The sequence below is a fragment of the Akebia trifoliata genome, chromosome 2 (genome assembly GCF_017979445.1).
Source record: "Akebia trifoliata isolate Shusen 1 chromosome 2, ASM1797944v1, whole genome shotgun sequence".
Lineage (NCBI taxonomy): Eukaryota > Viridiplantae > Streptophyta > Magnoliopsida > Ranunculales > Lardizabalaceae > Akebia > Akebia trifoliata.
Window position 1 is genome coordinate 30,229,107 of NC_141376.1, and position 288,358 is coordinate 30,517,464.

A 288,358-nucleotide genomic window follows, 5' to 3' on the forward strand; every position below is an offset into this window, starting at 1 on the left:
CTAATACTAGTAAAAAAATCAAATTTTAATGAAGAATATCCCCTCAAATGGATCAAAACACAATCTTTTGGTGAATTACTAAAGGAAAATCGATTGGTTATGTAGATTCGATTGAACTTTAATAGGATTTTTTGATGGGGATGTTTCATTAGGGTTTGATATGTTTCAAATTCATAGAAAGAAAAAGTTGTGTTTGTTCGGTGAGTATTAGGTGGGTGTATTTTATATGTAGTAAAACATAATAAAATTCAAAAGGGTATTTACGTAATTATACATTATTGACGTTAGACGTTTAAGTGGGTGTATGCAGCAAAAAAGTGGGTGTATATAACCCGCCCCCTTTTCCGATATTTAAGGCGACGGGCTGAGGCGATGAAAGTAAACTCTAAGACTGTCTCTCTCTGTGAGAATAATAAGCGTAAAAAGGCAGAAAAAAGAAAAAGGAAAAAAAAAAAAAAAAAAACGAGAAAAGAAAAACAGTCCGTTTGAGATTCGAGAGAATAGGGAGAGAGAGATCTCAATTTGGAAACATAAATTAGGGCAAATTCAAATTCCTTTCCGTTTAGCATAAAAACATTTCGAGTGGTGGAATCAAAGATTCATTAGGAGAGGTTGAGTGTCAGCAAATCAAAGGCGCCATGGTTGACGCTCAGTTGATAATTCCAGCATCTGTTCTTCGAAATCTAGCGGACAAGCTTTATGAGAAGCGCAAGAATGCCGCGCTTGAGGTTCATAATCATATATAGTTTTTCATTCAAATTTATTTATTTATTCCTAAAATTTTGATTACTTTTGTTTCTTAAATTGTAGCTTAGAAGCGTGAAATTTATAGGGTTTTTGTTTTTTGACTTGTTTGGAATTGTGGAATTCTGTTTTAGGTTGAAGGGATTGTGAAACAGTTAACAACTGCTGGAGATCATGACAAGATTACGGCTGTTATCAATTTGTTGACTACCGAATTCACGTACTCGCCGCAGGCGAATCATCGGAAGGTTTGGTCTTTCGGTGTTTTAGTTACAGAGTCCATTCTTGATGATATTAATCTTTTGATTATGATTTTTTTTTTTTTTTAATGTTTTTTGTTTTGTTTTTTTAATTTTTATTTATAGGGAGGATTAATAGGATTGGCAGCAGCAACAGTTGGTTTGACCTCAGAAGCTGCCCAGCATCTTGAGGTTAGGAAAATTTAAGACAAATCTATGCACACTAGTGGAAATGTGAACTTGTTGTATTGTTCTAATTCTCTGTTTGTAGATTTTTGCCAAAAAATTTGAGCATCTTTCCTTGGGAGTTGAATGTTCAATTATTGTTGGAACCCTCTTCACATCACCACCCGTTTGCTTCTTAAGTGCCAAATCTACTAATGTACTATTTACACAATCAAAACCTAGTGAGAGAATGCATATCATGGAGCTATTTGAACATGCCACCATATCATCTTTCATAGTGTTCCAAGACGCTGTGGAGAATGCCATAAAAAAATCCATCCGGTCCAAGCGCTTTATCCTTGTCTATGGTTCTACTAATCATCACAAACCTCCTATTCTTTGAAGGATCATTCCAACCAACTTCTCTCTTCATTATTGATCTTATCGACAAAGAGACCATCTAATGTCGTCCTCAATCTATGACTTTGAATATAGCTTTAGAATAGAAATCTATTACCCCTTCCCTTATTCCTCACCATATAAGGTTCTTTCTTCAATTTTTAGCGTATAGAGAGTTTGATATTGTGAGCATTTGCTATCTGATGGAAGAAATTCGTATTGTTATCCCCATTCTTTGAGCCATTTTACTCTCTCTTCTAATACATCTCTTCCCTCGTAATTACACTTGAAGTAATTCCACTTTCCCATACATTCTTCTTATGGATTCTCCAAGGCTAAAGCATTAGTCTCCTTGTTTCTACCTTACTTGACTATCTTCTGAATAATTGAGTTCTCTCCGTCTCCTCTGCTCTTCCAAGGCTTTCTTATTTCATTCCTTTTTCTTTTTCCCTAGGGCGTTTAACTTCTTATTGAAGGATATACTGCCTAAATGCAAGGGATCTCCCCCATTCCCATACCTTCTCATCGAAATCTGGATGGTCCAATCACATATTTTTTAAAACAACATTGGGTAGCTATGCTTTGGAGGTCCACCACCTCACGTACGATTAGGATAAGTTTTAAATCCAGATGAGAGGTGACATATTCTTTGACAACATCAAAGTGCTCTTCCCACTTTCCAAAGACCAGGAATTGGTCCAATTTACTCAAAACCTAGTCCTGATAATCCAACCATTGTATTATAACTTCTTCTTATGGGATTCATTAAGACTATTACTATCCATAAACTCACTATAGTGCATATTTGTAGTGACCCAACGCTTCTTTCTTTTTAGAAGAAAACTTTGTTACATGCCGTCTCCACCCCAGCATCGAGGGCCTCTTACATTATATATGTATATGTATAAATTATTAATTTGAAAAATAAAACAAGTAGTTTAGGAGACCACCCTATTACGATTGAAAACAATTAGTCAAGGAAATGCCTAAATTCTTCTCTTGTCATTTGAGTCATTCTAGGAGTGCCTTCTATCATTTCTATTTGTAGGCCCATAAACATCCATGGGAATCTAATAAAAATTGATGTAGGACTATGAAACACTAAAATGATAGTTTTGAGATCACGAAGAAATTATCAAGGACAATGAATATTATAAACTATTGGATTCTACCACAGAAAATAAGAAAAATCGAATAAGTATCTAACAAATAATTCTAGACAATGTTTTAAGTCCTGATTGTTGGAATATAAAATATTAAATTGAGAGATCTTATGGAACGTAGAACTTCCAACTAGCCTAAGGTATTAATCTAATAATATCTAAGATGTAAAAAATTAGGGTTCCTAAGGCTAAATCTAATATGAAAGCCCCATCAGTTTGATTTGCTCAGTGTATAAGATAATCGCCAAGCTTTTGTCTTCTCGTATGAAAGTGTGATGCAAAAGATTATTGGCCTAGCCCAAGTAACTTTTGTCAAGGGGAGGCAAATTTTGGATGGCGTACTTATTGCAAATGAATGTATAAACTCTATATTGCCCAAGTACTTATTGCTGGGGTTGGTGTGCAAGATTGACCTCTAAAAGGTGTACGATTATGTCAGTTGGAATTTTTTGAAGTATCTTCTAGCTCGGATGGGGTATGGAAGCCAGTGGATTCTTTGCATGATGAAATGTGTCTCTTCGCCTTCTTTCTCGATTTTATTAAGTGGGGTTCCAGAAAGATTCCTCAAGATTTTGAGGGGTCTAAGGCAATGTGATAATTTATCTCTGTTATTTTTCATTGTTGTAGTGAAAGCTTTGAATGTTCTCTAAAACCGTTAATATTGGAGAATTGTCTGGATTGGCGGCAGTCATGGATGATAAAAAAATCTCACTTGCAGTTCGCAGATGATAGGTTAGTCTTTCTTGATAATTCGGTTGCCTGATTGAGGTTCTTGAGTGGCATTTTTTGTTGTTTTGAAGCTATTTCGGGTATTCCTGTTAACTTTCGAAAAAGTAAGATCTTCCTAGTTGGAGATATTCCATTCATTGATTTCGTGGCGGTTTCTTTTGGTTTTCAAGTTGGTTCTCTACTTCTCTTCCTACCTCTTATTTAGGTTTACCTTTGGGAGCCCCTTATAATATCAAAGGCATTTGGGACATGATAGTAGAAAGAGTCGGAAAGAAACTTTGCTCTTAGAAGTCCATATTCTTATCCAAGGGAGGAAAGTTAACTCTTATTAACAGCTCTTTGGCAAGCATTCCTAAATATTTCCTTCCTTTGTTCTCCTTACCTTGTAGTGTGGAAAAAAGGCTAGACAAGATTTGTATTGGAATGATAGAGATTGTTGGAAGAAATTCCATATGGTTAGTTGGAAAAAGATCTGCAAGACGAAGAAGCAAGGTGGCCATGGTTTTTGAAGCTTTGGTGCGATGAATGCCTCTTTTCTTGGCAAGTGGTTATGGAGGTTTGGAGATGAGGAGAATGGGCTGTGGAGAAAAATCATTAGTAGGAAATATGGTGAGAGCGTGGGTGGGAAAGTAAAAAAAACGAAAGGCCCTTATGGGTGTGGGGTTTGGAAATGAATTCTTAAAGGTTTGGCGAATTTTAGGAAGTATGTGAAGCTTAAGGTGGGAAGGGGAAATTGGGTTTGTTTTTGGGAAGATTGTCCGCTTATGGAAATATTCCCTTCACTTTACGGTCTTTCATCGAAAAAAGGTAAAACAATTTCTTGTTTTAAATCGGGAGAGGAAGGCTCGGTTGATTGGGATCTCAACTTCAAAAGAGCATTTAATGACTGGGAAATGGAGGATTTGGGGAGCTTATTGAGATGCCTAGAGGAGTTTCATCATCAGCCCTAAGATGAGGACAATAGGCTTTGGGTTGCTTCCAAGGATGGGGTATTCTCAATGCGCTCTTTTTATTTGTTGAGTGTCCATTCCAATGAGGATGCTTTTTCGGTTACAACCATATGGGACCCTGAAGTTCCTACTAAGATTTCTACTTTTATTTGGCTTGGGCTTTGGGTCGTATTCCTACTTTGGACCAGCTCATTAATAGAGGAATGATTGTGTCAAACTTTTGTGGCTTGTGCAAAGTGAATGCGGAATCTTCAAATCATGTTATTCTTCATTGCCAGTTTTGTTATCAGTGATAGTTTTCTTTTTATTTAGTTCCTTTGATTTATGTTTATTTATGTTTATGTATTTTTCTGTCTTTTCCTATTTTTATGTAGCTTATATAAACAAGTTACAAAGAAATAAATCATCATTTTTTGGGAAGTTCTTTTCTCTTTCTCTCTTTATTTTCTCTAAACCCTAGGTTAGATTTCTACTTTCTCTCTGATGAAATGGCGGTCGACCTCAGTGTGCTTGGTGCAATCATATTGGATTGGATTATGAGCTATGCTAATGGTTGCTTTGTTATCATTGTACAATTGAAAGGGCATAGGAGGTGAACAATCGAGTTCACGGAGTAATAGTCGTAACAAAAGTAACTCACATATGCTAAGAGCCATGGCTCTGAACTCAGCTTCAACACTTGAGCGAGCAACTATGGACTGTTTCCTATTGCGCCAAGTTACCAAATTATCATTCACCATAGTGCAATACCTAGAAGTCGAATGACAATCAATAATAGAGCATGTCCAATCAACATCGGGCCATGCTTCGACACGCATGTAACCATGTGAATGGAATAGTAAGTCTTTCCCTTGACATCCTTTCAGATATCAAAGGATGAGTAGGGCGGCATCAAGATGTGTTGTACGAGGGGTATGCATAAATTGGCTAACAACGCTTACGGCATAGGCAATGTTGGGTCACATAAGAGATAAGTAGATGAGTTTACCTACCAAACATTGATAACGACTGATATCTTCAAGGGTTTCATCATCACTATCACTCAATCTATGATTAGGCTCAATTGGAGTATCAACTGGTTTAACCCCAAGTTTGTCCACTTCTTGTAGTTGATCTAACACATACTTGCCCTATGAGATAAAAATGCCTGTCTTAGACCAAGCTACCTCAATACGTAAAAAATATCTCAGAAGTCCAAGATCTTTTACTTCAAAGTGATTTCCAAGAAGACGCTTCAAAGTTTGGATCTTAGTAGGGCAATTGCCTGTAATGACAATGGCATCAACATACACAATGATAACTGTAGTTCGAGGTCCATTATGTTTGACAAACAATGTGTGATCAGCTTGACATTGTTTGTAACCCACATCCTGCATAATAGAACGGAACCACTGAAACCACGCGTGTGGGGATTATTTGAGACCATATAAGGACTTCGTTAGGCGACATACTTTCCCATCAACATTGGAAAAAAAACTACAGGAGGAGTATCCATGTATACTTCTTCCTGCAAATCACCATGCAAGAAGGCATTCTTCACATCTTCTTGGTGAAGTTCCTAAGAGAAGTTGACTGCCAAGGAGAGAAGGATACGAATATAATTGATTTTTGCTACTGGGACAAATGTTTCTTGATAGTCAATGAGTAAGTTTGAGCATAGCCCTTGGCAACCAACCGAGCCTTGTACTTATCAATCGATCCATCTGACTTGTACTTCACTGTAAGCACCCACTTGCAGCCAACAGATTTCTTCCCCTGTGGTAATGACACCAACTCCCAGGTATCATTTTTTGCTAAAACTCTCAATTCCTCATCCATATCTTATTTTCACTTGGGATTGGAAAGAGCTTCTTTCACACTAGATGGGATAGAAACAAAAGACATCGTGGCTACAAAGGAGTGATAGGATGGAGAGACATCATGGTAAGACACAAACTGAGAAATAGGATGTGAGGTACAAGTACGTTTACCTTTTCGAAGAGCAATGGGAACAATAGCATCTGAAAAAATTGGATTTGGCTTCTCAGTGGTGTGGCATGGTGGATCTATTGCAATGACTTGTTTTCCCTTTTTGGTGTAAATGCGTTCAAACCGATTAGGATTAGGCACCGACGTAGTTGGTTGCCCAACTTCTCCAGTAGATTTAGGCATAATTGGCAAGGGTAGTGAAACTAGGAAAGATGAAACTGCTTCTAAAAAAAATTGTCGATCAGGGTTAGGAAAGTAACACTGATCTTCAAAGAATGTGATGTCCATTGTAACAAATCAACGACGAGTAGGTAGATAACATTTATAACCCTTCTGAGAATTAGAGTTACCAAGAAAACACACTTCAACGCCTTAGGGTCAAGTTTAGTGCGAACAAGATAGAATATATAAGTAAAACATACACCCAAAGATTCCTGGAATCACAGGAAACAAATGACGATTAGGAGAAAGGAACAACAAAGAGGGTTGGAAGTTCAAGACACTAAAAGGAGTACGATTGATAATGTAACATGCAGTAAGAACTGCTTTAGACAAGAAATTCTTAACAACGTTCATCCTAATCAACAAAGCTCTTCTTAATTCCAACAAATGACGATTTTTCCTTTCGGTAGTACCATTTTGTTGGGGTGTAGAAGCACATGAAGTTCGTTGTTCTATCCCTTGAGTAGCACAAAAGTTTTTTAAGCCCCTGTAGGAATACTCTCATTCCTTATCTGAACGAAGGATTTTGATCTTTACTCCAAATTGTATTAGAACTATCACATGAAAATCTTGGAATATGGAATAGACATCATCTTTTGTTTTCATTAAGTATACCCACGTACATTTGCTATAATCATCCATAATGATAACAAAATAACGAAAACTAAACGAAGAATTAACGGGGGATGGACCCCAAACATCAGAATGCACAAGAGAGAATAAAGATGAACTTCTTTTATTTAATAAATTTGTTGGATAAGAGGAATGACAATACTTTGATAATTGACAAACTGCACCCTGTAACTCTGACAATGACATAGATTGAAACAAAGAAGAAAATAGACGTAAATACTAAAAAGAAACATGACTCAATCGAATATGCCACCGCATTATTCAAGATTTATTGACTACCTTACTACTATTACTCTAAGAAGCATGAGCATGTGGAATGTGTTGAGACGTTAAGAAGGTACAAGCCGTTTGCTTCATGACTACTGCCAATCACCTTCTTCATTGCCAAATCCTGAAAGACATAATGAGGAAAAAAAAAGTAACACTGCATTTCAGATTTTTTGTAATACTACTAACAGACATAAGATTAGTGGTGAGATTAGGAAGATGTAAAACATTGGATAAAGGAAAATTATGTGGAACCTTGATGGTTTCTTTATCGACTATGAATGATAAGGAACCATGAGCTAGGTGGACCTTGTCCTTACCTAAAGAGGGGCTATAGGACTGAAAGAAAGACGACGTACCTGTCATGTTATATGAAGCTCCTAAATCAAGAATCCAGGAGTTGGAGTAAGATGAGGAAACATGATGAGCAGTGGCAGGAGTACTTGTGTGCAAAGGAAGAGGTCGTAGTGAAACCATCCAATAAAACCTTCAAATGAGTAATATCTTCCGTAGAGAATGGTGCATGTACTGTTGGAGATGATATCTCAAAACTCGGGGAATTATCTAGTATGTCAGCATTGGAGGCATGATGAGCTGAGGAAAATTGGCCTTTAGGTTGAAATGAATCAGGACTACCTATCAAGTCCTAACACTTTGCTTGAAAATGCCCAAATTTGCCATAGTGGTCACACTTCGGTCTCTCTACTATTAGGTGCTCAGGTGGATTTATCAAGTTTCTTCACTTTTGAATCTTGTCTTTCTCCCTGTCTACTAGTTTCCATGACAGATCTATCACTCACAAGAATATCTAGATGTCCTATAGCCATGCGTTGACTCTCCTCACTTTGAACATGAGAGTACACAGTGGCCAGAGGAGGTAGGCGATCTCTGTTCAGAATCTGAACTCTAACTATCTCAAACTCGGGATTCAGACTAAGGAGGAACTGGAACGTACGAGCATATAGCCATGCGTCGACTCTCTTCACTTTGAACATAAGAGTACATAGTGGCCAAAGGAGGTAGGCGATCTCTGTTCAGAATCTGAACTCTAACCATCTCAAACTCGGGATTCAGACTGAGGAGGAACTAGAACGTACGACGAGTCTCAACATGTTTGTTAAATTGTGCACAATCTTTAAGGTTTTCCCAATTGAAAGGTAAATAGTGATCGAACTCTTCCCACATGATTCAGAAAAGTAGTCTGACAATGTCTTTTCTCTTTGTTTGAGATGCGATTTATTATGTTCCAATTGATAGATTCTATCGTTATTCTGAGCTTGAGAACAAGTTTGAGTCACTAATTCCCAAATCTGTTGTGCTGTTTTCAAGAAAAGGTACCCTCTATTAATATGAGGTTGCATTGAATGCAACAACCACGACATAACCAAAGCGTTCTCAGTATCCCATTGTTCGTACTTAGGATCTGAGATATTAGGTTATTTCTTTTTCTCATTTAAATAGCCCACCTTCCGTCTTCCATGGATGGCTAGTTTCGCAAACTGAGCCCAATCCAGGTAGTTTGTGCCATTGAGTTTTATTGTGGTGATCTAGAGGTTTGGAATTTCATTTCTAACTTGCGAGGATCCAAAAACATTATTTGTAGACAATTTTGAAGTTACTTCTAACATGAATTTTGATAAATAAACTACTCACAGAAAATCAAGATCACATTAGAGATTACTCGGAAAATACTAACGAACCACGTATAACCAAAAAAAAAAAAAAATAGAAATCTATCATTGCATTCGTGATTGGAGAAAGGCCTTAGGTAATTGAGGGTAACCCTAGGGGATTGGAGGAAGCCTTTGGAGGTGCGGCAGACCTTAGGAGGTTGTTTTTGACTTGTGGCAGCCTGTGGAGGTTGGATGCTAAGTTCCGACAGCCCTAGGGCTATAGAGGGGTGAAGATCAAACGAGGTGCTAGTTTGGAACTCTCTTTGATCTTTTTGGTCATCACTAAAGCTTTGATACCATGTAGAAATCTGACTTAAGGTTTAGAGAAGATAAAGAGAGAAAGAAGAGAAGAAATTCCAGAAAATTGATGACTTATTTCTCCTTGTAACTTGTTTATACAAGCTACATAAAAATAGGAAAAAACAAAAAATGACATGAATATAAATAAACATAAATTAGAGGAATTAAATAAAAAGAATACTATCACTGATAACAAGTTTACCCAACAGGTTTGGAATCACTTTCTTTCGTTGTTCGAAGTTTATGGGTGTCTCCCTTGCTCAATTAAGACCTTGTTTGAATTTTGGGCACATTGGGGCTTCTCGTTTCGGAAAGCCAAGAGGATTTGGTGGAGTAGAACTCCCTCCGCTATTTGTTGGGCAATTTTGGAGGAACGTAATAGAAAGATATTTGATGGGAAAGAAATAGATGTCAGCGGTACAGTAATCTCAGTGTTAGCACTTTTGTTTAGAGGGGTGTTTCTTGAAGATTTCCTTGTAAGGGGGGATAGGGTTTGTAATTTAGAGGAGTAATTTCTGTACGATTGGGTATTGTTTTGTTTGCTATATTTTTTTCTTTTCCTTGGTTTGGATATGTCGTCCTCTCTTTTTTGTATAATCTTCCTTCTTGATGAATTCTGTTTACCTATAAAAAAGGCCAAATCTAGGGTTGAAATAAGGTTAGATTAATAGAAATAAGATTTTAGGATGGTCTAAGCTTGTTGGGAATATTGGACAACAAGTAGGGATGATTTTTGGAGTGATTTAGGTTGATTCAGCTAGGGTTTTGGGATAGGTTTGGGCTGGGAAGCAACATGGTAGGTTTTGAGCGATGATTTGGTAGGTTCTATTATGTGTAGGGACTCTAAATGATGTAGGTAGGGGCTGACCTAGTGTTTAAAAACAAAAAATAAAAAAAAACTATGGAAAATGATGAAGAAAAAGAAGAAGAATAGATTAATACTTGCAAACCAAGAAGAAAATGGAAGATATTGATGATTCTTATCCACCAAGATGAATGCCCTGACATTCAATATTGAAAAACCATAAATTCTGTAAATTGTATTCAAAAGTTCCCTAAAATAACATAGAGATGTGTTTAAATTGTAAAACAAAACCCCAAAGAACTAAAATACCTAAACCACCCTTACCTTAAAGATAAATTACAAAAATTAATCCAATTTATGTCTAAAGTTACCAACTACCCCCAAACACCTATACTAAGAGCAACTCCAAGCAACACCCTCTACCCATACCCATTTTAGTAGAGTTATGGGTAGCAATTATGAATACCCATAGGGTATGCACTCTAACCGTGCTACCCATAAATTGTTTAATTCAATTCAGATTTAAATTTTTTTGAAATTGACTTGTTTTCAACATAACTGCCTGAATTTTTTCCCTCCAAAAAAGATGGGTATCCAAGTGGGAGAACCTATTTTGGGTATTGAATGTGTCAAGGCCCAAAAAATGGTGAGGGATGCGTTGGAGATCCAAAACGACAAATGGGAGGGGTTGGGTACTGCGTTGGAGTTGCTTTAAGACCATGGGTTAATAAAACATGAAAATAAGTCCTATCTAAAGCCCAAAATAGAAAATTAAATAAATCCTAAATATTCTAACATTATTGTTACGTGTTGGCCATTCTAATTCAACTAAAAAGTTCTCCTCGATCCAAACCCAACCCATTGTGTACTTTCCAATGTGGAGTCTTCAAAAGATCTTGCACATGGAGATCTTCAAGTCCTCTCTGTAGATATCACCAATACACAAGGAGACTTGTGATTTCCTCCTCCTAAGGCAATATTTAGAGGGTGATGATTTGATGTCCCCATAAAAAATCTTCATGCAAACAACTGCACTGTCTCCACCTGAGCACCAAGGGTGTCCTACGTTTCTCGCAAATCATCTAACTTATTCTAGTTGTGGCTTGTTTTTTGAAATCCTTGGTTGTGGGGGTGTCTTGGTTTATTTTGTTTTAGGATTTTAGCTCCCTTGGTAGGTCTCCTTGACCACCTTTGATCTTCCCTTCCATCTTGTATTTGCTTCCTTTGTTTTAATGAATTCATTTTACCCCTAAAAAAGGAGTGCTTGTCTGAGCTTGTGAACTTTGCAGGCTCTTTCCATCTGTATGAAATGACGAGACCTCATTTCATGCAACACACATTTTGCCAAAGTCTTCCCTTCTAAACTTGTGCTACTTTGCTCCCCATGTAACCTTGAAAGCTCTACACCATTCTTTCAACATATTGTCGATTTCCATGTGAGGATGAACCCTAATAAAATCTTCCCTTTTGGGTCTAAACCTTTTCTCAAGTCTACAGTGCTTGGGCTTTCTTAGTTATTCATAGGATTGTTTATTTTTGTAGCAGTTACTTACCTTCACATTTCACATATGGTTGGTAGAATTCATTGTCTGCCAGTTGCTTCCAAATAGTGCGAACCGTTTGTTGAAGTAAAAGGAATAATGAAAATATAAAACATTGCTTTTCGATGAACTCAAAGTGTTTTCTTCGAGGAATTCATGTTCAAATGTGACTCATTATGTTCAACTTGATTATAGTGTAGTTGGTTCCTTGTTCTTTGTTTTTCCTGTTGGGTGGCTAATTTGGCCTCCCCTCTATTTTCTTAATAAATTACACATATCAGAATAAAAACAAAAACTATGACAATCCTTGCTGTCCATAAACTCTTGATAAACTGGTGTGAGATTAAATTGCAAGTTCAGAAGTCAATTGATTTAGCAAGTTATCGTGAGAATTGGACTATTACATTATCCATAAAAGTAAGCCTCCATCCTTTTTGCAAATAAAGTATACATTGCAAATCCATTTCCATGCAGGGTATAATATGAAAAGCAGAGCACCATTACAACACTTGGCTCTGTTCTTAATGTTCAAAAGTTTATCTTTGTTTGGTATTTTCTTTTTTTCTTTGCTTCACTGAGAATTCTATCATAACTTAACTTTTGGGTGGAACTTGCCAGCAAATTGTACCACCCGTTCTTAATTCCTTTTCTGACCAAGATAGCAGAGTTCGTTATTATGCTTGTGAAGCACTTTATAACATTGCAAAGGTGAGGTTAGATCAATTTTCTTCTATTGTTAGTATATTCTTTTAGTAAATTTATTTTGAATGTTATATTGGGCTTCATCCCTTCTCTCTAGCTACTATGCAGGTTGTGAGAGGAGATTTCATTATATTCTTTAATCAGATCTTTGATGCACTCTGTAAGCTCTCAGCAGACTCAGATGCCAATGTGCAGAGTGCTGCTCATCTTTTAGATCGGCTTGTAAAGGTAAAATATCTTCTTTTTTCCTATATTTTGTTCTACATATCTGAAAAGCCCATATGAAGATTTTAATATTTTCTATTGACAACCAGGATATTGTAACTGAAAGTGATCAATTCAGGTGCGTCTTCTTTCCTTCAAGTCATCTCAGTATTTATTTAGAATAAATATTTAGCGTACAAGTGTTAAGAATTGAGGAATTAATTGCTTGACAAATAGTATATTTTTTTTCATGATTTTCTGCAGCATTGAAGAATTTATACCATTACTAAGGGAGCGAATGCATGTCTTAAATCCTTATGTTCGCCAGTTTTTGGTAGGATGGATAACTGTATTGGATAGTGTTCCAGACATTGATATGCTTGGTTTCCTTCCAGATTTTCTTGATGGTAAATATGCCTAAATTAGAAAGAAATAGGTTTCATTAAAATCAATTTTATTTTTATCCTTTGAAGTTGTATGCTAGCTCATAAGTATTGTTGGACTTTCAGGTTTGTTCAACATGTTAAGTGATTCTAGCCATGAAATACGGCAACAAGCCGATTCGGCACTTTCTGAATTTCTCCATGAGATTGAGGGCTCTCCAGTAAGACTTCTGTTAATGTTGCAGGATAATTCTTCTTTTAATTTCTGTACTTATGAGACTACCTTGTCACTTTTCTTCTTCTTGAAAGACGTGGGCCAAAATGTGACAATTTTTTTTCTTTGGTTTAGGAATCGATATGATGGATTTCTTTTAGTTTGAACTAGGGATGGGTGCTAGAATTCAGCGTTTATAAAATCTGAAAAAAAAATGTAAATTTGTTATGGTTCATTTGTCTGTAATTCTCTGACTCTAGCAGTGGTACTCTGAAGTCTGTAGATTATGGTCGAATGGCTGAGATATTGGTACAGAGGGCAGCTTCTCCAGATGAGTTTACCCGTCTGACAGCAATTACATGGGTAAGGAGATCTATCATCCAGGCCTTATCCCAAATCTCTGGGGATTATCATAAACAGAATAAAGCTAAAAAATAAAAATAAAAATAAAAATAAATAAATAAATAAATAAATAAATAAAAAGAATAAGAAGAAGAAGAAAAAAGAAAAAAAGAAAAAGGGAAAAAATTAAGAAAACCTATCAGTCAATTTCATTATCTTATCTGGTCATTGTTACTAATATTCTATTTGTAGAGTATGGCATTTTTCTTTATTCTACTGCTTTTGTTATTTTTTGAGGAAAGAATATCCAATATGGCCATACTTCAGTTCGATAATCATTTTCAATACTTCTATGTTGCAGATAAATGAATTTGTAAAACTCGGCGGTGACCAGCTTGTTCCTTACTATGCTGATATTCTAGGGGCCATTTTGCCTTGCATATCTGATAAAGAGGAGAAAATAAGAGTGGTAAATTAGTCTTCGTTGTTTCTCCAGAGGATAACAACGGAGTTTTTAGTTGTTCAATTGCTTGTAGTGACGAGACTTCTGATTTCCAAGCGTTCATACACTGCATACTTGTTCTTTTTATTATCCAGGTTGCCCGTGAAACCAATGAAGAGCTTCGTGCAATAAGGGCTGATCCAGCTGAGGGATTTGATATAGGAGCAATCCTCTCCATTGCAAGGAGGTGCAGTTTTTGTCACTTGGGGAAACAACTAGGTTTAAAGGTTGCTGATACCTTCGTAATATATGGGTTAATATAGCTCTTATGTTTGTAAAAGAGCAACAGGAGAAAGTAGTGCAGGAAGGGTTCCTTTTTTCATGTTGTAGCTTTTAAGTTACTTCATTGATAATGTTCATCTTGAATCTATATAATCAAACACAACGGTGGGTCCCACTCCAGGTACAGTGGAGTGGGGTCCACACTATCCAACTTAATTGTCTTTCTTCTTCACCCCCTTAAATATTATTGTCTTTCTTCTGCTTCCTTTTCAATAATATCCCTCAAATTTTACTATCTTTCATCTTTTACCCCTTTAACCCATTTATTATCTTTCTCCTTCTTCTCCTTTCTCGATAATACCTCTCCGACATTATTATTTTTCCTCTTTTAGCCTAACCCCAAAGAGGATGCCCGTGCCATAGGCACAAGAGAGCTCTAGTGGATTTAACACTATATAATATGATTAGATGTTGATTTGGGTCAATTTTTATTCTTCTAGGCAATTGTCTAGTGAATGGGAAGCTACTCGAATTGAAGCACTACACTGGATTGCAACTCTTTTGGCAAGACATCGTGCTGAGGTAAACCATGTTATTTTGAAGTTCTATAATAATGTTACACCTTGCGCGTGTGCTATGTTCCACCATGATGTCAATGAGCAGCCTAACCATATTACGATTCTATCATGCTTTTAAATAGGTGCTTTTTCTCCATCGTTTAGCCTTGTCAGAGTCTTGGTCTATTGGAATGTAACACCTACTAAATGAGTTCGATTCTTTCATGGTCAATGTCTGGAACTTGGTATCATGTGGTGACAAGATACATTGATTAGTCATTTTATCGGCTTATTCTTCTTCTTCCTTTCTTTTTTGATATGTTGGCTGGGATCCGGCCTTTAATCTTATTTCCGCACTACAATATTCTCCGAAGCAGTCGCTTATCAAAAAATATTCTTAGAAGAAGTTGCTTTATTTGTTTAACTAACTTGCTTTTGTCAAGGTGATTCTCCCTTCTTATGTATTATATTTATGTATCAAATGTCCGAGTGAGGAAACTTTTTTTGGAATTCAATGTGAGAATGATACATTTTTCATGGAAGTTTGGGCGACGTAGGGCAACTACTTTCAAGATTCTAAGTGCCTTCTTTGAGTGTCATCCCCTTTGCTGTTTGTTGGGGAATTTGGAAGAAGCGTAATAGCCGTGTATTTGAGGGAAGGAGCATGCCTCCAGAGAATGTGATTGTGTTGGTATTGAGCTTGTTATTATTATTATTTTTTGTTGGTGTAAAGTGTTTATAGAGTTTAGGGGGGTCTTCTTTGATGATTTTTTGGGGAAGTTGGATCAAATTTGTGCTATTGTGCCCCTTGATCAATCCTCGCCTGTATCTTTCTTTTCGTTGGTCATCTCGACGCTTTAATGAAATGAAATTTTTACCAATAAAAAAATGGAAGTGATGGAAATATTAGGGACTTATCTTTGTTGTAACTTAATGACAAAACTGATAGGAAGCATGCACTGTTATTTTTTTGATAAGTAAGCATACACACAATTATCAAGCTATGATAAACAACCATATGGGGTATTGAAAGAATCTATATAGCATTTTGTTACATATTGAAGAGGTTTATGCCCTGGGATCTTCACATTATGGAAATTTAATACCTTATTCACAAATATCTCAACCCCATATGACATTTCTCTCTCTCTCTCTCCTTCCCCTCCTCCAAATAAATAGAGTATGTTGGAGTTTCAGGTAAGGGTGGTTGTGGAAAGCACATTAGAGATTTATTGGGTTAGGAAAGTTACTGGATTTCTCTAAGCATAATGGAGTGTTATTCTGCCTAGCCAAAAAATAATAATAATGGAGGGTTATGGTTATAGTTTGTAAGAAGGAAGAAACTATATATGGTTTTTTTCTAAGGTGGATTAATAAGATTTATGGGGTGTTCAAATAAAGTTTGATAAGGGACTAGTTTCGACATTGTTGGGTTGTGAATGGAAGGAAGGCTGAATAGTTAGATAGTGAGGAATTAACATTAATGGATGGTGTTGGAAATAGGGGACTAATTGAAGCGAATTTGCTACTATAGGTGTGAGGATTTGAAAGGGTTGATGGATGATATAGGTCTGGATATCTGGGGGCTATTATAGTGTTAATGCAAATAGAAAACAAGTAAAAGGAGGACAGAATAAAGGAAAATGGAATTTTACTAATTGAAATAATAATTTAATTAAGCATCATTTTGGAATTCTTGAACCACCTACTTGAAATCTTCCTCAACCAGCTCCAAACAGTTTTCTAAGGCTAGAGAAAAGCCATCCAGAGCAGGAGCGGTCTCCGTCAACTCCTTGATTGAAGGCAATCTCTCCTCCAAGGGTCTTCCAACCCAATTACAATATTTTTTCGAGATGCTATCAAAATATGTCGCCAAATGAAGGTCTAAACTTCTTCAGCGCATGATAAAGTTAGGACTAAAAGCTGAACACATTTTCCTGTTCTCCTCATTCTCTTCTAGGAACCCACCCACCATTACCTTCGCCCCTTGAAATATGGTTGGTTCTTCCATGGTATTCATCATTCAAAGGAAATTTTTGGTATTATTATCCACCCTCCGTAGGTAATGTAACCCTAGATTTTTTTTTTCTTCCAATTGACTTCATAAATACCCCCACTAACTATTTTATTGGGATCATGAAAACTGTGATCGCCCCAATTGACTATTTTGTTGTTATGAGGCTGGAGTTGATAATTAACTTAGCAAAGAGCAAAGTTTTTGGAGTATGTGGTGAATATTGAGGAGCTAACTGGGACCTTAGGTTGTCGGATTTGATGGCTTTCCTTTTGACTATTTTGGGTCTCCTTTTAGGAACCTTGTTATTGGTCTATGGCTGGTCATTGAAAGATTTGGTCGAAAGTTTTCTTCTTGGAAGCTGTTCTATTTATTTAAATTGGGTAAATATTTTTAAGCAGATGTAGCTTTTCTAGTCTTTGATGTATTTTTTCTTATTTTCTTTATTTCAATTTGAAGGAATGGAAAGATTGATTAGGAATTTTTTGAACAATTCTGATGATAATAACAAGTAACATTTGGAGGAAGGGAAGATTGTGAGCTCTCTCGGTCAAACTATCCATGAATTCAACGTTGCAGGGGGGAAGTTGTTCGTAATAGTAATTTTGGGTGGGGCAATGAGGTTGTGTAATTAACATGTTTCTTCTTTTTTTTTTTTGTTTAGAGAGGTATCACAAATATTTTTCTTGAGTTCACTACTGGTATTAGGTTCAAGTGAGTACTGAGTAGAGGTGGTAGGGCCTGGTACTGTAAGGTTGGACCCTTGGACCATTGTGTTGGTGATATGCCCCTCAAAGATGAATTCCATGTTCTCTTTGCCTTAATAGATAGGAAAAAACTATCTGGTTTAAGATTTCATGACTCACCGATGAAGAAAACCCTTGGGATTTTTTTTTTCCTAGGAATGTGAATGATTTGGAAATTGATCTAGTTGCTAACTTGTTATCAGTTAGAAACGGTTGAGGTGTATGTTGTGATGTTTGGCTGACTCAATGTTTATCACCAAAGCTGGAGAGAGAAGACCATTGGGAAAATAACAGAAAATACCTGAAAGGAAGAAGGGGTGATGTCCTTATCGGAATAAAGGGAAGAGAATATTTAAAAATAATAAATATAATATGGACTTGATAAAGAAGGAACACAATTGAAGTGAAGCTGTGGCTTTCTCGGAAAAAGAGAGAGAACATGACCTTTAATGTCTACTCCCCCTCCCTTAGCAGCTTACATTTTTGTGATTGATTACTTGGCATTGTGGTTTTCACATTTTTTTTCTCTTCTGCTTTTCACTAGTTCCAATCTCTCCAGTCAAAACAAGGTATATGGTATATATAGTAAGAAAAGCATAGATTCCTTGGAGACAGATAGGCTAATGAACGGATTCTCTCCTTTCCATTCAATTTGGGTTCATTATAGGATACCCCCCCCCCCCCCCCCCCCCCCCGGCCATGCACAATTTTCTGCAATGGAATATTTCGTGTGTTTTTGTGTATAGCCATGTCATTGTTTCTAGATTGTGGAGGCTGGTGTTGGGCGGTTAATATCCATGAGTGCGTTACTCACATGTCTTCCTTGCACACCTTTACCTAAGCATAACTTTGCCAAGTTCTTGCAAAAAATATTTGTATGTAAAGAATGTTTTGAAACTTGAAAGTCTTCTATATGGAAATGTATATATCAACTTGGTATATATGCTGATTCATTGGCTTGTGCAAACTTATTTTATAACGACAACAGTGATGCTTTTTCTTGTTACTGGTTGTATTCATCCATCATTTATATAAATATATATTTCCTTACTTTTGTTTTTTCTTGTTTTCCCCCATATTTGGAACTTACTTTTATATGCGAGGTGGTTAAAGCCATTCTTTTACTTGAATCAGGTCTTATCTTTCTTGGATGACATCTTTGACACTCTTTTTAGAGCACTATCAGATCCTTTTGATGAGGTAATGGCATTTTCTCTGCCCCCTATCCATTTTCCTTGGATAGTAGTTGGATATAGAGGATTTTGTGGGTTTCATCAAGTTTGAGAAAAGTAAGCCTAACCTCTTGTAATTTTGATATTATTTATTGGAGTTGTTGGGTTGCTTGTGGACATAGTCCATTTGCGAGTCAACCAGGTCTTCTGTTTTGTGATGCTTGTACATTTATTGCATTGGGTGACATACTTTGGTTCTTTACATAGGGTTAACGGAATCAATTTGTTCGTTATTTGGATGTCTGATTTCCAGTATTCAATTGCTTCGCTGCAACAATTTGTGGCAGAGCATCTACTTTTTTTTTTTTTTTTCCTTTTTATTTACTGTATGGATAGCTATATTATTGTATGATGACCTTTATCCACAGGTAGTTCTCCTGGTGCTTGACGTGCATGCATGTATAGCGAAAGATTCACCTCAATTCCACCAACTTCTTGTTTTTTTGATGCATAACTTCCGCATCGACCACTCACTTCTTGAGAAGTAAGTTTTGTTTGAAATTTTAGAATTGGGTTTTTTTGATCTTTGTTTTTTTCTAGTTTAGAAGTATGTTTGAGATTCTGTGCCTTGGAACTGCATTCATTAAAAATATTACTTAACTTTTTCAGGCGTGGTGCTTTGATAATCCGTCGACTTTGTATTCTTTTGGACCCTGAACGGGTTTACCGGGAACTATCCACCATTCTTGAGGGAGAAGCTGACTTGGATTTCGCGTCCATCATGGTTCAGGTTTTATGATCTCTGTTGCTCCCAATTTTCAATTCCTTTCCCTCGTCTTCAACATAACTATGTGCACCAAGTCCACAACCATGGTTTTTTTTTACTTATTCTTTGCTTGTTTCCATTTCCATTTCAGGCTCTGAACATGATTTTGCTTACTTCATCTGAATTATCTGAGCTGCGAGTTCTTCTAAAGCAATCATTGGTGAATCCTGCTGGCATGGACTTATTTGTTTCTTTGTATTCTTCTTGGTGCCATTCTCCAATGGCGACAATAAGTCTTTGCTTACTAGCTCAGGTAATAAAGTTTTTAGGTCATCAAACTATGATCTATTTTGCATTAACCAATCATCCCTTTTTGTTATATTATACATCATCTTTCTTGGCAGGCGTACCAGCATGCAAGTTCTGTGATTCAGTCATTAGTGGAGGAAGATATCAATGTAAAATTCCTCGTGCATCTGGACAAACTTATCCGCCTGCTAGAGACACCGATCTTTGCATATCTAAGATTGCAGGTGCGTTGGCTCTTCGAGTTTATAGAATCAAGACTCCGACCATTACTTGTCTAACTCTTGTGTCTTGAAATAGGTTTTGGTCAGTGAGTAAAATCGATTTGTTTTGTATGTTTGATTGATAATAAAACTACAAGAACAGGAGCATTCTGTTCTGTAAAATTTTGTAAATTTATCCTCTGTTATGAAGGGTTTTTAGTAACTGATAGTGGTTTTGGGGGTTCCTTTAAACCTTGAAGATATATTACTCTTTGTAGGCAACATTTTGAGGGTATAATGACTTGTGGCATGAACGAGTTTGTTAAATTGATTGATAAACCTTATACAATGCCCTGTAAAATAGTATTGTTAACAAAATTCTCCCAAAGGTTTTCTACGTCCTAGCCTAATTTTGTGTTTTGGTTGTTGCTTTTCTATTATTTAATATGACATTTTCTTAGATTTCTGAGATGTTGTGTGCACCTTCTATTTTTATTTATTGATTTTTTTTTAAAGTTTATATGATAGTGGATTTTTTGTTCATTTTACTTGGTCAGTTCTAAAAATTATGATGCTCATCTCTTGCTTGTTTTAATGCTTTCTTGTTTTAGAGAACTAGATTGTGTCTTTCGAATCTCTCGCTTTATTATTCTTTGTGGAAAAATGGGATAACAGAAAATATGGTGGTTGCTGTGGTTGATACTTCGAAGGTATTGATTATTTTGGAATTTGGGAACTAAGCTATTCCGCAAGTGCCTATCATGGATGATGATAGGCACTGACAACAATTTGAGGAATCTCTGGGGTTGGGGCGTGAAACCATAGAGATTAGTCCATGTCTTGAAAGGGATGTGGGATACCCTGCATTATAAAAAAAATACATTTTGAGGAAGCTCGGCTTTTTCTTCCCTCTTGATAGTGATTCTAGATGTTTGAAAGTGTATAGCTGCAAGAGATTGGCTGACAGGAACAAACGTGTCTTGAGTTGTTAGGACATGTCAATTGTGATTTTTTGAACTACATACTCAAAAGGATGGTTCTCCTGTTTGGTGGAGGTGAGTGTAGTTGGTGAATTAATTAGTTGAACCCAATTCTTTGTATATCGGACATATTCCTTGGTTCATGGGAAGAATATTTTTCTAATATTTCTCAAGTTCGTATCATGTTGGATTACATCTTGATGTGTGTGGCATCCTCAATCTCGCCCTATTCATTTTTATTTCAAGAACATGTGGTAAAATGTCTTCGTTCGTTGATAAGGTTGACGAATGGTGATTTTCTTTCTCTTAAGAGGGTAAAACGCGGTATTTTTTCTTCATAAGCTTAAGGCCTTTAAGATAAGCTCAAATCCTGAAATTTAGAGGATTTTGGGAGAGTAGTTACCAAGAAGGTGTAAGAAGATTTTTCCTTGTTTGACAAGAGTCCAATAATTTATCTTTGGAAGAGAAAAGTAATAGAAAATTTTCAAGGAATAGCTTGAAAGGCTGGTTAATTTTGAGAAAATTAGTTGGAAACGAGAGTAAAAGGTGAATTAGTGTGGATGCCAAGGAGTTAGTGTTAGGAAGATTTTTCCTTGTTTGACATGAGTCCGATGATTTATCTTTGGAAAAGAAAAGTAATAGAAAATTGACAAGGCAAAGCTTGAAAGGCTTTCAAAATTTGAGAAAATTAGATGGAAACAAGAGTCAAAGGTTAACTAGTGTGCATGCCAAGAAGTTAGTGTTAGAATATAATGCCTTGGAGGAGAAAGTAAGAGAACATAAGAAGGAGGTGTCTTACAAATTTTTCTTTGGAGGAGAAAGTAAGAGAACTAATGTGAAGACAAGTAGACTGGTTAATTTGGGGGAATTAGTTGGAAACACGAGTTGAAGGTGTGGTGGCTTTAAGGAAGGGGACAACAACACATAATGCTTTCACCTTACAGTAATGCCCACAAGTGAATTGACATTTTTTGTACTCTACAGTCAATGGAAATGTTTTGGAAGGAGAAGATGGTATAGTGAGAGGTAGTAGAGTTGTATGCTAGGTTGTACTATGAGCATAAGAATATATGGCTCCGTCTAAAGTGTTTTGAGCATATTATTACATAGTAGATATGCTGGTTGGAGAAACCTTTTGAGGAGGAGGAGTTGTGGGCCACTAATGGAAATGATTTGGAAGGATTTCCGTCTTTGTTAAAAGAATTTCAAAGGAAACCAACAAGGGGTTGGTGAGATGGCCAGGACCATTCATCAGGAAGTGGAGGTCCTGAGTTCGATTGCCCCCTTGTTGGCCACCCCTTGGGATTTATCCCAGTACACCTAGTACATGTGGAAGGGGTGATCAGTGTACCCCAAAGGAAACCAACAAGGGATTGATGAGATGACCAGGAACACACCTCAAGAAGTGGAGGTCCTAAAGTTCGCTTGCCCCCCTTGGGATTGGTCGGGTGTTCTAAAAAGCCCAGATACCCAAGGTATCCAAAAAACAAAAAAAGAATTTCAAAGATTTTTTTTTTCCTCGGATATTTGTTCTAGTAGTACCTTCGTTGCCCTAGCTCTCAAAAAGTAAGGTGCAAATGATATTTCAGATTTGAACCCGACACTTTTTTTGCGTGGTGCTTATAAATCACTTCCAAAATTTCGGCCTCCAGAATCAGGGCAATTCTCCCTTCTATCATTTCTCCCAACCAAGGTGACTTTGTTAAGAGTAAAACAAAATCTAGGGATTCTCATTGTTGTTTATCGATTGTCATATTAGTTCTAGTAGGTCAATTATACTATTGGTTCTAGTAGGACTGGGGTTGTTGCTATGATAGATCTAAAGAAAGCTTATATTCATGTCAATTTAGATTTTTTGGACTATTACTTGAAATGATGGGCTTTAATACTCTATATATAAGGTGGGGGTGGATGAAACATGTTTCCTCAGCTTTCTTTTCTCTCTAGTTGATGGATGCCTTGCGGGGCATATATAAAGTTCTATAGGCTTGAGAACAAAGGAATTCCTTATCCTCTTTCTTCTTTTATATAGTGGTTTTGAATGGGGGAGAAGAGTTTCAAGAGCTATGGAGATAAGGGACCTTGAAGCTTTGTTGCGAGGGAAGAAGAAAGCTATGATTTCCTATTCATAGTTACCGAATTTTGCAGCTTATTAAAAATGTTGCAATTAAATTGTCTTTTTTTTTTTTTTTTTTCTTTCGTTGATTAAATCTTGATTTAATTGTGACTTTTTCAATAATCACGATTTTTTATGAACTTAGAGAAAATGAGAAACGGAAAATTCTTTATTTTTTTTCCGTAATCTGGGGTATTTTAGCTTGGTAAAAATTTGAGCATTTTTGTATCCAATCCTAGATGATGCACTAGTAAAAGAAGATGACATTGATGAAGATGATTGTGACCATTTTACCGATGGAGCATAAAAAAATGAAGATGCAAATGAAATGACATTGAATTTGATGATTTTGATCAGTGGATGAATCCTTACTTGGTTTTATGATTGCAATGTCTATTATAATTTAAACAATATAAACCTTAAATGTATTGTGCACTTGGATTACTTATTGTGGATGTATGAATGATACTAATATAAGATTAGCCCTTTTAGCCTTATTTTGTCTCGATTTGTTCTTGGTTTTTACGGAATTTGCTAATTTTTCTCATGCCGACTAAATCATGAACTCCGATTTGGTGACTATGGTCCTATCTCATAACCAAGTTTTATTGTTGCCTCTGGTGGACATATGAGATTCTTTATGGATATAGTATGTGTGTTATTTTGAAGCAATCTTGGGTCTTGCTTCCATTTTTTAGTAACAACAAAGTCTTTGGTATTAGAATGAGCTTTGATGAGCATTTTGGAATGTAAGTTGGGTAATTCTCCTTATGTTGGTTTCGTTGTTGGGGAAAAGTTTAGTTCTGAGGTGATTTGAGACCTGATTTTGAATTGTTGAGTAGGTTACTTGGGTCGTGCAAGAGGTATTTGTTCACAGGGGGGGAATGTGATATTTTATTAAGAGTTGTTTTCTAGCATCCCTATTTACTGCCTCTTTTTTCATTCTTATGGAATTGTGGCGAGAACAGATTGAATGATCAAAGATTTCTTATGGAATGATAGAGACTAGTCTCACAACTAGTATTTGATTGAATGGAATGTTATTTGCTCCAATGTTTTCAGACACTAAGCGTGAGGCGAGGCATTTGGATCTTCAGTGTCCCAAGGCGGAAGGCTTAAGCCTCATGTGCATGGAATTTTTAAATAAATAATATGAAATATTTAAATAGTTTATATTAAAAAAATAGGATAACCAACACATATTTCTAATATACAAAATTCCAAGTTTCATTTCACATAATTGAATTCAAGTTTTAATTTCCTATAATTTTTTTAATAAGTAGTTTAATTTCTTATAATTAAGATTTGATAGTTAATACCCAATGCTAATCATGTCCACTATCCACCATTATAAAAAGTTCACATCCACCACTAAGAAATACTCTTAGGACCCAATTACTCTCAATCTTACTATACAACCACCTATTTAGTATTACGAGAAGCAAACATATATAAAAACACTTAGATATAAATAAAAATAAGTTTTTTTTTTTTTTTTTTTTTAAAAATTTCTATTTAAACCGAGGCTTACACCTCAACAAAAAAATGTATGCCTCAGTCACACCTTGGCTGAGGCGTACATCTTTTTAACACTTTGTAATTCCTCAACAACGCCTCAAGTGACTGAATGCCTCAATCTATTTTCTCAGCACGTTTTTGATACACCTCATACTAAGGTGTGCCTCGAGGCTTACACCCATAAAAACATTGGTTTGCTCCTCTGAGAGGGGTGATGCTTGGGATATAAAAATTTAAAACTCAGTAAGCAATCTACCTTGAATGTGGTAATGGAGGTTTGGCGAGGAGCAAGCTAGTATGTGGAAAATAATTATTGATGCTAAATATGATAACTAGAACTTAGGTTGGGGAAGTGGTGATGCTAGATCTTTCTTCCATTGCTAGTCTTTGAAATCCATTTTTGATAATCTTTTTGCTCTCAGAGATGAAAATAAGCGAGTGGAATAGTGATGGATCCTTCTTGATAAGATATTTATCTATCATTCTTGATTAATTACTTGTTACCACTTCTTTGGCTAACTCATCCATGTTCCATAATTTTCAAAATTATTTTGAGTGGACCACTAAGTGGGGTTTTTTTTCCTTTAGTTGACCATGTTTGATGCAGGACAATAAAACCCTAATCTCTGATATTAAGTTGATGTAGAACGAGGAGGGGGAAGAAGATGTAGCTTGGGGTAGGTGAACGTGGTTTAGGGTTAATGATTTGGACTTCAATAGGATTATTGTAAAAGTTTTTGGTAAACCCAATAGGGTTTGTGTTGTAGCTACACTTTTTGCTTTTATGGTTGGGATTTAGGTTTATAAGTTAAAGGAAAGAATTAAAGAAATGGGTTTCAAGAAAAGGGTTCAGGCCCAGAAGACTTTTTATTGGTATTGAAGGTTTCCACAATCCCAATGGCTATAGGTTGAAAGGTAGCATGCAAATTTTGCAATTATGATTTTTTTGTAAAGGGTGTTGTAATTAGGCTTTGCGGTATGAAATAGGGTTAGGATTCAGGTGATAGAATATAGAGTAGATTTGTGAAAGAGATTAATGGTATAGGTGTTTATGGTTTATGGAGGAGTTGATGGGTTCGTAACACAAAATCAAAGAAACAAAAAAAATGATAGAGAATATAAGATTAAAAGAAAAGATGATAGATTTAGCTTGGAATCACCACTATGATTTTCATGGCATCACCAAATTGAATGCATCAATGTTCAAGCATGGAGAAAGAAAAACTTTTTGTAATTTTTTTATATAGCCTATCACATTTTAGACTCAAAACCCTAATCCTAACATGACTTGAACCTTAACACTTTTGACCTTGTGAAGCTAACCCTGTGTGGAATTGATACACTATTGGTGTTTTGGTCATATAGCTTTCTCAAAATCACCAGAATTGCAAGATCTTAGATTCGTTGGATCGATAATTGAATGACCTTTGAAATGACACAAAAATCAATCTAATGTGACTAGTTTTGACCCCTAAAAAATGATGTAAATAATACTTATATCTGGCTCCTAAAATAATAAAAAACAATTAACCAAAAGACTTTTATATCTCTAAAATCCATCCAACCCATTAATTGGCTACAAAATCTATTCGAATAACGACCCATGATCTCTGATGACCCCATCAATCTTATTAATCAGAAAAATAATAAATGACTTTTGCTATGTGTAAAGCCAATGAAGAATTTGTCAATCCCCTTATGATTCATTGCATGTTAGTGTCGAATCTTTGGGCACATTATTTTTAGTATTTTTGATATTCAATGAATACTGCGCATTTTGGTGGTGTTTTTTTTCTATATAGTGGGAAAGATTCAACCTCCCACTCTAGAGGCAGGATCTTTTTGAGAATGGTTCCGTTTCTGGTTTACTAGGGTCTTTGAAAAGAGAAAACAAGAGGATTGGTGCTTCCCAGTCTTATCTGGTCAGTAAAAATAATAAATCAGGGGCAGAAAAAGCCTATGGTACAACATGAGGGAGGCAAGGTAGAGACAGCCTTACATTACCTCAACTTTGACAAACATGGGGTTGTCCAAAAATTTAATATTTTGTGCATCTCGATAATAAATATATAGTTAGGATTGGGTGGCAACTATTTGATACAATGTTTTTTACAACACCGCTGGTTGCCGTCGGATCTTGTAAAAATGGACATCATCTGGGCATTGTAAAAAAATATTGTATCAAATAGTTGTCCCCTGATCCTGACCCATCTATATATATACACATACATAAATACATATACATACATATACAACATGGGGGCAGCAAGAGAGCCTTACATTGCCTCAACCCAACAACAAACAATGGGAGGTTGACCGGAAATTTAATATTTTTTGTGAATCTTTCAGTTTGTGCCATATTTCTCAGAGTATCTGTGTTTTTTTCCTTTAATAGAGATAAAAGTACAAAACATGTTTGTTTCTTCCTATTTAACACAAGCGAGCATGTCATCATGCAACTCCTTACACAATTCTTTTGTATTGTGGGTTGAACCAGAGTTTCTAGAATATATAGTACTTGTTAGTCCTCTAGTTTTAGGTGATTATTGGTAGGCCAAAATTTTGATAAGTATTCATTTCTTCTCCTTAGATAGATATACTCATCTAATAAGTGGGTGATGCAGCTTCTTGAGCCTGGAAGGTATATATGGTTGTTGAAAGCTCTATATGGTCTTCTGATGTTGCTGCCTCAGGTGTGTCTGAAAGTTATGTATTTTACATCCATGTGTTTCCTTTCTTTGTCTGTTGACATGTGTTTCATAGACTCTGCATTTTTATTAAATTTAAATGATACAAATTGGATGGAGAATGCTGACTGTTGTTCATATTAACCAATAGTGGACTGGAATCTTGAAACAAGAAATTAGCAAACCAGACTAATTTGTTGTCTTGGAATTTCATGTAATACACCAGAATTGTGTTAGGTCTTGTATATTAAATCTACGGTACATGGTAGGTTTGTCGCCACGCGGATTTGAAATCTAACTTCTACTGCAAACATTCCACATTATATTATGTTTTGTTTATAGAAACTCTTTTGAAGTTTCACTAATCTTAATAGTTGAAGAGCAAAATTATTCAGTAATTTGTAGAAATACCCTCACACTTTAATGAGATCTGTAACTTGGCGATGGCAGGAATTGAGCCCAGGCCTATGGTATCGTCACCTGTAAAATTTACCGGCTAAGCTAGCTAGCACCTTGACATCTCAATCTCCAGTACTGCATTTATGGACACTAGAAAACAAAACGTAAAGCAACTCTGCTTTTCTTACCATTCTCTTTTTGGTCTTAATAATCAATTGAGAAAGTCATCTAAATCACTTTGACCACTCTATTTGGAAATCGATACGAATCCCATAAAACCATTCAAAGTTTTTCGTTTTGATTTGTTTTGACATGTGGTGCACCTGTAGACATTATAAGTTTACAAACACAAAACATAAAGAAAATGTCTGTTTGTTTACTTAATGACTTATCCTAACCTGAGAAGAAGTTTAAAATGTATTTTGCTATTGTATTACTTACTATTGCTTCATTTGTAGATCGAAACAAGTTAGTGGACCTCCCAATGAGTGGTGGTCGCTTCACGTGGTCTAATAATCAAGTAGATCCAGTCCTTAACAGATTCGACAGATTCTTAACCACTCCTTTTTGGGAGGATCACTTCGGAAGTGTAGTCCAAGATAAAATTTCGAATCCGGCTTCGGATCATGCCCCTATATTATTGACTGTGGGTGTGCCTAGGTCTTGCCAAACTCCTTTTAGGTTCGAGAACATGTGGTTGTCTTATCCTAACTTCAAGGATTTGGTAGCATCTTGGTGGAAATTAGAATAGCTTTGAAGGTAGACCTAGTACAATGTTTAGATTGAAGTTGAAGTTTCTGAAGGAGAGGCCCAAGATGTGGAATGCAGAAACGTTCATCGGTCTAGATGATAGTCAAAGGAACTGCTTAAGGAGTTGGGGCTATTAGATCATAAAGAAGAGGTAAATGGTCTTAGTGAGGAGGAGAGAAATTCTCGCGTAAATTTAAAAGAGAAATTCCAAAGTGGCGGACTTGGAGGCAAAAATCTAAAATTAAGTGGCTTAAGGAAGGAGATGGCAATACGAAATTCTTTCACAAGATGGAAAACTATCACAATCGGGTAAATTTTATTTCTTGCCTTAAGTTTGAAGGGGTGTGGTGGTGACTTAAGGTGCTATGAATTTTTACAAAGCCTTGTATACGGAGCAAAATACAGACATACCTCGTTTGATAACCTTCCTTTTGATAAGGTTTCTAGTGAGCGTAGAAGTTTGTTGGAACGGCCATTTGACAAGGAGGAGGTTTTGGAGGCTATTATGGGTATGGATGGTGCTAAGACTTCGTGTCCGGACGGTTTTTCTATTGCCTTCTTCAAAGGAAATTGGGAGACAGTAAAAAATGATTTGCTAGCAGTGTTTGTAGACTTCTATAACAAAGGCTTTCTTTACCTTGGGAGTAATTGCACCTTTGTGGCTCTTGTTCCCAAAACATCTGGTACGGAGGAAATTTCTGACTTGAGACCAATTAGCTTGGTGAGTTCAGTTTACTAGATTATCTCTTAAGTGTCAGCTGCGAGACTTAAAAGTGTGATTTCTAACATCATTGGCTCAACTCAAGGAGCTTTGTGCAAGGGAGACAAATCATTGATGGGGTGCTTATTGCTAACGAATGCATAGAGTTTAGAAGAAAGTCAAAGACTCCTGGGCTAGTTTGTAAGATTGATCTCTAAAAAGCTTACGATCACGTAAATTAGAATTTCTTAAATACTTGTTGAGAAGGATGGGGTTTAGGATTAGATGGGTGACGAGGATTCTCAAGTTTATCTCTACTCCCTCCTTTTCGATTCTTGTGAATGGTTCTCCGTTGCGTTTCTTTTGGAGTACAAGGGGTTTTCGGTAAGGCGACCCCTTGTTGCCGTTCCTATTCGTTTTAGTTGCTGAGGATTAGGGTCAGATGTTAGGCAGAGTTGTGGAGTTAGGGAAAGTTACTGGGTTTAAGGCGGGGTTGGGAGATACAGCCATTTCTCATCTTCAATTTGCAGACGACACTCGTTTTTCTCGACTCCTCTCTTACTCAAATACACTGTTTGAGTAGGATTCTCGGGTGTTATGAGGCGATCTTGGGTATCTTAGTGAATTTTAGAAAGAGTAGTTTCTTTGCAGTCGGTGAATATGCAAGGGTTGGAGGTGTTGGCCGCTTCGATTGGCTTTCAGATTGGGAACTTACCCTCTTCATATCTGAGCCCTCCCTTGGGCGCGGGTTATAATAGTAAGGAATTATGGGATCCGGTCATTGAGAAGATTGCTAAGAAGTAGAGGCTGTGGAAATCGAGGTATCTTTCTAAAGATGACAAGTTTACTTTGATCAAAAACACGCTATCAATTATCCCAAATTACTACCTTTCCATGTTATCTGTGCCGAAGATAGTGGAGTACAAATTTGATAGATTGTGTAGGGACTTTTTTTTGGCATGATGCAGATGGTAAAAGGAAGTTACATCTTGTGAGTTGGAAAAAAGTGTGCTCGCCCAAGAGTCATGGCGGCTTGGGCATCAAAAATCTTAGTATTATGAACTTGGCACGTTTAGGTAAGTGGCTTTGGAGGTTTGGTAATGAGGAAAATAGTGTGGAGGAGGGTTGTTAGGGAGACTTTCGAAACAAATAACAGTGGTTGGAAAAGCGATGTCGCAAAAGGAGCCCTACGGGTGTGGAGTATGGAAAGGTATTCTAAGGAGACTACAGTTGTATCGTATGAAGGTGAAATTTAAAGTAGGAAAGGGTGATCGAGTGAGATTTTGGGAAGATTGGTGGTGTGGAGATCGGCCGTTGAACCTTCTTTTTCTAGAATTGTATGAGCTTTTTTTGAAGAAAGTTGAAAAAGAAAAGTGGTCTCCTCCTTTATTCGTATAAATACCGAGGTGGTTAGTTGGGATTTCGAGTTTAGATGTTCTTTCAATGACTTGGAGTTGGAGAGCTTGGTGAGATTTACTAAGTGTATTGAGGCGTCATTGATGGATTATAGTATGGATGATGGACGAGTTTTGGACGGATCGAACGATGGTAATTTCACTGTGCAGTCTTTGTATTTAGTTGGAGCTCAATTTACTGAATCCAATTCCCCTTGTGCCTCGGTTTGGCGGACGAGCATGTCGTCAAAGGTTTTAGTTTTTATGTGGCTCGCCACGCTCGGAAGGCTGCCGACCATTGACCTCTTGAGTTAACTAATTCTTGCTACCTTTGTGAGTCAGATGGGGAATCAACGATTCGTTTGCTTTTACATTGCTCTTTCTCTTGCAAGGTCTGAAATCACTTTATCCAATTATTTGGGTTGGTGGGGTGTTTGCATGTTTCGGTGTTAGATGTGGTGCATAGTTGGCTTCAGTGGGGGAGACATTTCACCAAGGCAAAGCGGATTCTTTGGGATTTAGTGCCCTTTGTAGTGTGTTGAATTAGTAGTGTTTAAGGACCTACTAAATAAATGTAGCTTGACGTCCTTAAACGATGGTTTGCATTCTTTCTATAAATGAAAGTGGATTGAGGTAGGTGGTACTTGGTATTGTACGAGCAGTAGGCTTCTTTATTTTCCCTTTAAAGCTAGGTGACCAATAAGTAGATGAGCTTTGTGTATTATACATTTTTAGATGCTTGGGATTGGCACTTGGTGAGACTAGGTCTAAATACCATAAGGAGCCTTCCTATTTTCAAATATGTGCTGGTTACTCTATATCCAAATAACCCAAGGGAGCAAGAGGAGTCACCACAGTAACTTCCTTTTAGGGGGGAAGTTCTTGACTGATTTGCACTTAAATTATGACACTTAGGTCTCAAACAATACACATCAAGATGCCCTTGATGTCAATCACATAAATTGTTCCAAGAAGCGAGGCAAGAACACAACCTATGTTCCATGAAACCTCGTCCTGTTCGGTCACCAAACACTGACAAATTACGACGCCTTTGATGAAAGGGCATAAATGGATGGAGTTGCAGAGGATTTCGGAGAATCACTACACTCAAAGTCTACCCAAAATCTCATTAAAGTTCCCTAACCTAGTTTGAAATAGATACCTCCACGAAATAGGTTTCTCAAGTTCAAAATACCTTCGCAAACCCCACTCACATATGCTCTTCTACGATGATTTGAGAGCAATCCAAAATTGCAAGAACTAAATTTACAATCAGTATCTTCCAAATGGTTTCCCTTTACTTGGCAGCCATTCATTTCGTTTGTCTGTTTGATTCCTGAACCTCCTGCCTCTTTGGGCAAGGAAGCCCTTTGCTACACTACAAAATGGAATTTCCGGGTATTTCTATCATTCCTCATGAATCCCCATCCACTTCTCCAAGGGCTTGGCCACTAACATTTGGCTAGAGCAAGAATAGGAAATATGTAGGCAGGATGGGCAAAGTGCTTTCAAATAATGTACTTACACTAAGGGCAGCTAATCCTTCTTTCAAATAACTATTGTTTTTTCCACTCTTTGAACTGTTGGGTGGAAAATCGTTTTCACCTTATAAGATGCCCCCACATCCAGTTTACTCCAATTTATGTCAACATCTTGAACGGAAGTAATTTTTCCAAGAAATGGATTTACCCATGGGAATCAATGAAACCCATTTGTCACTATTTGTCCATGAATATCAAGACCTAATTCCCCTAAAAGATTAGAAATAACTCTTAGAAGTCAGGATATACATTGTATAAGAACCAATTGTTTGCGTTGAAGTTGCTTCATCAGGAACCCCATCAATTTATTCCATATAATGGATGAAACCTATACACACACTTATATATATATGGATGGCGTTATTACGACCCCTATTACGACTCACATTGCGACACACTGTTTGTCTTATATGGGCAAAAATGTTAGGAATGGGCTGATTTTTTGTGAGGATGATCTCTGTGATGAGGGGATCATCTTGACAAAAAAATCATCCCATTCCAAAACTTCTAACCCCATCAAAATTGATTTACAAAAATTGGACGGTCTAAAATTTTTCAACTTGTAAACATGGGGCTAGAAGTTTCATAATGAGCTGATTTTTGGCAAGGATGATCTCCTCACCATAGAGATCATCCTCACAAAAAATCAGCCCATTCCAAACATTTTTGCCCATATAAGACAACGGTGTGTCGCAATGTGAGTCGCAATATGTGTCTACGGAACCCGACCCTATATGTATATAGGGTAGCGTTCTTTTGACAGAATCCTAGCCAACATTCTAGACAAAGTTTTGTCTTACATGGCTAAAAATTTCGAAATGGAATGACTTTTTGTGAGGATGATCTCTATAGTCAGTAGATCATACTCACAAAAAATCAGCCAATTCTGAAACTTCTAACCCCATGAAAAGTGGTTACAAACTATTGGTAAAAATTGATGGTTCACGATTCTTCATCTTATAAACTAAGGTTAGAAATTTCAGAATTTGCTGATTTTTTGTGAGGATGATTTTCTCATCATAGAGTTAATCCTCACAAAAAGTCAGCCCATTCCAAAAATTTTAGCCCATATAAGACAAAATGCTTTGTCTAGAATGTTGTCTATGATTTTGTCAAAAGAATGCCACCCATATATATATATATATAAATGATAATGGATGAAACCCAATGAAAATCAAAACCCATTTAACACTTAAATTGAGCACACAAATTGTATTGAGATAAAACCCATCGATCTTCTACCACATTATCCATAGCCATCAAATACCATTTTTTTAAAATAAAGATGGGCCAATCATATTTAACCACCAATCCCTACTTACTATATCAATAAGTCTATTTTTGATAGAAAACAATGCACTGTAGCAGAAAGAGGAGGAGATCATGAAGAGAAAGATTGAGAGAAAGATGGAAATGGAGATGAGGAGAGTGCAATTGAGATCCAGGTTGAGATGGAGGGAGGTTCTCATCTGAAACACCTAGAGTGCAGTCTACCAATTTGCTTGTATTTATAGTCAATTCTGATTAACTTTACGGCGATTGTTTGGAGCCATTTCATGTTTCTTTTCATCCTTCTTTGTCTTTCTTGTAAAGTAGTGTTTTTGGGAAGAAAAAGAGTCCTTTTGTGGACTAATGTCATTTGTTGGGGCATTTTGAAGGAGAGGAATATCGGTGTCTTTGAGGGGAAGTCGAAATCTTTACCAGGCATTATCATTAATAATTGGGCTTGTGGTATGTATGGTGCTTAATGTTGAAGAAGTTTGAGGGTCTTGTCTATAAATGGAGTCTTATCAACAGGTCTCAATGAACCAACCCAACCTCCTCTATCAGGCCTGTCTATAGCGGGCTACACCGGGACCAAATCCTTAGGATCATTCATCCCATGCTCCTTTGATGGATCAAAATTATTCACCAAGGAGTTAAGGGGTTCATAAAAATCCTCTATGCAACTAACAAATTTCTGTTTTCTGTGCAAATCCAAAGGAGTTTGTGGGCCATATCTTGTTGCATTTCCCCTCTTATCATGTCCCTTTGGTTTCATTTCTTAGTGCTCTTTGGATTCAGTTGGGCGTTCCCAAAATAGGTCTTGTCTCTCTTTCCCAGTTGGGATCAAGCCTTGTTCTTTGGGAGGAAGAAAATCTTCGGGGAGTACTCTCCCATTTGTAGTGTGCTGGGGGATCTGGTTGGAGAGGAATAGGAGAGTTTTCCAAGGAGTGGAGTCTTCACCTCAAGAGATCATAATTGACATCCTAGGGATGTTATTTATTTGGTGTAAACTTTTTCTTGAGTGCAAAGGTGTTTTCTTTGAAGACTTAGTTTGTAGGTGGGAGTCTGTGTTTTGACTTGGTTTTTCTTTTCTTCGCTTCCTTTGGTTTTAGGTTGATCATCTCGACTACCTTTATTACACACTTCTCATTTTTTTATAATAAATTACACTTATAAAAAAAAAACTCTTCACATATTCACTCCACCACTAGTATTACCCCATGGTGCACTCGGGATGCGGCTTAGACCCTGCTCTAGTATGGGAGATTGACATTATTTTCCAAATAGGAATCATTATTTAGGAGGACGGGGTGAAGATGCCACTTATATAAGTGGGAAAGGCTTGGAGAGAGTTGATCCAATGACCTAGGTTCAAATCCTGTTGAACCCATCTTCACCTCCGTTATCCACCAACCCCTTGCTTGCATAGCCAAAAAAAATGTATAAGGATGGGGTAAGCTGGGGTAGTAGTATTTGCTGATCTAGTGGTGGCTTTTTAGGTATCCATTTTTTCTTTTATTTACTTAAATGAATTCATTTTTACTGATAAAATAAGAACTGATAATTTAAGTTTCTTGACTAGGCTTCTTTTTTTGCAGTAGTTTCTAGTAATGTCTTACTCATTTAATCATTAATGCAGCAAAGTGCGGCCTTCAAAATACTACGGACACGATTGAGAACTGTGCCTTCATACTCTTTAAATGGTGATCAGTTCAGGCGAACATCTTCCGAGAACCCATACTCACAAATGTTACATCACATGCCAAGTGAATCCCAAATTACCGAGGATGGTGACAAGGACCAGGATACAGGGAACATACATAATGGTATCAACTTCACTTCGAGGTTGCAACAGTTCGAGTGCATGCAAGATCAACATCGCATGCATACGAAATCACAGTTGCAGTCTCGTAATTCCACTTCGTCCACCTTATCACAGGTTTGCTGAACTTCTTGGTTAAATATACTTATAATCATTCTTTCTTAAAGTTTCAACAATTATATTTTGATACTTGTTTATGACCTCGGAGAGTGACAATTTAACTTGCAGGAGGTGCAAAGAGTGGAAGAATCTCGTCGACCGTCGCCCAAGCCAGAACTGACACGCCCTCCTTCAAGATCATCATGGGCATGCCCCGGCCAATTGTAACAGTGATCCTGTTTATTCTCTTGGTTTTTGCCTGTCAGCATTTCTGTTGGTATGCAGGCTATAATTGTAAAATTGTATATCTTATTTTTGGTTTATTTGTATTGGATTCTTGGAGGTTGGTCGAACTGCGATATTTTTGGGTGGCTCCTTGTGCAATTCTATCTTTTACGAACCGGAAGTCCCCTGTATGGTTCTTTTATTTATTTTTACATGGAAGACCATATAGGGCACGAGGGAGAACTGTGAAAATGAACTTAAAAAATAAAATATTTGGAGAATTTGTACACTGATATTTATATGATGTTTTCTATGTTCATAGTTTTAAATTTTGATTCGCAGTTTCACTCTGGCATGAAAAATACATTATATAATTCAAGAGTTTTTAGAGAATTATTTTCTTTGTTCGCTAAAGTTCGTTAGTTTGGTTCGCCAGTTTCCATACATATAATTCTAGCATGCAAGTTACATATACAATTGTATTGTTGAAATTTTTTGACAGTTTAAACAGAAAAAAAATGTTATAGATTTGCTTCTGTTACGTATGTACTTGAATAAAGATGATGAAATAAAAGAAAAAAGAAAAAATAAATAAATACATTGCATCTTCTCTAATTAGTTCACCGACACTGATTATAAAATTCAGTAAAACAGAATGGTTGGGTTTGCAAATTGGTTAGTACGTGTTCGTTGTATTTCATGAATCCAGTATGAATTGTATTGCTAACTGATTATCTTTCTACTAATTCACGATTATGAATCTGGTAATACAGGTTTGCTTGTTCAATTTTTTATTTGTTACATCCCCTTAAAATTTTTGTTCCAGCATATAATCTTCCAAGGCTGTTCATTATTTTGGAGTTTTTTTTTTTTTTTAGTCACTGAATTTTGTGACTATTAATGAAGGAGATGAAAAAATTCATCTTCATGATAGAAAAAAAAAAAAAAAAAGGGTGAGGCTTTGTGATGATGATGTTGATAGAATATATATATTTTTTTGATAATTTCAAGTAATTTGTATAAATATTTGGTATTATAGTAATAGTCATCAACATAGTCTACGGAGTCATGGATACGGGCTCGGTCTGCTGTTTACAGGCATATTTAAAAAAAGAAAATGTTATTAATATACTTTATATGAAAATAATAATTATACTTTTGAACGTTATCTCATAATTTTAAAACTGTGGATTTAACACCAAACTCGATCGATTTCAATCACTTAATTGAATATTGGAGATGACTTACTAACAACTCAAATTGGAAATCTGATAAAAATCTGACCGGGTTTAGGTTTAGGGAAATTTACCTAAATATGGAGTACGAATTTGCTGTTAAAGAAATTTCTATGTTAAGATGAACCAATGGCATGATGCCATGTGTATTAAAAATGTTTTGAAAATCTCAAGACAGAAATGGTATTTAAAAATCTTGACATGAAAGAAAGGGGAAATTAAAGAAAGTGAATGGTAATAAATAATAACCACAACAGTAATAAATACGAATTTTTTTTTTATTATAAATATTTTGAGATGTAATTTCAAGATAGAAACGGCCTTCATGAATCATGAGTTGGTTAAAAATCTTTATATTGAATATTATTTAAAAAAAATAAATACAAGTGTTAATTACTCAGTAAGCACATCCACAACCCCCAAAAGAAGTCAAAAGCTGCTGTTGCTGTTTCTTCTTCAAAATCATCAATTTCATTAGTTGTTGCAACTCAGCTTTCAATTTCATTAAGTAGTTGCTCCTTGGCTCTTCAATTGTAACAGAGTTTGGATTGTTATCTCATGACCTGATTTTGATGATTTCCCAACTGAGTCAGCTGTTTTAACAAGTCGAACTGGTTATTATGGAGTTTACTCAGAAAATTTGTTCAATCGAGTCAACTTTAAATCCAATCGAGTGGCGTGAACTTCTGTTGGCACCCCAACTTTTACATTTTACATTCCAATTATTTAAATTATTTAGTCATATCCAGTTAAAACTAACACACTATTTAGAATCATAACTGACATTAATTTCCATAACAGAATTTTAACAATAATACACTAACAAAATTGTACCAACGACAATCATATACTCCAGACAACTCAATGTTGATGCTGTTCTCTCTTAAAATAATAATTAACCTACTCATCTTATTTATTTAATTTAGTTGAGGTGTAATAAGTAAAATCTGGAGTGCCAATAGAATTACTCTTAATAATTGATGGCTGATCCCACCACCATCAATTATTGAGTAAGCACATGCACCCCCCAATACAAGTCAAAAGTTGTTGTTGTTGCTGCTGTTTCTTCTTCTCCTTCTTCTTCAACATCAACAATTTCATTCATCAATTGCAAGTCTATTTCTGTTTCATAGTCTTCTTAAGAGATTTATATAATAAGCATGGCAGAATCAGTAGCATATGCTTTTCTTAAGCCTGTATTGGAGCTGCTTGGCTCTTCAATTGTAACAGAGTTTGGATTGTTATGGGGTGTTAAGGAGGAGTTGGACAAATTGTCTAGTTTCATGTCAGCAATTCAATCGGTTCTTCAGGATGCTGAGGAAAAGCAAATCCACTCGTACCAGGTGAGAGATTGGATGACAAAGCTTAAAGATGTCGCTTACGATGCTGAAGACATATTGGATGAGTTTGCAACTGAAGCTTTACGATCCAAAGTGGAAACTAGCAAGTGGAAGCAGGTATGCAATTTCTTCCTTTCCTGTTTCTGTTTAAAGTCGCTTCGATTTCGATATGAGATAAGTCATAAGATAAAGGACATCAATGAGAAATTAGAAAGGATTGCAAAGGAAAAGAATGATCTTCATTTTCGTGAAGGAGGTGGAGGGTCGCAGCTATCTGAAGTCGGGAAGAGATCGAAAACCATCTCCTTGATACATGAATCAGATGTTTACGGTAGAGAAAACGATAAGGAGAAGTTAATAAATCTGTTGGTATCTGATGGGTCTGTTGCAAAGGAGCTCTCTGTTATTCCCATAGTCGGTATGGGTGGAGTCGGTAAGACAACCCTTGCTCAGCTAATTTATAACGACGAGAGCGTTGAAAAGCATTTTGAAATAAGAGGATGGGTATGTGTGTCTGATGATTTTGATTTGGAAAGACTGTCAAAGGCGATTATAGAGAGTACTTCAAAGACGTCATCTAATTATAAGGAATTAACCTCACTCGCTGAAGAAATTAAGAAAATAGTGAGTGGGAAGAAATTTCTACTCGTACTAGATGATGTCTGGAATGAAGATTCTGAAAAGTGGAAAGTCCTAAGCGCTCCCTTGCAATGTGGAGAAAAGGGGAGTAAAATTCTTGTCACTACCCGAAGTGAAAAAGTTTCACGGATCATGGGCACTATTCATGGTTATCCCTTGGGAATTTTGTCAGATGAAGATTGTTGGTTATTGCTAGGAAAACGGGCATTTCCAACTGAGAGCTGGGATGAGCATCCAGATCTGATGGTGGTTGGCAAGAAAATTGCAAAAAAGTGTAGGGGTATACCTTTGGCTGCAAAGGCACTCGGAGGCGTCTTAGAAGGTATGGAACAAGAAAGGAAATGGAAAGACATTTTGAACAGTGAAATATGGAAATTGCCACAAGGAAGAGAAGATGATATCTTAAATTCTCTAAGATTGAGTTATCATCATTTGCCCTCACATCTAAAGCAGTGCTTTCTGTATTGTAGCATATTTCCCAAGGACTATGAATTTAAAAAGAAGAAATTGGTCAAATTGTGGATGGGGGAAGGTTTTATTACATCCAATGTGGGGCAAATGGAAATGGAAGATGTGGGTTGTGATTACTTCGATGATTTGCTATGGAGGTCGTTCTTCCAGTATGAGGAAAATGAGTATGGCAGATTGGTGTACAAGATGCATGATCTGATTCATGATCTAGCACAATCACTTTCCGAAGGTGAATGTTTTAGAATGGAGGACAAAAAATTAATTAATTTTCCTGAAAAGGGTCGGTATGCTTATTGCATCACTCATACAAGAAGTAATCTTACAATGTTTGAGCAGTTTCTTAAATGCAAAAGGCTTCACACTTTACTAATGTCCCCGTGGTTTGGAACTGAAAGCGTCCCCACTAATCTATTCCAACAAATGAAATTCCTTCGTGTGTTGGGATTGAATGGTTTTGGAATGAAGGAGTTGCCGGATTCAATTGGCAATTTGAAACACCTACGATACTTTGCCCTTTTATCTTCTTATATAAAAAGATTGCCCGAATCAGTGAGCAGCCTTTATAATCTACAGACATTAAATCTTAGTGGTTGTAGTGCATTGGTTGAGTTACCCAAGGACACAAGAAACCTAATGAACCTACGACATCTTACCTTTGATACATTTCAAATGTGTTCGACACCAAAGGGAATTGGGAGATTAACATGTCTACGGACACTGTCAGAGTTCGTTGTTGGTAAAGATAGTGGGCAAGAGATTGGACAATTGATGAAATTGATTAACCTCAGTGGTCGATTGCAGATTTCAGGGCTCCAAAATGTGGTCAATGCAGAAGAGGTCGTGTGGGATAATAGAGAATATATTGAAGTGGAGGAGTTGGAATTATCATGGGAAGGTTATCAGAGTGTAAGTATTGCAGAGGAAATACTTGAAAGGTTCCAACCTCACCCTAATCTCAGAATCCTAAATATCAAAGGTTACAATGGTGAAAGATTTCCAAGCTGGATTGGGGATCCGTCTTTCTCCAAACTGGAGAAAGTGGAGATATGGAATTGTAAATCATATCAAACCCTCCCTCCTCTCTGGCAGCTACCTTCCCTCAAGATATTATATCTACACGGTGGTGATTTTTTGGTTGATGGAAACCTGTTTAATAAGGCTTTTCCCTCATTGGAAGTGCTTCTTATTAGTTCATTCCCAAATTTAGTAGAATGGAGTAGTGGCACTGAAGAAAAAGGTGATTTCCCTTGCCTCCGTATACTTGAAATTGTTGATTGCATGAGTTTGATTGCTCTTCCAAGGTTTTTGACAAATGTTCGTGAGTTAAATTTAAGAAATTGCAATGAGAGGATATTAAGCTCTCTGTCTTACTTCGCCGCTCTCTCCTCCTTGAGGATACGTAATTTTACAAATCTAAAGGCCATACCCAGTGGGTCGTTAAAGAAGCTAAAAGCACTCAAAAAGCTTTTAATCTATAGATGTGAAGAGTTGGTTACTCTAGATGAGGGTCTACAATACCTAGTATCCCTTCAAGAGTTATATCTTGATTGCCTTCCTCAACTGGCATCCTTGCCAGATGGATTGAAAGACCTCATCTCCCTTAAAGAATTGTCTATCGACAATTGTGAAAGACTAGCAACCTTGCCAAAGGAGGGACTGCCCACCACGCTTCAAACTCTCGAAATTTACAATTGTCCATTGCTAGCAGAACAGTGCAAGAAGAAGAGAGGCGAATGTTGGCCCAAGATATCACACATCCCCAACTTATACACGGTATGCTTTGTTTTTTTTCCCACTAAAATACCCTAAATACCCCTAAATTAATCACAATTTGAAGTTTCACCTTTTTTTAACTTATAAAATATATAATAATAAAAAAAAAATACAACGTATTTATCAAAATTACTTTCTTTTTTATATTATGGATTTTGCAAAATAGTTTGAAACTTTTGTTGTCCCCAATAAATAAGATAATTTCATACCATTATTTGGTAACTTGTGAGACTCACCTCCAACACTTATGGAATCATCAATTTTTCGATTTTAGAATGAAACTGCATTGATTTACTTAGGAAAAACTAAAATAAAATGTTTTATTATTTTAAAATATTATGAAAAATTTTCCAATAATATTGAGTTTTAAATTAAATAATAACATTTTCCAATCTTTAACATTTCAATTTTCAATTTTTTTTTACATATATAAACTAAGAATGGGGCTACAGTCTTGAGTTGCATTTATCATAGATCTTTTAATTTTTCTAGTGTTCATGTTTCAGTTGCTACACTGGAAGCTAATAATTTTCTTTTCAGGACTTTTGAACGTATTGTGCAAATGATTATGATTCAAGAAGTGGTGCAAAGTGATTCTGAATAGGTATGGTTGAAAACACAGATATGACATGGAGTGTTCAGAGTTGTAACCTTAGTTTTATTCTTCGTTGTGTTGATTTGAAAATTGGCGAAGTCAACACAACCAATTACTTGGATTTCAAGGTGACTCGGACTCGCTAAGTCATCAATTTGACTCGATTTGCATCGGAGTTGAGTTTTAAAACTATGGCTATAACTATACTAGCAATGTTTTCAATACTGAATTCAACAAAAAAAAATTCATATATTTTTGGCAGCGATGGTACCAGGGTTCAATTTTTGTGGATCAATTCATATATATTACAAATTGAAAAATGTTTGTGTAAATTGTATCAATTCATATTAATGAAATTATATTTTTCTTTCCCAAAATCATATTTAGAAAAGGAAATTTTAAATTTTATAAATTTAAAATTGTTGATTCACTTAGATTGGTGGTTGAAAAATTGGTTATGTAAAAAAATCAAGAGTTCTTCAAAATATTATGGTTTTATTTGAATCGGACCAACTTCATTAAGTCCGCTCATTTGTTCAAATCAGTACATAAAATACTAATAACTAATGTTTCAGAGTTTTTAAACAAATAACTAAGATGTGAACCCTATTGTTCCTACTTAACCAATGGGCATGAGTTTCATAGGACGCCGCATGTATCGAGGACATTTCTAACTAACAAAAACACCCAAGCTAGAGAAGTTTTCAATACATGTGGCATCCTGTTTTTGGTTAATCACTAAATCTGAGATTCTATGAAATCTCGAGATTTAATCGAGTTGTTTTACATTTAGAGCTATTTTCAGAGAACATGATACAAAATATTATTATAAATTCTAATATATTTAACGAATTTGGACTCGTGAATCATTGAGTTAACTCGACTAAAGGCTTTATTTACATCTGAACTTTTATTTTGCAGATGGTGGGATCAAACAGGTTCTGGACCCAACAGGAAATGTGAATTTAAGCCCATTTCAGCAATGGAGAAGTGCCTATGAGTGTATGCAAAATGTAAGAATCTTTGATTATTTCTCGTAAAGCTGTTAATAGATCAGGTCTAGATCCGATCAGGTTGATCTGAGACTCGATCCGATAATTATCAGATTCAGTCATTCTCAAGTTGAGTTATTTATTAGGTCCAATATTAGGATCCTAATCCAATCAGATAAAAATTATATTTGATATACAAATTATAAATAAACTTTATATATATATATGGGGACGGTTCGAGGGACATCCTCAAAACCATATGAGAAATTGATGTTTCTCAGCTGTTGGATTTTGAAAAACTAACGGCTGAGATTCTAATAGACGTCACTTCCGAATGAAAAAATAACTTTTAGATTATTTAAAAACAACTCCCTCAGTTTTGCTCTTTTTATTTTATTTTAACTAACGATCTGTTTCTATTAAGAAACCCCCAACCCTTCCTTCCTCTCGACAGAAACCCAACTCCTTGTCTTCTCTCTCAAATGAACGACTGAAAACCATCCCTCTTCTCGACAGAATGATTGAAAACCATCGATCGACAGAACGACAAATTTCTGTCAAGTCTCGACAGAAAACCCCATTCGTTTTCTTCGAACCAAACTCCTTCTCTTCTCTCTAGAATGAATGACTGAAAACAAACCCTTCGTTTCCTTCTCCATCTCCACAGGAAATAGAATGAAAACCCAACCATTATGAGACAAGCCACATTATTCACAATTATGAGTCTTCCATGACTTCCCTGGAAAGCATTTGCTTAGAAGCAGAGATGTTCAAAATGTTATCTTGCGGTGTTGTCTGTGAATCCTGTAGCAGAGATAACAGATGCAAACCATATTGCTTAAATAATCTGATTTTGAATTAGATAAAGTGATCGGAGTGATTGACATAGCGATCTGGCCATAGAGAAAAGTTGCAACAATTGAGATCTTGCTTTGGTGCTGGAGGAGAAAGGTGGGATATATATGATGCTAAGAAAACCCCCTTTTTTTTTTTTACTTTGAATCCTTGAATAGAATTTGTCAATTGGAGAATATGTTGTAGAATGCATATTTGATAATATCATACCCCCTCTGAAGAAGCTATTCTGTTATAGAATGCACTTGTAATAATATCATACCCATTATGATGAAACCATTCTCTTGTATACCAGTGGTAACTCGGTCAACAATGACTAGATGCACCTGGGTGTGCTTCAGTGCACATGCTGTGAAGTTCTTGTCCAACTGAATGCTAGAGGCTCTTCCACTAATTTCCATATTTTAGGATATTGGATTGTTGAATGCTCTATTATTGATATCATGAATGAAGGGTTTTTTTTTTTTGCAATCGTTCATTCGAGAGAGAAGAGAAGGAGTTGGGTTTCTGTCGAGAGGAAGGAAGGGTTGGGGGTTTCTTAATAGAAACAGATCGTTAGTTAAAATAAAATAAAAAGAGCAAAACTGAGGGAGTTGTTTTTAAATAATCTAAAAGTTATTTTTTCATTCGGAAGTGACGTCTATTAGAATCTCAGCCGTTAGTTTTTCAAAATCCAACAGCTGAGAAACACCAGTTTCTCATATGGTTTTGAGGATGTCCCTCGAACCTGACCCTATATATATATATATATAGAGAGAGAGAGAGAGAGAGAGAGAGAGAGAGAGAGAGAGAAGAGTTGTATGGTAAATCTTATGAAGTAGACACCGTTTCCTATTCCACAGGAACTGAATTTCGTTCTTGAAATTTCCAGACTTGAAATTTGTACTCAATCTGTACGCGGCTGACAAGGGCACAAAGCCATAGATTCTTTTTTGGGGATACACAAGGCAAAAAGATCGACGGTTCTGTTTGCTTTCCACGTCAACAGACTGAGTGAAAATTTTCAAGTCAGAAATCATTTGTGGACTTAAAAAAGGAGAGAGAGATTGATTCTTTGATTTAAAAATTAATTTTTAATTATTTTTTTACTAAAAATATATGAAAAATAATTTGCTTTTTAAGAAGTTAGACAATATATATAGAAGCATCCTAGTGTTTTTAATTTTAATAAGGCTTTAATGTTTGATATGCGGATATAAATTCTCTGAAAAATTTAATATTTATACACACGAATTTTTGAAAGTTTTCTATAGTGTTGAACTCGAATTATATCCGAAACACTATCATATCACATTTTTGCCATTCTTCGACTTTTTAACCAAATTTTTAAATGAATTACTAAATATATATTCCAAATCATAATCGAATTAATCTTGTAAATTTACAAATGTTGTAATGCCAATGACTTATTTTTAATTTTTATTAATAAAATAATTTAGAATATTTTCACATTGAATGTTGTTCACTGATATTATATTATTTTATGTTCAACGAAGGGATAATAATATGTGACATTTGGTCAATAATATATCATTAAAGGATATTTCATTAATGAAATTATATTTTTCTATTCCCAAAATCATATTTGGAAAAGGAAATTTAAAATTTTATAAATTTAAAATGGATCAGAAAAACTGTTGATTCACTTAGCTTGGTGGTTGGACAATTGGTTATTTGAATCGGACCAACTTCATTAAGTCCGCCCATTTGTTTAAATCAGTACATAAAACACTAATAACTAATGTTTCAGACGAGTTGAGTTTCTGAATGAGATCTGGGTCAACTCTAACTTGATTTGCCTCTCTCAACCCATAAATTGAACTTGACTTTTTCCACTCACAGCCCGAACCAATCTTGATCTACAACCAATAAACTTACTTGAGTTGACCCATCATTCTTCACCTGACCTGTTTATAATCAAAAAACTTATGACTCAAACCTGACCTGTTTATTATCAAAATGACAATTTTGATCCGATGAATCAATCTTATCCATTACCATGACTAGGTTGGATAATTCGTTGAATCAATCTTAGCCATTACCTATCATTCATAAAAAAGTAATGTGGTTACACTATGTGAAAAACGGGAAATTTGACAAACTAAAACCATCAAATTCCCACATATTCAACTGTTCACCTCATCGAAAAATGCCATCGAAAGTTTGTTAGTTGGATTAAAAAATCAATGGACTAAATCCGTTGATTATTTTTTGACGGCTCTTACTCATGAAATCTAGTGCCTTCATTTGATCGAATTTGTTCCATTTTGAAGTAGAGGCCATAATTGTTATGATTTTGGTAATTGTTACTTATGAATTCTACAGGTTGTCATCGAAAGGGACTCTTCAAGAAGTGCAAGTTGACAGATCTGCAAAACACGGTAGCAAAACATGATAGGCAACATGAGGAAAAGATTACTGAGTTATAAAAAGAGATGCATGTGTAGAGAGAAATCCAAAGTGAGGAGCAAGAGCAAATAACTCAGTTCTTCTGCAACATGTTTCCTGATGGCCATCCTCCTAGTCAGGTACTTTGAGAGGCACCTAGATACATTTAGTTCCACTCTCTTAGACTTTTTTACCTGCTTTTGTCATCCTCCTAATCAGGGACTTAGAGAGGCACTTAGATATATTTAGTTTCATTACTTTAGACCTATTTACTTTTTTTGAAAAAAAACTTATATAATAGTTTTTTCTTCTTGTATTGTTTAACTAATAATTATTATTTTATTGTTAACTAACCCCTTTTTAACTCCGCCAACGTAAAATTAAATGTTTTACATTGCCGGTCCCAAGCCCGGATAAAAGAGGAGGGAAAAGGAAGATCCAATGAGTATTTTACTTGGATATATTTAGTGAATGCTTGATTTTGATTTAATTCAACTCATTATTTTGTATCTTATAATTTCTGTATGCTTGACTATGACCTCATGTGATTTCTCTTGGACAGAAAACGGGAATTTATAAGAATGAGTTTGAGGGTCCCCCAAGAAGTAAGAAGTTCCTCTTTCAAATAAGGTGAATTTCTAAAGAGAGTTACTATTACCATAGCAACCTTTACTAATGCCACACCAACTATGTGCAATTCTTTGGTGATTTACATAGGAATTGGTGCGGCATTAGTAAAAGTTGGTGTGGTAATAGAAACTCTCATTTCTAAATGACCCTTATATTCTATATTCAGTCTTTTTGGGTAAATTGTTGTGAACATAAGGTTGGACACAAATTTAGCAACCTACATTGAAGATGTTACAAATCATAGTCTATGATTTAGTTTTATTATATTTGGTTATGGACAGATTAGTCTCTCTCTATCAGTCAATTAGTTGTGGGGAATGATTATTCACTTATTTTAGACAAACACGAAGGAACACAAAACAAATGATCAAACTGAAAAAAGGGAGGGCAACTTAACAAGGATAGGGATTTGCAGGATTTGTTGTCTGTCATAGACTAGATAGACTTGCCACATATGATATTTTATTGATAAGATTTTTATAGCTTTTTTTTTTTTTTTTTGCAATGTCTATCACTGTAAAAGTTATCCAAAATGTTGATATACAATTTGTCTAATTATACTTAAATTTCCTGTTTTTTTTTTTGGCTTTCTTTTAATTTTATATTATTTTTTTCATCATTTAGAAAAAAAAAAAAAAAAAAAAAAAACAGAACAACCTAGATTTAACTTCAAAAACAAGTATACGGTAATTTTAATGAATAGAAATGTTCTTGATTCTATGCCAGAATCCAAGGAACTAAATACACACACCCAAAGATGATAATAGCGTAAATAATCAATATATTGATACAATATACTATCATAAAAGAAAGTTTTATGAATCTGAAATTTAAATGTAATAATAATATCCACAAAATAATTCAAATGTAAGATTACTCATAACTAAGAACTCAAAAATCTCCCAAAACAAAGAGTTGGCGAAAACTAGAACTAAAAAATTATTGTGTGGATATTATTATGTTTAAATTTCAGATTTTGTGGACGTCATTACATTTGTTTATGGGCGATCATATAGAAATGCTCACTCATAAACACCATTATTGATTCCATGGATATCTAGTGTCGTTAGTAGTCGACAATAACGAATAAAAATTTTGCAGCCACAAACCACAAATTCAAACAAGAGTGGATTTATGGTGGGGCCACTTGCCCCCACAAGATTTTTCAAAGTCTATTAGGATTTATGAGTTATTGGCCCTACAAAAAATTCTCTATTGGTTGCCCTCACGTGCGTAAAATCTTGACTCCACCCTTGCATGCAAAGCTATATGATCTGCAAGCTCAACGATCAAATCCTCTTACACTATTTAATTATTTTCTTATCATTCATTCTTGTTTATTTATCTCATGTCATTTACAAAATATTGAGCAAGCTTTGGGCAATAAGGGTTGAAGGGTTGTATGGTGTAGAGAGTGGCTTAGGGTATTTATAGAAAATGTGGAGCGATTAATTTAATATTTTCTTGAGACATGTGAGATCGAATCAAGGAACAAATTAGGAAATATTGAGAATAATTGAAGAGTTAGAGTTGGGCTTGATTATGGATTTTCGATGAATTGGGCTTGAGCATAAACTTTGGGCTTGATTATGGATTTTGGTGGTTTAACAACGACCTCGACTATTTCATTATGTGAGCCCATTTTTCCTCGGATATTATCTATTGCAACTACTTCATCAAATCATGGATTACCACATTCCTTTATTCAATCCATTTTATCGTGTCACGGTAAATAATAACAGCAATGAAAGTGAAATGAACATATTCGGTTTTACTTCTTGACTTTGTCACATTCATCTTTCTACTTCGGATCTCGTTAATCTTTAATCAATAATCTTCAAAAATAGACAAAAAGTTAGAATTTTCAATTATCATTTATTTACGCAATTTATACTATGATTAAACTAAAAATGCATGTAAGACCTCCATTGAATTAAATGTAAGATTACACATACAAATACGAGCGTTAGGGTCGGAAAGTCTATTAAGTGTCATAATAAATATAGATAAAATATGAATATTTCGATACTTATCAAAAGGTTCTCCCAATTTTTCTGACTAATATGCGTTTTGTGGTGGGTAAAGGAAATAATCTCTCTTTTCTTTTCCACAATTGGTTAGGTAATGGAGATCTTACCGTGCAGTTTCCGAATGAAAAGGATTTTCTTCCTCTTAGCGAGGTTTGGAATAATGGTGTGTGGGACTATTCAAAGATACAGTCATTTTGTGGAGATGATGGTGCCAATTATTGCAGCAATAGCTCGGTTGAGCAAGGCTATGTAAAATATTTTTGTGGAAGTAAAGATATATATATATATTTATTAAGAAATTTAATATATTTTTAATTGACTTCCCCGAGCAAACTTGTGAGTGTTCAACTTGACTCAGTTTTGTGTACATATGAGTAGGGGCAAAGCTAGTATTTTCTTGTAGGAGGGCAAAACTATAGGTTATATATAGGAAGGTTGAAGAGCTTGAAGATGATTGGTTTTCAGGAGAAAATTTAATGATTTTCCTATTAGAGGTTGAAGAAAAGATTTTTTCGGTCATTTCCGATCAGCTTATGAGAAAAGACCCAATTCAAGGGGCAATGTCATTAGTTTTAAAAAAAGATATCCTATTGCCACACCAATTTTTTCTAATGCCACTCCTATTCATATGTAAATCACCAAAGAATTAGCACACATCTTGGGATGGCATTAGAAAAAAGTTGGTGCGGCGATAGAAACTCTCTTAAAAAATAGGGTATTATACTCATCAATTTTATGAGGGGTATTTGAACCACCCAAAAACAATTGAGAGCGATGGAAAAAAAGGTCTATGGAGGTATGTCAACAATTTTTTTGAGATGCTCAGTACTATCAGCCAGTACTTCATTTTTTTAAAGATGCTCAATATTTGTCATGCATCACTCATAAAGAAAATGATCCAACAATCTTTAAGGAATTTCTTAAATGCAAAGGATGCACACTTTACTAGTATGCCCAAGAATTGAAACTGGGAGCATCCCTAATAATCAATTCCAAGAAACAAAATTATTTCGTGTGTTGGATGTGTGCGCTATAGAAATCAAACAATTGTGTGACTCATTGGCAATGTGAAACACCTACTGTACCTTACCGTATTTTCTACAAATATACAAAGATTGCATGACTGAACGAGCAGCCTTTATAACTTGTAGATGTTAGACCCTAGTAAGTGTTATTGGTTAGTTGAGTTACCCAAGGACACACGAAACTTGATTAATCTACACCATCTTGATTTTTGGACTGCAAACATTCGTTGGATACTAGAGTGAATTGGAGGATTAACATGTCTACAAACACTGTGAAAGTTCAATGTTGATAAGAGAGTGGACATGAGATAGCAAAACCAAAGAGATTGATCAACCTCAAAGATGAATTGCATATTTTTGAGCTCCAAAATAAAGTGAATTTGAAAGAAACGTTACATGGGATGGGGTGATGATTATAGTGACAATCACAAAGCGAGTTTTGCGAATGAAGTACTTAAAAGGCACCAATCTCATTCTAATCTCACAATGCTAAGTATCAAGGGCTAGAATGGTGAAAGATTTCCAAATTGGATAGGGAATCCATCATTCTCCAAATTGGTGAATGATGAGTTACAATATTGTAATTCATGCGAAACCCTCCCTCCTCTTTGGCATCCACCTATCCTAAAGAGACATCTTAAAGTGGAAATGGATAATGTGAGATATTTGGGTCATAAGTCTTGTGTTGAAGGCTCCACTTCTCTCTCCTCTTGAAAATGAGTGATTGTCAAATTCTAAAGGTAATACCTAGTGGGTTGTACAAGAACTTAGAAGATCTCAATTTTTTTTTTGTTTTTTTTGTTTCCTAGTGTAAAGAGTTGGTATTATTAGTAGAGGATGATGATGAAGATTGCAAATACCTCCACTTTCTGAATTTTATTTTAGAAATATGTGATTGACCCCAACTCATGGTTTTATCAAATGAGGGTCTATAACACCTAATATCTACTCAACAATTGCTTATAAGAGAAGTTCTTTATAAACCCCGAGTGGTTGGCTCAATGCAATTTCGGACCGATAAGTGCATAATGCTTGTAGGTCGTGAGTTCGATACCCAATATGAGCATTAATTTCTCAGGGCAACCCGTGAGAGCACACCCCCACTTACCTGGGTGCGTGTGATGTGCGGGTGTTGCATGTGCCCCTGGACAAGTCCTTTATCAAGACCATGGTCTATGGTTTGGGCAAAGCCCAGATACAGGCCTGATCTGTATCTACGGGGATATCCGGTTATCAAAAAAAAAAGAGAAGTTCCTCATCTCACATACTTACTAGATCATTTGTTGAAGACCAAATCAAAGCACATATTTGTTTCCACTTTCCAGGTGTCTTCCTATTCCTTTGTGTATCAAATTATTTAATATGAGGGATTTCGTGCACATATTTTCCTTCACCTCCTATTTCTTTCTCTTTTTCTTTGATAAAATTTATTAAATGGGAGAGATTTCAAGAACTTTTTGTAGGATTCTCTACCGCTATTACATGTTTTATTCAGTTTGCCAATGGTTTGGTGTAAATCTACCATTACGTGAAAATGCAAGATATTCGACCAACACAAACGACAATCCTGAGTAATTGAAACCATTCGTTGGGAATAGTCATGATTTTAAAGTTCGGTTCACATCTTTTCCTGTCTGTGCTAGATACTGAGTCGTATCGGAAGAGTTTTTCAATATGTTTGAGACATCTTGTTCAAAAAAATGAAAACTGAATGTGGGGTTCTTTATCTGTTCGAGAATTTGATTTGTCCGTCCGTCTTGTCCATGCCCAACACAGAGATGACTCGGGCGATATGGCTCGGTCTCGGATGAGTTTTGAAACCATTTGGGATACAGTCATCGAATATGTTAATTAAATTTTTTTTTAAAATAAATATCAAAGGAGCAACGTTTTAAAGGCTTCAAAATTTCTTTCTCTCTCTCTAGTCTCTCTCCCTCTCTTTCTTCCCCGATCTCGATCACATCTTTCTCTCATTCTTCTGTTGATTGGATTTTGGCGAACGAATACCAGAAGAGGAAGTCCAAGAAGGTTAGGGTTACTTTCTCTCCCTCTCTGATTACGGAAAATTGTGTTTTTCTCTAATTTATTTTGGTCTTTCTTCAATTTCCAAATGATTGATTATTCTGTTACTAATAGGAGTAGAAATTGCTATCTGTGATTTATTGATGAAGATATGAGGTTCTTTGTTGCTTTTGAAGTAATTAGGGTATTATCTTGTTTGAATCTCTGTTCGAAATATAAATTTTGGTTTTTCATAGATTTCTATCTTGTTAGAAAACATTTACGTGACCTCGTTCAACCTCTCTCCATTTCTACTTGAAAATCCCTTTTTTGTGCTCTAAAGAACACTATTTGATTAGTTTCTTCGAACCACCCCTTCATCTTCATAGATTTGGAGGTATCAAATGTCTAGATTCATCTTATTTTTGCCAGAATTTCGAAAAAACTCAGATTGATCAATTAGATTCTGTTTAAAGAATAGAATACGTTGGTTTCTACTTAAGAATGTCGAGAAAGAAGAGATGGTATGATTAATTTCTCACATTTAGCATCTAGGGTTTGTTTTTATTTTTTTTTCTCTCGAAATTGAATTTTTTTTTCTTTATTTCACACTTTAATTTGTTGTTTTGTTGATTATTTGATTAGAAGGAAGTTGATTTGGTGTTGGGAGGAAATGAAGGCAAAGCATGAACCTGTAACAAGGGTTATATGAAGGCATGGCTTGTAATTTGTTTTGCCACAACGCTCATGAGGTATCTCCTTCGACCTTGTTCAAGATTCATTTCAATTACCTAAAAAGTGCACTAGAGAATTCATTCTCATTGTTGGTGTTATGGGTTTAATTTTGCAGCACCCAAAATGGCTCATACATCTTCTACTTGGGCTTTGTTTATTCTCTACCATTCTCTGAGATCCCCGACTTGCCATCTCCTTATGATAATTGTCCAACCCTTGATATACTTGGGCTACATATAGACGTCCTTCTCTGCCAGAATTCTTGTCACTACATTGAAAATTGTTGAGCTGATGCACCTTGCTGGTATAGACGGTTCAAAAAGACTAAGCAGAAATATACCAAGAAAGCTACAAAATGAGTTTCCTCAAAGAGATATCCATTATATTTCTCCCGCCAGTTCTTCATGTAAAGCTTCCTGTGAATGAACTTTATGCCTTCTGCTAACCTTCTCATACCTTCCAACCGGTAACTTCGCTAACCTCACTGCATCTTCTACTGTGAAAGCATGCTCAACAGTCGTAACGATAAAAGTGTGAGTATCTGGGTTCCAAAGTTCTGTGAGCATTGTCATTAGAGACTTGTTGGGGTACACATCGTGCATCAAAATCTCCACTGCAGCCACGAACCCTAGCTCTTCAAGCCTCTTTCATTTCTTATCGTCACTGAAAACCCTTTTCACCCATGATGCCCATTAAGCGGATTCCCAGCAGTAATAGTAGTCGATCTCTGGGAAGAAATCATAATCTTCTTCCTCCCTCAGGAAGCTGATTGGTCTCCTCTCAATTTTATCTACAGTAGAGCCTTGAAATCGAAGTACTGATCGCAAACCGAGGAATTCATTTGCTGGGTCCCTTTGTATGGCTGATCGATTTACCAATTCCTGCCCTATTTCTTGGCAATACTCTATGGTGCCCACATCCCAGTATTGTGGTCTTGGCTCTCTGGGTGACTGTTTAGTTATCTGACTTTTGGACGAACTCTGAGTGGCTCTTGTGCTGGACCTCCCTTGGCTCTTGCCTTGGTGGTTTTCTTTAGTTTGGGTGCTATTTCAGATTTGCACAGCCATTACAAGATATTTTGGTGAACTAAGACATCATCATCAATATTGCCATCAGATTACTAATCACTTACAAGGGGACTGTTTTCTTTACTGGGTTTCCAGGTTTTATTTTATGAGTGATTGGCAAAATTTCGAGAAAAATCCAAAATTTTCTAAGTTTGGACCCTTTGATCGCTATCTTGTATGCTTTGAAATTTCCTAAGTTTTTCAGCCTTGTTCGCTATTTTATAACACCGCTTTTTCTGGGACTCCTCAATCGCTATCATGGTTGGTCGCCATCCCCCCTAATCGCTATGTTTTCCTTCAAAATTTTCTAAGTCTTACTGTCTGATCGATGGTCGTTACTTTTGTCTCTTTTATCGCTATCCCTGCGATCGCTTCTTTTCATCCATCTGATAGCTATTTTTGCCTCTCTAATCGTTATCTCCATGGTCGTTATGTTGTCCAATTGCTTTTTTCCTTTGATTTCTATTTCCTTGAAATTTTGCTAAGTGTCACAGCGATCTCTGAATGCTATTTTATAGCGACTTCATGATCCATACATAGCGATCACAAAATCATTATTCGGGGGGTCAAAATTTTCAAAATATTGAGCTTATGATCGCTATTTTCGGGGGTTTCCGCTCGCTTTCTTTCATTTTCCTACAATGATTTTTGGGGGTTTTCGTGTCGTTTGGTGCTCTACTACTCTTCTACATCGATTTCGATCCTCATGTTTAATTCTAGGATTCCTTTTTCGAGCCCTACTTTTATTTTTCTTTGGTTTTTCTCTACCTGCGCTACTGTTTTGGCCTTTATGTCCCTCCTTCATACATTCCACTATACCAACACCATCATCCCTCCCACTGTCCTCTACGTTCTTTTATTTTTATGGCCAAGGTGTTCTCAGCCGACAACTACCCACATAATGACACCACAACCAAAACGACAAGGAAAACAAACACATACCCAAATAACAACCTATACATATAAAGGATTTGCGCACTCTTACTAGTGATACTACTTCAGAAAGAACTCTTTGGTCTCTTGGTCTCTAAAGCTTCAGCGGACTTGACTGCCAAATGACGCCAATGCAAAGTGGCCTTCCATTTGTCTTAGGCTCTTTTATAGCTATTTGAATTTCCTCGAGATACTCAACACATAGCAAATCATGATAGGCACCATGAGGAAAGGATTACTGAGCTATAAAATGAGATGCATATGTAGAGAGAAATCCAAAGTGAGGTGCAAGAGCAAATAACTCAGTTCTTCTGCAACATGTTTCCTGATGGCCATCCTCCTAGTCAGGTACTTTGAAAGAGGCACCTAGATACATTTAGTTCCACTACCTTAGACTTCTTTACCTGCTTTTGTCATCCTCCTAGTCAGGGACTTTGAGAGGTACCTAGATACATTTAGTTTCATTACTTTAGACTTATTTACCTGTTTTTTTCTTAACTTATATAATATTTTTTTTTCTTCTTATATTGTTTAACTAATAATTGTTATTTTATTGTTACCTAACCCCTTTTTAACTCTGCCGACGTAAAATTAAATGTTTTACATTGCCGGTCCCAAGCCCGGATAAAGGAGGAGGGAAAAGGAAGATCCAAAGTGTATTTTACTTGAATATATTTAGTGAATGCTTGGTTTTGATTTAATTCAACTGATTATTTTATATCTTATAATTTTTGTATACAATTTTTGTATACTTGACTATGACCTCATTTGATTTCTCTTGAACAGAAAACGGGAATTTGTAGGAATGAGTTTGAGGGTCCCTCAAGAAGTAAGAGGTTCCTCTCTCAAATAAGGTGAATTTCTAAAGAGAGTTGCTATTGCCAAAGCAACCTTTACTAATGCCACACCAGCTATGTGCAATTCTTTGGTGATTTACATAAGAATTGGTGGGGCATTAGTAAAAGTTGGTGTGGCAATGGCAGTTGTCATTTCTAAATGACCCCTATATTCTATATTCAGTTAGACTTTAAATAGATTCCATGGGATGTACTTTGATAGAGTATGCTGAAAAGAACTTGATAGATCCCTTGTATCATGTCATGAAGCTAGGAAGCCAATATTTGGATTTTTCTTACATGTTTCGACATAAGCAAGTAGCTTTCCATTCATGTTGTATCTTGCCCCAAATTTTGGATAAGGCTTTGATGATGATGGTTCATGTTGTGGTTTAAAATATTTTATAGAAAAAATAACTTTTTCTCTTCGAATTATTAGAAAGAAAAAAGTTATTTCCTACAGTTAACAGGTCATCTTCCATACAATTAAACAAAATTAAAAATAAATAAAACAATGAACCAAAAAGAAATCTGTCAGTATGATAACCACTCTCAATTTCTAAGTAAATTATTACACATAAACAGTTTCTAAGTTTGAACTTCTGAGAAGAGAAACTATCAATATAAGTTTGCAATATGTGAGTTTTCCCATTAATTTCCTAAAATGTACTCTTCTCAAGACTTCAAATAGAGTTGATTGGAAAAAAAAATATTCATGTTGGTTACCAAAAGAGTTGGCGTAAGGTGTGATAAAAGTGATTAAACATGTATCGAACAACAAGAAAAGCCCTTGCAACAAGTATCACTGCATCGAAAGCACCATACTCATAATGGCAAACAAATTGGACCAATATAAATTTGGGACCATTTCTAGGTTTTAATAGTCCACCCTAAATGTCAGAGAAAACTTGATGAAGATGTCAGACGTTAGATTTGTAATCCAATTAACACCCTTCAAAATTAATTAAATATATTGTTGAAGTCTAGTATAAGAAATCCAAATGACAATTTAAAAGATATAGCGCATAAGACAACACTTGAAAACAGTTAAAGGATTAGAAGAAGAAAAAAATATTTACCGTCTATTGCCTTCAATATAATTAGATGTTGTGATGTTGTAAGCGTAGTTCAAAAAACATATAGAATATTTCAACATCTTGATGAATAATGGGTTTAATTATTTTGAAATTTTTACTGTTTTGTCTAACTGCTTTGTACATGTTTAGCAGGAGATTTTCATGCATGGTGACACTGCAAAAGCAATATATGTAGTTGAGATGGTTGGCATCTTGAGTACAAATGATTAGGATTTATAGATTGGTAAAGAGACGGTATGTCTTTTTTATATATTATAATGATGATGTTTACACCGCCCTTAAATGTGAATCATGTTTACCAGTTTGTGTTAATGCTTCTTTTACACAAATAAGGTGTTGAGCGTTGTATTACCCACCTCTGCTCCTGGGTGTCACATACCCACGTATCGTGCCCCAATTCAACCCATGACCCTCTTATAATCATAATTGCGCCTTCCCCATCTGATCAGTCTTTTTGGGTAAATTGTTGTGACCATAAGGTTGGACACCAATTTAGCAACCTACATTGAATATGTTACAAATCATAGTCTGATTTAGTTTAATTATATTTGGTTATGGACAGATTGGTCTCTCTCACAGTCAATTAGTCGTGGGGAATGATTATTCACTTCTTTTAGACAAATACAAAGGAACACAAAACAAATGATCAAACTGAAAAAATGGAAGGCAACTTAACAAGGACAGGGATTTGCAGGATTTGTTGTCTGTCATAGACTAGATAGACTCGCCACATATGATATTTCATTGATAAGGTTTCTATAGTTTTTTTTTTTTTTTTTTTTTTTTGCAACATCTATTACTGTAAAAATTATGCAAAATGTTGATATACAATTTGTCTAATTATACTTAAATTTTCTGTTTGCCTTTGTTTAATTTTTATATTATTTTTTTCATCATTTAGAAAAAAATAAAATGTAGGCAGAACAACCTAGATTTGACTTCAAAAACAAGCATGCAGTAATTTTAATGAATAGAAATGTTCACGATTTTATACTAGAATCTAAGGTGAATAATAACAGTAATGAAAGTGAAATGAACATATTTGGTTTTGCTTCTTGACTTTGTCACATTCATCTTTCGACTTCGGATCTCGTTAATCTTTAATCAATAATCTACAAAAATACACAAAAAGTTAGAATTTTCAATTATCATTTATTTGCGCAATTTATACTATGATTAAACTAAAAATGCATGTAAGACCTCAATTGAATTAAATGTAAGATTACACGTACAAATACGAGCATTAGGGTCGGCAAGTCTATTAAGTGTCATAATAAATATAGATAAAATATGAATATTTTGATACTTCTCAAAAGGTTCGTCTCACAATTTTTCTGGTTAATATGCGTTTTGTGGTGGGTAAAGAAAATAATCTCTCTTTTCTTTTCCACAATTGGTTAGGTAATGGAGATCTTACCGTGCAGTTTCCGAATGAAAATGATCTTCTTCCTCTTAGCGAGGTTTGGAATAATGGTGTGTGGGACTGTAGGCATCAAAATTTAAATGGGTCCCCGTCGTTTTTTAAATTAACGAAAGTCCCTTAAATTAAAATTGGGCCCATAAGTTTAAATTGTGGCTATTGATTGGGACGAGCCACATATAATTTGGATTTGGGCTTTCATAGATAAAGCCCATGATCTTAATAAAAATCAAGTGATCCACACATTAAATATTGGGCTATACACCCAAACAAATGAGTTCGGCCCAGTAATGATCCATAAAATCCTTAAAATTGGATTTAGACAAATTTAGCCTTTTAAATAAATCAATTAAACCTCTTTAAGTTGGGGTATAATTGAAAAATTAAATTACCTTTAAGTTTATAAATACAAGAGCCTCTCTCATTGAGAGGGGATCGGGATTACTTTCTCTCAGAAGACAGAAGCTCTCCCTCTATCATTTAAAGACACAAATTGAATTTAAAGTGGCCATGTTTCAAAAATTTGGAAGAATCCACCTTTTTAGGTGACAAATATCCTTTTTATCATTAAAAAAGTAATGACATTACCTCTATATTTATTTGAGATTATACCTTAATTTTTCAAAGTGATGATTTCTCCCTTGACTTTGATTTTCTTTTATAAACCAATAAAACAATAACCTCAATGCCCTAATTGTCACCACTATCATCATCGTTACCATCACCAATTTCATCGTCACTATCACATTACCGAACTTTTGGTTTTTGAACTTTGAAATGAGATATATAGTACACGTATGAAGGGATTTGGCTCATATTTTCATTTTTCGAATTCTTGACCGAATTTTAGATCGGATTTTTGCAATCAAAAATCGAATAGAACTCGACTTTGTTCACGTATCGATTTGTTGTCATATTCCAAATTGCTAACAAATGATTCAAATTTATTACTTGTTTTTCTAGGTCAATGGGTTCACTATTTGCCCAAGTTGATCGAATACGATAATAATGTGAATTAAGGAATTCTAACTAATAAAATCGGAATTCAAATGTCTAGTAAAAGATGATGGATCTCTTGTAATGGAATGACATGTCTATGGCTTATATTATGAAATTATGACACATAGCACTCCCACCCTCATCTAAATGGCCTTGTTCTCAAAGGCGAAACTTTGAAAATCATTGTTAATGTGGATCCCATGATTCTCAACTTGTATTTTCAATCAGTGATGGATTGATTATGGCACTTGACCATTTGTCCGTTTACGATGGTTTGGGACCAGGTTTGAAAAATGTTATCTTTTCTAAAGGATTGGAATTTGGAAGCCTTACCATACCAAATGGGTGATGAGTACCATTAATTCAACCTTATAATTGATACAACACCTAGGAGTTATAGGAATTCGACATATAGTTGGTTTTTTATTTGGGTAGTCCAGAGAGTATCCACATCTTAGGTACAACTAGTCTACCTGGGGCCGCATGCACCATCCCACCCTGTCACGTGTTACGACATTTAAATAATCACATTTCTATGAAGGGGCATATAGAGATTTGAAGTCATAACCTGGGGAGCAAACCCAATCACTTTCTTACCATCTCAGTTAGGACTTAAAATGGGTCAAATATGAGTGAATCACCATCCATTTCCGAATTTTTTATCCGGATGCAAATCCAATTCGAATCATACTAGTTAAGATCATATCCGAATCATTTTAAAATAAAATAGCTAAAATGTTACTAAATAGTGACTTCATATTAAAACCTCTCCGTCTTAGAAAGAGGCCTTGACCGTTACAACAAATTATTGTTAGTTGATGAATGTTGACTTAAAAATATAAAAATATAAATTTTCAAGTAATATATCATTCGGATCTTGACGGATATAGGGATGGATCCATATCCGACTTGGGTCAAACATCAACTCATATTTAAATAAAATTTTTATTCGGATATACTTGATGAAATCAAACCTGTTAAAATTGGATTCGGATCACTTGGATTTTGGAAAAAATCTGTATCATTTTAAGCCCTAATCTCAGTTAGCCCTCGCATCAAATTGATTTAAAATACAAAACCTCAAATGTAATTTTAACATTTATATATTCATTAATAAGTTATTATTTTACCAATGGGAGACAAGTTTTCAAACTATGCGTGAGATAGAGTACCCTTTAATAAATCTATTCAATATTTTATTCTAATTATTGTTCTTTCCAAACACACCAAACAAAAACATAATATTTATATTTATTTTAATTTAAGGTTCCAACTAGCTCATGTTGGTAAACTCAACAAGTGATTAGTATTTACACCCTGATGCCCTTCACTTAATTAATTTATTCGTAAGACCATTTTATCACTAGAAAAAAATAAAATAGGAAAATACTCTTTTACCAAATAATCCTATGGACTTTTGGTTCATAAAAATCCGAGTTCCAACCCTCGCAAAACCCAGATTTTCCCTTTCTTCCTCTTACAGAAATCGTAAGAAATTACTTGCAAGTCAAACTGATATAACATTTAGAAATTACATGAATTTCACATCAAGTTTATTCGAATAAGAATTCTATAATGATTTAAAATTGTAAATATTCAATAAGTTATTATTTCACTATTCTAAGTAATTTTGTTATTTAGTAATACCACCAGAGAAATTAGTGATATTAGGTTTAGTCCTTGATCGCAAGTAAATGCTCCTTTTTATTGATAATTCAACAGTGAAATTTTGATTTCATTTTTTTCAAAATGACCTTCAAATAGTTCAAGTGGCCTACTAGCTGCACACCACCAATTACCAATTTGACTCCATCACTTAAAAATACATCTTTAAAATGATTGCACTCCAAAAAAAAAAAAAATGTTGCTCTTTTTTTTTCACTTCTTCTTCAGCAATGTCTATAAAATGTATTTTATTTTATTTTATTTTATGGGTAAGCTGGATTTGAACCCACAACTGTAGAATTGGTTTGCAATCTATGAAACCAACTAATTATTATTATTTTTTTTAAATGCAATCTAAATGCATAGTATATGTTACGTGCATAAGAATGGGTCGGATACAGGAACAAAAGTCGATTCAGTCGACCCATGTTTGATCCATTATAATTCAGTTATTCAGCCATGTTCTGTCCATGTAGTTAATGTGCTGTCCATGTAGTTAAGTTGCTGTCCATTTTATTTCAGTTATTGTTAGTTTTGTCCATGTTCTGCCCATGTAGTTAAGGTGCTGTCCATGTTCTTTTAGTTAGTCCAGGTGTCAATGTATGATAGAGCCTTGTGCTTAGTGGTAGAGAAGGTGGGTAGTTATAGAAGGGGAGAAGAAGTAATGTATTTAAAAACATTCTGTGATTATGAAGGATTATCTTGATTCCAGAACATATTGTTTAAGGAGATTGGTTACCCTCGAAGTAACCCGCAAATTCAGAAAAACTAAAAAAAAAGAATTATTCTAACAGTATATGCATAGGATCCAAAATCCTTATAATCACCATATATCCATATTGATAATCAAAGGGAGGATTGTTGTTGGCGATTTTAAAGCCAATGTCAAAATTAAGATTCTCAAAGCTGATCAAAGATCATAGAATTCTAAGGATGAGATCCATCTACACATATATTCTTACAAAGTCTAAAATAATATTGAATAATCTAAATATCTCAAGGACGTATTACTCAATTACCCTTACAATTTTTTAACTAGGTGTGAGATAAATTACTCTTTAATAATCTATTCAATATTTTATTTTTATTATTAATTGTTTTCTCAAACATTAAAAACAGATATTTTATTTTACTTTATTTTAATTTAAGTTTCCAGCTAGCCTAGTGGTTTCCATGTGGACGGTGAAATCATAGATCTAAGCCTATTAAATAAATTAAAAAAATTAAAAAGATCCTAATTTTAAAACTGGTGGGTCCGACCAGTTTTAAATTTTAAAATTAAAATTAGTCTAAATACCTCTAAATTTGCTATTGGCAATCCAACTTTATTTGTTAGACCTCAAGTTAAATATTAACAAAACAAAAATTGTTATTAGCAACCGAACTTTACTTGTTACACCCAAGTTAAATATTAAAAATATAAAAATTGCAATTGGCAACCCAACTTTACTTGTTACACCCAAGTTAAATATTTAAAAAAAGGATGCTAATTGGCAACATAACTTTACTTGTCACACCCCAAGTTAAATATTAAAAAAAGAAAAGAAAAAAGACCCTAAATACCCCTTAATTATTTATGTGCATTTACAACAATAGGGTTAAAATCACAATTTGAAGTTTGATCATTTTTTAATTTATAAAAAATAAAAATAAAATAGAAATACAACTTATTTATCAAAATTACATTTTATTTTTTATTTTTTACGGATTTTGCAAATAGTTTGAAACGTTTGTTGTCCGCAGTAAATAAGATAATTTCATCCCATTATTTGGTTACATGTGAGATTCACCTCCAACACTTTATGGAATCAACTTTTCGATTTTAGAATGAAAATGCATTGATTTACTTAGGAAAAACTAAAATAAAATGTTTTATTTATTTTAAGATATTATGGATTTTGTTTTCCAAAGTTTTAAATTAATAACATTTTCCATTCTTTAACATTTCAATTTTCAAAATTTTTTTTAAACATATTTAAACTAAGAATGGGGCTACAGTCTTGAGTTGCATTTATCATTAATCTTTTAATTTTTCTAGTGTTCATGTTTCAATTGCTACACTCGAAGCTAATAATTTTCTTTTCCAGGACTTTGGGGTGTTCTCTTCAAGCATTGGTGCAAGAGGTCCACAATAGGTATGTTTGAAAGCACAAATCCGACATGCAATGTTCAGTTGTAACCTTAGTTTTATAATTCGTTGAGTTGATTTGAAAATTGGCCGAGTCAACTCAACCAATTACTTGGATTTCAAGGTGACTCGGATTTGCTAAGTCATCAATTTGACTTGTTTTCAGTACTGAATTCAACAAAAAAAAAAAAAAAAAAATTTCATATTTGTTTGTGGATCAATTCATATATAGTAAAAATTGAAAAAAGTTTGTGTAAATTATATATTATTGAGGTATCATTAAAGGATATTTTCATTAATGAAATTATATTTTTCTTTCCCAAAAGTCATATTTGGATTGTTGATTCACTTAGATTGGTGGTTGGACAATTTGGTTATGTAAAAAAATCAACAGTTCTTCAAAATATTATGGTTTTATTTGAATCGGACCAACCTCATTAAGTCCGCCCATTTGTTCAAATCAGTACATAAAACACTAATAACTAAAGTTTCAGACGAGTTGAGTTTCTGAATGAGATCTGGGTCAACTCTAACCTGACTTGCCTCTCTCAACCCATAACTTGAACTTGACTTTTTCCACTCACAGCCCGAACCAAACTAAATCCACAACCAACAAACTTACTTGATTTGACCCATCATTCTTCCCCGTGGGTGAATCAAAATGACAAATTTTATCTGACCCAATCCGACGAATCAATCTTAGCCATAACCTATCATTCATAAAAAAAAGTAAACACTATGTGAAAAATGCGAAATTTGATAGACTGAAACCATCGAATTCCCACACATTCGATGGTTGCCATCGAAAGTTTGTTAGTAAGATTCAAAAATCAATGGGCCAAATCCAATGATTATTTTTTGACAGCTCTTACTCATGAAATTTAGTGCCTTTGTTTGGTCAAAATTGTTCCATTTTGAAGTAGGGGCCACAATTGTTATGATTTTGGTAATTGTCACTTATGAATTCTACAGGTTGTCATCTAAAGGGACTCTTCAAGAAGTACAAGTTGACTGATCTGCAAAATACGCAACATGAGAAATGATTACTGAGCTATAAAAGGAGATGCATATGTAGAGAGAAATCCAAAGTGAGGTGTAGGAGTAAATAACTCAGTTCTTCTGCAACATGTTTCTTGATGGCCATCCTCCTAGTCAGAGGTACTTTGAGAGGCACCTAGATACATTTAATCCCACTACCTTAGACTTCTTTACCTGCTTCTGTCATCCTCCTAGTCAAGGACTTTGAGAGGCACTTAGATACATTTAGTTTCACTTCTTTAGACTTATTTACCTTTTTTTTTTTTTTTTTAACTTATATAAATTTTTTTTTCCTTCGTATATTGTTTAACTAATAATTGTTATTTTATTGTTAATTAACCCCTTTTTAACTCCGCCAATGAAAAACTAAACGTTTTACATTGCTGGTTCCAAGCCCGGATGAAGGAAGAGGGAAAAGGAAGATCCAATGAGTATTTTACTTGGATATATTTAGTGAATGCTTGGTTTTGATTTAATTCAACTAATTATTTTATGTCTTATAATTTTTGTATACTTGACTATGACCTCATGTGGTTTCTCTTGGACAAAAAACAGGAATTTGTAGGAATGAGTTTGTGGGTAACTCAAAAAGTAAGAGGTTCCTCTCACAAATAAGGTGGATTTCTAAAAAGAGTTATTATTGCCATACCAACCTTTACTAATGCCACACCAACTATGTGCATTTCTTTGGTGATTTACATAGGAATTGGTGTGGCATTAGTAAAAGTTGGTGTGGCAATAACAGCTCTCATTTCTAAATGACCCCTATATTCTATATTCAATTAGACTTTAAATAGATCCCTTGGGATGAACTTTGATAGAGTATGCTGAAAAGAACTTGATAGATCCCTTTTTCTGAGAATGTATCATGTCACGAAGCTAGGAAGCCAATATTTGGATTTTTCTTACATGTTTCAACATAAGCAAACAGCTTTCCATTCATGTTGTTTCCCGCCCCAAATTTTCGATATAAGGCTTTGTTGATGATAGGTTCATGTTGTATCTTGCCCCATTTTTTGGATATAAGGCTTTGATGTTGTGGTTTAAAATATTTTGTAGTTCATTTTGTCGTTTAAAATATTTTATAGAAAAAATAATTTTTTCTCTTCAAATCATCAAAAGAAAAAGTTACCTCCTCTAGTCAATAGGTCATCTTCTATACAATTAAACAAAATTAAAAATAAATAAGAAATTAGTCCATGCTAATACCAAAGACCAAAGCTTTACATTATGTGAGACATAGAAGCGGAGGAGGTGCTGGAGATCGGCACCATTTATTGGAAAGTAGTCCATCGATTTATTGTTGTTGAAAAATAAATCTACAGTTTGCAATCAAAACAATGAACCAAAAAGAAATCTGTCAATAGGATAACCAATCTTAATTTCTACGTAAGTTATTACAAATAAACAGTTTCTAAGTTTGAAATTCTGAGAAGAGAAACTATCAATGTAATTGTAATTTACTTAAAAAGGAAATTGTTCGGTGCTAGAATGTAAGAACATAGAGGAACTGAGGCTCGGTAGGAGAAGAGGTATGAGACAGTTTCATTTATCTAATTAGAAGATATGGTAATTCACTTCTTGCAATATGTGATTTTTCCCATTAATTTCCTAAAATGTACTCTTCGTAAGACTTTAAATAGAGTTGACTGGACAAAAAATTTATTCATGTTGGTTACCAAAAGAATTGGTATAAGGTGTGATAAAGATGATTAAACACGTTGTCGACAATAAATTTCAACAAATCTACCTCAAGATTCATGAAATAAGATCGTAAATGATTTTATTGATTTGATGAAAAGGAGATACAGATCTCAATGTTTTCCTCTGATTAACAATCAAGTACAAAATAATAACGTATATAGCTTTTCTTCTCTCCAGACTTCGTGCTTGATCGCCTAAAAATGTTGCTTTGACGATGACTTTATTTCTGCTAGATTTTCTTAGAGGCTTCTGTAGATTTTCTTTTCTCCGGGCTTCGTGCTTTATTGACTGAGAATATTTTCTTGACTTTTGAAAAATGACTTTTGAGCTTGTTCTTCTGTATAGGTTTGCATAGTTTTTCTTCTCTCCGGACTTCGTACTTTATAGGTTGAAAATGATTTGTTTACTTCTACAGAATGACTTTTGAGCTTGATCTTTTATAGAGGTTTGTATAGATTTTCTTCTCTCCGGGCATCACGCTTTATCTGTTGAAAAGGATTTGTTAGCTTTTAAAGAATGATTTTTGAGTTTGATCTTCTATAGAGGTTTATGTAGATTTTTTTTATCTCCGGATTTTGCGCCTTTATCGATTGAGAAGGATTTCTTGACTTCCGGAGAAGAGCTTGATGCTTGATCTTCTATTTAATCGAAGTCCGAATCTTTGAAGAACTTTGCTTTATCTGTAGAGGAGGGCTTGAGAGCTTCTTCTTCTCTAGAGAGAGAGCTTCTGTCTTTTGAGAGAAAATGATCCAACCACCCTTCAAATGAGGGAGGCTCTTGTATTTATAGACTTAAAGATAATTTAACTTTTCAATTATACCCTAATTTAAAGAGATTTGATTGGTTTGTTTAAAGGCTAAACTTGTCTAAATCCAATTTCAAGGATTTTATGGATTGTTATTAGGCCAAACTCATTCATTTGTATGTAAGGCTCAATATTTAATATGTCAATCACTTGAATTTGTTGGATCATGGGCTTTATCTACAAAAGTCCAATACCCAAGCTTGTAGGGGGCACGTTCCCATTTAATGGACTCAATTTGACTGCGAGGCCCATTTATAATTTTAGGGACTCCATTTTTATTTATAAATTTGTAAAGGCCTCTTCAAAATTTTGGTGCCTACAAATGCCCCCTCAAGGATGCATTGTTGTATGCGTAGCTAACGGCGATGTTTCCTTAATCATGTTGTAAGGAGTGTGAATGCTTTAGTGAAGAGTAACATTTACGTTGGCGTTTTCATCTTCACATTGGTGGAATCTCATGATCTCCTTGAAGTGTTTTTTAGTTCCTTTGTCTTTCAAGCTATTAAAGCCTAGTGAAGGTCCTTAATTTTTTAGATCGATCGTGCACTTCGCTTCTTTGAGAACTTGTAATCAGAGCAAACAATTGAGAAGTGCAATCTCTATCTTTTTTTTTCTTTTGTTTTTTTGCGGAATGTTGTGTTGACAACATGCTCCTACTCTGTCGAACACGCTATATCGTTGGAAGCACAACTAAATACGATGCATATTGATCAGGCTGATGGGAACATGATTCTTTGGTAAAAATGAGTGATTTTCATTGGTGCTTCTATTTTTGACATAAGACTAATATTAGGATCCTACTTTTGAATTTTGGCTTGAATTCTTTGGTAAGACTTGGCATAAGCTTCGAGACAGCAATACACGACAACAACTTATAATCATGCGAGAAGCAACATTTGATAATTCCCAAGAAAATAATTTTTTAGAATTTTTTTTAAGATAATATTTTCTTGAAAACCACTAAATTATATTGAGACTTAATATATTTGAGGTGCACTATATTAAACCCCCAAAATATTCAAACTTGTAATTCGTTGTAGTTTGGATGCATACTCAAGACGTTGTGTGTTTGAGATGCAAAGGATTAAGCCTCGAAATACCCAAAGTCAAGACTTGTCCGCCTAAGTAGTATGGGATCAAAATCTTTCCAAAAACATCCAATCTCATAATCTGTCGTACCTAAGATTAGGGCCCCAAACATAAAAACTCAAGATTTGATCAAAATCTCCATCTTCTCATTTTCTTGAACTCAATGGCACTAACACCGTTGCTTCTATGGTCTTGGTGTATTTGAGATGTATGGGATCAAGCCTCCCCATTTTCTCTTTGAAAAATCCTACTATTAGATGAGGAAGAGGGTAACAAAGGCATGGGCCCAAAAAATAATTCCGCCTTCTTTGATGGTACGTTTGCACGTGGGGACAAAATACCATTTAAGGTACCATAGTGATGGGGATGGGGATTTGAAAGTTGAATTGTACCCAATTTTGGGGCCCACAAGAGTATAAAACTTTATTCTATACTCAAAACGATGCAAAGAAAGATGGGTTTGGATTTAGACGAGCCAAAAGATGGAGTTCCTTTGAGTCCCATTGAAACACGTAATAGTGTTTGACTAAACACAAATACCAAGACAAGCCCCCCTCCACATCTTTCACTGATTAGTTAGGATTCTCTTTCAATTTGAAGTTTTCTTCTCTAGCTAAAATTCTATAGATTATGATAATCTCTCTACGGATACAAGAAGTTCAGTTTGTTTGGGAAACTCTTTTGCTTGGGGATTAGTGATATAAATAAGATTTGACGGAATGTTATCTTGGTCTATGATGGTTTAGATGCGCCAAAACATTGGACTATTGGTGTTGGGTGCACAAATAGCCGATCCAAGTTTATGCGACTAAGGAGGTGTTAGGAAGTTCTGTTACGGGGCATACAATTACAACTGAAGTGGAAAAGAAAAATGAAATGGAAAATGATAAACACCAAAATTTAACATGGAAAACCTTCAAAATTGGAGTGAAAACCACGGGCAAATTGTCACTACAACAAATATGACAATTAGGAACGGTTTATAACCGTTCCTAAACCAGTGTAAAACCGTTTTAAGCTAGAAACCGTTCTAGATTTCAGGATTTGGAACGGTTACAAACCGTTCCAGATCTCAGAATTCGGAACGGTTAAACACCGTTCCAGATCTCGACATTTGCAACGGCTTAAAATCGTTTCAAATCGGAAAGCACTAACACAAAAAATAACACCCGTAAACATCGATCTAAAATCTGATGTCTATAAGACTGATGTTCTAAGTCTAAGACTTTAGACATCGACTACAAACCGATATCTAAACGTTTTTAAAAAAATTAATTTTTAAATTTTTTTTTTCTACGTGCCTATTAACCGCAGTCAAAATAGACACATTGAGAACATTGAGGTTTTCTATCACATTCATTTATACACAAAAAGAGTTACAATTAGTCATAATTTATAAAATTACTAAATACTTCACAATCGAAATTACAAAATGTCGCATAATACTACAAACAATTTCCTTATCAAACTACATGTCAAAAATAAAACCATTACTGATATATAGGACAAAAAAGAATTCTTAATGCTCAGACGAGTTACAAAACTGGTATTATTTTGCACTAATTTTGAAAGTATCCACAACAATGACGGTTTCTTACTCTTTAAAAGTACAAGCCATAAATATGTTTTCATTCTCTTGGGAAACGGCATAAACCTATGGCCAATGAAACATATTAGGTATGAATTTGAATTGTTTCTGGTTGGGCTTATTCACCAAAAGCCAGCTCGGGACCTATCCATACAGAATGCATGCCCATTCTCTTAGCATCCTTAGAAAAGGTGGGTAAGGGGCATGTTTACAATCAGATCCTATAAAAATGATGATTCATTGTATAAACCTGACTGGTAAAAACTAAACAAAGTCTATGAAATTACTCAAGAACGGAGGAAGTTACGGTTGAAAACATACCAGATGAGGCGGGGATAACTTCACGTTCTCATCCTTGCCAACATAACGAATATTAGTCAGTTCCTTAATTCTAACAGGGTTGATCTGTAATAAGACAACCATTTCAAAGGTTAGTCAAGTTGTTTTCTTCATACATAATAATGCATACCACAAGAGCTAGAAATTTTCACTTACACCAATATCTGTATCTCTTGAATACTCTCCAACTATCATACCATCGTATGTCTGCATTCAAATTAAGAAATAAAATTTATCAGCAGTACATATGGGGAATGGCTCATATCTAGCAACCTATCAATTTACTTTATTTCTTAAGATTGGCAGAAATTGGAACAATCCACATCAAGGGACCCATATAGCATTGATACTGGCCATCCAATCCATTAGGCACCTATTGAATTGGCTTTGGTCCAAAAATTGCAAAGGACAAATGTTCATAACCATCGAATAAATGGCACTGTTTGGATGGAATGATTATATCCAACATGTTGTTTGGGGTTGCAATAGTTCGATAAATGAGAATATTGTAGAATCAACTGATGAGTCCAGATACTTAGGAGGCATATTGTAGAAATGTAATGCATTGTAAGATATCACATTTTCAAGAAAAAGAAGAGAAAGCATAAAAGAGAGTGAATACCAATAATCAATGAAGAAAAAAACCTCCATCCCAGGGGATACAAAAAGAGTTCCACGAGCTTCTAAACTCATAAGTGCATGTGCAGTGATGGTTCCATTCCCCATTGATACCTGTTTAATCAAGCATATTAAGCGGAGTCAGATGTTGGGATTAATAGTTATTTAATTTCAATTACAATGATGGACACTAAACAATAGATCAAGAAGATGTTTCCAAAACATTTATTTACTTATGAATGTCAAGGAAATACTTTTGGCTGAATGTGTTGTTCAGTTGCAACATCTAGCATGTGTTACTAGATTCCAGAAATTGTTTCTTCCAAGTACAACTAACATACTATTAAATATGTTGACTTTTGCCTTGTTATTAAATAAGGAATGGCAAACCCAAGGATTACAACTCATACACCACTTCTTTCTACAAACTTTTGTCTTCCATGAATCCTCTATTTCCTTTCTATTTGCACGACCATTTAGAGCCCTCCTATATAATATATCCTTACTCCATTTGGAAATGCCTGGAATAACTCACCATTGCCTGTTAATACTTTAGGCTCTTGACATGCACCAGGAATCGATCCCCAAGTCTTTTTGCCCCTACTTACAATTATATTAACTACTCATGCTAAGGAGTGGTCCCCAGTTATATGTTTGTTGTATTGGTGAAATAGAGGAGTAAATGGAAAATAAGTACTAGAAAGGAATACCTTTGCAACTAAGGGATTTATGATAAATATATCCAAGCTATAGAATATATTTAGTCCAACTTTAATGAGGGCACCTGAAGGAATGAAACAATAGATAAGATTGATGGGCAGGAAATACACCCAAACGAGCACATGTGTTATTTAGGTCCAATTATCCATAAAGAAGGAGAAGCTGGTGACAATGTGACCCATGACATTAGAGAGGGTGCCTAAATTGGAGACTTGTTTCTAGAAAATTGTGTGACTGTCATGTATTGGCAACCCAAATAAATAAATAAATAATTAGACCACAACAATAACAACATGCTTTACAGAGCTGAATTACGGGCAGTCAATAAACAACATATCCAATAATATTTGCATTGCAGAGAAGAGGATGTTCAGACGAATGCGGGGCAAGACTAGGAAAGATTATATATAAGAGAGTATTTGAAGGGTTGAGGAATAGCCCCAATCAGAAATAAAATCAAGATTAAGCAAGTTTGTGCATGTACACTGAAAATCAATGGCAGAATTGATAAGGGGTCTTGGTGCAAGTTGAAGCTATAAATAGGAAAAAGGAAGACTGCAAAAGTCATGGTGCAAGTTGATCTACGTATGTGAATGTGGGTGGGCATGGATTTCCATTGGTGGGCCAATCAATTCTAGGAAGTGAATCAGTAGTAGAATGTGCTCCTGTATCCACACTACTTTTAGCAGATAAAAATACAAGGGAATTTCCATCTGGGCTGTAAAAATCTTATATGATTTGATTAGCAATTTCAGATAAAAACTTGTAAGCATCTCTTTCCCTCTCTCAGGGCTGAATGTAGCTGACCACAATTTCATAAATAAAAATTCTAGAAGTTAAAAGTCAATCAGTTAGATCCAATAGAAACCCAAAAGAGCTACTCCCCCACCCTACTAGGCATGATTGAAACTGAGAAATTGCCAACCTAAATTTTCTACAAGTTTTAACGATATGAACTTTAATCAATATAGATTTAAGTTAAAGAAAATGAGGTACGAACATATAATTGCAAGGCTAAAGGATCCCCTGTGTTGCTTCAGTTGTGAATTCGAGCGCCGAGTTCAGATAAGATAAGTAACCATGTGAACATCAAAGAAAAAGAAAACTGAAGAAGGGACTGAAGGAAAAAAAACAAATTTTTTGTCTAGACTCCTAACCACCTGAAATCTCATACCAAGAGTAATAAGGTGAATTGAAATTAAAACATGGAATGAAGAAGATCCAATCATGAAATCACAAGACTAGTACAAAATGAGAGGCATGAAGATGCCGCAAGATATGTACTAACAACCACCTTATGCTTTGCAACTGCCTGAGGCTTGAAAATAATACTACTAAATTGCATTAATATGTTCTCAAAGTAGTTTAAAAAGAAAAAAAAAATTGCCAGGCCCTGTCTCTCAAAAGACTCAATTATATTGTTCTAGTGTCTCACTCCCTTAACATAACACTATGTAAGGTTTTAGATAACTCTCTCTTTCATGAACGGTTTGGATAGGCATCGCCCCCCCCCCCCCCCCCTCAAAACACAATCGCCTATGCCCCTTCTTGATTGTTTTTTTTGCAGAAAAGGCGAATGCCATAGTTTTTCAGCCCTAGTTTGTTTTCTATCACAGACTTTCCAACCCTAATAACAAGAGTTGTGATTCAACATTAGTTACAAACAGTAAGAATAGATACCATACTGAAATTATAAGACATAAAACCTGTTATATTTTTCCTGGAAATGCCTCTCTATAGATAACTCCATTCGAGTATTGTAAAAAAATGTTTTCCTTTTTAAATTAAAAAGGGTTTAAAAAAAAAAAAAAAAACAAACAAACTTGCAAAACTAAAGAACTTTGACAAATCCCTCATCATATCCACCATCCTGAACACACACAACATCCTACCCTCTGCAACCCAAACACACTTGTATCCCTAACTAATAGCAGAAAAACTTCGAACACTTATTAACAACCGTATGGCCACTTACTAAAATTTATAGCTTTGAAAATATAGATTCTCATGTGTGTCATCATATAAAGCAATGAGGTTTTGAGCGAAACTTGGATCAAGTAGGTACAAGGGATAAATCTAATAGTATTTTTGGTGCGAAAGGTGAACAATAGATGAACTACCCATGACTCAAAATCATAAATCTTATCAATCCATTAAGTCATTCTCATTAAATTAAGGAAATTGACATCCCGAAACAATTGGGTATGATTGGAACCATCAATCAAGTAGTTGCATGGGCTAATTTAACTGTTGTTTGGTTCAAATGAGAGCAAAATATGAGCTACCCATTACTTAAAAACAAAATATATTATCAATCCATTGAGCCATTCACATTAAATTAGGGAAATTGACATCATCTGTAGTAGAAACCAATTGGGTCTGGTTGGAAAGTTGGATAAAGTAATTACACGGGCAAATCTTATAGTTATTTTAACACATCATACAACACATTAAGATAGATCATGACAAATATATTCTAACATGTAGATGATCTTTGTTTCCACAATTAAATGTACTGCCCATACAATACATTATGATATATATCCATATTTAAAACCATGTTTCGAAAAACATGTTCTGTCTTGCGAAGGTGAGAAAATCAAATACACATAGTTCACAGGCTTAAACTAAAAGTCAAAAAACTAAGAATTTCATAAAAAGATATCAGTTCTTGTAAGGATAATACATTACTTCAAAATGTGCTATTCCCAATTCCTAGTTTATCTATGTATTCTAAGCGTACTAACTCATACATAAAAGCACTCACATATCAGTGTGGATGTATTACTTAATAGCTATTCATTTAAACAAGTACCTATATATTAAGATAAACACAATAGATCCGTGAAGAATCTCTACAGATGAAACATAGATTATTAAATATGGGGCCAAAAACCTAACCTTAACATGAAGTTTGAGGTAGATATCATTTGATTTCGGAGCTATTCACTTTTGTTTTCTTTCTCTTGCCTCCAACAATCAAATCTATACCCTGCAATCAAAACCACAAAAAAGTGGTTGAAGTTTTAGATCGAGATTACTTCAACCTCCAGAAGGCATGATTTTCTAGAAATAATACGATTTTACTTAGTTTTGGAACATAATTATAAAGTTATGTCTCATTTAGAACAAAACAACTAGAAATGTTTGATTTGCAGATATAAACCACAAAAGATAGAGAATAAAGGCAGAATGCTTGAAACTAAGATCATACAGAATCCTTCAAAAAGCTTGAATTTCGTAAAAAAATTAATGAATTCTGCTCAGATTCAGTTTTCCACTGCCAATGATGAGTAAGAACAACGACTGAAACTCGAAATTCTATCAAAAAAATTTAAAATTAAAAAAAAATAAATAAAAAGCTATATGAAAGATTTTCACAATTAGAGAACCTGAAGATTTTTAGAAATCCTCATATAGAACTTTGAAATCTCAAAAGGAAATCAATTCGAGAAAAGAACTGCAACGAAACCCTAGAAAAAGTTCCCTCTACACTCATGTACTGAGACTGGTAGAGATGAAGATGGAGTTTCATAAGATTTGAGAAATAGAAGAACACTTGATGTAAATCTGAGATGGAGCTTTGTTAGGGTTTGAAAAATAGAGATCAGATGTGAGAAATCGAAGATACCTTGATGGAAATCAAAGATGGAGCTTCGTTAGAATGTGAGAAACAAGAACTAGATGTGAGAAGTCGAAAAACACTCGATGGAAATAGAAGATGGAGCTTCGTAGGATTTGAGGATTTGAGAAATAGAAGAACATTTGATGTAAATCGAAGATGGAGCTTCGTTAGGGTTTGAAAAACAGAGATCAGATGTGAGAAATCGAAGATACCTTGATGGAAATCAAAGTGGAGCTTTGTTAGAGTGTGAGAAACAATAACCAGATGTGAGAAGTCGAAGAACACTCGATGGAAATAGAAGATGGAGCTTTGTTAGGGTATCCGTCTCACCATTCATTCCGGTTCGAATATGAGATCTAAAGGTTTCTCTCGAGGTTGTTGATCTAAAATCAATCGTAAGAAACGGTCTTCAATGGAGAAACGACTTTAAATTATTTTTGATTTGAAACGGCTACAAGTCGTTTCAAAATTTTGTTCCTAATTCGGCATTTCCTTGTAGTGTGTAGAAGGATTTCACTATTGCAAAATAATCACAACTCTTTCTCTATATAAATAAGGAGAACACAATTGACAATACCCTCACTCTTATCATATGAGAAAATACATTCTCTCATGAGAAAATACATTCTCTCTTTAATAGAGGAAAGGCTATGAAGATTAGGAGAAACCTCACATTTTTCTCTCTAAACTTTATTTCCCTCTCTCTTAGTTAAGATGGGATTATAACACAAGGCTGGGATAATCTCAGAAGAAGAGGAGACATGTATATATAGAGAGGAAGATAGGTGGTTATCCAGTCATCAAATTTGAGTTTTCTTAACCACCTTCAACCAACAAAAGTGACTTTATTATTTAACAATCTTCCACTTAAAGTCACTTTTACAATTTTTTTTATCCTTTCTACTTGCCATTTCCATGCTACTTACGTTTCTACTAGGCCAATAGAGAATCAACACTAACTAAACTTATCATTGTTGATCGGCTTTGTTAACATATCAGCTAGGATGTCTTTAGTATGGATTTTATATATATCCACACTTCATTCTTTCACCTTCTCATGAACGAAGTGATACTGAACTCGTATGTTCTTTGTCTTTGAATGAAATCCTAGGATCTTTGCTAGATGCAAAACACTCTGACTAACACAAAATAGAGCAATCTTCTCTTGTTTGTGTCTGAGCTCCTCCAATAGTATTTGCAAGGATATTGACTCTTTGCTAGCTTGTGTAGCTGTGACGTATTCTGCCTCTATTGTAGAAGTAGCCACAATAGACTGCAGTTTCAAAACCCAGCTTACAGCTCCTCCAGCAAGAGTAAACACATAACTTGAGGTAGACTTGCTCTTGTCAAGATCACCTATATAATCTGAATCAACATAGCCTCTGACAATAAAGTCTGATCCTCCATAACATAATACAGCATTTGAGGTACCCTTAACATATCTCAGAATCCTCTTTACAACACTTTAATGCTCTTTACCAGGATTCGCCATGTATCGACTAACTACTCTCACTGCTTGTGCAATGTCTGATCTTGTGCAAATCATAACGAATATTAAACTTTCCACTGCTGATGCATATGGTACTCGAGACATTTCCATCCTCTCTGCTTCATTGCTAGGACTCATCTTTGAGGATAACTTGAAATTAATAGGAAGAGGGGTAGAAAGTGACTTACAATCTTGCATATTGAAGCGCCGCAAGATTTTCTTCAAGTAGTTTTTCTAAGAAAGCCATACCTTCCTATTATTTCTATCTCGGTAAATTTTCATCCCTAGAATCTTGTTTGTTGCTCCCAAGTCCTTCTGTAAAACCTCAAATTTTTTATTTGTATCTCGAGGAAAAAAATAAATAGTAAAATTTTGAGAAAAATTCTAAAAGTGGGACTTAGGGTAAAACTATAGGATTTTATTCTGGTCATTTTTAATGAAATATGACCTGACCATTGTATTCAAAATGGTAGAAAAACATACTTTAGCTTGTACGTACGCTCAAATGGGAGTCCGAACAGAAAAGTTGTAAAATCCTCGATTACTGAATCGGACTAAGTTAAAATAATGACTTTTTACTAGAGTAAGAATTTTAAAATTCGATAATACCATTAAATTCGTAATAAAAAATTATAGAAAGTGGATTATTTATTTGTCATATTTGGAGCACAGAAAGTCGAATTATTGTCAAAAACAAAAATGATGTCAATTTTAAGGTCCCATCGGGTCAAAAATGTAAATTTTTGTTAGAGATAGAATTTGTGAAAATTGATCATACCATTAGATCCAGAATAAAAAATTAGATAAAATAGAGTATTCATTCATCACTTTTGGAGTCCGAACGGTCAAGTTATCGTCAAACGAAACAATAGGTAAAATATCGATTTCGTCCCAAAAATTTCTATAAATAAATTTTTAAAATTTTTCACTATTCATTATCATATAAAATCATCCAAAAAACCAGCCAACATTTTTTAAAAAAATTTGATTTTTCCCTCGACTTTCCAACTCAGATTCGTTGCGAATAGTCTATCTTCAACCTCCGATACAGAAGAGAAAAACGTCCGCAGCTTCAACCTCTACAAAACCCACCTAATTTTCTTTCGTTTTCTTGTATTTTTCATCCCGTATCATCAAAAAATAGTTGTATGTGATACGGGGGTTTTGTACCTTCGACCCTAGATTTCATCTATTTCGGGGTCAAACCGTCCTCCGCCACAGAAGGGAGAAAGGACGACGACATCGAGATCTTCAAAATCACCGGGCCAAATTCAAAATCAGCCACCTCAAAATCGGTCAATCTCGATTTTTGCGCCAATCGTCTCGATTTTCACGCACACGCTTCAATTCATTTACACAAATATTGTAAGGAACTCTCAATTTCTATTAGTAATCGTAGATTGTGAAAATTACATTTAAAATTTTATTACAAATTTGTGCTGTATTTTCAAAAATATAGAATTCAATTGGTTATTTTAAATTCACGTCAGAACTTGCATATTTGTTATGTTAATGATATTTTATAACAAATTATACGTAGGTAGGATATTTCACCGGGTTATTTCCGTCAGTTGGGTCTTATGCATCGTTCGGATCCCGTTTTGTATATTTTCAATGTTATTGAAAAAAAATGAATTTCATAGTTGGAAAAATGATTTAATATTAAATGAACTCATATTGAGTTGATGAATATCAGAAAGTGGATATTTTATTTGAGAGATTGAAAATTGTAAAAATCGAAAAAAGGAAAAAAGGGTATGAAACGGTAAAATGTCAGAGTCACACCCGAGGGGTGATGTCTGCATTTTACATTGTTGTGCTGTGTGTAGGTTGGTGAATGAAAATCCATGGATAATGTTACTAGTTACATGTTTATTTACTTTCTGTTATTACGAGGCGCTGTTTACTTTTCTGTTCCATTATTTATTTTAGGCCGGGTGGTCACAATTACATGGTAGGAAACTGGATATCCATTCTCAACCTTATATTGTTAATTTCTCTTTTGTTTTCAAATGAATATATATATGTGACTATTTTGTGAGCTGTTAAAGTGTTTGTGAATACCTGAAGGGATAGTGCGTCATATCATCCGGAGTGGTGTACTATCCTAGGATGTACAGTAGGGACAACCAAACTCATACGTGATATGGGACGCGTATGAGAGTGGAGTCACAACTGGAATCCGGATTTATTCCTCTCTATCTTTACTAGTTAACTTGTAATGTAAAGGTGGTCATATACGAATAGTTTGTATATTTGGGAATCACATGTACGCCTGATAGGCATAAGCGAAGATGATTAGTCAGTGATCACTAACAATCTATAGTAGTCGAACGTTCAGACACATCGAAAAGATACCTATTGCTTACGGTCATGTCAAACGGCCAGCCTGAGCCTAATAAATGGTCCTCCAAGTGTAATAAATAGCGATCGGCCACAAAATCAGGAACTACTACTTTATTATGAAACATCATGTCCCGACTAAGAGCGATCCAGTCGTGAATCCCAACTCTCTAATTCCACTACTCCACCATTGTGTATTATGTATCTGTTGTCTTATTTTGATATATAGAATGAAATGCATGTTAAATGTTCCCATTTGATCAATTAGATTTATATAAAAAGAGAATGTGACATTCAGGTAGTCTTATGGACTTTGTCTTGAGTGTTAGGACTTTTCTGTTAGAGTGATGAGTTTTGTACAATCTTGTATTTTTCTTATCCTTCCACATTCTGGTCTATCATACGTTATTAAATGTATATAGGCTTCCGTTTGTATTATATATTGTATGTATATATGTAGGATAATGTATGTCGTTTATCAAGTGCAGGTTGAACGCCTTGGAATGCTAACATAAACAGAGAAGACCATGCTAAAATTTCGAGGCACCACCTAGTGCCTCGAGATCTGACATAGGGCTTTGTGTTAGTGTTTGGCGGGGCGCTACAGTTGATATCAGAGCATCGCATTAGATCAGTATGGGATACAGATCTGTTATGTGTTGGATAATAGGCTGATACCACAGATATTGAAGATAATCATAGAGTGTTATTAGGAATATGATATTCGAGTTCATTAGTAGTTCCATATTGGAATTGCGAGCTCTTCCGTATCTAGAAGTCTATAGAACTTAGTAAGCCTAGGATATGATTCTAGGTTTGTTCTATTAGTAATAAAAATGGAGTCCATTACTAAGTTCCAGACTACGGTAATAATTCATAGTTACGTAAAAGCTATTTTGGCTTTATTTTAAGAAGTGTCTTGCTACGAATAAACAAAAGCGAGAGGAGTAGACGAGGTAGAGGTAGAGACAGAAATGCAACAGAGACGAGATAGGTTCTAGATCAGACCATTGACCCGATAATATAGCTAATGTCATTCATGGGACTGATGACTGAGTCTCATGTCAAGTTCAAAGAGAAAATACAAATAATACAACCACCACCACCTCGAAGTCAAATAAAAGAAAGACAATTACTATCTAATAAGAGACAAACAATTACAAAACTAACAAATTCATAGGAAAAATAATCATACATGAAGAGTGAGATTATAGACATACCAACTCAATGGATAGAAGAATTTTATAAGAAACAACAACATATACTATGAAATCAGTCGAAAGAAAGAGTTGTGATATATTACGAATGTGGCAAATTGGGACATAAATGAGAGCAATGTTAGGGTCGACATCAATCGATTAAAGATGCGTGGCTCAAAAAGATTCTAGACAAATCAATTCAGAAACAATAAGGTCACTAGATTTTAATAAAATTGATAACGTACTCGTGCCACCCCGAACAAACAAGACTAGCGATCGGAAGTGAGAAATGGTACAAGACTTACCACAATTGTAAGGTGCACCATTAAATCCAAAAAATGAGGAAGCGTTGGATTTCTTCGCAATAGAAAAATACTATTCCACCTCAGAGACCACTATCATAGGTCGTGCCTTTGAAGAATGAGAGAATTCCCTAGCCCAAAAGATAGGTAAATCCAGGGATGTGGTTGTAGAATTTTCAACGATTACGTCCACCGAGATTTGAGGGTTTTTTCGATCTGGTTGAGGTCAATGAGTGGGTTTTGAAGACCTGAAAGATTTTGAGTGTCATATAGTGCCTGAGAGATCAGTGGGTGGCGGTGACTACATTCCAGTTGGATGGGGATGCCAGTCATTCGTAACGTTTTGAAAGAAATATATTAAGAGATGGATCGTTTGAGTGGGTAGACTTCGAAAGAATGTTTGTTGATAGATTTATATCTGAGACTCCTCAAGAAATCAAGCAGTAGGAGTTTTTGAGATTAGTGCAGGGTAATCTATCAATTACAGACTATGATATGATGTTCACTAGGTTGTCAAGATATACGTCTGAGCTTATCTTAATAGATTTGCAGAAGGTTATAGATTCTTTAGAGGACTATAACCCTACCTAAGGGCTAGGAGGTCGATGATTGAGACTACCAATTATAGAGATACGATGAGTCGAGTTTAGAGGGTAGAGTGATGGGAGATGGAGCTACAGACCTCCAGGGGCAAATTAGTGTACCTTAGATTTCTTTTCTTCCCAGATCAAATCTGGACAAGAGGCCAATCTCCCCCGGATCAGTGTATCCATAATATAGAACTCTTCCACTATCGAGTTGTAGAGTTTCCCCATCACTGAGTTATAGAGCAGTTGGAGACTCCAATAATGCCAATAGGGCCAAAGGAACCAACAAGGCAGGTTCAGAGCCTATAAACCCCAGTCCACCAACTGCCTACTTCATAGAGATCTACGAAGACAGGATCGTTGACATGTTACGTATGTGGTCAGGTGGGATATATCAGGAGAAAGTGCCCTCTATCACAATCGCGAGTAAGGGTTGTGACCCAGGAGAAAGTACCTGTCTCCGACGAAGTTTTGGAAGGTACGATTTTTAATTATTATATTAAAAATTGGAGTTCTGTTCAATACTGATTCCTCTAGATTATATAATTATGCTAAGATTTTGTACACTTGTTAGAGCTAAAAACTACTGACATGGGTCAAGTGATGAAATTATCTACACCATAAGGAGACTATAATTGATAAAAAAATTTATTGAGGTAGTATGGGCAAATAATCTTGATGAGTTAGGCACGGTAAAGTAGAGTAGAAAATGGAATATTGTGTTGAATATAAAGATAGTGATGTATTGGGAATGGAGATTTTAATGCAGTTTGCGAATTTAGTGTTAGTAGATATTTGTATTATAGTAGGGATATATTAAGTGTGGATGTTGTGTATTATTTTATTAAGAAGTATTAAATGATGTGCAAATAGTAGTGGTGTGTTTGCGATAAATCTATGCATTGAGGAGTAATATTCATAGTAATTATGAGTAAAACATAATAGATGGTGTAATTTGTGAGAGAAGTAAAGATAAAGAATAGAGAAGATGTGATTGGTGATAAGGTATTGGTGGGGAAGTGATAAGATTGTTGTTGATAGATATTGGTGGGGAAGTGATATAAGGTGAGTTGATTGTTGTCTTAGGGTTATACCAATAATGGATTAATTGAAGTATAAGTTTAAATTGGAGGGATTAATAAATGAATGTGTTGGGTTGATCCAATATAGTTGACATAAGGTTATGAGTTATAAATAAGATTGACTTGGGACAAAGAATAGATGATAATCGAAAATAGGTGTTGTTTATTATACATGTCATGTTAGTGGAATGGTAACAAAGCTTGATAAGGTATGATTTCAATTTCGATGACGAAATTTTTATTAAGGGGGGGAGAATGTAAAACTCCAAATTTTCGATTCGTATCTCGAAGAAAAATAAATAGTTAAATTTTGAGAAAAATTCTAAAAGTGGGACTTATGGTAAAACTATAGGATTTTGTTCTAATCATTTTTAATGAAATATGACCTCACCATTGGATTCAAAATGGTCAAAAAATATATTTTAGCCTGTAAGCACGCTCAAATGTAAGTATGAACAGAAAAGTTGTAAAATCCTCGATTACCGAGTCGGACTAGGCTAAAATAATGACTTTTTAGTAGAGCAAGAATTTTTAAAATTTGATCATACCATTGAATTCATAACAAAAAATTATAGAAAATAGACTATTTATTTATCATTTTTAGAGTATAGAAAGTTGAATTATTGTCAAAAACGAAAATTACGTCAATTTTAGGGTCCCATCGGGTCAAAAATGTAACTTTTTGTTAGAGATAGAATTTATAGAAATTAATAACACGATTAGATCAAGAACAAAAAATTAGATAAAATAGAGTATTCATTCGTCACTTTTGGAGTCCGGACGGTCAAATTATCGTCAAACGAAACAATAGGTAAAATACCGATTTCGTCCCAAAAATTTCTATAAATAAATTTTGAAAATTTTTCACCATTCATCGTCATTTAAAACCATCCAAAAAATCAGCCAACGTTTTTTTTTTTTTAAATTTAGTTTTTCCCTCGACTTTCCAACTCAGATTCGTTGCGAACGGTCCGTCTTTGACCTTCGACGCAGAAGAGAAAAATGTCCGTAGCCTCAACCTCTACAAAACTCACATAATTTTCTTTCGTTTTCTTGTATTTTTATCCTGTATCATAAAAAAATAGCCGTATGTGATATAGGGGTTTCGTTCATTCGACCTTAGATTTCATCTGTTTCGAGGTTAAACCGTCTTCCGCCACAGAAGGGAGAAAAGACGACGGCATCAAGATCTTCAAAATCATCGGGCCAGATTAAAAAATCAACTGCCTCGAAGCTCGATTCATCTTGATTTCAATGCCGATCGTCTCGATTTCTACGCACACGTTTCAATTCATTCGCACAAAGATTGTAAGGAACTCTCAATTTTTATTAGTAATCATAGATTGTGAAAATTGCATTTAAGATTTTATTAAAAATTTGTGATGTGTTTCCAAAAATATAGAATTTAATTGATTATTTCAAATTCATGTCAGAACTTGTATATTTGTTATATTTAATGGTATTTTATAACAAATTATATGTGGGTAGGATATTTCACCTAGTTATTTTCGTCAATTGGGTCCTGTGTACAATTCGGACCCCGTTTAGATTTAAGTTTTGTATATTTTCAATGTTATTGAAAAAAATGAATTTCATAGTTAGAAAAATGATTTAATATTAAATGAACTTATATTGAGTTGATGAATATCAGAAAGTAGATATTTTGTTTGAGAGATTGAAAATTGTAAAAATCGGAAAAAGGGAAAAAGGGTATGAAACGATAAAATGTCAGAGTCACACCTGAGGGGTGATGTCTGCATTTTGCATTGTTGTGTTGTGTGTAGATTGGTTAACATATATGTAGGGATAATGTTACTGGTTGCATGTTTATTTACTTTCTGTTAGCGTGAGGCGCTGTTTACTTTTCCGTTCCATTATTTATTTTAGGCCGGGTGGTCACAATTACATGATAGGAAACTGGATATCCATTCTCAACCTTGTATTGTTAATTTCTCTTTTGTTTTCAAATGAAAATAATATATATACATATATATATATATGTATATGTAGCTATTTTGTGAGTTTTAAAGAGTCTGTGAATGCCTGAAGGGATAGTGCGTCATATCATCCGAAATGGTGTACTATCTTAGAACGTACGGTAGGGACAACCAAACTCATACGTGGTATGAGACGCGTATGAGAGTGGAGTCACAACTGGAATCCGGATTTATTCCTCTCTATCTTTACTAGTGAACTTGTAATGTAAAGGTGGTCATATACGAATAGTTTGTATATTTGGGAATCACATGTACGCCTGATAGGCATAGGCGAAGATGATTAGTCAGTAATCACTAACAATCTATAGTAGTCGAACGTTCAGACACATCGAAAAGATACCTATTGCTTACGGTCATGTCAAACGGCCAGCCTGAGCCGAATAAATGATCCTCCAAGTGTAATAAATAGCGACCGGCCACAAAATCAGGAACTACTACTTTATTATGAAACATCATGTCCCGACTGGGAGCGATCCAGTCTTGAATCCCAAGTCTCTAATTCCACTACTTCACCATTGTGTATTATATATCTGTTGCCTTATTTTGATATATAAAATTAAATACATGTTTAATGTTTCCATTTGATCAATTAGATTTTTATAAAAAGAGAATGTTATAGTGAGTACTGCTGATCAATGTAGTATGAGTTTTAAAATATTTAGTTGCTTATCCCTGGCTATATGTACCAGTTAATCGTAGTTTCTTCTGTAAAATTTTGCATATTTTAAAATGATTCAATATATTTATTCGTTCATGTTGGGAGAGGTTATTGGCAGAAATTGTTTGCTTCCCTACTGGGTAACCATTGTTACTCACCCTTTCCTTTTCTATTTTTTTTAGTTTCAGATCAGAGTTTGGCGAGGTAGGTATAGAGCACAAGTGAGGACTATCTGGTACGCCTGATAGACGACTAGAGTCCGTTACCTGGTGAGTATTGGGATAATACCCCCTAGTGGTGTCAGTTCATCCAGGTAGTCTTATGGACTTTGTCTTGAGTGTTAGGACTTCTGTTAGAGTGATGAGTTTTGTATAATCTTGTATTTTGCTTATCCTTCTGCATTCTGATCTATCGTACGTTATTAGATGTATATAGGCTTCTACTTGTATTATATCTTGTATGTATATATGTAGGATAATGTATGTCGTTTATCAGGTGCAAGTTGAACGCCTTGGAATGCTAACATAAACAAAGGAGACCATGCCAAAATTTCAAGGCCTAGTGCCTCGAGATCTGACATGGGGCTTTGTGTTAGCATTTGGCGGCGCGCCACACCTTCATTTCAAACTCCCTAGCCAACTGTGCCTTCAACTCTTTAATACGATCTTTGTTGGGGCCTGCTACCAACATGTCGTCAACATACAACAGCAGAATAATGAACTCATTATCACCAAATCTCTTATAGTAAGCACAAGGATCTGAATTAAGTTTGTTGTATCCAAGACTCATGATGAAGGAATCAAATCTCTTATACCAACATCTCGGCGCCTGTTTGAGACCGTATAGAGATTTGTTCAACCTACAAACCAAGTTCTCTTTTTCTTTTTCTTCAAAACCTCCTGGTTGGAGCATGTAAATCTCTTCTTCAAGTTCTCCATGAAGAAATGCAGTTTTCACATCCAACTACTCTAAGTACAAGTCAAATATAGCACACATCACCAGGACTACTCGAACTGTTGTAAGTCGAACAACAGGAGAGAATATTTCGTTGAAGTCTATGCTTTCTTTCTGAAAGAATCCTTTCACCACCAATCTAGCATGATACTGCTCCACTTGGTCATTGCCATCTCGTTTGATCTTATAAACCTATTTGTTCCCGATGGCCTTCCTTCCTTGTGGTAGTGGAACAAGATCCCATGTCTTTTTTTTATGGAGAGCTTCAATTTCTTCTTGCATTGCTGCCATACACAAGGAAGCTTTTTGACTTTTTGTAGCCTCATGGAAAGTTGACGGCTCTCCATCCTCTATTAGTAGACAATATGCGATATTTCCCTCCATGATGTACTCTGAGTGCCAAGCTGGTTCTCTTCTCTCCCGAGTTTACCGTCGAACTTGTGGAGTTGCAAACTCAGCTTGCTCTTGTTCTTCATGCTCTGGTGCTGCTTCAGAAGAATCTGGAACTTCTTGTTCTTGTCTTTCTTCAACTTGAACTTTAGTAGTCTCTGATTTCTCTTTTGAAATGTTATCATTTTCTTTTCCTTGTACTTTATCTTATGTGAATATCACATCTCTGCTGATTATCACCTTACGGGCAGTGGGATCCCACAGGTGGTACCCCTTAACTCCATCAGCATACCCTAAGAAAATGCATTTTCTAGATTTTGGATCCAGCTTTGATGTTTTTTGGGCATTGTCCATAACGTACACAAGATTTCCGAATGTATGTAAACGAGAATAATTAGCTGGTTTACCAGTCCACATCTCTATTGGCGTTTTCAGATCAATTATAGTTGATGGTGACCGATTGATCACATAACAGGCGTTCTTGACTACTTCTGCCCAAAATGACTTGGCCATCCCCGCAGTTCTCAACATCGCTATTGTCCGTTCTAACAAGGTTCTGTTCATCTGCTCTGCTACTCCATTGTGTTGTGGAGTGTATGCCACTGTGAACTGCCTTTTGATACTTTCTTGTTGACAGAAGTTATCAAATTCGTCACTAGTATATTCTTATCCATTGTCCATCCTCAAACACTTGATCTTCTTCTCAGATTCAAGCTCCACTCGCGCTTTAAACATTTTGAAAACTGGAAATACGTCTGCTTTCCTTTTGATTGGATATACCCAACATCTCCTGGAGTAATCATCAATAAAAGATACGTAGTATCTTGCACCTCCTAGGGATATAACTGGTGCTTGCCAAACATCAGAATGGATTAGTTCTAAGATAGCTTTGCTTCTAGCATTAGAACTACTAAACTTTAATCTGTGCTGTTTACTAGTAACACAGTGCTCACAAAAGGGTAATGAAACTCTTTTGAGCCCTGGAAGAAGCTTTTGTTCAGCAAGAATCTTCAAGCCTCGTTCCGATATGTGGCCAAGTTTACGGTACCACATCATTGTTAATACTTCTGCCAAACTTGCCAATACAGAAGACATTTCTCCTTCTTGCTGTGTTTCTCCTTTAAGCATGTACAAATTTGCAGCTATCTTTTCTGCTTTCATCACCACAAGCGCGCCTTTGACTATTTTCATGATCCCATCTTGAACATGGGTTTTGCACCCACTATTATCTAATTTTGCCAAAGACAATAGATTTTTTTTCAGGCCTTTCACGTGCCATATCTCCTGGATGGTGCGAACTACACCATTATACATCTTCATATTGGTGGAACCATTCTCTCCAGGGGGTCATATGCCATGTTGCTCCTGAGTCCATAAGCCAGACATATGTGAATTTTCTTCTGCCTTTAGTAATTGTTGTTGCCTCGCTGTATAAGATTTCGTCATCATCTGAGGTGCTTGCCACACAACCCTGAGTTTTTGATGGCTCAGGACCTTTTTCCTTTGGTTTCTTCATTCTTTATGAGATGCCAACACTCCCTTTTGTAGTGCCATTTCTTGCCATAGTGATGACACTTGACATTTTTCTTACTTCAAGATTTTGATCTACTCTGATTTTGACTCTCACTAGGGTCACGTTCCGTTGATCTCCCTCTCGTCATTGTTAAAGCTTCAGCCTGCTGTGAGTTTCCCAGTCTATCTTCTTTATTCTTGCGCCGACTTTCTTCTTCAAGAACCGCAGCTGCAATATCATCGAAGACTAGAACTTCTATATTGTTCGTTAAGTTGATGATGAGTTGATCATACGAATCAGGTTGACTTTGAAGTAGAATTTCAGCACGTTTACCCGTCTTTATGTTATGCCCCATTGTTGTGAGCTGTGAACATAAAGTGTTGAGGGTGTTGATGTGGTCGGTCACCAGAGTTGACTCCATCATCCGAAGGGTGTAAAGCCTTCTCTTCAAGAAGATTTTGTTGTGTAGTGATTTAGCCTCGTACAATTTTGTTAGTGTATCCCATATTTCTTTTGCTGTCTTTTTCTCTGCTACACTTGACAATACTTCATCAGCTAGTGCTAAGTGCAGATTAACAATAGCATTACCATCCATCTCGTTCCACTTGCCGTCGTCAATGATTTCCTCGGGCCTATCCCCAATTGCCGCAAAGCAGTTACCTTTTCTCAAAACTGCTTTTATTCTCATTTTCCACAATGAGAAATTATTCCCATTGAACTTTTCTATTTCGTACTTTGTCGCCATTATTGAAAATGCCTCTTTTCCACTATTCAAAAAAAAAAAATAATAAAAAAATGTTGCACCCCAAGTTAAATATTAAAAAAAGAAAAAAGAAAAAAGAAAAAATATTATTGGCAAGCCAGCTTTACTTGTTACACCCCAATTTAAATATTAAATAAATAAAAATCCACCTATGAAAAATCAAATTTGGTCTGATCATGTTTAGTAGAAAATATAAATATTTACATTTAAATTAATTTCATTTATTTAAAAAAATGAATATTCATGATTAAATTGATTTTTTATTACAATTTTTTTTTATCAAATTTGGTTGAACAATTGATTAAATCTGAGTTTAAAATATTTTTATAAATATTTAATAAAAGAATTAAAAATATTAAATAATAATAATTGAAAATAAATTAGAGACAAAAATTATCTTTTTATGGAAAAAAGAAATTAAGAATGTCATTTATGTAAAATAATGGGACACAATTAGTATTTATACAAGATGAATAGTGAAAAAGAGACCATTTCTATTTAATTTTTTGCTTTGCGTCCAATTCCAGAGATGTGAATAGTGATTTAGAGGGTGTGGCAGAAATTAAGAGACCGGTTGGAGCTCGGTTAAGAGGTCTCTATATCTAAATATAGAGATATAGAGACCGATTGGAGTTGCTCTTAGCGGTTTTATCGAGTTGACTAAATAAGTTGCTTTTCTGCTATTGAGTTTTGAGATTTACTTACCTTCAAACCTTCAAATCGAATCGAGTTGACTCGGTTAGGTTTTGAAACTATGGTATATATATATATATACAAGGTGGCGTTCAGAGGCCCTAAAGAGAGACAAACATTGTGCCAAACAGTTTTTCAATGTATAGGTTAGAAATTTTGGAATGGGCTGATTTTTGGTGAGAATGATCTCTATGATGTAGAGATCATCCTCACCAAAAATGAGCCCATTCTTAAACTTCTAACCCCATCAAAAGTGATTTACAAAAATAGAATGATCCACGATTCTTCAACTTGTAAAGTATGATTAGAAGTTTCGGAATGAGCTGATTTTTAGAAAAACAGTATGAATTTTTAAAATTCTCTTTGGTAGATCACTACAACAAATATGGCAATTAGGAACGGTTTATAACCGTTCCTAATCCAGTATGAAACGGTTTATCAACCGTCTCTAATCGAGGCGTCGTTAATGAGTTTAAACGGCTGAAAGCCGTTCTAGATTTCAACATTTGGAACGGTTAAAAACCGTTCCAGATCTCCCAATTTGGAACGGCTAAAAACCCTTCCAAATCTGAAACCACAACACAAAAAATAACACCAGAGACATCGATTTAAATCCGATGTCTATAAGACTGATGTTTTAAGTTTGAAACTTTAGACATCGGTTATAAACCGATATCTAAACGTTTTTCAAAAATTTAATTTTTAATTTTTTTTTTCTACGTGCCTATTAACCGCAGTCAAAATAAACACAAATAGAGAACATTGAGGTTCTCTATTACATTCATTTATAGATAAAAAGAGTTACAATTAGTCATAATTTTCAAAATTAGTAAATACTTCACCATCGAAATTACAAAATGTCGCATAATACTGCAAACAAACCACAATTGTCTTTCATTTAGAGATCCACTGCCACCAGGGCTACCATTCCCAAGTACTTCACCATTGGTTAGCAATAGAATTGCTTGTCCTTTACGCCCATAACCAGATCTACTCATTAGGAAACGTCTAGGTTTGGAAACCTTAAGAAAAGAAAGCACGATAACAATGTCAGAAGAAAACCTAAAACACCATGAAATTGCAGTAACTATGAAGCCAATGCCATTTATCAAGATAGGTAAGTATAACTAACAAGACCATTCAATGACAAATGTTTTCCACTATAAAATTAGCTTGCATGTTAGAAATCTCCATTATTACCAAAATCACACTAAAATATGAAACAAAATCTCAAGAAACTAAAGGACTACTCAAATTTCATGAATAAAAGGACAAGGTAGTTGCTACTTCATACCAAATCTGCAGCAGCTTGGAAAGAGAATAAAAAATCTTGTTCATAGAAATTAAAAAATAGTCAGGCCAAGCCACTAGATAACTCCTTTATGCACTATTGATGGTATGGACGTTCTTCTAAAGACCCCACACTTTCAACGAATCCTTTATCTGCTATTATCGTGAAGATGGAACCAATAAGTGGCTTAGCTAATAAAAATAATAAGAAAAACATCATATTAAGTAAGTTAGTGAAGTATGGTTGTAGTTAAAGTGTTAAACCTCCAAAAACAGGCAAGTAAACTCTTCTGTTTTAGTTTTGGTTTCTTCAAAACTGAGAAAATTCACTCCACTATTTGAAGGACACCAATGAGCTTCAGTACATTGAATTACATATTTGAGTACTTGTAGAGCCTCTACAACTCAAGCTTCTAAAAGAAGAGCTTCAGGGGATTCAAGTGATTTTATAATATATGATTTACTTAGCTTCATAACCAATTTGACAAGTTAAGTTCTAGAATGAAACACTGTACTAGTATACATGTCAAGTTGAATATTTGGAAAATGAGATGACAGTGTGTCATAGGCTTTACATGCATATGCTCCACAATAGAAGTCACAAGAAAAAGTGTGGATAACAGCTATATGAAGTAACAGAATAACTTTTAACAGATATATCCAATTCAAACAACTATTTTTTGTTTTAATGTCATATTTTTTGATAAAAAAACTACAGCAGTATATTATGGATGAATCTTGCTTGATAAAAAAGGGGTAGAAGGTTACCTGTGACTCAGAAAGATCTGCATGAATAACATCAACTCTAATATCGTCAAATACCAACTCCATGTAAAGCTCCTTCGCACGCTCCTTGCTTTGGACAAACACTAGTACTGGCGGGAAGACTTTCTAGAGCACGGACATCATAAATATTGATAAGCCATGTTAGAGTGATGGTAAAAGTGATTGTACTAGCATAGACATATTTGTTTTTTAAACGAATAAAAGATTTATTTGAATAGACAATTATTCAACCCCTATTTTGTTTCGGACTAAAGTTCAAGTCTTTATTATCAAAAATCAATTCTGTATGGTTTGGTTTAGTTGTTCAGCAAACATAAAGATAAAGACAAGGCCAATCAGTGTTTCCAAGGAAGTTCTCACAGATGCCATAGAACAAAATTTGATTTAAGAAAATTGATTTCAGTGGAACCTATGCACAATCACTTATTTGAAAACATTGGTACAACTTCCATGACAACTATATCCATGCAATAACTGCAATAAATATCCCTACAAAGCAAGAAGAAAGACAAATGAAGTCGAACCTTCAAAGGCATATAAGGCTACTTGTTCGAGGTAGGCTTCTGATGCAAGGCGAAGAACAATCCTTAATTCTCAAAAGAATATTGAATAATTTAGGTATCAAAAGCTAGTTGATTCACACACCAAGTAATTGGAAAAATAGTAAAAACGTCTAAAAAATAAGGTAAATGAATGAATTGGGCTTAAAAACGAAAACTCAATTGCAAAGAAATTAACTTGAAAATCTCAACATTTCCATTCAAGAGTAGATCTTCTCGGATTATTCTGATATTGTCGTCCCTAGAGATCCATGGTTTTAGGCCTTATGCTTAGACATTTAGCGATCCAAACGTACCTTGAATTCTTCTACTATGATCTCTACATCAGCTCCCATGTTGCCAATAATCCAGACATCTTCTCAATAGCTTTGCCCAGACTCATTGCGCGCGAATATACACTTGTTAAACAAGCATTAATTTCTATAACAGAATTTTCCCATAATACACTAATAAAAATTGTACACTGATTTCTCTTTAAAGATATATATTTATATCTGGGAACGGATCAAGGGACATGAAAAAACATATGTAAAAACAATGTAACATTAATAAAATTTTAAAATATGGGTTAGAAGTTTGGGATTGAGCTGATTTTTTGTGAGGATGATTTCTATGATGGGAAGATCATCCGGAAAAAAAAAAATCAGTCCAATCTGAAACTTCTAACCCCGTTAAAAGTGATTTAGAATGTGGACCGTCGATTTTTTGTCAATAATTTATAAATCACTTTTGATGGATTCTGAATTTTCAGATTAAGCTGATTTTTTGTGAGGATGATCTTCTCATCATAGTGACCATTCTCGCAAAAAATCAGCTCAATCCAAAATCTCTAACCCATATTTTGAAAAACCATTGTTTTTACATATGGCCCATGAACCGCCCCATATACATATACCACTACCGGCCAACAACTTACGTTGATGTTGTTCTCTCTTAAATTGAGAATTAATCTACTTGCCTTATTTATTTAATTTAGTTGAGGTGTAATAAGTATAATCTAGAGTGCCAATAGAATTATACTTAATAATTGATGGCGGATCCCCCAAAACAATTCAGAAGCTGTTGCTTTTGCTGTTGTATCTTCTTCTTCTTCAACATCAACAATTTCATTCATCAATTGCAATTCTCTTTCTGTTTCATAGTCTTCTTAAGAGATTTATATAATAAGCATGGCAAAATCAGTTGCATATGCCTTTCTTAAGCCTGTATTGGATCAGCTTGGCTCTTCAATTGTCACAGAGTTTGGATTGTTATGGGGTGTTAAGGAGGAGTTGGACAAATTGTCTAGTTTCATGTCAGCAATTCAATCGGTTCTTCAGGATGCTGAGGAAAAGCAAATTCATTCGAAGCAGGTGAGAGATTGGATAACAAAGCTTAAAGATGTCATTTACGATGCCGAAGACATATTGGATGACTTTGCAACTGAAGCTTTACGATCCAAAGTGGAAGGTGAAAATCAAACTAGCAAGTGGAAGCAGGTATACAATTTCTTCCTTTCCTGTTTTGGTTTAAAGTCGCTTCACTTTCGATATGAGATAAGTCATAAGATAAAGGACATCAATGAGAAATTAGAAAGGATTGCAAAGGAAAGGAATGATCTTCATCTTCATGAAGGAGGTGGAGGGTCACAGCTACCTGAAGTCGGGAAGAGATCAAAAACCATTTCCTTGATACATGAATCAGAGATTCTCGGTAGAGAAAACGATAAGGAGAAGTTAATAAATCTGTTGGTATCTGATGGGTCTGTTGCAAAGGAGCTGTCTGTTATTCCCATAGTCGGTATGGGTGGAGTCGGTAAGACAACCCTTGCTCAGCTTATTTATAACGACGAGAGCGTTGAAAAGCATTTTGAAATAAGAGGATGGGTATGTGTGTCTGATGATTTTGATTTGGAAAGACTGTCAAAGGCGATTATAGAGAGTATTTCCAAGACATCATCTAATTATAAGGAATTAACCTCACTCACTGAAGAAATTAAGAAAATAGTGAGTGGGAAGAAATTTCTACTTGTATTAGATGATGTCTGGAATGAAGATTCTAAAAAGTGGGAAGTCCTAAGAGCTCCCTTGCGATGTGGAGCAAAGGGGAGTAAAATTCTTGTCACCACTCGAAGTGAAAATGTTTCACGGATCATGGGCACTATTCATGCTTATCCCTTGGGAATTTTGTCAGATGAAGATTGTTGGTTATTGCTAGGAAAACGGGCATTTCCAGCTGAGAGCTGGGATGAGCATCCAGATTTGGTGGTGGTTGGCAAGAAAATTGCAAAAAAGTGCAGTGGTATACCTTTGGCTGCAAAGACACTCGGAGGCGTCTTACAAGGTACGAAACAAGAAAGAAAATGGAAAGACATTTTAAACAGTGAAATATGGAAATTGCCACAAGGAGGAGAAGATGATATCTTAAATTCTCTAAGATTGAGTTATCATCATTTGCCCTCACATCTAAAGCAGTGCTTTTTGTATTGTAGCATATTTCCCAAGGACTATGAATTTAAAAAGGAGGAATTGGTGAAATTGTGGATGGGGGAAGGTTTTATTACATCCAATGTGGGGCAAATGGAAATGGAAGATGTGGGTTGTGATTACTTTGATGATTTGTTATGGAGGTCATTCTTCCAGTGTGAGAAAAATGAGTATGTCAGATTGATGTACAAGATGCATGACCTGATTCATGATCTAGCACAATCGCTTTCCGAAGGTGAATGTTTTAGAATGGAGGATGAAAAATTAATTGATTTTCCTGAAAAGGCTCGGTATGCTTCTCGCATCACTGATACAGCAAATGATCTTACAATGTTTGAGCGGTTGCTTAAATGCAGAAGGCTTCACACTTTACGAGTGTTCTTGAGGTTTGAAACTAAAAGCGTCCCCACTAATCTATTCCAACAAATGAAATTCCTTCGTGTGTTGGAATTGGATGGTGCTATGACAAAGTTGCCCGATTCAATTGGCAATTTGAAACACCTACGATACTTTGCCCTTTCATCTAATTATATAGAAAGATTGCCTGAATCAGTGAGCATCCTTTATAATCTGCAGACATTAGATCTTAGAGACTGTTATAGCTTGGTTGAGTTACCCAAGGACACAAGAAATCTGATTAACCTACGACATCTTACGTTTCCGACCTATTATATGAGTTCGATACCAAAGGGAATTGGGAGATTAACATGTCTACAGACACTGTCGAAGTTCGTTGTTGGTAAAGATAGTGGGCATGGGATAGGACAATTGATGAAATTGATTAACCTCAGAGGTCAATTGCAGATTTCAGAGCTCCAAAATGTGGTCAATGCAGAAGAGGTCGTGTGGGATAATAGAGAATATATTGAAGTGGAGGAGTTGGATTTATCATGGGAAGGTTATCAGAGTGTAAGTATTGCAGAGGAAATACTTGAAAGGTTCCAACCTCACCCTAATCTTAGAATCCTAAAAATCAAAGGCTACAATGGTGAAAGATTTCCAAGCTGGATTGGGGATCCGTCTTTCTGCAAACTAGAGGAAGTGGTGATATGTGATTGTAAATCATGTCAAACCCTCCCTCCTCTCTGGCAGCTACCTTCCCTCAAGAAATTTTGTCTACGCGGTGGTGATTTTTTGGTTGATGGAAACCTGTTTATTAAGGCTTTTCCCTCATTGGAAGAGCTTTATATTGATTTATTCCCAAATTTAGTAGAATGGAGTAGTAGCACTGAAGAAAAAGGTGATTTCCCTTGCCTCCATACACTTAGAATTGTTGATTGCATGAGTTTGATTGCTCTTCCAAGGTTTTTGACATGTGTTCGTGAGTTAGATTTAACCAATTGCAATGAGAGGATATTAAGCTCTCTGTCTTACTTCACCTCTCTCTCATCCTTGAGGATACAACGTTTTCAAAATCTGAAGGGCATACCCAGTGGGTCGTTAAAGAACCTAAAAGCACTCAAAGAGCTTTCTATCTATAACTGTGAAGAGTTGGTTACTCTAGATGAGGGTCTACAATACCTAGTATCCCTTCAAAAGTTGTGTATTTCGAACCTTCCTCAACTGGCATCCTTGCCAGATGAGGGCCTACACTACCTAGTATCCCTTCAAGAGTTGCAAATTAGGAACCTTCCTCAACTGGCATCCTTGCCAAATGAGGGTCTACAATACCTAATATCACTTCAAGAGCTGCAAATTAGGAACCTTCCTCAACTGGCATCCTTGCCAGATGAGAGTCTAGAATACCTAGTATCCCTTCAAGAGTTGGATATTTGGAACCTTCCTCAACTGGCATCCTTGCCAGATGGATTGAAAAACCTCATCTCCCTTAAATACTTGAAAATCGACGATTGTAAAAGACTAGCAACCTTGCCAAAGGAGGGACTGCCCACTACGCTTCAAACTCTTGAGATAGTTAGATGTCCATTGCTAGCAGAACAGTGCCAAAAGGAGAGTGGTGAATATTGGCCCAAGATATCACACATCCCCAACTTACGCTCGGTATGCTTTGTTCTTTTTACACTAAAATACCCCTTAATTTATAAAAAATAAAAATAAAATAGAAATACAACTTATTTATCAACAGTATTTATTTATTTATTTTTATTTATTTTTTTATTTATTTTTTTTTTTACGGATTTTTGCAAATAGTTTGAAACGTTTGCTGTCCCAGATGAAAATGCATTGATTTACTTAGGAAAAACTAAGATAAAATGTTTTATTTATTTTAAAATATTATGAAATTTTTTCCAATAATATTGAGTTTTAAATTAAATTATAACATTTTCCATTCTTTAACATTTCAATTTTCAATTTTTTTTATTTTTACATATTTAAACTAAGAATGGGGCTACAGTTGAGTTGCATTTATCATTAATCTTTTAATTTTTCTAGTATTCATGTTTCAGTTGCTACACTGGAAGATAATAATTTTCTTTTCCAGGACTTTTGGAAGTTCTCTTCAAGCATTGGTGCAAGTGGTTCTCAATAGGTATGGTTGAAAACACAGATCTGACATGCAGTGTTCAGTTGTAACTTTAGTTTTATTATTCGTTGAGTTGATTTGAAAATTGGCCGAGTCAACTCAACCAATTACTTGGATTTCAAGGTGACTCGGACTCTCTAAGTCATCAATTTCACTCGATTTGCATCGGAGTTGAGTTTTGTAACTAAGGCTGTAACTAGCAATGTTTTCAATGCTGAATTCAACAACAAAAAAAAAAAAAATTTAAAATGGATCAGTAAAATTGTTGATTCACTTAGATTAAGTCCGCCCATTTGTTCTAATCAGTACATAAAACACTAATAACTAATGTATCAGACGAGTTGAGTTTTTGAATGAGATCTGGGTCAACTCTAACCTGACTTGCCTCTCTCAACCCATAACTTGAACTTGACTTTTTCCCCTCACAGCTCGAACCAAACTTAATACACAACCAACAAACTTACTTGATTTGCTCCCCGTGGGTGAATCATGCATGTCGAAAAACTTATGACTCAATCTTATCCATTTCCATGACCAGGTTGGATAATTCGTCGAATCAATCTTAGCCATTACCTATCATTCATAAAAAAAAGTAATGTGGTTACACTATGTGAAAAACGCGAAATTGGACAGACTGAAACCATTGAATTCCCACATATTCGACAGTTGACCCTGTCGAAAAGTGCCATTGAAAGTTTGTTAGTCGGATTCAAAAATCAATGGGCCAAATCCGTTGATTATTTTTTGATAGCTCTTATTCATGAAATTTAGCACCTTCGTTTGGTCAAATTTGTTCCATTTTGAAGTAGGGGCCACAATTGTTATGATTTTGGTAATTGTTACTTATGAATTCTACAGGTTGTCATATAAAGGGACTCTTCAAGAAGTACAAGTTGACTGATCTGCAAAACACGGTAACAAAACATGATAGGCAACATGAGGAAAGGATTACTGAGCTATAAAAGGAGATGCATATGTAGAGAGAAATCCAAAGTGAGGTGCAGGAGCAAATAACTTAGTTCTTCCGCAACATGTTTCCTGATGGCCATCCTCCTAGTCAGGTACTTTGAGAGGCACCTAGATACATTGAGTTGCATTACCTTAGACTTCTTTACTTGCTTTTGTGATCCTCCTAGATACATTTAGTTTCATTACTTTAAACTTATTTACCTGTTTTTTTTCTTTAACTTATATAATATATATTTTTTCTTATATTTTTAACTAATAATTATTATTTTATTGTTAACTAACCCCTTTTTAACTCCGCCGACGTAAAATTAAACGTTTTACATTGCCGGTCCCAAGCCCGGATAAAGGAGGAGGGAAAAGGAAGACCCAATGAGTATTTTACTCGGATATATTTAGTGAATGCTTTGTTTTGATTTAATTCAATTAATTATTTTATATCTTATAATTTTTGTATGCTTGACTGTGGCCTCATGTGGTTTCTCTTGGACAGAAAACATGAATTTGTAGGAATGAGCTTGTGAGTCCCTCAAGAAGAGGTTCTTCTCTCAAATAAGGTGAATTTCTAAAGAGGGTTTCTATTGCCACACCAACTATGTGCAATTCTTTGGTGATTTATGTCAGTTTTTTTTATTGTATTCTCCATATTAATTTTTGGTTACAGAGATATTGTATATATATATAGAAAGGCTTTCTATGCTACTTTTGGCTACAAATATTTTAGCGCTAGAATCATGGCTATTCCTATAATCTCTCTGATTTGTTTCTTAATTTACACCTCACACCAATGTTTCTTAATTTACAACTCACACCAACACTCCCCTTCAATTGGAAGCATCCAAATCTTCAATGCACAACTTGTCTAGTGAGTTGTAGAAATCCTTGCTTGATACAACCTTTGTAAGAATATCTGCCAGTTGGTCTTCGAACTTCACGAATGGAAACAAAATTATTTTAGCTTCGAGATTTTCTTTAATAAAGTGCCTGTCATTCTCTTCGTGTTTACTGCGATCATGCTGGATAGGATTGTGAGCAATAGCGATAGCTGCTTTGTTATCGCAAAAGAGGTCCATCTCGGAGGTAGGAGGAAATCCAATTTCCGTTAGAAGTCTTCTAATCCATAAAAGTTCACAAAGTCCTTTAGCTATTCCACGGAACTCTGCTTCAGTACTTGACAATCCCACCACTTTTTGCTTCTTACTCCTCCATGTAACAAGATTCCCCTCGACAAACATGAAGTAGCCTGAGGTGGATCTTCTGTCTGTGGTGTTCCCCGCCCAATCTGCGTCTGTATAACCATTAACTCTAAGATGGTTATTTTTTGAAAACATAAGCCCTTTTCCCGGAGAGGATTTCAAGTATCGCAAAATCCGGATCACTGCTTCCATATGATCCTTACTAGGTTGGTGCATAAATTGACTTACTACACTCACTACGTAAGCAATATCAGGACGGGTATGTGAGAGGTAAATAAGTTTCCCAACTAACCTGTGGTATCTTCCTTTGTCTGTTGGCATTTTACTTGGATATTCTTCGAACTTGTGATTATGAACAATTGGAGTGTCTGCTGGCTTACAATCCAACATTCCAACATTGCATAATAAATCTAATATATATTTTTGCTAGGAAAGAAATATACCTTGCTTTGATTTAGCAACCTCTATTCCCAGAAAATATTTAAGTCCTCTTAGATTTTTCATCTCAAATTTGGTTGCTAATTGTTTTTGAAGCTAAGCGATTTCCTTTGTATCATCCCTTGTGATGATCATATCATCGACATATATAATTAAAGTTGTAACCTTACCTTGTCGATGCTTCAGAAACAGTGTATGATCTAAATTACTTTGGCAGAAGCCATACTTCTTCATTGCTTGACTAAACCGCCCAAACCATGCTCGAGGTGATTGTTTCAGTCCATATAGTACACGCTGCAATTTGCACACAACTTTAGTTTTTGAAGATGCAATGTAGCCTGGAGGAGTATCCATGTAGACTTCATCTTCAAGGTCACCATGGATAAATGTGTTCTTTACATCAAACTGATGCAATGGCCAATCCAGGTTGGCTGTGAGAGATAGCAGAACCCTGACTGTATTTAACTTAGCTACCGGTGAAAAGGTTTCTTGATAATCTACACCATATGTCTGAGTGTACCCTTTTGCAACTAGCCTCGCCTTGTATCGTTCTATAGATCCGTTTGCCTTGTGTTTAACAGAGAAGACCCACCTACACCCGACTGTCTTCTTCCCTTGGGGTAGTGGGACCAAGGTCCATGTTTGATTCTTTAGTAGTGCCCCCATTTCTTCCTCTATTGCTTTAGTCCACTTAGGATCCATTAATGCTTCCTGAACTGTAGTGGGAATTTGACATGCGGAAAGCTCATGTGAAAATGTCTTAAGAGGCTCAAGTAACTTTTCATTGGAAATATAGTTGGCAATTGGATACCTCGACCTTCTTTCCTCAATGTCCGGAGAATATCTATTTGGTGGCTTGCCCCGACTATGCCTGAAAGGTAAGTTATACACAGCGGAAATATCTATGTTATTTATAACTGAGGGTGTGCTGATATTACTTACTTCAGGAATATTCTCAGGAAATGGACTTGTAGGTACTGATAGACGGGGGGATTCTAGTTCTTCTCCTGATGTTGTAAGCTTAGTTTCGGGATGGCCTGAAGATGTATCTATTGATTCCTCACCAATTATTGGTGTGTCATTTTGATCTTCAAGCCATTCAAAGGTTAGCCACTTCAATTATTCATCTGGTGTCTCCCCCGGAAGAGAAGAAGTGGATGCCGAGGAAGGGTAGAATGGTGTGGACTCCAGAAAGGTGACATCCATAGTCACATAAGTATGCTGAGTAGTAGATTCATAGAATCGATAGCCTTTTTGATGTGTAGCATAGCCGAAGAATAGGCACCGAAGAGCACATGGGTCAAGTTTTGTACGTTGGTTCTTAGGAAGGTGTACATACGCCACACATCCAAATATGCGAGGAGGGAGCATTAGGGCTGTATGTAAAGAGACCAAGGCTGATAAGGACTGTAATGGGGTTTGAAAATTTAAGATTTTGGAAGGAAGACGATTAATCAAATGGATAGCAGTGGTAACGGCATCGGGCCAATGTCGTGTGGGGACATGAGCGCCGAGGAGGAGAGCCCGGGCAGTCTCAAGAATATGTCGATTTTTTCGTTCAACTACCCCATTTTGTTGTGGGGTTTGGGGACATGAGGTCTCGTGTATAAGGTCATGTTGTTGAAAATAAGACTGAAAGTGACGATTAACATACTCTCCACCATTGTCAGAGCGGAGAATCCGGATCTGAGCAGAAAATTGGGTCTGAATCATAACATGGAATGATTGAAAGGTCGTAAATACTTCATCCTTATGTTTCAGCAAATATAGCCAGGTCATACGGGTGCAGTCATCAACAAATATCATAGACCAACGTACACTAGATACAATAGATAAAGGATATGGTCCCCATACATCAGAATGAATTAAAGCAAAAGGGGTATCACTTTTATTCATGCTTAACGGATAAGTAGCCCTATGACTTTTGGCTAAAATACAAGTATCACATTTAAAATCAGGAGTTTCTACATTGGAAAATAACTCATGAAACAAATGCTTTAGATACCTGAATGACGGATGTCCCAAACGACGATGCCATAGCCAAATCTGTCGAGTCTTGGAACCAAGCGAAGAAGACACGTGATGTGCTCGACCCAAACTGAAATCTTCCATGTAGTACAACCCCCCCTTCTTAGTACCACGCCCAATTATCTCCTTGGTGAGAATATCCTGAATAAGACAAAAATCGAAAAACATTAGCACCACACAATTTAGTTCTGTAGTAATTTGACTAACATATAATAATTTGTGAGACAAAGTGGGAACAAGTAAGGTATTGGATAAATGAAGAAGGGGTGATAGGGTCACAGATCCAGCCCCTATGACCGGTCCATTGGCATTCACAATTCTAGTTCACCTTGGAGATGAGTGGTGAGAGAGATCTGTGGGGTCAAAAGTCATATGGTCTGTGGCCCCAGAGTCGAGAAGCCAATCACCATGGTCAGCATCGTGGTGATGACTAAGCAGGGCGTGACAGAGATTACCTTGATCCATAAGAGAGAAGTCCTGTTGGGAGGGGACGGTGGGTGGGATTAGAGAGAGATAAGGTTCGACTGTCGCTACAACAGCCTTGCCCATGCCTTCAATCGTACTAGTAGTATCCCATTTTTTTTTAGCTTGGAGTTCATGCCACCAATTAGGGTATCCATGCAATTGAAAACAATTTTCACGTGTGTGCTTCGTATTGCCACAATGAGAGCATTTAAGATTGTCAGATGAGGAGCGGGTTTTAGCGGCTGATTTCCCAATATGCTGGGAAGCTGACCCAAGCTTGAGACCTCTTGAAGCAAGCACTGCTTCTGGAGGTGGGTCATGGTCATTGGCATTCATTACTGCTTGGCGAAAGGGCCTTCTTGCGGACATGAGCATAAGCTTGTTCCACGGTGGGAAACGGGTGCAGCTGCAACACATCGCTGCGAATATTGTCCAGCTTGTCATCAAGACCATCCAAGAATGCATAAACTCTATCTTCTTGGAGGAGATTATTATATCTTTGAATATCGGCAGGGCACTCCATTGGATTTGGACGTCGAAAGTCGATCTCACTCCAGAGGCCTTGCAAGCCGGTGTAGTATTTTTCCAAGGAGCCACCTGCTTGGCGGAGTAGTGAGACACGGCGCTGGAGATCATAGACTTGGGAGGTATCACTTCCATCAAAATAGGTGGTGGCAGCAAAGTCCCATACTGGTTTGGCTATGGGAAAACGAATGAAATTGCCAATTAGTGCTGGATCCATAGAGTTGATCAGCCAACCTTTGACAAGAGCATTGTCAGTGTGCCATTTTTGGAAGAACGGATCAGTCGGAGATGGGGGAATTAGTTCGCCATTGATATATCCCAACTTGTCTTTGCCGGAGATGTACATCTCGACAACTTGGGACCATAAGGCATAGTTGGAACCATCCAACTTGATGCCAATCGGTAGAGCTGTAGGTTCAGAAATCATGGTTGTAACCTGAGTTTTGGACAGAGCTTCGGCCATCTTGGTGGTGAATGCTTCAAAGAAAAGCATATTATGATCAGTGGGAGATTCATCCGTCTAGGTTGGGGTTTCGGTGGATGCCATAGGAGAAGGTAGTGGGGGGAAGGAGGCTAGAAGCTAGTGATGGATGTGAATAGAGAACCAGATCGTGAGTTGCTCTGATACCATGTCAGTTTTTTTTATTGTATTCTCCATATTAATTTTTATTTACAGAGATATTGTATACATATATAGAGAGTCTTTCTATGCTATTTTTCGCTACAAATATTTTAGGGCTAGAATCATGGCTATTCCTATAATCTCTCTAATTCCTATAATCTTTCTGATTTGTTTCTTAATTTACACCTCACACCAATGTTTCTTAGTTTACAACTCATGCCAACAATTTACATAGGAATTAGCGTGGCATTAATAAAAGTTGGTGTGGCAATAGCGGCTCTCATTTCTATATGACCCCTATATTCTACATTCAGTTCGTTTTTAAATAGATCCCTTGGGATGAACTTTGGTAAAGTATGCTTAAAAGAACTTGATAGATCCTTTTTTTTTTTTTTTCTGAGAATGTTTAATGTCATGAAGCTAGGAAGCCAATATTTGGATTTTTCTTACATGTTTCAACATAAGCAAACAATTTTCCATTCATGTTGTATCCTGCCCCAAATTTTGGATATAAGACTTTGATGATGATGGGTTCATGTTGTGGTTTAAAATATTTTATAGAAAAAATAATTTTTTCTCTTCGAATTATCAGAAAGAAAAAGTTATTTCCTACAGTCAACAGGTCATCTTCCATACAATTAAACAAAATTAAAAATTAGTCCAAGCTAGTACCAAAGACCAAAGCTTTACATTATGTGAGACATTGAAGTGGAAGAGGTAAGCATCCATTTATTGTAGTTGAAACATAAGTCTACAGTTTGCAATCAAAACAATGAATCAAAAACAAATCTGTCAGTATGATAACCAATCTCAATTTCTAAGTAAGTTATTACAAATAAACAGTTTCTAAGTTTGAAATTCTGAAAAGAGAAACTATCAATGTAATTGTAATTTACTTAAAGAGGAAATTGTTTGGTGCTAGAATGTAAGAACATAGAGGAACTGAGGCTAGGTAAGAGAAGAGATGTGAGACATTTTCATTTATCTAATTAGAAGTGTAGACACCCCAATTTGAATGGGCCCCCACTCGAAAGGATCCAAAAATATCAATTTCCAATAAAACTTGCCAATGGGCCTAAAAAGCCCAATTCGTCAACACGTGACATTTTTTTATCGATTTGAAATTCCTAAGACCCCTAAAAAAGATTAATAAATATAGAATGAGACTTGGGACACTCCCATCTTCCTCACCTTTCACCGCTCCACTCTCAAAATGGAATCATTCTAAGCTCCCTTGAGACCAACGAACCCTCAACTCATCAAAAATCATTTCTCACCTTATCCAACCTAACTTAAATTTAATTTCATATTACCCAAATCCTAAAAGCCACCAACCATCAAGCCCCATCCCAAAATAAACCCTACCCAATCTCAAATAACATACAACCTTCTAAAAACCTAAGCCCAATACATCAAAGCGCACAAATCATAATCCATATTAAATCCACATCTACACCCATAATCTTAACCCACAAACCATTATCCATATCAACCAATCACCTTTTTGATCACCAAATGGGACACATGTCATCACCCCAATTCACCTCCCTCATCTAACTACTACTACCCCCATCACCTTTCTCTAACAAACCATCCACTCACATTACCTCTCTCTAAAAATCACTTCAACCTATACCCTTCCCTAACCTATCCACATTATCATCTCTATAAAAATCATTTACCCCCATCTCAACCCATACCCTTCTCTAACCTATCCTCATCATCACTTACAAATTCATCTCCACAAACCAAACCCACACCCCTCTTTTCCAATCAAACACTCCTCTCTAATCAACTCATCTAATCACCTCACCTCCCCATGCATTTTTGGCACATGTCATCATCCCCTTAACCCTTCCAAAATTCAATCAACTAACCCCGTACCCAACCCATTCTCCTAATTTAAACACCACTCCCTTTTAACCTACCTAACACTCAATCAACAAACCACTCTCTTACACTCCTATTCTCCTAAACCAAATACCCATCATCTCACCTCATCAAACACTCCACCCAAATGGATTGGGTAGGATCCAAATCATTTGGATCAAAACACTACTTATTTACCCTCATTACACAACTACCCTCATCTCAACTCTAAATTTCATACCCCTAACTTTCAAATACCATGCCATTATCTACTTTTTTACTTATTCACCCAACTATACCCCTAAAATAACCTCCAAACACCTATAAATACCTCCCTCACCTTCCAAAATGGTACCAAGTTTCACACTAAAAAATCTTCCCTCAACTCTCTTCTATTTCATTCTCATAATCTACATTAATCAAAGAGAAAATACTCTCATATCTCACTAAGCAACTCAAAGAAGAAGAAAAATGAGAGAAAATGGAGAAGACATTAAAGCTTCAAGGTGGGTCAAAGGAATACATACTCCCCCTTCTCTCTACCCTCTTCATATCCCTCTTCTACTATCTCCCTTCACTTCTTTAATTTTTATTTTTAGAAAGACTTAAGTTGTAATGCTTCCCCTCCACTATCTCTGGTAGATCGAACTTTGGTTCGGTTGAAAATATAGGGGTTGTAACCATTTTCAAAATAAAATCTTCTTAACCCATCAAATCGTTTCGTGGTAACTGGTGTTCAGGTTCTTATCAACTCATGAGAATGGACCCATAACCATAGCCAATATTTTTCAAAAACACACGTAGTTCCTAAGGCAAAAGGGTTTATAAGGATCATCTCCCTCCATGAGATGATCCTATAATCAAGCCAAAAATAAATCCCTACTTAAGGTACAAATTATCGACACGTGGCATTTTATTTTATTTATCAAAATTACCTTTTTTTATATATATATATATTTTTTATTACTGATTTTGCATATAGTTTGAAACGTTTGTTGTCCCTAGTAAACAAGATAATTTCATCCCATTATTTGGTAACATGCGACACTCACCTCCAACACTTTATGGAATCATCTTTTCGATTTCAGAATGAAAATGCATTGATTTACTTAGGAAAAACTAAAGTAAAATGTTTTATTTATTTTAAAATATTATGAAATTTTTTCCAATAATATTGAGTTTTCAATTAAATTACAACATTTTCCATTCTTTAACATTTCAATTTTCAAATTTTTTTTTTTTTTTACAAATTTAAACTAAGAATGGGGCTACAGTCTTTTGTTGCATTTATCTTTTAATTTTTCTAGTGTTCATGTTTTAGTTGCTACACTTGAAGCTAATAATATTCTTTTCTTTTCCGGTATTGATGATGTTCTCTTCAAGTGTTGGTGCAAGTGGTTCTCAATAGGTATGGTTGAAAACATAGATCTGACATGCAGTGTTCAGTTGTAACCTTAGTTTTATAATTTGTTGAGTTGATTTAAAAATTTGCCTAGTCAACTCAACCAATTACTTAGATTTCAAGGTGACTCAGACTCGCTAAGTCATCAATTTGACTCGATTTGCATTGGAGTTTATGCTCCTAAAAATATGATATTAAATATATATTATTGAGGTTGGATCATTAAAGGATATTTCATTAATGAAATTATATTTTTCTTTTCCCAAAATCATATTTGGAAAAGGAAATTTAAAATTTTATAAATTTAAAATGGATCAGAAAATTTGTTGATTCACTTAGATTGGTGGTTGGAAAATTGGTTATGTGAAAAAATCAAGGGTTCTTGAAAATATTATGGTTTTATTTGAATCGGACTGACTTCATTAAGTCCGCCCATTTTTTCAAATCAGACGAGTTGAGTTTTTGGGTCAACTCTAACCTGACTTACCTCTCTCAACCCATAACTTGAACTTGACTTTTTCCACTCACAGCCCGAACCAAACTTAATCCACAACCTACAAACTTACTTGATTTGACCCATCATACTTCCCCATGGGTGAATCATGCAAGTCGAAAAACTTATGTCCAAAATCAATGGACTAAATCCGTTGATTATTTTTTGACAGCTCTTACTCAAGAAATTTAGTGCCTTCGTTTGGTCGAATTTGTTCCATTTTGAAGTAGGGGCCACAATTGTTATGATTTTGGTAATTGTTACTTATGAATTCTACAGGTTGTCATCTAAAGGGATCTTCAAGAAGAACAAGTTGACGGATCTGCAAAACATGGTAGCAAAACATGATAGGCAACATGAGGAAAGGATTACTGATCTATTAAAGGAGATGCATATGTAGAGGGAAATCCAAAGTGAGGTGCAGGAGCAAATAACTCAGTTCTTCCGCAACAAGTTTCCTGATAAACCAATTTGAATCATTGTTTGATTTAACTACTGGTAGACACATGGGCCTAAGGTTGGCAATGCATAGGAGGAAGTCGGTCGATTTATTGACTATGATGATTAATTTGGTGGATGCTATGAAGTCTGATTTTTGTTGATTTGGTAGTTTAATTTTGTATAAACAGTTGTGGGCTTCTATTGAACTATCATATGTGGAACTATGCCATTAAAATCCATATTTATCGAAAGAAAAATGTTTATATATACCTTTATAATGTCTGAATATGATTTTCAGTTTTGAATTCTCCTTCCAAATATCTTACTTAGATGTAGCAGGGTTAGCCATTACTTGCCAGTGGAAGTTCAGCTGAGACCTTCATTACAGAGTACCAGACAATAGACAAAACCAAGATAAACCTTGTACCAAATCTCCAATGGCTTCTCTGGTCACCTTTTAGACCGAGACATCTTGATCAAGACTAGTTTTGAATCATGATTCTGAAAATCTTTTAAGCTCAAAATTTGCCTTGAGAGGCACCTTAGATTAGCTAAGATCTATTTTTTTTACTTTCTTCTTGTAAATTTTTTATATTTTTTATTTTGTATGCCACTTTTGCCATATCAGATCAACATTCATCCATTATTCGAATTTCTTGTATTTCAAGACATGGATATGGCAGAGGAGAAGTTAGAATTATCAAAGATACCAACTTTCTGTCATAGCAGTGAAACTATTCCACTTCTAGATACAGAGGTCTTCAACGTCCTTGTATGTTTAGTGAGGGAGGCTGAAATTAGCTCAAGAAAGGGTGGTAAGCATAGTTTGATGGGTCAAACAAATCTACACTTAAATAAAGGGTTGTCCATGATATCAGACAGGTACAAGTTGCTTAACACCATGAAACCATGCTAACATTTATATGTTGCATTAATGATTTCTGATTTGGACCTGATTTAACAATTAATTGCTTTGTTAAATAACCATTTTCTCAGCTTGGGCTAAAACATGGATGGTGCCAAGAAGTGCATTGTCCATTTAAGTATTGATCACTGACAATCTCATCTCAAGGAAGAAAATTGTAGACTATCATGCGCAAAAGGAGTGGGGAACTTGTAGATCAATTACTCCATTTCATTGTAGTGAGAGTGGTGTGTTATTCCTTCTTTTAGCCGGAAGTGGAGGAGGCTGACTGTTATTTGCATCACTTATTGGCACAGTATTTGGTAAAGAGAAGTTGTCATCCTTGTTATCTTTTTCTCCACGAATCAGAGTAGGTTCAGATTTATATAATGATATGCTGCCATTGTATATACTGTTTTGGACGTGTAGAATAGACTTATTGTCTGAATCAGTGTCTCCCGAAGCATCTTCATCTGAAAACATGCCATAGTGGACAGAATTATTTCATTAAACACATCAAAGTAGTATAATACTCACAGATAACAAAAACTGAAATACTGCACATTAACCTAACTCGAACCTAGCAGTAATGAATACGAAGAGCAGATATAGATGGTTAGATATTTTAGGACCCACCATTCTTGGGTTATAGGAGAACATCTCCTGAACCATAATGGCATACAAGATTGACATGAAAACCACAACAGAAATGACCACCACGAGAAGCATTCCGACCCTCCTTCGGCCAGCAAATTTACAGATCTGATGAAGAATTTTTTCCTTCTCTCTTGAACCAGACAGGAGCATCTTCGAAGGCTTTCGCACAATAACAGGACTTGTCTGAATTGGCAACAACACAACACTGTTCTGCTGATGTTGTTGTAATGATCCATAACTCGATGTACGTTGACCCAATGACCCTCCAGTCATTTTCCCTCCAAACCCGATTTCCCTTTCATCACCCTTTTCCCTCTGAATAAACTCTCATTCAAAAGCTCGGATTTTTACACAACTAATAAATCCAATTTACCAGCACAGACACCAAATTACACCTTGAAATCAGACCCAATTCTCTATTTTGCTAAATCTACACAATCCAAATAAGCCTTATCTCATACTGCATTTTATGCCCACCATCAAATCTCAACTCCCCTATTCTTCTTCAATCAGAATTCGACCCTTAGAGATACACATCCGCCATGAATCTCACCATCAGTTTAAGGTTTTGTTCTTCTTTAGTCGATCTTTGGTTTTGTTAAAATTTTCATTAAGGCATGCAATCAGAGTATTGTCTTATTTATGATATTAATACTAAAAAAATGCCTAAGTTGTCTAATGAGTAGTCATTCTCTGGTTTCATTCAGAATGTCATACCGTATATGGCACAAGAATATGGATTTGAATATGAGCTCATCACCTACAAGTCGCCTACATGGCTGCATAAGCAGAAAGAAAAGCAACAGGTTATCTGGGCATATAAAGTCCTGTTTCTTGATGTTATTTTCCTGCTTTCCTTAGAAAAGGTGACTTAGTTCTGCATAAACTGATTATGTGATATTTGCTCTTTTCCTCTATCAGTTTGCATTATCTAAGATGCGATTTTCTAATACTTTTTGTCTCGTTGCAGGTTATATTTGTTGATGTTGGTCAGATTGTTAAGTCAGACATGGGAGAACTCTATGACATGGATATTAAAGGAAGACCTCTTGCATATACACCTTTTTGCAACAACAATAAAGATATGGATGGCTATCGATTTTTGAGCCAAGTAAATAGTGTTTTATTTTGATATATATTTTTTAAATATCAAAGAAAAGAATGTTCTCTTTACCGAATTTCCGTGCTTTCGTTGTTTCTTTAAAACAGGGTTTTTGGAAAGTCATTTGCGAGGAAAACCATATAATATAAGGTAGGGTATAGCATGTACCATTGTATTTTTGGGTTGGGCTTCTTCGTAAGAAGAATTTCAAATCTTATATAGGTGGTATGCTTCTTGCAGTGCTTTGTATGTGGTCGATTTGGTGAAATTCCGACAAACTGCGGCGGAGGACAATCTAAGAGTTTTCTATGAGACTCTCAGCAAGGACCCAAACAATTTATCTAATCTTGATCAGGCAATTAGCTGTTCTCATAGATCATGATTGACTTTAGTGAATTATTACCTCATTGTCTTCAATCTCCCGATTTACAGTGGTTACAATTTACAGGAACTCTAATTTTTCTTTGAGTTTCTAGTGAATTAATGTAGATAAGAATTGTTAAATCATTCAATTCTCAGTGAAGGAGTGCAGTGTTTTCTAGTTAGTTTTGAGCTACCTTGTAAGTTTTGTAGAGAGGGAGAGGGAGGGAGGCTAAACTAGGGAAATGACTTTCAAATGAACCAACCTTATTTTTCTTTGGTTTATTTGGAGCATATAAAAGATTTATTTTGATTCCGACAAATTCTCAACTTAATTCTATTATCCTGCTGAAATAAAGGTGGTGAAATTCACTCTCTTGATGAGCTTATATACGTACACATTAAATGAACAGAATATCTGGAACAGCTCAAACTGTTTGTGGAATCCCAAATTTAAAAGGAATTGAATGACCAGGAGATTGACTCAGATTCTTTGCTCATCATTAGTTTTTCTGGATCCCTTAACACTCCCTCTTCCATGGATCGAGGCTTGTGTTTGGAATTAGTTGGTATTTTCACTATAAGATCTAGCCATTACTACCCCAATCCTTGTGTTTGGGAATCAAGATTCCCTCTAAGGTAGCCTTTTTTGGCGGACTGCTAAGAGAAACTGAGTTTCTCTTCTCTTCTCCCCACTTCTCTCAACCCAAACAAAGTGTTGTTTTAGGGATTTGTTTTTTGAGGGCATAATTTTAGATGGAATCTAAGCATAAATATAATGGGTGGCTTTTGATGTGAGATGACATCATGTACCTCCTTAGTCATCCCCTCTTTCATGCTTTATTTCTTTCTCAAATTCCGTTTATGTTCTTTATACAGACATTCAAATTGTTGAAAGTTGCTTTTCATATTTTCAGGATCTTCCCAACTATGCCCAGCACACAGTACCAATATTTTCCCTCCCTCAAGAATGGCTCTGGTGTGAGTCATGGTGTGGAAACGCCACAAAATCCAAGGCGAAGACCATTGATCTCTGTAACAACCCCATGACTAAGGAGCCCAAACTTCAGGTAATTGTTTTTTTATTTTTTAACTTAGAAAATCCATAGCACTATTCAGTCTATGGTTAACTGTATCATCATCAATCTTTACATGTTCATAGGGCGCCAAAAGAATAGTTCCTGAGTGGCTAGACCTTGATTTGGAAGCAAGAAGTGATAGCGTAAACTCGTTTTTTGATGGGTATGTGAATGCATCTACCATCATACAGGTGTTGGTTAAGCAATGGATGAAGGGGTAAAATCTGTATATGTTTACAATGTGGCAATAGATGCTCTAAAAGAGACTGTGAAGAAGGTCACAGCTGCAAATAAGCAATCAACAAGTGCATGTCAGTGAAGGAAATCAATTGGGCCACCGAATCTATTCTCCTCTTACTCAGATTTTCTAGATTTTATTCCTTAGTTTTTTTTTCTTTTTTCTTCTATTTAATGTGAAGTTGGGTCTATTTCAATTTCAAAATATTAATTGATGAATATTGATTCAGTTTTCTCGTCTATGTTCTTCAATCAAATATGGATGCCCGTCATATTCTTGTTTTATGATTTTTCTTTTATTTTTTATTTTTCTGATTTTTTTTATTATTATTTTGTTCATTGTGAGTGGTGAATTAGAGGGCCGTGCTATTGTTTGTTAAACCTCCAAATTCGACGATCATATTCTATGGATTTTTTTTTGTTTTTTTTTTTTTGAAGCTCATTCTCCAATAATTTGATAGTCCAGGGCCGTCAAAAAAAAAAATTCTACAAGAGAATATTTGATGGGCATATTTGACGGGAGGGCCGTCAAATTTTGAGAAATTTGACAGGCTAAAACCGTCAAATATGGGCTTTTTTCACATAGTGCTATTCAGGTACTTTGGGAGGCACCTAGATACATTTAGTTCCACTACCTTAGACTTCGTTACCTACTTTTGTCATCCTCCTGGTCAGGGACTTTGAGAGGCACCTAGATACATTTAGTTTCATTACTTTAGACTTATTTACCTGTTTTTTTCTTAACTTATATAATATTTTTTTTCTTCTTATATTGTTTAACTAATAATTGTTATTTTATTGTTCACTAACCCCTTTTTAACTCCGTCGACGTAAAATTAAACGTTTTACATTGCCGGTCCCAAGCCCAAATAAAGAAGGAGGGAAAAGAAAGATCCAATGAGTATTTTACTTTGATATATTTAGTGAATGCTTAGTTTTGATTTAATTCAACTGATTATTTTATATCTTATAATTTTTGTATACTTGACTATGATCTCATGTGATTTCTCTTGGACAGAAAACGAGAATTTGTAAGAATGAGTTTGAGGGTCCCTCGAGAAGTAAGAGGTTCCTCTCTCAAATAAGGTGAATTTCTAAAGAGAGTTGCTATTGCCACAGCAACCTTTACTAATGCCACACCAACTATGTGCAATTCTTTGGTGATTTACATAGGAATTGGTGTGGCATTACTAAAATTTGGTGTGACAATAGCAGCTCTCATTTCTAAATGACCCCTATATTCTATATTCAATTAGACTTTAAGTAGATTCCATGGGATGAACTTTGATAGAGTATGCTGAAAAGAACTTGATAGATCCCTTGTGTCATGTCATGAAGCTAGGAAGCCAATATTTGGATTTTTCTTACATGTTTCAACATAAGCAAGCAGCTTTCCATTCATGTTGTATCCTGCCCCAAATTTTGGTTAAGGTTTTGATGATGTTGGGTTCATGTTGTGGTTTAAAATATTTTATAGAAAAAATAACTTTTTCTCTTCGAATTATTAGAAAGAAAAAGTTATTTCCTACAGTTAACAAGTCATCTTCCATACAATTAAACAAAATTAAAAATAAAGAAAAGAATGAACCAAAAAGAAATCTGTCAGTATGATAACCACTCTCAATTTCTAAGTAAATTATTACACATAAACAATTTCTAAGTTTGAAATTCTGAGAAGAGAAACTATCAATGTAAGTTTGCAATATGTGAGTTTTCCCATTAATTTCCTAAAATGTACTCTTCATAAGACTAAATAGAGTTGATTGGAAAAAAAAATTAATTACAAAAGTACAAAAGTATTTCTAGTGTTTATGACATTACAATTCCTTTCAATTTTGGTCTTTCTTCAATTTCCAAATGATTGATTATTCTCTTACTAATAGTTGTAGAAATTGCTATCTGTGATTTATTGATGAAGATATGAGGTTCTTAGTTGCTTTTGAAGTAATTAGGGTTTTATCTTGTTTGAATCTCTGTTCGAAACATAAATTTTGGTTTTTCATAGATTTCTATCTTGTTAGAAAACATTTACATGAACTCGTTCAACCTCTCTCCATTTCTTCTTGAAAATCCCTTTTTTGTGCTCTAAAGAACACTATTTGATTAGTTTCTTCGAACCACCCCTTCATCTTGATAGATTTGGAGGTTTCAATGTCTAGATTCATCTTATTTTTGCCATAATTTCAAAAAAAACTCAGATTGATCAATTAGATTCTGTTTAAAGAATAGAAAATGTTGATTTCTAACTTAAGAATCTCGCGAAAGAAGAGCTGGTATGATTAATTTCTCACATTTAGCATCTAGGGTTTGTTTTTATTTTTGTTTTCTCTCAAAATTGCAAATTTATTTCTTTATTTCACACTTTAATTTGTTGTTTTGTTGATTATTTGATTAGAAGGAAGCTGATTTGGTGTTGGGAGGAAATGAGGGCAAAGCATGAACCTGTAACAAGGGTTATATGAAGAGCATGGCTTGTAGTTTGTTTTGCCGTGACGCTCATGAGGTATCCCCTGCAATCTTGTTCGAGATTCATTTCATTTACCTTAAAAGTGCACTAGAGATTTCATTCTCATTGTTGGTGTTATAGGTTTCTCTAGGATATTATTGTGTCTAATTTAATTTTCTCTACATCCACAATTGCAGCACCCAAAATGGCTTGTACATTCTCCTACTTGTGCTTTGTTTCTTCTCTACCAATTCTTTGAGATCCCCGACTTGCCATCTCCATATTATAATTGTCCAACCCTTGATATACTTGGGCTACAAATAGACATCCTTCTCTGCCAGAATTCTTGTCACTACTTTGAAAATTGTTGAGCTGATGCACCTTGCTGGTATAGATGGTTCAAAAAGACTAAGCAGAAATATACCAAGAAAGCTACAAAATTTTTGTCACGGAAAACCCTTTTCACCCATGCTGCCCATTGAGTGAATTCCCAACAGTGATAGTAGTCGATCTCTGGGAAGAAATCATAATCTTCTTCCTCCCTCAGGAAGCTGATTGGTCTCCTTTCAATTTTATCTACAGTAGAGCCTTAAAATGGAAGTACTGGTTGCAGCCCGAGGAATTCATTTGCTGGGTCCCTTTGTAAGGCTGACCGATTTACCAATTCCTGCTCTATTTCTTGGCAATACTCTGTGGTGACCACATCCCGGTATTGTGGTCTTGGCTCTCTGGGTGACTGTTTAGTTATCTGACATTTGGACGAACTCTATGTGGCCTCTTGTACTGGACCTCCCTTGGTTCTTGCTTTAGGGGTTTTCTTTAGTTTGGGTGCCATTTCAGATCTGCACAGCCATTATAAGATATTTCAGTGAACTAAGACATCATCATCAATATTGTCATCAGATTACTAATCACTCAAGGGGACTATTTTCTTTATTGGGTTTCTAGGTTTTAGTTTATGGGTGATTGGCAAAATTTCGAGCCGACAACTACCCACATAATGACACCACAATCAAAACGGCAAGGAAAACAAACACAAATACCCAAATAACAACCCATACAGATGAAGGATTTGTGTACTCTTACTAGTGATACTGCTTCGGAAAGAGCTCCTTGGAATTCTTGGTCGTTCTCTGGTTCTTGTTCTTTTTGAATCTTGGTCTCTTGGTCTCCAAAGCTTCAACGGACTTGAATGCCAAATGACGCCAATGCAAAGTGGCGTTCCATTTGTCTTAGGCTTTTTGTGTTTGGCCTGCTTGTTTTGATCACCAAACACAGCATTCCTATCGATCTTGGGTGTGATGTTCGTCTTTGAGTTCCTCTAGCAGACAAACATCAAGAGGACTTTATTGTTATATGTCAAGATGGCCCCACAATTTGAGCCATGATCTAGTTTTTTATTTGGAAAATCATACACCAGTTTGGATTATCAGATCCCATGAGCAAAATATCTAAAGACTTTGAAGATTGAAGAGTCCAAGCATTGAAGAAGTATTTAAAGAATCGAAGAAATGCTGAAAAATATCAAGCTTTGAAAGCCAAAGTGATCGCTTCTGCTGGATATAACTACCAGACCAGATAGCAATCTCTGATTGCTATATGAGATATAGTGATCTTTGTTCGCTATATGCCATATAGCTACCGAAGATCAACTTTTTAGTTCAACTATTTCTTGTTCCGCAAATTTCCTTCTATTTTTTTGGTTACTTGCTCCACAAGTTTTTTTTTTTGTGGGTGGGTGGGTGGGTGCGGGGGGGAGGAATCAAAGAAAAAAATACGAGAAGAAAAAAAGAAGACTTTTTAGAAGTCTTAGAAATTCTAAGAGAGAAGGAGAGAAAATATAGATCTTGAGATTTTTAGTAGATCAAAAGAGAATTCTCCCAAATCATTGTGGAGACCTCTTGTAAATTGAGAGAATTTTGTTCTAGAAAATAATACGAGAAGAAAAACTTGATCAGATCTTGGAAAATCTATCTAAATAAAATTTAAAAAAAAAGTGAGATTGAATCTGTGTTAAAACTTAGATTATTTAAAATTTTCAATATTAATTATTATATTTTGCCATTAAATCCAAATTTTCACCGTGGATTTGATTAATCTGTTCATAAAACTGATTTTCACCATCAAAATGGGTTTGTTGGCCAGTAAGTTTGATATTCCACCATTAATTTTGATCTGTAATCATAAAACCTGATTTCGTTTTACCAGAAAACTTTCTGGTTGGAATTAAAAAAAAATTATAAAATCCAAAATGGAGTCGATCACCTCACTACTTGTGGGATTGAATTTTGGATCCTTTCTCCTTGTAGTGCGGACTAGATCAATTAAGAAATGTCCAAGGACTTGAGTCAATCCGGTCAAGTTTCGTATATGACTAGGTGCATTTTCTAAATAACTTGGGGTGAGTTGACAAAAATGACACAATCGAGTGTCATGTTGACTAAAAACCTAGTTCCCCTCCCTTTCGGAAGCGAGTTATCTCAGGTTTATAGTTTTTTTCATCAGAGTTGAGTTGAGTCAGTTAGGGCATAGACCTATAGCTCAGTTGGCTTGACACATTGCAAAGCAACTGTGAGATTGTGGGTTCAAGTCTAGCTTGCCCATTAAAAAAATAGTGAAGTCAGTCTCTCTGGAGTTGATTCATATGAGTCAAAAATATCAAAACATATATTAAAATTATAAATATTAAAAACTTCTTGTTAATATTTTATAATAAAATTTATTTTTTATTTCTCCACAAAATATTAAATATAAAGTATAGCAAAAAAAATTAAGTCGAGTTTAGGATATGACTCCACGCATTTTCAAGCTGACTTCACAAATTGTTCCATCGAATTTAGGGTCTGAAAAGCCTGATCCAATCAAATGGAGCCAATTCCTTCCAATTTTAACTATGATCCATAATTAATTAATCTTTTACATAATGAAATTATTCTCATATATAAAAATTTTAGTGATGTTCATTGTAGAAGCCCATGGGCCTAACTCAATCTCACAAAACCGGTTTATAAAGTGAGGATTGCCCCATGTTTATATATAGCCCAAGGTCATGAAACCCAGGCAATGTGGGACTATGGCTTACACTTCCCATCATTTGTAACGTGTTTCCTACATTCCCGTGGTTACCTCATTCTGATTGCATGTAGAAGCCCATGGCCCTAATTCAACCTCACAAAACTGGCTAGTAAAGTTAGGATTGCCCCAGTTTTATATATAGCCCAAGATCATGATACTCAGGCGATGTGGGACTATGGTAAGCAATAGCTTGGCTATCATAACCTTGGGCTATATTATACTTGGGGCAATCCTCACCTTACAAGAAGATTTTGTGAGAATAAGTTAGGCTCATGAGCTTCTACATTAACATTAGGCGTAGTGGTTAAGGCCTCCCTCCAAAAACCGAGAGATATTTAGTACAAGAACTTACACACGGTATGCTTTATTCTTTTTAAACTAAAATACCCCTTAATTATCTATGTGCATTTACAACAATAGCCTTAAAATCACAATTTGAAGTTTGATCATTTTTTAATTTATAAAAAATAAAAATAAAATAGAAATACAACTTATTTATCAAAATTACTTTTTTTTTAATATTTTTTTTTTTTTTAAGATTTTGCGAATAGTTTGGAACGTTTGTTGTCACAAGTATATAAGATGATTTCATCCCCATTATTTGGTAACGTGCGAGACTCACCTCCAACACTTTATGAAATCAACTCTTTGATTTTAGAATGAAAATGCATTGATTTAATTAGGAAAACTAAAATAAAATGTTTTATTTATTTTAAAATATTATGAAATTTTTTCCAATAATATTGAGTTTAAATTAAATTATAAAATTTTCCATTCTTTAACATTTCAATTTTCAATTTTTTTTTACACATTTAAATTAAGAATGAGGCTACAGTCTTGAGTTGCATTTATAATTAATCTTTTAATCTTTTAATTTTTGCAAGGTTGTCTTCAAGCATTGGTGCAAGTGGTTCTCAATAGGTATCGTTGAAAATATAGATCTAACATGCAGTGTTTAGTTTTATAATTCGTTGAGTTGATTTGAAAATTGGCCGAGTCAACTCAATCAATTACTTGGATTTCAAGGTGACTCAGACTCACTAAGTCATCAATTTGACTCGATTTGCATCGGAGTTGAGTTTTAAAACTATGGCTATAACTATACTAGCAAAGTTTTCAGTACTGAGTTCAACCAAAAAAAAAAAAATCATATTTATTTGTGGATTAATTCATATATATATTACCAATTGGAAAAGTTTGTGTAAATTTTCATTAATGAAATTTAAAATTTTATAAATTTAAAATGGATCAGAAAAATTGTTGATTCACTTAGATTGGTGGTTGGACAATTGGTTTTGTAAAAAATCAACAGTTCTTCAAATTATTCTGGTTCTATTTGAATCGGACCAACTTCATTGAGTCCGCCCATTTGTTCAAATCAGTGCATAACACACTAATAAGTAATGTGTCAGACGAGTTGGGTCAACTCTAACCTGACTTGCCTCTCTCAACCCATAACTTGAACCTGACTTTTTCCACTCACAGCCCGAACCAAACTTAATCCAAAGCCAACAAACTTAGGCCCCGTTTGATTCAGCTGCTTGAATCTGCTGTCAGCTTCTGCTGTCAGAATCTACTGTCAGAATCTGCTGTCAGAAGCTGAAACACTGAAAAGCTTGTTTGTTACAGCTTCGTAAAAGTGTTGTGCTGTTGACCAGAATCTGGTAATTATTGTTTGATACAGCTTCTAAAATCTGTTGTTTAGGGTAAAATGACCAGAATACCCTTGAGGTTGATAGAACACTCAAAATGCATAAAAAATTACTAGAATACCCTTATAAATTTATAATTACACTAAATATATATAAATATAATAAAATTATATAAAAAAATTTAAAAATAATTGTATTAATTTTAAAATATTTATAATTCAAAAAAAAAATTATAGAAAAATTTATAATTCTACAGAAATTTCGACAGCATCTCTTCTTAAAAATGGACATATGAAATTTTCCTAATAAACAAAATACCTGCATAATACGCAATTCAACATTCACACACTACAACATTTTTGATTTACAGCGGCGGATTTTTCCGCCGCTACAAGGTGATTTTTCCGCCGGTAAAAGCTATTGCGGCGATGAGCAGCGGAACCAAAGATCCGTCGTTGATTCCTCCGTCGCTAACTATAGCAGCGGATAATGTATTCCGCTGTTGCAGGTAGCACCTTTAGCGGCGGATATTAATATCCGCTGCAATAGGTCGAATTTTTAACAAATAGAATATAATACATATAGCGGCGGATATTAAGATCCGCTGCAATAGGTCGAATTTTTAACAAATAGAATATAATACATATAGCGGCGGATATTAAGATCCGCCGCAATAGGTCAATTTTTTTAAAAAAAAATATAACACATATAGCGGCGGATATTAAAATCCGCTGCTATACGCTTTTTATTTAAAAAAAAATTATTATTATATATCCTTCAAAAACAATATATAAAGACGGAATTTGTATCCACTGCTGTAATTTTTTTTCCATATATATATATATATATATATATATATATATATAGGGGGCGGTTCAAAGGCCATATGAAAAGACATATGAAAAACTTTCGTTTTTCAAAATAAGAGTTAGAGGTTTTGGATTGAGCTGATTTTTTGCAAGGATGGTCACTATGATGAAAAGATCATCCTCACAAAAAATCAGCTCAATCAGAAACTTCTAAATCCATCAAAAGTGATTTACAAATTAGTGATAAAAATTGGTAAAAGATCGACGGTCCACATTCTAAATCACTTTTAATGGGGTTAGAAGTTTCAGATTGGGCTGATTTTTTTTTTTTTTTGGATGATCTTCCCATCATAGAGATCATACTCACAAAAAATCAGCTCAATCCAAAATTTCTAACCCATATTTTAAAATTTTATTAAAAACAAAAGTTTTTACATATGTTTTCTCATATGGCCCTTGAACCTGATCCATATATATATATATATATATACATTTAACATGTGTCCTCCAACCTGTACAGATTAAAAACTTTAACATAAATAATATAAGAGAGCTGCTATTGCCACACTAACTTTTAATATATAAATCAACCCCTACAAACTACAATACCCAAGGCACGTATGAACATGTGCTGCACACGTACAAATGTTGTTTCTATGTGTGTGAGTTTTGATGCATATTCAAATGATGAGACGACCCAATGTTATTTGCATGTTATGAAGATGAATGAAAGACATAGAGATGATGATGGTGCACAAACCTAGGTGATTTCCCGCAAGACAATCCACCTTCTACTTCTACAATCCCTGTCCTCTGAATAAAACCCATATCTGTCTGCCTTTTCCCTTGGTCTGCAACATTCATCATACATATAAAGTCATGGCTTGTGCTTTGTCAGACACTCAACAAATAATTCATGTAGACAAAAAATCAGTCCAGTCTTAATCAATTTGTGTAGTTGGTAACACTAAAGAAAGATCTGTCATCCTTAGATCAACAAAACTTTGAACCAAAAAGAAAAAGAAAAAGAAAAAATTATGGGTTCTTATGACAGAGGATCAAATGCAGATAATACAAAGAAGAAATAATAAATATAACTAACAATTTATGAGATATACTTAGTTTACTAAAATTGCAGAATTTAGGATCCCCCTAACAAGATTCAAATGAAATACTACATCGTTTCTTCAAATCAGTAGCAAACATTGTTCCTCATTATTTTTAATAAAAAATAATCTTCTCACCTAACCTATTGAAGAAAACATTCACTAATACTTTCAAAGCTTAGTAAAAAAAATAAACATCCAAGTCATTCCTCCTTTGCTTGCTCTTCATCTTGGCCTACAAGAGGAAAAAAGAGTATCCAGTCTTCTATCAAAACAAAAACAAAGAGAGGAATGGGAGAGTGACAAATTGACCTACATTAAGAAAGCAAATACCACAAAGTAAAAATGTCATAACATTGGAATTGATTTAAGAACCCACATTTCCATATCTTGAGATTATAATAGTGCCAGTCATGTAAGTATTGATCTTCCCATGTACAACTCCATAAGGATTTTTTGGACAGGCATATAGGTGAGGTAGTTAATGCAACTGTTTAGTATGTCAGTGCGGCCAGCCATTTTATCAAAAATAAAAAATAGATGATTTCATTACAGGGTCAGAAATTGGAATTTATATCCATCCTTTCTGTGTTGATTTACATATATCTCTAAATTTATTGGAGAATTGCTTGGACTAAGGTTTCTATGCTTATACAAACAATTTCTGATTGTGACCTTTCTGAAAAACTTCATAGCTTACAACAGTTGTTAGGATGATTTTCGTCATCCATCAATCATTTGCAGTTCAATTTTCACTAGCAGCACTATGGATGCTTTTTACACTATTATAGCCCTATAAAGGTAATTGGTTGCATATTAAAAATTATCCCAACATAAATGAGGATCCTAGACAACAACTATAGAAGACCAACGTGTAAATTATCCCAACATAATTGTAGTTCTATTCATTCTTGTGTCAAACCCATGAACCCATGAACTCAAAGTTTTTTCACAATGTGTCAAACCCACTGAGCTATGTGAGGCATTTGTAGTTTTGTAGACAACCGTCTCTATCACAACAATTAAATAAAAGCACAAGCAAGGCATAGAAACAGAATTGAATGAGTCATTAGATATTAAAATGCAAAACCTAACAAATTCAGTATTACTTAGGAAGAAGAAACAGGATCGAACAATAGTGGGATCATAGAGTGTTCTTAAGCAAAGAGAGGATCCTGAGATTGTTGCTAGTCTTTAAAGGAGTTTAGAGCACCATTTTTGAAGTAGAGATGGTTTGGAGTTGGACATGCACAATTATGATCAATGATGGCACAGATGAGAAATTTGATGAAATCAAAAGTTTAGGATAATAACCCAATTCTGACTATAACCTATTTCAAGACAGGTATAACACCACACAAACCAACTAAAATCCAAAAGTCATGTAACTCCAAAGGATTTAATACTCAATAATTCTGCAAGGTTCAATAAAATTTATCAATAGATATATAAAGTAGAACATCAATTAAACTCGGCCATAGGATGGATCGATCAAGAGAAGAGGAAGAACAATGGTCTTAGGATGCTTACTGAGGAACATTCAGCAACGAAATGGAGAGCTTGACAGGTACATAAAACACCCCATTGAGTTCAAGAACCTCATCTAAGAGACATATATTTATAGATGGAAAACAGACATTAATACAGAAGCCAAAATGGTTACTAATGTGGAGCTCACAAACATATTAATACATTCACAAACACTTTCTGAATGTGGAAAGTGTACTGGCATTGGCTGTTACCATTCTTAGAACAAGTTTTCCATTTAATCTATATAAGCTTTGTACAGTCAAAAGTAAGAGGTGGGAGTAGGGAAAAAAATATCACCTAGAAACAGAGATTAAGAGCATCATCTCCTTGTGAATTCCTGAGGCTCGAGAATCCACAAAGTCCCCAATTGTTGATGAATTGGACCATGATTGACAATTAGTTTGAGATGCCTACAAAGCGATCATTCCCACAACTTAGAAGAAGTTCTGGCTGAAGAAGATTGCAGTCAAGCCCCACAAGTTTTGTTGTTCGAGCGCATATCCACCTTGCAAAAAGCATAGGAGAATAATAGAACCCAATTCAGTATAAATACTTGTATTTTATAATAATAACTGTGCTATAATAATAAAATAAAGTGCCTAGTAAACCAAAAAAAAAAAAAAATTTACTTACAAGTAATGCCCTTCAAATATAACTTATTTGTTAAGCCAATAAATATATCTATTTTTTTTTTTGGAAATTACATTGCATCCCAAACCCGAGTTTCAAAGTTGCTTATAACGGGAACCATTCCTTAAAGAAAAAGTACCGATTCACGCATGCATAAGTTGGTCGTGCATGAAAAACTTTTGTTAACAACTCCATTAGGAAGGATAGACTTGAGAGATTTATAATTTTTTTTGGGTGGGGGGGCATAATTAATACCCAAGTACATAATTTTTATTTACTTTCTATTTGCATAATGATATTGTAAAAATTATGAATTGATATGCATATATTAGACAAAGCAATCAAAAAATCAGATGTAAGAAGGGAGAATGTCACCATGTCTCATTAAGACTGTTGTTGTCAAGAGACAATGCAGTGAGATGTTTTAATGAAGACAAAGATGTGGGTATTGGACCTATGACCCCACAATTTGAAAGACTCAACACTGTGAGCCTACTAAGTGCCCCTATAAACAAGGCTAGCCTTGAATTTATAGGGTTATTTTCCACCAATAAGTACTCTAAATCAACTAAACCTGAAAGGGTCTTAGGGATTGGTCTTGTTAAATCTGCCTTCTTTCCTTTATTTTGTCAGAAATTCTCTCACTTGGCCATGCTTATAGTACTAAGCATGTTATACAGAGGTGGAAAAAAAGGCAGCATTTATGAAAACATCAGCCTTGACATACTTTTTCTTACTAGGCAAGCAAATACCACTGACTCGGATACAAAGAACATCTTCACCCACTACAGTAATGCATACCTTTGTTCCCAAACATCAGCCTAGGGCTACATGGACACTAAGCTGGCTCATATCAGCAAGTATTCTAAGAATACATAAGTTAAAGTTGAAAACAATTACAGCCGAACAAAATTCATACAACCTTGATTTAGTTAGTTATGCATCCAATCATTCACATATACCCATTAAAGCATCCATCTTGGTTTCACTCAAATCACCTAACATTCCCAAGTTGGTTATGATTGATGATGGTCCATGGATGATGAAATTCAAGAAGTTTCATATATGAATTTGTTCTACTACAGGGTTCAGTGATGCTAGCCATTAATAAGCACAACTAACTATTTGATGATAATGCAAGCATGCAAAATTAGTCCCCCTCACCAACTATAACCAATTTCAGAAAGAAAAAAAAAAACATGCTAGCAGCCAAACATATCCATGTTAAGTCTAAACTAGTGTGAAAATAACAACTATAAAATTTTGCTGATCAAACGTACATGAATCTAAATGGCCAACCTCTTCAAAGAACAACCTCCATAACGGATTCATCTCCACCTGCACCAATCACAAGATGATGATGATGATGTATGTGTCGATCATAATAACCCTTGGAATCGATGGTACCTGATTCACAATTGGTGGGACTGATGCATGTTCTAACAACCATTCGATCTTTCTACAAGAGAAACTCACACCAATGGACTTACATATCCCCATATCCAAACATTTCTCCATTCCAGCCCATGTTGACTCCATGTCCAACACTTCAAAGTCTTCTTCATTAGGCACAGCATATGAAGCCCATTCCTTCAATTTGGCTAGCCAGTGTACAAGGTACAATACATTCATATTAGTAAATCAGGAAAAAAAAATAGAAAATCCTCGTCAAGCAGTCCCATATAGACAGCCACCTGGTTTCCTTATTTGTTATCCCTTCAAAACAGCCCATCTCATCACACATTCATCCATTTAGAGTATCGTGACTTGACCCCAACCAAAACCTATTCATACACAATTTCTACCATACTATTAATGAATTTCAGAACATAGGTTATTGCTGGTTGTTTGAGGGTAATGGATTTATGTTTCACTGAAAAACTTGTCAATATCATTGTGTTTATCAACAAACTTAATGGGTATTACAACTCTGAAGCTGTGCTTCAAAAAAATACTACAGAATCGGAAAAATAAAGTTTAATTACAGACAAGTGTAACATCAAATTCCAAATGATAGATTAAGTGCCTAATCATACCCGAATTGTTGTTAGTAGTTCATTGTGGGTTGTATTGTTCTACCATGTTCATTTAAAAATTATGAATGACTCATGATAAACAGAACCTCTAGCAAATCCTGTCACATTCAGCAACTCTAGCAGAACCTCAGGTTTATTTTAAGGTATTATGTAAAATATGTTTCATTTCAACTAAGTAGTTAAGTACTGTTACAGGATCATTTTTAGATGTCCCAATAACTAACATCTTACCTATCAAAATAATGGCAAATCTCACTTAATAACACCTAACCATACAAAAGTCACTGAAATACAAATGAAAGGCTTATAAAAAAATATTAAATGAAAGGAAAAAAATGGTAACACATACCTGTCCACAATCAAACAGTGCTGCCAGGTTCAAACATCGGATATGTGACAATCATAAACAGATCTGCTTGGGCAAACAAGTAGGGAAGCTCAACAACCACCTATAAAATCAAGTTCATGTTAGCACAACAGATGGGAAGTATTAAAAATGCACAACGATGATGCTTACCTTGTATACACAATCATGAGGATGTAAGACCATCAAATTTGGATCAATGCATTCTTTCAAATGTATCCTGTTCTTATAATCAGGATCCACCAACTTTAGTTTGCATTATAATTTAGGCTAATTCATTTGAAAATGTATTAAAAATGGGGACTTGTTTAGTGATGAAACGACCTAACTGGTTTAAGCTGACAGTAACTTGGGAAAAAGCTTTTGTAGTTCATTATCTCGGTTTAGCTGGTGAATCCTATAAAATAAAATGATTTTCAAGTCCAAATGATACATTGTCCACACATAATATTTCATCATCGATATGTATAATTTCCATTCATGTGGAGGATTATTATTCATTGTAAAATAATAAAATATAGAAATGTTTAGGATTTTGTAATATTTTAGAGCATCTTGAGTCTACTTCTAAGTTCCAACTTAGACCAGGTTGTTTTCAAAATTCTTTTGTTGGTCCTAAATCTCAAACGTAACGACATCATTTTCATATACTTAGTTTGGACATTAGGGTTGAATAAAGTATTCATCCACAAATTGGCTACTTGCAATATTAGGTTCTCTACTCAGTAAACACCACCAGTCCCATGTTATTGAATTTTTGTCAAAGTGATGAAGAGTGTGGGGGACTTGACCTGTTTTCAAAGTGATAAACAGGGAAATGCACATAGATAGATCTATTCTGACACTAGAAATTAGTAAGAGATTAATATAATTAAAACCCAAACTTCAAATATATGTAATTAAAGCCAAGTATAAGTTCTAACTTTGTAATATATTGTTTACTAGTTCAATTATATGTCATCTATATCAACATATACTGATGAGGAAAAGTTTGTGTAAGTGTCATGTAATTAACCTCAAGTTATATATATCTATATATATATATATATATATATATATATATATATATATATATATATATATATATATATATATATATATTCAAGCAAGGCGTAGATCGTTCATGAACACCCCATATATGATTTTTCCACACCTAGAGACAAAATCATAAAAATGGATACCATAAATATAGAGATTGATGGATGACCAACAAATACATAGTTATCTTGGCCTTCTACGCCATAGAGTTGAAAGCCTCCATATGATACATTTTTGGTACAAATCACCACGTAAGCAGGAAAGGTGAAAGCCTCCACATGATACATTTTTTATGAACAAGTGAAGGTGAGGTTTTGATCACACTTCTCTGGTACTACCACTCACAGAAATGTATTACTAAACCAAACACCAACTTATGGGACTAATCCAATACATTCCAACATGCTGAAAGTAGTACAACTATGTAGCAAAATCATAACACAAATGAAGGCCACCTTGAACAAAATTCAAAAAAAGGAAAAGGAGCCACATTGATGGTCTTTTATGTTACACATGCTATAAAATGGCGAGCTCTTATGGCCTACAGTCACCTTCGTCATCAATTGAAGGAATTGATCCCTTTACCGCCCATGTTTGTTTTGGGGCCTTTAGGTCACCATAGCAACATTGATGGTCTTTAATTGAAGAAATACCAAAAATATACAGTTAGGATCACATTGACATACTACAATGCATAAAGTTGAAAATAGGACTATGGGGAAATATTTCTCCAATGTCAAACTTATCAAAGAGCTCTAAAATGAAGATGGAACTAATCTTTTAATGAATTCGAGTTTATTTATAAGGATATCCATGTTGGCATTCAATTGGAATTCATGACCTCATAAAAAATGATAGTACCAACCATAATCTGAACAAAATTGAAAAACAAATAGCCAAGACGTGGCAAGTTCAATTCATGGTAAATTTGCTGGATGAAACCAAACTCGTTCAATTCAAGTTTGGGGGCTCCCAAACAGAAAAATTATTAACAATAACTAAAATAAGTCAAAAACAGATAAATTGGTTCTGAGTTGGCCTAGTGAGCATTGGAAAGAGAGACCTTGTGAATTCAATATAAGGTAAATGTGGAATTACTAAGAAATAAGAATTGAATTTCTAGTACACCAAGTAACACATATTGAATTATAGTTACTGTTTACATGAGCCAAAAGTACAATTCTGTTCACTACAATAAAATATCAGAACATGTTGCCTCTATTGATGTTTTTTAAAGTCATATAAGATGGTTAAAATATCACTAAAAAATCAATCCCTCAACTTAAAATCTATCACTCTTATTCTCGAGTTGCTCTTATGGAAAATTTCTTTATCAGTAGAAAAATTTATTGAAGGGGCATAAAAAATAAAAATTTTAAAAAAAGATACGAAGAAATCAAAGTAAGATTATGGATGGAGAGCCTCAAGGAGCAATGGCTTTAGTACATCCAAGACTCAATTACTAATTCAAAGATATGGGTATCAGTATGTGGTTGAATTGATTGATTAACTCAATGAGGCCCCATTCAGAATTTAGCTCGACCCTATCGAAGTAATTTCAGTGCACTTAAAATGGAAGTAGAAATCACATAAATCCAAAAACAAATATAGATCAGATTGCTACATTTTATTCAAATACATGAAGAAAGCACATAAATCCAATTAAAAGAAGATCATCTTCTATTTATTTTTATATATTTATTGAGAGAAAAAGAAACTTTTGAAATCTAAAATCCTAAAATTTTCAACAAGTACATTAAAACAAACATGAATAACAAAAAATAAATTGAAGTAGAAACTATTAATAAAAGATGAAATTATTCCTAAATATAAAAAAAACCTCTCCTAAAATGGTGACATTGCCATGAGAGAACAGAGAATCACATCTAAAAACCTAAATCATCAATCCAAATCCAAAGATATCAGATAAAAAACCTAAATCGTCGATCCAAACCCTAAACAAACCAATCTCTTGAACTTGTAAGAATACTTACCATTACTAACTTGTAATTTAAACAAAATCATCTAAAACCCAAAAAAAATTTATACATGAACAGAAAAATAAAACTCTTCAACTCTCATTCCTCACCAAATCCACCATTAATGAGGAGAGGATGTGGTGACTCGACCACACATATGGATATATATTCATAGAGAGAAAGATAAACAAAGAGAAAGAGAGACTTACCAGCTGAGGTTTAGGGTGGCGAAAAATGTCGACCTGGATCAGGGAATCCCCCTCGTCAACCCTTACAACAGCGACCACAAAGTAGGTGCTACACTAGACGATGCAATCAGGAGCCGAACGAAGCTTCTAAACAGAAGGGTCAATCGAAACTCCAACCAAGACTCAAACGATTAGCACAAATCGTTAAAACTCTAGGGATTTCAAAGAGATAGAGAGAATGCGAAGAAGAGGAGAGAAAATGACAGAGAGAGAATGAGAACGAAGCTTCTCTAAAATCCCCGCGAAAAATTTATGCGAATGGAGTGCGCGGGGTGTGATTTTGATTTGGAAATCTACTCTACAGCTGCGGAAACGCTCCTCCGCTGCTATAGTCACTTAATAAAAATGGCGAACTCACAGAAATATAAAGTTTGAAATATATATAAAATTTGACTTTTGGTGGCGGATAAATATATCCGCTGCTATATGTAATTTTTTGAAATATATATATATATATATATATATATATATATATATTAAAATTTGATTTTTAATGGCGGATAAATATATCCGCTGTTATATTTAAAAATATTGTTTTTTTAGTGGCGGATGTAATCTTCCGCTGCTATATTCAACTAAAAAATTTTTTTGACAAAAAGAACTCACTAAATCGAATTTTTTCTATAAAAAAAATAATAAATTTTTAGCAGCGGATATATGTATCCGCTGCTATATGCCCTGAATAATCGGATAAGTGGAGTAGTGTTTGGTCCCTATAGTGGCGGATATAATTATTCGCTGCAAAAATCTACCCTATAGTGGCGGATATAGTTATCCGCTGCAATAAATCTACCTATATGGAGAGGGTAGAGTAGTGTTTGGTCCCTATAGTGGCGGATATAATTATCCGCTGCAATAAATCTACCTATATGGGCGGATGGTATTATCTGCTGTAACAAATGAATATATAGCGGCGGATAAAACCATCCGCTGTTATAAACCGCCGCTGTACATCAAAAATGTTGTAGTGACATTACATCATATATGCATAACATATCCACATCACATCATATATACATAACACATCCACATAACTTCTAATTTACATTTCGACATCATTTAAACATAATAATCATAGTTAATATAATTAGTAAAATTGAAATAAATAAAAACATGAAAAATATACATCCAACATCTTGAAGAGGATCATAAACATCTTGAGTTTCACCAAAATCAAAGGGCTTGAGAAAGTACAAGGCGTTTTCCATTCTTGATATCAAAACCAATCAGTGAGCTCGTTTGTCAATTAAAATATTTGTTTTCTTGATTAAACTCTAACTATTATAACCATTGTCATGGTTGAGGTGATTCACCAAGAACAACTTGGCAACTCATAGTTTAATGTATAATTAAGTAAATAAATACGATAATATATATTTCCTATCGTTTAGTACTTATATCGGTCTCGGAGACCACGTACATTTTGATTCCAAATACATTTTGAAGGTTACAGCCAAACAATAGTTTGGAAAATATACATTGAAAATCTCCTAAAAACTTCAGCCAAACAATAATAGACATACAAAAAAGTGAAGAAACTAAAGAGAAACAAATGATCTAAACAAGATAAGATATAATAGAAATTAATACAGGAGAAGGTGCCATGGCCTGAAGAAAAATAAAAAGGAATGGTGTATTAAAGTACATAAAAAGAAGCAACAAGAAAGCCTAGTGAAAATCTGTTCTTTACTTGAGTAGAAAAATTATGTCTTGACTTTGCCATGAATTAAGACCTTTAAATTATCTGCAAATTAGGCTTTTAAGGTTAAGAGTGATAAATTACAGAATTTTAAACATCCAAAGTATAATTAGTTTTCCACATTTCCTAATTTCAACTCTTCTAGACATAACAAAAAAGACAAAAATCTATAAATCAGAAACTATTATAGAATCTCAATCAATTATTTGCTTCTCATTTTCTTGGATTGACAGGATTAGTTCAATTTTTATTCAAAATAAAACGAAAACAGGTTGAAAATCACTAGATTTGAAGAATTTCTAAGTGCATTTTGGCATCAATTTGTAGAGAAACAAGATTAAGGAATCCAAATTGAGTTATAGATGAAGAAAAACGAACATTATAAGTAAGAGTTTTAGTCTTCTATTATCAGGAGCGCTGCTTGATCGACATTAAAGCTTGAAAACCAGTAGATCGAAAGCTCCAACTTCAGATCTAAGAATCTGAAAATAACATCAAATAGAAGAAAATCCTTAATCCTCAACAAATCTAAACTAAAATATACTAGAAACAAAAAATCAAAATTCAGAATTCACAAATCACGAGCTCTAAAATGATCTCAAAGTCGTCAAATCGGCAAATCCAGTAATCACAGTCTCCAAAACAGAAATCCACACTTCTCAATTTCAAAATTAGATAAATATCTGAAAAAAAAACTAACCTCCGGTGTCGTCTTTTGCTCCACCGGCGGAGCTTCCAAGTGAACCAAAGGTGCTCCGGTGAAGACCAGATGCCGAAGCAGGCTTGGATTTAAAAGCTCGAAGACTTGAGATTCGAACTCACAGAGAAAGGTCCCTCGACCTTCACAGATCCCTTTTGAACACCGTTTCGGTAACCACTAGAAGCCATTATTTGATCCTTCAAGAGCTTTTAGCCATTAAAGGGCAGAGAAACACAGATGACTGTGAAGGTCTGCGAAAGACAGGTTTGTTCGAGGTTCTGTCGACAGTAAAAAGAAGAAGAGAAGAAGAGAAGAAGAGAGAGTGAGATCTGTGCGAGAGAGAGAGAGAGAAAGACTTGTGTGGGCTCTGTCGACGGAGAAGAGGAGAAGAAGAGAAGAAAACGAGATCGAGGGCATTGGCGTCTTTTCATCTGAGCCGTTTTTCGGTAAAAACTTCTCCCGCAAACGCAGTTTGGTAAAGCGGCTAATATCCGCTTTTAATATTTGCGTTTAAAAACGCAAAAGCGTGATGCAGTTTTTTGCAATTTCTTGTATCAAACGGTAATTACGGTAAGAAATGCAGCTTCTCATCGCAAACGCGCGAAACACTGCGTTTCGAAGCTCAATCAAACACCACCTTAATTACTTGATTTGACCCATCGTTCTTCCCCGTGGGTGAATCATACATGTTGATAAAACTTATGACTCAAACCTGACTTCTTTATTATCAAAATGACAATTTTGATCCAACCCAATCCAATTAATCAAATCTTATCCACTACCACGACCAGGTTGGATAATTCGTCAAATCAATCTTAGCCATTACCTATCATTCATAAAAAAAAGTAATGTGGTTACACTTTGTTAAAATGCGAAATTTGCCAGACTGAAACCATCAAATTCCCACATATTCGACGGTTGATCCCGTCGAAAAATGCCATGGAAAGTTTGTTAGTCTGATTCAAAAATCAATAGGCCATATCCATTGATTATTTTTTGGCTGCTCTTACTCATGAAATTTAGTGCCTTTGTTTGGTCGAATTTGTTCCATTTTGAAGTAGGGGCCACAATTGTTATGATTTTGGTAATTGTTACTTATGAATTCTTTAGGTTGTTATCTAAAGGGACTCTTCAAGAAGTACAAGTTGGCGCTGGCAAAACATGATTGGCAACATAAGAAAATGATTACCGAGCTATAAAAGAAGATGCATATGTAGAGAGAAATTCAAAGTGAGGTGTAGGAGCAAATAACTCAATTTTTCCGCAACATGTTTCCTGAATACCATCCTCCTAGTCAGGTACTTTGAGAGGCACCTAGATATATTTAGTTCCACTACCTTAGACTTCTTTACTTGCTTTTGTCATCCTCCTAGTCAGGGACTTTTGAGAAGCACCTAGATACATTTAGTTTCGCTACTTTAGACTAATTTACCTATTTGTTTTTAACTTATATAATTTTTTTTTTCTTCTTATGTTGTTGAAGTAATAATTGTTTTTTATTGTTAACTAACCCATTTTTAACTCCGCCGACTTAAAATTAAACGTTTTACATTACTAATCTCAAGTCCGGATAAAGGAGGAGTGAAAAGGAAGATCCAATGAGTATTTTACTTGGATATTTTTAGTGAATGCTTGGTTTTGATTTAATTCAACTAATTATTGTATATCTTATAATTTTTGTATACTTGACTATGACCTCATGCGAGTTCTTTTGGATAGAAAGCAGGAATTTGTAAGAATGAGTTTGTGGGTCCTTCAAGAAGTAAGAGGTTCCTCTCTTAAAAAACGTGAATTTCTAAAGAGAGTTACTATTGCCATACCAACCTTTACTAATGCCACACCAACTATGTGAAATTCTTTGGTGATTTATATAGGAATTGGTGTGGCAATAGCTGCTCTCATTTCTAAATGACCCCTATATTCTATATTCAGTTACACTACACTAAATTCTAGTTATAACAATGGTCAAAGCCGTCAATATAGCCTACAATAGACCTCAGTGAAGCCTACAGCGACAACCAACCTAGTAGTTGGACGTCGTAGCAAGATGCCTTATAGCAAAATGTATTACCTAGGGCTACATATAAAAATACCGCGGTTATAACAATGGTGCATAGCGCAAGTGAAATTTAGGCTTCAACGAGGGCCATTGGCTGCCGCTATAGGGTAAGTTTATTTTAAAAAGAATTGCTATTTTCACATAAACTTTTGCTAATGCCACACCTACTATATGCAAGTCGTTGGTAATTAATAAAGGAACTGGTGTGGCAATAGTAAAAGTTAGTGTGAAAATAGCAAATCGCTTTTTTTCTTTAGAGGTTTATTATAGCTATGGTCATGGCTGTTGCTATAAATAAAACATAAAAGAAAAAATAGTGTGATCTTACACATGCACCCTCACGTCTTGTTGAATATTGGAGATTACCCCTGTATTTTTAAATTAATGACATGCTCCCTCACATCTTGTTGAATATTGGAGATACCCCTATTTTTAAATTGATGACATCCCCATTGACCCCAGCCACCAACATTAAAAGACCCAAATCCCCCTTGATGTTTTCAACCCATTTTACAAGTAATTTATTGAAATTGAATAAGATTTTACCTCTGTGAGCTTGTAAAATTTTTATATATCCTCTCCATACTCCATTGTTGCCAATTGATCATCCGCATCTGTGGCATTGATATTGATAATGGGGTCATTCGATTTAATAGTAAGACCACAAGTAGCAATTTTCGAGTGGTTTTGTAGTTGTGTGAGATCTGAAATAACGAACAATCCTTTGGAACCCTCAAAGTTAGAGAGAGAGAGAGAGAGAGAGAGAGAGAGAGAGAGATGAGACATGGAGGAAGCCTCGAAGACAACTTTGAGTAAGTCTCAAAGAGGACGATAACAGCTTAAAAGGGAGGGAGAGATGGGGGAAGTCTTGAAGACATCGATAAGCTTCAAAGGGTTGGTGCCTTTGTGGGGGTTTCTTTTTTTTTTTTTTATGTTATAAAAAGAGCATATAGTGGCGGTTAGGACAAGGTCCTTGCTACCAAGAGCCGCTAAAAATTCATTTTCCTGTAGCAATGCATTGGTATCACATCGATCTTTGAGGTATCTTTGCATCTTATAACTATACCCTTGAGGCTTGTTGGTAGGATACACTTGCCCCATTGGCATCCCGTTGAGCATGTTATCATTCCTCTATACAACTCCCATTACACTGACGGTGCTACCAACACTAGTAAATACCCAATAATTGAATAAAATAAAGATTGACCGAGGCTTGTGTTGAACACAATGTCTTTAAGACAATTTTGTTCCCGCAACTTGGTGCCCACGGATCAATGAATAATTGTCTCCCAGGAACGATTATACGTGCTGAGATAGTACTTCAATCTACAAGTCTAGCAAACCAAACATTAAGTTTGTACTCTCAAAGAATGCAAATGAGAAATCAGAATGCAAGCAAGTTAAAACAACAGAGAAGTGAAATTTTCTGAATGAGAAAAACTAAGGTCGAAATGATCTATTTATAGAATATTAAGAGACATGATGTCTCTTGGAAAAAGAAGGTTCTAAGAGACATGTCTCTTGAAAAAGGAAAGGTTCCTCTTAAAAGACAACAAAAAATTAAAAGAGGTGTCCTAACTAGACAAATAGACACCTATGAAAATCAAGAGGTGTCCTAACTGGACAGTAATAGGAATTAAGGAGTGTGCCCCTTCAAAAGAAAATTCGCATGTAAGCCCAAGCCCAAGCCCAAAATAGGCTTCTATTCTAGGTTTGCTGAACTTCTTGGTTAAATATACCTATAATGATTCTTTCTTATAGTTTCAACAATTATATTTTGATACTTGTTTATGACCTCGGTGACTGTGACAATTTAATGTGCAGGAGGTGCAAAGAATGGAAGAATCTCGTCGACCGTCACGCAAGCCAGAGGTGACACGCCCTCCTTCATGATCATCATGGGCATGCCCCTGACGATTGTAACAGTGATCCTGTTTATTCTCTTGGTTTTTGCCTGTCAGCATTTCTATTGGTATGCAGGCTATAATTGTAAAATTGTATATCTTTTTTTTGGTTTATTTGTATTGGATTCTTGGAGGTTGGGGTCGCACTGCGATAATTTTGGGTGGTTCCTTGTGCAATTCTATCTTTTACGAACCAGAAATCCTTGTATGGTTCTTTTTATTTATTTTTATATGGAAAGGCGATATGGGCATGAGGGAGAACTATGAAAACGAACTTAAAAATAAAATATTTGGAGAATTTGCACACTGATATTTATATGATGTTTTCCATGTTGAAAATTTTCAACAGTTTAAACAGAAAAAAATTGTTATAAATTTGCTTCTGTTATGTATGTACTTGAATAAGGATGATGATAAAAAAAAAAAAAAATACATTGTATCTTCTCTAATTAGTTAACCGACACTGATTATAAAATTCAGTAAAACATAATGGTTGGGTTTGCAAATTGGTTAGTACGAGTTCGTTGTATTTCATGAATCCAGTAAGAATTGTATTACGAACTGATTATTTTCTACTAATTCACGGTTTGATTTGAATCTAGTAATACAGGTTTGCATGTTCAAGTAATTTCAAGTAATTTGTGATGATGATGATAGCTATTTTTTGTTTTTTGATAATTTCAAGTAATTTGTATAATATTTGGTATTATAGTATTAGTCATCATCATAGTCCATGGAGTCATGGATAAGGGACCGGTCCGCTTTAAAGAAAATGTTATTAATATACTTTATATGAAAATAATAATTATAATTTTGTAAGTAATCTCATAATTTTAAAACTGTGGATTTAACCCCAATCTAGATTGACTCCAATCACTTAATTGAATATTGGAGATTACTTACCAACAACTCAAATTGGAAATCTGATAAAAATCTGACCGGGTTTAGGTTTAGGCAAATTTACCAAAACATGCACCACATTTTGACTATTTACCAAAACGGTAAACTATAGCAATTAATTTCGAAAACGGTAATTTTACCGTTTTTGGAATTAATTTTTTTTTTATCAAAACGGTAAAAACAGTAAAATGTAATTTTTTTTATACCGAAAATACCCTTTTTTATTTTTTGACTTAAATTAAGAAAAAATCCTCTCCTCTTTCATATATATTTCTATTTAGTGTTGGGAAGATTAAAAAGAAAAGAAAGATTTAGTTGGATTTTAATTTATTTCTGAGGTTAAAATGGTAAATACATATGTAAAACAAAAAAGGGTATTTTCGATAAAAAAATTTACATGTTACCGTTTTGGTAAAAAATATTAATTCCATAAACGGTAAAATTACCGTTTTTGGAATTAATTACTACAATTTACCGTTTTGATAATTAATTTTGAAAATTATACCGTTTTGGTAAATTATTCTTAGGATTATATACGTAAGTGTGACTAACCTAAACATGGAGTACGAATTTGCTGTTAAAGAAATTTCTGTGTTAAGTTGATGAACCAATGGCATGATGCCATGTGTATTAAAAAATGTTTTGAAAATCTCAAGACGTATTTCAAATTGATATATTATAAAAATGGTTCAATTATTATGGATTTATTCATATATATTACAAATTGAAAAAAGTTTGTGTAAAGTTTATCTTTATTTATGCTCCAAAAAATATGATATTAAATATATATTATTGAGGTTCAATCATTAAAGGATATTTTCATTAATGAAATTATATTTTTCTTTCCCAAAACCATATTTGAAAAATGAAATTTAAAATTTTATAAATTTAAAATGGATCAGAAAAATTGTTGATTCACTTAGATTGGTGGTTGTTCAATTGGTTACGTAAAAAAATCAACAGTTCTTCAAAACAATATGGTTTTATTTGAATCGGACCAACTTCATTAAGTCCGCCCATTGTTCAAATCAGTACATAAAACACTAATAACTAATGACTCAAACCCTAACCTAACTTGCCTCTCTCAACCCATAACTTGAACCTGACTTTTCCACTCACAGTCCGAACCAAAATTGGCCCATCATTCTTCCCTGTGGGTGAATCATACACGCCGAAAAACTAATGACTCAAACCCGACTTGTTTATTATCAAAATTACAATTTTGATCAGACCCAATCCAACAAATCAATCTTATCCATTACCTATAATTCATAAAAAAAGTAATGTGACAGATTGAAACCATCGAATTCCTACATATTCGACGGTTGACCCTGTCGAAAAATTCCATCGAAAGTTTGTTAGTCGAATTCAAAATCATTGGGCCAAATCCGTTGATTATTTTTGGACAGCACTTACGCATGAAATTTAGTGCTTTTGTTTGGTCGAATTTGTTCCATTTTGAAGTAGGGGTCACAATTGTTATGATTTTGGGTAATTGTTACTTATGAATTCTATAGGTTGTCATCTAAAGGGACTCTTCGTGAAGTACAAGTTGACCGATCTGCGAAACACGTTAGCGAAAAGTTGATAGGCAACATGAGGAAATGATTACTGAGTTTTAGAAGGAGATGCATATGTAGAGAGAAACCCGAAGTGAGGTCCAGGAGCAAATAACTCAGTTCTTCCGTAACATGTTTCTTGATGGCCATCATCCTAATAAGGTACTTTGAGAGGCAGCTAGAAACATTTAGTTTTACTACTTCAGACTTATTTACCTGTTTGTTTTTTTAACTTATATAATATATATTTTTTTCTTCTTATATTGTTTAACTAATAATTGTTATTTTATTGTTAACTAACCCCTTTTTAACTCCGCCGACGTAAAATTAAACGTTTTACTTTGCCGGTCCCAAGCCCGAATAAAAGATGAGGGAAAAGGAAGATCAGTATTTTACTTGGATATATTTAGTGAATACTTGGTTTTGATTTAATTCAACTAATTATTTTATATCTTATAATTTTTGTATACTTGACTATGACCTCATGTGGTTTCTCTTAGACAGAAAATAGGAATTTGTATCAATGAGTTTGTGGGTCCCTCATGCAGTAAGAGGTTCCTCTCTCAAATAAGATGAATTTCTAAAGAGAGTTACTATTGCCACACCAACTATGTGCAATTCTTTGGTGATTTACATAGGAATTAGTGTGGATGAATTTTATCCACACTAAGGCTTTGATGATGATGGATTCATGTCGTGGTTTTAAATATTTTATAGAAAAAAATAACTTTTTCTCTTCGAATTATTAGAAAGAAAAAGTTATTTCTTACAACAGGTCATCTTCCATACAATTAAACAAAATTAAAAATTAGTCCATGCTAGTACCAAAGACCAAAGCTTTACAGTATGTGAGACATTGAAGTGGAGGAGGTAAGCATCCATTTATTGAAGTTGAAACATAAGTCTACAGTTTGCAATCAAAACAATGATCCAAAAACAAATCTGTTAGTATGATAACCAATCTCAATTTCTAAGTAAGTTATTACAAATAAACAGTTTCTAAGTTTGAAATTTTGAGAAGAAAAAATATCAATGTAATTGTAATTTACTTAAAGAGGACCTTGTTTGGTGTTGGAATATAAGAACATAGAGGAACTGGGGCTTGGTAAGAAAAGAGATGTGAGACATTTTCATTTATCTAATTAGAAGATATGGTGATTCAGTTCTTGCAATATGTGAGTTTTCCCATTAATTTCCTAAAATGTACTCTTCATAAGACTTTAAATAGAATTGATTGGAATTTTTTTATATTCATGTTGGTTACCAAAAGAGTTGGTATAAGGAGTGATAAAGATGATTAAACACGTATCGAACAACAAGAAAAGCCCTTGCAACAAATATCACTACATCGAAAGCACCATACTCATAATGCCATACAAATTGGACTAATATAAATTTGGGACCATTTCTAGGTTTTGATAGTCCACCCTAAATGTCAGAGAAAACTTGATGAAGATGTCAGACGTTAGGTCTGTAATCCAGTTAACACATTTCAAAATTAATTAAATATATTGTTGAAGTCTAGTATAAGACACTCCCCAAATAATAATTTAAAAGATATAGCGCATAAGACAACAGTCGAAAACAGTTAAAGGATTAGAAGAAAAAAAAAATATTTACCGTCTGTTGCCTTGAATATAATTGAATGCTGAGATGTTGTTAGTGTATTTCAAAAAACATACATAATATTTCACCATTTTGATGAATAATGGGTTTAATTAATTTGAAACTTTTATTGGTTTGTCTAACTGCATTGTACATGTTTAGTAGGAAATTTTCATGGATGGTTAACTTGCACAAGCAAGATGTGCAATTGAGATGGTTGGCATCTTGAGTACAAATGGTCTGGATTTATAGATTGGTGAAGAGACGGTATGTCTTTTTTTATATTATAATGATGATGGTTACACCGCCTTTAAATGTGAATCATGTTTACAAATTTGTATTAATGCTTCTTTTACACAAATAAGGTGTTGAGCGTTGTGTTACCCACATCTGCTCCCGAGTGTCACATGCCCACGTATCGTTCCCCATTCAACCCATGACCCTTTTATAATCATAATTGCGCTTTCCCCATCTGATTAGTCTTTTTGGGTAAATTGCTGTGAACATAAGGTTGGACATCAATTTAACAACCTACATTGAAGATGTTAAAAGTCATAATCTATGATTTAGTTTAATTATATTTGGTTATGGACAAATTGGTCTCTCTCTCAATCAATTAGTCGCGGAGAATTATTATTCACTTCTTTTAGACAGGGAAGGATTTGTTGTTTGTCATAGACTAGATAGACTTGCCACATATGATATTTCGTTGATAAGGTTTCTATAGTTTTATTTGCAATGTCTATCACTGTAAAAGTTATCCAAATATTGATATTGCCACACCAATTTTTCCTAACGCCACTCCTATTTATATGTAAATCACAAAAGAATTAACACAAATCTTGGGATGGCATTAGAAAAAGTTGGTGTGGCGATAAAAGCTCTCTTAAAAAATAATGTATTCAAATACTCATCAATTTTATGAGGGTGTAGGATCAGATTCCAGTGAACGGTGTTGATGGATTCTATTTCACATGTCCGAAGTCACTCCTTCTATCTCCTTGGTTGTTTCGGCGTGGTACCTGCCTAAAGCTCTCCGACCTCAAGTTAGAGTAGCAAAGGAATAATGAATAATACGTGCTAGACCTTGGCAAAAAAGATCCCTAAAATCTATGCATGTTGTTTTATTTATAATTCATTCCTCGAATCAAGGTTTCCCCTTCTCGCGAGTGGTGATCCTGGCAAATCCCTTGATTATCAAGACCATAAACGAAATAAGGGATCTTCGATATTGGATATGCTATACTAGGGAGATCTTTTTTGAGATTTCTGTGCTTGGGGTGCTCAATCCAGAATTATGGTTATTTTTTGTTTGGGCTACCCTGCTTAGTAGACCAAGTCTTGCTCAGCGTTGTGTTGCCCTTCTGGCTAGGCTAGGCGCTCTCTACCTTAGCCTGCCTTTTTACTAGGCAGCGCTCCGTATGCTAATCTGTACATGGTACCACTTAACCAATTTGGATATATGTACGATCTAGATGAATGTACGATTGTTTTCATCCTCAACCACCCCCTCTTGAGGAGACGCGAAGTCTCACTGTCTTCTCGAGACATGTATCCTCCTTCTCATTGGTTGTCATGATTCTTTATCATTGCTTCTACTCTTAATGAATTGACGCATTCAATGTTGTGTCGTTTCAAATCTTTTCTTACAGCTGAAACGAATCATCCTTGATCTGTGGCCATCCATGTGTTCCTCTAACGTCTGCATTACCCCCAAACTACAACGGTTAAGTTGGATCAGGCTATCCACCCAGGACTACATACTTCTTCACGTTCCCTTATAAATAAGAGACTTGTGCCAACCTTTTATCCTACTGTGCTATTATTTTGCGATCTTTATATTTCTGTGCTTACGATGTTTTCTTTTTCTCTCTTTCTTTCTGCTTTACTGCCATCTTTACCTTTCTTAGGCTGAGGTAATCTTCTTTTCTTATCTTCTCTTTTCTGCAAACTTAACTTCTCAATGGCTGCCAACATGACCCAACTTTGGAGGGACTTTATATCCTTGCCTTTGTATCTATTCAGATTTGTAAAGACCCCAAGAACCCTAATGAGCATCATCAAGGGGAAATCATGGTTTACGCCAGCCAAATCAAGATTGGTCTTAGCTTCCCCCTCTCTCCCTTCCTCAGGGAGATATTGAGTAAAATAAACCGGGTCCCAAGCCAAATGTTTGGCAACTTTTACCACCTAGTGGAGGTAGTGAAAAAAATGGGTACAACCCCCAATTACCTCCTCTCCAGATACAACTTGAAAGCTATCCCCCAGTGCCCTAGGTACTATTCGTTGTCCTCCAAGAGTACAGCAGTTGCAGCATTGGTTCTGTCTTTTTCTAGTACTGACAAAGGATGGTACAAGGCCCCCTAATTGTCTTTGGGAATTGGGAGTTTACCCCTGGCGCTCCTCGTGAGGGATTCAAGGTCCCTCGGACCTTTTAGGATAAACCTAGTTTTTAGGTATCTAGCTGCATCCCATTCTTCAATCCTATACAAATTTTAATCTAACTTTGACTTTCTTCCTTTTGTTTCTATAGATTCTTTTGCCTTTTCTACTACTGAAACTAGGAAACAGTAATGTAGAGCATCCAAATATAAGGGCCTAGTAGTAGTGGGTCTCCAAATCAGGGTGACTGGCAGGGTGATCGAAAGAGATCAGGTTTATCCTTCCCCCTCGTCTTTACTTTGGCCACTTGAACGACGGGCTCCCTTTGATCAAGCTGAACAGATCCCGGGAGATTTTCTTTCTCTTTTTGTCTTAATACCTACCCTTTCCTCTCCTCTACTTACCTTAGGATCCTTCGTTGCCATGAACATTGACCTCTCAGAGTGGTCCTCCTACAGATTTCTTGTAAAGTTTTTCATCTAGGACCGTATATCTCTCTGCCCTACTCTTCACACGTCTTGTCTTCTTTGAGTCATTAGACGGTAGTCCTGGCTGTAGGAAGGCAAGGATTAGATTCGTCCACCCTTGATTTTTGATAGCAGCTACAATACTGATTAGCTCTAGTTCATCTATCATAGGTCTTTCCTGGTAGCTTAGTAGTAGTTCTCTCTTATCTTGTCCTGTCAACATTGAGGCTATGGAAGCTAGAGCATTTCCATATATGTTGTATGTGCTTGGTATGTGCTCTACTTTCACTTCCCTAGCTCAAAGCATGACAGATTTGATTTTTTTCAAATAGAACTGCATCCTAAGATCTAGTGTCTCAAACATTCCGTTGACATGGTTAACTACTAGCTGTGAGTCACCGTAGACTATGGCCTTTGTTAGCCCCAACCCTACTAATGATTTTAAGTCGAGGAGCATCGCCTCATACTCCGTTTCATTATTTGATGCTCTGAATCCTAGTTTGACTATCTTTTCTATCTTGGACCCATCAAGAGTGATCAGTACCACTCTTATTCCTAACCCTTACAGATTTGAAAATCCATCCACATAGACTTTTCATCGTGGATGGCTATTCATTTCTTGTCTATCTTCCACATTTTTTTAGCTCTTTTACCCATAGATCCTCTTTTTCTTATATTGGAAAGTCTACCAAAAAACTCTGCTACTACCTAGCCTTTTAGCAAGATTCTAGGTTTGTATTCAAGCCCAAACTCTGCTAACTGTACAACCCACTTTGCCATTCTGCTCAATCCCTCCACCTTGCATAGGACCAACTTTAGAAGGTATTTTGTGATGACCTCCACTCGATGTGCTTGGAAGTACAGTCTCAGTCGTAAAGTTGTGTAGACTAAGGCTAGTTCCATCTTCTCGATTATGGAGTACTACGTTTTTACTTCAATGAAAGTTTTGGTCAGGAAGTAGATAGCCTGCTCTACTACTATCCTTGCTCTAACCAAAATTGAGTTGAGCGCGTACTTAGAAATTGAAAGGTACAGCTTAAGTTCCTTTCCAGCCTCTGGTTTGAAGAGTATAGGTAGTCGGCCTAGGTACTTCTTTAACTCTGTGAAAGCACGTTTACATTATTCTATCCATTCCAACTTGGTGTTCTTTCACAATAATTGATATAGAGGCCTGCACTTATCCGAAGACCTGGATATGAACCTATTCATAGCTACAACCTTTCCTGCCAACTTTTGAACTTGCTTCTACGTTTTGGTGAGGACATCTCCAGTAATGCTCTGATCTGGTTTGGGTTAGCCTTTATCCCTCTCTTCGTAACCAGGTAGCCTAAGAACTTCCCTGAAGTTAATGCAAAAGTATATTTTTCTGGATTAAGCTTCATTTCAACCTTCCTTACTCGAGAGAAGACCTCTTCCAAGTCAGTAACGTGATCTTATTTTTTCTTACTCTTTATTAACAAATCGTCAATATAGACTTTCGTTGTCTTCCCCAATAGGTTTCTAAAGAACTTTGTTATTAGCATCTAGTAAGTTGCTCATGCATTCTTCAATCCGAAGAACATGACTTTATAACAGTAAAGTCCCTGCTCAGTGATGAATGATGTTTTCTCTTGATTTGCTAGGCTGAGCTGAATCTGATTGTAGTTAGAATAGCTATCCATAAAAGATAGCCTTTCTTGGCCTGAAGTAGCATCTACTAACTGGTCAATCTTTGGCGTAGAGAAGCTATCCTTAGTGTATGCCTTATTTATGTTTGTAAAATCGATACAAACTCTACCTTCCCATTATTTTTTGGTATTGCCACTATGTTAGCTATCCAATCAAGGAAATGCACTTCCTTGATAAGCCTTGATCTGATCAACTTGGTCACTTCTTCATTTATCGCTTCTCTGAAACGATGAGCTAATCTTCTTGATTTCTGCTTGACTGGCCTCATAGCTGGCTTTACATTCAAGTGATGGTAATCACTTAGGGACTAATCCTCAGCATTTCTTTTATGAACCAGGTGAAAACATCCCTGTTGATTTTCAAGAAATCTATCATCTTTTCCAACTCTTCTAGTTCTAGTTTTGCTCTTACTCCAATATGTCTTTCTTCCCCTACATCCACCATCTGGATGTTTTCTAGGCATGGGGGCTCACTAGGTTCAACTTCCTTCACTATAACTACTATTGCTGAGCATTTTCCTCGAAAAGCGCCTCTTTACTCAACATGTAGACTTAGGCTGCTACATGATCCCCTCAAACATCTCACATCCCTTGCGGTGTTGGGAACTTCAAGACCTGATAGTATGTAGAAAGTACAATCCTCATCTCATGGGTGCACTACCTGCCTAGTATAACGCTGTAAGGAGAGTTTGCTTCAACAAGTATAAATCTGGTCATCAAAGTTATTGGTCCTGCCTGCATTGGCAAAACTATTTCTTCCCACGGTTGGTTCATTCTTCTATCAAACCCAATCAGAGGGGCTCTTGGTTGGGTGAGCACGCTTCTATTGAGACCCATCTTTAGAAAGGCTAAGGTGTATAAAATGTCGACCGAGCTGCCACTGTCGATCAACACCCTCTTTAGAGTCAAAGTGCCTATTTGGAGGATTACCACCTGAAAACGCCCTCGATCCACGGGGTATGTGGATCCACTTTTGATTTTTGAGGTTTGGGAATCGCCACCTAGTTATTACGGTTTAGGAACCAAATATTGACTCTAACAAATAAAACGTTAATCTACAAAGTTAACAGGTTCGGGGATCATGTTACGGGATTGGAAGGTGTTTGGCACCAACTCCACCCGGCAAATGTCGGTATCTACTTTTTACCAAATAACACTACATTGCAAAATAACCTAAAATTAATAAATTACCTAGCGGATTACAACGATTTTCTTAGTAGTGGCAGAAAGTGTCCTTGTATGAGTTTCCTTGTTATTCCTACGTTACTTGATCTGTTTCTGATCTCCAAGTTGAAGTATCTTTCTTTTAGATCTGAGAATTTTCTATATTTTCTAAAGAATTTCTAGATGTTTGTGAAAGGTATCTAGGAATTTTGTGAACAAAAGATAGGGTATGGATGATAGGTAGGGAGTTAAGACTTCAAAATTAGGGTTTAGAGAAGGCTAGAGAGACTTTTTGACCTATTTTTTCTAGGGTTTATTTTGACCTGCGAGATTGGGTTATGAAGGCTCCTATTAAAAGCGCTCTCGATCCACGGGGTGCACGGATCCACTTTTGACCTTTGAGATTTGGAGTCGCCACCTAGTTATTGCGGTCTAGGAACCAATCATTGACTCTAAAAAAAACCAACTAATCTACGAAAGAAAATACTGAGTCCGAGGATCACATTACGGGATTGGAAGGTGTTAGGCACCAATCCTGCTCGGCAAATGCCGGTCTCTACTAATTCCTAAATAAACTACATTGCTAAAAATACCTAAATAAATATAAATAAATAAATTACCTTCACGAACGCAACGATTTTGTTCCCTCAGATCTGGTAGAATAGCTCCTTGTACAACATTCCTCGCTTCGTTCTATCGCCAGATTCGTTTTGGATATCCAAAACGAGGTATGATCCAAAACGAGGTACTTTCTTCTTAGATCTGAATTTTTTTATTTTTTATTTTTGAATTTCTAGGTATTTTTGAAGAGCTTCTAGGTGTTTTTTGAGCTAAAGTTGGGGTATGGATGTTAGGTAAGGAGTCGGGACTTCAAAATTAGGGTTTATGAGAGGCTAGGGAAACTTTTTGACCTACTTTTTCTAGGATTTCTTTTTTTATACGAAAATAGGGTGTGGAGGTATTCATAAAGTTTTTTAGAAGAATTAGGGTTTGATTAGGGTTTCTTTTAGGGTTTTAATTAGGGTTTTGACTTTAGTCTTATGAGATTGACTTAGTCTTTAGGGTTTTAATTTAGGATTTTGACTTTAGTCTTATGAGATTGACTTGATTATTTTAGATTAGGGTTTTCACTTTAGTCTTATGAGACTGACTTGATTAGATTAGGATTTTAATTAGGGTTTTAACTTAAGTCCTATGAGATTGACTTTGTTTTAAGGTTTGACTTAAGTCTTACTTGATTGACTTGATTTTAAGATTTGACTTAAGTCTTACTTGATTGACTTTAATTTTAATTAATATTTCACTTTACATTAATTAATATTTTAATTATTAATTTTGAAAATTTTAATTATTAAAATTGTAAAATTACCGTTTCACCCTCGGAGAGGATTTTTCGCGTTTAAGTCATTTTTCAATGTTCCAGGATGTTTTGAAATCGATTTTTCGTAAGGAATTCAATGGAAATGTTGGTTTGTGTTACTTATGAATTTTTGTGCAAAATGGTCGCTAACCCTATGAGGGGTATTTTTTTAATTTTGTCAAATTTTGTGAAAATTGATGAAATGATTTATTTGATTTCAATGTGTTATTTTATGTGTTCGAAAGGATTTTCCTACACGTGATGTGGGCTCTAGGTTTGTTTTGATGTTAGGGGTATTTTGGTAATTTGATCATTTTCAGTGATTTTTATCGTAAAGTTTCTTTTTGTCTACAAGATGATGATTTCTATGTTTTTGGGATTATATTTTCCTAGCGTAACGTGGTTCTATAGTTTTGTTAGTTTAAGATACCTCATCCGAATTTCTGAAATACATCTAGCAACAAAATATAGTATTGGAATGAACATCCATCATTGGGAACCGTTGCAATCGGATTGACGAGTTAATTAATCAGGCGAATACAAAAATGGGGTGTCTACAGATGCCCCTCTTTGGCAGAGGGTTGAAGCAAACTAGATAGCAAATCTATTTTGGTATATAGTACGATTTTCGAATGCCAAAGCTAGTGAGAGTTCATTTTGCAGCCATATTTAACAATTCGTCGGGGTGTTCGGATCCTTGAGGGTAAAACTCTCCCCGAACTAAAAAATTGTCAGGTCCTTGAGCGCGAACTCTCACTGCCGGTGTCAGATCCTTGAATTTTAGAAAATTCTTCTTGACTAATATATGCAAGTGTGTACACTTGAAATCTGAGATAAATCTCAAAGGGTTTGAGCAAAATCTGCGCATAAACTTAACATAACTGAGCATAAATTTAAAAAAATTTGAGGTTTGAGAAAAATTTGAGCAAAAGTTGAGAAAAAGTTGAATGTTATACTCTACCTACCCTGGGTGAAAGAGTAATGAACTTGTTTTTTTGAGAAGTTCTACTCTACCTACTTGGAGTGAAAGAGTAATAAACTAATTCTTTTGAGAGTCCTACTCTACCTGCCCAAGGTGAAAGAGTAATGAACTAATTTTTTTTTTGGAAGTTCTACTCTACCTGCTCGGGGTGAAAGAGTAATGAACTTAGTTTTTTGGGAAGTTCTACTCTACCTACTCGGAATGAAAGAGTAATGAACTAATTTTTTGGGGAGTCCTACTCTACCTACCCAAGGTGAAAGAGTAATGAACTAATTTTTTTGGGAAGTTCTATTCTACCTACTCGGAGTGAAAAAGTAATGAACTAATTTTTTGGGATTCCTACTCTACTTGCCTAGGGTGAAAGAGTAATGAACTAATTTTTTTGGAAAGTTCTACTCTACCTACTCGGAGTGAAAAAGTAATGAACTAATTTCTTGGGAAGTTCTACTCTACCTGCCCAGGGTGAAAGAGTAATGAACTAATTTTTTAGGAAGTTTTACTCTACCTACTCGGAGTGAAAGAGTAATGAACTAAATTTTTTTTTGTGGAAGTTCTACTCTACCTACTAGGAGTGAAAGAGTAATGAACTAATTTTTTCTGGGAGTCCTACTTTACATACTCGGGGTGAAAGAGTAATGAACTTATTTTCTAGGAGTTTTACTCTACCTACTCGAGGTGAAAGAGTAATGAACTATTTTTTTTGGGAGTTCTACTTTACATGCTCGGGGTGAAAGAGTAATGAACTATCTGAGTAAAATCTGAGAAAATCCTTGGCGGCATTTGACTAAGCATAATCCGAAAAAGCCTTCCGTGGCAACTGGCTAAGCATAATCCGAGAGAACCCTTAGCGGCAACTGGCTGAGCATAATCCGAGCAAACCCTCGACGGCATCTGGCTAAGCATAATCCAAGCAAACCCTCGACGGCAACTGAACAAAATCCAAGATAACCCTTGGGGGCAACTGAGCAAAATCCAAGTTAACCCTTGGCGGCAATTGAACAAAATCCAAGTTAACCCTTGGCGGCAATTGAACAAAATCCAAGATAACCCTTGGCAGCAACTGAGCAAAATCCAAGTTAACCCTTAGTGGCAACTAAGCAAAACTGGTTGAGGAATGAATGAATTTTGGGAAAACATGAATGAATCTGGAGAAGAATGATTAAAATGAATCTGGATGAGATTGAAAATGAATCTGGAGAAAAATGATTGAATCGGGGAACGAATGAATAAATCTGGAAGATAATGAATCTGGAAGAGAATAATCGAATCTAGGAATGAATGGAGCTGCGAATGAAAGAATGCCCTATCTCCTGTTCTAAGTAAATGAGTTATTCTCTGGGCAAAAATCAAAATGAGATCAGGAAAGCTTTTGTTTGAACCTTAAGGTTTTTTTTAAAAAGGTTTTATGAATTTAAAACCTGAGTTTTTATTTCTTTTGAACCTCAAGGGTTTTTCGAAAAACAGTTATCAAGAGGGTAACCTTAAGTTTGGGGTTCCCCTTATCTTTTAGGATTAACATTGCTCAAAAATAAAATGCCCTTAGTTTGACAATAAACATGGCATTGGAGATAATTGAACACAACTCAAAAAATAAATGCCCCTAGTATAAGTGGGGAAACTGTACTCTTTAGAAAAATGAAGTGCCCTTATTATGAAAGTTTGAAATCCTTGATTATCGCAAGCGCAATAAAAGTTTAATTTTTAATTTTAACTTTTTATATTGAAGATTTTGAGTCAGGCTCAAAGAAATTGGAACAAAATATTTCTTTCTGAAATTCATCATAGAATTTGTTTTTTCTCCCCATCGATTCGTTTAGGGACATGAAACTGTTCAGATCAATCATAGACGAAATACTTGTATCCACTGAGTCTATATTTGGTTCAAACTGGGTATTGAAACTTGATCATTCAGACTTATGATGTTTTGCCTTGGATCGCCTTTTCAGCTTCTCAACTCAACGGAAATTTTCTTTTATTTTTTTATTACTCTAAATTTGGCTTAAATTGCCTTTTCAGGTTTTCAATCTAGCGAGCATGCTCTAGCTTTTGCCTAGATCACCTTTTTAGGTTTTCGATCTAGCGAGCTTACAATTTTTTTCTTTTCTTTTCTCTGATTGTTGCCAAGGTCGTCCTTTCAAATTTTCAACCTTGCGAGTTTGCCCTAATTTTTGACTAAGTTGCCCTTTTGGGTTTTCAACCTAGCAAGCTTCATTTTTATTTTTCTTTCATTTTAAACTTCTGGAGTTACTGTCTGATCATACTTTGCTATCTTCCTTGACTTATTCACATAGTACTTAGGAGGACTTTTATGTGTAGGCTTAGGACTGGGCATAAAAAAAAGGGATTTTGAGGCTCAAAAACCTGAATGCCCCTTGTGTGGCATTTCTTTTATTTTGCTTTGAATTTTCTTTCCCATTTTGAAGATATTTCTTTTTTTATTTTGAATTTTTTTCTAGATTTTTGTGTGTGGGGAAATAGATTTTTTTATTTTGATGTGGTTGGGCCTGAAGTAACTTCTCAGGTTGCCTACGTACCCCAAAATTTTGGGATCAGACCAAAACGTAATTCAAATCTTCCCTTCCCTAGGTTAGGTGATCAGGCTGAAAAAGAAAAAGGCATCTTTTTTTTAAAAGGCTGCAAAGGGCTGAGAAAGGAGATATTGAACTGGGTAGTAAGAAAATTGATTCAGCCAAAGATGACCTCCTTAAATGTAGTACCGTTTGATCTGGTCAAGGTTGATTGACTCTGGTAGTTCAATTCTATCATGATATTGAAATCTAATGATTTTTAAGACAATATTTTCTTAATGAATGAATCTCTCCAATTAGGTTTGAACTTCCCTCTAGGATAAAAAAAATAAGTACTCAATTCTTTTTGAAATCTGATGGTTTTTCAAAGTAGTATTTTCTTACTGATAGATGAATCTCTCCAATTGAATTCAGACTTCCTCCTATGATCGAGGACGAGTGCTCAATCTGATGGTTAAATCCTTGGCTTGTAAGTGGAGAACTTTGATTTTCTTATCAAACGTGTGAGTGCCTCTTTTTTGATGAGTTTGCATGTGGTACAAAACTCTAAGTTTTTTTTCTTCAATCAAGTTTAATTCTTCGTACCCTTGACGAGTCTAGTCTGTTTTTAGCAATTGACTTTCCAACAAGACCTTGAGGTACGGGATTTCCATTTCAACTGGTAAGACTGCTTCCATATCATGTACTAGAGAGTAGGGAGTAGCTCTAGTAGAATACTATATTGAAGTATGATATGCCCACAAATATGAATGGCAAGTTTTCTGATCAATCTCTATGTGATTAATACGTTCTCCTGATGATTGTTTTGAGATTTTTATTAGCAACTTGCTTCAACCGTTCCATTAATCTGAGGATGATAGGGAGATGATGTCGGATCTTAAACTTTGAACACGGAGGAATGACCTAAGCTTTGAAGTACAACCCATTATCAAAGATCAGCTTAAAAGGTACCTCCATATTGACTGAGAATATGCGCTTGAATGAACTTTACAACTCAAGATACCGTGAGAATAGCACTGATATATTTTCTAACATCTTCTATGATTTCATCGATATAGATGAGTATCTATTCCGTATTGAACAACACCCAAGCTTGCACCTCAAGTCTTTTGAAATTTCTGAGCAATTCATTACCCCCTTGTGTTCCTTTGGGGATAGGATAATTGTAATCCGAATTTCTTGAGAATTATTTTTTGTTCTGAAGTCAATGACTTTTGATTTCTCGATTAAAGGTTGAGCTTGACTCTTATCTTTTTGTTCAAGAGAGGAATCTATCCTTGAAGCCAGATCATTAGTTAATTCGTTAATACGCTCGAGGTATTCAAAAATTTCATTTATCCAATCAAATTCAGATGGGGCGACAGACACCTCTATGACTCGACAAACTAACTCGACTCAATAGAAAAAAGAGTTGACTCGAAAAGAAGACATGATCTTGATGAAAAAAGGGACTCGAGCTAACCCAAATGACTATGAAAACTCAAGACTACCCACAACGGGCTTAATTAGGACTAATGACTGAGACATTGCTTACAACTGGCATGACTGAGGCACTGTGATCGTCAAGGAACAACTGGGAAATGTTGAGATATTCTAAAGGATTTCTGATGATTGATTTGGTGTTGACGTTCGTTCTAACTGACTGGACTAGTAACCCTAAAAAAATGGTAAACGATTGAGCTTAGGTGCAATGATAACCTTGAGAGTCCATCAAATGTGAATCTGATCAATTTCAGTGTTACCTCCTTGATAACATTTTAAATGAACTCTAAGGTTTTATCGAATTATGTGCACCAATCCATTAAACAATTCATTCATGTAATGATTATTCAGAAGAAAAATAATTTTATTGCACAAATCTGATTATTTTTTGCAATCATTTTTTAGGAAAACATATTTTAGTAATTTTTCAAAGTCAATGCAAAAAAATAGATTTTTTTGTAAATCATTTTTCCTTGAAAAAAATAGATCTTTTATAAGTCATTTTTCTTTCATTTTCTTTTCTTTTGGAAAATATTCTCTTTTGAAAAATCATTTTTTCTCTGAAAAATATTTTTCATTTGGAAAACATTTTTCTTTTTGGAGAACATCTTTTTTTTAAAATGGATGGAAGCCCGAATTCAACAAAAAGTTTGAATACCATTTTGATTTGAATGGTTCGACCTATCATGATTGTTGGATCGAGATGGACTGGGTCATTATAAATTATTGCAAAAAATGGATTCTTTATTGGGTCGGTGCACCCATTTTAATCAGGTAAAACAAAACCTTAATCATTGAGGACAACAAAATATTTTGATCTCATAATTCACATCATCACATACATTCATTAATCACAAGGTCCCATTCAATAAATAAACAGGGAACACCCACGATAAGTTCCAGTCGTGACCTAAAGGAGAGGTTTCTAAACTCTAAGCTTACTATATGCAATGCATTTTTATCTAGTCACCCTTGCCCAAGTACACCTATATACTAGATGGTACATGGTGACTTGGTTTGATATACCGTATAGGTGATAATCTAAAACTTCAACTCACTTTTCTGAAGTCAAAAACAGCCAGTTTGATCCCCAATTGATAGGTGGCGCACGATGATGAGTAAGGGCCCACTTAAATACCTCTCGTCTAGAATAGACGTAATCTATCCCTCTCGTACAGTAGGGTACAACGGGGCAGGATCTCGCTTAGGCACCAATTTTGACCAAGAAGTGCAATTGATGTACTTAGATTATCTTTGATATACCTTTGGGTACGAGTCAAGAGTTGTAGCTTTCATAAATGGTTTGGCATCCCACGAAGGGACCGACCACGTACTAGTACTACGTTGGCAATCGGAACATGTGACTGTGTGGCTTACAATAGGTCAAAGGCTCAGGTCGTTCCAGCCTGGGTGCATCGATATATCTTTCAGAGTCACCTGATCAGACGGTACTGATACCCCAGTTTGATATACCCTAACGTACGTGACTAGAGTTGTGATTTTCATGAATGACGTCACATCTCTGAAGAGACCGGACCACGCACTAATGCCACGTTGGCTATATGGGACGTGCAAGTGTGCAAAGTAGTAAACATGCTAGTGGTGTGTGCAAAACAAGGTGGGGTGTGCTCGGGGCCTTTTCCAAACACTGGGCCCATGAGCCTGATCATACCATCATAACATTGATACCACATAAACATGAATCAAAATAAACATTATTCCAATCACATTATTAAAGATACGCACATCAAACCTATTAAGATCATGGCAACGTTAGATAGACAATTGAGACAACGAATAATAATTGGATCTAAACGTTGGCACAAACTCATTATTTTTAATCCAAACCAAGGAGATTCGTTTTATGGTCCAATCAAGGGTGGTTTTGGGTGACCCAAAATAAATCGAGACTTCAATGAACATTGAATTGAAGATAGCATGATAGTTGTTGTAATTTGGAGTGATGAATCCCTTTATTTATTTATTTATTTATTTTTAAAAAAACTAAAAAAAAAATTAATTGATTTTAAAGAAAAGAAATTCTTTTTTTTATTTTTTGGTTTCCAACACACAATTTTTTATTGCTACCAAAACATCCAACATGTCGTTAGCAGATACAACACTCATTTTTTTCGTATATGTTGCTGTCTAGCAACACACAACACGCAACAGCAACACCCAGCAGCAACAAAACCACACAACAACAGCACCCAACAGCAACAACAACACAAAAGCAACACCCAACAGCAACATCAACACACAACAGCAACACCCAACAGCACCAGCACATTTTTTTTTCATTTTTTTGTTGTTGCTGCCAACAACACACAACAGCACATTTTTTTTTTTTGGAAGAAAAGAAAAAACAATATGCTGCCAAAGGTCAAATCGACACATACCTAATGAATAGCCAATAAAATTTTCTTTTCTTATCTATACCATCAAGGAATAAATCGGCACACACCCAAAACTTTTTTTTTAAAAGGACAGATCTAGATAAAAAAAATAAAAAATAAAAAATAAAAATAAATAAATAAATAAACAAATAACAAACCTGATCCGATAATCATTATTCTACCATCAACAAAAATCACCTCTTTGCAATCTATCATTATTTTGGATCATCTTAAACAACCCTCAATTGAACCACATAAATAATACTTGATTGAACCAAAATAATATGCTAAAAAAAAATTGCCGAGAGAATATAATACAAATCTAAAAAATAAACGAGTCAAATAAACTAAAAAAAAATAAAAATTTAGGTCTAAATGGCAATGTTCCCATACTTGGGGCTTTTCAAATTTGATCCTCAAAAGTCCCTAGTGGAGTCGACATTGAAAGTGCCATCGATTCGCGGGGTGCGCGGATCCACTTTTGACCTTTGAGGTTTGGGAGTCGCCACCTAGTTATTGCGGTCTAGGAACCGATCATTGACTCTAAAAAAAAAATAACTAATCTACAAAAGAAAATACTGAGTCCGGGGATCACATTACGGGGTTGGAAGGTGTTAGGCACCAACCCCGCCTAACAAACGCCGGTCTCTACTAATTCCCAAATAAACTACATTGCTAAAAATACCTAAATAAAAATAAATAAATAAATAAATAAATAAATAATTACCTTCACGAACGCAACGATTTTGTTCCCTCAGATCTGGTAGAATAGCTCATTGTACAATATTTCTCGCTTCGTTCTATCACCAGATTCGTTTCGGATCTTCAAAACGAGGTACTTTCTTCTTAGATCTGAATTTTTTAATTTTTTTTTCTGGATTTCTGGGTGTTTTTGAAAAGCTTCTAGGTGTTTTTTTGAGCTAAAGTTAGGATATGGATGTCAAGTAAAGAGTTGGGGCTTCAAAATTAGGGTTTATGGAGGCTAGGGAAGTTTTTTGACCTACTTTTTCTAGGATTTCTTTTTTATGCAAAAATAAGGTGTGGAGGCTCCTATTTATAAAGTTTTTAAGAAGAATTAGGGTTTGATTAGGATTTCTTTTAGGGTTTTAATTAGGATTTTGACTTTAGTCTTATGAGATTGACTTGATTATTTTAGATTAGGATTTTGACTTTATTCTTATGAGATTGACTTGATTTGATTAGGGTTTTGACTTAAGTCCTATGAAATTGACTTGGTCTTAGGGTTTGACTTAAGTTTTACTTGATTGACTTTAATTTTAATTAGGATTTCACTTTACATTAATTAATATTTTAATTATTAATTTTACAAGTTTTAATTATTAAAATTGTAAAATTATTGTTTTGCCCTCGGAGAGGATTTTCACGTTTTAAGTCATTTTTCAATGTTCCAGGATGTTTTAAAATTGATTTTTCGTAAGGAATTCAATGGAAACTTTAGTTTGTGTTACTTATAAATTTTTGTACAAAATGGTCGCAAACCCTATGAGGGGTATTTTCGTAATTTTATCGAATTTTGTGAAAATTGGTGAAATGATTTATTTGATTTCAATGTGTTATTTTATGTGTTCGAAAGGGTTTTCCTACGCGTGATGTGGGCTCTAGGGGTGTTTCGATGTTAGGGGTATTTTTGTAATTTTATCATTTTTCAGTGATTTTTATCGTAAAACTTCTTTTTGTTTACAAGATGATGATTTCTATGTTTTTTGGGTTATATCTTCCTAGCGTAGCGTGATTTCTACAGTTTTGTTAGTTTGAGATACCTCATCCGAATTTCTGAAACACATCTAGCAACAAAATATAACATTGGAATGAACATCCATCATTAGGAACCATTGCAATCGGATTAATGAGTTGATTAATCAGGCGAATGCAAAAATGGGGTGTCTACACCTATTTATAAATTTTTTTTAAAGAATTAGAATTTGTCTAGGTCTCCTTTTAGATAAGGTGAATTAGGATTTTGACTTAAGTCTTACTTGATTGACAAGGTTTCTTTAGATTAGGATTTTAATTAGGGTTTTGACTTGAGTCTTATTAGACTGACTAGGTTTTTTTAGATTAGAGTTTTAATTCTTACGTACAATGAAAAAATATATTTTTGATTTTTGGATAACCCCCCTTAATTATATTTTAATTATTTAGGCCCCCAAATGGAGGGGTCTTTTAATAAAGATCAGGGGGCTCCACTTAAATAAGTTGGCAACCATCAACAATTTTGCCTGAGAGCTTGATTGAGAAATTTTCTTGGTTCAGATTTTTAAATTAATTTTGTTAAGGTTTCACTTTACATTATTTAATATTTTATTTATTAATTTCAAAATTTAAAATTTTTACAATTGAAAAATTATCATTTTGCCCCTGAAGATAACTTTTACATTTCAAGTCGATTTTCGATATTCAAGGATGTTTTGAAATTGATTTTTCGTAAGAAATTCAATGGGATTATTGGTTTGTTTCATTTACAAACTTTTTGGCATGAAATGATCGTGAACCCTATGAGGGCATTTTGTAATTTTGTCATATTTGGTGGAAATTGGCGAAATGATTTATTGGGTTTCAATTTATTATTTTATGTGTTTGAAAATGTTCTCCTAAGTGTAAGGGGGCTCTATGGATGTTTTTATGTTAGGGGTATTTGAATAATTTGACCATTTTTTAGTGATTTTTCTCGTAAAACTTCTTTTTGTTTGAAAATGATGATTTCTACGTTTCTGAATCATATTTTCCTAGCGTAGCGTGGTTTCTAGAGTTTTGTTTGCTTGAGATACCTCAACTAAATTTCTGAAACATTTCTAGTAATAAATAAAAAATATTGGAATATTCATCCATCATTGGGAACCGTCACAATCGGGTTAACGAGTTGATTAATCAAGCGAATGCAAAAATGGGGTGTCTATAGATGCCCATTTTTGGCAGAGGGTTGAAGTAAACTAGATAGCAAATCTATTTTGGTAGATAGTGCGATATCTGAATGCCAAAGCTAGTGACAATTCATTTTGCAGTTTGATTTAGCAATTCGTTAGGACGTTCGTATCCTTGAGGGTAAAACTCTCATCAAACTAAAAGTTGTAAGGTCCTCGAGCGCGAGCTCTCACTGACAATGTTAGATCCTTGAATTTTAGAAAATTCTCCTGGACTAATGGAACAAACGTGCACGTGTGTATTTGAAATTTGAAATAAATCTCATGTGGTCTGAGTAAAAACTGAGTATAATTTGAGTACAAACTGAGCAAAATCCAAGATAACCCTCAACGACATTTGAGAAAAACTGAGCAAAATCTAAGATAACCCTCTACGGCATCTAAGCAAAATTCGAGATAACTTTTGGCAGCAACTGAGCAAAATCTGAGATAAATTTCGACGGCAAATGAGTAAAATCCAAGATAACCCTCGGCGGCATCTGAGCAAAATCCCAGAAAATCCTCAACGGCAACTGAGCAAAATTCGAGATAACCCTCGACAGCATCTGAGCAAAATTCGAGAAAACCCTTAGCGGCATAACCCTCGGTGGTAACTGAGCAAAATCTGAGAAAACCTTCGGCAGCATCTGAGCAAAATTCGAGATAACCCTAGGTGGCAATTGAGCAAAATCTCAGATAACCCTCGACGACAGCTAAGCAAAATCTAAGAAAACCTTCGGTGGCATCTGAGCAAATTTAAGCAAAATCTGAAATAACCCTCGGGCGCCAACTGAGCAAAATTCGAGATAACCCTCAGTGGCAACTGAGTAGAATTCGAGATAACCCTCACGGCGTCTGAACAAAACTGAGCAAAATCTGAGATAACCATCGACGACATCTGAGCAAAATCCGGGAAAATCCTCGACGGCATCTGAGTAAAATCTTAGATTACCCTCGGCAGCAACTGAGCAAAATCTGAGATAACCCTCGACGGTAATTGCCCAAAATCTGAGAAAATCCTCGACGGCATGTAAGAAAGATTGAATAAATCTGGGAAAGAACGAATGAATCTGGGAAAGAGAGAATACCCTATCTACGATTCTAGGTAAAAGGGTAATAAGTTATTCTCTGGGCAAAATCAAATATGAGATCGGAACGCTTCTGTTTGAGCCTCAAGATTTTTCAAAAATTTTATGAATTTTTTAATTTCTTTTGAACCTCAGGGGTTTTCAAAAAATTGTTATAAAGAGGGTAACCTTAAATTTGGGGTTAACTTTATCCTTTTGAGTTGAAATTGATTAGGCTTCAGAATAAAATGCCCCTAGTTTAACAGGGAACATTGCACTGGGGATAATTGAACATAGTTTGATAACGAATGCCCCTAGTGTAATGAGGGAAACAATACTCTTTAGAGAAAGAAAGTACCCTTGTTATGAAAGTTTGAAATCTTTAAATACCCACAAGCGCAATAAAGGTTTAACTTTTAATTGAAGATTTTGAGTCAGGCTTAAAGAAATTAGAACAAAATATTTTTTCTGAAATTCATCATAGAATCTGTTATTTATTCTCGTCGGTTCGCTTAGGCATATGAAGCTCTTTAGATCAACCGTAGACGAGATACTTGTATCCATTGATTCTACATTTAGTTCAACTTGGGTATTGAAACTTGATCATTCGGATTTTCGGCTCAAACCGCCTTTTAACTTTTCAACTCAACGGAGATTTTCTTTTGATTTTTTTTGTTACTCTAACTTTTACCTAGATTGCCTTTTCAGGTTTTCAATTTACCGAGTGTGCTCTAGCTTTTGGCTAGATCACCTTTTCAAGTTTTTGATCTAGCAAGCTTACAAATTTTTTTTTTTTTTTTTTGCTCTGATTGTTGCCAAAGTTTTCCTTTCGGATTTTCAACCTTGCGAGTTTGTCTTAATTTTTGCCTAAGTCGCCCTTTCAGATTTTCAACCTAACAGACTTCATTTTTCTTTTTTTTTTCTTTTTCTTCTGGAGTTACTGTCTGATCATGCTTTGCTACCTTCCTTGACTTTTTCGCATGGTACTTAGGAAGACTTTCATAGGTGGGTTTAAGACTGGGTGTAAAAAGAAAAAGATTTCTAAGGCTAAAAAACAAGGATGTCCCTTATGTGACATTTTTCTTTTTTTTTTTCTTTCCCATTTTGACAATATTTCTTTTTGAATTTTTTTTGTAGGGAAATTTATATATTTTTTATTTTGATGTGGTCGGGCCTGAAGCAACTTCTCAGGTTGCCTACGTACCTTAGAATTTCGGGATCATACCAAAACGTAATTCGAATTTTTTCCTCTCCTAGGTTGGGTTATCAGGTTGAGAAAGAAAAAAATGTATTTTTTTTTCTCTTGAAAAAAGTTGCAAAGGGTTGAGAAATGAGATATTGAACTGGGTAATAGGAAATTGATTCGGCTAAAGATGGCCTCCTTAAATGTAGTACCATTTGATTTGGTCAAGGTTGGTCGGTGCTGGTAATTCAATTCCATCATGGTCTTAAAATCTAACAACTTTTCCAAGCAATATTTATTTGATGATAAACGGACCTCCCCAATTCGATTTGAACTTCCCTCTAGTGTCAAAGATAGGTGTCTGATTCTCTTTGAGTACTAAATCCCCGACTTATAAGTGATGGGCTTTGATCTTCTTGTCAAACGCACAGACGATTCCTTTTGATAAGCATGCACGTGGTACAGAGGTTTTCGATTTAATTCTTCATACCATTGACAAACCCAATCTATTTCTAACAATTGACTTTCCATCAAGACCTTGAGATATGGGATTTTCATTTAAACTAGTAAGATTGCTTCCATATCATACACTAACGAATAGGGAGTGGCTCCAGTGGAAGATTGTATTGAAGTACGATGTGCCCCTTGTGTGAATGGTAACTTCTCTAACTAATCCCGGTGCAATTGACATACTTTCTTGGTGTTTGTTTTGAGATTTTTTATTGACCGCTTCAACCTTTCCATTGGTCTGAGAATAGTAATCTATTATGGGAGCTCCACCATGTTGGAAAGGCTAGCACTGATACATTTTGTAACATCTTCTTTGATTTCCTTGGTATTTCCATTTCATCGAGCGAGTATCTATTCCGTGTCGGATAATACCCAAGCTTGCACCTAACATATCCTCATAGGATCACGCAAAAAAGTCTTTAAAGTTTCTGAGTAAATTCATTATCCCCTTATGTTCTTCTAGGGATAGGAGGGATCTTATTTGAATTTCTTGGGAATTATTTTTTAAAGGTCAATGACTTTTGCTTTCTCGATTAAAAGTTGAGCCCGACTCTTATCTTCTTGTTCAGGAGAGAAATCAATCCTTAAAGCCATATTATTAGTTAATCCGTTAATGCGCTCGAGGTATTCAAAAATTTCCTTTAATCAAATGGGGTGATAGACGCCATTGTAAACTTGACAAACTAACTCGACTCAACAGAAAAAGAGTAGACTCGATCTAAAGAAAACATGACATTGACAAATTGATAAAAGAAAATTGGACTCGAGCTAACCCAAATGGCTCATGAAAACTCAAGACAAGTAACCACAACAGGCTTGATCATGGACTGAGGACTTGGGACATTGCTTACAACCGGCAAGATTGAGGCATTGTGATCTTCAGGGAACAAGTATGTAATTTTGAAAGATTTTAGGGTCATTTCTGACAATTACTTAGTGTTGACATTCATTCTAATTGACCAGACTAGTGACCCTAGCAAAACGGTGAACGATTGAGCTTAGGTGCAATGATAACCTTGTAACCCCATCCAAAGTAGATTATCAATTTCAGTGTTACCCCCTTGATAACATTTTAATAAATCCTCAGCTTTAATTGAATTCTATGTACCAATCCATTAAACAATTCATTCATGCAATTATTATTTCAAAAGAAAAATAATTTTATTGCACTCTTGAAAATTATTGACAAATAATGTTTTCATTGAATAAAAACTTTCACAAATCTGATTATTTTTTGCAATCATTTTCTTTTTAGAGAAACATATTTTAATAATTTTTCAAAGTCCATGCAAAAAATAGATTTTTTGTAAAAATCTTTTTTTCTTTAAAAAAACATATTTCAGAAAATTTCATGCAAAAATAGGTCTTTTGTAAATCATTTTTCCTTCTTTTTTTTTCTTTTGAAAAATATTTTCCTTCTTTCAAGATGGGTCGGGAGCCGAATTAGAAAAAGAGTTTGAATACCATTTTGATTTGAATGGTCCGACCCATCATGATTGTTAGACCGAGATAGACTAGGTCATTATGGATCATTACTACATTTAAAATGGACTCTTTATTGGTTTGGTGCACCCAACAATATGATAGCCTTGAGTTAATTTAAACAAAAGTTTGGTCTCTTGAGGACAAAACTGTAATTTCCTGATCTCAACATTTGTAAAGCCATTTCCAAAAAAGCAACCTGGGAATACCCACGATAAGCTCGAGAAGGGAGGTTTCTAGACTTTAGGTTTACTACGTGCAATGCATTTTATCTGACCACCCTTACCCAAGTACACCTATATACCTCTCGAACGTACTCAATCAGATGGTACGTGGTGACTTGGTTTGATATACCGTATAGGTAATAATCTAAGACTCTAACTCAAATCTCTGAAGTCAAAAGCAGCCAGTTTAATCCTCAGTTGAGAGGTGGCGCACGATGCTGAGCAAGGACACTCTTAAGTCACCTCTCTTCTAGAATAGACGTAGTCTATCCCCCATGTACTGTAGTACATTGAGACAGGATCTCGCTTAGGCATTGATATTAACCAAGAAGTGCAGTTGGTGAACTTAGATTAACTTTGATATACCGTATAGGTACGAGTCTATGGTTGGCGATTGGGACATGTGATTTTGCGGCTTACAATAGGACAAAGGCTCAGGTCGCTCTAGCCTGGGTGCATCGATATACCTTCCAGTGTCACCTGATCAAACGGTACTAATGCCTCAGTTTTATATACCATAAAGGTACGTGACTGGAGTTGTGGTTTTCATGCATGACGTCACATCTCACAAGGAGATCAAGCCATACACTAGTGCCACGTTGGCTATAAGGGACATGCATGATTGCAATGCAACAAAATAAACGTGCTAGTGGGGTATGCCCGGGGCATTTTTCAAATAAATGGGCCCATGGACCTGATCATATCATTACAACATAGAATATCGCATGATATTAACCAATATTCAAAATCCACAACGTTAATATTAAGATCAAGGCTTGCACATCTCATATGTATATCAATTAAGATCATGGCATATCAATCAATGATATAACACAAAGTAATCGATCAGATCTAATATTGAAACAGACACAAAAAATTCTTTTTTATTTTTCATTTTTAAATGAACTAAAACAAAAAAAACTTTTTTCTATGGTCCAATCAAGAATCACTTTGGGCGACCCAAAACACATTGAGATTTCAACAAATATTAAGTTGAGGATAGAATATTGAATTAATGATAAAATGATGCTTGTGGAAATGGAGATTTTATTTTTATATAAAAAATCACTAAAAGCAAAAGTCTAAAAAATAAAAATAAAATCATGTAACCCGCAAGTGAATCGTTATTGCCATACATCTTTTACTAATGCCACCCCAATTTTTATGTAAATCACTAAGTAACTGCTATCATTAAGGTAACATTAGAAAAATTAGTGTGTCAATACAAAATCTCTTTGGTCATGGAGAGGGTTGCCAATAGTATTTTACAATAATTGAGATATTATTGGCACACCCATTATTTACTTACAACACACCAATCATCTTTTAAAAATGAATAATCGTTTACATATAGATTGGTGCATTATAAGTAAACAATGGTTTGTTAATAACAATCCTCTAAAACTCTCATCAAGAAGTTCTCTAAAATTGAGATTTTTTTTTTATGAACCCATTTGAATATCGTAATATTAAGAACTTTAAAATAGTAAACAAACTAAAAATAGGCGAAAATCAGAATTATTCCTTTTTGGTAAGTTGTTTTGGAGTCTCAAAATATGATTAAGAGGGAAACTTGAGGGGATGGGGGAAGGGTAGATTGCTGGTTCGAGTGGGATTCCAGCATGCACTCAATCAAGAAGACTAGTTCTATTGAAAATGAACCTTCCCCAAAAGACTACCCTTCGTCTACGAATGGATCTCTCACTATCATTCAGTAAAATAACAAACATAGACTCCGCACTCATACTTGAAGAATCATCGACATTTGAGGCCGAATACGAACTAGATTCGGATAAAACAGCAATCTCCCATTACTTTACACCATCTACATCTTCTATCTCAACAATTGTTCTAGACATCTCTTCAACCATATCATCTCCTCTCGGAGTTCGAAGTGATCCAAAAATCCAAACAATTTGCGCTGCCTCTACTACAGTCAATTTGAAATCAGATCGAAAAAACTTCGATTTATAACGTCGATTGATGTCCAACCCATGCTGCCATTGTAGCTTTAAATTTGAGATCAGACCAAAAAACAAACACTCTGGTTTACATTGTTAATCGGCATCCCACCTACGCTGCCATTGCAGCGTTTAATTCGAGATCAGATCGAGGAAAACAGGATCAAGAATTTAAGGAAAATGAGCCGATTCTTTTTTAAACGATCCTGATGATACGAAGATTGAAGATAACGATTCATTCGATTTTTTTTGTTGCGAAAACAGAATTTGGATCGAGCAAACAAGATCAACATAAATAGATCGACCATTTCTTGAAAGAAAGATCAGATTCAGCAACGACGAAGAGCCTTACCAGAGAATCAAGGTTACTTACTATCCTTTTCTTTTTACCTTCGATTTCTGATGCGAGTAGCTATCTAGATGAAACAAACTTTGGAACATCAGAGAAGGTTTTTTTTTTTCACTTCTTTACCGTCTCTTCTTTCTCATATATGGAGAAGAAGATGAAAATTGGAAGAGCTTAAAAATGCTAACAACACACCACCTTACAATTAAAAATGGGTTTCTGCTAGGGGCCCACCACCCCTAAAATCAACTTTAAAACAACAGGTAGATGTTGTTTGCTCACAGCACCTCTTAAAACAAATCTCCCCTCCGCTTTTTGCTAACTGTTCAATGGATAGATCACACACACGTAGATAAGTAGAAAAAAAAATTTATATATGCTATTGAAGGAAAGATGCCTAAAAAAATAAAAAATATTCTCCATGCCTCAACAATCATTAAATCATCCTTAATAAAACTAACTTTTTGAAATTTGCTAATGACCCTTGATTGAACCATAAAAAAATGTGTTAAAACAAAATATTCAAAATCCAAACGAGTGATCAATAATTGAGCCAAAAAGAATGATAAAAATAAAAAATAAATAGATAAATCAACAACTAAAAATAAAAACTAGGTCTTTTGGCAATGCTCCCGTACTTGGAGCTTTTCAAATTTGATCCTCAATAATCCTCAGTGGAGTCGCCACTAAAAGCGCCCTCGATCCGCAGGGTGTGCGGATCTGCTTTTGATTTTTGAGGTTTGGGAGTTGCCACCTAGTTAACACAGTCTACGAACCGAATATTGACTCTAACAAATAAAATGCTAATTTACAAAGAGAATAGGTCTGAGGATCATGTTACGGGGTTGGAAGGTGTTAAGTACCAACCCCGCCCGGTAAATGCCGATCTCTATTTTTTTCCAAATAACACTACATTGCAAAATAACCTAAAATTAATAAAAACGAAATAAAAAAACTAATTACCTAGCGGATTACGACGGTCTCCTCAGTACTGGCGAAGAGTGTCCTTGTATGAGTTTCCTTGCTATTCCTCCATCACTAGATTTGTTTCTGATATCCAAATTGAAGTATCTTTTTTTTTTATATCTGAGTGTTTTCTATATTTTCTTAAGGGTTTCTAGATATTTTTGAAAGATTTTTGGGAGTTTTATGAACAAAAGCTATGGTTTGGATGATAGGTAGGGAGTTAGGATTTCAAAATTAGGGTTTGGAGAAGGTTAATGAGACTTTTTGACATACTTTTTCTAGGATTTATTTTAACCTGCGAGATCGGGTTGTGGAGGCTTTTATTTATAGATTTTTTTGAAAGAATTAGGGTTTGACTAGGTCTCCTTTTAGATAAGGTGAATTAGGGTTTTGACTTAAGTTTTACTTGATTGACTAGGTTTCTTCAAATTAGGGTTTTAATTAGGGTTTTGACTTGAGTCTTATTTGATTGACTAGGTTTCTTTAGATTAGGATTTTAATTCTTACATACAATGAAAGAATATATTTTTAAATTTTGGAGAACCCCCCTTAATTATATTTTAATTCTTTAGGCCCCTAGTTGGAGAGGTCTTTTAATAAATATCAGGGGGTTCCACTTAAATAAGTGGGCAACCATCAACAATTCCTGAGAGCTTAATTGATAAATTTTCTTGGTTTGGATTTTTAAATTAATTTTATTAAGGTTTCACTTTACATTATTCAATATTTTTTTTTATTAATTTCAAAATTTAAAATTTTTACAATTGAAAAATTATCTTTTTGCCCTTGAAGAGAACTTTTGTGTTTCGAGTCGATTTTTGATGTTTCAGGATGTTTTGAAATTGATTTTTCGTAAAAAAATCAATGAGATTATTTGCTTGTGTCATTTACAAATTTTTGGCATGAAATGATCGCGAACCCTATGAGGGGCATTTTCGTAATTTTGTCAAATTTGGTGGAAATTGGCGAAATGATTTATTTGGTTTCAATTTATTGTTTTATGTATTTGAAAGGGTTCTCCTAAGTATAAATGGGCTCTAAGGATGTTTTGATGTTCGGGTATTTTAGTAATTTGGCAATTTTTTAGTGATTTTTCTCGTAAAGCTTCTTTTTGTCTGAAAATGATGATTTTTACGTTTCTGGATCATATTTTCCTAGCGTAGCGTGGTTTCTAGAGTTTTATTTGCTTGAGATACCTCAACTGAATTTCTGAAATATTTCTAGTAACAAATAAAAAACATTAGAATATTCATCCATCATAGGGAATCGTCACAATTGAGTTGATGAGTTGATTAATCAGGCGAATGAAAAAATGGGGTATCTACACCACCAATGCATCATAATGTGGCCTTACCACTCCCTTCAAGTCTTTTTCCATGAAGACCACGGTCTGCTCTCCGTAAGGCTCCATCTTCTCTATGGGTCCATTCCTCGTTGTATAGACATGAGCAAGGTGCTCTGCCCTTCACTTTTTAACTTTTTTGTTAATCTTATTCAAGTGTGATCTCGTAGATTCTTGCTTAAAGACAACGTTAATAATTGCTGCCCTTTCAACCTATCCTTCATCAGGCAGCTAATCAGGCCTGTGATCGTTGTTTCGGGGAGGATTCTCTCTCTGTTTTCTAGGTAGGTCCTTTAGTCTGTCCTGCTCTATCAATCTCTATAGAAATCTTCTTAAAGCTTGGCACCTGTTGGTGGTATGGGCCCGCATCTTGTGATACTCATAGTATTGAACACTGTAAAAGTTCAATGTTGGTAAAGAGAGTGGACATGAGATAGGAAAACTAAAGAGACTGATCAACCTTAGGGATGAATTGCATATTTTTGAGCTCCAAATAAAGTGACTTTGAAAGAAGCATTACATGGGATGGGGGTGATGATCATAATGACAATCACAAAAGTAGTTTTGCGAATGAAGTACTTAGAAGGCACCAACCTCGCTCCAATCTCACAATGCTAAGTATCAAGGGCTATAACAATGAAAGATTTCTGAATTGGGTAGGGGATCCTCCAAATTAGTGAATGATGAGTTACAATATTGTAATTCATGTGAAACCCTCCCTCCTCTTTGGCATCTACCCATCCTAAAGAGACATCTTATAGTGGAAATGGATAGTGTGAGATATTTGGGTCATAAGTCTTGTGTTGAAGGCTCCATGCTTACTAAGGGTTTTCCATCTTTGGAAGAGATTTATAACGAATCGATTCCAATTTTAGTAGAATGCGATGATGACGTTGAAGAAGGTGATTTACTTGCCTCTCTAAATTTCATATAAAGAGAGTTTAATCGCTCTGTCAAGGTTTTTGACCTTTCTTCATAAGTTATGCTAGTACGATCATAGTTCAAAATGTCGTCTCATTTTACAAATGTTTCGTACAAAACATTTTTATTTTTCAGTCTTCGAAGACGAAACATCCATGAAATCCAAACTATTTGAAGTTTCAGTCATTTCTTTAAAAGTATTTTTCCTACTCTGCAGATACACATGAGACAGAGAGGAACATTCGTCTTCTTCTTCTTATTTTTTCCCTAAAATATTGAAGATTGTTTTTTATTGAGTGACATGCCCTTAACCTTGGTTTTCTCTGAAAGACTTGACTTCTTTTATAATCTCCTTGTATTTTGGTAAATAATTGAGATAACCGCATGTTTCAAATTGATGACATATCCCATGATAACAATTCAAATTGAAAGACTTTAAAAAAAAAACAGTAATCTAATGTCTCGAATGTTTTGGGAATGTTTCGTAATAGGGGTGCAACTTGGTCCAATTCAAACGAAGAACTGAATCAAATCGATAGCTTTGAGGTGGTTTGGTTCGGTTTGGAAGAAGTGGCGGTTCGATTTCGGGTTAAGCAAATGGAGAACCGATCAACTTGGATTGCTTCTCGAACCAAGCTTGTATAGAACCGAACCAAACCGAGAATCGAACCCCCATGCAATAGATAAATATATATATATAATAATTATTATTAATTATTTTAGTAGTTGGGACATATATTAGTGAATTTTATGGATAAACTAATGACTTTTTATGGAAAGATTAGTGATTATTGTATGAAATTTTATGTTTATTATATGTTTGTTGTTTCATTAAAAAATACTACTTACAATTTATAGAATATTGATAATCCGTGGAACCAAACCGAACCAAATCAACTTTAGTTCAGTTTGGGTTCGTTTGGTTCCAATGGAATTTGGTTTAGTTCTGGTTCTTATTTAGTGGAACCGACCTATATGTTGGTTCAATTCCAATTTGACCTCAAACTAAACCAAGTTGCATCCCTATTAAATACTTGTTTATCTACAAATGTCTGAGACTTGCATCCTTACCAAAGGAGGGACTGCCCACCACACTTCAAACTCTCAACATGTCCAGATGTCCATTGCTAGCAAAACAGTGCAAAAAGGAGAATGGTGAATATTGGCCCAAGATATCACACATCCCCAACTTTTCCTTACACAGTAAGCTTTTCTTTTTACACTAAAATACCTACCCTTGATTTTCTCTCTGCATTAACGAGCGGTAGTGTCAAAATTACAATTTATGAAAATCACTTTCTTACCAACTTTGTAATTAAAATTTGTTTTCTTGGTAAATAAGTTTGATTTCAACTTGTGATTCGGTAACTTGCCGGACTCTATGGGACCAAATTGTAGAGTAAGAATGAACATTCGTAATCGGGTTATTGGATCGACGTTTCCGATGATTCGATTCAAGAGGATCAGTTAGTTACAACGGCCGTAGCATCTGGAGTATTCAATACGAATCTTGACGCAAGATGGCCCTAGATCACCGCGGAGCACTAGGGAGACACCGTGGCGTGGTGACGTGGCAGCTTATGCTGCTCATCTTCGACTGATTTCCTCCTTTTTGCTCGCACATTGTAACCGCTCTTGTTACGTTGTTTGGTAGCTTTCATGTACGTTTTATTTATCTGCAATTAGCAATAATATCTCATTAGCTTCATTAATTTGGAGAATCAAAATAATTCGCTATTATTTATAGGAATTAACATTTAAACTTGATAATATTTGTGAAATTACGGTCCCAAAATCAAATTATTGTGACCTTATCAGGGATATTTACGAAAAATTGATTAACTTTTGACTCATTTACTATTTCGGCTCCCTGTTCATTTTAATTACCAAAATGTGAAGAACGATAACGAATTTGCCCGAGTCTACTCGAACAATTGGATTTCAGAGCAATAGAAATTGCTCTTCTTGGCAGAGTTGTCTTTTAGTGGATTTGTGGTCATCGATTTGACACAATGGATATCTGAGCTGAGTTTTAAAACAATAGTTATATTACTAACTATGTTTTTAGTACTGAATCGGACAAAAAATACTCATGTTGGTTGGGCATGGGTTCAATTTTTGTCAATCAATTTGTATTTATAACAAAATTGAAAAAGCCTTGAGTAATTTTTACTAAATTTTCTTTTCTTTTCTTTTATGCTTGTAAGAAATTATATTTTCTTTCCAAAATCTTATTTGGAAAAAGAGAATTTTAAATTTTATAAATTTAAATGGTTCACAAAAGTTGGTGATTCAATTGACCAGTGTTCCAACAGATTGATAGTTCTTTAAAAAATTATGGTTGTATTTGAATATTATAAATTCAAACCAGTTCATTCGCAATCTGACTTGCTCAATGGGTCTATGTCTGTCTCAACTCTAACCTGACTTGCTCCTCTCACTTTTGCCACCCACAGCTGCCCAAACCATACTCAATCTGCAACCATCAAACTTACTTGATGTGACCCAAACCGACAGCTGAGATTCCTGACCCGAACAAACCATGACCAGGTTGGATAGTTTGACCATCAAGTCAAAATCACCCATTAAATCTAATATGATAGATGATTCATAAGTAAGCTATATGGTTCTCAATTGTTATGATTTTGGTAATTAATGATTACCTTCTAATTCTACAGGCTTTCTGAAGGGGCTCTTCAAGAAGTACAAATGTGTAGAACTTCTGATTTCAAATCTTTGTGAATGGCCGCTGTTAATGTTCTTATCAGTTTTTATTTTTATTTTGATGCAGTTATAATAAAGATCAAGAGGTTAGATTAAAATTAAGAACATTTCTCGTGGTAGTAGTAATTGTTTTATTATATAATTTGTAAAGTACAATAGTGTTTGAAGAGTGTAGCAAAACATGAATAACATTGTCTAATGTTTTGGTTTTCTTTCATGATTATGTTTTGTTCCTTATAAATTGAACAATTCAAAGTTATGGATGGTACCATTGTCTATGTTTGATTTTTACATATCTTCTTGTGTTTCAATTGATTACGTGTTTTCTAGGTCAATGGGTTTGCTATGTGTCCAAGGTGGTGAAATGTGATAATATTATGAAATATTGATTGATAAACACTTTAGGAAGCCTTACTTGAACTATATGATTGTGCATATTTCAATGGCTTAGATGCACAATGCAAATGTCGCTTCTTGAAGATTGTTGATGCCACTCTATTCTGCAAAGATCTCAAGTGACTCTTATCTTTGGCATATGAAACATTATCAGGATTAAGAATTATGTATTGTCTGTCCATAAATTCTATCCATACGTATTCTTCAGGTGAGGGAAAGAAAAAAAGGCTAATGATCTTATTTCAATATTGTAATCTATGTTAAGTCAGAAATTGTTTGGATTCTTGCAATATTAAGGTTTATTTGATTTGGATTTTTGATATTTTGCATTTGTGTTTGCTTACTGTGTTCTGGTTTTTTCAGTTTGAACTCTTATCCAAACATGAACATATATGAGATTATGGTTTACGAGCTCAGTGTCTTGAGGCCTTGGGAATACTTCATAACTTGTTTACCCTATATGTTGATGATATAAAACCTTGGAAGGTGTCTTTGGAATACAAGAGCATTGAAATTAAGCCAGAGTATTTTTATTTTACTTTTTTACTTTGGCAGGCCGCAAGTACCAAAACCACCCTAGCAAGTGTTCAGCATTTTAAATATAGCCACTTTTAAGTGGAGGGGCATATAGGAAAGCTAAGCCAAAGTATATTAAGTGTAAACTTAATGGAAAAAAAAAAAAAAGGGGAAAGTCGCTAGGAACAGCCCAAATGTCACTCTTCGATTTTATCATCCATAAGGATGAAAAGATAGAGGAGGATGTTTATATAATTAGATTTGGAATCGTTTTTTTTTTTAATGGATTACTGAATGTTGGGTATCCGAGAAATAACTTGTTCTTATTATATTAACATTTATTAAAAATAAAAAATAAAAAATAAAAATAAAAAAAACAGAGGAGAATTCTGAGCACACCTAAAGATTTAAGCCATAAAAAGAATGAATTTTGTATCAGAACTTTTTTTTACTCTGTCCCTCAACTATATAAATATCTGGGTTTGAGGTCCCTTATCAAGAGTCTTGGCACTTCAATTGGTTCCTTCCTTAATCGATAAAAGTTGTAGTTCTTGAGAAGGATTTATGTATAGAGAGATGCTCTAACCTATAAGATTTCATGTTCTACAATCCTTTCTTGAACCTATTCAATTCTAACAACCCCCATGATTTTTATTTCTGTAATCCAATGTGACATTGAAGGCTTGATGTTGTCTAGGTGTTTTGACTGAAGAAACATACGATCATAGGAGTTGTTTCAACCATTGGTCACATGTGGACGTAAGTTGAGTCATGGTATGAAGAATGGTAATAAAATTGGATTCGGAAATTGTAGACTGGTGGACAGGTTGGGGATCAAGTCGGTTTAATTTGGATAAATGTGGGAAATTTTTGGGGAAAACAAATCACAAACATTAAGGGATTATACACAATGTATTTCTAGGTTTCTTCCCATAAATGCTTCAACTTTAACCTCCCTAAAAGTCATATCTTGTTCTTGAGATTTAAATGTTGAAGATAGAATCTTAAGGTTTCAAATGTTTTAGGATTGAGTTGCATTTTCATCTAATAGCCTCAACCAATTTAGCAACAAAAACTAAATTGCTATTGTTTTAGTCTTACACTGCTTTAAAACATTTAAAAGTACACTTAATCTATAATTTGAAGTGTAAATGGTCTAGTTAGTTAGAGAATGACTTGGTGCACCTTGATGTTCCGCCACCTAGAAATATCTCTGATCGTATCTATACTCTATAATAAAAGGTTGAAGCGTGAGGATTAATATTTAAATGGGTGAGTTAGAAATGTTACCTTCAAAAAAAAAAAAATATATATATATATATATATATTTATTTATTTATTTTCAGACTGACGACATGCCTTTTGACCAAGGTTTTGTGTGAGCTTAATATAAATTGATATAAATACCCTTGTATCCAATCACTATCTAAGGGTCTCTTCTTTACAGCTTCCAACTCCAACTTCAGGCTTTGTCTTCTAGGAGAAGCATAATCCCAAAGCTAGGGAAACTACTTCCAACAGAAACTTGTACGTTACATGACATCTTCTAATTGTTGGATTCTTACAAATTGACCAAATTGCCTTTACATATATATAAATTGTCAAATGATATATTTTGACACATGAGGATCACAGTATTCAAATAATATTAATCAAGTAAAAAATTATTAATAAAAACTTTTAGATAAACCTCTAAATATCATATTACCATCTACATTAACAATCAAACAAACACATATTTCTTAATTAAGGTTGAAGATAAAAAAAAAAATTTCAAATTTTAATTATTAATTATTTTTAAAAGAATTAGAAATATAGGTTTTATTATTATTATTTAATTTTTTTTATAATCTTTTCTTTTCATATTACTGTAATAAAATAATAATATAGATTTTATTATTATTTATAGTTATTTTTAGTTTTATTATTTTTATTTATTTATGTTTATTATATTTTATTTTCTGATTACTATAATAAAATAGTAATATAAGTTTTTTTATTATTATTATTTAGTTTTTAATTTATTATTATTTATTTTATAATAATATAGGTTTAATATTTTTAATTTTATAACTATTTTTTATTATGTATTTTATTATTATATATTCTTTTCTCATTACTATAATAAAATAGTAATATAAGTTTTATTATTATTATTATTTAGTTTTTAATTTATTATTATTATATATTATTTTCCTTATTCAGTCGCTTGTGAAGTCGAAGGCTTCAATAGGAAATGGACAAGGGAGAAGAAAATTGGTTTTCAATGACGTTTAAGATTTCATCATGGAATGTTAGGGACTTGAATGATAGAAGGAAAAGGTTGGTGATAAAATCTATGGTTCGTACTATGAAACCTCAAATAGTTACCTTCTATGAATTCAAATTAGAGTAGGTTGGCCAGAAGTTGCTTAGCAAGATTTGGGGCAGTAGGGAGATTAGTTGGTGTTTTGTTCCAACAAATGGGATAGCAGGGGGTATTATTGTGCTTTGGGATAGGGGTTGTGTCGTCATGGAGGGAACATTGTTAAAGCTTTTTCGACTGCAAGGTTGTGAATAGTGACTATCAGTAGATTTTTTCAAGAGTTTATGGTCCCTTCAAGGATTGGGGAAAATAAAAACTCAATTTTGGGAGCAGTTAAGTGATGTGAATGCATTCTAAGGAAAGTTGTGGTGTCTTGGGGGAGATTTCAATGTCATTTATTTTTCATTTGAAAAGTTTGGTGGATCAAGGTTAACTACGAAAATGAGGAGGTTTAGGGAGTTTGTTTAAAATAACGAGTTCGTTGATTTTCTCTCGTATGGAAGGAAGTTTACTTGGTCGAATAACTAGGGGTCCCCAATTATAAGTGAACCTAATAGGTTCTTGGTGTCATCAAGTTGGGAAGATCACTTTTTAGCAGTTTCCCAAGACTCAGTGCCTAATCCAACTTTTGATTGCTGTCTAATTTTTCAAATAGGACCGATTGTTTGGTGTCCACCTCCATTTAGATTAGATAACATGTGGATGTTTTAAGAGAACTTTAAGGAGCTACTTGAGAGTTAGTGGTCAAGCGCAAGTTTTGAAGGAAGACCTAGGGTGGTGTTCAGGTTGAAGCTAAAATTTATTAAATATAAGCTCAGGCATTGGAATAGGGAGGGTGGAAGTGAAAAAGAATAAGCTTTTGTTGGAGCTAGAATAGTTGGATAGGAAAGAGGACGTAGGTCTTTTGTCCCTAGGGGTAGAGTTAGAAGGGGTGCAGTTTAGGAACAGTTCAAAAAGAGGGTGGATACGGAAGAGGTGTGTTGGAGACAGAAATTAAGAATTCAGTGGCTCAAAGTAGGAGATTAAAATATAAAATCTTCTATCGTATGGCTAATGCTCAGAGAAGATCCAATTGCATATCCAAGATAAAAAATTGAGGCTATTTGGGTAGAGAGGGAGGAGGAAGTAAGGCAATTGGGTGGTTGATTTTTATGTCGGTTTGTATTCTAAACCTCACCCAATGGGACCGAAGCTTGATGGTTTACATTTTGATAGTATCTCGGAAGCACAAGGATTTGGTTAGAGAGACCATTTGGGGAGGAGGAAGTCTTGACATCAATTTTAAATCTGTGTTTGAATACGGCCCCTGGTCTAGATGGGTTTACCTTGGGTTTCTTAAAACTTGTTGGAACTCGAATTTTTGCCGTATTCCGACTTGTTCTCAAGGATTCACATATCTTATCATGATTCAAATTTATTACTTGTTTTTCTAGGTCAATGGGTTCACTATTTGCCAAAGTTGGTCGAATACGATAAAAATGTGAATTAAGGAATTCTAACTAATAAAATTGGAATTCAAATACCTAGTAAAGATTATGGATCTCTTGTAATGGAACGCCATGTCTATGCCATATATTATGAAATTAGAGCACATAGCATTCCCACCATCTTCTAAATAGCCTTGTTCTCAAAGGCTAAACTTTGGAAATCAGTGTTAATGTGGATCCAATGATGTCCAACTTGTATCTTCAATCAGTGATAGATCGATTATGGCACTTGACCATTCGTCGGTTAATGATGGTTTGGGGCTGGATTCGAAAAATATTATCTTTCATAAAGGATTGGAATTTGGAAGCCTCTCCATACCAAATGGGTGATGAGTACCATTAATTCAACCTTATAATTGACACAACAACTAGAAGTTATTGGAATTCAGCATATAGTTGGATTTTTTTTGGTAGTCCAGGGAGTATACACATCTTAGGTACGACTAGTCTACTTGGGGCCGCACGCACCATCCCACCCTATCACGTGTTATGACATTTAAATAGCCACATTTCTGTAAAGGGCCATATAGAGATTCGAAGTCATGACCTGGGGAGCAAACCCAGTCACTTTTTTACCATCTCAGCTAGGACTTAAAATAGATCGGTTTGAGGTCAGATATGAGTATGTCCATATCCATATATTAATTTTTTATCCGGATCTAAATCATATTAGTTAAGACCATATCCGAATCATTTTAATATAAAATAACTAAAATTTGACTAAATACTGACTTCATATCAAGACCTCTCCATCTTGAAGAGAGCCCTTGACCGTTACAACCAATTGTTGTTGGTTGATGAAAGATGACTTAAAAATAAAAAAATACAACTTTTCAAGTAATATATTATTCGGATCTTTACGGAAATAGGGATAGATACGTATTTGGTCAAGGGACATCAACTCATATCTGAACCAAATTTTAATTCGGATATACTTGATGAAATCAAACCCGCTAAATTTGGATTTGAATCACTCGGATTTTGGATAAAATCCGTACTATTTTAAGTCCTAATCATAGCTAACCCCTGCATCAAGTTGATTTAAAATACAAAACCTCAAATGTGATTTTAATATTTCAATATTCATTAATAAGTTTTTATTTTGCTAGTCGGAGACAAGTTTTCAAACCATGCGTGAGGTAGTGTACCCTTTAATAAATCTATTCAATATTTTATTCTAATTATTATTGTTTACAAACACCAAACGAAAACATGATATTTATATTTATTTTAATTTAAGGTACCGACTAGCTCATGTTGGTAAACTCAATGGGTGATGAATATTTACACCCTTGATAGTTCTAAGTATTTACACCCTGATGCCCTTCACTTAATTAATTTATTGGAATATCACTTGAAAAATATTAAATATGAAAACACTCTTTTTAAAATTGTGTAACATTAAAAATGCGGACTTTGGACCTTAACTATTTTACCAAATAATCCTATGGACTTTGGGTTCATAAAAATCCAAGTTCCTACCCCCAAAAGCGAGATTTTCCCTTTCTTCCTTTTATAGAAATCGTAAGAAATTTAACACATTTTTTTGGTTGAATTTGTTCTATTTTGAAGTAGTGTTCTCCATTGTTATGATTTTGGTAATTGATTAAGGTTGTCGTTTGAAGGGGTTCTTCAAAAATTACAAGTTAATTGATCTACAAAACATGCTAGTGGAACGTGATTGGCAACATGAGGAGAGGATCGTTGAGCTACAGAAGAATGCATATGCAGAGAGAGATTTAGAATCAAGTGTGAAGATATGTCCAAAGCCAAGTGCAAGAGTAGATTGCTCAATAATTCCGCAACATGCTTTTTGATGGCCATCCTCCTAGTCAGGGACTTTGAGAGGAACCTAGATACATTTAGTTTCACTACCTTAGACTTATGTATCTATTTTTTTTAAACTCACATGATACTTTTTTTTTTTTCCTTATATTGTTTAACTAATAATTATTTTATTTTTTTTGGTTAACTAACCCCTTTTTAACTCCACCAATGTAAAATTAAATGTTTTATATTGCCAGTCCAAAGTCCGGATAAAGGAGGAGGGAAAAGGATGATATAAGGAGTATTTTAATTTGATATATTTAGTAAATACTTGATTTTGATTTAATTCAACTAATTCTTTTATATCTTATAATTTTTGTATACTCGGCTATGACCTCGATCATGTGGTTTCTTTTGGATAGAAAACAAGAATTTGTGGGTCCCTATGGAATTGAGAGGTTCCTCTTTTAAATCAAAAGTTGAATTTCTTAATGATCCCTTTATTCTATGTTTAGTTGACTTTAAATAGATCACTTCGGATGAACTTTGATCGAGTATACTGAAAAGAACTTCATAGATCCCTTTTTCTGAGAATGTACGATTCCATGAAGCTAGGAAGCCAATATTTGATTTTTCTTACATGTTTTTACATAAACAACTTTCCATTCATACTGTATCCAACCCCAAATTTTGGATATAAGGCTTTTGATGATGATGGGTTCATGTTGCGGTTTAAAGTATTTTACTCTGAGACATTAAATTCTTTGATAAATTTATATTCAAACAAGAAAGTTCTTTGATTTGAGGCTGCCATGCATGCATAACTTTTTCTCTTCTGCCGTACAATTAAACTTATTTCATGCTTTATCTAGCTCTTTAGGCATTGGAAGTAGTTACCTCATGCGTTTAAAATATTTTACTTAAGGTCTATAGCATTTGATGTACACAATAAGAAGACTTTAATTGCTGACACATAATTGACTTAGTGAATGGAGTGTTGTACATGGTGCAGTAATGCTTGCTTGGCCCTGAAAAATTCTGTTATTTGCGTATTAGAAGATGGCAGACATCGAGTAATGGTTTAGTATCTTTTATGTCAAAATTTCGTATTTATTAAGTGTGGGCTTCCCAGAGTTTATTCTGCACATGGATTTGTCCGCATCCCCTTGACTTAGAATGTGGTTATTTGTAGGCTCTCTCACACGTGAGTCATACAACTCTTGACGAAAGTGGTGACCTTTCAACATGAGGCCCTGGCACTAGGATTAGTATTATTTATTGTATCTTACTAATTTACTATTTGATTGTAATTGTAAATCAAATTGACAAATATGTTTTTTTAATATATGTACTATTTTAAAAATTGTTTAATTTCTATGTGCATTTGTTAGTGCCAAAGCTTTACATTATCCAATTTGACTAAATAGTGACTTCATATCAAGATCTCTCCATCTTGAAGAGAGCCCTTGATCACTACACACTAATTGTTGTTGGTTGATGAAATACGTATTTAGTCAAGGGACATCAACCCTTATCTGAACCAAATTTTAATTCGGATACACTTGATGAAATCAAACCCGCTAAATTTGGATTTGGATCACTCGGATTTTGGATAAAATCCGTACTATTTAAATCTTAATCTCAGCTAGTCCCGGCGTCAAGTTGATTTAAAATACAAAATCTCAAATATTATTTTAACATTTAAATATTCATTAATAAGTTTTTATTTTGCTAATCGGAGACAAGTTTTCAAATCATGCCTAAGATAGTGTACAAACACTATCTTATTATTATTTTACCCTTTAATAAATCTATTCAATATTTTATTCTAATTATTATTGTTTACAAACACCAAACGAAAACATAATATTTATATTTATTTTAATTTAAGGTGCCAATTAGCTCATGTTGGTAAAGTCAATGAGTGATGAATATTTACACCCTTGATAGTTCTAAGTATTTACACCCTGATGCCCTTCACTTAATTAATTTATTCTAAAGACCATTTTATCACTAGAAAAAAATAAAATAGGAAAATACTCTTTTTAAAATTGTGTAACATTAAAAATGCGGACTTTGGACCTTAACTATTTTACCAAATAATCCTATGGACTTTGGGTTCTTCCTTTTATAGAAATCGCAAGAAATTACCTACCAGCCAAACTGATACATCATTTAGAAATTACATGAATTTCACATCAAGTTGATTGGAATAAGAATTCAATAATGATTTAAAATTGTAAATATTCAACAAGTTATTATTTCACTATTCTAAGTAATTTTGTAATATAGTAACAGGAACGGATCAAGGGACATATGAAAAAATAATGTAACATTAATACATTTTTAAAATATGGGTTAGAAGTTTCGGATTGAGTTGATTTTTTGTGAGAATGATCTTTATGATGGGAAAATCATTCGAAAAAAAAAAAATTTAGTCCAATCTAAATTTGTAAATTACTTTTGATTTAGAATGTGGACCGTCGACTTTTTATCAATTTTTGTCAATAATTTGTAAATTACTTTTGATGGATTTAGAAGTTTTAGATTGAGCTGATTTTTTGTGAGGATGATCTTTTCATCATAGTGACCATCCTCGCAAAAAAATCAGTTCAGTCCAAAATCTCTAACTCATATTTTGAAAAACCACTATTTTTAACATATGTCCCATGAACCGACCCCTTTAGTAATACCACCAGAGAAATTGGTGATATTAGGTTTACTTCTTGATTGAAAGTCAATGCTTCTTTTTGTTGATAATTCAATGGTGATAATCAAAGGGAGGATTGTTGTTGGCGATTTTAAAGCCAATGTCAAGATTAAGAAACTCGTAGACATCAATGTCAACACTTCAAAGCTGATCAAAGATCATAGAATTCCAAGGATGAGATCCATCCATACACATATTCTTACCATGTCTAAAATAATATTGAATAACTAACAGCTTTAATTATTGGAGTTTCCAAGAAGGATTAAACTTATATGTATCTTTCATTTTGTAGAGGTTAAATTAATCTGAATATCTAAAGGACGTATTACTCAATTACCCTTACAATTATCAAACTAGGTGTGAGATAAATTACTCTTTAATTATCTATTCAATATTTTATTTTTATTATTAATTGTTTTCTCAAACATTAAAAATAGATATATAATATTTAATTCTATGTTTACTATATTTTAATTTAAGTTTCCAGCTAGCCTAGTAGATAAAGGTCAACGGTTGATGAATAAAAGAAAGTAAGAAATGAGCGTAGTGGTTTCCATGTGGATGCTGAAATTATAGATCTAAGCCTGTTATATAAATTAAAAATTTAAAAATTTGATGTCTCTAATTCATTATTCACATAATAAAATAAAATAATAAAAAAAAAAACTTGCTATTGACAATCTAACTTTAGTTGTTACACTTCAAGTTAAATTTTAAGAAAAAGAAAAATTGTTATTGACAACCCAACTTTACTCTAGGACCAAAGCGCTATTCATCAAGGAGCTCATTTTTGAGGATACCAAGATTCCCCCCAAAGTTTGGAGGACCTTAAATGGATTCAACACAAAACTTGGTTGACTCAATTGAATTTTTTAGGTGAATAACCAATATGATAACTCAAATTGAAAATGCACCAACTCCTCTGATAAAAATCGAACTGAGTTTACAATTATACTTAAGGGTGGGTTACCATAAACATGTTGTGAAATAATATATTATTTAATAGGAGAGTACACATTCCAAACTATTTACAAAGTTCGTTTAAAAAAATGATAATTATTTCAGTTTTTTATAAATACCATGATTGCCCCTAATATTAATTTGGTGAAAAACCAATTTTACCCCTGCTATATTATCATTTTAGGGGATCTCCAACCAACCCCTTCAAAAAAGCATCTTCTTTTCTTTTGTTGGTGGGTTGATTTAAAATTCTGAACTTTTGACATAAAAAGGATTTTAAAATATGTTAGTGGATTGTTTTGAAAATTGTGAAGGATAGAAATGACATTTAAAATGTTGAATGGAAAGAAAATGAAATTAGAGAAAGCGAATAGTAATATAGAGATCCCTGGCAAAATTGAAGACTATTGTTAATTTGGAGATCCCTGGAATATGTATTGTCATGGTAATTTGGAGATCTCTTCTTCACGAGTTGGTAAATTTCACTTTAATGATTATTTAAAAAGAAAAAAAAATTCAATTGTTAATTATAAAGTATTAAAATATTTTCAAACTTGTTATTAATTAAAACTAATATAAGGGCTTTAATCTTATCTCATGACCTGGTTTTGGTGATTTCCCAACTGAGTCAGCTCTGTTAACAAGTCGAACTGATTATTATGGAGTTGACTCAGAAAATTATTGAGTAAGCACATGCACCCCTCAAAACAAGTCAAAGCTGTTGTTGGTGGTGTCGCTGCTCCTGCTGCTTCTTCTTCTTCTTCTTCAATATCAACAATTTCATTCATCAATTGCAATTCTCTTTCTGTTTCATAGTCTTCTTAAGAGATTTATATAATAAGCATGGCAGAATCAATTGCATATGCTTTTCTTAAGCCTGTATTGGAGCAGCTTGGCTCTTCAATTGTAACAGAGTTTGGATTGTTATGGGGTGTTAAGGAGGAGTTGGACAAATTGTCTAGTTTCATGTCAGCAATTCAATCGGTTCTTCAGGATGCTGAGGAAAAGCAAATTCATTCAAAGCAGGTGAGAGATTGGATGACAAAGCTTAAAGATGTCGCTTACGATGCCGAAGACATATTGGATGCGTTTGCAACTGAAGCTTTACGATCCAAAGTGGAAGGTGAAAATCAAACTAGCAAGTGGAAGCAGGTATGCAATTTCTTCTTTTCCTGTTTCTGTTTAAAGTCGCTTCGATTTCGATATGAGATAAGTCATAAGATAAAGGACATCAATGAGAAATTAGAAATGATTGCAAAGGAAAGGAATGATCTTCATCTTCGTGAAGGAGGTGGAGGGTCGCAGCTACCTGATGTCAGGAAGAGATCGAAAACCATCTCCTTGATACATGAATCAGATGTTCTCGGTAGAGAAAACGAAAAGGAGAAGTTAATAAATCTGTTGGTATCTGATGGGTCTGTTGCAAAGGAGCTCTCTGTTATTCCCATAGTCGGTATGGGTGGAGTCGGTAAGACAACCCTTGCTCAGCTTATTTATAACGACGAGAGCGTTGAAAAGCATTTTGAACTAAGAGGATGGGTATGTGTGTCTGATGATTTTGATTTGGAAAGACTGTCAAAGGCAATTATAGAGAGTACTTCAAAGACATCATCTAATTATAAGGAATTAACCTCACTCGCTGAAGAAATTCAGAAAATAGTGAGTGGGAAGAAATTTCTACTCGTATTAGATGATGTCTGGAATGAAGATTCTAAAAAGTGGGAAGTCCTAAGAGCTCCCTTGCAATGTGGAGCAAAGGGGAGTAAAATTCTTGTCACCACTCGAAGTGAAAAAGTTTCACGGATCATGGGCACTATTCATGGTTATCCCTTGGGAATTTTGTCAGATGAAGATTGTTGGTTATTGCTAGGAAAACGAGCATTTCCAACTGAGAGCTGGGATGAGCATCCAGATCTGGTGGTAGTTGGCAAGAAAATTGCAAAAAAGTGCAGGGGTATACCTTTGGCTGCAAAGACACTCGGAGGCATCTTACTAGGTACAAAACAAGAAAGAAAATGGAAAGACATTTTGAATAGTGAAATATGGAAATTGCCACAAGGAGGAGAAGATGATATCTTAAATTCTCTAAGATTGAGTTATCATCATTTGCCTGCACATCTAAAGCAGTGCTTTATGTATTGTAGCATATTTCCCAAGGACTATGAATTTAAAAAGGAGAAATTGGTCGAATTGTGGATGGGGGAAGGTTTTATTACATCCAATGTGGGGCAAATGGAAATGGAAGATGTGGGCAATGATTACTTTGATGATTTGCTATGGAGGTCATTCTTCCAATGTGAGAAAAACGAGTATGTCGGATTGACATACAAGATGCATGATCTGATTCATGATCTTGCACAATCACTTTCTGAAGGTGAATGTTTTAGAATGGAGGACAAAAAATTAATTGATTTTCCTAATAAGGCTCGGTATGCTTCTTGCATCACTCATAGAGAAAATGATCTAACAATGTTTGAGCGGTTTCTTAAATGCGAAAGGCTTCACACTTTACTAGTGTCCCTGGAGTATGGAACTGAAAGCGTCCCCACTAATCTATTCCAACAAATGAAATTCCTTCGTGTGTTGGAATTGACTGGTAATAAAATGGTAGAGTTGCCCGATTCAATTGGCAATTTGAAACACCTACGATACTTTGCCCTTTCATCTTCTGATATAAAAAGATTGCCTGAATCAGTGAGCAGCCTTTATAATCTGCAGACATTAGATCTTAGTGATTGTAATGAATTGGTTGAGTTACCCAAGGACACAAGAAACCTGATTAACCTACGACATCTTACCTTTCAGGCATTTCAAATGAGTTCGACACCAAAGGGAATTGGGAGATTAACATGTCTACGGACACTATCAAAGTTCATTGTTGGTAAAGATAGTGGGCATGAGATAGGACAATTGATGAAATTGATTAACCTCAGAGGTCGATTGCAGATTTCAGGGCTCCAAAATGTGGTCAATGCAGAAGAGGTCGTGTGGGATAATAGAGAATATATTGAAGAGGAGGAGTTGTATTTATCATGGGAAGGTTATCAGAGTGTAAGTATTGCAGAAGAAATACTTGAAAGGTTCCAACCTCACCCTAATCTCAGAATCCTAAATATCAAAGGCTACAATGGTGAAAGATTTCCAAGCTGGATTGGGGATCCATCTTTCTCCGAACTAGAGGAAGTGGTGATAATGGATTGTAAATCATGTCAAACCCTCCCTCCTCTCTGGCAGCTACCTTTCCTCAAGAGATTGACTCTATGCGGTAGTGATTTTTTGGTTGATGGAAACCAGTTTAATAAGGCTTTTCCCTCATTGGAAGAGTTTTATTTTGATTCATTCCCAAATTTAGTAGAATGGAGTAGTGGCACTGAAGAAAAAGGTGATTTCCCATGCCTCCGTAAACTTGAAATTGTTGATTGCATGAGTTTGATTGCTCTTCCAAGGTTTTTGCCAAATATTCGTGAGTTAGATTTAAGAAATTGCAATGAGAGGATATTAAGCTCTCTGTCTTACTTCACCTCTCTCTCCTCCTTGAGTATAGATAGGTTTAAAAATCTACAGGGGATACCCAGTGGGTCGTTAAAGAACCTAAAAGCACTCAAAAAGCTTAATATCCATAATTGTGAAGAGTTGGTTACTCTAGATGAGGGTCTACAATACCTAGTATCCCTTCAAGAGTTGGATATTTTTTACCTTCCTCAACTGGTATCCTTGCCAGATGGATTGAAAAACCTCATCGCCCTTAAACGCTTGAGTATCGACTTTTGTAAAAGACTAGCAACCTTGCCAAAGGAGGGACTGCCCACCACGCTTCAAACTCTCCAACTTTCCCTTTGTCCATTGCTAGCAGAACAATGCAAGAAGGAGACAGGCGAATATTGGCCCAAGATGTCACACATCCCCAACTTAAGGATGGTATGCTTTGTTCTTTTTACACTAAAATACCTTAAATACCCCTTAATTAGCTATGGGCATTTACAATAGGGTAAAAATCACAATTTGAAGTTTGATCGTTTTTCAATTTATAAAAAATAAAAATAAAATAGAAATACAACTTATTTATCAAAATTACCTTTTTCTTTTTCTTTTTATTACTGATTTTGCATATAGTTTGAAACGTTTGTTGTCCCTAGTAAATAAGATAATTTCATCCCATTATTTGGTAAGCGTGCGACAATCACCTCCAACACTTTATGGAATCATCTTTTCGATTTTAGAATGAAAATGCATTGATTTACTTAGGAAAAACTAAAATAAAATGTTTTATTTATTTTAAAATATTATGAAATTTTTTCCAATAATATTGAGTTTTAAATTAAATTATAACATTTTCCATTCTTTAACATTTCAATTTTCAATTTTTTTTTTTACATATTTAAACTAAGAACGGGGTTACAGTCTTGAGTTGAATTTATCATTAATCTTTTAATTTTTCTAGTGTTCATGTTTCAGTTGCTACATTGGAAGCTAATAATTTTCTTTTCCAGATATTTATGTCGATCTCCTCAAGCATTGGTGCAAGAAGTTCTCGATAGGTATGGTTGAAAACACAGATCTGCGATGCAGTGTTCAGTTGTAACCTTAGTTTTATAATTCGTTGAGTTGATTTGAAAATTGGTCGAGTCAACTCAACAAATTACTTGGATTTTAAAGTGACTCGGACTCACTAAGTCATCAATTTGACTCGATTTGCATTGGAGTTTATGCTCCTAAAAATATGATATTAAATATATATTATTGAGGTTGGATCATTAAAGGATATTTCATTAATGAAATTATATTTATCTTTTCCCAAGTATAAAACAGTACATAAAACACTAATAAGTAATGCTTCAGCGAGTTGAATTTCTGAATGAGATCTGGGTCAACTCTAACCTGGCTTGCCTCTCTGAACCCATAACTTGAACTTGACTTTTTCCACCCACAGCCCGAATCAAACTTAATCCACAACCAACAAACTTACTTGATTTGACCCATCATTCTTCCCCATGGGTGAATCATACACGTCGAAAAACTTATGACTCAAACCTGACCTGTTTATTATCAAAATGACAATTTTGATCCAACCCAATCCGACAAATCAATCTTATCCATTACCATGACCAGGTTGGATAATTCGTTGAATCAATCTTAGCCATTACCTATCATTCATAAAAAAGTAATGTGGTTACACTATGTGAAAAACGCAAAATTTGACCGACTGAAACCATCAAATTCCCATATATTCAATGGTCCACCACGTCGAAAAATGGTATCGAAAGTTGGTTACTTGGATTCAAAAATCAATGGACTAAATCCGTTGATTATTTTTTGACAGCTCTCTTACTCATGAAATTTAGTGCCTTCATTTGGTCGAATTTGTTCCATTTCAAAGTAGGGGCACAATTGTTATGATTTTGGTAATTGTTGCATATGAATTCTACAGGTTGTCATCTAAAGGGACTCTTCAAAAAGTGCAAGTTGACGGATCTGCAAAACATGGTAGCAAAACATGATAGGCACCATGAGGAAAGGATTACTGAGCTATAAAATGAGATGCATATGTAGAGAGAAATCCAAAGTGAGGTGCAGGAGCAAATAACTCAGTTCTTCCGCAACATGTTTCCTGATGGCCATCCTCCTAGTCAGGTACTTTGAGAGGCACCTAGATACATTTAATTCCACTACCTAGACCTCTTTACCTACGTTTGTCATCCTCCTAGTCAAGGACTTTGAGAAACACCTAGATACATTTAATTTCACTACTTTAGACTTATTTACATATTTTTTTTTAAACTTATATAATATTTTTTTCTTCTTATATTGTTTAACTAATAATTGTTATTTTATTGTTAACTAACCCCTTTTTAACTCCGCCAACGTAAAATTAAATGTTTTACATTGTCGGTCCCAAGCCCGGATAAAGGAGGAGGGAAAAGGGAGATCCAATGAGTATTTTACTTGGATATATTTAGTGAATGCTTGGTTTTGATTTGATTCAAGTGATTATTTTATGTCTTATAATTTTTGTATACTTGACTATGACCTCATGTGGTTTCTCTTAGACAGAAAACAGGAATTTGTAGGAATGAGTTTGAGGGTCCCTCAAGAAGTAAGAGGTTCCTCTCTCAAATAAGGTGAATTTCTAAAGAGAGTTGTTGTTGTCATAGCAACCTTTACTAATGCCACACCAACTATATGCAATTCTTTGGTCATTTACATAGGAATTAGTGTGGCAGTAGTAAAAGTTGGTGTGGCAATAACAACTCTCATTTCTAAATGACCCCTATATTCTATATTCAGTTAAACTTTAAATAGATCCCTTGGGATGAACTTTGATAGAGTATGCTGAATAGAACTTGATAGATCCCTTGTATCATGTCATGAAGCTAAGAAGCCAATATTTTGATTTTTCTTACATGTTTCAACATCAGCAAGCAGCTTTCCATTCATGTTGTATCCTGCCCCAAATTTTGGATAAGTCTTTGATGATGATGGGATCATTTATCGATTGTAAAGCTTGCTATAGAGATGTAGAGATAGAGATTTAAGAGATGGACTTTGGTAAGTCGAATTCGTTCCACAGGGACAATGAAGATTCAAAGATTCATTCGGTTAGAAACAAAAACAGAGTTAAAAACATATTGGTTTTAAAACAGAATTGATTTGTTGCACAAATGAAATGAAAATTACTTGCAATTGAAATTAAAAATAAAAAATAAAGATTGAAGATATAAGAAGGAAGCTTAGAGAATTCAAGTTTACCATTGCAAGTTACCCAAAAATACTAATTAATTCTAAAACATGACTCAATCCACGTAGCAAGTCATTGCTCGTGGATCGGAAGATGATTCGGTGTAACCATTGATTGGAACCCAAAAGTCTTCATGAAGGTCTCTTGTTTATGCAAGATTATCCGACTTATGCTTCCATTCATCACAAAGCATGAATGTTCTTGAGCTTATCTAAGTAACACTCATCAAAGCTTGGAATGGAAGTCTAAATTGGAAGATCTTATCATGAAGAGATTTATAAAATTAGCATATAAAACAGAAGTAATGAATTAAAATAGCATTAATAGAGTGAACTTGCTCCGGCATTCTTGACTTCTCTAATGAGAATCTAGCCGATTATCGCAAGGATCATATTGCAACAATAATAAAAGCAAGAAGATGATAGATGGAAATAAAATGTAAAATAGAAATGCAACTTGATTCCTTTCTTGATGATCTCTCAAAAGAGTTACAATAGAGCCAATGGTTTACTCTTGATGTTCTCACTACACTCAAAAGCTCACCCAAAAGAAAAATTACAAAGAATTAAAAAAAGAAAAACCAAAAATTATGGAAGGAGAGAAGAGAGCCTTTCTTTGAAATCAACCTTCCAATTTATAATGTTCGTATTTGGGTAATCGGGGTGATTTGGCGGATAATTCGATTCGAATGACTCAATCAGTTACAACCACCGAAGCTTCTAGAAGTTTCTATACAAATCTCGAGGATAAATTCTTCGAGATGACCACGACGCGGTCTTGGCTAGCCGCAGCGCGGTGATGTGGTGCCCAAATTCCTCGAGATTTTACCGGATGCTTCCTTTTTGCTCGTATGTTGTAACAGTAATTGTTACACCTTTTGTTGATTTCCGAATGTGTCATTTTTACCTGAAATTAGTAACAAACTATTGTTAGCCACATTAATTTGGGATTTAATGAAATTTATTATTATTTTAAGGGAACTAGTACTAAAACTTGATAATCTTGGTGAAATTAAGGTCCCAAAATGAAATTATTGGGACCTTATCACGCCCCTAAACCTCAATTTTGCTAGTCCCGAGCAAAACTTAAATCTAAACAACTCCTTTTTCGTGAGGTTCCCGACTACATTTAGCTTATGCAGTAAGCCCTTGAACCCCTAGGTTACCCCTAGTGGACGAGTTTGACTCGTGAGGGTTTGCAGTGAATATACCCACAAAATTCTAATATTTTAAAAGATAACAACTTCAAAATTATTGCATATAATGTCATCACACCAATTTTCAAAAATCCATTCCAAGGTCTATTTGAGCAGAAATTCTTTTTATTCCTCATTTTCAGAAATATTTCGAGTGTGTGCACAAATTTTTCTGATTGTAACAAAGATTTTTCGAAACAGGGTTTCCCTTCTTAACTGCTAAGATGGTTGGGTCTGCCTAACTTCTAACTCGAAACTGAGCCTCCTGTCTGGGATTGTGAGAAGTATGGATGTTCACTTTAATACCTCTAAGGGATTTTATCTGTGATATTCCAGTGTACTCACGTTTTTACCATTAACGGCTTTCACCCTACTGAACTATTTGGTCTCATTGGACTATTTTCACAATTTGCACTTTTTCAGTTTTAACCTTCACATCTTTCTGCTTTTCTTTTAAACATTTTTCATGCTTTATCATTTTTTTCGATATTCTTTTTTCAAAAAGCAGGTAGCCCTTTTCAAGGTACCCAGTCTAATCCTATGGTTGCTGTCTCAAAAATATTAACTACAGTTCTGTTTTTCTTCTATTCAGCCAACCAAAGGATAAGGAGGTCAAAGTTCAGTATTTTCAAGCTTTCCCCCTCATTCTAGACAGTGAAGAAGACAATTCTTAATCCAAAATAACTTTTTCACTACAATCAAAAGTGATGTGAATTTTATTTTTCAAAATATCTTGTTTTTGAGGAATAAGAATTTATAAACAAATTGGACATGAGCTTGGTTTTAAAAATTCGTATGATGACAGTACATATAAACATTTTGATGAAGGTATTTTTGAAAAATGTACCGAAAACAATGTACAAAAATTGAAAAATTGAAATGTGCTATCCCACACCCCCAAACCTAAATTTAGCATTGTCCTCAATGATTAATGAGTAAAGGTTTAGAGTACACCTGAAAGCGGATGTCATTACGTTACAAAAGTTGTGAGTACAACTAAAAGAAGTGTTCCACACATGGTGTAAAAGTGAAAAACACACTTGTAGACACCTCATTTTTGCACTCGTCTGATTAATCAACTCGTCAACCCACTCACAATGATTCCCAATGATGGATGTTTATTCCATTGCTTTATTTTGTTACCAGAAATGTTTCAAAAATCTAGATGAGGTATCTCGAACTGACAAAACTGTAGAGACCACGCTACGCTAGGAAAATATAACCCCAAAAGCTTAGAAATCATCATTTTTCAAACAAAAAGAAACTCCACGATAAAAATCACTAAAAATTGACCAAATGACCAAAATACCCCTAATATCAAAATATCCCTAGAGCCTATGTTACGCTTAGGAAAACCCATTCAAACACATAAAACAACAAATCAAAATCAAATAAATCATTTCGCCAATTTTCATAGAATTTAACAAAATTATGAAAATACCTCTCATAAAGTTCACGATCATTTCACACAAAAAATTTCATAAATGACACAAATCAATATTTCCATTGAATTCCTTACGAAAAATCGGTTCTAAAATATCTTAGAACATTAAAAACCGACTTTAAACGTGAAAAGTCCTCTCCGGGGGTAAAACGGTAATTTCACAATTTTCATAATTAAAAATTTTAAAATTAATAAATAAAACATTAAATAATTAAAATGAAACATTAATGAAATTAATTTAAAATTTTGAACTAAAAAAATTGATCAATCGGGCTCTCACGAAAAATTGTTGAGGGTTCGTGAGATATTTCTTTAAGGACCCCTCCATTTGGGGGTCCAAAGAATTAAAGATATAATAGAGGAGGGTTCTCCAAAAAATTAAAGTCAATTAAGAAAGACTAAGGTCAAGGTATTAAAGTCAATCAAGTAAGACTAAAGTCAAAATTAAAGTCAATTAACTAAGACTAAAGTCAAAATCTTAAAGTCAATCAAATTAGACTAAAGTCAAAATCTTAAAGTCAATCAAATAAGGCCAAAAGTCAAAATCCTAATAGAGTTCTAATTAAATAATAACTCTATCTAATAGAGTTCTAACTAAAACACAACTCCACCTAAAACAATTCTAATTAAAACACAACTCTACCTAAAATAATTCTAACTAAAACACAACTCTAATTAAAAGAATTATAATCAAACACTAATGCTATCTAAATCAACTCTTAAAAAAAATATATAAATAGAGGTCCTCACACCCTATTTTCGTATCAAATGATAAACCCTAAGAGAAGTAGGTCAAAAAGCCCCCCTAGCCTCTCTTAAACCCTAGTTTTGGAGCCCCAACTCCTTACCTAACACCCATACTTCAATTTTAGCCTAAAAAATACCTAAAAACCCTTCAAAACACCCCAAAATCCATAATAAACTCGAAGAATCCAGATTCAAAAAAAAAGAAAGATACCTTACTTCGGAGATCAGAAATCAAATCCGGAGACAGAACGAAGCAAGAAGTACGGTACAAGGAGCAGTTTTTATCAGATCTGAGGGAACAAGGTCTTTGCTATCGGAAAGGTATAATTTCTTATTTTTTTTATTATTATCTAGGTTTTGTTAACAATGTAACTTATTTGGGAAGTTAGTAGAGACCGGCTTTGGCCGGGCGGGGTTGGTACCTAATACCTTCCATCCCCGTAACTTGATCCCCGAACCCTTTTTCCTCGTAGATTAGTAATGTTTGCCTTTCTTAGAGTCAGTTTGGTTCCTAGACCTTAATAACTAGGTGGCGACTCCCAAACCTCAAGGGTCAAAAGTGGATCCGCGCACCCCGCGGATCGAGTGCGTTTTCAACACTACACAGGGTGTACACTTGAAAGAAAGTGAGTGAATGCAGAAAGAATTGAAAAAAATAAATCCTTCATGGTCACACAGAATATGTACAAAAATCAAGGGTTGCCTCCCGAAGTAGCGCTAAGTTTAATGTCTTCAGCCAGACATGGAATTAGAGCTAACCCTAGTACATAGGATTACTCAAAAATGAATCTTTTTCGGATGAATAAGGGAGAGTCTGAAATGGCATCAGCCTTTGGCCATTGACTTGGAAAATATTTCCATTGGCTGGATTGAGTACCTCGATGTTTCCATGAGGGTGAATATTTTGGATAAAAAATGGTCCAGTCCAACGGGACTTTAACTTCCTTGGGAATAAATGAAGGCGAGAATTATAAAGAAGCACTCTCTGCCCACATGGAAAGATTTTCTCTGAATGTGCCTATCATGCCAGACTCTCGTCCGATCTTTGTATAGCTTTGCGTTATTGTAAGCATCATTCCTTAATTCTTCCAACTCAGTGAGTTGAAGTTTTCTAAGCTTGCCGGCCTTCACTAGATCAAAATTCAAATGTTTTATTGCCTAATAAGCTCGATGCTCGAGTTCGACTGGTAAATGACAGGCTCTTCCAAAGATTAAACGATAAGGAGACATTCCTATTGGAGTTTTGAACGCTGTTCTGTAGGCCCACAAGGCATCAGATAATCGTAGGGACCAATCTTTACGAGTTGGATTGATGGTTTTTTCAAGAATGGTTTTGATCTCACGATTAGAAATTTCGACCTGCCCACTGGTTTGTGGGTGATACGGAGTAGCTATCTTATGAGTGATTGAATATTTGCGCATCAAACTTTCGAAAACTCGGTTACAGAAATGTTTCCCTCCATCACTAATGATAGCACGAGGGGTACCGAATCAGGCAAACACAGTATTTTTGAGAAATTGAACAACAACTTTATGATCATTCGTTCGACAAGCTGTGACTTCAACCCATTTTGACATGTAGTCGATTGCGACTAAAATGTATTGGAATCCATGTAAAATGGGGAAGGGACCCATAAAGTCGATGCCCCAAACATCGAAGATTTCGATGATCAAAATTGGTTGTTGGGGCATCTCATTTCTTCAACTGATTTGTCCTAAACGTTGACATCTATCACAAGATTTAGCAAAGAGATGAGCGTCACGAAAGATTGTGGGCCAATAAAAATCACACTGTAAGATTTTAGCTGTTGTTTTCTTTCCTCCAAAATGCCCACCACAAGCATGATTGTGGCAGAACTCGAGAATCCCACTATGTTCTCTCTCATCAATACACTGACGAATTATCTGGTCTGGACAGTATTTGAATAAATACAAATCATCCCAGAAGAACCATTTGGCTTGGGCAAGGAGGCGCAAACGATTTTGTTTACTCCAAGAAGTGGGAGTTTGACCTGTCACCAGGTAGTTGACAATGTCAGCATACCAAGGTGTGTCAGAATTAGAAATTGCCATAATTTGTTCGTCAGGAAAATTTTTAGAAATCGGAAGAGAGTCAGAGGGAGTTTCAACTACTAGCCTAGATAGGTGGTCTGCAACCACATTCTCACATCCTTTTTTGTCTCGAATTTCGAGATCAAACTCTTGAAGAAGAAGGATCCATCGTATCAACCTCTCTTTCGCATCCTTCTTGACAAGAAGATATTTCAGCACTGCATGGTCAGTGAAAATGACTATTTTGGACCCTATAAGATAGGAACGGAATTTATCTAAGGTAAAAACTACTACTAGTAGTTCCTTCTCAGTGGTGGAATAATTAAGCTGGGCATCATTTAAAGTCTTGCTGGCATACTGAATGACATGGGGGAGTTTTCCAACTCGTTACCCCAATACAACACCTATAGCATAATTGGATGCATCACACATCACCTCAAATGGGATATCCCAATTGGGTGGTTGGATAATAGGTGCTGAGGTCAACTCAGTTTTCAGCTTCTCAAAGGCGAATAAACAAGCGTTAGAAAACTCGAAAGAAATGTCTTTGGCTAACAGATCACACAGGGGTTTTGAAATTTTTCTAAAGTCTTTGATAAACCTTCTGTAAAACCCTGCATGCCCTAGGAACGAACGAACTTCTTTCACAGTTCTAGGTGGAGGGAAATTTACGATGAGATCGACTTTGGCTTTATCTACCTCAATTCCTTTATGAGAAATGATATGTCCTAGAACTATCCCAGAGGTGACCATGAAATGACACTTCTCCTAATTTAGCACAAGGTGCTTCTCTCGACATCTTTTCAAAACTAGCTTTAAATGATTCAAGCAGTCATCAAAACTCGACCCGAATACAGGAAAATCATCCATGAAGACTTCAAGAAAGTCTTTGACCATATCAGAAAATATACTCAACATGCACCTTTGAAAGGTGGCAGGAGCATTACATAGCCCAAAGGGCATGTGTCGATAGGTGAAGGTCCCAAATGGATAGGTAAACGTTGTCTTTTCTTGGTCTTCAAGAGCAATTGGGATTTGGTTATATCCCGAATATCCATCAAGAAAATAATAATAAGCATGATCGGCTAAACGTTCAAGCATCTGATCGATGAATGTGAAAGGGAAGTGATCCTTACGTGTCATCGTATTCAGTTTCGGTAGTCTATACAAACTCTCCATTCGGTTTGGACTCGAGTGGGTATGAGTTCATTATCCTGATTGGTCACAACTGTGACACCTGAATTTTTAGGGACAACCTGAACTAGACTAACCCATTTACTATCCGAGATGGGGTATATAATACCCGCATCTAAAAGTTTGATGACTTCTTTTCGGACTACCTCTTGTAACATTGGATTGAGTCGCCTCTGTGGTTCTCTCGATGATTTGAAATTTTCCTCAAGATGAATTTGATGCATGACCACAGAAGGACTGATGCCTTTAATATCAACTATGGTCCACCCAATAGCTTCTCGATTTTCGTGCAGAACGTCAAGTAACCAATTTTCTTGTGATTTTTTTAGAGTAGGGGAGATAATGATAGGGAAGGTTTCAGCATTACCCAAAAATGCATATTTCAACGTATCAAGCAATTGCTTTAACTCAAGTTTTGGAATTTCTTCCACTATTGGGGATAACAAGAGAGAGGACAAACTCTGTACTTTTGGCTGCCAATCTATCATAGGGACGGATTCAAGAAGAGAGTTCACCTCCCTGATGGATTTCTCAGTATCAAACTCTAGGCCAAATTGGCCAAAATACTCTTCTAACGGATCCTTATTCTCCGCTTCCTCAAAAGTGCTACTGACCAGGGTATTGATCATGTTGACTTCTTCCAAATCATCCATGTCAGTAGATTGAAACTTATTTTGGAAGACATTCATTTTGACCTTCATGTCTCCAAATGATAGGGTCATGATACCATTGCGACACTTGATGACTGCATCGGAAGTAGCTAAAAAGGGTCTTCCTAAGATGACTGGAACATGAGAATTTGGGTTAATGACAGGTTCAATGTCAAGAATTACGAAATCAATAGGAAAGTAGAAATCCTTCACTTTGATGATCACATCCTCCACTATTCCCTTGGGAATCTTCACCGATCTATCTGCTAGACTCAGAGTGATATCTGTAGGTTTAAGTTCACTTAAACCTAATTGCTGGTAGACTGAGAATGGAAGAAAATTCACCCTAGCCCCAAGATCTAATAGACATTTCTCAATCATCGTATCTCCAATGTGCACAGAAATTGTAGGACAGCCTGGGTCCTTGAATTTAGGAACAATTGTCTGCTGAATCAGACAGGAAAACTAGGCTGTCGTCACGGCTTCTCTTGGCACAGGAGTTTTTCGTTTCACTGTGGTAAGATCCTTGAGAAACTTGGCATATGAGGGAATTTGACGAATTATGTCAAGGAAGGGAATATTGATTTGAACGTTTTTGAACACTTCTAGAATTCCTTCAAATTATTTTTCCTTTTTGTTGTCTATGAGTCTATGAGGGAACAGGGTTTTGGGAATGATCACTCGACTCTCGAGAGGAGGAGGTATTTCCTTAGACTGGTCTTCTTTTTCTGTAGAAAATGCACCAGAGGTTGTTTCTTTGGATAGAACCTCCTCAGGCATCTCAACTTTATTGTCCACCAATTTACCAGATCCTAAGGTGTGGACGGCTTGGACAGAATTAGAGGGACCTGCCTAACTATTGATTTCATACTGTCTTCTTGGAATAGTTCCTGCTGGGTTAGGCACAGTTTGACTGGGAAACTGGCATTTGTTTTTCTCTCCTATGGATGAAGCTAACTGACCCATCTAAACCTCTAAATTTTTAATTGCTTGTGTAGTGACCTGGTTGGTCTGAGACTAGCTCTGGGTAGTTTGGATTTGTTGTTGTATGAGTTGTTGTTGTTGCTTTAATACCTCAGCTATCATTGATTCCAATGTTGAGTTTGTTTGGGCAACAGGAGGAGAGTAATTGGTCATAGGGTCGACAATGATCTCCCGTTGATCAGAATTTTGAGGTGAAGAATAAGATGGTTGCGGAACCAAAGATAGGTTCGCACTGGCATGAGTTTGACGATTGAAATTTTTCTGAAACCCTGGAGGACCTCCTGATTGGATAGGTTCACTTTGTCGATATGAAAAATTGGGGTGAAACCTATTATCGAGATGGTACGTCTGGCTATAGGAGTTAGGAGTGGATTTCCTATATGTGCTGTAATTTCCAACATCATTGGCTTGCTCTGACTGCGAGGGAGTCAAGGTGGGACAATTCTCCATAGAATGATTGAAATTCTCACACAGCTGACATGATGAAAATGTCTCTGTGGCGACTTGTAGAATTGGAGTGACTTCTTGGAAGTTGGATTTGACACTGAAAGCGTTGAACTTCTTATTGAGGCTTTGTAAGCTACTCACAAGGTTATTCATGACATTCTTGAGTTCAGGATCAGACTTAACCTCATACATGCCCAGCTTCTTGACTCCTAAATCTCCTCTATCGAAATCCCCTATGTTTGTACTCCAATTTCGAGCATTCTCAATCAACTCGACTAAGAATTCATAAGCTTGATTAGGAGTTTGATTCATGAATTATCCTGATGCATAGACTTGAGAAGAATACGCTGGGCTGTTGGGAGACCTCAATAAAAGAAATTAACCAATTGGGCTTTGTCTATCCCATGGTGCGGACACTTAACAAGAAGGTCATTGAACCTTTCCCAAGTCTGGGAAAATTCTTCATCCGGTCTTCCCTTGAAGTTCTGAATGGCATTTTTGAATTGTTCCGTCTTCACCATAGGGAAGAATTTGGCCATGAATTTTCTCGACAACTCATCCCACGTAGTGATAGAGTTGGAGGACAAGAAATTTAACCAAGCCGCAGCATGGTCTTCAAGAGAGAGTGGAAATAACCTAAGATTGACATTCTCATCGTCGAGGTGACCATTTTTGAATGTCTGGCATAAGGTCAAGAATTTATTGAGGTGATTGTACAGTTGTTCACTTTCAAAATCGTGGAATTTGGGTAGCATATTGATGGTAGCTGTCCGAATTTCAAATTGTGCCACATTTGCAGCAGGTAAAACTATACACGATGGAGGGTTGGCAGTAATAGGTGCGAACAACTCATTGAGCGTTTGTTGATCCTCATGGATATGATGAGGTGGAAGTGGATGTGGATCCATTTCTGGGACTGGTGGAGTGAGAACGGTGTTGCTTTCTCGTGGAACCTTAGGTAGTGGGTGAGACCTTGTGATCTCCGAATAAAAAATAATTGGATTTTTCTGCGATCTCCTACCTAATATACACTACCAAATTGCACACAATAAGAGGGAGAAATTCACACGTGAGAACTGGGTGCCTATTACTAGACAGCTCCTAACTGGTTCAAAGGATTAATCAAAGCCTCCAACTCAAATCTCTGAAATCGGAACATCCAGTTTAATCTCTAGAGGAGAGGTGGCGCACAATGCTGAGCAAGGGCACTCTTAGATCACCTCTCGTCTTAAATAGACGTGTGTCTATCCCCTAAATTCACGTAGAACTACAGGGCAAGATTGCGCTTAGGCACTGTTCACGATCAAGAAGTGCAATTGGTGCAACTTTTGATTAACTTTGCTTAATGAGCTCGATAGAACCTAGAGTCCAGTCTAATTAATTTTAATTAATTGGCTGTGAATTTGATTTTCCTAGAAGGGCAAGATATCGGTAATGAACTCCGATTCTTATCTTATGGTGCCATCCTCATAAGGGTGCGCTTATTACTAGGTGCAATCCAATGTGTACAAATTAGTCACTCAAAAGCAATACAGAAACTCACTAGCGAGAGATGCGTGTGTGTTTCGAAATTTACCTCCCATTCTAGATGGGGGATGATCGAGTTGAGTCGACTCGGGCCACCAACACCAAATTTGGTGTACGAACCCGAGGGGCTGAGAAAGTTTCATCCCACTATTGTCCGTCCCTAATTCTATTACAATCCGAGCCTTCTCGGATGAAATTAAAAATTAATACAAATCCAAGTTCCTAATATAAATTGTTTTCTAAGAAAAAATAATAAAGTGAACAGAGAATTGGAAGTTGTTGTCTTCTTGGTGAGGAAATCAATTTGGTGGATAAAAGTTTCACGTGTCGCCTTTCGTTGAAATTCGTCGAGTCCTTCACCTAAAAATAACAAAATTATTCAAATCAGAATGCTAAGAAAAAAAAAAATATGACCATTACAATGTCCATGATGTCAGAAACTTGTTCAACAAAAATCAGCAAAAATTATTACCACGTCACCACGGAGCACCTAGGGGCAACCGCGGCGCGGTGAAATTTTGATGAAAATCGATTTTTCAAATTGTAAATGGTTTCTGATATCCTGAGGATTGTAATGAAAATTTTTTAAAATTTTTTTTCTATTCGTTTGGCTTCTGTTTCAAGCAAAACACGTTCGGTTTTGTTTCGGAAACTATTTCGAATACTTTCCGAATTGGAAAATGAATCAACTCGTTGTCCCCGGCAGCGGCACCATTTTGATCGATTGTAAAGCTTGCTATAGAAATGTAGAGATAGAGATTTAAGAGATGGACTTTGGTAAGTCGAATTCGTTCCACAGGGATAATGAAGATTCAAAGATTCATTCGGTTAGAAACAAAAACAGAGTTAGAAACAGATTGATTTTAAAACAGAATTGATTTGTTGCACAAACAAAATGAAAATTACTTGCAATTGAAATTAAAAATAAAAAATAAAGATTGAAGATATAAGAAGGGAGCTTAGAGAATTCAAGTTTACCATTGCAAGTTACCCAAAAATGCTAATTAATTTTAAAACATGACTCAATCCACGTAGCAAGTCATTGCTCGTGGATCGGAAGATGATTCGGTGTAACCATTGATTGGAACCCAAAAGTCTTCATGAAGGTCTCTTGTTTATGCAAGATTATCCGACTTATGCTTCCATTCATCACAGAGCATGAATGTTCTTGAGCTTATTTAAGTAACACTCATCAAAGCTTGAAATGGAAGTTTAAATTGGAAGATCTTATCATGAAGAGATTCATAAAATTAGCATATAAAATAGAAGTAATGAATTAAAATAGCATTAATAGAGTGAACTTGCTCCGATATTCTTGACTTCTCTAATGAGAATCTAGCCGATCATCGCAAGGATCATATTGCAATAATAATAAAAGCAAGAAGATGATAGATGGAAATAAAATGTAAAATAGAAATGCAACTTGATTCCTTTCTTGATGATCTCTCAAAAGAGTTACAATAGAGCCAATGGTTTACTCTTGATGTTCTCACTACACTCAAAAGCTCACCCAAAAGAAAAATTACAGAAAATTAAAAGAAGAAAAATAAAAAATTATGGAAGAAGAGAAGGAGAAAAGAGAGTCTTTCTTTGAAAATAACGTTCCAATTTATAATGTTCGTATTCGGGTAATCGGGGTGATTTGGCGGATAATTCGATTTGAATGACCCAATCAGTTACAACCACCGAAGCTTCTAGAAGTTTTTGTACGAATCTCGAGGATAAATTCTTCGAGATGACCGCGGCGCGGTGACGTGGCGCCCAAATTCCTCGAGATTTTGCCGGATGCTTTCTTTTTGCTCGTATGTTGTAACAGTAATTGTTACACCTTTTGTTGGTTTCCGAATGTGCTCTTTTTACCTGAAATTAGTAACAAACTACTGTTAGCCACATTAATTTGGGATTTAATGAAATTTATTATTATTTTAAGGGAACTAGTACTAAAACTTGATAATCTTGGTGAAATTAAGGTCCCAAAATGAAATTATTGGGACCTTATCAATCATGTTGTGGTTTAAAATATTTTATAGAAAAAATAACCTTTTCTCTTCGAATTATCATAAAGAAAAGTTATTTCCCATAGTCAGCAAGTCATCTTCCATACACTAAAAGAAAATTAAAAATAAATAGAAAATTAGTCCATGCTAGTACCAAAGAGCAAAGTTTTACATTATGTGAGACATTGAAGTGGAGGAGGTGGCAAAGATCAACTAGCTGCTTTGGTAAGCATCCATTTATTGTTGTTGAAAAATAAGTTTACAGTTTGCAATTAAAACAATGAACCAAAAAGAAATCTGTCAGTATGATAATCACTCTCAATTTCTATGTAAGTTATTACAAATAAACAATTTCTAAGTTTGAAATTCTGAGAAGAGAAACTATCAATGTAAGTTTGTAGTATGTGAGTTTTCCCATTAATTTCCTAAAATAAATAGAGTTGATTGGAAAGAAAAAATTATTCATGTTGGTTATCAAAAGAGTTGGTATAAGGTGTGATAAAGATGATTAAACGCATATCAAACAACAAGAAAAGCCCTTGCAACAAGTATCACTGTATCGAAAGCACCATAGTCATAATGCCATACAAATTGGACCAATGTAAATTTGGGACCATTTCTAGGTTTTGATAGTCCGCCCTAAATGTCAGAGAAAACTTGATGAAGATGTCAAACGTTAGGTTTGTAATCCAGTTAACACCCTTCAAAATTAATTAAATATATTGTTGAAGTCTAGTATAAGAAACCCAAATGACAATTTAAAAGATATAGTGCATAAGACAACAGTTGAAAACAATTAAAAGATTAGACGAAGAAAAAAATATTTACCGTTTGTTCCTTTCAATATAATTGGATGCTAAGATGTTGTAAACTTTTTTCAAAAAACGTATAGAATATTTCAACATCCTGATGAATAATGGGTTTAATTAATTTGAAATTTTTGCTGTTTTGTCTAATTGCTTTGTACATGTTTAGTAGGAGATTTTCATGCATGGAGAATGCACGAGCAAGATATGCAGTTGAGATAGTTGGCATATTGAGTACAAATGATCAGGATTTATAGATTGGTAAAGAGACGATATGTCTTTTTTATATTATAAGGATGATGGTTACACCGCCCTTAAATGTGAATCATGCTTACCAGTTTGTGTTAGCGCTTCTTTTACACAAATAAGGTGTTGACCATTGTGTTACCCACCTCTGGTCCCGGGTGTCACATGCCCACGTTTTGTGCCCCAATTCAACCCATAACCCTCTTATAATCATAATTGCGTCTTCCCCATCTAACCAATCTTTTTGGGTAAATTGTTGTGAAGATAAGGTTAGACACCAATTTAGCAACTTACATTGAAGATATTAAAAGTCATAGCCTATGATTTAGTTTAATTATATTTGGTTATGGACAGATTGGTCTCTCTCTCAATTAATTAGTCGTGGGGAATGATTATTCACTTCTTTTAGACAAACACGAAGGAACACAAAACAATGGATCAAACTAAAAAAAGGGAAGGCAACTTAACAAGGATAGGGATTTGTTGTCTATCATAGACTAGATAGACTTGCCACATATGTTATTTCATTGATAAGGTTTCTATAGTTTTTTTTTTTTTTTTTTTGCAAATGTCAATCACTGTAAAAGTTATCCAAAATGTTGATATACAATTTGTCTAATTATACTTAAATTTCCTGTTTGCCTTTGTTTTATTTTTATATTATTTTTTTCATCATTTAGAAAAAAAATATATATAGGCAGAACAACCTAGATTTAACTTCAAAAACAAGTATATAGTAATTTTAATGAATAGAAATGTTCATGATTCTATGTCAGAATCCAAGACACTAAATACAGACACCCAAAGATGATAATAGCGTAAATAATCAATATATTGATACAATATAATATCATAGCGGAAAGTTTTATGAATTTGAAATTTAAATGTAATAATAATATCCACAAAATAATTCAAATGTAAGATTACTCATAACCAAGAACTCAAAAATCTCCCAAAACAAAGAGTTGGCGAAAACTAGAACTAAAAAATTATTGTGTGGATATTATTATATTTAAATTTTAGATTTTGTGAATGTCATTACATTTGTTTATGGGCGATCATATAGAAATACTCACTCATAAACACCATTATTGATTCCATGGATATCTAGCTAGGCCCTGTTCTTTTCAGCTTTATGAGGCAATTTTTTTTTGCTTTTAAGTCAAAAAAGTCAGATAAATGATGTTCGTTTGAGTTTTTTTGGCTCCCGAGGATTTCAATTGAATCCCAAAAGTAGCTCCTAAAAGAAGTCGCCCAAGAGGGACTTCTTCAAATGACTTTTGTGGGAAGCCAAAAATGTAAAACGATTCAACTATAATTACTAAAATACGCTTCATTTTTAATCAAACTTTCAACTAAACTTAACCTTAAAAAATGAAATGAGATTACTAAAATACCATTAATCTTCCAAAATACCTTTCATTTTTACCAAAATAACCTTTGACTTTACCAAAATACCCTTTATTTTTACTTAAATACCCTTTATCTTTAATCAAATTTTCAACAAAACTTAATCTTAAAAAATAAAAAGGAATTATCAAAATACTCTTTATCTTTATCAAAATATATTTCATCTTCCAAAATATCCTTCATTTTTATCAAAACACCCTTCATCTTTAATCAAATTTTCAACTAAAATGGGAATTACCAAAATACCCTTCATCTTTAACAATTACCAAAATACCTTTCATTTTTAATCAAATTTCAAACCAAACTTGACCTTAAAAATAAAAGAGAATGACCAAAATGCCCTTCATCTTTAATCAAATTTTCAACCAAACTTAACCTTAAAAAATAAAAGGGAATTATCAAAATACCATTCATCTTTATCAAAATACTCTTCATCTTTAATCAAATTTCCAATCAAACTTAACCTTAAAAAATAAAAATGAATTATCAAAATACCCTTCATCTTTACTAAAATACCCTTCATCTTTACTATCAAAACACCCTTCATATTTATGTGGATGTTAGATTATATATTATACAGATATTTTCTTTATCATATGTTCATTTTTAAGAGGAGATGCTACAAAAATTTCGATAGAATTATAAAATTTATAAATTTATTAAATTGAAAATAATTATTTTTATAATTTTTTAATATAAAATTAGTATATATATATATATATATATATATATATATTTATTTATGAAGGTATTCTGCTCATTTTTTATGCATTCTGGGTGCATTATCAACATTAAGGATATTATAGTCATTTTACAAGAATCTAGCAATAAAAAACTATCAAACAAACATCAATTTCTAGCTTATGTGCTTCTGTAACAAACAAACTTCTGCTGGATGTGACTTTTCAAGTTCTGGGCTTCTGCTTCTTCTAGAAGGCAGCTTCTAAAGCTGGAGCTGGCTTCTGTACCACCCAAAAACAATTGAGAGCGATGGAAAAAAGGTCTAAGGAGGTATGTCAACAATATTTTTAAGATGTTCAGTACTATCGGCAAGTACTTCATTTTTTTAAAGGTGCTCAGTATTCGTCCTGCATCACTCATGAAGAAAATGATTCAACAATCTTTAAGGAATTTCTTAAATGCAAAAGGATGCACACTTTACTAGTATGCCCAAGAATTGAAACTAGAAGCATCCCTAATAATCAATTCCAACGAACAAAATTATTTCTTGTGTTGGATTTGAGTGCTACAGAAATCAAACAATTGCGTGACTCATTGGCAATGTGAAACACCTATTGTACCTTACCGTATTTTCTACAAATATACAAAAATTTCAAGAATGAATGAGTAGCCTTTATAACTTGTAGACGTTAGACCTTAGTAAGTGTTACTGATTAGTTGAGTTACCCAAGGACACACGAAACTTGATTAATCTACACCATCTTGATTTTTGGACTACAAACATTCGTTGGATACCAGAGTGAATTGGAGGATTAACATGTCTACGAACACTGTGAAAGTTCAATATTGATAAGAGAGTGGACATGAGATAGAAAAACCAAAGAGATTGATCAACCTCAGAGATGAATTACTTATTTTTGAGCTCCAAAATAAAGAGGATTTGGAAAAAGCGTTACATGGGATGGGGGTGATGATCATAGTGACAATCACAAAGCGAGTTTTGTGAATGAAGTACTTAGAAGGCACCAACCTCGCTCCAATCTCACAATGCTAAATATCAAGGGCTATAATGGTGAAAGATTTCCAAATCGGATAGGGAATCCATCATTCTCCAAATTGGTGAATGATGAGCTACAATATTGTAATTCATGTGAAACCCTCTCTCTTTTTTGGCATCTACCTATATTAAAGAGACATCTTATAGTGGAAATGGATAATGTGAGATATTTGGGTCATAACTCTTGTGTTGAAGGCTCCACCTCTCTCTCCTCTTGAAAATGAGTGACTGTCAAATTCTAAGAAGATCTCAATTTGTTTTTTGTTTCCTAGTGTAAAGAGTTGGTATCATTAGTAGAGGATGATGATGAAGATTGCAAATACCTCCACTTTTTGACTTTTATTTTAGAAATATGTGATTGTCCCCAACTCATGGTTTTATCAAACGAGGGTCTATAACACCTAATATCTATTCAACAATTGTTTGTAAGAGAAGTTCTTTATAAACCCCGAGTGGTTGGCTCAATGCAATTTCGGACCGATAAGTGCTTAATGCTTGTAGGTCGTGAGTTCTATACCCAATATGAGCATTCATTTCTAAGGGGCCACCCGTGAGGGCACACCCTCACTTACTTGGTGCGTGTGATGTGCGGCGTTGCACATGCTCTTGGACTAGTCCTTTGACAAAACCATGGTCTATGGATTGGGATACAGGCCCGATCCGCTATCTAAAGGGATATCTGATTATCAAAAAAGAAAGAGAAGTTCCTCATCTCACATACTTACTAGATCATTTGTTGAAGGCCAAATTAAAACACATATTTGTTTCCACTTTCCAGATGTCTTCTTATTCCTTTGTGTATCAAATTATTTAATATGAGGGATTTCGCGCACATATTTTCTTTCACCTCCTATTTCTTTCTCCTTTTCTTTGATTTAATTTATTAAATGGGAGAGATTTCAAAAACTTTATATAGGATTCTCTACGGCTATTACATGTTTTATTCAGATTGCCAATGGTTTGGTGTAAATCTACCATTACGTGAAAATGCAAAAAATTCGACCAACACAATCGACCGTCCTGAGTAATTGAAACCATTCGTTGGGAATAATCATGGTTTTAAAACTCGGTTTTGCATCTTTTCTCGTTCGTGCCAGATATCGAATCATCTCGGAAGAGTTTTCCAATATGTTTGAGACATCTTGTTAAAAACAAATGAAAAATGAACGTGGGATTCTATATCTCGTCTGAAAATTTGACTTGTCCATGCCCAATGCAGAGACGACTCGGACAATACTCAGAAGAGTTTTGAAACCATTTGGGATACAACCATCGAATATCTTAATTTAAATTTTTTTATAAAATAAATATCAATGGAGCAACGTTTTAAAGGGTTCAAAATCTCTCTCTCTCTGTCTGTGTCCCTCTATAGTCTCTCTCCCTCTCGTTCTCCCTCGATCTCGATCATTCTTCTTCTCGATCTCATCTCTTTTCTCCATGTCTATCGATTGGATTTTGGCGAACGAATGCTAGAAGAGGTAGTCCAAGAAGGTTAGGGTTACTTTCTCTCCCTCTCTGATTACCGAAAATTGTGTTTTCTCTAGTTGATACTATATCTACGATTGATTTTGATAAAAATGAGATTATCGTTCGAATGGAGCTCGCAAAGTTCAAAAGTATTCTAGGGTTTATGCCACTACAATTTGTTTCAATTTTGGTCTTTCTTCAATTTCCAAATGATTGATTATTCTGCTACTAATAGTAAGTAGAAATTGCTATCTGTGATTTATTGATGAAGATATGAGGTTCTTTGTTGCTTTTGAAGTAATTAGGGTTTTATCTTGTTTGAATCTCTGTTCGAAATATAAATTTTGGTTTTTCATAGATTTCTATGCTTGTTAGAAAACATTTACGTGACCTCATTCAACCTATCTCCATTTCTACTTGAAAATCCCTTTTTTGTGCCCTAAAGAACACTATTTGATTAGTTTCTTTGAACCACCCCTTCATCTTGATAGATTTGAAGGTTTTAATGTTTAGATTCATCTTATTTTTGCCAGAATTTCGAAAAAACTCAGATTGATCAATTAGATTCTGTTTAAAGAATAGAAAACGTTGATTTCTATGTTAAGAATCTTGAGAAAGAAGAGCTGGTATGATTAATTTCTCACATTTAGCATCTAGGGTTTGTTTTTATTTTTTTCTCGAAATTGCAAATTTATTTCTTTATTTCACACTTTAATTTGTTGTTTTGTTGATTATTTGATTAGAAGGAAGCTGATTTGGTGTAGGGAGGAAATGAGGGCAAAGCATGAACCTATAACAAGGGTTATATGAAGAGCATGGCTTGTAATTTGTTTTGCCGCGATTAGGTATCCCCTTCAACCTTGTTCAAGATTCATTTCAATTACCTTAAAAGTGCACTAGAGAATTCATTCTCATTGTTGGTGTTATAGGTTTCTCTGGGATATTATTGTGTCTAATTTAATTTTCTCTACATCCACAATTGCAGCACCCAAAATGGCTCGTACATCTCCTACTTGGGCTTTGTTTCTTCTCTACCAATTCTCTGAGATCCCCGACTTGCCATTTCCTTATGATAATTGTCCAACCCTTGATATACTTGGGCTACAAATAGACATCCTCCTCTGCCAGAATTCTTGTCACTACATTGAAAATTGTTGAGCTGATGCACCTTGCTGGTATATACGGTTCAAAAAGACTAAGCAGAAATATACCAAGAAAGCTACAAAATGAGTTTCCTCAAAGAGATCCATTATATTTCTCCCGCCAGTTCTTCCTGTAAAGCTTCCTTTGAACAAACTTTATGCCTTCTGCTAACCTTCATGCGGAGCACTTTACCTGGTTCAGAATCATCCAATTAATTTTTTAGCACGTAGGCCACATCCCTTCCAACCGGTAGCTTCGCTAACCTCACTGCATCTTCTACTGTGAAAGCATGCTCAACAGTCGTAATGATAAAAGTGTGAATATCCAAAGTTCTGTGAGCGTCGTCATTAGAGACTTGTTGGGGTACACATTGTGCATCAAAATGTCCACTGCAGCCACCAACCCTAGCTCTTGAAGCCTCTTTCATTTCTTATTCGTCACGGAAAACTCTTTTCGCCCATGATGCCCATTGACCGGATTCCCAACAGTGATAACAATCTCTGGGAAGAAATCATAATCTTCTTCCTCCTTCAGGAAGCTGATTGGTCTCCTCTCAATTTTATCTACAGTAGAGCCTTAAAATCGAAGTACTGGTCATTTGTTGGGTCCCTTTGTATGGCTGACCGATTTACCAATTCCTGCTCTATTTCTTGGCAATACTCTGTGGTGACCACATCCCAGTATTGTGGTCTTGGTTCTCTGGGTGACTGTTTAGTTATCTGACTTTTGGACGAACTCTGAGTGGCCTCTTGTGCTGGACCTCCATTAGTTCTTGCCTTGGTGGTTTTCTTTAGTTTGGGTGCCATTTTAGATCTGCACAGCCATTACAAGATATTTCAGTGAACTAAGACATCATCATCAGATTACTAATCACTCACAAGGGGACTATTTTCTTTACTATGTTTCCAGGTTTTAGTTTATGGGTGATTGGCAAAATTGCAAGAAAAATCTAAAATTTTCTAAGTTTTCCAGCCTTGTTCGCTATTTTATAACACCGCTTTTTCTGGGACTCCTCGATTGCTGTCATAGTTGGTCGCTATCCCTCTAATCGCTATGTTTTCCTTCAAAATTTTCTAAGTCTTTCCATCTGATTGATATATCTGTGGTCGTTACTTTTGCCTCTTCTAGTGCTATCCCTGCGATCGATATTTTTTGTCCATCTGATAGCTATTTTTGCCTCTCTGATTGTTATCTCCATGGTTGTTATGTTGTCCAATTGCTTTTTTTTTTCCTTTGATTGCTATTGCCTAGAAATTTTTTCAATTGTCACAGCGATCTCTGAATGCTATTTTGTAGCGACTTCATTATCCATACATAGCGATCACAAAATTGTTATTCGGGGGGAGGGGGGCCAAACTTTTCAAAATATAGAGCTTATGATCGCTATTTTTGGGGGTGTTTCGCTTGCTTTCTTTCTTTTTCCTACAATGATTTTTGGGGTTTTCGTGTCATTTGGTGCTCTACTACTCTTCTACATCGATTTTGATCCTCATGTTTGATTCTAGGATTCCTTTTTCGAGCCTTACTTTTATTTTTCTTTGGTTTTTCTCTACCTGCGCTACTGTTTTGGCCTTTATGTCCTTCATACATTCCACCATACCAACACCATCATCCCTCCCACTGTCCTCTACGATCTTGTATTTTTATGGCCAAGGTGTTCTCAGCCGACAACTACCCACATAATGACACCACAACCAAAACAACAAGGAAAACAAACACAAATACCCAAATAACAACTTATACAGATAAAGGATTTGCGCACACTTACTAGTGATACTACTTCGGAAAGAACTCCGTGGAATTCTTGGTCGTTCTCTTTGAATCTTGGTCTGCAAAGCTTCAACGTACTTGAATGCTAAATGACGACAATGCAAAGTGGCATTCCATTTGTCTTAGGCTCTTTTATACCTATTTGAATTTTCTCGAGATACTCAACACATTTATTAATTTCGCTATTTTTGGCTTCTCAGACTACTAGGCTTCTTGTGTTTGGCCTGCTTGTTTTGATCACCAAACACGAGGACTTTATTGTTATATGTCAACATGGGCCCACAAATTGAGCCATGATCAAGCTTTTTGTCTGGAAAATCAGACACCAGATCGGATTATCAGAATCCCATGAGCAAAATATCTAAAGACTTTGAAGATTGAAGAGTCCAAGCATTGACGAAGTTTTGAAAGAATTGAAGAAATGCTGAAAAATATCAAGCTTTGAAAGCCAGAGTGATCGCTTCTGCTGGATATAACAACCAGACCAAATAGAAATCTCTGATTGCTATATGGGATATAGCGATCTCTGATCACTATATGCCATATAGCAACCAGAGATCAACTTTTTAGTTTTAACTATTTCTTGTTCCGCAAGTTTCCTCTTATTTTTTTAGTTATTTGTTCTAAAAGTTTCCTCCTCATGAATATAAATAGAGGGGCCCTCTTTGGTGGGGGAAAAATCAGAGAAGAAAAAAGAAGAAAGGCTTTTTAGAAGTCTTAGAAATTCTAAGAGAGAGGGACAGAAAATATAGATCTTGAGATTTTTCTCAGAGCGAAAGAGAATTCTCCCAAATCATCGTGGAGACCTCTAGTAACTTGAGAGAATTTTGTTCTAGGAAATAATAGAAGAAAAAATTGGTTAGATCTTTGAAAATCTATCCAAATTGAAAAAAGGTGAGATTGAATCTGTGTTAAAACTTAGATAATTTAAGTTTTTCACTGTTAATTCTTATATTTAGCCATTAAATCCAAATTTTCAACGTGGATTTGATTAATCTGTTCGTAAAGCTGATTTTCACCATCAAATTGGGTTTCTTGGCCAGTAAGTTTGATATTCTACTATTAATTTTGATTTGAAATCATATACCCTGATTTCGTATTACCAGAAAACTTTCTGGTTGGATCTGAAATTCTGTTTCAAATTTGATTAAAGATGCAATTCTTGTTTTAGTTTGAATCTTGGAACCCAAAAAAATCATAAAATCCAAAGTGGAGTCAATCATCTTACTACTTGTGGGATCGAATTTGGATCCTTTCTCTTTCTAGTGTGGATTAGATCAATTATGAACTCTTCTACCGTCCCCCCAGGTCATGTAATGGCCAAGCTCACCGTCGCAACAACTACTCCATCAGAGCAGGGAACACATAGGCCATCGTTTTTCTTGATTTTTCACATAGTATACTTTCATTTATTTGTTTGTTCAAACCTTTTTTTGAGAGAAATTGTAGAGTTCAATGTCAATTGGACAACAAGTGACCGGCTAAGATGAGAAGATATGAGGAAACCCATATTTCTCCTCCCATCTCAGACTCAGCATTAGTTGAACACCTACTATCCAAACACTGAGATAAAAGTCTTTATAATCAAATGGTATATATTTTCAAAAGACTTTTGATATAATCCGAACTAATTTGTAATTAATAAGATTTAAATCAAAATTAAGTACATATTCAATTGTATGCTCTGTTTGATCCATGTATCAAAAGGCAACCATATATTTCTCTTTTTAAATCTTACATCAACATATTACACATAGAGGTGATGAAGGATTAGACTTAAGTTGTTTTTCATTAATTTTTTGAGTTTTGATTTAATTTTTTTGAAACCACACGCACATTTTTCCATTGTTTAAATTTTCAAAATATAAGTAGATCTAACTTTTGATTTAGAGTAAGAATTGGTTCAATGAGGTCGCATATATCATGAATCTTTTTTTTTTTCTCTTTCTACTGTTCATGTGTCATTAGGTTCAACGGAAACTAATAAAAAGGGTACACTGAGATGGAAGGCTTCATCCAGTTTCTTTTATCGGGGATACCCCGTTCACACTATGTGAATATTTTACTAAATTAAATAGGTGGGAACAGAGAAGGATCTCATTCACTCAAACACATTTGAATATTTTATTTTAAAATATTCAAACAATTGACAATTTGGCACAGTTCACACTGTGTGAATCTAAAATAACTTATATTAAACAACCTCAAAACTAGAGGATTGTGGAGGGTATTTTTCATGTGGCTTCAAATAGCGACATGTGGCAAGTGTAAGACAAGTATTCACCTTTAATTAAGATCGGAATAAGGAAAGCTAGACATATAAGAAAATAAATCTCAAGATAAGATGTCGAGGAATGAAGGAATAGGTTGGTTGAATTGAATCCCTAAGAATCAAGAATTTGATCATATTCGCGAGGATCAAAGGAAGTCCCTACTAAGGAAGAACCAGTCAAACGGAAATCACTAAATTTAATAAGAAAATTAAGAAGGATTAGAGGGGAGGAGCAAAAATGAGGTATGCATTTTTTCCCTTCCTAATACCTTACATTCTTTTTTCATACTAAGGTTCCAACTTAGGCGTCAGAGAGGTGTTGTTGCAGGTACACCTAGGAGTATATGTAGTGGAAATCAATAAACCAATAAGAATCTCGAGGTAGTGCAAGTTTTTGTATCTACAATTTGACGTCGTCTGTGAGAAACGTTACAAGTAAAAACTATCAACATGATGAGAACCAGGAACTAAAGACTAGGAGAGATAGCAGATCCTCCACCAGTAGCCCCCCCCCCCCCCCCCCAGTACCACATGACCCAATGTAGACAGTACATCATCTGCTAATGGAGATGAGAGCAGAGATGCATCAGGGCCTTGAACGATAGAACGTCAAGGTCCTGACGATAAGAAGGGAAAACAAAAAGCTCAAGCAAAGGTTGGGCAAAATAATTGAGATAAGAGGATAACCAAGAGGGGGAGAAGGCATACAAAGACTTCCACCTCCTACAGTGGAGCAAACTAAGGTTGAGCATACTATAAATTCGACAAGATAGGGACACAGTAGGGAAGTTTCGATGCTCGGAAACACATGAAAAGGGAAGAGGTGAAAGACCTGTTGTGGAGAAGAGATGAGGAAAATGTTCGTGGAAGGGATTCGAGACGTTACGTCTGCAATATTATCCAGGAACTTAGAGGATCTCTGTTTTCACCTATAATAATGGCATTTGACCCTCTGAGGGCATTCCATCCATCAAAGTTCAATACGTTCGTCAGAACAAAGGATCCAATGGAGCATGGTCTACATTATAGGAATCAGATGGTATTATACTAGAATGATAATTTGCTCCTCTATAAGCTCTTTCCTGCAAACTATGGCATGGGGCTATGTCTTGGTTTCAGGGATTACCCATGAGATCGATCAGGAACCTCTCCGAACTAGAAGAGGCCTTTGTCAGACAATTCGTGTATCTTCGAAAAAGGAAAGTCAAAGTGAACACTCTCTTCCAGTTGTGGCAGGAAGCATGGGAGAGCATTTGATCATTTATGGCTCGTTTATGGACCAAAACATTAGTTGTGGAGAATTTAGATGAGGTGACCGTGTGTGCAGCCTATATAACAATCATCCCTGGAACTCGGTTGCATGAATCACTAATCAAGTCTGACCCATTGTAGACACCTCATTTTTGCACTCGCCTGATTAATCAACTCGTCAACCCGATCGCAACGGTTCCCAATGATGGATGTTTATCCCAATGCTTTATTTTGTTACCAGATATGTTTCAGAAATACGGTTGAGGTATCTCAAACTAACAAAACTGTAGAAACCACGCTACGCTAGGAAAATATGACCCTAGAAACATAGAAATCATCATCTTGTAGACAAAAAGAAGTTTTACAATAAAAATCACTAAAAAATGACTAAATTACCAATATACCACTAACATCAAAACAACCCTAGAGCCTACATTACGCTTAGGAAGATCCTTTCGAATACATAAAACAACAAATCGAAACCAAATAAATCATTTCGTCAATTTTCACAAAATTTGACAAAATTACGAAAATACCCCTCATAAAGTTCACTACCATTCCACACAAAAAATTTCATAAATGACACAACCCAATATTTTCATTGAATTCCTTACGAAAAATTGATTCCAAAACATCCTAGAACATCAAAAACCGACTTGAAACGCAAAAGTCATCTCCGAGGGCAAAACGGTAATTTTATAATTTTTATAATTAAAAATTTCGAAATTAATAAAATATTAAATAATTAAAGTGAAATATTAATAAAATTAATTTAAAAATTTGAACAAAAAAATTGATCAATCAGGCTTTCAGGCAAAATTGTTGATGGTTGCTAAGATATTTATTCAAGGACCCCTCCATCTGGGGGGCCCAAAGAATTAAAGATACAATAAAAGGGGGTGCTCCAAAATTAAAGTCAATCAAGTAAGACTAAAATTCAACCAAGAAAAATTAAAGTCAAAGTATTAAAGTCAATCTCATAAGACTAAAGTCAAAACCTTAATCTAAACTAATTAGGTCAATCTCATAAGACTAAAGTAAAAAACCCTAATCTAAACTAATCAAGTCAATCTCATAAGACTAAAGTCAAAACCTTAAATTAAAAAGACTAAGTCAATCTTATAAGACTAAAGTCAAAACCCTAATTAAAACCCTAAAAGAAACCCCAATCAAACCCTAATTCTTCTTAAAAAATTTATAAATAGGAGTCTCCACACCCTATTTTCGTATCCAAGAATAAACCCTAAGAAAAGTAAGTCAAAAAGCTTCCCTAGCCTCTTATAAACCATAATTTTGAAGTCCCAACTCTTTACCTAACACCCATATTTCGATTTTAGCTTGAAAAATACCTAGAAGCCATTCAAAAACACCCCAAAATCCATAAAAAAAATTCGAAGAATCCAAATCTAAGAAAGAGATACCTTGCCTTGAAGATCAGAAATCAGATCTGGAGACAGAACGAAGCAAGGAGTACAGTACAAGGAGCGGATTTATCAGATCTAAGGGAATAGAATCATTACGTTCGAAGGTAAAATTTCTTTAATTTTTTATTTTTTCTATCTAGGTTTTTTTGTTAGCAATGTAGTCTTATTTGAAATAAGTAGAGACCGGCATTGGCCTAGCGAGGTTGGTGCCTAATACCTTCCAACCCCGTAATGTGATCCCCGGATTCAGTTTTTCTTTCGTAGATTAGTTTATTTGCCTTTTAGAGTCAAAGTTCAGTTCTTAGACCATAATAACTAGGTGGCGACTCCCAAACCTCAAAGGTCAAAAGCGGATCCGTTCACCCCGCGGATCGAGGGCGCTTTCAGTGATGATTCCACTGGGGACTATTGAGGATCAGATTTTAAAAACTCCAAGTATGGAAACATTGCCATTTAAACCTAAATTTTTTTTTAAAGTTTATTTGACTCGTTTATTTTTTAGGTTTGTATTATATTCTCTCGGCATATTTTTTTTAGCATATTATTTTGGTTCAATCAAGTATTATTTCTATGGTTCAATTGAGGGTCGTTTAAGATGACCCAAAATAATGCGAGATTGCAAAGAGGTGGTTTTTGTTGATGGTAGAATAATGATTATCGGATCAGGTTATTTAGTTATTATTTTTTTTATTTTTTTTATCTAGATATGTCCTTTAAAAAAAAAAAAAAGTTTTGGGTGTGTGCCGATTTGTTCCTTGATGGTATATATAAGAGACGAAAAATTTATTGGCTGTTCATTAGGTACATGTCGATTTGACCTTTGGTAGCATATTATTTTTTTCCTTTCTTCTAAAAAAAAAAAAAGAAAAAAAAAAGAAAATGTTGCTGTTGTGTGTTGTTGGCAGCAACAACGAAAGAAAAAAAAATGTGCTGGTGCTGTTAAGTGTTGTTATTGTTGTTGGGTGGTGTTGTTGTGTGTTGTTGTTGCTGTTGGGTGTTGTTGTTGGGTGTTGTGTGTTGTTGTTGTGCTGTCGTTGTTATGTGTTGTTAGGCAGCAACATATATGAAAAAAAAATGAGTATTGTGTGTGCTGACGGCATGTTGGATGTTTTGACAGCAATAAAAAATTGTGTGTTGGCAACCTAAAGAAAAAAAAAGAATTTCTTTTCATTAAAATCAATTAGTTTTTTTTTTAAGTGTTTTTTTTTTAAATTAAAAATAAAAAAATGAATTCATCACTCCAAATCACAACAACTATCATGCTATCTTCAATTTAATGTTCATTGAAGCCTCGATTTATTTCGGATCACCCGAAAGCATCCTTGATTGGACCATAAGAAAGAGTCATTTTTTTTAGTTCGTGCTGAAAAGAAAAAAAAATAAAAAAAGAGGTTTTTTTTTACTTATTGATTGGCTTATGATTGATTATTTTTGTGCCATAAGTTTTGCCTATTCGATGTATCATGATCTTGACTATTATATATGTTGGTATGCATGTCTTGATATGATGGTTTTGATCAATATTCATGTGATATTCATATTGTAATGATCTGATCTGGCCCATAGGCCCATTTATTTAAAAAAGGTCTCGGGCACACCCCACCCTGTTTTGCACACACCACTAGCACGTTTACTGCTTTGCATGCTTACATGTCCCATATAACCAACGTGGCACTAGTGCGTGGCCCGATCTCTTCGGAGATGCAACGTCATTCATGAAAATCACAACTCTAGTCACGTACCTTAGGGTATATCAAACTGGTGCATCAGTACCATTTGATCAGGTGACTCTGAAAGATATATCGATGCACCCAGGCTGGAGCGACCTGAGCCTTTGACCTATTGTAAGCCACACAGTCACATGTCCCGATTGCCAACGTAGTACTAGTACGTGGTCGGTCCCCTTGTGGGATGCCAAACCATTTATGAAAGCTACAACTCTTGACTCGTACTCGTAGGTATATAAAAGATAATCCAATTACATCAATTGCACTTCTTGGTCAAAACCAGTACTTAAGCGAGATCCTGCCCCGCTGTACCCTACTGTATGAAGGGGATAGACTACGTCTATTCTAGATGAGAGGTATTTAAGTGGGCCCTTGTTCAATATCGTGCGCCACCTCTCAACTGGGGATCAAACTGGCTGTTTTTGGCTTCAGAGAAGTGAATTGAAGTTTTAGATTATCACCTATACGGTATATTAAACCAAGTCACCACGTACCATTTAATTGAGTATGCTCGAGAGGTATATAGGTGTGCTTGGGCAAGGGTGGCCAGATAAAAATGCATTGCACGTAGTAAGCTTAGAGTCTAAAAACTTTCCTTGTAGGTCACGACTTGAACTTATCGTGGGTGTTCCCGGGTTGTTCATTGAATGGAACCTTATGAGATGAATGTATGTGAATGATGAGATCAGAATGCATGTGAATGATGAGATGAATGTATATGAATGATAAGATTAGGAATGTGCGAGTTTGTCCTCAAGGATAAATTTTTTGTTGTTTAACCTGATTTAAAATTACAGTATCACTGGGTACACCAACCCAATAAAAAATCCATTTTAAAGTTGACCCAGTCCATCTCGATCCAACGATCATTATGGGCCGAGCCATTTGAATCAAAATGAAATTTAAACTTTTTTCTAATTTGGATTTTTCACCTATTTTAAAAGAGGAAAAATGTTTTCCAAAAAAGAAATGCTTTCCAAATGTAAAATGTTTTCCAGAAGAATAAGATTTTTCAAAAGGAAATGCTTTCCCAAAAAATTTTTCTAAAAGAAAATATTTTCAAAAATAAAACAAGGAAGAAAAATATTTTTCGAAGAAAAAAATGATTTACAAAAGATCTATTTTTGTATGAAAAATTATTGAAATATGTTTGTGAAAATTATTATTCAATAAAAATATTATTTTTTAATAATTTTCAAGAGTGCAATAAAATTATTTTCCTTTTATAGATGAATTGTTTAATGGATTGGTGTATATAATTCAATAAAATCTCAGGGTTCTTTTAAAATATTATCAAGGAGGTAACACTGGAATTGATAATCCACATTTGATGGGGTTACTAGGTTATAATTGTATCTAAGCTCAATCGTCCATCGTCTAGCTAGGGTTGTAAATCCGGTTAGTTAGAGTAATCGTCAATATCAAGTCAACAGTCAGAAATGACCTCAAAATTTCTCAATATCGTCCAGTTGTTCTTTGAAGATCATAGTGCCTCAGTTATGCCAGTTGTAAGCAATGTCTCAGTCCTCAGTCCTAATCAAGCCCGTTGGGGGTAGTCTTGAGTTTTCATGAGTCATTTGGGTTAGTTCGAGTCCCTTTTTTTTTTTCAGGAAGGTCATGTCTTATTTTCGAGTCGACTCTTTTTTCTGTTGAGTCATAGAGGTATTTGTTACCCCATCTGAATTTGATTGGATAAAGGAAATTTCTAAATACCTTGAGCGCATTAACGAATTAACTACTAATCTGGCTTCAAGGATAGATTTCTTTCCTGAGCAAGAAGATAAGAGTCAGGTTCAACGTTTAATCGAGAAAACAAAGGTCATTGACCTCGGAACAGAAAATAATTCCTAAAGAGATTCAAATAGAAACCCTCCTATCCCTAGAGGAACACGAGGGGATAATAAATTTATTCAGAAATTTCAAAAGACTTGTTCGCGTGATCCGATGAGGATGTGTTAGGTGCAAGCTTGGGTGTTGTTCAATACGGAATAGATACTTGCTTGATGAGATGAAAATATCGATAGAGATGTTATAAAATGTATCAGTGCTATCATCACTACATATTGAGTTGCAAATCACATATTATCAGTCGATATGGGGGTACCATTTGAATTGATCCCTGATAATGGGTCGTACTTCAAAGCTTAAGTTATTATTCTGTGTACAAAGTTCAAGATCCGGCATCACAGATCATCCCCCTACCATCCTCAGATTAATGGAACGGTTAAAACAACTCGTAAGAGTCTTAAGATAATTATCATGAAAATGTGTCAATCATACCAAGATTAGTCAGAAAAGCTACCATTCACACTATGAGAGTGTCGTACTTCAAATACAGTCTTCCATTGGAACTATTCCCTACTCTATAGTATATTATCTGGAAGCAGTCTTGCCAGTTGAAATGGAAATTCTGTCTCTCAGGGTCTTGTTGGAAAGTCAGTTGTCAGAAGTAGATTGGGTTCGTCAACGGTATGAAGAATTAAATTTGATCGAAGAAAAATGACTAAGAGCTATGTATCACGTGCAAGCTTATCAAAGAAGAGTCGCCCGTGTGTTTGACAAAAAGATCAAGACCCGTCAATTACAAGTCGGGGATTTAATACTCAAAGAGAATCGGGCACCTATCTTTGACCCTAGAGAGAAGTTCAAACCAAATTGGGGTGGATCGTTCATTATCAAATAAATATTACCCGGAAAAACTGTCAAACTTCAAGATCATGATGGAATCGAATTACCAGAACCAACCAACCTTGACCATATCAAACGGTACTACGTTTAAAGAGGCCATCTTTGACCGAATCAATTTCCTGTTACCTAGTTCAAAAGTTCAATATCTCCTTTCGCAGCCCTTTGCAATCTTTTTTCAAAAAACTAAAGTAAAAACAAAACCTTTTTATTCCTCAGCCCGATCACCTAACCCAGGGGAGGGAAAAATTCAAACTACGTCTTGGTCTGATCCCAAAATTTTGGGGTACGTAGGCAACCTGAGAAGTTACTTCAAGTCCGACCACATCAAAATAAAAAAATAGATTCCCTAACAAAGAAAAAATCTAAAAAGAAAAAAATTCAAAAAAAAAAAGAAAAGAAAAAATATCATTCAAAATGGGGAAGAAAAAAAAATAATTTAAAAAGAAATACCACACAAGGGGCATTCGACTTTTTGAGCCTCAAAATCCCTTTCTTTTTATACCCAGTCCTAAGCTTACCTATAAAAATCCTCCTAAGTACCGTGCGAAAAGTCAAGGAAGATAGCAAAGCATAATGAGACAGCAATTCCATAAGAAAAAAAAATAAAGGCCTGCTAGGTTGAAAACCCCAAAAGGGCGACTTAGGCAAAAAAATTAAGGCAAGCTCGCAAGGTTGAAAATCCGAAAGGACAATTTTGGCAACAATCAGAGCAAGAAAAAAAAAGAAAAAAAGAAAAAATAAATAAAGAAAGCTCGCTAGATTGAAAACCTGAAAAGGCGATCTATGTAAAAATTAGAGCAAGCTCGCTAGATTGAAAATCTAAAAAGGCGATCTAGGCAAAAGTTAGAGCAACAAAGTAAAACAAAAGAAAAGCTAAGAGCGGTCCGAGCTGAAACATCAGAAGTCCGAATAATACTTAGCTTAAACCAGGAACAGACTCAGAAGTCACAAGTATCTTATCTACGATCGATCTGAAAATTTTTGCTTCCTCAAGTGAACCGATGGGGAGAAGGGTGAATTTTATGATGAGTCTCAAAAGGAAATATTTTGTTCTCTTGAGCCTGACTCACAATCTTCAATAAAATTAAAAGTTGGATCTTTATTGCGCATGTGATAATCAAATATTTCAAACCTTCATACAAGGGGCATTTTATTTTCTGATATGTAGCTTTCCCCCTTTATATTAGGGGAATTTTTTTTAATTTTTACATGATGTGTTCAATTATCTCCAATGCCATGTTTGTTGTCAAAGTAGGGGCATTTTGTTTTTGAGCAATGTTAATCTTAAAAGATAATAGGAACTCCAAATTTAAGGTTACCCTTTTGATAACAGTTTTTCGAAAAACCCTTGAGGTTCAAAAGAAATAAAAACTCAGGTTTTAAATTCATAAAACTTTTGAAAGAAAAAATTCCTTGAGGGTCAAACAAAAGCGTTCCTGATCTCATATTTTGGTTTTTGCCCAGAGAATAACTTATTTACCTAGAGTAGGAAATATGACATTCTTTCGTTCCCAGATTCAGTAATCCTTTTCCAAATCTATTCATTCCTAGATTCGATCATTTTATTCCAGATTCATTATCTTCCAAACTTATTCATTCGTTCCCCGATTCAATCGTTATTCTCCAGATTCATTTTAATCATTCTTTTACAGATTCATTCTTTCTTTCCCAAAATTCATTCATTCCTCAGCCAATTTTGCTCAGTTGCCGCCAAGGGTTAACTTGGATTTTGCTCAGTTGCCGCCAAGGCTTAACTTGGATTTTGCTCAAATGTCACCGATGGTTTTCTCGGAATTATACTCAGTTGTCGCCGAGAGCTTTCTTGAAATTATACTCAGTTTATGCTTAGATTATGCTCAGTTTATGTCCAGTTTATGCTCAGATTATGCTCAAATTATGCTTAGTTTATGCTCAATTTATATTCACTTTGTGCTCAGATTTTACTCAAACTCTTTGAAATTTGTCTCAAATTTTAAGTCCATACACTTGCACAGTTGTTACATTAGTCAAGGAGAATTTTCTAAAATTCAAGGATTTGACACTGTCAGTGAGAGTTCTCGCTCAAGGACCTGACAACCTTTTAATTCGAGGAGAGTTTTACGCTCAAGGATCCGAATGGCCCGACGAATTGCTAAATCAGGCTGCAAAATGAACTGTCACTAGCTTTGGCATTCGGATATCTCACAATCTACCAAAATAGATTTGCTATCTAATTTGCTTCAACCCTCTACCAAAGAGGGGCATCTGTAGACACCCCATTTTTGTACTCGCCTGATTAATCAACTCGTCAACCCGATCGCAATGGTTCCCAATGATGGATGTTTATCCCAATGCTTTATTTTATTACCATATATGTTTTAGAAATCCGGATGAGGTATCTCAAACTGACAAAACTGTAGAACCCACGCTACGCTAGGAAAATATGACCCTAGAAACATAGAAATCATCATCTTGCAGACAAAACGAAGCTTTACGATAAAAATCACTAAAAAATGATCAAATTACCAAAATACCCCTAACATCAAAAAACCCTAGAGCCTACATTATGCTTAGGAAAATCCTTTCGAACACATAAAACAACAAATCGAAATCAAATAAATCATTTCGCCAATTTTCATAAAATTTGACAAAATTACGAAAATGCCCCTCATAAAGTTCACTACCATTCCACATAAAAAATTTCATAAATGACACAAACCAATATTTCCATTGAATTTCTTACGAAAAACTGATTCTAAAACATCTTGGAACATCAAAAATCGACTTGAAATGCAAAAGTCCCCTCTTAGGGCAAAACGGGAATTTTATAATTTTTATAATTAAAAATTTCAAAATTAATAAAACATTAAATAATTAAAGTGAAATATTAATAAAATTAATTTAAAATTTTGAACAAAAAAATCGATCAATCAGATTTTCAGGCAAAATTATTGATGGTTGCCAAGATATTTATTCAAGGACCCCTCCATCTAGGGGGGTCCAAAGAATTAAAGATATAATAAAAGGGGGTTGTCCAAAATTAAAGTCAATCTTAAAGTCAATCAAGTAAGACTAAAAGTCAACGAAGAAAGATTAAAGTCAAAGTATTAAAGTCAATCTCATAAGACTAAAGTCAAAACCTTAATCTAAACTAATCAGGTCAATCTCATAAGACTAAAGTCAAAACCCTAATCTAAACTAATCAAGTCAATCTCATAAGACTAAAGTTAAAACCCTAAAGACTAAATCAATCTTATAAGACTAAAGTAAAAATCCTAATTAAAATCCTAAAAGAAACCCTAATTCTTCTAACAGACTTTATAAATAGGAGCGCCTCCACACCCTATTTTCGTATCCAAGAATAAACCCTCAGAAAAGTAGGTCAAAAAGCTTCCCTAGCCTCCCATAAACCCTAATTTTGAAGTCCCAACTCCTTACCTAACACCCATACTTCGATTTTAGCTTGAAAAACACTTAGAAGTCCTTCAAAAACACCCCAAAATTCATAAAAAATTCAAAGAATCCAGATCTAAGAAAGAGATATCTTGCCTCTGAGATCAGAAATCAGATTCGGAGACAGAACAAAGTAAGGAGTACGGTACAAGGAGCGGATTTATCAGATCTGAGGGAATAGAATCGTTGTATTCGAAGGTAAAATTTATTTTATTTTTTATTTTTTCTATCTAGGTTTTTTTGTTAGTAATGTAGTCTTATTTGGGATAAATAGAGACCGGCATTGGCCGGGCAAGGTTGGTGCCTAACGCCTTCCAACCCCGTAATGTGATCCCCGGATTCACTTTTTCTTTCGTAAATTAGTTTATTTGCCTTTTAGAGTCAAAGTTCGGTTCCTAAACCGTAATAACTAGGTGGCGACTCCTGAACCTCAAAGCTCAAAAGCGGATCCGCGCATTCCGCGGATCGAGGGCGCTTTCACCCATCATGACTAGAAGACCTTTATGTAAAAGTGGAAAAATACATCTTCGTGGATCTCGAAACCCCTAAAACGTTGGAACAGCCAAGGGATGAGGATGGAAGAAAGACGTTGGGAACCAAATAGCAGATCAAGATATAGAACGGACACGTCTATACATTGTTAAACGAGAAAGTGTTTGAGATTCTGAGACATATACGAAATGACACGAGTTTAATACAACCACCTCAAGAATATCAGGAAGAATTAGGGAATCCATACGACGAGTATCACGGAGTAGGAGATCAACCAACCGATGACTATTACAAGCTTAGGCGTATCACCTAGGACATGATAGAAGACGAGAAACTTAGAAGGTTTGTGGAAACAACCATCAGGGAGGGCCGAAGAGAACCACGTGATAAAAAACCAATGCTTCCTCCCCCGCCCCCTAGGGAGGAGAGACGCCGAGAACATAAAGAACAAAGGGTATTGCACATGATCACTAGGGAGTATAAATCGGAGGGTTAGACTAGAAGTACTACTAGAGAAATGGTCAAGAGGATACGACACAAAGTTGGGGTTCATCAAGTGTCAATGGGAGTAAACATTAAACGGATACCAAAATCTGTTTAGGGGTACACAAGCAACCGTGTTCACCCTTTCTATGTTCTAAACCTCTATCCATATTCCTTTTTCCCCTTCTTGAGTTTAAACTTTATAGAATAACATAATTGCATTCACATGCTTACAAGTTAGATTTTTCTCATCTTGAATCTTTTCAAGATTAAAATATCCATTCAAATTTCAAACAATACAAACAAATAGAAGAGTTTGACTAGCTTTACTAAGTTAGTAAGGATTTCACCCTTATTAAGGCTCCTTGGTCTCATCTTGTGACATAAAACAACATGATCCGACGATTTAGGGTTGTAGAAGATAAAATTCTATGAACTTTGGAAAAAAAAAAAAAAAGAGTAAAGTTTCATCGTTGTATTTTTAAAAAGTTAGGTGGAAGTTCGGTGCCTTCCATTCTTAAAGCCTTGGATCAAACCCAAAATAAAATGTTTATTGAATTTTTTTTTTAATGAGTTTTTGGATGAAATTTAGAGGTATGTGGTGTTGGACTACTAATGTGAATGCCATTTGATGAGTATGACTCTTAGAAATTGAGCCAAAATAATTTTTTTTTTTTATATTAACGGGTACCCAATGGGTATTGGGTATTTGTTGGGTCGGTTCTGGTTCCAAAGGTCTCATACCTGGAACCGAAACTAATGTTCAAGTTCAGGTTCGATTCTGGGAATACATGGAACCAACCCAATCCCGATCCATTGACACTCCTAATATATATAGTATTATAATACAATAATAGATTATATTCATTATTAAAGTATAATAATGAAATATTGCAGTGTATAATATTATAATGTTTTTTTTTTTTTTTAAAATTACACATGAATTGTAGTTTTTCATGCCAACTTGAAAAGCTACACTACAATATGCGTTCTTGACGGGATATTTTGTCATTTGCCAAAAACGACACTTCAATAACCTCTTAAGGTTGGTTTTTGGAAATTTGAAAATCATTTAACTTTTATTTAAAATATTATTTTATTTAGGAATTTTTTTTTTTAAATTTCCACTTTTTAGAATTGAGAGACTCTATAGCTACAACAACTTTTTCTAATGCTAATTCATATGTAAAGTACGAAAGATTTGCTCACATTTTGGTGTGGCATTAGAAAAAGTTGGTAAGACTATAACTACTCTCTTAGAATATCATAGGGAGAATGACTTTGAAGGACCCTTTATTGAGAATATGTACCAAACAGCCCCCTAGTAAAGAATTTGGACCATTTAAGTGCCACTTAATAAAATGTTAGTCTATTAAAGATCTTTTGAAGACATTTTTAAGAAAAATACTTGAAATACCCTTTTAACAACTTTACAAAGTGTTTGATCTAAAATATAGGGAGTTAAATGAAAAACTTAACCAATTTATTTAGTTATTAATATTTTCTACAAAAAGTAAAAAATATATATTCTATTTATTAAAAATTAAATTCAATATAATTTTATTTGTCTCATTTATGTTGACTTACTATTTTTTTAGTTTAAAATTATGTTTCAATTATTTAAAATTATTTATAAATTTAATAAATCTAATAGACATAGACCAAATCAGTGTGATGATGGTCATTCTCATCTCCATCATCATCATTGGTGCAGACATCATCACCTATTTGATTTAAAGATTACTAGTTTTTGTAAGTGAAATTTTTTGTTTTTTTTTTTTTTTAATTGTGAAAGACTAGCAACCTTGCCAAAGGAGGGACTGCTCACCACGCTTCAAACTCTCAAAATTTCCTTTTGTCCATTGCTTACATAACAGTGCCAGAAGGAGAGTGGCGAATACTGGCCCAAGATATCACACATCCCCAACTTACACGCGGTGTGCTTTGTTCTTTTTACACTAAAATACCCTAATACCCCTTAATTATCTATGTGCATATACAATAGGGTTAAAATCACAATTTGAATTTTGACCGTTTTTTAATTTATAAAAAATAAAAATAAAATAGATATATAACTTATTTATCAAAATTATTTTTTTTTAATTTAAAATTTTTTTTTTTTTTTATGGATTTTGCAAATAGTTTGAAACGTTTTTCGTCCCCAGTAAATAAGATAATTTTATCCCATTATTTGTTAACGTGCGAAACTCACCTCCAACACTTTATGGAATCAACTTTTCGATTTCAGAATGAAAATGCATTGATTTACTTAGGAAAAACTAAAATAAAATGTTTCATTTATTTTAAAATATTATGAAAAATTTTCCAATAATATTGAGTTTTACATTAATTATAACATCTTCCAATAATATTGAGTTTTAAATTAATTATAACATTTTCCACTAATATTGAGTTTTAAACGTAATGAGGTTACACTATGAAAAGCATGAAATTTGACAGACTGAAATCATCGAATTCCCACATATTCGATGGTTGACCCCGTCGAAAACTGCCATCGAATTGTTAGTCGAATTCAAATATCAATGGGAAAAATCCATAGATTATTTTTTGACAGCTCTTACTCATGGAATTTTGTGCCTTCGTTTTGTCGAATTTGTTCCATTTTGAAGTAGGGGCCACAATTGTTATGATTTCGGTAATTGTTACTTATGAATTCTACAAATTGTCATCTAAAGGGACTCTTCAAGAAGTACAAGTTGACTGATCTACAAAACACGATAACAAAACATGATAGGCAACATGAGGTAAGGATTATTGAGCTATAAAAAGACATGCATATGTAGAGAGATCCAAAGTGAGGTGTAGGAGCAAATAACTCAATTCTTCGGCAACATGTTTCCTGATGGCCATCCTCCTAGTTAGTTTTTTTGAGAGGCACCTAGATACGTTTGGTTCCACTACCTTAGACTTCTTTACCTGCTTTCGTCATCCTCCTTGTCAGGGACTTTGAAAGGCACCTAGATACATTTAGTTTCACTACTTTAGACTTATTTACCTGTATTTTTTTTAACTTATATAATATATTATTTTCTTCTTATATTGTTTTACTAACAATTGTTATTTTATTGTTAACTAACCTTTTTAACTCCGCCGATGTAAAATTAAATGTTTTATATTGCCAATCCCAAGCCCGGATAAAGGAGGAGGGAAAAGGAAGATCCAATGAGTATTTTACTTGGATATGTTTTTTGAATGCTTGGTTTTGATTTAATTCAAGTAATTATTTTATATCTTATAATTTTTGTATACTTGACTATGACCTCATGTGGTTTCTCTTGGATAGAAAACAAGAATTTTTAGGAATGAGTTTGTGGGTCCCTCAAGAAGTAAGAGGTTCCTCTCTCAAATAAGGTGAATTTCTAAAGAAAGTTTATGTGCAATTCTTTGGTGATTTACATAGGAATTGGTGGGGCATTAGTAAATGTTGGTGTGGCAATAGTGGCTCTCATTTCTAAATGACCCCTATATTTTATATTCAGTTAGACTTTAAATAGATCCCTTGGGATGAACTTTGATAAAGTGTGCTGAAAAGAAATTGATAGATCCTTTTTTCTGAGAATTTATCATTTCATGAAGCTAGGAAGCCAATATTTGGATTTTTCTTACATGTTTCAACATAAGAAAGTAGATTTCCATTCATGTTGTATTTTGCCCCAAATTTTGGATACAAGGCTTTGATGATGATGGGTTCATGTTGTGGTTTAAAATATTTTATAGAAAAAATAACTTTTTCTCTTTGAATCATCAGAAAGAAAAAGTTATTTCCCACAGTCAACAGGCCATCTTTCATACAATTAAACAAAATTAAAAATAAATATGAAATTAGTGCATGCTAGTACCAATGACCAAAGCTTTACATTATGTGAGACATTGAAGTGGAGGAGGTGGCGAGTATCTGCTAGCTACTTTGGTAAGCATCCATTTATTGTTGTTGAAAATAAGTCTACAATTTGCAATCAAAACAATGAACCAAAAAGAAATCTGTTAGTATGATAACCAATCTCAATTTCTAAGCAAGTTATTACAAATAAATAGTTTCTAAGTTTGAAATTCTGAGAAGAGAAGCTATCAATGTCATTGTAATTTACTTAAAGAGGAAATTGTTCGGTGCTAGAATGTAAGAACATAGAGGAACTGAGGCTCAGTAAGAGAAGTGGTATGAGACATTTTCATTTATCTAATTAGAAGATATGGTGATTCACTTCTTGCAATATGTGAGTTTTCCCATTAATTTCCTAAAATGTACTCTTCATAAGACTTTAAACATGCATCGAACAACAAGAAAAGCCCTTGCAACAAGTATAAGGTGTGATAAAAATGATTAAACATGCATCAAACAACAAGAAAAGCCCTTGCAACAAGTATAAGGTGTGATAAAAATGATTAAACATGCATCGAACAACAAGAAAAGCCCTTGCAACAAGTATCACTGCATCAAAAGCACCATACTCATAATGGCATACAAATTGGACAATATAAATTTGGGACCTTTTCTAGGTTTTAATAGTTCGCCCTAAATGTCAAAGAAAACTTGATGAAGATGTCAGACGTTAGGTTTGTAATCTGATTAACACCCTTCAAAATTAATAAAATATATTGTTGAAGTCTAGTATAATACACTCCCCAAATGACAATTTAAAAGATATTGCACATAAGACGATAATCGAAAACAGTTAAAGGATTAGAAGAAAAAATAATATTTACCATCTGTTCCCTTCAATATAATTGGATGCTGAGATGTTGTTAGCGTATTTCAAAAAACATACATAATACTTTACCATCTTGATGAATAATGGGTTTAATTAATTTGAAAATTTTATTGTTTTGTCTAACTGCTTTGTACATGTTTAGTAGGAGATTTTCATGCATGGTGACCTTGCACAAGCAAGATGTGTAGTTGAGATGGTTGGCATCTTGAGTACAAATGGTCAAGATTTATAGATTGGTGGAGAGACGGTATGTCTTTTTTATGTTATAATGATGATGGTTACACTACCCTTAAATGTGAATCGCCCTTAAATGTGAATCGTGTTTACCAGTTTGTGTTAATGTTTCTTTTACACAAATAAGGTGCTGACCGTTGTATTACCCACCTCTGCTCCTGGGGGTCATATGCCCACGTATCGTGCCCCAATTCTACCCATGACCCTCTTTTAATCATAATTGCACCTTGCTCATTTAATTAGTTTTTTTGGGTAAATTGTTGTGAACATAAGGTTGGACATCAATTTAGCAACCTACACTGAAGATGTTAAAAGCCATAATCTATGATTTAGTTTAATTATATTTGGTTATGGACTGATTGGTCTCTCTCTCTTAGTCAATTAGTTGTGGAGAATTATTATTCATTTCTTTTAGACAAACACGAAGGAACACAAAATAGTGGATCTAACTGAAAAAAGGGAAGGCATCTTAATAAGGATAAGGATTTGCAGGATTTGTTGTTTGTCATAGACTAGATAGACTTACCATATATGATATTTCATTCATAAGGTTTCTATAGTTTTATTTGCATTGTCTATCACTGTAAAAGTTATCCAAATGTTGATATTGCCACACCAATTTTTCCCAATGCCACTCCTATTCATATGTAAATCACAAAAGTTTAACACAAATCTTGGGATGGCATTAGAAAAAATTGGTGTGGTGATAAAAGCTTCCTTAAAAAATAAGGTATTCAAATACTCATCAATTTTATAAGGGATGTGGGATCAGATTCTGGTGAACGGTGCTGATGGATTCTGTCTCACAGGTCCAAAGTCACTCTTTTCACCTTCTTGCTCGCTCCGACATGGTACTTGCCAAAAGATCTCCGATGCTCAAGTTAGAGTAGTAGAAGAATAATGAATAATACTGACTAGACCTTTGATCGACAAAAAAGATCCCTCAAATATGTGCATATTGTGCTATTTATAAATCCTTCATTTTAATCAAGGTTTTCCCTTCTTGCAGGAGATGATCCAGACAAATCCCCTGATTGTCAAGACCATAAATAGAATGGGGATCTTCGAGATTGGAAATTCCATACTGGGGAGATCTCTGGGCTTGGCATGCGTAAACTAGAATTATGATTATTCTTTGTTCGGGTTTGACCTACTTAGCAGACCAGGTCTTGCGTAGTGTTGTGTTGCCCTTTTGACCAAGCTGGACACTCTTTACGTTGGCCTGCCCTTCTACTGGGCAGTGCTCCGTATGTTGATCTGTACATGGTACTTCTTAACCAGCTTGGACATGTATACAATCTAGATGAATGTATGGTTGGTTCCATCTACAATCACCCCTTATCGAGGAGACGCGAAGTCTTGCCATCTTCTCAAGACATGTATCCTTCTTTGCATTGGCTATTATGATTCTCTATCATTGTTTCTACTCTTAATGAATCAACGCATTCAATGGTGTGTTGTTTCAAATCTTTTCTAACGGCTGAAACGAATCGTCCCTGATTTGTGACCATCCATGTGTCCCACTAACGTTTGCAGTACGCCCAGGCTACGACGATTAGGTTGGATCAGGCTGTCAACCCAGGACTACATACTCCTTCATGTTCCCTTATAAATAAGAGACTAGTGCCAACATTTTTCTCCTGTTGTACTATTGCTTTTGGGATCTTTATCTTTTTATGCTTACAACATTTTCTTTCTCTCTACTTTATTGCCATCTTTACCTCTCTCAGGCTGAGGTAATCTTATTTTCTTATCTTCTCTTTTCTACAAACTTAACTTCTTAATGGCTGCCAACATGACCCAACTTTGGAGGGGATTTTATTTCATTGCCTATGTATCTATTCAAGTTTGTAAAGACCTTAAGAACCCTAATGAGCATCGTCAGAAGGAAATCATGGTTTACGCCAACCAAATCAAAGTTAGCCTTAGCTTTCCCCTCTCTCTCTTCCTCAGGGAGGTGTTGAGTAACATAAACCGAGTCCCAGGCCAAATGTTTAGTAACTTTTACCACTTGGTGGAGGTAGTAGAAAAAATGGGTATAACCCCCAATGACCTCATCTCCAAATACAACTTAAAAGCTATCCCCCAATGCCTTGGGTACTATTCGTTATCCTCCAAGAGTGCAGCAGTTGCACTGGTTCTATCTCTCCTTAGTGCTAACAAAGGGTGATACAAGAACCCCTTGATTGTTTTTGTGAACTAGAAGTTTTCCTTTAGCACTTCTCGTAAGGGATTCAAGGTTCCTCGGACCTTTCAGGGTAAGTCTAGTTTTTAGGCATCTAGTTGTGTCCCATTCTTCAATCATGTACAAATTTGAATCTAACTTTGACTTTCTTCCTTTCCTTTCTGCATATTTTTTTGCCCTTTTTATTATTGAGACTAGGAAAAAGCAACGCAGAGCATCCAAAGATAAGGGGTTAGTGGTAGTGGGTCTCCAAACCAGAGTGACTAACAAGGTGATCGAAGAAGATCAGGCTACCCTTCCCCCTCGTCTTTGCCTCGGTCTCTTACACGACGGACTCCCTTTGATCAGGTTGAATAGATCTCGGGAGAGCTTCCTTCTCCTTTTGCTTCTATACCTGCTCTTCCCTTTCCTCTACCTACCTTAGGGTCTTCCAACGCCAAGAACATTGACCTTTTGAAGTTCTTCCTCTCCTTTACCCTTGTTGTTAGGGCTACTCCTTCCTCTGACCAGGATAATAAGAAGAATAGGAATCCGGCTCCTCGTGCCTCCACCCATACTAGAGAAGTAGGTCAGCTGACACTAGCGCGTGGAGAAGAAGTTGCTTCTGCCTCTATTTCTGCTTCTGCTTCTATTCCTGCCTCTACTTCTGTTTTTGCTTCTATCATTGTTGTTGCTCCTGTTGAGCTTCCTAAGGAGATTCATGCTTAGGCAGTGCAGAGCTCGGATGCCATTAGGAAGCATAACCCTATTATTGATCTCTAGCCACATAAGAGGCGTATCTTGATAAGGAAAAGCTTGAGGAGCCCTTCCCTACAAGGGAGTCTAAACAAGAGGGTCCTAGTGACCTTAGGACTCCTCTAAAGGAAACAACATTCTTTTGGAGGAGTCATGGTGCCTTTCTCAAGGATGAAAATAAGAACAACGACTTTCGGCCCCGTTTCAACCATATCTTCAATAGGAGTTGTGGGGTAAGGAACTTTGTTATCACTACCTCCCTGCTTTCCCACTCCATTTCCCCCAAGAACTGGGATGTTGTGGACCGGGCCAATACCGATCTAGGCTTTGGTTGGTTCGTTCATGGCCTCTACCAGGTATCTTTTTGCTCCATTATGTTCTTACTCTTCGTGCTTTACTTACTTTACTGCTTCATTTTCTTACCGACCAACTCCTATGGCATATTGGCCTTCTTGAAGTGGCGTGAGGATGAGAACCAGGTAGCTGCTTTGATTAGGAAGTAAGAAGAAAGAATTACTCTGTTCTAGGCTGAACTGGCCTCCTCAAGCCAATTTTCTTAGGAGGCCAAAGAGGAGATGGATGCAAACTTGGCTCAGTTTTCCAAGGCGAACTTAGTCTTGGAGGTCAACAATAAAAAGCTGACAGATTTCCAGGGTGTTCTTCAATTGGAATTGGCCAACTATAAGAAAAAAGTGCAGAGGCGAGACGCAGAGCTAACAGATCTCTATGAGCGAGTGCAGCAACAGGAGCTTGAGTTAGACTCCTTCAGGGCTAGTATTGAGTCATCCAAGGTAGCGTAGGCAAAGGAGGATGAAGTTGATACCAAGAAACTGTTGGGACAACTACAAGCCCAATACTCTCGACTGGAAAATGAAGCTTCTACCAAGGCCTATCACGAAGGCTTTGAGGCTGCTCGACTTCAATATGAGGATGATGAGGATTAAGAAGACAAGGAAGACTATAACGGTCCTACTGGTCTTCCATTCTGGAAAAATTTTAACTGGTCTGGTGACTACGGACGGGACCTACCCTTCCAAATGGATGAAGAGGGGAACCTCGTTACTATCCTAAACCGAGTCCCTGGTGAACTTATGGAGGTTGGGTAGATCATTGATTTGAATCAAGCCAAACCGATCAGCTCGCCTACCCTTGCCAGTGATCTGCCTCTTGTCCTTGTTATTGATGTCGATCAGGACGAGACAGTCGATCCTCCTAATCTTGCTGAGGTCTCATCTCTTACCAACCAATCATTTGTGATCGAATGAAGACCTATTTCTTGGTTTTTGTTGTACCCTACTATCGCTCTGCTTTTTTTTTTTTTTTTCCATACTTTGTTTTTTTTTTCTGTACACTCCCATTTTAGGATTTCTCTTGTACTTCTTCTATCATTAATAAAATAAAAATCTGATTTTTATACCAACTGTAAGTCTGCTTTTAGCATAGACTCTACCTTTTTGCACTGTTTGCACTATACACTTTACTTCACTTAAGCATTTCAGCAAAAAATCTGATCTATTTTCTTACACTGCTTATACTTTATCACTTTACATTGCTTACTTCTTGTATTGTTTATGCTTTATCACCTTACATTGCTTGCACTGTATGTATTACTTCCGTTTTTCCCTCAGGTTCTACCTTTTGTTTCCCGTACTTAGGTAAAACATTTTTTAAAAGCAAATGCATAGTAGAAATCGCTTAGGATTTAAGCAATAACCTTCTACTTTAAAAAAGTTTTTATGAGTTACTATCCTTTAAGAAGGCTCTAACTCAGTATTACAGCCATTAAGGCAGTGCAGGATATCGCTCAATGCTATCAAGACATATTTTTATCATGCACACCCTTGTCCTCTGAAAGGAACTATTATAGTGCTTTTGTCTTTTTATGGAAAACTACAATCGTCCAACTCTCTTCTATTTTACTATAGGTAAGGGAAGGCTGCGATGATCTGCCTTTCAAATGAACCAATCTCTGTGCTTTGGCCCTCAGGATAGGGCATGGCCGTCCAACTCTTCCTCCTACCAATTAAGGTAGAGGGGATCTACGATGACCAGACTCTCAGAAAAGACCATCTCTGTGTTTTGTCACTCTTTACTTTATCAATTAAGGAAGAAGAGAGCTGTGAGGACTAGACTCTCGGAAGAGCCCAATTGTGTGCTCTGTTACTCAGGACAAAGCGTGATTATCCAACTTTTCACTCTACCAATTAAGAAAGAGGAGAGCTGCAAGGACTGAACTCTCAGAAGAGCCCAACTTTGTGCTCTATCACTCAGGACAAAACGTGGTCGTCCAACTCTTCACTCTACAAATAAAGGAACAGGGGAGCTACGATGACCGAACTTTCAAAAGAGCTTAACTTTGTGCTCTGTTACTCAGGGTAGAACATGGCCGTCTAACTCTTTACTCTACCAAGTAAGGAAGAAGAGAGCTACGATGACCGAATTCTTAGAAGAATCCAACTATGTGCTCTGTTATTCAGGACAGAACGTGATCGTCCAACTCTTCACTCTACCAATTAAGGAAGAGGAGAGCTGCAAGGATCAGACTCTCGAAAGAGCTCAACTTAGTGCTATTTTACTCGTGCCAGAGTAGAGCCCCGACCAACTTCTTATCCTGCCAATCAAGGTAGAAAAGACCCACATAGGCCCAGACTCAGGTGGGATCCGTTTAAGTGATATTGTATTCGTGACAGAGTAGGGCCCCGACTAGCTTCTTAGTCTACTAATCAAGGCAGAGAAGATCCACGTAAGCCCGGACCTAGGTGGGGTCCAATTTGACTATTTCTGCACGTAGGCTATCAACAATCTAAGGAGCTTTCTTTTATTGATAGTATCTCTTGAGATAACAAGTGTTCTACGGTCTAGGCAACTCTTAATCAGACATTGTTACTAAGTAATACACTCCTTTTTGGCCTACTTTTGCCACTTTGTATAGTTTTTCCCAGTTTGGACCTAATTTTCCAGTGTTCTGTTCTTCTGTATTCTGGAATATCCTATGTAGTACTAAATCTTCTTCTTTGAATTACTTGTGGTGGACTCTTTTATTGAAGTAATTTTGCAGTTTCTCATGATAACTCTCTAGCCTTATCAGCACTGCTTCTCATTTTTCTTCCAGCAAATCCAACTCTGTGACTATCTGTTAGTTATTCTGGTTAATTTGCACTACTTTTGACCTTATTGTGGGGAAGTTGTTCTCCTTTGGTATTACCACCTCCATTCCATAGGCCATAACAAATGGAGACGTACCTATTGAAGTCCTAACTGTCGTTTTGTAGGCCCATAGTACTTCATATAGAATCGATGTCCTCCTTCCTTTTGCTTATCCAAGCTTTTTCTTTAGCATGTCTATCAACATTTTATTCGTGGCTTCAGCCTGTCCATTATCTTGCAGATATTGTGGTGTGAAAAATAACTACGTTATCCCATGCCCTTTGAAACAATCTTTTATCTGCTCCCCTGTGAACCGCTTCTCATTATCTGAGACTATCGTACGTGGTAAACCAAATAGGTAGATTATATTTTTTCAAATAAATTTCTAAACTTCTTCCTAGTGAATTCTAGCAAAAGGAAGTTCTTCTGCCCATTATGTAAAGTAGTTTGTCGCCACTAGCAAGAAGGTTAGGTTTCCTGGTGCTTTAGGCAGCGAACCTACTAAATCAATCCCCTATTGTGCAAACGACCATGGGCTGATAAGATAATTGAGTTGCATTGTTGGTTGACGAATTATCCTTCCATGCCTTTGGCAATTATCGCAATGCTTAACATATAGAACTGCATCTTTTTTGCAAATATGGCCAAAAATACCTTTGGGAGAGTACTTTATGAGCCAAAGAAATTGCCCTTGAGTGATTTTCATAATTTCCTTCATGGATCTCGCTGAGCACGTCCTTTGATTTTTTCGGCATTAGGCAGCGTAGGAGTGGTCCTTCTACTAATTTCCTATAAAGTTTTCCATCCAAGACCATGTATCTCTCTGCCCTGTTCTTCACATGTCTTGCCTTCTTTGAGTCATCAGGCAAAAGTCCCGATTGTAGGAAAGCGAGGATTGGATTCGTCTACCCTTGATTTCTGATAGTGACTACAATATTGACCAGTTCTAGTTCATCTATCGTAGATCTTTCTTGGTAGCTTAGTGGTAGGTCTCTCTTAACTTGTCCTGTCAGCATTGAGGCTATGAAGGCTAGAGCGTCTACATATCTGTTTTCTACTATTGGTATGTGTTCTACTTTCATTTCTCCAGCTCGAAGCATGACAGATCTAATTTTTTCCAAATAGAGGTGTATCCTAAGATCTCGTGCCTCAAATGTTCTGTCGACATGGTTGACTACTAGTTATGAGTCACCGTAGATTGTGGCCTTCGTTACCCCCAGCCATGCCAATGATTTTAAGCCGATGAGCATTGCCTCATACTCCATTTCATTGTTTGATGCTCTGAATCCCAGTCTGACTGTCTTATCTATCTTGGACCCATCAAGAGTGATCAGTACCACTCTTATTCCCATATTTGAAGATCCATCCACATAGACTTTCCATCCTTGATGGCTGTTCATCTCTTGTCCATCTTTCACATTTTTTAGCTTTTTTATCCGTAGATCCTCTTTTTTTTCTACTGAAAAGTTTTCCAAAAAATCAGCTATTGCCTAGCCCTTTAGCGAGGCTTTAGGTTTGTATTCAAGCCTAAACTCTACTAGCTGTACTACCCACTTTGTCATTCTGCCTGATCCCTCCGTCTTGCCTAGGACAAACTTTAAAAGGTATTCTGTGATGACCTGCACTCAATGTGCTTAGAAGTACAATCTTAGCCATAAAGCTTTGTAGACTAAGACTGGTCCTATTTTCTCGATTCTGGTCTACTATGTTTCTACGTCAATGAAAGTTTTGCTCAGGAAATAGATGGGCTTCTCCGCTGTTGTCCCTACTTTAACCAAGACTGAGTTGTGCGCGTACTCAGAAATCACCAGGTACAGCCTTAGTTCATCTCTAGCCTCTGGTTTGAAGGTACTTCTTTAGCTCTATGAAAGCACATTCACATTCCTCTGTCCATTCGAACTTGGTGTTCTTTCGTAGTAATTGGTACAGAAGCCTGCACTTATCCGAAGACCTGGATATGAACATGTTCAGAGCTGCGACCCTTCTTGCCAACTTTTGAACTTGTTTCTACGTTTTTTGTGAGGGCATCTCCAATAATGCTTTAATCTGGTCTGGGTTAGCCTCTATCTCTCTCTTATAACCAGCTAGCCTAAGAACTTCCCTGAAGTTAATACAAAAGTGCATTTTTTTGGGTTAAGCTTTATTTCAACATTACTTACTTCAGAAAAGACCTCTTCCAAGTTAGCAACATGATCTTCTTTTTTCTTACTCTTCACTAGTAAATCGTCAATATAGATTTTCACTATCTTTCCCAACAAGTCTCTAAAGAGCTCTGTTATTAGCCTCTAATAAGTTGCTCCTGCATTCTTCAATCCGAAGGGCATGACTTTGTAACAGTAAAGCCCCTACTCGGTGATGAATGTTGTCTTCTTTTGGTTTATTGGGCTAAGTTGAATCTGATTGTAGTCAGAATAGCTATTCATGAAGGATAGCTTTTCGTGGCCTGAAGTAGCATCTACTAACTGGTCAATCCTTGGTGTAGGGAAGCTATCCTTAGGGTAAGCCTTATTTAGGTTTGTAAAATCGATACAAACTCTAATCTTCCCATTATTTTTTGGTACTACCACTATGTTAGTTATCCAATCAGGGAATTGCACTTCCCTGATAAATCCTACTATGATCAACTTGTTCACTTCTTCATTTTCCGTTTCTTTGAAATGACGTGTTAATCTTCTTGACTTCTGCTTGACTGAAATCATAGCCGGCTCTATATTCAAGTGATGACAGATCACTTTGGGATTGATCCTCGGCATCTCTTTTATGAACCAGGCGAAAACATCCCTATTGATTTTCAAGCAATCTATCATCTTTTCCAACTCTTTTGGTTCCAGCTCTGCCTCTACTCCAATCTTCCTTCCTTCCCCTACATCCACTATCTGGATGTTCTCGAAGCATGGGGGCTCACCAGGTTCAACTTCCCTCACTGTAGCTGCTATTGCTGAAAGTTTTCCTCAGAAGATGTCTCTTTACCCAACGTACAGACCTAGGCTGCTACCTGATCCCCTCAAACGTCCTACATCATTTGCGGCGCTGGGAGCTTCAGGACCTGGTAGTATGTAGAAGGTACAACCCTCATCTCATGGATCCACCACCTACCTAGTATAGCGTTGTAAGGAAAACTTACTTCAACGACCATAAATCTGGTCATCAAAGTTATTGGTTTTGCCTACATAGGCAAGACTATTTCTCCCCATGATTGGCTCATTTTTCCATCAAACCCAATTAAAGGAGCTCCTGCTTGGGTGAGCATACTTTTACAAAGACCCAACTTCAAAATGCCTAAGACGTACAGAATGTCGACAGAGTTGCCATTGTCGATCAATACCATATTGAGAGTCAAAGTGCCTACCTGGAGGGTTACCACTAATGCGTCATAATGTGTCCTTACCACCACTCCAAGTCTTTTTCTGTGAAGGCCACGGTTTGCTCTTCGTAGGATTCCATCTTCTCTGTGGGCCTACTCCTCGTTGTATAGATGTGAGCAAGGTGTTCTACCCTCCACTTTTTAACTCTTTCGTCAGTCTTATTCAAGACTAACCTCTTAGATTCTTGCTTAAGGACAACGTGAGTAACTGCTGCCCTTCCATCCTACCCTTCATTAGGTGGCTAATCAGGCCTATGATCCTTGTTTCGAGGAGGATTATCTCTCTGTCTTTTAGTAGGTCCTTTAGTCTGTCCTGCTCTGTCAATCTCTATAGAAATCTTCTTAAGGCCTGGCACCTGTTGGTGGTATGGGCCCGCACCTTGTGATACTCGTAGTATCACTCATCTCGTTTTATCTGGTCGCAAGGAAGTAGTACTGGCCACTCGAAGTAAGGCTCGTTCACGATAAGGGGTAAAATTTTACTAGGGGGCATAGAGAAATATGTCTTCTCTCTCCTCCGCTCTCTGTTATGCTCGAGCAGTCTCTTCATGCTCTATTGTTGTGGCTATTGTTGCTTGCTGGGCTTCGCCGCAGTATGTATGACCTTACTTTTCCCATCTGAGTTTCGAGGATCATCTTTCAATCTGATATATTTTTCTGCTCTTTCGAATAGCTTACTTAATGTTTCTAGTCTCCTCTTTATAAGAGACTAGTACAATCCTGAGCTAGATAGCAAAGAGTTCCTAAACGCCACTACTGTCGTTCTCTCATCACAACTCTCCAAGGCTATTGCTTCTTCCCTGAATCTCCTTGTAAAATCTTTGAGGCCCTCCCTAGATTGCATTCTCATACTGAGCAAAGCATCTACGTCTCCGCCAACTTTCCTGTTGCCAATGTATCGAGTTACATAGGTAGTGTAGAGCTCATCGAAAGAAACTACTGATCCACTTGGTAATTTGTGAAATCAAGTCAGAGCATTTCCCTACAAACTGGAGGGAAAAATTCTGCACATCAACCCTTCGTTCCTCTCTCACAGTATAAGCATCTGACAGAAGTGGAATAAATGTTTTACTGGGTACTTCGTCTCAGAGTAAGGGATGAAACACGGTGGCACGAACATCTTAAGGACCTCTTCAGCCAAGATCTCTACTGTGAAGGGGGATTTCTGAATACCCCTAATAGCTTGCATTACCACCGTGTCAATATCTACACTTTTCATTGTCTGCTTCTCCTTCTGGATCATCTATCTGATATCCTCTCAAGTTAGACCGGTTGCGGGCTTCACTCGAGTAACAGTAGTGGTAGCTTCCGTTTCTCTCTCTCCAGTTGGGATTTGCGGTTGAAAATTGCCTTCTGCATTTGAGGCGTGATTATCTCCTACTGGAGGTTGAGGATTTCGTGGTGAGAGATCTTGTCTTGTAAGCTGTTGATTTTCAAGATGCTAACTCAGATTTTGATTCTATTTAATTAAGTCATCCATCTTCTTTTGCATCTCCTCTTACTACTTCCTCATGATTTCTAACATCGTCAAGAGGTGAGCATCTGTAGCTGGTACCGCGGGTGGGAGTGTGTTGTCTAAATTTACGCACGCAAGTATACGTATCGAAACAAGTAATAAAGTGATAAGAAAGTATCGTTTCCACGAAGACTAAATACCAATATATTGCTAATTACTAATTTATCTCAATCTAATTTTATTCAAACAAAAGTAAAAAATAGGATTTAAAACTAAACAAGAAAATAACGCAGATAATAAATTTGAAGTTTAAAATCAATGAGTGATGAAATCTAGGTTTATAATTTCCCCCAAACAATCCACTAATTAAATTCTTCTTCCCTCTATGATGAATTAATCCACTATGATTGTCATCCAAGAACACTAAATTCTCTACAAGCCTTTTCCGATGGTCATGTAAAAATATCCTTCTAGACTAACTCCCTATATACCTATAAGAATTAAATCAAGAAGAATTCATTAAGAATAAGTTCTCATAAGGAATGCACATGCAACCTGAGTATATTCCTATCTCAAATTAGCATATGTTAATCTATCTAGGTCATGAAAACAAAATAACTCTGCCGATATTATTAAGGTTCACCAAATCAATTCAATCAATGGCCAGTTAATCAAATCGCATTAAACATTGGATAGAATAAACAATCACATGTGGGATCATAAAAGAAATAAAGAAAAGTAATCAATTATCATGAATGGATTCCATTATAACCCTAGAATAAAAATTAGTTCATCATTAAAAGGAAAACAAAATCATTAAAGTATTCAGCCATTCTTAGAGATTACAAATATCAAGAGAAAAGATAAAACTCAAAAGTCGAATCTCTAGCTCTCGTCCTCCTTCTCGATCTTGTGCCTCAAAGAAAAATCCCCAAAACTTCTGTTCTGGAATAAGGGTTAAACTTTCCTATTTATAGGTATGGAGTCATTAGGGTTTAAGAGTCCCAAAATCCGTCTCTAATTCGGCTCCAAAAATTAACGTGTAAATCTGAAAACGTAAGCAGGTCATGGCCTCCCAATATATCATGCTGCAGCTTGTATTTTCATATTTCTGTTGTGCAATTCTTGAATTCTCGCCGCGGCCTCGTTTTCTATCAAACAGCGGCTTGAAGACTTTTTAGCTTGTATGCTTAGCTTCCTTCTTCCGAGAGTGAACAAATTTAAGTCCAGAATTTCTCCTAAACGTATGCAAATATCCCAATGTTCCATATTGTTCCTAAATTGCAAAATAAACATAAAAATCAAATAAAAACATAGAATCACATAAAAAATATAAAACAAACTAAACTTAACTAAAAACAACTAAAATACTCTAAAATTAATAAAATATTATATTTAAAAGTGGTTAATTCGTAGGTATAAAAACCTACTCATCAGGGTGCATTGACTTTGATTGTTCTTATAGATCTCCCCATTATTTCGACTGACATTAATTATGTTACTAGGGTACCCAAAAACGGTGTCAGAGTTGTTGAGTTAGATTTTGATGAACAGTGTTGATGGATTCTGCCTCACAGGTCTGAAGTCACTCATTCCACCTCCTTGCTCGCTCCGATGTGGTACCTGCTAAAAGCTCTTCGTCATTCAAGTTAGAGTAGCAGAGGAATAATGAATAATACTGGCTAGATCTCTAATCGACAAAAAAGATCCCTCAAATATGTGCATATTGTGCTATTCATAGATCATTCCTTTGAATCAGGGTTTCCTTTTCTCGCGAGAAGTGATCCCAACGAATCCCCTGATTCTTAGAATCATAAACGGAATAGGAATCTTTGAGATCGGATATGCTATACTGGGGAGATCTACTCCGAGATCTCTGGGCTTGGCATGTGCATACCAGAATTATGGTTATTCTTTGACCAGATCTACCTTACTTAGCAGACCAGGTCTTGCTCAGTGTTGTGCTGCCCTTCTGGCCAAGCCAGGCACTCTCTACCTTGGCCTGCCCTTCTACTGGGCAGCGCTCCATATGCTGATCTGTGCATGGTACCACTTAGCCAGCTTGGACATGTGTACAGTCTTGATGAAGGTATGGTTATTTCCCTCTACAAGGGGTATCTATACCACCCAAAAACAATTGAGAGCGATGGAAAAAAGGTCTAAGTAGGTATGTCAACAATGTTTTTTTCCTTTTTTTTCTCTTTTGGAACTGAGGTATTTTGGCCTCTTAGAGCACCCAACTACTACTTGGGGCACGTTCAATCCCCTCTCCTCGGCCAGTACTTCATTTTTTTTAAGATACTCAGTATTCATCTTGCATCACTCATAAAGAAAATGATCCAACAATCTTTAAGGAATTTCTTAAGTGCATAAGGATGCACACTTTACTAGTATGCCCAAGAATTGAAACTGGAAGCATCCCTAATAATCAATTCCAACAAACAAAATTATTTTGTGTGCTGGATTTGAGTGTTATAGAAATCAAACAATTGCGTGATTCATTGGCAATGTGAAACACCTACTTTACCTTACCGTATTTTCTACAAATATACAAAGATTGCATGAATGAATGAGCAACCTTTATAACTTGTAGATGGTAGACCTCAGTAAGTGTTACTGGTTAGTAGAGTTACCTAAGGACACACGAAACTTGATTAATCTATGGCATCTTGATTTTGGGACTGCAAACATTAGTTGGATACCAGAGGGAATTGGAGGATTAACATGTCTACGATCACTGTGAAAATTCATTGTTGGCAAATAGAGTGGACAAGAGATAGGAAAACTAAAGAATTTATCAACCTTAGGGATGAATTGCATATTTTTTAGCACCAAAATAAAGTGAATTTCAAAGAAGCATTACATGGGATGGGGGTAATGATCATAGTGACAATCACAAAAGTAGTTTTGCGAATGAAGTACTTAGAAGGCACCAACCTCGTTCCAATCTCACAATGCTAAGTATCAGGGGCTATAACGGTGAAAGATTTCCGAATTGGAGAGGGGATCCATCATTCTCCAAATTGGTGAATGATGAGTTACAATATTGTAATTCATGTGAAACCCTCCCTCTTCTTTGGCATCTACCTATCCTAAAGAGACATCTTATAGTGGAAATGGATAGTGTGGATATTTGGGTCATAAGTCTTGTGTTGAAGGCTCCATGCTTACTAAGGGTTTTCCATCATTGGAAGAGATTTATAATGAATCGATTCCAATTTTAGTAGAATACGGTGATGGCATTGAAGAAGGTGATTTACCTTGCCTCTCTAAACTTCATATAAAGAGAGTTTGATCGCTCTGTCAAGGTTTTTGACCTTTCATAAGTTATGCTAGTACGATCATAGTTCAAAATGTCATCTCATTTTCAAAATGTTTCGTACAAAACATTTTTTTTCCAGTCTTCCAAGACGAAACATCCATGAAACCCAAAATATTTGAAGTTTTAGTCATTTCTCTATAAGATTTTTTCCTAATCTGCAGATACACATGAGAGAGAGAGAGGTACCTCCGTCTTCTTCTTCTTATTTTTTCCCTAAAAAATTGAAGACTGTTTTTTATCGAGTGACATGCCCTTGACCTTGGTCTTCTCTGAAAGACTTAACTTCTTTTATAAGCTCCTTGTATTTTGGTAAATATTTGAGATAACCGCATGTTTCAAACTGATGACATATCCCATGATCACAATCCAAATTGAAAGACTTTAAAAAAAAACAAAACAGTAATCTAATGTCTCAAATGTTTTGGGAATGTTTCATGATATGGGGGCAACTTGGTCCGATTCAAATGAAGAACTGAATCAAATCGATAGCTTTGAGGTAGTTTGGTTCGGTTTGGAAGAAGTGGCAGTTCGATTTCGGGTTAAGAAAATAGAGAACTAATCAACTTGGATCGCTTCTCGAATCAAGCTTGTATAGAACCGAACCAAACTGAGAACTGAACTCCCCATGCAATAAATAAATATATATGTATATAATAATTATTATGAATTATTTTAGGAGTTAGGACATATATTAGTGAATTTTATGGATAAACTAATGACTTTTTATTGAAAGATTAGTGATTATTGTATGAAATTTTATGTTTATTATATGTTTGTTTTTTCATTAAAAAAATACTACTTACAATTTATAGAATATTGATAATCCGTGGAACCAAACCGAACCAAATTGACTTTAGTTCAGTTTGGGTTGATTTGGTTCCAATAGAATTTGGTTTAGTTCTGGTTCTTATTTGGTGGAACCGACCTATGTTGGTTCGATTCCAATTTGACCTCAAACCGAACCAAGTTTCACCCCTATTAAGTACTTGTTTATCTACAAATGTCAGAGACTTGCATCCTTGCCAAAGGAGGGACTGCCCACCACACTTCAAACTCTCAACATGTCCAGATGTCCATTGCTAGCAGAACAGTGCCAAAAGGAGAGTGGTGAATATTGGCCCAACATAGTGTCAAAATTACAATTTTGCCGCATAACATTTGATCATTTAAAAAAAAAAAAAAAACTTATTTATGAAAATCACTTTCTTACCGACTTTGTAATTACCATTTGTTTTCCTGGTAAATAAGTTTGATTTATTATCGACTAAGTTATTCAACAATAAATAATATTTTTACAGAAAACAATAATAAATATTTTTATTTATTTTAAAACATTAAGAATTCTTTTTAATATGTTTTTTACTTGATTTGGAGCATGGATATTCAAGCTAAATCGAGTTTTAAAATTATGGTTCAAACCATTATTTTTGGAAAAGGAGTTTTATAGTCCAATTTTTGGGAATTCAATTACAGATAATTTATTAAACTTATCTGATCAAATTGATCCGTAAGTAAAATATATTTGTTCTTAATTACTCCTAGATCAACCTGTGGAGATAATGAGAAATAGATCTGAACATTCTCATCATAATTTTGACGCATTTACGATTCTGTCTCACTGTTCATTTTAATTACTAAAATGTGAACGATAACGAATTTGGAGATTTTTAAAGTGACAATTTTGCACGGAGTCACTTTAAAAACAGCCGAATTCATTATCATTTTGAAGTTTTTTTTATAACAAGAACGTGATCATTCACATTTTGGTAATTAAAATGAACAATTAGACGGAATAGTAAATAACTCATTTTCAGCTCACAAAATGGTAATTCACCCTATAACATTTTTCATTCTTTAACTTTCAAATTTTAAATTTTAACTTTTGATTTAAATTAAATCTTAAATTTTAACTTTTGTTCATTGTCATTAGCTACGTTGGAAGCAAATAATTTTCTTTTCTTTTATAACCTTAGTTTTAAAACTCGCCGAGTTAATTCAAAACTTGGTCGAGTCTACTCAAACAATTAGATTTCAGAGCAATAGAAATTGCTCTTCTTGTGAACTCAGCAAATCACCAAGTCAACTTATCAACTTGTCTTTTAGTCGACTTGTAGTCGTCAATTTGACACAATGGATATCTGAGCCGAGTTTTAAAACAATAGTTGTATTACTATGTTTTCAGTACTGAATCGGACAAAAAATATTCATGTTGGTTGGGCACAGGTTCAATTTTTGTCGATCAATTTGTATTTATAAAAAAATTGAAAAAGTCTTGAGTAATTTTTACTAAATTTTATTTTCTTTTCTTTTATGCTTGTAAGAAATTATATTTTCTTTCCAAAATCTTATTTGGAAAAAGAGAATTTTAAATTTTATAAATTTAAATGGTTTACAAAAGTTGGTGATTCAATTGGATCAGTGGTCCAACAGATTGATAGTTCTTTAAAAAATTATGGTTGTATTTGAATCTTATAAATTCAAACCAGTTCATTCGCAATCTGACTTGCTCAATGGGTCTAGGTCTGGCTCAACTCTAACCTGACTTGCTCCTCCCACTTTTGCCACCCACAGCTGCCCGAACCATACTCAATCCGCAACCATCAAACTTACTTGGGGTGACCCAAACCGACAGCTGAGATTCCTGACCCGAACAAACCATGACCAGGTTGGATAGTTCGACCATCAAGTCAAAATTACCCATTAAATCTAATATGATAGAAGGCTCTATGGTTCTCAATTGTTATGATTTTGGTAATTAATGATTACCTTCTAATCTACAGGCTTTCTGAAGGGCTCTTCAAGAAGTACAAATGTGTAGAACTTCTGATTTCAAATCTTCGTGAATGGCAGCTGTTAATGTTCTTATCAGTTTTTGTTTTTATTTTGATGCAGTTATAATAAAGATCAAGAGGATAGATTAAAATTAAGAACATTTCTCGTGGTAGTAGTAATTGTTTTATTATATAATTTGTAAAGTACATAGTGTTTGAAGAGTGTAGCAAAACATGAATAACATTGTCTAATGTTTTGGTTTTCTTTCATGATTATGTTTTGTTCCTTATAAATTGAACAATTCAAAGTTATGGATGGTACCATTGTCTATGTTTGATTCTTACATATCTTCTTGTGTTTCAATTGATTACGTGTTTTCTAGGTCAATGGGTTCGCTATGTGTCCAAGGTGGTCAAATGTCAATGGCTTACTTGAACTATATAATTGTGCATATTTCAATGGCTTAGAGGCACATTGCAAATGTCGCTTCTTGAAGATTGTTGACGCCACTCTATTTTGCAAAGATCTCAAGTGACTCTTATCTTTGGCATATGAAACATTATCGGGATTAAGAATTATGTATTGTCTGTCCATAAATTCTATCCATACGTATTCTTTAGGTGAGGAAAAGAAAAAAAGGCTAATGATCTTATTTCAATATTGTAATCTATGTTAAGTCAGAAATTGTTTGGATTCTTGCAATATCAAGGTTTATTTGATTTGGATTTATGATATTTTGCATTTGCGTTTGCTTACCGTGTTCTGGTTTTTTCAGTTTGAACTCTTATCCAAACATGAACATATATGAGATTATGGTTTACAAGCTCAGTGTCTTGAGGCCTGGGAATACTTCATAACTTGTTTACCCTATATGTCGACGATATAAAACCTTGGAAGGTGTCTTTGGAGTCCAAGAGCATTGAAATTAAGCCAGAGTATTTTTATTTTTATTTTTTTGCTTTGGCGGGCCGCACATACCAAAACCACCCTAGCAAGTGTTCAACATTTTAAATATAGCCACTTTTAAGTGGAGGGGCATATAGGAAAACTAAGCCAAAGTATATTAAGTGTAAACTTAATGGAAAAAAAAAAAAAAAAAAACAGGAAAAGTTGCTAGGAACAGCCCAAATGTCACTCTTTGATTTTATCATCCATAAGGATGAAAAGATAGAGGAGGATGTCTATATAATTAGATATGAAATCTTTTTTTTTAATGGATTATTGAATGTTGGGTATCCAAGAAATAACTTATTCTTATTATATTAACATTTATTTTAAAAAAAACAGAGTCTTGGGTTATCCGAACTTTCTTTTACTCTGTCCCTCAACTATATAAATGTATGGGTTTGAGGTCCCTTATCAAGAGTCTTGGCACCTCAATTGGTTACTTGATAAAAGTTGTAGTTCTTGAGAAGGATTTATGTATGGAGAGATGTTCTAACCTATAAGACTTCCTGTTCTACAATCCTTTCTCGAACCTGTTCAATTCTAACAATCCTCATGATTTTTATTTCTTTTACCCAATGTGACATTGAAGGCTTGATGTTGTCTAGGTGTTTTGACTGAAGAAACATACAATCATAGGAATTGTTGCAACCATTGGTCCCATGTGGACATAGCTAGGTTGAGTCATGGTATGAAGAATAGAAATAAAATTGGATTTGGAAATTGTAGACGGGTGGACAAGTTGGGGGTCAGTTTGGTTTAATTTGGATAAATGTGGGAAATTTTTGGGGAAGACAAATCACAAACATTAAGGGATTATACACAATGTATTTCTAGGTTTATTCCCATAAACGCTTCAACTTTAACCTCCTAAAAGTCATATCTTGTTCTTGAGATTGAGTTGCATTTTCATCTAATAGCCTCAACCAATTTACCAACAGAAACTAAATTGTTTTTGCTTTAGCCCGACACTGCTTTAAAGCATTTAAAAGTACACTTAGGCAGTGTTTGTTTGCGCTATTTTTCAGTGCTTATTGCTGAAAAAAATTAAATTCAGCACTTTTTGTTAAAATACTCTATATTTTCAGCGCTTATTGCTGAAAATAAGTGAAAAAAATTCAGAACTATTTTGATGTTAAAAAAAAGTGCTGAAGCGATAAGCACTTCGTTTTTTTGACACGGACAAATATGCCCTTCATTTTTTTGAGGATGGACAAGTATGCCCTTATTTTTAAAAAGATATTACCTCTTATATCCCATGGATAAGTATATAAACACCCCACAAATTAATAAACCCACACCATGGCTAAATTATTTTGTCTTATATGGGTTAAAAGTAAAGAATGAGTTGATTTTTGATGAGGATGATCTCTATAATGAGGAGATTATCGTCAGCAAAAATCAGCACATCCTGAAACTTCTAACCCTATCAAAACAAGTTCAAGAATCGTAAATCGTTCCTTTTTTTTTTTTTTTTTGAAAATTATTTTTGACGAGTTAGAAGTTTCAAAATTGACTGATTTTTGGTGAGGATGATCTCTAGACCATATAGACCATTCTCACTAAAAATTTGCTCATTCCAAAAACTTTAACCCATATAAAACAAAAAAAAAAAAAAAAATGGCTATGGTGTGGATTGCCCTTATTAATTCATAGGTTGCTTTTATAATTACACATCCTTTATTTCCATAAAAAATTATTCATTCAAAATTAAGTTCTTTTAATGTTGATTTCAAATTTTTGTGACTTGTATGACATTATTATTTTTAATTTGAAATTTGTGAGCTTTTATAAATAGAAATTATTATTTATAAATTGAAGATTTGAGTATTATTTATTATTTAAAAATGAATTGTATTTTAATTTTATAAGAAATTATATTTTATTGTGTTTGATAAGAAATAGCCATTTGAAACATGCAAACAATGTATAATATGACTGTAAGGGTAACAAAGACAATTTACTAGCTTCAACAATGTGTAACAAACATGATTCAGCATCTAAACAAACAATTTTTTCAGCACTTAAATTCAGCGCTTATTAGTTTCAGCGCTTAATGCTATTCAGCACTTAATCTTTTCAGTTTAACAAACAACATCTTAATCTATAACTTGAAGCGCAAACGGTCTTGTTAGTTAGAGAATGACTTGGTGCATCTTGATATACCACCACCTAGAAATATCTCTGATTGTATGTATACTCTATAATAAAAGGTTGCAGCGTGAGGATTAATATTTAAATGGGTGAGTTAGACATGTTACCTTCAAAAAAAAAAAAAAGATTTATTTCCAAACTAATGACATGCCTCTTTGACCAAGGTTTTGAGTGAGCCTAATATAAATTGATATAAATACCCTTGTAATCCAATCACTATCTAAGGGTCTCTTCTTTACAGCTTCCAACTTCAACTTCAGGCTTTGTCTTCTAGCAGAAACTTGTTCGTTACATGACATCTTTTAATTGTTGGATTCTGACAAATTGACCAAATTGCCCTTACATATATAAAAATTGTCAAATGATATATTTTGACATTTGAGAATCACAATATTCAAATAATATTAATTAAGTAAAAATTTATTAATAAATTTTTTTAGATAAACCTCTAAATATCATAGTACCATCTACATTAACAATCAAACAAACACATATTTCTTAATTAAGATTGAAGATAAAAAAAATTTCAAATTTTAATTATTAATTATTATTTTTTAATTATTTATTATTTTTCTCATTGTTAAAATAATTAGAAATATAAGTTTTATTATTATTATTATTATTTTTTATTACCTTTTCTTTTCTTATTACTATAGTAAAATAATAATATAGATTTTATTATTATTAATAATTATTTTTACTTGTTCATGTTTATTATATTTTCTTTTCTGATTACTATAATAATATAGTAATATAAGTTTTTTTTTTATTATTATTATTTAGTTTTTAATTTATTATTATTTATTTTATAATAATATAGGTTTAATATTTTTAATTTTATAATTATTTATTATTATGTATTTTATTATTATATATTCTTTTCTCATTATTATAATAAAATAGTAATATAAGTTTTATTATTATTATTTAGTTTTTAATTTATTATTATTATATATTCTTTTCCTTATTCAGTCGCTTGTGAAGTCGAGGGCTTCTATAGGAAATGGACAAGGGAGAAGAAAATTGGTTTTCAATGACGTTTAAGATTTCATCATGGAATGTTAGGGGCTTGAATGATAGAAGGAAAAGGTTGGTGATAAAATCTATGGTTCGTGCTATGAAACCTCAAATAGTTGCCTTCTAGGAATCAAAATTAGAATAGGTCGGCCAGAAGTTGCTTAGCAAGATTTGGGGTGGCAGGGAAATTAGTTGGTGATTTGTTCTAGTAAATGGGATAGCATGGGGTATTATTGTGCTTTGGGATAGGGGTTGTGTCGTCATGGAGGGAACGTTGTTAGAGTTTTTTCGAATTCCATTTTTTGTAGGGTTGTGGATAGTAACTATCAGTAGATTTTTTTCAAGAGTCTATGGTCCCTCCAAGGATTGGGGAAAAAACTCAATTTTGGGGGGAGTTAAGTGATGTGAATGCATTCTGAAGAAAGTTGTGGTGTCTGGGGGAGATTCCAATGTCATCCGTTTTTTATTTGAAAAGTTTGGTGGATCAAGGTAAACTACGAAAATGAGGAGGTTTAGGGAGTTTTTTCAAAATAACGAGTTGGTTGATTTCCCTCATATGAAAGGAAGTTTACTTGGTCGAATAACTAGGGGTCCCCAGTTATAAGTAAACTTAATAGGTTCTTGGTGTCATCAAGTTGGGAATATCACCTTTTAGGAGTTTCCCAAGACTCAATGCCTAATCCAACTTTTGATTACTGCCTGATTTTCCAGATAGGACTGATTGTTAGGCATCCGCCTCCATTTAGATTAGATAACATGTGGATGTTGTAAGAGAACTTTAAGTAGCTAATCGAGAGTTGGTGGTCGAGTGCAAGTTTTGAAGGAAGACCTAGGGTGGTATTCAGGTTGAAGCTAAAATTTATTAAATATAAGCTCAGGCAATGGACTAGGGAGGGTGGAAGTGAAAAAGAATAAGCTTTTGTTGGAGCTAGAATAGTTGGATAGGAAAGAGGAAGTAGGCCTTTTGTCCTTGGGGGTAGAGTTAGAAGGGGTGCAGTTCAGGAAGAGTTCAAAAAGAGGGTGGATATGGAAGACATGTGTTGGAGACAGAAATCAAGAATTCAATGGCTCAAAGAAGGAGATGAAAATATAAAATCTTCTATCATAGGGCTAATGCTCATAGAAGATCCAAATGCATATCCAAGATAAAAATTGAGGGCATTTGGGTAGAGAGGGAGGAGGAAGTAAGGAAATGGGTGGTTAATTTTTATGTTGGTTTGTATTCTAAACCTCACCCAGTGAGGCCCAAGCTTGATGGTTTACATTTTGATAGTATCTCGGAAATGCAAAGGATTTGGTTACAAAGACCATACGAGGAGGAGAAAGTCTTGACATCAATTTTTAATTTGTATTCGAATAAGGCCCCAGGCCCGGTTTATCTTAGGTTTGTTTAAAACTTGTTAGAACTCGAATTTTTTATGTATTCCGAATTGCTAACAAGGATTCACATATCTTATTGTGATTCGAATTAATTACTTGTTTTTCTAGGTCAATGGGTTCACTATTTGCCCAAGTTGGTCGAATACGACAATAATGTGAATTAAGGAATTCTAACTAATAAAATTGGAATTCAAATATCTACTAAAAGATTATGGATCTCTTGTAATGGAATGACATGTCTATGGCATATATTATTAAATTAGGGCACATAGCCTTGTTCTCAAAGGCGAAATTTCGGAAATCATTGTTAATGTGGATCCCATGATTCCCAATTTGTATCTTCAATCAGTGATGGATCGATTATGGCACTTGACCATTCGTCAGTTAATGATGGTTTGGGGCTGGGTTCGAAAAATGTAATCTTTCATAAAGGATTGGAATTTGGAAGCCTCACCATACCAAATGGGTGATGAGTACCATTAATTCAACCTTATAATTGACACAACACCTAGAAGTTATTGGAATTCGGCATATAGTTGGATTTTTTTTTTGTAGTCCAGGGAGTATACACATCTTAGGTACGACTAGTCTACCTGGGGCTGCACACACCATCTCACCCTATCACATGTTACGACATTTAAATAGCCACTTTTTTGTGAAGGTGCATATAGACATTCGAAGTCATAACATGGGGAGCTAACCCAGTCACTTTCTTACTATCTTAGCTAAGACTTAAAACAGATCGGTTTTAGGCCAGAGATGAGTGTGTCTATATCCATATCCAAATTTTTTATTCAGATCTAAATCCAACTCGAATCATACTAGTTAAGACCATATCTGAATCATTTTAAAATAAAATAAATAAAATTTAACTAAATAGTGACTTCATATCAAGACCTCTCCATCTTGAAGAGAGGCCTTGACTATTACAATCAATTGTTGTTGGTTGATGAAAGATGACTTAAAAATATAAAAATACAATTTTTCAAGTAATATATCATTCGGATCTTGATGAATATAAGAATAGATACATATCTGATTAAGGGACATCAACTCGCTTTTGAACCTAATTTTAATTCAGATATACTTAATGAAATCAAACCCACTAAATTTGAATTCGAATCACTCAGATTTTGGATAAAATCCGCACCATTTTAAGCCCTGATCTCAACTAGCCCCCCCCCCCCCCCCCCTCCCCCCGTGCATCAAGTTGATTCATTTAAATATTCATTAATAAGTTCTTATTTTGCTAATGGGAGACAAGTTTTCAAACCATGCGTGAGACAGTGTACCCTTTAATAAATCTATTCAATATTTTATTCTAATTATTATTGTTTACAAACACCAAACGAAAACATAATATTTATATTTTAATTTAACTTGCGCACTAACTCATGTTGGTAAAGTCAATGAGTGATGAATATTTACACCCTTGATAGTTCTAAGTATTTACACCCTGATGCCCTTCACTTAATTAATTTATTCGAAAGACCATTTTATCACTTGAAAAATATTAAATATGAAAACACTCTTTTTAAAATTGTGTAACATTAAAAATGAGGGACTTTGAACCTTAACTATTTTACCAGATTTTCCCTTTCTTCCTTTTATAGAAATCGCAAGAAATTACTTGCCAGCCAAACTGATACATCATTTAGAAATTACATGAATTTCACATCAAGTTGATTCGAATAAGAATTTAACAATGATTTAAAATTGTAAATATTCAACAAGTTATTATTTCACTATTCCAAGTAATTTTGTAATTTAGTAATACCACTGAAGAAATTGGTGATATTAGGTTTACTTCTTGATCGAAAGTCAATGCTTCTTTTTGTTGATAATTCAACAGTGATTATCAAAGGGAGGATTATTGTTGGCGATTTTAAAGCCTATGTCAAGATTAAGAAACTCGTAGGCATCGATGTCAACACTTTGATGCTGGTCAAAGATCATAGAATTCCAAGGATGAGAGCCATCTATACACATATTCTTACAAAGTCTAAAATAATATTGAATAACTAACAGCCTTAATTATTTTACTGTCCAAGAAGGATTAAACTTATTACTTAATTACCCTTACAATTTTCAAACTAAGTGTGAGATAAATTACTCTTTAATAATTTATTCAATATTTTATTCTTATTATTAATTGTTTTATCAAACCTTAAAAATAGATATTTTATGTTACTTTATTTTAATTTAAGTTTCCAGCTAGCCTGGTTGATAAGGTCAACGATTGATGAATAAAAGTAAGAAACGAGCGTAGTGGTTTCCACGTGGATGCTGAAATGAATAAATCATAGATCTAAACCTATTAAATAAATTAAAACTGGTGGGTTCGACCCAAAACTCGGCTGACTGTTCTCACCTGATTCTGTGAATTTGACGTCTCTAATTCACTATTCACATAATAAAAAATTAAAAAAAACTTGCTATTGACAATCCAACTTTATTTGTTACACCCCAAGTTAAATTAAAAAAAAAAAAAAATTGTTATTGACAACCCAACTTTACATGTTACACCCAAGTTAAATATTTAAAAAATAATTAAATTGCTATTGGCAACCCAACTTTACTTGTTACACCCCAAGTTAAATATTTAAAAAAAAAAAAAAATTTAAATAAAAATCCACCAATTGTATGAGAAATCAAATTTGGTCTAATCATGTTTAGTAGAAAAATATAAATATATACATTTAAATTAGTTTCATTTATTTCAAAAAAAAAAATATATATGAATATTCACGATTAAATTGTTTTTTATTATAATTTTTTGTCGAATTTGGTTGAACAATTGATTAAATCTGAGTTTAAAATATTTTTATAAATATTTAATAAAAGAATTAAAAATATTAAATAATAATAATTGAAAATAAATTAGGCATAAAAATTATATTTAAAATATATTTTTATTGAAAAAGGAAATTAAGAATGTCATTTATGTAAAATAATGGGGACACAATTGGTATTTGTGCAACATGAATAATGAAATAGAGACCATCTCTATTTTTTTTGCTTTGTCTCCAATTCCAAAGACGTGAATAGTGATTTAGAGGGTGTGTTAGACATTAAGAGACCGATTGGAACTTGGTTCGGAGGTCTTTATCTCTAAATATAGAGATATAGAGACCGATTGGAGTTGCTCTTAGCAGTTTTGTTGTGTTGACTTAATAAGTTGCTTTGCTTCTATTGAGTTTCGAGATTGACTTACCTTCAAATCCAATAAAGCCGACTTGGTCAGGTTTTGAAACTATGGTGTTGATTTTTTTCTAAAGAAACACGATATATAGGGTGACGTTCGGAGGCCCTAAAGATAGCCAAACATTTTTTTAATGTATGGGTTAGAAATTTAGGGACTGGTTGATTTTTGGAAAAAAGTATAAATTTTTGAATCCTCTTTGATAGATACAAAGGCATATAAAACTACTTGTTCAAGGTAGGCTCCTAATGCAAAGAAAAGAACAATAGTCCAGACATCTTCTCAATAGCTCTGCCCAGACCCATTGTGCGTGAATGTACACTTATTAAACAAGTGGTCCGAGTGTTCTTCCTAATCTCTACAAAGGCAAGATGCCACGTTGTCAACAACCCTACAATCCTTCAACCATTTGAGAGATTTCAGTCCTTCGCTCCCCTCCACTGATGAGGCATCAACATTAGGATTAGGCCCCATTCTAGAACCATAGAGCAATTCATCAAGGAACTCATTTTTGAGGATACCAAGGTTCCTCCCAAAGTTTGGAGGACCTTAAATGGATTCAACACAAAACTTGGTTGACTCAATTGAATTTTTTTAGGTGAAAAACCAATATGGCAACTAAAATTGAAAATGTACCAACTCCTCTTATAAAAATGGGACTGAGTTTACAGTTATACTTAAGAGTGGGTTACCATAAACATGTTGTGAAATAATATATTATTTAATAGGAAAGTACACATTCCAAACTATTTTAAAAAAATGGTAATTATTTCACTTTTTTATAAATACCATGAATGCCCCTAATATTAATTTGGTGAAAAACCAATTTTACCCCTGCCATATTATCATTTTAGGGGATCTCCAACCAACCCCTTCAAAAAAGCATCTTCTTTACTTTTGACATAAAAAGGATTTAAAAATATGTCAGTGGATTGTTTTGAAAATTGTGAACAACAGAAATAACATTTAAAATGTTGAATGGAAAGAAAAGGAAATTAGAGAAAGCAAATAGTAATATAGAGATCCCTGGCAAAATTGAAGACTATTGGAGTTTAATTTTGCAAAACGGTCTCCATATTTGAAGATGTAGGGTTTAATTGGAGATGCTTACGATTTGGTAACTATTTTGGAATATGTACTGTCATGGTAATTTGGAAATCTCTTCTTCATGAGTTGGTAAATTTCACTTTAATGATTATTTAAAAAGAAAAAAAAAATCAATTGTTAATTATAAAGTATTAAAACTATTTTCAAACTTGTAATTAATTAAAACTAATATAAGGGCTTCAATCTTATCTAATGACCTGATTTTGGTGATTTCACAACTGAGTCAGCTCTGTTAACAAGTCGAACTGATTATTATGGAGTTGACTCAGAAAATTATTGAGTAAGCACATGCACCCCTCAAAACAAGTCAAAGCAGTTGTTGTTGCTGTTGCTGCTGTTTCTTCTTCTTCTTCTTCTTCAATATCAACAATTTCATTCATCAATTGCAATTCTCTTTCTGTTTCATAGTCTTCTTAAGAGATTTATATAATAAGCATGGCAGAATCAGTTGCATATGCTTTTCTTAAGCCTGTATTGGAGCAGCTTGGCTATTCAATTGTATCAGAGTTTGGATTGTTATGGGGTGTTAAGGAGGAGTTGGACAAATTGTCTAGTTTCTTGTCAGCAATTCAATCGGTTCTTCAGGATGCTGAGGAAAAGCAAATTCATTCAAAGCAGGTGAGAGATTGGATGACAAAGCTTAAAGATGTCGCTTACGATGCCGAAGACATATTGGATGAGTTTGCAACTGAAGCTTTACGATCCAAAGTGGAAGGTGAAAATCAAACTAGCAAGTGGAAGCAGGTATGCAATTTCTTCTTTTCCTGTTTCTGTTTAAAGTCGCTTCGATTTCCATATGAGATAAGTCATAAGATAAAGGACATCAATGAGAAATTAGAAATTATTGCAAAGGAAAGGATTGATCTTCATCTTCGTGAAGGAGGTGGAGGGTCGCAGCTACCTGATGTCAGGAAGAGATCGAAAACCATCTCCTTGATACATGAATCAGATGTTCTCGGTAGAGAAAACGATAAGGAGAAGTTAATAAATCTGTTGGTATCTGATGGGTCTGTTGCAAAGGAGCTCTCTGTTATTCCCATAGTCGGTATGGGTGGAGTAGGTAAGACAACCCTTGCTCAGCTTATTTATAACGACGAGAGCGTTGAAAAGCATTTTGAACTAAGAGGATGGGTATGTGTGTCTGATGATTTTGATTTGGAAAGACTGTCAAAGGCGATTATAGAGAGTACTTCAAAGACATCATCTAATTATAAGGAATTAACCTCACTCGCTGAAGAAATTCAGAAAATAGTGAGTGGGAAGAAATTTCTACTCGTATTAGATGATGTCTGGAATGAAGATTCTAAAAAGTGGGAAGTCCTAAGAGCTCCCTTGCAATGTGGAGCAAAGGGGAGTAAAATTCTTGTCACCACTCGAAGTGAAAAAGTTTCACGGATCATGGGCACTATTCATGGTTATCCCTTGGGAATTTTGTCAGATGAAGATTGTTGGTTATTGCTAGGAAAACGAGCATTTCCAACTGAGAGCTGGGATGAGCATCCAGATCTGGTGGTGGTTGGCAAGAAAATTGCAAAAAAGTGCAGGGGTATACCTTTGGCTGCAAAGGCACTAGGAGCTGTCTTACAAGATACGAAACAAGAAAGAAAATGGAAAGACATTTTGAACAGTGAAATATGGAAATTGCCACAAGGAGGAGAAGATGATATCTTAAATTCTCTAAGATTGAGTTATCATCATTTGCCCTCACATCTAAAGCAGTGCTTTCTGTATTGTAGCATATTTCCCAAGGACTATGAATTTGAAAAGGAGAAATTGGTCAAATTGTGGATGGGGGAAGGTTTTATTACATCCGATGTGGGGCAAAGGGGAATGGAAGATGTGGGTTGTGATTACTTTGATGATTTGCTATGGAGGTCATTCTTCCTGTGTGAGAAAAGTAAGTATGACAAATTGGCGTACAAGATGCATGATCTGATTCATGATCTAGTTCCGAAGGTGAATGTTTTAGAATGGAGGACGAAAAATTAATTGATTTTCCTGAAAAGGCTCGGTATAGTTCTTGCATCACTCATACAACAAATGGTCTTACAATGTTTGAGAGGTTGCTTAAATGCAAAAGGCTTCACACTTTACGAGTGTTTCTGCTGGGGTTTGGAACTAAAAGCGTCCCCACTAAGCTATTCCAACAAATGAAATTCCTTCGTGTGTTGGAATTGGATGGTGATAGAATAACAGAGTTGCCCGATTCAATTGGCAATTTGAAACACCTACGATACTTTGCCCTTTCTTCTGTTCTTATACGAAGATTGCCAGAATCAGTGAACAGCCTTTATAATCTGCAGATATTAGATCTTAGTCACTGTACTTTCTTGGTTGAGTTACCCAAGGACACAAGAAACCTGATTAACCTACGACATCTTACCTTTCCGTCCTATTATATGAGTTCAACACCAAAGGGAATTGGGGGATTAACATGTCTACGGACACTGTCAAAGTTCATTGTTGGTAAAGATAGTGGGCATGAGATAGGACAATTGATGAAATTGATTAACCTCAGAGGTCGATTGCAGATTTCAGGGCTCCAAAATGTGGTCAATGCAAAAGAGGTCGTGTGGGATAATAGAGAATATATTGAAGAGGAGGAGTTGGATTTATCATGGGAAGGTTATCAGAGTGTAAGAATTGCAGAGGAAATACTTGAAAGGTTCCAACCGCACCCTAATCTCAGAATCCTAAATATCAAAGGCTACAATGGTGAAAGATTTCCAAGTTGGATAGGGGATCCGTCTTTCTCCAAACTAGAGATAGTGAGGATAAGGGATTGTAAATCATGGCAAACCCTCCCTCCTCTGTGGCAGCTACCTTCCCTCAAGACATTTAGTCTAAGCAATGGTAATTCATTCTCAAATTTAGTAGAATGGAGTAGTGGCACTGAAGAAAAAGGTGATTTCCCTTGCTTCCATACACTTAAAATTGTTAATTGCAATGAGAGGATATTAAGCTCTCTGTCTTACTTCACCTCTCTCTCCTCCTTGAAGATAGATCGTTTTAAAAATCTAAAGGGCATACCCAGTGGGTCGTTGAAGAACCTAAAAGCACTCAAAGAGCTTTTTATCCATGATTGTGAAAAGTTGGTTACTCTAGATGAGGGTCTACAATACCTAGCATCCCTTCAAAAGTTGTTTCTTACGGACCTTCGTCAACTAGCATCCTTGCCAGAGGGTCTACAATACCTATTATCCCTTCAAGAGTTGTATCTTTATAGCCTTCCTCAACTAGCATCCTTGCCAGATGAGGGTCTACAATACCTAGTATCCCTTCAAAAGTTGCATATTGGGTACCTTCCTGAACTGGCATCCTTGCCAGAGGGTCTACAATACCTAGTATCCCTTCAAGAGTTGCATATTTGGAACCTTCCTCAACTGGCATCCTTGCCAGATGGATTGAAAAACCTCATCTCCCTTAAATACTTGAAAATCGACCAATGTAGAAGACTGGCAACCTTGCCAAAGGAGGGACTGCCCACCACGCTTCAAACTCTCCAAATTTCCTATTGTCCATTGCTAGTAGAACAGTGCCAGAAGGAGAGTGGCGAATATTGGCCCAAGATATCACACATCCCCAACTTATACACGGTATGCTTTGTCTTTTTACACTAAAATACCCTAAATACCCCTTAATTAATCACAATTTGAAGTTCGACCGTTTTTTAACTTATAAAATATATAATAATAAATAAATAAATACAACTTATTTATCAAAATTACTTTATTTTTATTTTTATTTTTTTATTATGGATTTTGCACATAGTTTGAAACTTTTGTTGTCCCCAATAAATAAGATAATTTCATCCCATTATTTGGTAACGTGTGAGACTCACCTCCAACACTTTATGGAATCAACTTTTCGATTTTAGAATGAAAATGCATTGATTTACTTAGGAAAAACTAAAATAAAATGTTTTATTTATTTTAAAATATTATGAAATTTTTTCCAATAAGATTGAGTTTTAAATTAAATTATAACATTTTCCAATCTTTTAACATTTCAATTTTCAATTTTTTTGTTTTTTTTGTTTTTACATATATAAACTAAGAATGGGGCTACAGTCTTGAGTTGCATTTATCATTAATCTTTTAATTTTTCTAGTGTTCATGTTTCAGTTGCTACACTGGAAGCTAATAATTTTCTTTTCCAGGACTTTGGTGCAAGTGATTCTGAATAGGTATGGTTGAAAACACAGATCTGACATTGAGTGTTTAGTTGTAACCTTAGTTTTATAATTCGTTGAGTTGATTTGAAAATTGGCCAATCAACTCAACCAATTACTTGGATTTCAAGGTGACTCGGACTCGCTAAGTCATCAATTTGACTCGATTTGCATCAGAGTTTATGCTCCTAAAAATATGATATTAAATATATATTATTGAGGTTGGATCATTAAAGGATATTTCATTAATGAAATTATATTTTTCTTTTCCCAAAATCATATTTGGAAAAGGAAATTTAAAATTTTATAAATTTAAAATGGATCAGAAAAATTGTTGATTCACTTAGATTGGTGGTTGGACAATTGGTTATTTGAATCGGACCAACTTCATTAAGTCCGCCCAATTGTTCAACTCTAACTTGACTTGCCTCTCTCAACCCATAACTTGAACTTGACTTTTTCCAATCACAGCCCGAACCAAACTTGATCCACAACCAACAAACTTACTTGCTTTGACCCATAATTATTCCCCATGGGTGAATCATACATGTCGAAAAACTTATGACTCAAACCTGGCCTGTTTATTATCAAAATGACAATTTTAATCTGATGAATCAATCTTATCCATTACCATGACTAGGTTGGATAATTCATAAAAAAGTAATGTGGTTACACTACGTTAAAAACGTGAAATTTGACAAACTAAAACCATAAAATTCCCACATATTTGACTGTTTACCTTGTCGAAAAATGACATAGGAAGTTTGTTAGTTGGATTAAAAAATCAATGGACTAAATCCGTTGATTATTTTTTGACAGCTCTTACTCATGAAATTTAGTGCCTTCATTTGATCGAATTTGTTCCATTTTGAAGTTGGGGCCACAATTGTTATGATTTTGGTAATTGTTACTTATGAATTCTACAGGTTGTCATCTAAAGGGACTCTTCAAGAAGTACAAGTTGACGGATCTGCACAATACAGTAGCAAAACATGATAGGCAACATGAGGAAAAGATTACTGAGTTATAAAAAGAGATGCATGTGTAGAGAGAAATCCAAAGTGAGGTGCAAGAGCAAATAACTTAGTTCTTCCACAACATGTTTCCCGATGGCCATCCTCCTAATCAAGTACTTTGAGAGGCACCTAGATACATTTAGTTCCACTCCCTTAGACTTTTTTTACCTGCTTTTGTCATCCTCCTCGTCATGGACTTAGAGAGGCACCTTGATACATTTAGTTTCATTACTTTAGACTTATTTACTTGTTTTTTTTTAAAACTTATATAATATTTTTTTTCTTCTTATATTGTTTTACTAATAATTGTTATTTTATTGTTAACTAACCCCTTTTTAACTCCGTCGACGTAAAATTAACCGTTTTATATTGCCGGTCCCAAGCCCGGATAAAGGAGGAGGGAAAAGGAAGATCCAATGAGTATTTTACTTGGATATATTTAGTGAATGTATGGTTTTGATTTAATTCAACTAATTATTTTATATCTTATAATTTTTGTATACTTGACCATGATCTCATGTGATTTCTCTTGGACAGAAAACAGGAATTTGTAGGAATGAGTTTGAGGGTCCCTCAAAAAGTAAGAGGTTCCTCTCTCAAATAAGGTGAATTTCTAAAGAGAGTTGCTATTGCCACAACAACCTTTACTAATGCCACACCAACTATGTGCAATTCTTTGGTGATTTACATAGGAATTGGTGTGGCATTAGTAAAAGTTGGTGTGGCAATAGCAGCTCTCATTTCTAAATGACCCCTATATTCTATATTCAGTTAGACTTTATATAGATTCCATGGGATGAACTTTTATAGAGTACGCTGAAAAGACCTTGATAGATCCCCTTGTATCATGTCATGAAGCTAGGCAACCAATATTTGGATTTTTCTTACATGTTTCAACATAAGCAAGCAGCTTTCCATTCATGTGTGTATCCTGCCCCAAATTTTGGATAAGGCTTTGATGATGATGGGTTCATGTTGTGGTTTAAAATATTTTATAGAAAAAATAACTTTGTCTCTTCGAATTATTAGAAAAAAAAAGTTATTTCCTACAGTTAACAGGTCATCTTCCATAACCAAAATTAAAAATAAATAAAACAAGGAACCAAAAAGAAATCTGTCAGTATGATAACCACTCTCAATTTCTAAGTAAATTATTACACATAAACAGTTTCAAAGTTTGAAATTCTGAGAAGAGAAACTATCAATGTAAGTTTGCAATATTTGAGTTTTCCCATTAATTTCCTAAAATGTACTCTTCATAAGACTTTAAATAGAGTTGATTGGAAAAAAAAAATTATTCCTGTTGGTTACCAAAAGAGTTGGTTTAAGGTGTGATAAAAATGATTAAACATGCATCGAACAACAAGAAAAGCCCTTGCAACAAGTATCATTGCATCGAAAGCACCATACTCATAATGGCATACAAATTGAACCAATATAAATTTGGGACCATTTCTAGGTTTTAATAGTCCACCCTAAATGTCAGAGAAAACTTGATGAAGATGTCAGACGTTAGGTTTGTAATCGAGTTAACACCCTTCAAAATTAATTAAATATATTATTGAAGTCTAGTATAAGAAATCCAAATGACAATTTAAAAGATATAGCGCATAAGACAACAGTTGAAAATAGTTAAAGGATTAGAAGAAGAAAAATATATTTACCGTCTATTGCCTTCAATATAATTAGATGCTGAGATGTTGTAAGCGTATTTCAAAAAACATATAGAATATTTCAACATCTTGATGAATAATGGGTTTAATTAATTTGAATTTTTATTGTTTTGTCTAACTGCTTTGTACATGTTTAGTAGGAGATTTTCATGCATAGTGACACTGCACAAGCAAGATATGCAGTTGAGATGGTTGGCATCTTAAGTACAAATGGTCAGGATTTATAGATTGGTAAAGAGACGGTATGTTTTTTTTTATATTATAATGATAATGGTTACACCCCGCCCTTAAATGTGAATCATGTTTATCAGTTTGTGTTAGTGCTTCTTTTACACAAATAAGGTGTTGAGTGTTGTATTACCTATCTCTGATCCAGGATGTCATATGCTCACGTATCGTGCCCCAGTTCAACCTATGACCCTCTTATAATCATAATTACGCCTTCCCCATCTGATCAGTCTTTTTGGGTAAATTGTTGTGAACATAAGATTGGACACCAATTTAGCAACCTACATTGAAGATGTTACAAGTCATAGTCTATGATTTAGTTTAATGAGATTTGGTTATGGATTGGTCTCTCTCTCAGTCAATTAGTCGTGGGGAATGATTATTCACTTCTTTTAGACAAACACAAAGGACCACAAAACAATGGATCAAACTGAAAAAAGAGAAGACAACTTAATAAGGACAGGGATTTGCAGGATTTGTTCTGTCATAGACTAGATAGACTTGTCACATATGATATTTAATTGATAAGGTTTCTACAGTTTTTTTTTTTTTTTTTTTTTTTTTTTGCAATGTCTATCACTGTAAAACTTATCCAAAATGTTGATATACAATTTGTCTAATTATACTTAAATTTCATGTTTGCCTTTGTTTAATTTTTATATTATTTTTTTCATCATTTAGAAGAAAAAAAAATGTAGGCAGAACAACCTAGATTTAACTTCAAAAACAAGTATACAGTAATTTTAATGAATAGAAATGTTCATGATTTTATGCTAGAATCCAAGGTACTAAATACACACATCCAAATATGATAATAGCATAAATAATCAATATGTTGATACAATATAATATCACAGTAGAAAGTTTTACGAATATGAAATTTAGCTGTAATAATATCCAAAAAATAATTCAAATGTAAGATTACTCATAACCAAGAACTCAAAAATCTCCCAAAACAAAGAGTTGGCGAAAACTAGAACTAAAAAATTATTGTGTGGATATTATTATATTTAAATTTTAGATTTTTTGGATGTTATTACATTTGTTTATGGGCGATCATATAGAAATGCTCACTCATAAACACCATTATTGATTCTAGGGATATCTAGTGTCGTTAGTAGTCGATAATAACAAATAAAAATTTTGCAGCCACAAATCACAAATTCAATGGTCATTTAAACCATTAAGACTCATGCAAACAAGAGAGGATTTATGGTGGGGCCACTTGCCCCCACAAGATTTTTCAAAGTCTATTAGGATTTATGGATTATTGGCCCAACAAAAAATTCTCTCTTGGTTGCCCTCACGTGTGTAAAATCGTGGCTCCACCCTTGCATGCAAAGCTATATGATCTGCAAGCTCAACGATCAAATCCTCTCATACTATTCAACTATTTTCTTATCATTCATTCTTGTTTATTTATTTCATGTCCTTTACATAATATAGAGCTGGCTTTGGGCAATGAGGTTGTGGTCAGATAAACGAGTGTTAGGCATTGGAACTTACAAGTTTTCCTTGCTATGCGTCTCGAAAAAGTTGCTTCTTGAAGATTGTTAATGCCACTCTATTGTGCAAAGATCTTAAGCAACTTTAACTTGGGTATATGAAACATTATCGAGATTGAGAAAAATTAAGTGTGTGATTTTACAACTTGCTCATGACTTCCTCAATTTCCTAAGAAGGGAAAGGTTTAGCCAATTATCATCACAAGATCTAAATTTAAATTAAGAGAGATTGAAAGAGAGAGAGAGAGAGAGAGAGAGAGAGTAGCAGGTAGAAATTGCTTGTCTTGATCTTGATTTTACAATCTTTGAGAACCTTCCTTCTTCAACTTTCAACAAAATTAAAACTAAAAATTACAAGAAAAAATAGAAGAAGATGGGGAAAAGCAATGAAGAAAGCTTTGGCTTAGGGTATTTATAGAAAATGTGGAGGGATTAATTTAATATTTTCTTGAGACATGTGGGATGGAAACTAGGAACAAATTAGGGAATATTGAGAATAATTGAAGAGTTTGGGTTGGGCTTGATTATGGATTTTTGATGAATTGGGCTTGAGCATAAACTTTAGGCTTGATTATGGATTTTGGTGGTTTAAGAACAACCTCCACTATTTCATAATGCGAGCCCATTTTTCCTTGGATCGTATTTATTGCAACCACTTCATCAAATCATGGATTACCACATTCCTTTATTCAATCCATTTTATCGTGTCGCAGTAAATAATAGTCGAGGTGAATAATGACAGCAATGAAAGTGAAATGAACATATTCGGTTTTGCTTCTTGATTTTGTCACATTCATCTTTCTACTCCGGATCTCATTAATCTTTAATCAATAATCTACAAAAATACACAAAAAGTTAGAATTTTCAATTATCATTTATTTACACAATTTATAATATGATTAAACTAAAAATGCATGTTAGACCTTGATTGAATTAAATGTAAGATTACACGTACAAGTATGAACGTTAGGGTCGGAAAGTCTATTTAGTGTCGTAATAAATATGGATAAAATATGAATATTTCGATACTTATCAAAACGTTCTCCCAATTTTTCTGGCTAGTATGCGTTTTGTGGTGGATAAAGGAAATAGTCTCTCTTTTCTTTTCCACAATTGGTTAGGCAATGGATATCTTACCGTGCAGTTTCCAAATGAGAATGATCTTCTTCCTCTTAGTGAGGTTTGGAATAATGGTGTGTGGGACTACTCAAAGATACAGTCATTTTGTGGAGATGATGATGCCAATTATTGCAGGAATTCCTCGGTTGAGCAAGGCTATGTATAATATTTTTGTGGAAGTAAAAAAAAATATATATATATTTTTTATTTATTAACAAATTTAATATATTTTTAATTGACTTCACCAAGTGGATTTGTGAGTTTTCAAATTGACTCAGTTTGGTGTACATATGAGTAGGGGCAAAGCCAGTATTTTCTTTTAGGGGGCAAAACTATAGATTATATATAGGAAGGTTGAAGAGCTTGAAGATGATTAGTTTTCGGGAGAAAATTTAAGGATTTTACTGTTAGAGGTTGAAGAAAAGATTTTTTCAGTCATTTTCCATCAGCTTATGAGTAAAGACCCAATTCAAGGGGCAATGTCATTAGTTTAAAAAACAGAAATTCTATTGCCACACCTATTTTTTCTAACGCCACTCCTATTCATATGTAAATCACCAAAGAATTAACACACAACTTGGGATGGCATTAGAAAAAGTTGGTGCGGCGATAAAAGCTCTCTTAAAAAATAGGGTATTCAAATACTCGTCAATTTTATGAGGGGTATTTGAACCACCCAACAACAATTGAGAGCGATGGAAAAAAGGTCTAAGGAGGTATGTCAACAATTTTTTTAAGATGCTTAGTACTATCGGCCAGTACTTCATTTTTTTAAAGATGCTCAATATTCATCATGCATCACTCATAAAGAAAATGATCCAACAATAAGGAATTTCTTAAATGCAAAAGGATGCACACTTTACTAGCATGCCCAAGAATTGAAACTAGAAGCATCCCTAATAATCAATTCCAATAAACAAATTATTTCGTGTGTTGGATTTGAGTGCTACAAATATCAAACAATTGCGTGGCTCATTAGCAATGTGAAACACCTACTGTACCTTACCGTATTTTCTACAAATATACAAAGATTGCATGAATGAACGAGCAGCCTTAAGAACTTGTAGACATTAGACATTAGACCTTAGTAAGTGTTATTGGTTAGTTGAGTTACCCAAGGACACATGAAACTTAATTAATCTACACCATCTTGATTTTTGGACTGCAAACATTCGTTGGATATAAGAGAGAATTGGAGGATTAACATGTCTAAGAACACTGTGAAAGTTCAATGTTGATAAGAGAGTGGACATGAGATAGGAAAACTAAAGAGATTGATCAACCTCAGAGATGAATTGCATATTTTTGAGCTCCAAAATAAAGTGAATTTGAAATAAGCATTACATGGGATGGGGTGATGGATTGGGCAAAGTCCATATACAAGCCCGATCCGCTATCTATTGGGATACCCGATTATCAAAAAAGAAAGAGAAGTTCCTCATCTCACATACTTAGTAGATCATTTGTTGAAGACCAAATTAAAGCATGTATTTGTTTTCACTTTACAGGTATCTTTCCATTCCTTTGTGTATCAAATTATTTAATATGAGGGATTTCGTGCACATATTTTCCTTCACCTCCTATATTCTTTCTCATTTTCTTTGATTTAATTTTTTAAATGAGAGAGATTTCTAGAACTTTTTGTAGGATTTTATACCGTTATTACATGTTTTATTCAGTTTGCCAAGGTTTGGTGTAAATCTACTACTACGTGAAAATGCAAAAAATTCGACCAACACAAACGATGGTCCTGAGTAATTGAAACCATTCGTTGAGAATAACACTACGTGAAAACTTCAAAATTTTACATAAAAAATTGTTGGGCTTGCCCGTCGAATTTTAGAGTCCAAATTTGACGGTTAGTAGACCACGAATTTCATGTTTTTTCCCCCATTAAACCGCGATTGGGACTCTCTCTCTCTCTCTCGATCGATCGATTTCTCTCGATCTCATCTTTCTCTGTCTCTCGTCTCTCTCTCTCTCCTTCGATCTCATCTAACCCTCTGATCACTCGATCTCATCTTTCTCAGTTTCTGATTTCTCTCTCTCCCTCCCTCGATCTCATCTCACCCTCTGATCTCTCTCTCTCTTTGCTCTGTCCAAGAGATCTCTCTGTCTTTGATCTGTCGAAGTGATCTCTTGATCTCTCAACATTGGAAGGATGGAGAGAAGAAGAAGCCATTAGCCTTTTGAAATTTCTCTGTTGATTTTAAGGTGAGTATCTCTTTTCTCTCTCTGGTTGGTAGATCCATAACACTATACTGACTATTGAAGTTGAGATCTAGGGTTTTTGATTCTACAAAATATATTAATTTTGGTTTTCTATTTCCCAAATGTGTTAATTTTGCATGAAGAAACAAAATCTAAGAACAAATAAAAATTTGATAATATATCCCAATGATTTTATAAATCTAAATATTGTTCTGGTTTATTTCCTAAATATTGTTCCGTATTTTTCAAAAAATCTGCTTCTGCTGCCTATTGTTCTGGTTTATTTCCTAAATATTGTCCCAATTGGAACACATTTGACACAAAGAAAAACTCGATGTAAGTCGTTGTTATAATGATGTAGGTGCTGCTCTAATGTCCTTCAAGAATCTATGTCAGAATGTTCCACCAAATTGGCAGGGATCAGATCCTTGTGGTGATGGTTGGGAGGGAATCCGTTGCACCAATTCACATGTCACCTTCATGTAGGCCTTCGCTATACTTTCTTCTCCATCACTTATGTTGGTTCTTCAATCTTTTCATTTTGGAATACTTGAAATACTTATCCAACTGATTCCTATATTTTGAAGCATGTAATTTGATGCTTCTAGATAATGTCTGAATGAGGAGAAGAGTAAATTACGAATAGGCTTCTAGATAATGTTTGAATGTGGAGAATTTATTAAGACTAATTACGAAAAGACTTCTAGATAATTTCTGAATGTGGAGAAGAGTAAATTTTTTTTTGCTTCTAGATAAAGAACTTATGCAATTGTAGAGGAAATCACAATGTCATTGTCTTTCATATTTATAGTCTGTTTCCAAGAGAGTTTCAAACCAATGGGTACCTTGAACAGCTCTTTGTATGAGCAATCAGTTGTTTTTTTGTTGATGGATGACTGTATAACATATGATGAGTCTTTGTTAGAGCTTCTTTGTCTTTTGACGACTCGGGTTGGTATTTTGAGCAACTATGTTAGTGCTTTTGGCTCTTTATATATGTGTATATCTAGCTGTGTTACCATTGATTGTCGTTGTAGTGGGTATATGTTTATTTAATTGAGTGTTTCTTACTTTTCTTGATACTAAGATACAGATGTAACACTAGGTATTGTTATATAGAGGAAAAATGACTTATAAGAAGGAGTTGGCAAAATTGTTTTTAATTCATCTATTTCTCTGTTCCTTTTTATATCTGGCCATGTTATAATTCTGTGCTATAATCTTATCTATCTTGTCAAAATATTGTTTTTGATGTGCTTACTTTTTGTGTTGATTCACAGACTATGGAGTGGATAGCTATGACATCAGAACAGGCTTCGGACATTTTGCAACCGTTACTCAAGATGTTTTTGTTGTTCTATGACTTAAGTTTTAGAAACATGATCATGGTTGTCTATTGTAGAACTTAAGACTCTTTAACTTCATGGCTGTACAGATCTATAAAATGGTTGAAGACATTCGGACTAAGGGAGGAAATATCACTCATGAACCTGGTCCAGTTAAAGGTGGGTCATCAGTCATTGCTTTTGTGAAGGATCATGATGGCAACATTTTTGAGCTTAGTCAAAGGGCCCCAACTCCTGAACCACTTTGTCAAGTTATGCTTCGTGTGGGTGACCTAGATCGTGCTATTAAGTTCTATGAAAAGGCTTTGGGAATGAAGTTGTTGAGGAAGTTGGACAACCCTGCATACAAGGTAAAAATTTTTGCCTTTTATACAAATATATTCCCTGATATTGTGGTTTTTTTTTATAAGTACCCATCAATTTCTTCGGTTCCATGAACTGTACAGTATACAATAGTGATGTTGGGACATGCAAATGAATACGAGTCAACTGTATTGGAGTTGACATATAATTATGGTGTGACCGAGTACACTAAAGGAAATGTGTATGCATAGGTTAGTTAATTTCCTAATTATCATGTACTCCAATATTTTTTTTATGTTCGTCGCTAAGCATTTATTGTTTTATGATGCATCAATAGTCATTCCCAGATTGCTGTGAGCACTGATATTGTATGTAAAAGTGCTGAGGTTGTTAACTTGGTTACTCAAGAGCTAGGAGGAAAGATAACCCGACAACCAGGGCCAATCCCTGGAAGTAACACCAAGATCACCTCTTTCCTTGATCCAGATGGCTGGAAAACGGTAAATTTCTGAATGTTGTTAATGTCCTACAGTCATACTTCATATTGTGCTTGGTTATAATTTAGGTCAAGTTGATTTCTTTCGTCCTAATTATTGACATATGGCAACTCTTACTTGTGTTTTTCATAAATTACATCATGTGGAAGGTCATTGTTGCACTGTGAAGTTGCCTCTTACATGGAAAATCTACAATTAACTTGTAGTAAGTACGTCAACTAATCTGTTTACACTAACATCTGCCAACCATTTACATCAACACCTACCAAGTCTAGACAACACCGTTGTTTGATATCTCTTGTGGTACACTTCTTAGACATAGAGAAATCTCATGAGAGTTGAATGACGAAACAGGATTCATGTTGCATACAAGAACCATCTGATATGTTAATGTTTCTGCAGGTGATGATACCATGTGTGAGTGACTCATCAATCTACATAGACCATCTATGTTTCTATTAGTGGTCAATGGGAGAAGGTGTGTTTGAACTCATCAATGTCTGCATTGGTGCCTTTATTTGGGGTTTGTTAGGTATGGAAGAAGCAAAGGCAGCTATGTATGCTTTTAAGGGAAAGGTAGTTTTGGATTCTTAAATATGATCAATTACATTCATTGTTGATTTTTTAGAAGATTTGGTTGTTATTGGATTCTCTGTTTTAATCTTTGTGATGTTGCAGACATTAATGGGGAGACCAATTCAGTTGTCATTTGGTAGAAAAAATTTGAAAAAAGAATCAAAAGATAGTACCCAATTTAAAGAAATATCAACTGAGATTAATTGTGATGGGGGAGAGCAATCAGGCAAGCTGATGATATGTAACTCTGCGACTTTATGGGAAGTTTGAGGGTTTTTTCATTGTCCACGCATCATTATTAAATAGGTGAAGCCACTTTTAAGCTTTATCTTGCTTGTGAAAAAAAAAATATAGATTGTTCTGAATGTCTTCTGTGATAGAATTCAGTTAAATGTGCTCTTTAGAAAGTTTAATGGTAAAAAGTATAATTATTTTGTGAAAGTTTTTATTTTAAAACTTCCATGATTGTTGTAGGGAGGAGCATGGGTATGACTTAATATAGATTTTCTGGTCAAACTATAATTATTTGCTTTCTTGCTTGTTTCTCTTTGTTTGTTTGCGGAAGAAAACCGACATTACAGGAATTGAACCTCCTATATGCAGCTAAACAAATCTTTAGCTAGAAGTCTGCTTAAAAGAGGGAAGAGTTGTTTACATGTTTTAATTGTTGGTCAAGTTTAGATACCTTTAAAGGACTGATTGAGTAGTTTTCACCACTAACAACATCCAAGGCAGTTATGCCTGGCAGCCAATTGAATATAACTGATTCTTTCGATTTGATAACCAGTTAACGAGAAGCAGAATACGTTCGACATTGCCATGACGAACAATGCAGTCCTTTCAAGGTGGATATATATATATTTTTTTCGTATAGTTATAGTTATCTCAAGAACTTTGCATTTTCATCTCATATTATAATCTTCTAAACATATGCTAACAAGTGGTTATGCATGTTACATAGTAGACAAGTATCTCATGCTGCAATATGTGTGTATAATGCACACTTAATAACATTATAATGGAGAGATGTTCTGCTTTCATTTAGATAGAGAGGGGATACATATTTCGACGTGATTGAAACTTTTTCTTTCTTTAACAGAGGTTTTAGATTTGATAAATTGTTTTTACGAGCTTGAAATCTCGTCCTTGCTTGTTTTGGTAGTTTTATAGATTCCCAGTGCAAGGTTGGGATAAAAGTACCTCAGAACCTGCTAGCTGGAAACTTCCTTGCTCTTTTGATTCAGGGTTGAACGCATACAAATTGAAGGAATAGGAGAGATTCCAGATTGAACTGGGCTTTTAAACAATGATCTTATATTCTTTAGTTGCATCTTTATTGAAGTTAAATTATAACAAAAATCCAAAATTGGTGATGGCAGATGAACGCTTTTAGTAAAGTGGCAGAGAACTATGAGGTATATGGATCTGTCAAGGTTGGGAGATATGTTCAAAGGATTGGATGTGTCATGAGGGAAACAACAAATATGCAAAAGCTCCATTGCTGGTCCATGGCCTGGTTTAAGATTTTACACTGCTTTTGTCATCTCTTAACATGAATTCTGATCCTTCGTGAAGGACATTTATCTATGAGAGCCATGTTTTAGCTGGAGCTATCTGTATTGGATATCCAAGAACTTTTACATGAAACTAGAGTTACATTGCAGCTTTAATTATCAAAACAAAGCTATGTTTCAAGTATCAACTCAACTTTTATTTCATAATAATTGTGAACTTTGACTTCCATTTGTTTGCCATTATTACTATACACATGACCTACGAACTCGATGATCCACAGATTAAGATGTTGATGGGCCGGGTGTATTGTATGCCATGGATGAATCTTTAGTCATTTCTTTTCAAAGTATAGGAGGTATCATGTAGGATGAATCTTGGCTGTTTTTTGGGCTATCTATATGATCATTCCACAAAAGAGTGATTTCTATTTTTCTTTGTAGAAAAAAATAAAGCAATCAAATGAAATAGAGTAAATATATCAAAATTTCATCTACACTAATAGATGCAAAGATCACAAAAGTTAATACTGTTGTCTTAACTTCATTAGAAAATAGAAACATGTTAAACCAAGAGAGCTGCTCTTGGTTGGAAAGAAATATATATATCTGAAAATGGGGGATAAAATTCAGGTCGGTAAAGCTTCATTTTCAGCTTATAAATAGAAGAGACTTGGTGTTTTTTAACAGAGAAAGGCACAACACAGACCTCTATACTCTCTACTATGTCCGCCACAGAACAATCAAAATGAGGTGAAACTAAATTTGAAATTTTTTATAATCAGATCCTTCATGATCTTTCAATTTTACACCTATTGTAAATCTGAAAGGTATCGATAGAATGCTAGTTGAGCCTCAAAGTTTCGCCACCATTTTTTTCGCACCATTCTTTTTAATTAGAAGCAAACCGAAAAGGTATGGATCACGAAAACCCAACCCTTCACGCCCTCTCTCTCTCTCTCTCTCCTTCTCTCTCGACAAAGCTCTCTCTCTCTCCCTGTTTTTTTTAATCCAATGACAACAAATACAGTCCTTCGACAGAGAGTCACAGAGAGAGAGAGAGGTTTTCATTCTATTCCTGTGATTTCAACAAAGGGTTGGATTTTCAGTCATTCGAAGGAAACGAAGTTATGTGGAGAGAAACATTAATAGAGAGAGAGAGAGAGAGAGAGAGAGAGAGAGTTTAAAAATTAAAAAAATGAGGGAGTTTTTTTTAAATTCTAAAACTTGTATTGTAAATTGGAATTGATGTCAGAACGCATCTCAACCGTTTGTTTCTCAAAATCTAACGTATGAGAAACATGGGTTTCTCATATGATTTCAAGGACGTCCCTCGAACCGTCCCATATATATATATATATATATATATATATGAAAAAAAAAAAATTACAGCAGCGGATAATATTATTTGCCTCTATAAGCATTATATTCTATTTTCTAAAAATTGATCTATTGCTACGGATGTAAGGATCCGCCACGATATGTAGTATATCTTAGTAATTAAAAATGGATCTCTTGCAGCGGAAAGTGAGATCCGTCACTATATGTAATATATTTTATTAATTAAAATTTGATCTATTGCAGCGGATATTAAGATCCGCCACTATAGGTAGTATATTCTATTAATTAAAAAATCGACATATTGCAACGGCTACTAAGATCCGCTGCTATGTGTACTATATTCTATTAATTAAAAAAATTGACCTATTGCAGCGGATATTGAGATCCGTCGCTAAATGTACTACCTACAACAGCGGAATAGATTATCAGCTGCTATATTTAGCGACCGAGGCAATCACGACGGATCTTTGGCTCCACTGCTCATCGTCGTAATAACTTTTACCAGCGAAAAAATTACCCTGTAGCGGCTGAAAAATCCGTCGTTGTAAATCAAAAATGTTGTAGTGACTTCTATTTAATCTCTATGATAGAATATAGTACATTAGTAATGATTTTCTAAATAAGTTTATTTTTTGCTTGGTGCAATAACATCAGTTATTATATGCATAAAATCTTTTATATCTTCCTCTTTCAAATTTACTAGATTCTGCAACCACTAAGCAAGCAAGCTAGTGGTTAGTAGCAAAGCTAGCACCTTGTACTACATTCTGCAACAAAAGTATTCAAATATAATTGTATAACTACTTGATGCACGCCTTTTGAAAATATAGTCCTTCTCAACCTTTCTGGTAAAATCTTTGTAGTGCATCTGATCCTACATGATTTGATCTGTCATTTGATATGATGAAGTTGGTTCGGTTATCCATGACCTTGGATCTTTCTTTATGCTATTTATGGAGTTGTTTCTTACCTGTTTTTCCCGAATTCGTGAAGAATTTGTATATGCCAATATTAATTAATTTGGACATTTATTGATTAGGTGAAGATCCTGTTTCTTAGATTTCTTAAAATTGGGTTTGGGTTGTTTGTTATTCTCAAATGACTTGTTCTTGCAGTCTCACTCAAGACTTTCCTTCAATAAGGTTAGTATAGTTCAATTTTTACATTTTGATGATTCTCACACTCCCAATATACATCCATTGTAGCACTCTAGGCCATTCCAAACATAGAACCATGTTCTAGCAATTTTGATAGCATATTTCTTATTTTTTAACATTTGTGAATAAAATCTAGCTATGTTCTTCTATTACTTTGAGTTAATATCTCGATATACCAAACCTTTTCCGTGTAGGTACGAGAGCGCTATTAGGATTTCGTTCAGAACAATAACAATGCGGGGGAAATCCAAACCTTGAGGAAAATAAGAGGACGCGATAGAGCGGAGAGAGCCAGAAGAGATCATGGCATCACGACCATTTGTTTCTAATTGTGTTTTATTTCTCAATAATTATGTGACGTAATTTCATTTGTAAATGCCCAATTGCTTCAATTAGAGCTTGTTTAGTAATGAAATTTCAATTTATAATATGAATTTTGAGTTATTTAGTTTAATTTGGAGCTTGTTTTATGATTTTTGTTTTGTTTGTTATTTTTTTATTATTATTTCATTTATTGTGATTGGTGAATAAGAGGACCGTCTTATTGTTTGTTAAACCTATTTGACGGTCATATTCTGTGGATTTTTTTTTTAAAGCCCATTCTACAAGAGAGTATTTGATAGTTTAGGACCGTCAAAAAAAAATTCTACAAGAGAATATTTGACGAGCATATTTGACAGGAGGGTCCGTCAAATTTCTTAAAATTTGACGGGTTAAGACCATCAAATATGGGCTTTTTTCACATAGTGTAATCATAGTTTTAAAACTCGGTTTCAAGTCTCTTCTCGTCCGTGCCAAATACTGAGTTGTCTCATAAGAGTTTTCCAATATGTTTGAGACGTCTTGTTAAAAAAAATGAAAAATGAACGTGGGGTTATATATCTCGTCCGAAAATTTGACTTGTCCGTCTGTTTTGTCCATGCCTAATATAGAGACGATTCGGGTAATATGGCTTGGTCTTGAACGAGTTTCGAAACCATTTGGGATACAACCATCGAATATCTTAATTTAAATTTTTTTAAAAACAGATATCAAAGGAACAACGTTTTAAAGGATTTGATGAGTGTCTCAAAACACTAAATTATACGCACGTTTCTTGGACATTTATCTTGATTTTTGTCATTTTTCTCCCTATTAAGGTAATAATTATGATAAACCTCGAAACATCATGTTGCATATTATTAGATGATAATTAGGCTTAATTATATTTAAATATTTACTAGATAAATCTGATTACGTGTGTTTCTTATGTAGAAAATCAACATTTTTTGAGTCAAAATCTCAAGGTAAAAACATTTGGGCCCACTTTGGAATGTCCTAATCCTTTACTCATGTTCTCTTCTTTTGTCATTTTGTGTAAAGAAAAGTGGAAGCTACTTTTGGACTCTTCTACACACTTTTTTCTCTATAAATAGAGCATTAATCTCTAGAAAAATCTCTCTCTTTGTTCTCTCATCCAAGACTCCTTTAATTTAAGGTTCTTAGTCTTTTCTCTTATATTTTTGTATTTTTATCTTTTAATTTATTTTCTTTTTAGTTAAATAATCTTATAAGAAGTAAAATAAGAAGAATTTGTAAGTTTCTCTATGAAATGAAGAAAAGTTCTTCCATTTTTTGTGATGATATTACACTAAGTTCCCCTCCATTGAAGAGTGGAAAAGTTTAGAGCAAGTTTTTGTGTTCTTTCTACTTTCATGCCTTTTTTTTTATCTAAAATGCTCATGAGTTCTCTTTAAGATTTCTTTGCACATTTTATTCTTAATATAGATACTTTATGCTTAGATTAAGTCAAGATAAAGTATGCTTAAAGTAGATAATTGGTAGTAGAAAATTCAAGAAATTCTATTTTGTTTATGTTCTTTCATTTGATTTCATTTGCTAAACTTTCCAATCTAAGGAGTTAGTTCCAAGCTCTGACGATTGAGTTATAAAAAGGCTAGAGACCAGGAGTTGCTCATTAACATGTTCTTGGTAGATCCACCTCTAATGGTGCTTTAATTTCATAAGTTTACTTACTTGTAACTTCATTTACTTTGGTTCATTTTTCAGCAGTTTTAAATTTTCTTGATAAGTTCAAAAATACAAAATTAAAACAGTTTTAATTTTTTTTTGATTAGTTCGAAATTTGTCTTCTTAGCTTAACTCAACTCCCCCTTTTCTCTTGGATTCGATCTCCTACTTGTCCCACAAGTAAGGTAAAAATAAGATTAATATTAACTTCGGTGGGAAGAATCACAATAGTACCATTAGGGTTCAAAATCTCTCTCTCTCTCTCTTTCTAGACTCTCTCCCTCTCGTTCTCCCTCGATCTCGATCTCATTTCTTTTCTCCATGTCTGTCGATTGGATTTTGGCAAACGAATGCTAGAAGAGGAAGTCCAAGAAGGTTAGGGTTACTTTCTTTCCATCTCTGATTACAAAAAATTGTGTTTTAAGGACTAGACTTAAGTTGTTTTTTTTTTTTTTTTTTTTGAGTTTTGATTTAAATATTTTGACATCACACTCACATTTTTTCCATTATTTAAATTTTCAAAATATAAGTAGATCTAACTTTTGATTTAGAGTAAGAATTAGTTGAATGAGGTCGCATATGTCATGAATATATATATATTTTTTTCCATTTTCTACTGTCCATGTGTCATTAGGAACAACGGAAGCTACAACACAAGGACTTCCTAGGAGGTCATTTGTATGACTATGTGCATCGCGCAGTGGACAAACTCTAGCTATGGCATTATGTAGTTAGGGCACATTATCGAGCACGACAACTCTTTCAAATAGAACGCGAGTTGGATAGCATTTTCTGAGATACCAACTAGGTAGGTGCCATATCATCAACCATGCCACCGTGGCAGACTGCCGGTGAGTACCTATCCACATTGCATAAATAGGATAACTCTTTTAGGAATTGGTATGGATGAGGCCAAGTTTGTTACATTACTTAGTTAGGCTTTAATAAGGATGACGTAACGATTTATTCTAATGCTTATATAATTTGTCTTGAATTTAATTATATTATGCCCGAGTTTACACTATGTGAAAAATGAAAACTTTAACAAGAAAATTCAATAGGCCAAAGCCCACAAATTTTAGAAATCAAATTTTGATGATCGATGGTTGTTGAAATTTTTTCTGTTCCCCAATTCAACGGCTTAGAGCCATCAAATTTCTCCCATCCTCCATTAATTTGACGATTTCAGTTCGTAAAAAAAAATTAATAAAATAAAATTAAATAAAACCCAATGAAAAATTCGACAACCTTAGGTATCACATATAGGCTTTTTTCAGGTTTTGTTATGAGCATTTTAGTATGATTCTATTTGCATGTTTGGCTTGGTTTCCTTCTTAGAGCTTTCAAAATGGCCCTCTATTTGCAAGTCTTTAAAAGAGGTTATCGGTGCTTAACGTTCAAGGAGTTTAAGGGTGTTTTCTTTAAAGTTTTTAATTATTTTTTCTATAAATTCTAGTGCCCCGACTCTAAGCATCATGTAATGGAACGGGATAGGCTTGGGTACTATTGCTATTATAACATTCGATGACACGAAAGATGAATTAGATTATCTTGGAAGAATTACAAGAAAATTTTATATATTGGATTCAATCCGATCTGGTCCTCGTTAGATAATAGACAAATGGATCGGATATCGGATCTGATTTGATCCATTGATAATCCTATTTACTTTATTTAGAACCACAGTTTATATTTGTGACATGGATTTCTCTTTATTATGAAAAACAAATACTTTCCAAGGAAAGAAATAAAATAAAGGCAGAGGAGCCATCTTTGACTCTCTTTCAACTTTCAATCGTAAAGGTTTGACCCATGACGGCAACTATTCAAAGGTGATAAGCTCAGATGAAAAATCATTGCTGTGTCTGTGGAGGGTATTTTTATGCACCTAATAAAGGTAAATTATATTTTAACCCTCCTGACTTGATCTAATTTTATGTTGAAACCCTGACATTATGACAATTGCACTTATCACCCTTCTAGTTATTTAACTGATTCACATACATACCAACATCTAATTGCCCTTCAATCAAATAGTTTAAAAATAATTTTTCATTTTATCTTTCTTAAGATGCTATTCTTTTTTATAGACAAAAAAAAATAAGACGAGCTATGAGCAGAGATGCAGAAATGGGAGAATTTTTGTCTCTTTTTTTTTTTTTTCTAATTTAAATTCTTTAAAAAAAAAAAAAGAGTTACTATATTGTCCCGTCTTTATGTTGCGAATAAACATCTTAAGTGATTTTATTGTATAATCACATTATATAATAAAATCATTTATGATGTTTAGATCGATAGATCAGTTGGTTTGACACATTATAAAGAAACTTTAAAATAATAAAATAACATACGAACTTCAATGTGGAATGTTAAAAGGGGGGTTAAAAGCATAATTTATCTTATAATTAAATCATCATTATAACACATTTTTCAAAGATAATCTTATACAATTAACTTCTGTTTGGTTTAAAACTCAAAAACTTGGCTCATTGTGTCCATCACAATGTTCAAGGACTCGAGTCAAGTTGGTCAAGTTTCATACATAACTAGGTGCATTTTCTAAATAACTTGGTTGAGTTGACAAAAATGACACAATCGAGTGTTATGTTGACTAAAAAACTTGTTCCCCTCTCCTTTGGGACCGAGTTATCTCATCTTTATATTTTTTTTATCAGAGTTGGGTCAAATTAGTTAGGGCGTAAACCCATAGCTCAGTTGGTTTGACACATTGCAAAGCAACTTTGAGGTCGTGGGTACAAGTCTAGCTTGCCCATCAAAAAAATAGTCAAGTCAGTCTCTCTGGAGTTGATTCATATGAGTCAAAAAAAAAAAAACATATATTAAAATTATAAATATTAAAAAATACTTTTTAATATTTTATAATAAAATTTATTTTTTATTTCTCCACAAGATATTAAATATAAAGTATAGAAAAAAATTAAGTCCAGTTTACGATATGACTCCACGCATTCTCAAGTTGACTTCACAAGTTGTTCCATCGAATTTAGGGCCTGAAAAGCCTGATCCAATCAAATGGAGTCAATTCCTTTCAATTTTAATTATGATCCATAATTAATTACTTAATTTTTTACATAATGAAATTATTCTCATATATATAAATTTTAGTGATGTTCATTGTAGAAGCCCATGGGCTTGACTCAATCTCACAAAACTGGATTATAACGTGAGGATTGCCCCATGTTTATATATAGCCCAAGGTCATGATACCCAGGCGATGTGGGACTGTGGCTCACACTTCCCCTCACGTGTAACATGTTTTCTACATCCCCGTGGTTACCCCATTCTGATAGCATGTAGAAGCTTATGGCCCTAACTCAACCTCACAAAATCGACTTGTAAGATGAGGATTGCCTCGGGTTTATATATACTGATACCCAGGTGATGTGGGACTATGGTAAGCAATAGCCTGGGTATCATAATCTTGGGCTATATATATACCCGGGTCTATCCTCACGTTACAAGTAAATTTTGTGAAAATGAGTTAGGCCCATGAACTTCTACATGGTGTCAGAGCTGATAATCACGGGAATGTAAGAAATACGTTACATGTGACAGTAAGTGTGAACAATAATCCCACATCGTCTCGGTATCATGACCTCGGGCTATATTTAAACTTAGGGCAATCCTCACATTACAAATTGGTTTTGTGAGGATGAGTTAGACCCATGGACTTCTATATTAACCTTAGGCATAGTGGCTTAAGACCTCTCCTCCAAAAAATAAGAGATATTTAGTTCAAGTCGTTTAATTGGTATAGCATGTTCCTTGGGACTTGTTTGAGACATGGTGCCCTAAATGGCTAATTGCCTCACTCTTACTCAACTGATTTGGACTAGCTAGTCATAGAAAAAATAAAAATAATGATATTAGTGATCTTAAATGAAGATTAGAATTTTGATTTTATTTCAAAATATCCATCAAAATTTAAATTATTAAATTAAAATTTGAGATCAAAAATCAATAAACACAATACCGCGATCTTGTAAGCACTTTGGTTCGTTAGTTTTTTAAAATTACAAAAATGTTCTTATACTAAATCATTTTTAAAAATCCTTTAATAAATCATTTAAATTACAAATAACCCCTTATGGTCATGTGCGCTTGCACGTGGCACCCACTTGTTTGACATAATTACTGACTCAACGCGACGGAAAGTAAGATAAAGTTACCAGTTGACCGAAGAAACTAACTTCGGATTTGTTTTGGCATACACGTGACTATCACCACCATTAAGTCTCTTGACACGAATCTCGAAGACCATCCAATAGGTTGACTTGTATCATTTCCTTATAATTTATGTTTAATTATCTGAAAAATGATAGATTCGAATGCAGAGAAAGATGGTACAAAGCAGTTGAATTGAAACAGGACTATCACATATAAAATCGAAAGTCAAATAAAGACATATAAACCAAGAGTTTTTCACTTCACACCCTAGTTAATTGGCTGAATTTGTAGAACACCCAAAATCTTTAATATATTGACCTATCATCCTTCGACTTTGCTCGTTGATCATGGATGCGTTGCGTTAACTCAAATTTCAGTGGAAAATCTGGAAGAGACAAAGGGTATTGTATGGGCATTTTGGTCATTTCAACAAACCCCTAACTATGCAGGGCCAGACTGACGGACGAGTGCTGTGAAGCCAACCAAAGGATGAAAAATCAAATAAATATGAAATTTCGGGTGTTCAACTAATTCAATAAACTAGTAAGGGGTGAAGTGAAAAATCTCATAAGAATGAATCGAAGGTCCGAAACGTGTGAATTCCCCATTTCACCCCTAGTCCACCGTGTCTGTGTTCGAGACAGAAGAAAGCGAGCGAGGAGGATTGATTCTCTTGCGTTTGCAAAAACAGAGAGATGAGAAGCAATCTGAGAGAATTCCCAAGAGAATTTGACCTCTCTTTGGAATCAAACGAGGAGCCGAGTCTCCAAAACACCCAATGTTAGTGGTGACGGGTCTGACATTCCGATGGTGGTTGTGGGTCAGACTTTCTGAAATAGTGGGCTGAGTGGGTTCGGACATGTTGAGTGACTGATCGAGTAGATGATGTGAGTTATGAACCTGCGAAGAAGGAGGAGAGGCTTTGATGTCAGAAACAGAGAGCACCGACTAGAAGCTTTATATTGCCGTGTCCCGTGTTGGGGAAGACTTTTTAGAGAGCCGCGTAAGAACCGATAAGTCGTGTAGGAAGCGTGTGTCAAAGCTCTGGCCTTTGGGTTATTAAGAAGTCCTCTCCTCTCCTCTGCTCTGCTCTATGCTTTACTTCACAACTCTAAAATTTCAAACTTCTCTCTCTCTCTCTCTAATCTTGTACACGGTTTGGTTAAAGAACCAATCAGCTAATTGAGTTCAAGATACCACGGATGGCCCCATCTCTCTCTCTCTCTCTCTCTCTCTCTCTGTGGAACTAGTCTTTTAATGTTAAACACGCTTTTCGAAGACCCGCCCAACCGTGTAAGCTTATTGGGAGTTAGGACAGATATACAAGGCCTTTTCGAAAAGAGATTTGCTGTTTTGAATTTTATGTATTAAGCTGTACAAGCAATGGTAAACAGCCACGTTATTGAGAAAACAAGTAAAATCCAAGCACTTTAATCGGTCAGAAATTTTCTCTTCCCTAAACAATCATTCTTTATTTTTTTAATACACCTGGCATCGTGTCATTAGTTATCAGCTTAACACAAAACATTAAAAACAGCAAATCTCTCTTCGGGAATGTCAATCTACGGTTCTACGATCTTTTAGGGATTAGTATTGACGTATTTTTCTTGGGAATCTTTAGCGTCTCAACCGTCGGTTTGATGAAGGCCTGTATACAAGTGTCAAACGACTGAAGATAGAGCATCAAACATATTGAAAGGCTTGCATAATATTTTAAAATCCGAACCAAACCGTAAGTCCAACCGAATTCGACTGGGTTTTGCATTAATATCAGCTGGGCTAGGGAACCATCGATTTTTTGTGAGTATTATCCTTTTATGTTTTATGGGTATAAATAAAAGTATTTTAGAGGAATTGTATACTTATTAGTGTTTTAATAAACATACATGGTCCGTGCAAGTCGGATTAGGCTTCAAGTGTCGTTCAACTAATTTGACAAATATTAGATTGGATCATTTGTTAGCCTTTTAAAACACTGATTTTGTATTGATTCCTACCAAGTGTATGTATAATTGACGCTCTCTCAAATCTTGTTTAAGATTTGAAAAATTCAATTGAAAGATTGTCAAGAAAAGAAAAGAAGGGAAATGTACTTCATGAGAAATGTTCAACATCCTACGTTTTACCCTACATGTTTTGTCCTACATGCATTAGAAGTTTTGAAATGACTTGATTTCCTCACAAAAAATCATTCTATTCCAAAACTTCTAATCCTATATTTACAAATTAAAAAATTATGGATCGCCTATTTTTTGTAAATCACTTTCGATGGGGTTAGAAATTTTGAAATGGACAGATTTTTTGTGAGGATGATCTTCTCAACATAGAGATCATCTTCATCAAAAATCAATCATTTCTAAAATTTCTAACTTATGTAGGACAAAACATATAAGGTAAAACATAGGGTAAATAATAGGATGTTGAACATGACTCTTACATTAGGCTTTTTATCTAATTGCACGAACCCTAATTTATGGGAGATTACTATATAATCCTATTAATGAACTTTTTTTTTTTAATAACTAAATGCCCTTTCAATTAATGCTCCCTTACACAATATTCCTCTCTTATTTAATTGAGATTTTTCATCTCAACACTATTCAATTAAATTTGAAGGAAGGCATGTGGGTGATGGTGAACCTTCAAGTTATTCAAAAAGGTAATTTAATCATAAATATTTTAAAATTTCATTTTAATTGTGAACCACCATTAACTCCACCTCTTTCATTGTTTATTCATGAAAAAGGCAATGAAATTATTGCTTTGTCAAAGATTAAGTGATTTCGATTTTTTCAATTATAAAGCAACAAATTCAATGTTTTTATTTTAAAGTTGTGAATTCGTTATTTCAAAATGGTGGGTTTATTTTTTGAGTAGTAATTTCAATGTTTTATTTATTTAAAATTGAAGAATTCTTTGTACTTTGTTTAGAAAGAGTGACCTCAAGATTGGCCTGCATACAGCCCATCTTGACATGAAAATAGATTGGACCCATAGATACTTTCTATATATTCTTTGCAAGGACTAATTAGTTTAATTGGAAAAGTTTATAGATGATGAAACCAAATTTGAGTCCAGTGCCCACCGGCAACAAGTAATCGATATCATTAAAAGTAGACTTATCGATCAAAAAATGAAAAACATATAATTTTTTTGATAAAATTAAATAAATACTGAAATGTATATATAGTTCTAATTAATATTTTAAAAGTATGGTTGGTGCTAATAATTTTATCTTTCATACATACATGATCATCACATCATTATACATCCTAGAAGTCCTTATCATAGATCCTAGTAGATAATATTATCTGCATTAGTTTAGGTTTGAATGGTCTTCCAATTTATAACCAAGAGAGGTAGACTTCGAAATTTGATGATCCCGATCCATTTAGCCCTATATTCCAAATTAAACCATTTAAAGCTATCGGATCTTGAAAGTCGGAGTCGGGTCATGGTCAACTTCATACAGTTTCCTTCAATGGGGAAATCCCGTTCACACTATGTAAATAGGTGTGAACAGAAAAGGATCTCACTCACTCACTTTGAATATTTTATGTGAAAATATTCAAACAATTGACAGTTTGACACAGTTCACACTGTGTGAATCTAAAATAACTAATATTATATTAAACATTAAACAACCTCAAAACTAGAGGATTGTGGTGGGTATTTTTCGATGCTGCTTCAAATAGTGACATGTGGTAAGCGTAAGACATGTTCATTGAGCTCCCGTGTTTGAGAGATGAAAAAAATCCGGCCTACAAATATTCACATTTAGTTAAGATCGAAACAAGGAAAACCAAATATATAAGAGAATAAATCTCAAGATGAGAGGTCGAGGAATGGAGAAATAGGTCAGTTGAATAGAATCCTTGAAAATCAGGAATTCGATCATATTTGAGAGGATCAAGGAAAGTCCCTAATAAGGAGGAACCACTCAAACGGAAAGGACTAAATGAGAAAATCAAAGAGGATCAAAGGAGAGGATTATCTATAAATATAGAGGGGAGGAGCAAAAATGGGGTATGCATTTTTTCCCTTTTCTATACTGTACATTTTTTTTTCATACTAAGGTTCTAGCTTAGACGTCAGAGAGGTGTTGTTGAAGGCACACTTAAGAGTACAGGAAGTGGAAATCAACAAAACCAATGAGAATTTTGAGGTAGTGCAAGTTTTTGTACTTACAATTTGACGTAATTCGTGAGAAACGTTATAAGTAAAAACAACCAACATGGTGAGAACAAAGTGCGAAAGACCAGGTGAGGCAATAGATACTCCACTAGTACCCCCCGTCCCGCCTCACCAGTACCACAAGACCCGATGCAGACAATACATCATCTGTTGATAGAGATGAGAGCAAAGATGTGTTAAGACCTTGAATGACAAAACTACAAGATCCTAATGAAAAGAAAGGAAAACAACGAGCTCAAGAAAATGATGGGAAAGAGAACTAAGACAAGAGGAGAGCTAGGAGGGGGAGAAGGCAGAGAAGGACTTCCACCTCCTATAGTATAACAAACCGAGGTTGAGCATACTGTAAATTTGGAAAGGCCAGGGACACAATAGGAAAGTTTCAACGCTCGAAAACCCATGACAAGGGAAGAGGTGGAAGAATTAGCTAATTCTAAAACTTCTAACCCCATATTTATGAGTTGAAGAATTGTGAACCCTCTATTTTTTGTAAACCACTTTTGATGAGATTAAAAGTTTCGGATTGAGTTGATTTTTGGAGATGATGATCTCCTCGTCATAGAGATCATCCTCACCAAAAATCAACTAATTTTAAAACTTCTAACCCCATATTTATGAGTTGAAGTATTGTAGACCATTTATTTTTTGTAAACCACTTTTGACTAGGCTAACAGTTTCGGATTGAGCTGATTTTTTGTGAGGATGATTTCCTCATCATAGAGATCATTCTCACCAAAAATAAGCTTAATCTGAAACTTTTAGCCCACATAGGACAAAATAGGTTGTAGATATATGAGTAGATATATGTGTACACCGATCCTGATCATATATTAACTCCACCTCTTTCATTGTTTAATCCACAAAAAGACAATGAAACTATTGCTTTGTCAAAGATTAAGTGATTTTGATTCTTTTAGTTATAAAGCAACGAATTCAATGTTTTTATTTTAAAGTTATAAATTCGTTGTTTCAAAATGGTGGATTTGTTTTTGGGTAGTACTTTCGTTATTTTATTTATTTAAAATTGAAGAATTCTTTGTATTTTGTTTACAAATGACACGGCCGTGCTAGAGTGATGTCAAGATTGGACCTCATACCACCCATCTTGACGTGAAAGTAGATAGGACCCATAGATGCTTTTTATATATTCTTTGCAAGGGCTAACTAGTTTAATTGAAAAAATCTATGGATGATGATACAAAATTTGGGTCTAATGCCCATCGGCAACAAGTAATCGATATCATTAAAAGCAGACTTATCAGTCAAAAAATGAAAACATATAATTTTTTGATAAAATTAAATAAATACCAAAATGTATATATAATTCTTCTAATTAATATTTTAAAAGTATGGTTGGTGCTAATAATTTTATCGCTCATACATACGTGATCGTTACATCATTATATATCTAGAAGTGCTTATCATAGATCCTAGAAGATAATATTATTTGCATTAGTTTTGGTTTGAATGGTCTGCCAATTTATTTCTAAGAGAGGTAGACTTCGAAATTTGATGATCACGACCCATTTAGCCCTGGATTCCAAATTAAACCATTTAAAGCTGTCGCATCTAGAAAATCAGAGTGGGGTCATGGTCAACTTCATACAGTTTCCTATAACGGAGAAACCCCGTTCACACTATGTGAATATTTTACTAAATTAGATAGGTGTGAACAGAAAAGGACCTCACTCACGAAAACACACTTCGAATATTTTATTTTAAAACATTCAAACAATTGACAGTTTGACACAGTTCACACTTTGTGAATCTAAAATAACTTATATTAAACAACCTCATAACTAGAGGATTGTGGAGGGTATTTTTCAATGCAGCTTCAAATAGTGACATCACTGACATGTGGTAAGTGTAAGACATGTTCGTTGAGTAGATTCGCATGTCAATTTTATCGAAAAAATCCAATTTTAAACTTTCTATATACACAAAAATCAGTGAGTAAATTCGCATGCCCATTTTATTGAAAAAGTTTGATTTTAAATTTCCTATGTATACAAAAATCAGTGAGTCAACTCACTTATCACATGAAATCTCAACACTCCACTCAATGCATCCCCCAAACCAACGAGTTGACGTACGCCAATTTTATTGAAAAAATTTGTCTTTACTTCCTACAAAAATTAGTGAGTTGATTTAGTGAATATTTTTTTTTTTTAAAGTCAACTAATGCTATGTCCACACTAAAAAAATATCGACTCACAATGCTTAGCAAAATAAATCAATCAACTTGCTCCCAATACCCATGAGTTGATGATCTCAACGAGATGAATAACAAAAAAGAAATATCTAGTCGTAATGTGATCAAAGAAGAAATCAGCCTCTATTAAAAATCTATGCATTCAACGTAGACACATTAAATCGTATGTCTTGATTCATGTGATGTTAGAGTATACCCATTGATTAGGGTTCAAGTGTGGTTGGACTAATTTGACAAATATTCGATTCGATTATTTGTTAGCCTTTTAAAACACTGATTTTGTATTGACGCTCTTTCAAACCTTGTTTAAGACCTGAAAAGTTTGGTTGAAAGATTGTCAAGAAAAGAAAAGAAGGAAAATTTATTTCATGAGAAATGTTCAGACCCTACGTTTGGCCCTACATGTTTTGTCCTACATGAGTTAGAAGTTTTGAAATGACTTGATTTCCTCACAAAAATCAGTCTATTCCAAAATTTCTAGTCCCATGCTTAGAAATTGAAAAATTATGGATCACTTATTTTTTGTAAATCACTTTCGAATGGGTTAGAAATTTTGAAATGGACAAATTTTTGTGAGGATGATCTTCTCAACATAGAGATCATTCTCATCAAAAATCAATTTCTAACTTATGTAGGACAAAACATGTAGGGTAAATAACCAGGACATCAAACATGACTCTTACATTAGGCTTTTTATCTAATTGCACAAACCCCTAATTTATGGGAGATTATGATATAATCCTATTAGTGAACTTTTTTTTTAACTAAATGCCCTTTCAATTAATGTTCCCTTATACAATATTCCTCTCTTATTTAATTGAGATTTTTCATCTCAACACTATTCAATTAAATTTTGAAGGAAGGCATGTGGGTGATGGTGAACCTTCAAGTTATTCAAAAAGGTAATTTAATCATGAATATTTTTAATATTTCATTTTAATTGTGAACCATCATTTAGTCCACCTCTTTCATTGTTTAATTCATGAAAAAGGCAATGAAATTATTGCTTTGTCAAAGATTAAGTGATTTCGATTCTTTCAATTATAAAGTAACAAATTCAATGTTTTTATTTTAAAGTTATGAATTCGTTATTTCAAAATGGTGGGTTTATTTTTTGGGTAGTAATTTCATTGTTTAAATTGAATAATTCTTTGTCTTTTGTTTAGAAATGACACGAGTCGTGCTGGAATGACCTCAAGATTGGATCTCATACAATCCATCTTGACGTGAAAATAGATAGGACCCATAGATATTTTTTATATATTCTTTGCAAGGACTAATTAGTTTAATTGGAAAAGTCTATGGATGATGATACCAAATTTGGGTCCAGTGCCCACCGGCAACAAGTAATTGATATCATTAAAAGTAGACTTATTGATCAAAAAATGAAAAACACATAATTTTTTGATAAAATTAAATAAATACCAAAATGTATATATAGTTCTTCTAATTAATATTTTAAAAGTATGGTTGGTGCTAATAATTTTATCGTTCATACATACATGATCGTTACATCATTATATACCTAGAAGTGCTTATCATAGATCCTAGAAGATAATATTATCTGCATTAGTTTAGGTTTGAATGGTCTTCCAATTTATAACCAAGAGGGGTAGACTTCGAAATTTGATGATCCCGATCCAGTTAGCCCTAGATTCCAAATTAAACCATTTAAAGCTATCGGATCTTGAAAATCAGAGTCGGGGCATGGTCAACTTCATACAGTTTCCTTCAATGGTCAACTTCACACTATGTAAATAGGTGTGAACAGAAAAGGATCTTGTGGGGGAAATTCTTAAATTTGGACACATGGCATGATGTTAAGCTCGAAAGTTGAGTCCGAGACTCGGGTGGCCTGATCTGCAGGCCTAGTTGATTGGATTCTTCGGGAGCGCGGATGACTAGCTCGGACCTGAATCGCCAATTGAACGGGTGGCAGGGGACAACGACAGGATAGGTCGGAAGAACGGTTATGACAGACGTGCCATTGATTGACGGTACTGACAACCCACATCATGTCAGATCAGCCCCAATCATCCTAAAAGTGGCAGGGCAGTTGCAACAACTCCAGTAACTGACATGTCAGGGAGTGAGTTAACTACCTTTAGCGACCTAACTGCCTTGGGTCATTTCAAAGGATGGCACAAAAAACGATCAAGTGGAACACCTATAAAAGGAAGAAGACTATGGGTAAGAGTGGCTGGGATTTCTTCTTCTTTCAAAAAACTAAATTACACTGATCAATTTGTCTAACTTGATCGTCGGAGTGGACTGGTTTGCAGGTCCGCCCGAGCTAAGAGAGAAGAAAAGTGTAGAGCAATTTTTTGCATCTACACATCTCATCTCACTCACTTTGAATATTTTATTTGAAAATATTCGAACAATTGACAGTTTGACAGTTCACTGTGTGAATCTAAAATAACTTACATTAAACAGTAAACAACCTCAAAATTAAAGGATTGTAGAGGGTATTTTTCGATGCGGCTTCAAATAGTGACATGTGGTAAGCGTAAGACATGTTCATTGACCTCTCGTGTTTGAGAGATGAAAAAAATCCGACCTACAAATATTCATCTTTAGTTAAGATCGGAACAAGGAAAACCAAACATATAAGAGAATAAATCTCGAGATGAGATGTTGAGGAATGGAGAAATAGGTCAGTTGAATAGAATCCCTGAGAATTAGGAATTCAATCATAATAGAGATGATCAAGGGAAGTCCCTAATAAGGAGGAGCCACTCAAACGGAAATGACTAAATTTAATGAGAAAATCAAGAAGGATCAAAGGGGAGGATTATCAATAAATATAGAAGGGAGGAGCAAAAATGAGATATGCATTTTTTCCCTTTTCAATACTGTACATTCTTTTTTCATACTAAGGTTCAAACTTGGGTGTCGAAGAGGTGTTGTTGAAGGCACACCTAAGAGTATAGCAGTGGAAATCAACAACCCAATGAGAATTTCGAGGTAGTGCAAATTTTTCTATCTACAATTTGACGTCATTCGTGAGAAATGTTACAAGTAAAAAACGATCAACATGATGAGAACAAAGTGCGAAAGACCAGGTGAGGCAATAGATACTCCACTAGTACCCCCCGTCCCACCAGTACCACAAGACCCGATGTAGACAATACATCATCTGTTGATAGAGATGAGAGTAGAGATGTGTTAGGGGCTTGAACGATAGAACTACGAGATCCTAGCGATAAGAAAGGAAAACAATGAGCTCAAGAAAAGGACGGGTAAGAGAATTAAGATGAGAGGAGAGCTAGGAGGGGGAGAAGGTAGATAAGGACTTCCACCTCTTACAGTAGAACGAACCGAGGTTGAGCATACTATAAATTCGGAAGGGGCTGGGACACAATAAGAAAGTTCCAACGCTCGAAAACCCATGACAAGGGAAGAGGTGAAAGAATCAACTAATTCTAAAATTTCTAACCCCATATTTATGAGTTGAAGAATCGTGAATCGTCCATTTTTTGTAAACCACTTTTGACGAGATTAAAAGTTTCGGATTTAGCTGATTTTTGGAGATGATGATCTCCTCGTCATAAAGATCATCCTCACCAAAATTCAACTAATTCTAAAACTTCTAACCCCATATTTATGAGTTGAAGAATTGTAGATCATTCATTTTTTGTAAACCATTTTTGACGAGGTTAAAAGTTTCGGATTGAGCTGATTTTTGGAGAGGATGATCTCCTCATCATAGAGATCATTTTTCACCAAAAATCAGCTTAATCCGAAACTTTTAGCCCACATAGGACAAAACATGTTGTATATATATGAGTAGATATATGTGTACACGGATCCTGATCATATATTACCTCTTTCATTGTTTAATCCACGAAAACGGTAGTGAAACTATTGCTTTGTCAAAGATTAAGTGATTTTGATTCTTTCAATTATAAAGCAACGAATTCAATGTTTTTATCTTAAAGTTGTGAATTCATTGTTTCAAAATGGTGGGTTTGTTTTTGGGTAGTACTTTCATTGTTTTATTTATTTTAAATTGAAGAATTCTTTGTATTTTGTTTACAAATGACACGGGTCGTGCTGGATTGATGTCAAGATTGGATCTCATACCACCCATCTTGACGTGAAAGTAGATAGGACCCATAGATGCTTTCGATATATTCTTTGCAAGGGCTAACTAGTTTAATTGAAAAAAATCTATGGATGTTGATACCAAATTTGGGTCCAGTGCCCATCGGCAACAAGTAATCGATATCATTAAAAGCAGACTTATCGATCAAAAAATGAAAAACGTGTAATTTTTTAATAAAATTAAATAAATATTGTGGAAGTCATTTTTGTGACTGACCTCAAGATTTCATTTTTAGAAAGATCATTCACCAATGAATCATAGAAAAAATAGAAAAAATACCGAAAAAGAGAAAGAATACAAAGAGATTTTTTACGTGGTTCGGCAAACGTGCCTACATCCACGGGCTCGGGGAGCCTTTTCACTATAGATTTCTAGTTACATAGCCTCTTCTCTCTTTTTCTCTCCTCCCTCTCCTTCTTTACAATAGTCTCCAGGTTTTTAAGTAGAGAAATCCTAATTAGAGTCTTAACCCTAATTAATTACAATTGACTACCTTGCCCTTATCTAAATTAACAATTACATAATAAGGAGAATAATTCTTTTGAATTTGAAATCTTCTCTAATAAGATGTAACTCTCTTTAAATGATGTCACGTGTCCACCTTGAGATGCACATTGATGGTGTGAATGGACGATCTGGATAGGAGACGATTTTACCCCTCCACAAATACCAAAATGTATATATAGTTCTTCTAATTAATATTTTAAAAGTATGATTGGTGCTAATAATTTTATCGTTCATACATACATGATCGTTACATCATTATATACCTAGAAGTGCTTATCATAGATCCTAGAAGATAATATTATCTGATTAGTTTAGGTTTGAATGGTCTTCCAATTTATTACTAAGAGAGGTAGACTTCGAAATTTGATGATCCCGATCCATTTAGCCCTAGATTCCATATTAAACCATTTAAAGCTATATATCGGATCTTGAAAATCAGAGTCGGGTCATGGTCAACTTCATACAGTTTCCTTCAATGGGGAAACCCCGTTCACACTACGTGCATATTTTACTAGAAAAGGATCTCACTTACGAAAACACACTTTGAATATTTTATTTTAAAACATTCAAACAATTGACAGTTTGACACAGTTCACACTTTGTGAATCTAAAATAACTTATATTAAACAACCTCATAACTAGAGGATTGTGGAGGGTATTTTTCAATGCAGCTTCAAATAGTGACATCACTGACATGTGGTAAGTGTAAGACATGTTCGTTGAGTAGATTCGCATGTCAATTTTATTGAAAAAATCCGATTTTGAATTTTCTATGTACACAAAAATCAGTGAGTAGATTCGCATGCCCATTTTATTGAAAAAGTTTGATTTTAAACTTCCTATGTACACAAAAATCAACGAGTCAACTCACTTATCACATGAATCTCAATGCTCCACTCAATGCATCTCCCAAAACAATGAGTTGACGCACACCCATTTTATTGAAAAAAAAATTGCCTTTACTTCCTACAAAAATCAGTCAGTTGATTTAGTGAATATTTTTCTTTAAAAAAGTCAACTAATGCTATGTCCACACTAAAAAAAATCGACTCACAATGCTCAGCAAAATAAATCAATTAACTTGCTTCCAATACCCATGAGTTGATGATCTCGCTGAGATGAAGAATAAAAAGAAAAACCTAGTCGCAATGTGATCAAAGAAGAAATCAGCCTCTATTAAAAACCTACGCATTCAACGTAGACACATTAAATCGTATGTCTTAATTCATGTGATGTTAGAGTATACCCATCGACCATACACTGTACAAGTTGATAATACAAATATGATGTTTTCGCAGGGGCTCGAGCAGAATGCATTGGGGAATTTGCTTGTATTGTGTCTTCTAGGAGGCATATTGCAGGGTTAACACTTGATTGGTTGTGGCTCATAGGTAAAGGCTAGTGAGCTTATATCATAATTCAACACATGCGAAGAATCGTTCATAGATGAAAATATATCATTTCCATGACAAATTGGATGTCTACCAAATGAAGAGGGGTTTTATTTTAT

At 34.8% G+C, this 288,358-nt stretch overlaps 8 protein-coding genes, 2 long non-coding RNA genes and 1 pseudogene across 57 annotated transcripts; 7 read left to right on the forward strand and 4 right to left on the reverse strand.

The window, feature by feature from the left end:
* Positions 1-390: 390 nt before the first annotated feature.
* Positions 391-35,957, forward strand: LOC147410102 (protein VAC14 homolog). Of its 4 annotated transcripts, none has more exons than XR_015175624.1 (20): positions 391-728; positions 879-992; positions 1,110-1,175; positions 12,417-12,506; positions 12,609-12,728; positions 12,815-12,843; positions 12,969-13,111; positions 13,214-13,308; positions 13,578-13,664; positions 14,005-14,112; positions 14,241-14,332; positions 14,868-14,949; positions 18,819-18,884; positions 19,285-19,400; positions 19,526-19,646; positions 19,774-19,935; positions 20,027-20,155; positions 27,370-27,438; positions 27,883-27,995; positions 35,122-35,260. XR_015175624.1 is itself a non-coding variant. In XM_086432290.1 (20 exons), exons 1-20 carry the CDS (start codon positions 639-641, stop codon positions 35,629-35,631), a joined length of 2,178 nt encoding a protein of 725 aa, XP_086288416.1. In that variant the 5' UTR covers positions 394-638; the 3' UTR covers positions 35,632-35,957. The 4 variants fall into 4 exon arrangements, 3 of the variants coding, with proteins under 3 accessions (XP_086288418.1, XP_086288416.1, XP_086288419.1); XM_086432290.1 differs by lacking the exon at positions 27,883-27,995 and adding an exon at positions 35,533-35,957 and having other exon boundaries at positions 394-728; positions 35,122-35,421; XM_086432292.1 differs by lacking the exons at positions 27,370-27,438; positions 27,883-27,995 and adding an exon at positions 35,533-35,957 and having other exon boundaries at positions 393-728; positions 35,122-35,421.
* Positions 35,958-37,869: 1,912 nt separating this feature from the next.
* On the forward strand, positions 37,870-63,643 carry LOC147410103 (putative disease resistance protein RGA4). Of its 28 annotated transcripts, none has more exons than XM_086432308.1 (6): positions 37,870-41,086; positions 41,627-41,690; positions 42,603-42,694; positions 55,124-55,191; positions 56,400-56,504; positions 56,833-57,038. In XM_086432308.1, the coding sequence occupies exons 1-2, from the start codon at positions 38,024-38,026 to the stop codon at positions 41,633-41,635; spliced, it is 3,072 nt and encodes a 1,023-aa protein (XP_086288434.1). In that variant the 5' UTR covers positions 37,870-38,023; the 3' UTR covers positions 41,636-41,690; positions 42,603-42,694; positions 55,124-55,191; positions 56,400-56,504; positions 56,833-57,038. The 28 variants fall into 28 exon arrangements, 11 of the variants coding, with proteins under 11 accessions (XP_086288434.1, XP_086288431.1, XP_086288432.1 ...); XM_086432305.1 differs by having other exon boundaries at positions 56,403-56,749; XM_086432306.1 differs by having other exon boundaries at positions 56,403-56,504.
* A 28,034-nt stretch (positions 63,644-91,677) lies between these two features.
* On the forward strand, positions 91,678-136,070 carry LOC147410104 (putative disease resistance protein RGA3). 2 transcript variants are annotated; one of them, XM_086432296.1, is made up of 3 exons: positions 91,678-95,080; positions 95,523-95,570; positions 136,041-136,070. In XM_086432296.1, the coding sequence occupies exons 1-2, from the start codon at positions 91,784-91,786 to the stop codon at positions 95,568-95,570; spliced, it is 3,345 nt and encodes a 1,114-aa protein (XP_086288422.1). In that variant the 5' UTR covers positions 91,678-91,783; the 3' UTR covers positions 136,041-136,070. The 2 variants fall into 2 exon arrangements, with proteins under 2 accessions (XP_086288422.1, XP_086288421.1); XM_086432295.1 differs by lacking the exon at positions 136,041-136,070 and adding an exon at positions 96,423-96,805 and having other exon boundaries at positions 91,679-95,080.
* On the reverse strand, positions 97,355-98,116 carry LOC147410105 (secreted RxLR effector protein 161 pseudogene; annotated as a pseudogene).
* On the reverse strand, positions 100,980-101,645 carry LOC147410106 (uncharacterized). Its single transcript, XM_086432056.1, has one exon. The coding sequence runs from the start codon at positions 101,643-101,645 to the stop codon at positions 100,980-100,982; it is 666 nt and encodes a 221-aa protein (XP_086288182.1).
* Positions 106,035-206,948, forward strand: LOC147410107 (UDP-glucose:glycoprotein glucosyltransferase-like). Of its 13 annotated transcripts, none has more exons than XM_086432311.1 (9): positions 106,035-108,135; positions 108,278-108,436; positions 108,541-108,681; positions 108,913-109,027; positions 109,950-110,102; positions 110,195-110,274; positions 111,367-111,434; positions 112,744-112,851; positions 203,529-206,948. In XM_086432311.1, exons 1-4 carry the CDS (start codon positions 108,040-108,042, stop codon positions 108,982-108,984), a joined length of 468 nt encoding a protein of 155 aa, XP_086288437.1. In that variant the 5' UTR covers positions 106,035-108,039; the 3' UTR covers positions 108,985-109,027; positions 109,950-110,102; positions 110,195-110,274; positions 111,367-111,434; positions 112,744-112,851; positions 203,529-206,948. The 13 variants fall into 13 exon arrangements, with proteins under 13 accessions (XP_086288437.1, XP_086288438.1, XP_086288442.1 ...); XM_086432312.1 differs by having other exon boundaries at positions 112,747-112,851; XM_086432316.1 differs by lacking the exon at positions 203,529-206,948 and adding an exon at positions 112,992-114,226.
* LOC147410108 (uncharacterized) lies at positions 118,876-119,970 on the reverse strand. Its single transcript, XR_015170306.1, has 2 exons — positions 119,575-119,970; positions 118,876-119,181 (listed from the first exon to the last, which is right to left on the reverse strand). It is a non-coding gene; the product is annotated as an uncharacterized LOC147410108 (long non-coding RNA).
* Positions 120,375-127,639, reverse strand: LOC147410109 (deoxymugineic acid synthase 1-like). 4 transcript variants are annotated; one of them, XR_015175627.1, is made up of 5 exons: positions 127,223-127,639; positions 123,982-124,081; positions 123,087-123,197; positions 122,896-122,934; positions 121,065-121,471 (listed from the first exon to the last, which is right to left on the reverse strand). XR_015175627.1 is itself a non-coding variant. In XM_086432294.1 (3 exons), exons 1-3 carry the CDS (start codon positions 123,226-123,228, stop codon positions 121,433-121,435), a joined length of 303 nt encoding a protein of 100 aa, XP_086288420.1. In that variant the 5' UTR covers positions 123,229-123,680; the 3' UTR covers positions 121,065-121,432. The 4 variants fall into 4 exon arrangements, 1 of the variants encoding a protein (XP_086288420.1); XR_015175626.1 differs by having other exon boundaries at positions 123,004-123,197; XR_015175625.1 differs by lacking the exons at positions 123,982-124,081; positions 127,223-127,639 and adding an exon at positions 120,375-121,039 and having other exon boundaries at positions 121,264-121,471; positions 123,004-123,680.
* LOC147410110 (putative disease resistance protein RGA4) lies at positions 178,646-183,534 on the forward strand. Its single transcript, XM_086432297.1, has 3 exons — positions 178,646-181,821; positions 182,394-182,441; positions 183,332-183,534. Exons 1-2 carry the CDS (start codon positions 178,747-178,749, stop codon positions 182,439-182,441), a joined length of 3,123 nt encoding a protein of 1,040 aa, XP_086288423.1. The 5' UTR covers positions 178,646-178,746; the 3' UTR covers positions 183,332-183,534.
* Positions 206,949-251,130: 44,182 nt separating the features above from the next.
* On the forward strand, positions 251,131-254,610 carry LOC147410111 (putative disease resistance protein RGA3). The gene is given in 2 exon segments (XM_086432324.1): positions 251,131-252,921; positions 252,924-254,610. Coding segments are annotated over 2 exon segments (3,183 nt in total). The 5' UTR covers positions 251,131-251,410; the 3' UTR covers positions 254,596-254,610.
* Positions 254,611-262,662: 8,052 nt separating this feature from the next.
* On the forward strand, positions 262,663-266,447 carry LOC147410112 (uncharacterized). 2 transcript variants are annotated; one of them, XR_015170309.1, is made up of 4 exons: positions 262,663-262,901; positions 263,260-263,380; positions 264,179-265,576; positions 265,723-266,447. It is a non-coding gene; the product is annotated as an uncharacterized LOC147410112 (long non-coding RNA). The 2 variants fall into 2 exon arrangements; XR_015170308.1 differs by lacking the exon at positions 265,723-266,447 and having other exon boundaries at positions 264,179-265,715.
* Positions 266,448-288,358: the final 21,911 nt, after the last annotated feature.

What these genes read in the sequence shown, in the direction of transcription:
- LOC147410103 (XM_086432309.1), top strand. Translation starts at nt 38,024, where the DNA reads ATGGCAGAATCAGTAGCATATGCTTTTCTTAAGCCTGTATTGGAGCTG.
- LOC147410102 (XM_086432290.1), top strand. Translation starts at nt 639, where the DNA reads ATGGTTGACGCTCAGTTGATAATTCCAGCATCTGTTCTTCGAAATCTA. An exon ending in CACTTTATAACATTGCAAAG is followed by an intron (nt 12,507 to 12,608) that starts GTGAGGTTAGAT and finishes GCTACTATGCAG; the next exon opens with GTTGTGAGAGGAGATTTCAT. An exon ending in CTTCGTCCACCTTATCACAG is followed by an intron (nt 35,422 to 35,532) that starts GTTTGCTGAACT and finishes TTTAACTTGCAG; the next exon opens with GAGGTGCAAAGAGTGGAAGA.
- LOC147410107 (XM_086432311.1), top strand. Translation starts at nt 108,040, where the DNA reads ATGCCCACCATCAAATCTCAACTCCCCTATTCTTCTTCAATCAGAATT. An exon ending in AATCTCACCATCAGTTTAAG is followed by an intron (nt 108,136 to 108,277) that starts GTTTTGTTCTTC and finishes GGTTTCATTCAG; the next exon opens with AATGTCATACCGTATATGGC. An exon ending in GCTATCGATTTTTGAGCCAA is followed by an intron (nt 108,682 to 108,912) that starts GTAAATAGTGTT and finishes TGCTTCTTGCAG; the next exon opens with TGCTTTGTATGTGGTCGATT.
- LOC147410104 (XM_086432296.1), top strand. Translation starts at nt 91,784, where the DNA reads ATGGCAAAATCAGTTGCATATGCCTTTCTTAAGCCTGTATTGGATCAG. An exon ending in ACATCCCCAACTTACGCTCG is followed by an intron (nt 95,081 to 95,522) that starts GTATGCTTTGTT and finishes TTTCTTTTCCAG; the next exon opens with GACTTTTGGAAGTTCTCTTC.
- LOC147410109 (XM_086432294.1), bottom strand. Translation starts at nt 123,228, where the DNA reads ATGAATGTATTGTACCTTGTACACTGGCTAGCCAAATTGAAGGAATGG. An exon ending in TCCCACCAATTGTGAATCAG is followed by an intron (nt 122,935 to 123,003) that starts GTACCATCGATT and finishes TGATTGGTGCAG; the next exon opens with GTGGAGATGAATCCGTTATG. An exon ending in GGAGGTTGTTCTTTGAAGAG is followed by an intron (nt 121,472 to 122,895) that starts GTTGGCCATTTA and finishes GCTTTTTGCAAG; the next exon opens with GTGGATATGCGCTCGAACAA.
- LOC147410106 (XM_086432056.1), bottom strand. Translation starts at nt 101,645, where the DNA reads ATGGCCGAAGCTCTGTCCAAAACTCAGGTTACAACCATGATTTCTGAA.
- LOC147410110 (XM_086432297.1), top strand. Translation starts at nt 178,747, where the DNA reads ATGGCAGAATCAATTGCATATGCTTTTCTTAAGCCTGTATTGGAGCAG. An exon ending in ACATCCCCAACTTAAGGATG is followed by an intron (nt 181,822 to 182,393) that starts GTATGCTTTGTT and finishes TTTCTTTTCCAG; the next exon opens with ATATTTATGTCGATCTCCTC.